This window comes from Mesoplodon densirostris, chromosome X (assembly GCF_025265405.1).
Source record: "Mesoplodon densirostris isolate mMesDen1 chromosome X, mMesDen1 primary haplotype, whole genome shotgun sequence".
Classification (NCBI taxonomy): Eukaryota; Metazoa; Chordata; class Mammalia; order Artiodactyla; family Ziphiidae; genus Mesoplodon; species Mesoplodon densirostris.
This window is the reverse complement of record NC_082681.1, coordinates 6,166,469-6,421,739: the sequence shown is the minus strand read 5'-3', so window position 1 is coordinate 6,421,739 and position 255,271 is coordinate 6,166,469. Positions and strand designations below refer to the sequence as shown.

At 46.3% G+C, this 255,271-nt stretch overlaps 6 protein-coding genes, 1 long non-coding RNA gene and 1 pseudogene across 12 annotated transcripts; 6 read left to right on the top strand and 2 right to left on the bottom strand.

The window, feature by feature from the left end:
• Positions 1-2,470: 2,470 nt before the first annotated feature.
• LOC132481470 (melanoma-associated antigen 10-like) lies at positions 2,471-3,418 on the top strand. Its single transcript, XM_060086377.1, is given in 3 exon segments — positions 2,471-2,690; positions 2,740-3,198; positions 3,201-3,418. Coding segments are annotated over 3 exon segments (897 nt in total).
• A 3,840-nt stretch (positions 3,419-7,258) lies between these two features.
• LOC132481469 (melanoma-associated antigen 8-like) lies at positions 7,259-9,412 on the top strand. The gene is made up of 4 exons (XM_060086376.1): positions 7,259-7,267; positions 8,005-8,102; positions 8,252-8,322; positions 8,397-9,412. The coding sequence occupies exons 1-4, from the start codon at positions 7,259-7,261 to the stop codon at positions 9,410-9,412; spliced, it is 1,194 nt and encodes a 397-aa protein (XP_059942359.1).
• Positions 9,413-18,961: 9,549 nt separating this feature from the next.
• Positions 18,962-53,881, top strand: TMEM185A (transmembrane protein 185A). 2 transcript variants are annotated; one of them, XM_060086976.1, is made up of 8 exons: positions 18,962-19,141; positions 21,873-22,636; positions 39,435-39,611; positions 41,777-41,984; positions 47,038-47,121; positions 50,254-50,430; positions 50,960-51,083; positions 52,275-53,881. In XM_060086976.1, the coding sequence occupies exons 2-8, from the start codon at positions 22,542-22,544 to the stop codon at positions 52,517-52,519; spliced, it is 1,110 nt and encodes a 369-aa protein (XP_059942959.1). In that variant the 5' UTR covers positions 18,962-19,141; positions 21,873-22,541; the 3' UTR covers positions 52,520-53,881. The 2 variants fall into 2 exon arrangements, with proteins under 2 accessions (XP_059942959.1, XP_059942960.1); XM_060086977.1 differs by lacking the exon at positions 21,873-22,636.
• Positions 53,882-54,531: 650 nt separating this feature from the next.
• Positions 54,532-57,086, top strand: LOC132481468 (heat shock transcription factor, X-linked-like). The gene is made up of 3 exons (XM_060086375.1): positions 54,532-54,691; positions 54,902-55,467; positions 56,406-57,086. The coding sequence occupies exons 1-3, from the start codon at positions 54,532-54,534 to the stop codon at positions 57,084-57,086; spliced, it is 1,407 nt and encodes a 468-aa protein (XP_059942358.1).
• A 7,694-nt stretch (positions 57,087-64,780) lies between these two features.
• LOC132481440 (melanoma-associated antigen 10-like) lies at positions 64,781-65,742 on the bottom strand (annotated as a pseudogene).
• A 7,572-nt stretch (positions 65,743-73,314) lies between these two features.
• Positions 73,315-74,789, top strand: HSFX4 (heat shock transcription factor family, X-linked member 4). The gene is given in 3 exon segments (XM_060086374.1): positions 73,315-73,783; positions 74,174-74,469; positions 74,472-74,789. Coding segments are annotated over 3 exon segments (1,083 nt in total).
• Positions 74,790-74,869: 80 nt separating this feature from the next.
• On the bottom strand, positions 74,870-80,134 carry EOLA2 (endothelium and lymphocyte associated ASCH domain 2). The gene is made up of 4 exons (XM_060087318.1): positions 79,999-80,134; positions 79,038-79,109; positions 76,497-76,777; positions 74,870-75,686 (listed from the first exon to the last, which is right to left on the bottom strand). Exons 3-4 carry the CDS (start codon positions 76,747-76,749, stop codon positions 75,463-75,465), a joined length of 477 nt encoding a protein of 158 aa, XP_059943301.1. The 5' UTR covers positions 76,750-76,777; positions 79,038-79,109; positions 79,999-80,134; the 3' UTR covers positions 74,870-75,462.
• An 887-nt stretch (positions 80,135-81,021) lies between these two features.
• LOC132482197 (uncharacterized) lies at positions 81,022-190,378 on the top strand. 5 transcript variants are annotated; one of them, XR_009530880.1, is made up of 6 exons: positions 81,022-81,738; positions 149,778-149,825; positions 175,784-175,910; positions 178,781-178,950; positions 187,750-187,946; positions 189,560-190,378. It is a non-coding gene; the product is annotated as an uncharacterized LOC132482197 (long non-coding RNA). The 5 variants fall into 5 exon arrangements; XR_009530881.1 differs by lacking the exon at positions 81,022-81,738 and adding an exon at positions 90,380-90,725; XR_009530882.1 differs by lacking the exon at positions 81,022-81,738 and adding an exon at positions 93,369-93,421.
• Positions 190,379-255,271: the final 64,893 nt, after the last annotated feature.

Here is a 255,271-nt window from a genome sequence, read left to right as displayed (position 1 = left end):
GGCTGGCCCCCGCCCCAGGGGCCTACAAGGGAGGGGAGGGCTAAAGGCTGCTGCGTGTGGCGGGAGGAAGGGGGAGGTACCCCTGGCTGAGGCGGGGGTCGATGGGGAGGACTCCCTGGCGCAGGTGCGTTAGGTAGGCGTTAGGGGAGCTCCCGCCGGGGCAGGGCGTGGGTTGGGGGGCGACGACGCTCGTGACAGGAAGGGGGCTCAGGCTCCCGGGTGGGCGGGGCCACGAGGGGTGGGCTCTGCGTCTCGGGTGCGAGAACCGAGAGCCCCTGGCGCTGAGGGTGCTCGTGGGAGGACTCTCCCGTGTGGGGAGGTGAGAGAGGCACTCAGATGTCTGTGCATGAGGGGGCGCCAGCGGAGAGTCAAGGTGAGGAGCCGAGGGAGCACTGAGGGACCCCCGCGGGATCATCTCAGCCCTGAGAAGCCCTGGGCTTGGTGGCCTGATGTTTTGTCCATAGATTCCCCCTGGGAGTCTCAGGACAGTGTGAGGGTCCGGCCTCGGGTGAACACAGGGGGCGTCCCCGGACCTGCCAGGGCTCGAGCTGAGGACTCTGAAGGAGGACAGAGGGGACCCCCTCTGATCCCCGCCCCTGCCATCAGCCCTGGGCAGTCCCGGGCCGGAATGATCACTTGGCAAGGAGATTTGACTTCCGCCTCCAGGTCTCAGAGACACTGGGGACCTGGTGTAAGGGACGGGGCCTAAAGAGGGCGGAGGGAAGAAACCCAGGAACTGCCGGGAGTCGAGGTGAGAAACCTGAGGGAGGAATGAGCGGACCCTGGACCCCAGAAGAGAGGGGGCCCTGGGGAGGCGATAGGGTGGGATGACCCCATGCAGCACTTCCTGACATCCGGGTCTCAGAGACCCTGGTGAGGGGTTAAAAGGGGCGGGGTCTCAGAGAGGCTGGGGAGGGGGTATAAGGGGCGGGGTCTCAGGCGGGCACAGGAGAGAATCCCAGGTCCTGCGTGGAGTCAAGGTGACGGCCCTGAGGGAGGACTGAGGTTAGCCTGGACCCCAGAACAGAGCTGGCCCTGGGAGGCCATAGGGTGGGATGAGCACAGCAGCACATCCTGACATCCGGGCCTCAGAGAAGCTGGGGACCTGGGATAAGGGGCGGGGTCTCATGAGGGCAGAGGGTAAAATGTCAGGTCCCTGGTGGACTAAGGTTAGAGCCCTTAGGCAGGACTGAGGGGACCCTGGGAGAGGACAAAAAGGACCCACCAGATCCCCGCCCTGGCAGGTGGCCGTGGGAGGCCCCGGGGCGAGATGAGCACAGTAGGCCTGTCCTGACGTCCTGACGTCCGGGTCTCTGAGAGACTGGAGCCCTGGTAGAAGGAGCAGGGACTCACACTGGCAGACGGGACAATCCCAGGTCCTGCCCAGAGTCCAGCCTGCACGCGAGGAAGCAAGGATTGAGGACGTTAGACCCCAACACAGGGAGGGATGCTTTGCCCTTCCACGGGGGCCTTGGAGGCGCCAGAGCACGGTCAGCAGATGAGATGTTTCCTGACTTCTGGCTCAGGGTCCTCGGGAGGTCAGGTGTTTGGTGTGAGGGGTGAGGCTTCAGGTCCGCAGAGGGTGGACTCCCAGGACCCCGAGGGCGGACTGAGCAGGCCCCCAGCCCTGGTACAGGGGCCTCCACAGAAACCTGCCCCTGTGGTCAGTGCTGGGAGCCTAGACAGGACGTAACGAGGGGGTGAGGACCCAGGATGTCCCCATCCTAGGACCCTCGGGAGGCCCTGGACAGGTGCGGCCACATGTGGGTCCCCCTCACTGCTTTCTGTTCAGACTCGGGGTCTTGTTCTGAGTTTCCCCTCAGGCCCGCGCAGGGGAGAGTCCAGGCCCTTAAGGGGAACGGTGAGCACTACGAGCCAGCCCCGAGGAGACCACCCACCCCAGAACTCAGAACTGGGGGGATCTCACAGAGTCCGGCCCATCCCTCCTACCAGCACCGAGGGGCCCAGGGCTGTGCCACAGTCTACACAAGAGGTGCGCCCTCCATTCCTCTTACAGGGGCTCCAGGAACCGGGAGGTGAAGGCCCAGGTCTGAGGACCGTGTCTTCAGGCCACAGAGCAGAGGAGGCGCAGGCAGTGCCAGGAGTCAAGGGGAGGTGCGTGCCCTGAGTGTGTACCCAGGGGCTCCCCCTCCCAGAACAGAGGGGACCCCACAACCCCCGAGTCACCCCACCGTCCTGTTCAGCCCCAGAACCTGGGGCCGTGCTGGCTGCACCCTGAGGAGCCCCTCACTTCCTACTTCAGGTTGGCAGGGGACAGGCCGCCCAGGAGGAGCGCCCCTGTGAGGCCCGAGGGCACCCCTGAAGACGAGACCTGTAAGTGACTCTTGTCAGAGCTGCCCAGGGTGCCTTTCTCCGCCGAGGCCGCTCACACGCCCTCTCTCCCCCAGGTCCGTGGTCCCTACCTGTCACCCCTGCCCACACTCCCGTCGGCGGCCTGACCCCAGTCATCATGCCCCTGGTCGAGATGAGTGAGCTCCGCCAGCCAGAGGCAGACTTTCAGGCCGCAGTCCCGGCCCTGGGCCCAGTGGAGGCACAGCTGTTGGGGGCTGAGGGCAAGGAGGCTGCATCCCCCTCGTCCTCCTCCTCCTCTTCTTACTCTGTCCTGTTCCTGGACACCTTGGAGAGGGGGCTGATGCTGGAGAACCCAGAGCCCCTCCCCCACTGCCATGGCAACCCCTCCATGGAGCCAATCTCAAGACGATGCCCTCAGCCCCCAAGATGAGGAAGGGCCGAGCACCTGGCATGACCAGGAAGATGTGCTCCAACATGCTCTATGTCAGAAGGTGGATGAACTGGTGGCGTTCCTGCTGTTCAAGCATCAGACCAAGGAGTCGACCACAAAGGCAGAAATGCTGACCATCCTCAAAGATTACCAGGACCACTTCCCCGTGGTCTTCAGGCGAGCCTCCGAGGACATGCGGCTGGTCCTTGGCCTCGACGTGAAGGAAGTGGACCCCAGCAATCACTCCTATGTCCTCGTCCCCACCCTGGGCCTCACCTACGATGGGATGCTGAGTGACGGGCCGAGCATGCCCAAGACCGGCCTCCTGGTGCTGCTCCTGGGCCTGATCCTCCTGGAGGCTGACTTTGTTGCCCCTGAGGAGAAGGTCTGGGAAGTGCTGAGCATCATGGGGGTATATGCAGGGAAGCAGCACTGCATCTATGGGGAGCCCAGGGAGCTCTCACCAAAGTGTGGGTGCAGGAGGGCTACGAGGAGTACCGGCAGGTGCCCCACAGCGACCCCGCCCGCTACGAGTTCCTCTGGGGTTCCCGGGCCCACACGGAGACCAGCAAGTGTCCGGCCCTGGGGCATCTGCTCTGGGTCAATGGATGGGATTCCAGGTCCTTCCCATCCCTGTGTGCAGAGGGTGTGAGCGATGAGGAACAGGGACCCTGAGCCAGAGCAGCAGCCAGGCTCCTTCCAGGCCCACGTCCAGCAGTTTCTCAAGTGGGGCAGGAAGGGAGGCTGATCCTTCACTCTGAGTTTGAAGGGGGAGCGGTCAGCCTTCTAAGCAGTGAGGGCCCGGGCCAGACGGGGGAACCCGGTGTGCAGCATCTTTGGGTTCCTGTTGTGTCTGATGACCTGGAATGTCATCTTTGTTTTCTTTAGGAATCTGTCAAATATTGTTCCACTTGAAAGAAGGCTTAATGAGCTTCAGTATCTAAGTTTGTGAATGACATTAACCACACATGTATTTGCTCTAATTCGGTTCAACGACAAGAGTTTTGCAATTGTGTAAAACAAATTGTAAGATTCCCATATTATTTTGTGATCCTGAACAAGATAACATGGCATTGGAACAGGAATTTACTTGGAAATGTGAAAGTAATTAGCAGTACAACTGAAGGCCACCCCGTTGTTCCTCGGGACACACCATCATCGGCTCAGCGGTGTGTGCCCTGAGGTGGGGCTGTGCTGTGCCCACCATAGGGCAGGGCCAGGCCCCAGGCATGTGGGCCAGAGGGTGAGCGGCGGCCCTGGGGGCGCGGGCATTGCCGGCGCCCATCTTCCTGGCGAGAGGCCACCTGCAGGGCCCTGAGGAAGGGAGACTGTGGGGGGATAGAGGGCCGCCGGGTGGGGTGTAGCGGAGGCACCTTGCTGGGGACCCTGGGGTGGGGGGGTCGGGACCCGTGGGCTCTGGTGGCCGTTAGAAGTTCCTCTCTGTCTTATCATGCCCTCTGTTCAATGGTTTCAGTCAATGTTCCTCTTAATAAATTTCCCTGAAAGTTTCAGCTGAGTGTGGCCTCTGCTGTGGGCAATGGAGGGAAAGGGCTGCTGTGGGTGAGGGCGGGGGTCCACAGTAGGATTCCTGCTTAGCACCCATGGGACACCTCTCCAGTGAGAGGGTAGGGTAGGCACTTTGCAGACCCAGACACGGTGAGGGTTTTTCTTCCATTTCATAGATCAATTGTACAGTTTTAGCGAAAACTGATAATTGCCTGAAAAGGCAGTAGAGAAGTGAAAATGTAAATGAAAAACTTGATTATCTCACCAGGAAAAAGGGAACATCGGAGCAAAAATAGTTGGACAGACAGTGTTATGGACTGAATATTTGTAATCCTCTCCCCCTCATTCACCTGTTAAATTCTAACCCCCAAAGGGATGGGATTTGGAGGAGGGGCCCTGGGAAGTGATTAGCCCATGAGGGTGTAGCCCTCATGAATGAGATTAGCTCCCTTATAACAGAGACCCCAGATAGCTGCCTCATCCTCTTCTGCCATGTGAGAAGGTGGCTAGTTGATACAACTAGACAAGAAATCAGTCCATATAAAGAAGAGCTTTATTACTATTGCTTTATTACTCAGCTGTACAAAGGAACGAAATTAGGTCATCTGTAGAGACGTGGATGGATCTAGAGACTGTCATACAGAGTGAAGGAAGTCAGAGAGAGAAAAACAAATATCGTATATTAATGCATATGTGTGGAACCTAGAAAAATGGTACAGATGAACCGGTTTGCAGGGCAGAAACAGAGACACAGATGTAGAGCACAGACATGTGGACACCAAGGTGGGAAAATGGTGGGGGCGGGGGTGGTGGTGTGATGAATTGGGAGATTGGGATTGACAAATGTACACTAATATGTACAAAATGGGTAACTAATAAGAACCTGCTGTATAAAAGAATACATAAAATAAAATTAAAAAATTAAAAAAAACAAAAGAAATCAGAATAGGTTTATGACATTATCAATCACAGTAGAAAACCACCTGTAAAGACAAATTGAGTTATTTGCCACAATGGGCTCTGCATCGCCAAGTTTGCTCCCCCAACTCCACAGCCTTGCAGGGAGGCCTTCCTATTGGTGGAAGGCCAATGGGCGTGTCTTTTGCCTCCAGAGGCGCCAAACCTTGGGACCTCAGACCCTCAGTGCGCAAGGCTTCTGCTGCTTCCATAGCAAAGCGCCTCCTCACGTGCTCTTGTCATCCAACCACTTTCTCTGTAAAGAGACGTCTAGAATTTTCTCCCTAATCTTCCTGGAGCTTCCGGGAGCACCCTGAAACCCGCGTGGCGTTCACACGGAGTGCCTGGGACCGTCGGCTGCTGAGACGAGCTCTTCAGCCCCTTCTGAGCGGGACTCCGGAGTCATCTACAGAGTCAGAGCAAGTCAGGAGACAGGCGGGGGCTTTGCTGGGGGCTGGACTCCACAGGTACCGGGGGCCCTGGGAAGGAGTGGAGGTGGGGGGAGGGCTACGGTCTGCTCGGTTGGGAGTGGGGGAGCGGTTGTGGAGGGCAGTGGGCTGAAGCGAGGCTGAGGGAAGGGTCCCCATGTGTTTGGGTCCGAGGGGAGGACCGCTGGCTGGTGGGGTGGCTGGTGGGGGGCGTTCTCGAGTCGGTGTGCAGAGGGTGGGGCTAATGGCTAAGCGTGGGGTGCCCGGAGTGGAGGGCTTCCTGCTGGGCGTGTGGGGCCGGCCTTGGGGCCAGAGGAGAGGAGGACTGGCTGCTGGGGTGGGGAGGTCGGGATGGGCTGGCCCCCGCCCCAGGGGCCTACAAGGGAGGGGAGGGCTAAAGGCTGCTGCGTGTGGCGGGAGGAAGGGGGAGGTACTCCTGGCTGAGGCGGGGGTCGATGGGGAGGACTCCCGGGCGCAGGTGCGTTAGGTAGGCGTTAGGGGAGCTCCCGCCGGGGCGGGGCGTGGGTTGGGGGGCGACGACGCTCGTGACAGGAAGGGGGCTCAGGCTCCCGGGTGGGCGGGGGCACGAGGGGTGGGCTCTGCGTCTCGGGTGCGAGAACCGAGAGCCCCTGGCGCTGAGGGTGCTCGTGGGAGGACTCTCCCGTGTGGGGAGGTGAGAGAGGCACTCAGATGTCTGTGCATGAGGGGGCGCCAGCGGAGAGTCAAGGTGAGGAGCCGAGGGAGTGCTGAGGGACCCCCGCGGGATCATCTCAGCCCTGAGAAGCCCTGGGCTTGGTGGCCTGATGTTTTGTCCATAGATTCCCCCTGGGGGTCTCGGGACAGTGTAAGCCTTGGTGTGCGGGTCTGGCCTCGGGTGAACACAGGGGGTGTCCCCGGACCTGCCAGGGCTCAAGCTGAGGACTCTGAAGGAGGACAGAGAGGACCCCACTGATCGCCGCCCCTGCCATCAGCCCTGGGCAGTCCCGGGCCGGAAGGAGCACTTGGCAAGGAGATTTGACTTCCGCCTCCAGGTCTCAGAGACACTGGGGACCTGGTGTAAGGGACGGGGCCTAAAGAGGGCGGAGGGAAGAATCCCAGGACCTGCCGGGAGTCGAGGTGAGGAACCTGAGGGAGGAATAAGCGGACCCTGGACCCCTGAAGAGAGGAGGCCCTGGGGAGGCGATAGGGTGGGATGACCCCATGTAGCACTTCCTGACATCCGGGTCTCAGAGACCCTGGTGAGGGGTTAAAAGGGGCGGGGTCTCAGAGAGGCTGGGGAGGGGGTATAAGGGGCAGGGTCTCAGGCAGGCACAGGAGAGAATCCCAGGTCCTGCGTGGAGTCAAGGTGACGGCCCTGAGGGAGGACTGAGGGCAGCCTGGACCCCAGAACAGAGCTGGCCCTGGGAGGCCATAGGGTGGGATGAGCACAGCAGCACATCCTGACATCCGGGCCTCAGAGAAGCTGGGGACCTGGGATAAGGGGCGGGGTCTCATGAGGGCAGAGGGTAAAATGTCAGGTCCCTGGTGGACTAAAGTTAGAGCCCTTAGGGGACCCTGAGAGAGGACAAAAAGGACCCACCAGATCCCCGCCCTGGCAGGTGGCCGTGGGAGGCCCTGGGGCGGCATGAGCACAGTAGGCCTGTCCTGACGTCCTGACATCCGGGTCTCTGAGAGACTGGCGCCCTGGTAGAAGGAGCAGGGACTCACACTGGCAGACGGGACAATCCCAGGTCCTGCCCAGAGTCCAGCCTGCACGTGAGGAAGCAAGGATTGAGGACGTTAGACCCCAACACAGCGAGGGATCCTTTGCCCTTCCACGGGGGCCTTGGAGGCGCCAGAGCACGGTCAGCAGATGGGATGTTTCCTGACTTCTGGCTCAGGGTCCTCGGGAGGTCAGGTGTTTGGTGTGAGGGGTGAGGCTTCAGGTCCGCAGAGGGTGGACTCCCAGGACCCGAGGGCAGACTGAGCAGACCCCCAGCCCTGGTACAGGGGCCTCCACAGAAACCTGCCCCTGTGGTCAGTGCTGGGAGGCCAGGCAGGATGTGAGGAGGAGGTGAAGACCTAGAATGTCCCCATCCTAGGACCCTCGGGAGGCCCTGGACAGGTGCGGCCACATGTGGGGCCCCCTCACTGCTTTCTGTTCAGACTCGGGGTCTTGTTCTGAGTTTCCCCTCAGGCCCACAAAGGGGAGAGTCCAGGCCCTTAAGGGGAACGGTGAGCACTACGAGCCATCCCCGAGGAGACCACCCACCCCAGAACTCAGAACTGGGGGGATCTCACAGAGTCCGGCCCATCCCTCCTACCAGCACCGAGGGGCCCAGGGCTGTGCCACAGTCTACACAAGAGGTGCCCCCTCCATCCCTCTTACAGGGGCTCCAGGAACCGGGAGGCGAAGGCCCAAGTCTGAGGACCGTGTCCTCAGGCCACAGAGCAGAGGAGGCCCAGGCAGTGCCAGGAGTCAAGGGGAGGTGAGTGCCCTGAGTGTGTACCCAGGGGTTCCCCCTCCCAGAACAGAGGGGACCCCACAACACCCGAGTCACCCCACCGTCCTGTTCAGCCCCAGAACCTGGGGCCGTGCTGGCTGCACCCTGAGGAGCCCCCTCACTTCCTTCTTCAGTTTGGCAGGGGACAGGCCGCCCAGGAGGAGCGCCCCTGTGAGGCCCGAGGGCACCCCTGAAGACGAGACCTGTAAGTGACTCTTGTCAGAGCTGCCCAGGGTGCCTTTCTCCGCCGAGGCCGCTCACACGCCCTCTCTCCCCCAGGTCCGTGGTCCCTACCTGTCGCCCCTGCCCACACTCCCGTCGGCGGCGGCCCGACCCCAGTCATCATGTGCCTGGTCAGGATGTGTGAGCTCTGCCAACGTGAGATAGACCTTCATGCCCCAGTCCCGGCCCAGGGCCTGGTGGAGGCACAGCTGTTGGGGGCTGAGGAGGATGAGGCCGTATCCCTCTCGTCCTTCTCTTCTTACTCTGACCTGTTCCTGGGCAGCATGGAGGAGGTGGCTGATGCTGGAGAACCCAGTCCCCCCCTGAGCCCCTCCCACACTGCCATGGCCATGTCTCCATGGAGCCAATCTGAAGACGACGGCCTCAGCCCCCAAGATGAGGAAGGGCCGAGCACCTGGCATGACCAGGAAGATGTACTCCAACATGCACTACATCAGAAGGTGGATGAACTGGTGGGGTTACTGCTGTTAAAGTATCACACCAAGGAGCCAACCACAAAGGCAGAAATGCTGAGCATCCTCAACGATTACCAGGACCACTTCCCCGTGGTCTTCAGCCAAGCTTGCAAGTGCATGCAGCTGGTGTTTGGCGTGGAAGTGAAGGAGGTGGAGCTCTGCGAGCGCACCTACGTCCTGGGCCCCATCCTGGGCCTCACCTGTGATACAGTGCTGAGCAATGGGCCGAGCATGCCCAAGGCCGGCCTCCTAGTGCTGGTCCTGGGCCTGATCCTCCTAGAGGGCGACTGCGCCCCTGAGGAGGCTATCTGGGGAGTGCTTGCCAACAAGGATCTGAGTGCTGGCAGGCGGTACTATATCCATGGTGAGGTCAGGGAGCTCCTCACCAAAGTGTGGGTGCAGGAGGGCTACGTGGTGTACCGGCAGGTGCCCCACAGCGACCCTGCCCGCTACGAGTTCCTCTGGGGTCCCCGGGCCCACGCGGAAGCCAGCAAGTGTCAGGTCCTGGAGCATCTGCTCTGGGTCAATGCATGGGATCCCAGGTTCTTCCCATCCCTGTCTGCAGAGGGTGTGTGCGATGAGGAACAGGGAGCCTGAGCCAGAGCAGCAGCCAGGCTCCCTCCAGGCCCACGTCCAGCAGCTTCTCCCGTGGGGCAGGAAGGGAGGCTGATCCTTCACTCTGAGTTTGAAGAGGGAGCGGTCAGCCTTCTAAGCAGTGAGGGCCCGGGCCAGAGGGGGGATCCCGGTGTGCAGCATCTTTGGGTTCCTTTTGTGTCTGATGACATGGAATGTCATCTTTGTTTTCTTTAGGAATTTGTTAAATATTGGTTCTTTGAATAGAAGACTAAACAAGCTTCAATGTCTAACTTTGTGTATGACATTGATCCCATATGTGTTTGTACTAATCCAGTTTGAGAACAAGAGTTTTGCTGTTCTGTAAGAGAGGTTGGGACATATCACAGTACATTTTGTGACTGTGTACAAGATAACAGGGAATAGGAATTAGAACTATTTTGGAAATGTGGAAGTAGTTAGCAGTTATATAGATAGGGGTAGAATTAGAAAAATAAAAGTAATTGTAGTTCTGATTCTTACTTGTTCCCTGTCTTGTCTGTCATTCTATAAATAAAACTAACTATCTCTGTTTAGTTGGATTTGCCTGGGTATTTTAAGAAAGTAGGAGAAGATTAATCTGCGTAAATAAGCCCCCTGCTCACTGGGTTGTTTATTCCGCCGACCTCCACGGAGCCTCTGCTCTCTGGAAGGGCCTGTGTTAGTAGTGGGGCCACTAGGAAAAGCAGCACACAGCCGCACCTAGAGTGATGGTCTAGGAGCCGCAGTCACATGAGGAACGTGGTGAGACGTCCCCTAACTTCCACAGAACAAGTCAACACGGGACGAGGCGGTGGGGCTCCAGGAGCGGGCCCTGGAGGGTAAGTGCCCCGAGCCAGGGCAGTTTAGGCCTTTGGGAAGTGGGGATTCCTTCTGTGGGAAGTGAGGGTGATGAGGCTGGGTGGTGGCGGCAGCAGGCGTGTAGACAGAGTCTTAGGGGTGAGAAGCAAATCTGAAATGGGACGTGCAAATTAGAGGTTTCTCTTCCGTCGTGGATAGATCTTCTGGGGCAGGAAGAGAAGGTGCACTTTGGGCAGAGACCCTCAGAGTCCTGGTTATTCTGCCTGCGCCTAAATACACTCAACATCTTCCAAATGGGGAGGGGTGAGTGGACTTTGGTTTTGCTCACAATTTACTCAGCCCTGGGGCATACAGTTGAAGCAGCTTTGGTAACCACCCCCAGACTGTTGGCAGGATTTTAATGGGGCAACTTCTTTGAAAGTGGCTGCCGGACACTTAAACTGATGGATCAGCTTTCCTAGGTGGTCAGACCCCAAAGCCTTAGGTGAGGAATGGTCATAGAAACCATGGTGGCAAAAACACCGAGTGAAGCTGAATTCCACGCATCTCAGGAGCCTCCTTGGCGGTGAAGGACGGCTCCTTGTGCGTATCCTAGCGGAATGTTACCAAGAAAACTCACTAGCCCTCCTCCCACAGTCTGGTGTCTGGTCCTTGCCCCACAGGAAGGTCGTGGCTGTCAGGGTGCCCAAGGGCACTTGTGCAGGTGCTCAGGCACGTTCCATCGTGTGGCGGCAGCTGAGACTCCCAGGCTGAGTGAGGTGCGTCCTTGCGTGAGGAGGAAGGGGCACATCCTCAACCTGCTGCGACTACGGGCTTGATTGCAGAGGGAAGGGCAGGAGGTGCTCTGGAGGGAATAGGGGGAACCCTCCCTGTTGACGTTCACAAGAGCCTTGGAAAGTCAATGGGATCTTGTATTAGAAAGTACCCGTCACAGAGAAGTGACTAGAAGTAGTTGCAGATTCAAGGCCCATTTGGCTTTGTCGGAAGCTCCTCCACCTAATGAACGGAATTTTTTTCAACGCAAAGTTATAGCAGCTGCTTTTTGTTGAGCACCTAGTACACAGCGTTGCAGGGGAGAGACTCACTCCAAGTCCTGGCCCATATGTTGTCTTCCTCTGCTTCCTGGCAGCTGCCTGCAGGGAATCTGGGATCCTTTATGTAAACCCACAAATATTTAAAAATAAATGGTGTTTAAATCACTGTTTTAAATACAAAGACAGAAGAAACTTTCCACTTAAACAAAAATAATACATTGGTGCGGAAGCACTGTGGATTCTGGGCAGTGCAGAAGGTGTCCTAGGGGTGGGACATCCAGAGGGACCCAGGAGGGGCCGAGATCCCCGGGAGCAGGGGGCAGGGATGCAGCCTAGGAGCCTGGAGCTGAGCTGCAAGCAAGAACCCCATGAGGACCCTGCAGTCCTCTCACCACTAGCCTCATTCCGGGGACAAGCCTTCCGTCCCCTCCCCTTGCCCACGTGGTAGGGCCTGGCCGGGTGGAGAGCAGACTCGGGGATGGGGAACTGGCACCTGAGCCTCTAGGGGGAGGAGCCCACAGTGCCCAGGTGGGAACCGTGGCTTATAGGTCAGTAGGACCCTTATCGTGTCTCCTGGGGGAAGCAGTCTCGCTTTGGGAACCATAGGTCCTGCCAGCCCTGTCAATAGGGCACCAGTAGCCACATGAGGCTGCTATTGAGTACTGACATGTGATTAGTGTGTCCCAGGGCCTGGACTTCTACCTTAAGACACTTTAAAGTTAAATGTCAATAGCTAGATGTGCCTAATGGCTGGACAGCCCAGGTGTGGAACTACGGACCCTGAACTTGGGGGACAGGGGGAATCTATGGACAACACATCAGGCCCCCAAGCCCAGGGCTTCCCAGGGCTGAGATGGTCCCGCGGGGGTCCCTCAGCGCTCCCTCGGTCCTCACTTTCCCTCCCAGCTGGTCTGGGCCCCTCCCTCTGCCCAACTGCCTATGGTCCCCTGAGACCCAGGCCCTCCCCTGCCAGGACCCCTGAGAGGGAAGCGGGGGTCGCGGGTGGCGCTTATACCCACAGCCCTGCCGGGGGTCTCTCAGGGCTGACAGCACGGCTGACCTGGATGCCTTGCGGCCTCCGAGTCCCCCTCACGGTTGTAACTTGACTCCTGGTGGGGCTGGGCTCCTTCCCTCTGCCGACCTGGCCCCGGCCTCCCTGACCCAGGCCCTCGCCTCCCCCTCCCAGGGGGATCAGTGCGCGACCCACCTGGACAGCATGCCGGGGGGCTCCCAGGGCTGTCGGGAGGGCCTCAGATGCACCCCCTGGGGGCCCGCAGTCCTCCTCTGGTCCTCACTTCGACTCCAGGCAGCACCTGGGCCCCTCCCTCGGCCCACCTGAGACTGTGCCCCTCAGACCGAGCCTCTGACCCCCCGAGATCCCTGAGGACTTGGGGGCGGTGGGCGGGGATGGGCAGCCCGACAGCCCGGCCCGGTGTGCCCCAGGAGTCCCAGTACGGGTGGAGTTGCATGCTGGGGGACCCTTTGTTGCGGGCCTGCTGGACCCCTCCATCCTCACTCAGGAGGGTCCTCCTCAACCCCTCAGAGAAAGGCTGCAGTCCCAGCACAGATGCTGGATGCGGGGCTGCCGTGCCCATGACCGTGGGGGGAGCACAGAGAACCACACACCTTCCCCTCGGGGCTCCTCACCAGCCACCAGACTTTGGAAAGCTGTTTTAAGAAAGGTTTAGTTTTAGCTGAAGAGGCCTGAGCAGTGGCAGGTGATTTAGGGGAACGCTTGGTTTGATGATTAGATCATGTTACCTGTTGGAGTTACGTGATTGTCACTTTTTCATCGTGATTCATAGTGAGAAATACATTTTACATGTCTGTGTAGTGTAGTGTGTGTCCTATACATATACCTATATATCCATAACGTGTGTGTAGAATATATGTGTTTATAGACACATGCATCGACACACCACCACATGTATGTATAGGGAATGCGTCATGTATGTTCCAGTACCCACACTGAGGTCATCCACAGGGCCCTGAAGGGCACAGACACTCAGGCCCCGTGGGGATGCCGAGAGTCCTCCAGCCCGGCCGTCCCCGTGCTTTGAATGCAGGCTTGCCGCCTGCCTGACAGCCAGTGTGCCCGGGGAAGTGAGCCTGCAGGAGAACGTGGGGCCACCACGCCGCTGGGAGAGAAGGAAGCAGAGTGGGCAGTGGAAGGAGAGAGCAGGGCCCAAGCCTGAGCATAAGAGCCGCCTTCAGAGGGCCTTGCCTCGGACCCCCATGTCCAGATGGAAACCTTCTCCATCCTCATGCCCTCTGTGCTAGATCTTACCTCTCCTCCAGGGTCTCCTCTTCATTTCAGGGGAGATGGGGTCTTGACAGGGTTTAGGAGAGTCCCCGTGGGCAGGGTCCGGTGTCAGGCTCTCAGTGTCCTCATCTGTAGAATGGAGAGTGTAACAGTTCAACTTCTTGATATGAGATTGTGTTCAGTTCCTGGAGCCGCCCAACAAGGTACCACAAATTGAAGTTGCCAGTGGGGTTTCGACTTCTCTCCCTTTTCTGAAGGCTCAAGTGAAAAACATCACGGTGCTGGCAGGGCCATGCTTCCTCTGATGGCTCTGGAGGAGGGTTTTTCTTCTTTCTTCCATCTTGTGATGTCCCCAAGTGTTCCCTGGTTTATGGCTTGATTACTCCAGTCTCTGCCTCCATTTTCACATGGCTGTCTCCCCTCTGGTCATGCCTACGGCCAATTTGCCCTCTTCTTTTAAGGATACCGGCCATATGGGATTAGGCCCAGTCTAATGACCTCATTTTTTTGTTTTGTTTTGTTTTTAACATCTTTATTGGAGTATAATTGCTTTACAGTGGTGTGTTAGTTTCTGCTGGATGACAAAGTGAATCAGCTATATGTATACATATATCCCCATATCCCCTCCCTCTTGCTTCTCCCTCCCACCCTCCCCAGCCACCCCTCTAGGTGGTCACAAAGCACCGAGCTGATCTCCCTGTGCTATACAGCTGCTTTCCACTAGCTATCTATTTTACATTTGTAGTGTATATAGGTCACTGCTACTCTCTCACTTCGTCCCAGCTTACCCTTCCTTCTCCCTGTGTCCTCAAGTCCATTCTCTACATCTGCATCTTTATTCCTGTCCTGCCCGCTAGGTTCTTCAGAACCATTTTTTTTATTCCATATATATGTGTTAGCGTACAGTATTTGTTTTTCTCTTTCTGACTTACTTCACTCTGTTTGACAGTCTCTAGATCCATCCATGTCTCAACAAATGACTCAGTTTCGTTACTTTTTATGGCTGAGTACTATTCCATTGTATATATGTGCCACATCTTTATCCATTCATCCAATGATGGGCACTTAGGTTGTTTCCATCTCCGGGCTATTGTAAATACGGCTGCTATGAACATTTTGGTACATGACTCTTTTTGAATTATGGTTTTCTCAGGGTATATGCCCAGTAGTGGGATTGTTGTAATGACCTCATCTTAACTCGACTACATCTGCAAAGGCCCTATTTCCCAATAAGTTCCCCTCGCAGGTACTGGGGATGAGGGTTTCAGCATATGTTTTGGGGGGCATAATTTAACCCCTAACAAGTATGACACAAGGTGTCACCTGCATATGAAGTGCCTGACTCAATGTAGGTGTTCAATGCCAAGGGGCTATTATTACTGTGTATCCAAGATCTACCTTCCCCCACATTTTAATATTCCAGAATCTGTGTATGTCTTATTATCTACTTGTACATTGCTTGACAGATATTTTCTTTTTCTGTTTAAAATATGTTATGAAATGTATGATCTATCTCTCATCTGTGCAAACATAGTATAACTTGTTCAAGAAGCCTCAGCGTGTCCATGAGAATGTGGTGCGGCTGCCCACAGATCTTGCCTGCAGCTCCTGGAATCTTAGGAAGCAGAGATCATGATTCCAGCAGAGGTGGTGGACACAGAGTGAGGCTTGGGAGGAGGGGCAACTGCTTGGTAGCGGGGCTCTTGGGTGTGTCAGGCTCCAGAATTCATTTCCTGGGCACTTGCTAAGCACCTATGGCATACCGCACCGCAGGGGTGCAGGCGGTAGCAGGAAGTCCAAGGGCCTCCTGAGCTGAGCCCGCAGGACACAGAGGCCCGGGAAAGCCCCACTCCTGCTGACTGCAGGGAGGCCAGGGCAGGATGGGGTGCAGTCCATGGGGCTGGAGCAAACATTTTAGAAGGTGGAAGGATCCCAGTGTAGACCGGAGACTGTGACAAAGCAATCTAGCTGTCTGAGCAATGTATGGAGCTGCCTCATTGAGATGTCACTTCACAGAGGCCCAGAGTCTCCCTCTCCACCTGGGAAGCCTTCCTGGAGCCCCTGGTGGCAGGAGAGGTTCAGAGTGGAAGCACAGGGACATCCTGGTGGCTCTAGACTTCCAGACACCTCCTACCCATCGGCCTTCCAACAGGAAATGGCCCGTGTTCCCTTCCTCCTGGGAAGCTTGCTCCAGGAGAGGTACTTATCCACCTGCTCCCAGGTCCAAGTGACAAGATGGCCAGTGGGGCCTTGAGACGCCCCACTTGTCTCAGCAGCTGCAGTTTGCAAGTCCCGAGGGAAGCCTCCCCGGTGAGGGGTGGCCCCTTCTGGGCTCTGGAGGAAGACGGGGGCAGCTGCAATCCAAGCAGAACCAAAGATCCTACTGCCTCAGGCCCTTCTACTGCACCCCAGCCCCTCCCCCAGCTCCTTGAGCCCCCAGACACAGCCCCTGTGTTCTGCCACACCCCCTGCCAGGCTCCAACAACCTGCCAGGGAGCTTTCAGGACCACTTAGCAAGTGAAGCTAAAGTAGCCAGAAACAAGGGCCCTCTAAGGAAGCGCTGGGGGGAGGCACCTTGTAAGTGGAGTCTTGGGAACTCCAGGGACTCCAGGGATTTTCTCATTGGTGGCATTAAGGGTATTGCCTTTCAGGAGCTCAGAGTGGAGAATTTCAGGTCCAGAGAGGGTCAGCCTGTAGTCACAGGCTCCCGGCTGAAGAAGCTGTCAAGCTGGTCCCTCAGAACCCTGGGGTAGGTCCCCCGGCATGGCCAGGGATTGGCTCCCAGCTGTCCCTCCGTCCAGTGGAGCGGCGGTGAAGCTGGTCTAAGTCCTCTAATTCCATGCCCCCTCCACTCTGCTGCTGCAGTGGCCCAGGGGCAGAGCCCTGGCAGTGCGGAGACCTGGGCTCCAGCCACTTCCTTCCTTGACCCAGTTCCTCCATGACCAGACTGTCTGAAGGCACCAGAATTCTCTCCTTTCAGGGCCCTGCTCTTCAGAAGCCCGCCCTCCACCCCATCACATTGGAGTCAATATGAATGTTGAATTGGACAAGCCACCAACTGCTTTCTGGTTTATCTGGGGCTCGTGCCTTTTCAATCCAGAGCCATTTCATGCCTTTGTATGAAGATTGTTGGGAACCTCTAAGTAAGGTGGCCCTGAAATTTGGTGGCCAGTCCAGGTTAGCTAGAGATGATGATGTTGTCATCCTGTGCATGGCTCAGGGTTTTTCCTCAATGTTCAGGTCCCTCATGGGTCTGTCCACACAGGCCAAGGAAGCTTTGGGCCACTGCCCAGGGTGGTACATTGAGCAAGGGGTCTGAGGTGGGCAGCAGATGGGCAGCGGGGTCTTTTGTACTTGTTGGAGAGAGGACAAGAGGGACACCTGGATGTTCTGCTTCTTATTTCCATGGGAGCACCAGGAGAGGACATGGCTGGGCCACCAGTAAAGTTGAGGCAGTCTAGGTTCATCCACTTCTCGAAGGTTGAGGATGGGAAGCCTTGGGTAGTCCAATTCTTCCCATATGTCCTCGTGGACAGGCCTCTATGCTCCCTTGGCAATTTGGCTTGTCAGAGCAAAACGATACATTGACAGGTGGCCTGGTCATCACGGGCTGAGGAGTACTGCGGGCTTGCAGAGCAGTGGGTCAGCTCTGGGACCCCCTGGGACCTCACCAAAGTAATGCCTGCCCTTGAGGCTCTGGACCCTGAGCAGCCCGCCTGGTCTCTGTCTGTGAAGCTCTTGAAAGGGCAACAGTGCCTGTTATTCAAGTGTCTGAACTGACAAACAATCTCACTTTTAATGCCTATTTGGGGTGAGGCCACCAGTAATCAAGGTGGTGCTGGCCAATCTGGTCACTGGCACGTACCTCTTTTTTGCAGAGTATGGGCTGCAGGTTCGGCAGGACCCCAAGTCCTACATCCTTAGTAGCTGGGCAGCTCAGGGCACATTATACAAGCTTCTCTGTGCCTCAGCTTTCTCTTCTGTATTTGTATGTTCATTGGGAACCTCCTCAGGGGTACATACCAGACTCCACTTGGAGGATGGGCAGGGGAGCTAGACCAAAACTCTGGGACAGGGTTCTGGTGCTTCAGCAGCTAACAAACTTGATTCAGGTTACTCATCCTTAGAAACAGCTCATATTATAATACCCACTCCCCAGTGGGTTTGGGAAACCTAATTACTACTTGTGAAATGTTTGCAAGTTCACAGAAGAAAGGTGATACCATCATGGCAAAGTATGACTACCATAATTGTGATCTTCTCAAGCTGCCCCCAGGGCTAAGTCCTATAAAAGTGCCGTTTGTGAAATTCTGCTATTGTTACAAAGTGCAGCTATTATCCATAATGATACAGACTAATGTCTATGGTATTGCTGTGCTCATGGAAAACTCTTAAATCAGCCGAAGTGAAGAAGGTAGACCAGGCCACCTGCCGTGAGCTTGTCCTGCTCTCTAATTCCAAAAGTAAACAGAATCCTTGAGGAGGTAGGCCCCTGAAGAAGCGCCAGATAGCAATAGCGTTCTCTGAGCACCTAGCGTGCACGAGGCAGTGTGTTATGCACGCTAGCTCATTGAATCTTCCCAACAAGTTTAGAAAGTAGCTTTTATCATCTCCATTTTGCAGAGGAGAAGAAATGAGGCTCAAAGATGTTGACTTGCCCACAGAAAATGAACCTGGCAGTTATAAATAGCATGGCTTAGAGTGGAGAAAAAGCTGGGCCGGGTGGGAGGTGACCAGAGAGTCTGGGCAGGAGGCAAGGAGTCTCTGAACTAGGTTAGCAAAGCGAGGATGACTTCCACATTTCCAGTTTGCGCACCCCAACCCTCACCCCCGCCAACCCAGTGAACAGGTCCGCTGTCAACGGAGAGAGGCAACCGAGGAGGGGAAGGCGGTAGGGAGGGCAGATGACTGGTGCAGGGCAGCCTGAGCTTGGGACTGCCAGCATATCTCCACGCACTGGCCTGGGCCTTGGGAGGGAAGTTGAGACGCAGTCACTGACAGATTTGACAGGTGAAGGCCTGGGAGGAGATGGCCAAAATGCAACGTGTCACCCGGGGCCACTACCCCCAAGGCTCAGTTCTCGCTGGAGGAAACCTCCAGAAGGCAGCGCGGGCCAAGGTGATAGGTGTCCGCGAAGACCTCCCCGCGGGACTCGCCGGCGGCGCGCTCGCTCCCCGCAGGCCTGCGCCGAGTCAGCGATCCCGCTCGGCTCTCTGCGCCCTCCCCCGGGTTCCCGGTCCCTCCAGCCTCTGTCGTCCCCGCCACCTCCTCCGCTGGGCGCGGAGACGAAGGCCAGGGCCTCCGCGCACTGTGAGCCGGGAAAGCTACATCGCGCGCCGCTCGCGGCACTGCTCGGGCCCGTCGGGCGGGGCTCGGGGAGCATGCGCGGCGGCCTACGGAAGCCCGGAAGGAGGGGTGGGAGGTGCGGCTCAGGTTTCTCAGGGCGGCGGTGGCGACGACGACGACGACTGGGACGCGGCTCGCGCTGGCAACATGAACCCGCTGTAACGCGCAGGCTGCGCGGCGCGGGGGGCGGGGGGAGGAGGAGGAGGAGGACGGCGCGGTGAAGTTCTCCGCCATGAACCTGAGGGGCCTCTTCCAGGACTTCAACCCGAGGTGAGGCGCCGCCCGCACGGCTCGGGGAGGCACGGCGTCCATGATGCTGTGGCGGGCGGCGGGGCCTGCCCGAGCCTCCCTGGAAAACCGATCGGCCTCGGCGCCGGCCCTCTGCCTCCTCCCGCGCCCGCTGCCTTCAGCCCCCGGCCCGCTGTCCCATCTGGAACCTCCGGGCCGCGGTCCCCGCCCTGCGGGAACCCCGCGCCTCTCCGCTTGCCCTCCCTCCCTCGTCGCTGTCCCAACTTCCCTCTCTCCGCTCCATCTTCTGGCACCCGCTGCCTGCCATGCGTTCCCCGCGCCAGGGCCGGTTCACTTGACCCGACACCTCTACCCCCCACCCCAGCTTTTTCCTCCAGTTCCTCCCAGCCCTTGAGGTTTGCCTTGGACGTATGCCCATCCCTCGGTTATTTGCTTCTCTGTGGAACTGATGTCTGAAACACTGTTGAATCCTTGGAGTCCGTGTCAGGGCCTTACATAACGCTTTTTTGGGGTAAACCTGACAATTTTCTGTACACGTTTTCTAATCAGTCTTGACTATAAGTTTATTTGCAGGAAGCAGATATTGCTGTCCTATTTCCCAGATGGGGACTAGCCAGTGGACTGGAGGGAAGGAACACTGTTTAAGGAATTGAGCGTCTGTCCTTGGACTTGCTCAAGTGTTCTGTAACTCTCTTACCTCCCCAGGCTGTGAACTCCCTAAAGCAGAGACCGTCTCCTGCTCAAATCTCTATTCCCCGCAGCTCCCACTGTGTCTGACACATAGTAGGCACTTATCAAATGTTTGTGGAACTAAACTGAACCTAAAGACCTGGATTGGAGAGCAGGCCGTATGTAACTGGGGGATCCTCTGCTCATCTGAAAAATAAGGAGTTGGCCTAGCTGATCTCCAAAGTCCACTGCTCTGTGAAGGGAGTGCCTAGCTCCCTTATTTGGTGGTGGAAGGCATGCACTCAATAAACCTTTCCTATGCCAGGTCCCATGCCATCTGCTTCAGCTGCTGAGAGGGCCCAGCGTGAGGGTGGAGAAGGGCAGGCCAATAGACAATTGACAGCACAGTGCAGTGTTGTGCTGTGGGAGCCCAGTGGAGACCACCTTCCAGGCTGCTTGTGGGGGGTGTCTTGGGAGAGAGAGAGGATGCCTGTGTGTGTGTGTGTTGGGAGTGCAGCCTCCTTAGGGACACTGACATTTTAAGGTACGAGCCATTGTGACTTACTGGGTGCTCTTATTCCTCTTTGAGTGCTACTGAGTTCATGTTCTGTTTACTCTGGAGTGCCAGTGTCCCCATCACCGTGCAGTCATTATCACTGTTGGCCTTGAAGGCGCTCTGCATAGAGAAGCTTGTTGACAGCAGGTAACTGAGAACTGACTGCAGTGCCTTCCTCTGCTGCTCCTAGGTGTTGGGATTGGTCTCCAGGGTAGCACGGCTGGTGCTGGCGTTGGATGGGCCTTGTGTATCTACATTGTTTGGCGATGGTGATAAGAAAGATAAGTAAAAGCTGAACTGTTTTGTGTCCTTGGGCCACTCACTTATCTGTCTGTTTTATAGGCAGAATGAGTATAATCTCTCAGCAGGATAGAGAGGCCAAATTAATGATTGATTGCAAAGCGCTTTACAAATAGAAAGTTCCAGGACAACTTTGCAAGGTGACAGATCATTCCGAAGCCACAAAGAGCTGCCTGGAGTGATGGAACTGGCTAACACTTGCTGAAACAAAATAGTGCTGCCCAGATAACATCCTTAACCATTTTTTCCTGTAGTAGCTTCTTTCTGCCCCCACCCCCCACCGCCCCACCCCCGGAAATTGGCACAGGAAAATGACAGTTAAATACCAGGTATCCAAACAGGTTTATAGTCAACATCAGAGTACTTATCAACCCTTTAATTCCATTGGGATTGAGATGCACATCTCCCTGAAAAGTTCGAAGGTATTTTATAGGATGCCATTCTCGTTTTCATTTTCCTGATGCCATGCTGAGTCGCGGGGAGAGAGCCGTGTTTCCTCACAGTGGGGACTTCTAAGACGGTGGCCAGCTAATGTTGGCAGGTGCCAGTTCTCAGCTGGTGGTGTGTCATGTGTTGTGGGCACACCTCGTTTTTGACATTGTTCTTTATTTTTTTGTCTTGTTCCATGCTGAGGAGGACCTTCCAGACAGCTCGAACAGCAAACCGAGGGCTGTAGACAGGAGGGAACCTTGTGCCAGGGCCTCAAACCTTGGTGCTGCTGCCTCGCTCCCCTCCTGGAATTCAGAGCCAGTTCAACACCTCCCTCCTAGCCCAGCACCTTAGCACATACTGTTCTCTTTGCCGGGAGTGTTTCCCTCTTTCTCCTCCTCTCTTCCTTACCTTGTTAGCTTCTGTTTCTCCTTGAGATCTCAGCTCACTGGTTGCTTGCTGAGGGCAGCTTTTCTGACTTCCCCGCCCAGCACACTGAGCCCTGTTTGTACAGTCTGTGTAGTGTGCTGTGTTCCTCCATCATACACTCATCCGTACCCTTGTATTTGTCTGTGTGCTTGTTTGACTAATGCCTGTCTCCCCTATGGAACTCTAAGCTCCATGGGGGCAGGGCCCTGACTCTGCGTGTTATGGTATCCTGCATACCTGGAATAGTACCTGGCTCAAAAAGTATTTGTGGGATGGATGGATGAATGAATGAATGAACGAACGACTCACTCTCCAGAGTCATGGTCTGCGGCCTGGTTCTCTTTCCTCTCACCTTCTTCTCTCCTTCAGAATGCAGCCATTCCATTGGAGAGCTGGGAACACCATGAAACTAAGCAGACCATGGCTGCCTTGACGTTGTGGATTGTGTATGTCACAGGAATAGTCACTGTCATGGTTTGGTGGGCCCCAAGGCGTGGGCCATGGCTCCAGACCTCCTTTCCAACCTTTTGATCTTGGGAGTCTGAATCCGCTACTGTATTGCCAAGGCTCTGGAAAACTACACGGACAGAGAATGATTCACAACTGTCAACACTCAGATGCACAGGACTGCCAGCTGACCCTCTGCCTATTTCCATCTGGCTCAGAACTGGTTGATCATGAGCTTCTTTTTAGTTACATAGGTTAAGGCTTGCTGAAACAGACACCCCAGACCCACCAAGTCCTTCCCTGAATGCCCAAGGCTTCCTAACAGCTAGGGAGCCCTATTTATTGAATAGGCAAACTCTTAGAAGTATATGGAATTGACAAACTTGGATCGTGAGGTGTTCCTGGGAGGTAGAGATCTGGGAGTAGGTGGCATTAAGCCGGCACCCTGTCCCCACCATGGAGCCTTGGGGTTTTCTGCTGCCTTGTGCAGTTGCTGGCTCAGAGAAGGCCCTTCAGCCCTGGTAGCCAGGCAGTGCTCGAAGGCTGTGAGAACTGTGCTAGAACTTCTGAGTCAGTCGCAGTGAGCTCCAGATGGAGTGTGGTGCATCCCGCAGGTGTCCTGGACTGGGACAAAGGCTGAGGAACGCTGCTCTGAGCATTCCGTCGTGTGGGGATGAAGTCCTGAGGTCAGTAGCATTTCGAAGCTTCCATATGCTACAACATCTAAAGCCATTCTGGAGTCTGTGTGAGTGATCTTGTCTCTTATTCGAAGTCTGGAAAAATGAATGTGATTGTGGGTAATTAACAACATGCAGCTACCTGACCTTTAAGAGGCATTTGTAAAGTATATGTAAAGCATTACTTCATCACACATCTCCCTGGTTCCTACTGTGTGCCAGGGATGTGCCGGGCGCCCAAAGTACAAGAGTGAATGGGACGTGGTCCTTCCCCGCTCGAGCCCAGCAGAAGAAGCAGAAATGGAAACATTAAAATTCAACACGGGACAAGGCGTTCCAGACACAAGAACCAAAGAACCAAATGCTGTGGGAACACAAGGGGCAGAGCCACTAATTCTGTCTAGCGTGGACAGGGATGGTTCCACAGCTCGATTCTGAAGGATATAGTTATAGGCTTTTGTCAGACAAGAGGGCAGGAAAGGCATCTTAGAAGGGACAAAGTATGCAGAGGTGCGGGGTCATGGGAGGGCCTGGTGTGTTAAGACAGTGCTGAAAGGTCAGTGTGGTAGGGGTGTTGCGGGCAACGCTTGTCATGTGACTTAAAAATACTACATGTCATTTTAACAATTACTGTAAATGTTTTTGACACATTACTGTTTTTCTTTAAAGCAGGCTCCAGATCCATCAATAGTGGGTGTATGTTGGTTCTGTTAATGAACTCTTCACCACCCAAATGTCTGTTTATCTGTCATTCTGTCATCTCAAACTACCTATAGTAAGAAAAGCTTGTTGATTATACTGAGGTTATTAATAATAGCTATGACTTCTGGGACACCTACCATGTGCCAGGCACAGTATCAGTCTCTGCACCCATTATCTTGAACCTTTACAACAGCCCTCTGAGTTCGATATCAGCCTTGTTTTGCAGAGTCTTAGCTTGTGACTTCCCTGAAGTCACACAGGAGGTGAGGGGCCAAGTCAGGAGTCGAACAAGTTGGTTTCCTTCTGAAACCTGTGCTCTTTCCGGTATGCATGCCCCCCTTCTGATTTAGTGACATCCGCCTACCCCAGCCGTGGCACAGGAGGTCCAATATACTAAGGAGCCTTCTATTTATGAGTTGCGATTAAGCAAAGTAAACCTTATATTCGAGCTTATGCATCTACATGAGTATTATCTTTCAGAGAAGTTACTTAGGGAAAAGGTAAATATATACCTATTCCATTGCTCATACCCCTTGTTACTCATTTTAAATTTCCTTGGAAGCAAATCCTGTAAGAAAATCCATCTCATTGCTTTATAATCATATATCATTTTTTAACCAAAATAGTGCTGCCTAGTTTGATCACACATCCTATCCACTAAAGTTGGCTCTCACTGATTTTGGCCATTTCCAAAAATCCACTCTTAGTGAAGATTTGGCACCACTGGGGGTATTCAAAAGAACGGACTGCAGGCTCTCAAGGCGATTCCAGGAGGAAAGCTCCAAAGATGGTTTGAGCAAGGAAGTGGAATTAGTGCATTGCCTCCCAGGGGGACTGTTTAAAGGAGACACGTCTCATTTGAATGCAGAAATTCTGGTTTCAAAAATAGCATTCCCATTACTTGCTAATTACACACATATTTTTCTTGTCTGTGAGTTCTTTGAAGGCCAGGATGGTGAGGTGTTCGATAAATGTGCTGAGTGAGTGGATGTTGAGTACAGATAGACGTGAGCCATTGGGGAACTCTGTTGTAGGGGAGAGACAGTGGATTGGAGGCATTTTAGGTAGTTTCCTGGGTCTTTGGGAGTGAAGCTTCCCAGTATTGAGCTTGGGGTTTCTTTTTCTTTCTTTAAAAAAATTATTTATTTATTTTATTTTAGCTGTGTTGGGTTTTCGTTTCTGTGCGAGGGTTTTCTCTAGTTGTGGCAAGCGGGGCCACTCTTCATCGTGGTGCGCGGGCCTCTCACTATGGCGGTCTCTCTTGTTGTGGAGCACAGGCTCCAGACGCGCAGGCTCAGTCATTGTGGCACATGGGCCTAGTTGCTCCGTGGCATGTGGGATCCTCCCACACCAGGGCTCGAACCTGTGTCCCCTGCATTAGCAGGCAGATTCTCAACCACTGCACCACCAGGGAAGCCCCCGAGCTTGGGGTTTCTAATTGCCTTGCCTGATCATAGGCCATGCCTGTACGAGGAGACTAGAATTTAAGATGAAAGCCTTCAACTCTGGAGACAGGCTCTTTCTAACTGACGATTCGTAGTTTGTCACCTATGACCTAATAGTGAGAAAAATGATGGCTAAATGAGATTGTTATAACTTTTCTCTTTTGTAATACTAGTAGCAGCTAAAATGGGTAAAATCCATCATTTACACAGGGCTCTCATATCCCCTTATCTTCATGAGTGGATATAGGAGCAACCCAATGAGGAGAGAGTGACCCACGCACAACCACACAGCTGGGAAACAGTTCCCACAGGCCTGGGCTCTGTCTAGTCCTCCTCAAGAGTGATTTGTTTTTATTTGGCTTTTGTACTTTCTTGTCAGTAAATGACTTTAAATTTTGTTCGTAAGGTTCTGCTCAGTGTAAGAGGTGCAGTTCCTTTAAAACGTTGGGAGGGTGTCAATTAGCAGTTTGTCAGTTGGAGCTATTCTCTAAAGTTGTAGACAGAGAGGCGCTCACAGGGATGTATCACCCAGAGCATGTGTGTGTGCATGTGTGCCTGCTCCAGTTAAAGCCAGTGGCTTTCACTGGAGAAAACTGATGGGTCTAAAAAGAGTCCAGCTGCATTCTTTTGACTTGAAGAAAACAAGATAATAGAACGTTTATACACACAGTGTCATCTCTTTACTAGGTATATTCCCTCCCTCCCTAAATCCTTTTTCCCTTCCCCCCAAGGTGGAGAGAGGGAATTTGAGCCTCAAGCAGAAAGCTCTGTGTACATTTCAGAGAGGATACTAGCTTTGTAGTTTGACCCACGTGACACTACTTAGTGATCTTGTACTGGCATTACAGACTCAGATGAAAGTGGGGTAAATTCACTTTTAAGGTGTAATTGGAAAAGTGAAATTAAGGAAGTAGTGGTTTGATGCCAGAATGTCCATTGGAACCTCCATTTGCTGATTTGTGGAGAATTGAGCAGTCTGTTTTTATACTTGGACTCTGGTCTGAATGTTTCTTGAAAAGTAACTCATAGTAGTTTAGGCTTTTTTATTTTTATTTTTAGTTAATTTTTTTTTATATTTGGAGCTTTTTATCAGTCTTTTTTTTCCTACAGTTATCATGGTTTATTTTATTTTATTTATTTATTTGGGTTACACTGGGTCTTTATTGCTGTGTGCGGGCTTTCTCTAGTTGCGGCGAGCGGGGGCCACTCTTCTTTGTGGTGCGAGTGCTTCTCATTGCGGTGGCTTCTCTTGTTGTGGAGCATGGGCTCTAGGCGTGTGGGCTTCACTAGTTGCAGCATGCGGACTTCAGTACTTGTGGCTCACAGGCTCTAGAGTGCAGGCTCAGTAGTTGTGGCGCACAGGCTTAGTTGCTCCGCGGCATGTGGGATCTTCCCGTACCAGGGCTCGAACCCGTGTCCTCTGCATTGGCAGGCGGGTTCTTAACCACTGCGCCACCAGGCAAGTCCCAGGTTAGGCAATTTTCAGTCTATTTTGTCAGTTTATTATGACTTGTGTAGAATTTCTGCCTCCAGTCTCTACCAACTACAACCTACCTTACACACTCTTCTCTACCTTCTGTCACTCTTTTGCTCAGAAAGTCTTCAGTGGCCCCTTATTGCCTAGTAATAAATTCTAAGGACTTTACTTTGATATTCAAATCCCCCATTCTACCTTTCCCTTGTTTCCTCTGGTGCCTTTTCTCCTGTCTCCCCAGCACTCCACACCCCAAGATTTACAGAACGTACTCCACGTGTTCTAGTCTCCTGGGGTACAAAAGACTGTCTCATGCTTTAAAAAATCTTCTTCCCTTTTTCTGGAATTCCCTATCCCCAAACCCCACCTTCTTTCCCAGATCTCCCAGGGAAATGAACCTTCCATGTCCCAGTTTGCCATGGTATATAGTTGCTTGATCCCCCTCTGCTCCTGTTAGTCTTTGAGCATCTTCAGGGCAGAGACTGTTTCTTTCCCACACGCTCAAACAGTTTTTAAAGTTTTAAGATAGATTTGTGTGTATTTTGTATTGGTGCCCCATGATCCTTTTTTCCCCTCTGGAAAAAATCTGTATACATGTAAAGAAAGCATATTTTGTTTGCTTCCATAGAACCATGCTATTTTTATCTACTCTAGCGTTCATTTCCATAATTTCCTTAGGAACTTTGTCTGCTTTATCTGTCATGATTTAATAGTAGCATGTAGAAGCCCACAATGAAAATATCTCTGTATATTTGTACAAGAAATATTGTCAGATTATTTCCATATTCTATGGTCATGTTGTTAGATTTTCATTATTTAGATTTTCTTTATTAGTCATTTTAATGCTTTTTGTTTTGAAATCTAATTGATCAAATTACTGTCCTAGTAAACTGCTTCTCTTGTCCTTACTCAGTCACAATAAACCTGTGTCATCTCCTTTCTTGTAATTGGTTTGACTTTTTTTTTTTTTTTTTTTTTTGCGGTATGTGGGCCTCTCACTGTTGTGGCCTCTCCCATTGCAGAGCACAGGCTCCGGACGCGCAGGCCCAGCAGCCATGGCTCATGGGCCCAGCCGCTCCGCGGCATGTGGGATCTTCCCGAACCGGGGCATGAACCCGTGTCCCCTGCATCGGCAGGCAGACTCTCAACCACTGCGCCACCAGGGAAGCCCCTGGTTTGACTTTTGTCATTGGTTGCAACAGTGAGTCTTGACTGCAACAGATTTAGATTTTATTTTTTAATCCAGTAAGTGACCTTTCTTATTTTAGGCCTGTGATAGGCAGAATAATGACACCCGTCCCCCAAATATGCCCACATCCTAATCCTTCGAACCTGGGAATATGTTCCATTACACGGTAAAGGGAAATTAAGGTAGCAGCTGGAATTAAGGTTGTTAATCAGCTGCCCTGAAAACAGGGAGATTATTCTGGATTCTCCAGCTGGGTCCATAATCCCAGGTCTTAAATGTAGAAGAGGGAGGCGGAAGAGGAGGTCAGAGAGAGTCAATGTGGGGAGGAGTGCTGGAGCTTTGAAACTGGAGCAGGGGGTCATGAGGCAAGCTATGAGGCAGCCTCTAGAAGCTGCTGAGACAGGGAAACTTTCTCTCTTAGAACCTCCGGTAGGATCACAGCCCTGGTGACACCTTGATTTTCGCCCAGTGAGACCATTTCAGACTTTCAACATTCAGAACTGTAAAGATACTTTGTGCTTTTTAAGCCACTAAGTTGGTGCTAATTTTGTATGGCAGCAGTAGAAAACTAATACCAGGATACTTTATCCTCTTCATATTTTTCCAACACCAGTATTTGAAGGAGTTATATTTTGTACTGTTATTTTTCCTCTTGTAAGTTCATCTTGTTTCCTTTATATTTTTTATTTTTTTATGTAATAGACCCAGAGCTCTTAATTTCCCTTTAAATTATGTCAAAAATCATAAAATACTCACTTTTCCAACATTTAAATTTTTATTATTTCCACTACTCTTTTCTTCTATTAAATAAGAGAACTCTTTTAGGGAAGATAATGAATTTAGCTTACAGGGTTTACTCTCCCCCCACTTTTTTCTTTTAAAGGTCCTTTCTGTTTTCCAGTCCATTGTTTCTGGTAATGATGTGTGTAGCCGAGGGCTTTGGTTGACATATTGGTTCTGATTTTCTAGATTTTGTGATATCCCCTTTGCTATCAGAGAGAAAAAGTCCTCTCGGCTGGTAACTCTCTGTTTGTGGTGATCACTCCATTTCTATTAGCTCGTGAATCCCCCTCAAGCCCTTTTCTTCTTCGAAGTCTAGGAACGAAGTCATTCTTCTCTTGCCATCTTTCAGTGGTAGCTCTCTTTTTCTTTGTGGCAGCTTGTAAAAGCCTCCCCTTGTTTCTGAGCATGAGTAATCATAACTAACATGTATTTAGTGTAGCGGTTATCAGACTATTTTTCACAGACCCCCTTGGGGCCTTGAGAACTTTTCCAGGGGTCTGCGAGGTCAGAACTATTTTCATAATAATACTAAGATGTTCTCAGCCTTTTTCTCTGGGTTGACATTTGCACTGTGGCGGGTAAACTGAGCACAAATCAAGCTGGTGCCAGGAAATCGTATTCCGTACTCATTGTCATTGGATGCTTCATAGTGTGCTTGCAGGTTAAAGAAGTCTGCTTCACTTAAGAATCTCCTTAATAAAGCAGAAAAAATACCAGTCTCATTCAGTCTTGACTCTTGTGTACACAGCTATTTTAATATTCCAGGTGACGAAATAGGAAGGACGTCTAAAGGCCATCTGCTGTACACTGAAGTGTAGTCATTGAGTCAAGGGAAAGCACTCATGCACCCAGGTTGCAAGCTGCTTTTTTCACGGAATGCCATTTTTACCTGGAAGGACAGCTAACAGACAAGATTTTGGCTAAGTGTACTAGGGTATTTGACAGACGTTTGCTCAGAAATGCCAGTGAACCTGTTACTTCGAGGAAAACAACTGATGGTGTTTTCTGCTTTGCTTGGTAAAACTTGAGCTTTCAAGGGAAAACCCAAATTTCTGAAAAGTTGTATTCACCACCATGAGCTTGACAGCCTTCCAAAACTTAAAAGATTTCTGATGAAGTGGGTTGTGATATTAACTAATGTGATTTTTTGTTGCTATTGTATAGTGAAGTGTGTCAGCATTTAAAGATCTTCATTACTCAGTGAACCAATATTTTCTGGTAGACGTATTTGGCGTTATAATCATGCAGGGATAAAAGATTCATTCAAAGTGCAAGAGAGACCAGTGGATTTTAAGGTAGCAGACTACGAAAAGTTCATTGAAGGAATTCCCTGGTGGTCCAGTGGTTAGGACTCGGTGCTTTCACTGCCTAGGGTCTGGGTTCATTCCCTAGTCTGGGAACTAAAATCCCGTCAGCCTCAAGGTGTGGCCAAAAAAATAAAAAATAAAAAGGTCCTTGATAGCGTTTCAGATTCCACAGCAAGGAACTACCACTTGTTGACTTTTGGTGTCCTGTCGAAGAAAAATATCCAGTTATCTGAAAGAGCAATTAAAATACTCAGTTCTTTTCTGACGACCTACCTCTGTGATGTCAGTTTTTTTCTCCATATGCTTGAACCCAGACAACATACTTCAACAGAATGAATGCAGATATAGATATAATCTAGATGTCTGCTATGAAGCCAGACATTTTTTAAAAATTGCAAAACTCTAAAAACAATTTTGGAAAATAGTTTTTTTCCTTAAAATTATGTTGTTTATGTTAATATGTAATGTGTTTATTATTATTTTTAATGAACTAATAAATATTTTTTAAATAACAGTTTTAAAATCTGATACAGTAAATAGCAGTAGATATAACCCATATAAACAAAGCTCTTTAGAGTCCTCAGTCATTTTTAAGAATGTAAAGGAGTCCTGACACAAAAATTTTGAGAACCACCAATTTAATGCTTTGCCTAAAGCACCTTTCATATTCATCTTATATTCACGGCCACCTTATGGGGTACATATTACCCTGATTTTGTAGCAGAGAATACTGTGAAAGTATTAGTATGCTAATAAAAGGCTATATAGACACTCTAGTTAGCAATCTCTCCAAATCTGATGGTCCTCCCACCATTGTTTACACTCTTGGAGGTTTGCTTCTGAGTTGAATTTTGTGAGTCCCATCTCCTTAAAACCTCCCTCTTTTTTTCCAGTTGAAGTTTCTCACATTATTTCTCATAATACAAAAGTAGTATATGTACCTTGCAGAAAAATCAGCAATCATAAGCAAGAGTGTAAAGACTGTCCTTAATCCTCTCCACTGGAGAGCATGGTTAGACCTCAGTGTATATCTATCCAGATGCTTTTCCAGGAATGTTGAGTTATTAGTATAAAGTGAGTATCGTATAGTACTCAATTCAAAGGACTTTGGAGTCAAATAGATCTTAGTTTGAATCTCAGCTCTGTGAGCCTCTAGCTGCTTGGACAAGTTATTTAACTTCGAAGCCTTCATTTCATATCTGTAAAATGGGAATAGGGAAAGTGCCTCCTTCATAGGGTTGTTGTGAGGCTTAAGTGACATTACCTGACATTCCATAAATAGCCAGTAAATGTTAGCCATGGAAGTTGTATATGTGTAGGTAGATCAATAGATATGCCAGGTTTATTGAAGTATGTTTTACATGCAGTAAATTTTACCATTTTTTAGTGCACAGTCCTATGAGTTTTGATAAACCCATTCACTTGTGTAAGCACCACCCAAAGACAGAGATACAGAAAAGTTCTGTCACAGCAGAATCTTCCCTCGTGTCCTTTTTCCTTTCCCCCAACACAGCCACGGGTAATCACACTGATCTGTTTTCTGTATCTATACTTTTGCCTTTTCCACAATGTCAAATAAGTGGAGTCATACAGTGTGTTGTGTTTTCAGTCTGAGTTATTTTACTTAGCATAGTGCATTTGAGGTTATCCATGTTGTTGCATGCATCCCTAGTTTGTTCCTTTTACCTGCTGATTAGTATTCCATTTGAATAGACATACCTCAGTTGGTTTAACCATTCACCAGTTTTGGGACACTTGGGTTGTTTCCAGTGGCTATTATAAATAAAGCTGCTTTGAACATTTGAACACAAGTCTTTGTGTGGACATACGTTTTCCTTTTTCTTAAGTAAATACCTAGGTATGGGATTGCTGGGCTGTAGAGTAAGGGTATACTTAACTTTTGAGAAACTACCAAAGTGCTTTCTAAAGTGGCTACACTGCATTCCTATCAGCAATATATGAGGGTTCCATTTGCTCTACCTCCTTAGCAACGATTGTCATATGCTATGAGGTTAAGAGTCTAGGTTCATTTTTCCCATCTATCCAGTTGTTTCAGCACCATTTATAGAAGCCCAATTCTTTCTCTATTGAATTGCCTTGGCACCTTTTACCATGTATGTACAGGTATGTTTTTGGACTCTATTCTGTTCTGTGTCTCTCCTGATGCTAATCGTACATTGTCTTGATTATTGTAGCTCTATAGTAAGCCATGAAAACATGCAGTATAAGCATGTAGTATAGTTTCTCCAACTTTGTTCTTTCTCACAATTGTTCTGCCCCATTTGAGGTCTTTTACATTTTCATATAATTTTTAGAACGAGTATGTCCATTTCTGCAGAAGAGGCTGCTTGGATTTTCATTGGCATTGCACTGAATCTTTTTTTTCTATATATTTATAGCAGCTTTATTCATAGTTGCCAAAACTTGGAAGCAACCAAGATGTCCCTCAATGGGTGGATGGATAAATAAACTGTGGTTTATTATTTATTCCAGTGGAATCTTGTTTAACACTAAAAGGAAATGAGCTATCAAGCCATGAAAAGACATGGTGGAACCTTAAATGCATACAGGCACACCTCGTTTTATTGCGCTTTACTTTATTGCGCCTTGCTTTATTGTGTGTTTTTTTCTTCCAGTTTTATTGAAATATAGGTGACATACAGCACTGTGTAAGTTTAGATACAGCATAATGAGTTGACTTACATACATCATGAAATTATTATCACAGTAAGTTTAGTGAACATTAATCATCTCATATAGATACAAAATAAAAGAAAAAGAAAAAATATATTTTTCATTGCGGTGAGAACTCTTAGGATGTACTCTCTTAACAACTTTCATGTGTAACATACGGCAGTGTTAATTACATTTATCATGTTGTAAAATACTTGTCTAATACTTAATTATTTTATAACAGGAAGTTTCTACCTTTTGACTGCCTTCATCCAATTCCCCCTCCCTTAACCCCCACCTCCAGTAACCACAAATCTAATCTCTTTTTCTATTGGTCTGTTTGTTTTTGAGGTATAATTGACCTACAACATTATGTTAGTTCCTGGTGTACAACATAGTGATTCTATATTTCTATACATTCTTAAATGATCACCACAATAAGTCTAGTTACCATCTGTCACTATTCAAAGATATTATATTATTTTTGACTATATTCCCCACACTACATTTCATACCCATGACTCATTTATTTTGTAGCTGTAAGTTGTACTTCTTAATCTCCCTCACTTATTTCTCTCCTCCCTTCCTCTCCTCCCCTCTGGCAACCATCTGTTTATTCTCTGTATCTATGACTCTGTTTTGTTATGTTTGTTAATTTGCTTTTTTAGAGTCCACATATAAATGCAGTTATACAGTATTTGTCTTTCTCTGTCTGACTTATTTCACTTAGCATAATACCGTGTAGGTTCATCCATGTTGTCACAAATGACAAGATTTCATTCTTTTTTGTGGCTGAGTAATATTCCATTACACACACACACACACACACACACACACACACACACTCCACATCTTTTTTAAACATTCATCTATCAATGGGCACTTAGGGTGCCTCTATATCTTAGGTACTGTAAATAAGGCTGCAGTGAACATAGGGGTACATATATCTTTTTGATTTAGTGTTTTTGTTTTCTTCAGATAAGTCCCTAGGAGTGGAATTGCTGGATCACATGGTAGTTCTATTTTTCATTTTTTGAGGAACCTCTATACCATTTTCCATAGTGGTTGCACCAATTTATGTTCCTGCCAACAGTGCACAGGGATTCCCTTTTCTTCACATCCTCACCAACACTTGTTATCTGTTGTCTTTTTTTTTTATAATAGCCATTCTGACAGTGTAAGATGTTATCAAACTAGACTACTTTCTCATACCATATACAGAAATGATTAAAGACTTAAATGGATTAAAGACTTAAATGTAAGACCTAAAACCATAAAAATCCTAGAAGAAGACATAGGCAGCATGCTCTTTGACATCAGTCTTAGCAATATTGTTTTGGATATGTCTCCTCAGGCAGGAGAAACAAAAGCAAAAATGGGACTACATGCATTGAATCTTTTGAATAATCTGACGAGTATGGTAGGCTAAATAATGTCCCTCAAAGATGCCTACTTCCTAATCCATGGAACCTGTGTATATTACCTTCTGTGGCAAAAAGGTGAATATTATCTTATATGGCAAAAGATGTAATTAAGTTAAAGATCTTAAGATGGGGAGAGTATTCTGGATTATCCAGGCAGGCCCTAAATGCATTCAAGGGTTTCCATATAAGAGGGAGGCAGAAGGAGATACTATTAGGAGGAGAAGGCAATGCGATTGAGGCAGAGAAAGAGATTTGAAGATGCTGCCCTTCTGATTTTGATGATGGAGGAAGGGGCCCAAAGTAGTGCAAGGAATGCAGCTCTAGAAACTTGAAAAGGCAAGGAATGGATTCTCTCCTAGTCTCTGGAGACATGGCCCTGCTGACACCTTAGTTTTAATGTAGTGAACCCCATTGTGGACCTTTAGCCTGCAGAACTATAAGAGAATAAATGTGTATTGTTTTAAACCATCAAGTTCATGGTAATTTGTTATAGCAACCATAGGAAACTAATAGAGGATGTAAATTTTAACAATATTGAATTTTTTAATCTATAAAAATGGTGTATCTCTCCATTTATTTAGATCTTTAATTTTTTGGAGTATGAAGTATGAAGTATGTTTTACATGCAGTAAATTTTACCATTTTTTAGTGCACAGTCCTATGAGTTTTGATAAACCCATTCACTTGTGTAAGCACCACCCAAAGATAGAGATACAGAAAAGTTCTTTAATTAATTAAATTAATGTTCTTTAATTTAATAATCTTCTTTAATGTTAGGTTTCAGAGTATGTCTTGCACATATTTTGTTAAATTTATCTCTAAGTATTACATATTTTGATACTGTTGTCAATGGTAGTTTTTCATAAACTGTTAATTTTAAATTAAATCAAGAAATTTAATTTTAAATTAAATCAAGAAAGTTGCAGTAAATGATAGTTTTTTTTTTTAAAGTGTCCATTTTCTCATTGCTAGCATATAGAAATGCAGTACATTTTTTGGTATATTTACCTTGTATCCTGCAACTTTTGCTAAATTCACTTATTAGATTTAGTAGCATCTTTGGTAGAGTACTTAAGATTTTCTACATAGACATCATGTTGTCTGCAAATATCAGATTTACTCCTTCCTTTTGAATCTTTATCCCTTTCACTTCTTTTTCTTGTATTATATTTGTGGCTAGGACCTCCAGTACAATGTTGAATAGATGTATTGAAGTGGACATACTTGCCTGGTTTCCAGTCTTAGGGGGAAGGTATTTAGTCTTTAACCATTAAGCATTTTAACTAGGTTTTTTTCTAGATACTCTTCTAGCCCTAATTAGTTTAGAGCTTTTATCTTGAGTGAGTAGTGAATTATGTCAAATGTTTTTTCTGGAACTATTGAATAATCATATGGCTTCTCTTTTTCATTCTATTAATACAGTGAGTTACATTAATGGATTTCCAATGTTAAGTGAAACTTGCAATCCAGGCTAAACCACACTTAGTCATAATGTAATATCAAACCACACTTAATCATAATGTAATATCCTTTTTATATATTGCTGGATTCAATATCCTGTTTCTTAGGGGTTTTGCATCTGTCTTCGTGAAGGATACTGGTATGTAGTTTTCTTTCTTGGTCAGGTTTGGGTATCAGGGTAATGCTAGCTTCATAAAACACACTGGGAAATGTTCCCCTCTCATCTTTTTCTGCAAGAGTTTGTGAAAAATTGGTACTATTTCTTCCTTATGTGTTTGGTAGATTTTGTCTGGCCCTGACATTTTCTTTGTGAGAAGGAGCCCAACTGCAATTTCAGTTTTTAAAATAGATATAGGAATATGAATATTTCTTCTTGTGTGAACCTTAATAATGTCTTTATTTCATGAAATTTATGTGCATAAAGTTGTTCATAATATCCACTTCTAATCCCTGTAATGTTGGTAGGATTTGTAGTGATGTCCCTGCTTTCATTCTTTGTATTGTTAATTTGTGTCTACTGTTTTTTTTCTGATAACTCTAGGTATAGGTTTACCAATTTTCTTGAACTTTTCAGAAAACAGCTTTTAGTTTCATTGATTTCTTTTTTCTTATGTGGACCATTTTTACAGTCTTTACTGAATTTGTTACAATATTGTTTCTGTTTTATGTTTTGGCTTTCTGACCGCAATGCATATGGGATCTTAGCTCCCCGACCAGGGATCAAACCTGCACCCCCTGCACTGGAAGGCGACGTTTTAATCACTGGACTGCCAGGGAAGTCCCTAGTTTCATTGATTTTTCTCTAACATGTTTCTTACGTAGTTCATTGATATATGTGTGTATATTTATTATTTACTTCCATCCATTTAAAAAAAAATTCCTTCTCTTCCTAGTTTTTTAAGGTGAATCATAGATCATCGACTTGAGAACTTTTCTACTTAGCATTTGATGCTGTAAATTCCTCTTAAGTATTGCTTTAGCTATATCCCACATATTTTGGTATGTTGTGTTTTCACTTTCATTTAGTCCAGAATTTTAAAATTTTTCCTTGCGTTTTTTTTTCTTTTATCTATGGATTATTTAGAAGAGTATTGTTTAATTTGTAAGTATTTTGAGAATTTTTCAAATATCTTTATGTTATTGATTTTTAGTTTAATCTCATTGTGCTTAGAGATTTACTTTGTATGATTTCAGTCCTTTTACATTTGTTGAGGCTTGTTTTATGGCCCAGAATTCAGTCTGTCTTGGTGAATGTTCCATGTGCACCCGAATTTGCACTTGAATTTGTATTCTGCTGTTGTTGGGAGGAATGCTTTATCAATATCAATTAGGTCATGTTGGTTGATAGTGTTATTACAAATTTGTATATCCTTAGTAATTCTCTATGTGTTCTATCAGTTACTGAGAGAAAAGTGTTAATTTCCAGTAATAGTTGTGGATTTTTCTGTTTCTCCTTAATGTTTTAATTATTAATGTTTTCTACGTGTATTTTGAAGCTTTGCTATTAGGTACATAAATATTTATAGTTGCTAGATCCTCCTTCAACACAAATCACCTCTTTATCATTATGTATGCTCCTGTTTGTCCCTGGTAATATTCCTTGTTCAAAAATATATCTTAGGGCTTCCCTGGTGGCGCAGTGGTTGGGAGTCCACCTGCCGATGCAGGGGGCGTGGGTTCGTGCCCCGTTCCAGGAGGATCCCGCGTGTCATGGAGTGGCTGGGCCCGTGAGCCATGGCCGCTGGGCCTGCGCGTCCAGAGCCTGTGCTATGCAGTGGGAGAGGCCACAGCAGTGAGAGGCCCGTGTACCGCAAAAAAAATAAATAAATAAATAAAAATTAAAAAAAAAAAAAAAAAATATATATATATATATATATATATATATATATATATATATATATATATATATATATATACATCTTAACCTTATATTGTGGTGGGCAGAATGGTTCCCCCAGAGACATCCAGGCCATTAAGCCCTGGAACCTATGAATATGTTATGTTACACGGCAAAGGGGATTTTGCAGATGTCTTTAAGGTTACAGTATTAGTTTTTATTGCATCCGTGACAAATTACCACAGATTTAGTGTCTTAAAACTACACAAACTTATTATCTCATAGTTCTGTAGGTCAGAAGTACAGGTACAGCATGGCTCAGTTGGATCTTCTGTTTAGAGTCTCACAAGGCTGGAATCAAGGTGTCAGCAGGGCCCTGTTCCTTTCTTGAGGCTCTGGAGATTAATCTGCTTCCAAACTCATTTGGGTTGTTGTCAGAATTTAGTTCCTTGTGGTTGTAGGGCTAATGACCCCATTTCCTTGCTGGCTGTCAGCTAGGAGTTATTCTCAGCTTCTAGAGTTGGCTTGCATTCCTTGGCTCATGACTCCCTTCCTCCGTCTTCAAAGCCAGCAAAGGCAGGTGGAGTCCTTCTCACTTTTGGAATCTCACTGACTTCCGCTTCTGCCTTGTCTCTCCTCTTCTGCCACATCTCTGACTTACTTGTATGCCTTCCTCTTCTGCTTTTAAGGGCTCATATGATTACATTGGACACAACTGGATAATCTGGGATAATCTCCATATTTTAAAGTTGGCTGATTAGTACCCTTAATTCCATCTGCAAAGTCCTTTCGTGGTAGTATGTAGATTAGTGTTTGACTGAATAACTGAGGACAGGAATCTTGGGGAACATATTTAGAATTCTGCCGACCACAGTTGTGGACTTTAAGATAGGAAGAGTATCCTGGATTATCCAGGTGGACCCAATCTAATCAATGAGCTCTTAAAAGCATAGCACTTTCTCTGGAAGCAGGAGCCATATGGCAAAAGAAGTCAGAAGCATGAGAAAGATTCGATATGCTGCTGCTGGCTTTGAATGTAAAGGCCTATGTTCTTCTCAGAGAGAGAACTCTAGGACCTAAGGGCAGCCCCCAGCTGACAGCCAGCAAAGAAACTAAGATCTTAGCCCTACAACCACCAGAAACAGGATTGCCAACAACCTGAATGAACTTGGAAGCAGATTCATCCCAGAGTCACCTGAGAAGAGCCCACCCAACTGACATCTTGATTTCATTTATGAGACTCTGAGCAGAGAAACCAACTAAGCCTGTCTGGACTTCTGACACACACAACTGTGAGATAATAAATTTGCATTCTTTTAAGGTGCTAAGTTTGTGGTAATTTATTATAGCAGCAATAGAAGACTAAAACAGATATTAATAAAGTCACTCTGACTTTCTTCTGGTTGGTGTTTGCCTGGTATAACTTTTTCTGTCCTTATTATCTATCTGTCACTTTGTAGATAGATAAAGTAGGTTTCTTAGAGATAGCATATAGTTATCTTGCTGTTTTAAATCCAGCCTGACAATCTTTGTCTTTTAATTGGTATTTAGACCATTTATATTTCATGTAATTGTCAATAGGGTTGGGTTTTAACTGCCTTCTTACTGCAGTCTGGAAATTGCCTCCAGGCAGTAAGCTGGGGCATTGATAGAGTTTATCTCCTTTGTTTTCTTTCTTTCTGCCATCACAGTCCTTCACTGCCTGTTGTTCACTGTCTGAAAACATGTTGTTTCATATATTTTGTCCAGTTTCTTGTTTAAGGTGGGAAGGAAAACTCTATCCCTCTTACTGTATCAAAGCTGGAAGTAGAAGTCCTCAACAGTGTAATTTCTAATTAATATTTTGAAAACATCCTCTTCATGAAGTCCCTTTTATGTGAAATATGAGTGTATGTTTGTATGTATAATTCAGTCACAAAAAGGATAATACATATACTAAAATATTACTATATATAAATATGGCAGATGGCTACCTGTTTAAAAATAGAATCAAATAATTAGTCAGTGACAGAACTTGACCATATCCTGAACCTGTCAACTTTTTTCAGTCTCCATGTCTTGATGGCTAGTTCCTTCTGCTTGGAATGCTTCCTCAGCTCATATCCTTTCCTGCCTGGCAGCTTTCCATGTATCTTCCAGAACCAGCTCCAGGGTCATCACCTCTCTGCTTCCCAGTCCCCCCAGACAGAATCCATATTTCCTCTTCTGGGCTGCCATCACACTGTACCCATAGAACCATTATGGCACATGCCATGCTGTGTTGTAAGTATATGTTTCTGTGTGGACTCCCTCCTACCAGGAAGCCCTGGAAAGCAGGAAACTTATCTTACTCTTCTTTATATTTGTCTTATCCTCTAACAACAGTATGTCTTCTACATAGAATTTTTGATATATGATTACTGAATTAGTGACTCTTTTCATGTGCTAGAAAGCAATGCTGTTATTACTCCTCATTTTAATATCACATATTTGTAAATGTGAATCCTCTTTAATCATTTTGCTTTTCTCCTAGTAAATTCCTCATCTATGCCTGTCTGCTGCTGTTCTCTGTGTTGCTGGCCCTTCGTCTGGATGGCATCATTCAGTGGAGTTACTGGGCTGTCTTTGCTCCAATATGGCTGTGGAAGTTAATGGTCATTGTTGGAGCCTCGATTGGAACTGGAGTCTGGGCACGAAACCCCCAATATCGGTAATACTGCTTTATAAAACCTTTTGGTCTCTACTCTGAGCGAGGGGGGCAGTATCTTGTTTTTCACTTTATCAAAAGTCAGGACTATTTTCTTTTCTACCTCTCTGAGGTTTTATAAGAACTATAATATAGGCAAGCTGAGTTCTGTTCTAAGTTTTTAAAAATTAAGTGTTTGATATCCACTTTTTAACAAATGCACTGTTATTTTAGGTGCTTAAGTTCCTAGCCAGCCTACAAAAGCTTAAGTAATCTAACATGCATCCAAAATATAGAGCTGTTATACCATGCTAGACAAGGACGTATAAAACCATCATGTTTGTAGGAGCAGTTCTACAAACCACAGTTCTAGCTTTGGCCATCAGGGATATATCCTTCTCCACTCAGTCCTGGAACTGGGTCTCCCCTTGTCCCAATCTCCTAGTCCTGGGGTTTTAGGACTGTTAGTGTGGAGGAGTCAGCTTGGCCAGGAAGCAGTTAGGTCCTGAGACAGGAAAAGGTGAGACCCAGATGCCGTGAAGGAGAGCAGAGCCTTGGGGGCCGGGCAGAGGCGTACCCTTTACCTTCACCCCCCCTCCCCTCACACCTTTCTTCTTGGATGGTCTTCTTCTGGTCCAAGTTCCTGTCGTGAGCTCACTCCGGTGTGCAGCCTGGTGCTGCTGGGGCCCACAAGAGTCTCTCTGCTCTCCCTCACAAAGTTTGGAACTTTGGAAAGGAAAAGGGGGGACTTGAGAGTGAGGGACTGTTCTAAACCATCACCAGGAAGATGAGGAGTGAAGAAATGCCAGGTCGGCAGGTGGGGAGAGAAGAGGGGGACACGTGCAGCTGCTCGTGTGAGAAAAGTGTAGAGGTTGGGACCATCTCAACTTGTTTAAATCTTTGTCATGAACTTTAAAAATGAGATTTAGATCGAGTAAAATATGTTACCGCATACATATCTAAGAACTTGAAAATAGCTACACAAAGAGCCCTGGCAGATGGGGGACATTCATGTGTAGCTTAGATTTTTTAAGTTCTTAGATTTTTCTTTTTTAACATTACCTGTGTGGCCATAAATCTTTTATTTTTTATGAGGTATTTTCAGATATCTAATGTTTGCTACTCAAAGAATGAAAAGTTACATAGCTAAACATTTTAAGTTCCACTAGTTATTTAGAAGCTCTCTGAGCTTTTCTCTGTTGGTTAAATTTAAGATTCCTTTCAAGATTCCCTTAAGAAAAGGAATTGTATGTGCATAGTTGAATGTCCTGAATGTACAGACATGGTCATTCTAGTGGCAGTACTGTCCAGTGGAATTGTTGGATCCTATAGGAATAACCACTGACCTCATTTTCTCTGTGTCCTAAACTTACAAGTATTTATCACCAACATGACACATCACAAATGTTCATCTATATTTTGAGTGAAGCACTGTCAGCCTTGCAAATGCATTGTTAAGCATTTTCCTGATTAGTGGCCTTATTATTTTTTAATTGTTAACCTATTAAGTCCAAGCATGATCCTTAAGCAGCTTTAACTGATTTAAAGAACAGTTTTAATGGCTCTTCTTGTATCATCTGCAGGTGTCAATTCATCCTAATGGAATAGAAAGGAAAATAAAAAGGCATTCACAATTTTATTTGCATTTTAAAATAGCACCTAACAGCAGTTACTGTATTTTCTTGAAATATAACACACACTTATTCTTAAAACTAGAGCTATTTTGATAGTATTGCATGAAATGTGATTTACATGGTTTTTAATTCATTGAGAGACAGGGATCATGAGATTTAAGGGATATTTGTCAGTTTTTAGCAGTAGAAGCAATCAGCTTAAATAATCTTGGAAGTAGATGAATTTAAAGTTATGAACCAAAGTGTTTATGTGCACTGTCAGGAAATAATAACTGTGGCTGTTGCTTCTGAGAATATCTTTATTCAGTTCAAAGTCTAAGTCTGGTTTGGTTGTAAATGTTCATTTCTTGTCCTGTAGTAGTTCTTTGATGTTTGAAAGATTGCCTATTAAGGAGGAATGTTAATTTAGCTCCTACCTGACTTTCCTTTGCCTTTTGTCAAATTTACAAATACAGTCCTTAGTATCCACATAAGTTGGTATTTGCCCTGAGCTGCTTGCTTGTTATGGAGATTCCGAACTGAGGGTGTTTTTTTTCTCCTTCTGTCCTTTTCTAGAGCAGAAGGGGAAACGTGTGTGGAGTTCAAGGCAATGCTGATCGCGGTGGGCATCCACTTGCTCCTGCTGATGTTTGAAGTGCTGGTCTGTGACAGGATCGAGAGAGGCAGCCACTTCTGGCTCCTGGTCTTCATGCCGCTCTTCTTCGTTTCCCCAGTGTCTGTGGCAGCTTGTGTTTGGGGCTTTCGACATGACAGGTCACTGGAGGTGAGCTTTCGTATATTTAAGAAGGTTTTAAAAAGCAAAATCTTTTGGTCAGTTATTGTAATGGAGACTTCTTGTCCTTTGTTAGGAAGAGGTTGATCACTAATGCTAGATCATGGTGTATAAGGAAACGAAAGATGATGGAAATAATCACGTTTCTCTTTCTTGACTTAGAACGCAGGTTTTTCACCGAGGCCATCAGGCTTCTTCCAGCTTCACGTCTTTCCCTGCCCACCTGGATCAGCCAGCTTCTCCTGAGAAACAGAACCAGTAGGATAGATGTAGATGTAGATATAGATGTAGATGTGCAGATAGATATACACATGAGGAGGTTTATTTGAAGGAGCTGGCAAGTTTGAAATTGATGGCGCAGGCTGGCAGGCTGCAGACTCAGCAGGATTTCTCCCTCTCCAGGAAACCTCAGTTTTTGCTCTTCAGGCCTTTTAACTGATTGGATGAGACCTACCCACATCATGGAGGAAAATCTCCTTTTCTTAAAGTCAGTACCCTTACAGCAATACCTAGATTATTGTTTGGTTAAATGACCGGGTACTACAGCCCAGCCAAGTTGACGTGCAAAACTAACCTGCACAGCATCTCAGACCCCATGACCAGCACTTTGTCTCCTCCCTGGTTCGCTTATCCTGATGGGCCTATATGTTCATTTAGTGAGCATTTATCAAGTAGTTACTATGCGCCAAGCCCTCTTGGCCTAAACATAAGGGATACACACACGAATGAAAAAGCAATACTAGCAATGCTAATAATAGTAATGAAAATAATAGCAGATAATATTTATTGACCACTTGCTGTGTACCAGGCCTGGGGCTGGGTGCTTCCATGCAGTAGGATCTCATTGAAGATCTGCAACAACCCCGTGACGTGGCTGCACTTGCCACCCCTGGTTTCCAGAAAGGGTAGGGAATTTTTTCCTGGCCGCTTATCCAGGGGCAGGGCCAGGGTTCCATTGCAGGCAGCTCAACTCCAAAGCCCATGCGCCAAACTGCCCAGAAGCTGAGGGCCCACAGCCGGGTCCAGAATGGCTCAAGGGGGGAAACTGGACACTGTGGATGCCGTGTTGAGCTGCGTGGGTCGAGAGCAGAGGAAGAAGACCACAGTTGGTCCGAAGGGAGAGTGGGAGCCGGTGGGTGGCAGCTCAGGGTATGTGAACCTGGCGAGGGAGGTACCCACAGTGGGAGAGTGATGGAGCCAGGCCCCGGGGCACCAGTGGGAACAGGGCCCCGAGTGACAGGAGCAGCTGTTCCTGGCACGGGGAGAGGGACTCCTCAGCCCTGGTCCGGGCGGCCGTGGAGGGAGGGGAGCCCTGGGGGCCCGCTCTCAGCCTCCCTGCACTTGCCCTCCCGCTTCAGAACCTCTGCCCCGCCAGGTCCTCCAAGAATTTGCTCCTGAACTGGCCCACTCTGTCTGGCGACCTCGCTCTCTCATCTGAAAGGGAAGACAGAACAGCAGCAGCAATACCCCCTCAGGCCTCTGTTTGCCTCTCGTGCCTCTTCCTTCCTCACAGAAAGGCTCTGGGAAGCAGTGCGGCAGGGACCCCGCATTCCCTGCTCTGGCATGCACTCCCCGTGGCCTGTGGCCTCATCTGGGGGCCTCTTGAGCCCCCATCTTGTCTGGCCACTGGCCGCTCTGTAGCTCCTGACACCCCTGGTCACTCGACCAGTCTGGCCACCTCTGCCTGCGTTCAGCTCCTTCTCTGAAGCATTCTTCCTGCGTCCTTGCACGTTGCTGTTCCTTAGGGTTCTGGTCCTGGGCATTTTCTGTCCGCACTGTGCACATTTGCTCTGGATGATCTGGTTCATACTTGCTGCCTCCGCTGCCACGTACGTGCTCCCACTTCCTGAATTCACATTTGTAAACTCCGATTTCTACACGAGCTCCAGACTCCTTATCCAGCTTCCCCTGAATCTGCATTCCCTGTATTGGTCGGAGCCACCATTTCCACCCAGTCACACTTACCTGTCTACTTTGTGCCTCTGTTGCTTTGCGTTTTTCTCTATTATCTGAGCAAAATGAAGTGAAACCAAGCTTTAAAAATCATTTATAAAAGCTTACGTTAAACAAAATCACCGAGATCAAAGATTCTCGATTTTAGCTATTTGGGGCCGTGTTTCTCAGTGGGGGCTGGGTATGGTCTTCGCATTTTGGATAGGAAATGTTTTGCTGAACAGGACTGTGCCCTGCATTTCGGGACACTTACCCCTGACCTCTGCCCACTAAACACTAGCGGAGGTGCTCCCTCAAGTCGTTGTGACAGCCATTAGGGCCCTGCACATTTCCTAGCTCTTGTGCAGGTGAGCAACATTACCCAGGTTGAAAAGCACTGAGAAAGTTCTATAAGTACTGTCACATGAGGGCTGAGGAGGAGGTTTAAGAAAACTGAAAATTTGGAACGTTGTTTCTTAGAAAGTAAAAGCATATACAAGGGCTAGGACTATACTGGGCCTGAAACCATATTTTCCTAATGCAGTACGGTCACACTCTTGGCAATCTACCTACAAGAAGAAAGCACATGCCAAGAGTTGAGCTTCCTCTTGGTTCTTGTGTCCCAGGAGGAGTACCTACGTTGGCTAGGGGGTGACTGGGGCTAGGTTCCCCCAGAGCCCTGAAGGAGGAGTCCGGGTGAGCCAGGGTGCCCTGTGCAGGTAGGAAGGGGATGGTATTTTTCAGGCAGAGGAAATAACACATAAGAAGCCGTAGATGCAGAAGAAAGTCTGTCATGTTGAGTGGACCAGTGACTCAGATATGACTGGAGCACAGCTTTGCAAGATGCAGAGAGTCCTAGAGGTGGAACATGGTGATGGTGTCACAGCCACAGTCATATGGTGGTAATGTGAATGAAGGTACTCAATACCATTAAACTGTGGGTAAGTTTTACATTATGTGTATTTTTCCGCAGTAAAAAGAAAAAAAATGCCTGGAGCATGAAGTGTAAAGGAGGGAGCCGGGGAGGAGGGTGTCTGCAGAGAGGGATTAGGCTGAGTAAGGTCCAGTCCTCAGTCCTCAAGGTGTTGCTGAGCTTCCCAGGGCACCATAATGAGCTCACAGGGGCACCGTGGGATACCGGACATTTTTGAGGGAAAAGCAGTGAGCCCTGACATCTGCAGGGGCACCCTACGAACTACTAGCTCCATGTAGTTTACGGTTTTATTATTAGGTCGCACTACATTCATTTTGATGGTGTCATGGAAGACTCTAAGTTGTTGGCAGTCGCTGGGATGAGAAAGCAATACTGTGCAAAAATCCATACGGAGAGCAGGTGATGGGGATGGCGGTGTCTTGAGGAATGGTGCCTAGCCAAGAGGCACACACGTGCCACTAGGAATTACGTGTCATTAGGTAAGAATAGCACACACATCATATTTTTCTTTCAATTAACGTGAGGTATTTTTCTTAGATGGCTACTTAGGATAAGTACTCAGTTTAGATCTAATGACTTAAATCAGTGGAACCGTTAGGTGTTTCTTTTTGCCCAGAGGCCTCAGAAAGAATTGCTGAGTCGCTAAATGCCCTGCGAACTGGGAACTTTGGGGCAGCTCTGGGCCAGGTCACGTGGCGTCCTGTGACTTTCATCCTGTGGGCAGTGATGAGCCCTTGAAGAGCAGTGAGCCCTGGAGCCAGAAGGAGGGCCGCCTGTGGGGCATTCGGGAGCACGAGGGCCCGCGTAGGCAGGAGTAGTCGGGACGAGGGGCCGGGCTGGGGATGCTAGAGAAGTCTGCGAGGTGGAGGACAGGGCCAAGCGCCTGAGCCCGAGGGTGTGGGAAACAGAACGCGGGCTGCCCTCCTGTGTCCTGATTTGGGGAATCAGGCCGCGGCGGTAGCCCCCGGTGAGACAGGGTGAAGGCAGCAAGGTAGGGGGGGTGGGGTAATGAACTCCGTGGGGAGAAGGGCTTCCTCTGAAGTGCCTCAGGGAGAGTCGGCTCTGGGCCACAGCAGGAAGGCCAAGGTGGAGACAGGTTGGAGAAGCGAGCAGCAGGAGGTGGCGCAGGCCAGGGATGTGGAGGCTGGGTCTGCTCCCCACCCAGGGCGGGGTGAGGGAGCGAAAGCACGTGTGTTTGTGTCTGAGTCTCTACAGTGGGCAGAGAGGCTGAGTTTAAGGCTTTGGGGGGCATCACCATTTAAGGAGAGGAAAAGGCACATGAAAGGGAAGTGTCAGAGACCAGGAGGATGGCGGGGCTGCACGCTGGGATCCTGGGAGGAGGGAGCAGTGGAGGGCAATCTCCCACGCTGCAGAGACACCCTGTAGGATGCCGGCTGAAGTGGTCCGACGCCGCAGAGCTGATCAGGTGACCTTGATGAAAGCAGTTTCCGGGTGGTCCTGAGGGTGGAGGCTGGGCCACAGTGGGTGGAGCTTGGAGTGGCAGGGGTGGCCACAGGGACTCGAGTGTCCACGGTGTCTCACAAAGCTTGATGGTAACGGAAAGCGAGAGCTAGGGCCGGGAGGGGTACTGGATCAAGGGAAGGGTGGGTTCACTGGGTCTTGGGGTTATTTTGTGTTCAATGGGAATGAGTTGAACATGTTTCTGTGCTTCTGGGAAGGATCGTGGAGTGGCGGGGTTAAAGATGCGATAAAGAATCCATAATTGATGTCTTGATGTGACAGGGTCCTCGAGGAGCCAGAAAGGAAGGGGTGGGATGCAGGCTGAGTGCCAGGTACAAGAAGAAAGCAGTACAGGCATGATTAAGAAGAGAGAGAGAGATGTTTGTGGGTAGGCGCGGGACGGAAGCTGGGGGAGACCACCGGAGATTGCCTCTCTGCAGATCGCGAGCCTGGAAACAGGTCATTGCCTGGATGAGCATAAAGGGCCGAGCAGCCACTGAGCAGAGAGGACGAGGCACAAGGCCAGGGCCAGGTTTCTCCTTGACACAGCACTGCTTTGCTCCTCCTCCGGTGCTGCAAATCAGAAGGTTGCAACTGTGATATAATAAAACTTTTGCTGCATTCTAATTTGCATTGCCTTTTAGTGTGTTAACCAAACAGTTGTAGTACTGAATGCAACCGTTATTTTGTTTAACCGGTTCTTCTCTTCATTTTTAGTTAGAAATCCTGTGTTCTGTCAACATTCTCCAGTTCATATTCATTGCCTTAAGACTGGACAAGATCATCCACTGGCCGTGGCTTGTATGTAACTTTTTAAATCCTTAAATAAACTTTTCTTTTTATTATAAAAGTTATTCGTGTTTATTGTAGAAATGTCGGAAAAGACAGGCAAGCGTAGGTAATAAGATAATAATCACCCATAATCCACTGGGAGATAACATGGTTAGTGTTTGTTGTTTCCTTGTTTGGGGGTTTATTGTCTCATAAAGATAATTGAGATCATACTGCATGTATAATTTGGTATCCTGCTTTGTTGTTCTAGTGTTGTATTATAAGCATTTTTACGTGTCAATAAAAGGTTTTTATAAGCATAACTTTTCAAGTTTAATTGATGCAAAATATTCTTCAAATACATTGACGAGACTGTCCCCTCATTTCCGAATACTGAAGTTCTTACCGGTGTTTTGCAATTATAAATCATGCTGCAGCGTAGAATTTTGTGCATAAAAATCTTTGCCTGTTGTTTTTTTTTCATTGTTTTCCTAGGAAGGACTACAGAAACAGTATTACTTGGCCAGAGGGTGGGAACTTTTTGAGATTTTGAAATACAAACTGCACTGCCAACTCCCTTTTCAAAAAAGCTGAGCCAGTTTACACTCCTGCCAGGGGTGAAGTGTGAGACATGCTAGTGACCTCTTGCTTCCATTAATGGGTGTTCGGTTAAAACTGATTGTGCATAGATAGATAGAAGAATGGATGGAGAGAGATATATATATGGCAAGCTGCAAATTAGAGAAAACAGTACGGTTTCGACTAGTAACGCACAGAAAGAAGATGAGACAAAAGGTAGAAGAATTATCTTGCCTCTGGGAGGCGGGGTCTTGCCAGGGTTTGGGGTTTTCTCCCCGGCCCCACCCTGCTTGATGTGTACTTTTGTACATAAGACATTGTCTGTGATTAACATGGTTTACCTTTTTAAAAAAAAGGACAAATGTAAAAAAATATAGTAAAAAAAAGAGAAAATATTCATTTGGTGACAAGGAAGAAAATAAGGGAACATAAGTTACCTCTCTAGTGAATAAAGACAAGATCCATCCCTTCTGCCTAAAGTCTTTGATAAAACATTCATAATAAAAAATACTGTTCAGGCACCCATCTTACATCTTCAGGGTGCTGTGTCTAGACAACGATAATTGGGTTCAGAGCTTTCTGTTGTGCCATGGAGGAAACAAATCTGGGTAAGACCAAAATTTTAGTGTAAGGTGAAATCAGGAAAAAAAAAAAAAGATTAGGAATTGTGCATGTGTTTCTATAGATGAACAGAGGAATTTTTCCAGCCCCAATCCTGTGCAAGTCCCAACAGATGAGGCAGCCTGATTGCAGGTTTCCCACAGTGTTCAAGAGAAACCAGGTGAGGCTGGTCGCTAACATTCCACCCACGAGGACCAGGCCTCTAAGTGAGTCTGTTCCCAGACGTGCTTTAGGAGGAGGAACGTAAGGGGAAGCTGTGCACAGCAAACCTCCAGTCAGGAACTCCAAGTTCCTCAGGAGGATTAAAACTCATATACCAACTCAAGTCGTAGGTCTAAAAGGGAAAGGTAAAAACTAAAAAACTGTTAGAAGAAAACATAGGAGAAAAATCTTCGGGATCTGGAGTTAGGCGAAGAGTTCCCGGAAATGGCACCAACAACATGGTCTATAAAAGAAGCTCAAAATTAAAATGAAATTAATGAAAAGACAGGTCACAGGCCAGGAGAAAATATTTGCAAAGCAGATGTCTAACCAAGGACATGTATCCAAAGCATCTAAAGTACTCTCAAAACTCTAAAAGCTCAACAACCTAATTTTAAAATTGACAAAAGACTTGAACCGACTATTCACAAAGAAGATAGACATATGGCGAGTAAGCACATGACAAAGGACATCATTACCCATTAGGGAAAAGCAAATAAAACCCAGGATGAGGTACCACAACACACTCATCAAAATGGCAAAGATAAGAACCACAATACCAAGTGCTGGGGCGGACCCGAGGGACCCGGACCCTCGCCCGTCGCTGGTAAAAATGCCAAACTAGGTAGATCGTCTGGAAAACGGCTTGGCAGTTTCTTATAAATTAAACATGGAGTTACCATGTGACCTAGCAGTGCCGATCCTGGGTGTTTCCCCTGGAGAAATGTACAGCCACACAAAAACCTGGGCACAGATGTTTATAGCTACCTTATTTGCAATAGCCCAAAGCGGGAAAGCACCCACATCTCCTTCCCAGGGTGACTGGATAGCAGGCTGGGGTGCATCCATCCAGTGGAACAGCGCTCAGCCATGAGAAGGAGTGGCGTGTAGATACACGCAACAACCTGCAGGCATCTCAGAGATGTTCTGCTGATTGGGAGAAGGGAGTCCATCTCCATCACGTTCTTGCAGAGACAAAAGTGTCGTGACAGAGGACAGAGCGGTGGCTGTCGGGGGTTATGGGTGGGGCGAGGGGGTGACACAGTGATGGGAGAGCACGAGGGAGTCTGGCAGGGTGAAGGAGCTGTCCCATGTCCCGCCCGAGGCTCCACAGGTCTATACGTGTGTGCGAGAAAAGTCGTAGAACTGGACACCAAAGGATAACAGTCAATTTTACTGTTTTGTAAGAGAAGACAAAGGGACAACAGATGTACCCAAGGGGGCCATGCAGAAGGGAGGAAAGGTCACACGGGAGGAGCCTGCTGAGGCCCCCAGGACTCATCGTGTGGGCTTGTGTGTGAGGGTGAAACAAGCTCTTTTTGGTATGACAGCAACTGACACAGAACCCACCTGGGCGAGGCAGCGGAGACCGAGTGGCGGAAGCCTCCCGGCCTCGACTTGCAAGTTCACGGGGGGCCTGGGCCCCCTGCGCAGCCCGAGTTGCCAAGGAGCCTTTGGCCACAGTGCCTCTGGCAGGATGGGAAATGACTGGGAAGAGGGGATGTCCGGGTGAGCCGGGGCACGGGTGGAGGGGAGGCGGGCAGAGCCCGGGGCCCGCTGAGCGAGCTCACGCCTCAGGGCAGTGGCCGCGAGTCCCGTCACCCTGAGGGCTGCCGGGGCAACAGCAACCCCAACAGTGAGCAGCGGGTCCTCTTCCCACGCTGGCCCCATCCAGGCCTGGCACCGTCTTAAGCGCAGAGATCCAGGAAGGAGTTGGCTCTGCCTACCCTAAAGACCTTTCCTCTCTCCTCCTCCCCTTAGGTCGTGTGTGTCCCCCTGTGGATTCTCATGTCTTTTCTGTGCCTGGTGGTCCTCTACTACATCGTGTGGTCCGTCCTGTTCCTGCGCTCCATGGATGTGATCGCGGAGCAGCGGAGGACACACATCACCATGGCGCTGAGCTGGATGACCATCGTCGTGCCCCTCCTCACTTTTGAGGTAACCTTTCGGCAGAACTCTTGAGGCCCAGCAGCCTGCGCTTCCCCAGAACAGCAGCTCCCCGAGCGAGCCTGCCAACAGAGGACCACAGGACAGTCGGAGAGGCCTTTCTTTGGGGGCCTGGGGGCTGGCAGTGAGAAGTGTACCTTTCTAGCCACCCCGCATCTGAATGTATTGATTTGTCGTCTTCTAGAAGGAGAAAGTTGGATGTGGTATTTTTGTATTGGAGCCCTGTGGAGAATTGTAGAGTGGGCACTGTTGACTCCTCCAAGAAAACAGCAGCAAGAGTTTCCCAGAACAATCCTGATGTTGGAAACGTTGTAGGTGGATGGATTTTGCGTAGTCCTGAAGAGCCATATGCAAGCTCATCTTGTCCTTTCCCCCAGAATGGAGGGTTACTGTTGCCTCCTGTGGAGTGAACTTCCCCCTTATGAGACCTGACGAGGGAGGGGCAGTGCAGTCTGGCTTCAGAGAGGGTCTGTTTTCAGATGCTCCATCGGCGGAACCTCAACTGTTTCTCTTTCTTTAGATCCTGCTGGTTCACAAGCTAGACGGCCACAACGCGTTCTCTTGTATCCCGATCTTTGTCCCCCTGTGGCTTTCCTTGATCACTCTGATGGCAACCACTTTCGGACAGAAAGGCGGAAACCACTGTATGTACTCAGGCTTTCCGAAGTGCTTCAACTGTGTGTGTGTGCGTGTGTGTCCGTGTGCCTGTTGCGTGGCTGTGTGTGTGTGTGTGTGTGTGTGTATGTGGCCCCGCTTTATGAAAAGACGAGCCTAAGGACCCCAATCAGGGAGTTTCCCTGGGAGAGGTAGGACTGAAGAAGGCCTGGAATCTTCCAGGGGAACGGCGTGCTGTCAGCCTTGCTTTCGTGGCCCTATGACCAGAGGGAGGCCTGAGCGCGGCAGGCAGCCTCTCTGAGCCCACCCCCTCCGCTGCAACACGGGGACCAAGATTCCTTTTTCCCAGGGGCTCCTGAGGATGAGAGGAAAATCCACATCATCGACCGAACCCTGGGCGTCCTCCCGGTGTCTGTTTTGTCCTCGCTCTCGCCAGCGTCATTCCTGAGGTCTCCAAGTCTTGTCAGTGGTGCCCGGCTTCTCTCTCTCCCTCTCCACCTGTGTGCTGTGGTAGCCCGTTCTGCAGTGCCCTTTGACGAGGGCCCCCTCCTCACTAGACTTTGAGCTCCTTTGCATGCAGCCCCAGAGCACGCCCTTCTGGAAACTAATGCCACAGGGGGTTTTGCCCCAGGAGAGCCAGCCCTAAGCTGACGGTTTAGTGGTGTACCCAGACCGGGAGAGCAGGCCTTGGAGAAGGAGCTTTGAGGCCTGGACCAACACACGCCTGCCATCTTCCCGGACTCCTGAGGGTGATGCAGATCCTTTTCTTGGGTGACATTCTTTGTGGCACGTGTGTTTCTCATGGGCCGGGAAGACTGGAGGATGTTGACATAGTCCAGACACCGCAGATATCTGAGAGTCGTGAGAACAGTAGGTTCGCATACCAGAGGGCCCATCAGAATCCCAGGACCGCCCCCCGCCACCCCGCCACAGTTTCTGGTTCAGGAGGTGTGGGCCGGGGCCCGAGATCACATCCCTGACAGGCCCCCGGGAGACACCTGGTAGCTGCCAGTCCACGACTGCCACCTGCAGAGCCGCAGAGCTGCAGGGCTTCCTTCTTACCCTTAGTTGGTATTGAGGCCTTGCTCAGGCTTCATTATTCCCAAGACATCAGGATAAAGCACTACAGTGTACAAGGAAAAGTTCTCATTCATGAAAGAAAAGTAACCTGAAATTCAATGGAGACTAGTGTTTGAGAAAGTACATTTCTTCCTTTTCAGGGTGGTTTGGGATTCGCAAGGATTTCTGTCAGTTTCTGCTTGAAATCTGCCCGTTTTTGAGAGAATATGGAAACATTTCCTACGACCTCCACCATGAAGGTAATGAGGAAACTGAAGAAACGCCAGTTCCAGAACCTCCTAAGATCGCTCCTATGTTTCGAAAGAAGACCAGGGTGGTTATCACCCAGAGCCCTGGAAAGTATGTCCTCCCACCTCCCAAATTAAATATCGAAATGCCAGATTAGACAGCCCCTCCCAGGGCAGATCGTGAGTGGACCTGGCCCGCACTCTCTTCCGCCTTCCTCTGCCTCTCCGTTCGCCTCCCCCCACCCCCAGAACTGGAGCTGGAGCTGGAGCTGGGTCTCCGGGGACTTCCATCTCATGCCTTGTTTGCACTCAATGCCTACCAATGACTCACCGCGACAGGACACGCAGGTGACAGGTGCCTGGTTCACGCAGCATGGTGTGGGGTGCGTGTCAGTGGCTGTGGATCTGATGGAGGGAGCCTGTGGAGAGGGAAACAGTGATTTCCCCCGGGCAGGTGCCTGCGGAGCTGGCTTGGAGCCAGCCTGGATGGCTGATTAGGCCTAAGCAGGAATGGCTACACAGCTGGTTTTCAAAGTGTGAAAATTCCCATCAAAAGTGTTATTGAAAAATGTATTTTTGAACCAGGCCGGCCTGGCCGCGTAGCTCAGATGCCCCTGTTGTGGCATAGTTAGGGGACTGTGAATAGGCCTCGGGCCCCGTGTGCACCCATGCCGCCTCAGCTGGCCATGCTCCTGCCGTGGACGTCGTTTCTCTCTGGGTTTTTACTGGCCCCATTGGTGAGCCCTTTCTAATGGAGTGACTCCGTGCCTGTATAGTATTTATACAAATATTTTAGCGTTGTAATATACCGTGTGAAATCCTAGTTCTGTACAGTATATTCTGTTAAAGTATTTTTTTACAAGCTTGTACTGAAGACATACGTGCTCTGCTGCAGAAGTAGAGGCCCACTGGGGTGCCACCCCTTCATGGGACATTGCCGTTTCCCCTTCAGTTTCTCCACATGCATAGTAGCTGCTACTGCCAGAATGGCCACAATAAGCAAGAAGCTGTTTGTGCTTTTTTCTAACATGCTGGGAGTACTGACTTGCAGAAAGCCATAAAGCACGACTGGAAACGGGAACACTGGAGAAGGGTGCCGAGACTAGAAATGGCCATCAGAGTGTGCGCGTTGAGGTCTGGGGGTTTGTGTCTGCCCCCAAGCTGGGCCCATGCTTTTAGCTAGGAGGACCACGGCTCCAGGAGCTGGGGGTACAGCCACAAGTCAGAGGGAAGAAAGCAGATGCGATGGGAACAAGCAGGCCGTGAGTAAAAGAAGGTAAAAGGAGCCCTGGCATTGTCACCTGGGAGCAGGGGAGAGGGGGAGAGGGGGCAGCTGCTACTCTGTCTAAACCGGGCTCCGCTGACATCCACCGCGCCCACCGCTCCGCCCTGGCGCCAGCCTGTAGGAAGCCTGTGCTGTCTGAAGGGGGACACTTGGAATGGTGCCACCTTTCCTGCTTGGTGTATAGCAAATGTAGCCCAACCCGCTCTCTTTTCCCCCTTTAGCTGTTCAATAAACCGGTTCATCATTTTCCATGTGCACTGTGCGGGTCTTAATTTGGATATGGTCCAGGATGCTGGAAGTCCTGTCAGCGAGCACAAAAGGGAACCTCGAGCTGCCACCAGCAGCCGAGGGGAGCAGGGGTGGGTGAGCATCTCTCAGGAGTCTCCAGGGGCAGCCGGGATATGCGGTACAGAGAGGAAAGCGGGAGGCCCAGGGATTCGGCTGTTGGCGGGGGAGCACACGGCCACAATGCTGACAGCTGAGGAGGTGCCCGAGAGTGTTTGCGAGTTCCCAGACACTCTGAAGTGGAACTCGGCTTTTCAGTGGTCGTGAGGCATTGCCCAGTCACGTGGGCACTGAGTACCACTTACATCTATGCAAAATGCACTGTGATTTCTGTGTAGCTCCCCCTAGCCGTCTCTAGAGGCAGTTAACTCAGGAGGCGTTTCAGCCCACGGTTTGCAAGAATCGACAAGGAAGGCCACCTTTTGCTGGTGATGGAAGGCTTCCTGCAGGTAGCCAAGGGCCACCGATGGACCATTGCTTAAGCTCCTTAGATTCAAACTTGCTGTGAGACAGCACGCTTCTCCGTAACCACGGTAGCTGTGAGTTAAGTGGCAGGTACCTTGCCTCCTGCCGTACGTCCCCCTGAGTCCTCAGGACCCCATGAAGCATGTGCTCCTACGAGTAGCCTCGTGGGGAAGCAGAGGCTCCGAGGGTGTGAGCCAGGCAGCTGGGCACCAGCAGGTCTGTGGTGCCGGCCTTGGCATCTTCTGGCCGAGCCGTCGCTCTCACCCACTGGGCCGGGCGCCTGGGCCGTGGGCAGGTGACGTATTGGGTTTGGAGGCGTTTCTGGTTCGTGGAAATCTCAGGAAGATCCTCCAGAGTAGGGTGGGGGCCTGCCGTTTATGATGTCACGTCCTGGCTGGGCTGTGATGTCACCCCCGAGCAACCGGAGCACTTCTGTGAGGGGCTGAGCAGGAGTGTGAACCCAGGGTGCTGCCGGCCACGCTGCACTGTCCCGTTCACGTGACAGAGGCACGCGCCGCCCTCCGCATGGCTGCGGACGAGAAGGGCCCCGCCGCAGGCAGGGCACCCGGCTTCGGTGAGGCGCCTCTTCCTCCCGACGCAGCGGCTCCGGCCCTCGGCTCAGGGAGCTGCGCCCCGCAGTCCCTCGCCCTGGCCCAGCCCATGCCCGTGGGGCACCCCGACCTCAGGCTGCTGCCTGGAGAAGCCGCTTTCCAGGATTTGACCGAAGAGCCTGTGTTGGAAAGGCCTCGTTCCACCTGCGAGGCCATGTGGGAAAGCAGCCTCCTCTCCCTCCCCTTTCCCAGGAAGCTGTGGATACTTGTCAATAGCAGTCGCTTTACAGCTATTTCGTGGAATGAAGACGGGACTTGCATAGGCTTCAACACGCAGCTGTTTCAAAAGGAGGTTTTGGACAGGGACGGCCTGGACAAGGTGTTCAAGAGAGACTGTATGGAGAGCTTCGTCCACCAGCTCAATATCTATGGATTTAGGAAAGTGCGCCAGGACAAGCACATGTCCCTCCGCCTGAACGACCTCTCCACGAATGAGCGGCCTGCCGACGTCCTGAGCAAGGTAAGGAGGGCGGGGGACAGCGGGGAAGGAGCCCTCTCCAGGGGCTGAGCCGCTGGGCCCGGGGGTGGGGGTGGGGTGGGGGGCGGGTGCCAACCCCGGGGCCACCTGGGACGGCGGCAGGCGTGTCGGGAGAGCTTCCTTTAAAGGTGGTACTTGGGGACCGGCGTGATGGCCGGAGCTGGCAGTGCCGTGCGCTGTGTTGGGACGTTGTTACGGGGGGACCCGAAGCGTCTCAGCACAAGGACGTCATTTCTCTTCCTCCTCTTTTTCCCTTTGGTGTGTCTGTGTGAGATGATGCGTGTGAACTGACCCCCCTGTGGTGATCATTTCACAGTACACGGGGGCAAGGCGTCATCCTGTCCTCCTGACACGTGGGCAGTGCTGCTCGTCCCTGACATCGCAGTCACACCGGGGGACAAGGGGACACTGCTGAAATGCTGGCCCTTCCCGTCCTCCTGCTCGGGGACAAGTGGCCCGGCGGGGGGAGGGGGGAGGTTTCTGTGCCCCCTTGACTCCCATAGCTCCAGAGCATCACTTAAGTGAGGGCTCAGGTCCTTTCCTGGGAAGCAGTCAGTGTCCCCGGTCTCGCCCCAGGCGATGCTGGCCGGTGGGGGGGGGATTCTGACACTTCCTTAGAAAGCTACCGAACCTTCTTGCAGTCTCGTATCTGCAAACACCAAGTCCCCTTTCGTGGGCCTTGTACTCATACTAAGGGGCCATTTTCAGTCATTTTCCAAGGGCGAAAGGATGGTGAGTGAGCGAGTCTCGGGGATGTAAAAGCTGGGGCACAGCGTCCTGCTGGGACCGGGTCCCCTTTCTCCAAAGAGGCCTTGGGTCGGCTGCGGGAGGGCGGCCAGGGGCCCAGCCAGGCGGCTGCTGCTTGCAAGCAACTCTTTTGTGACTCGGGGTTTCCTTTTCTCTCTCAACTGCGACCTCAGTTACACTTCTACCGCAGTCCCCTGTTTAAGAGAGACTGCCCGCACCTCCTCGTGAGGATGAAGAGGAGGGAGCACACTAAACCAGCATCCGGGCAGGTGGGCGGCAAGCCGGCAGCCCTGGGGTACCTCCCGCCGCCCAGCACCTCGGAGCCGCAGGACGGCCTCCCACCCTATGCTGAGGACATCCAGGGGACCCCGAGCGACCCGGAACTCGACCATGCCTCCGCCCTGGCCAGGACTGACTCTGTCCCTCCGGCCCCTCCTCGGACAGCAGCCGAGCCCCCCGCGCCGGATCACAATGCGCCGGCTCTGGCCCCTCTAGTCCTTCTAGTTCCTGTCCCGGCAGAGGTGGCCCAGCCCGCCGAGGTCCCCAGGCTCTGCTGCGCCTGGCGTCCCACCCACATGCGTCCTCCCTGGCCTGTGCTGGGCCTGGCCGCCGCGCCCCCCCAGCTCCACAGCCAGCCCCCCCGCGCGGCTTCCGGTGGCCGCGCCACTGCCTCTCGCCCACGCTTGATGACCGTGGTGGCCGCCAGGCCTGCCGCCTCCCCTGACCTTGATCCCTCGGCCCCTGAGGGATCCCTCAGGCCGAGGGATCCCTCGGCCCCTGTGCTGCTACTACGTGGGCTCCTGCTGTTTTCCCGGAATACCTGGCCCCTCCGGGCGGCCCACAGAAGACCCTGACCAAGCAGACCCTGCAGACACATGGAGGTGGTAACGCGGCCAGAACCTTGCAGGGCAATAAAGAGCGTGGGGACATGAGAGCAATGTTTCGCCCAACCCGTGTTTGGCGCCTCCGTCCTGGGCCTGGCTGAGCAGTTGAGTCCCCTCAGCAGGAAACGATGACAGGTGACAGCCCACCCCCGGCACAGTGCGGGCACCTAGCAGACACCCGGTGAAGCCCCGCAGACGCCCTGCGTCCACTCACTAGAGAGACCCTTCAAGGGCTTGAGAAGCACAAGGAAGGGCCTGGCATCTGCGGCTTCACAGTCGCGGGGACACCGTGTCCAGCAGGGTCTTGCTTTGACAGATGACAAGAGCTCAGGCCTCCCCTGGTCAGAGGCCTGAAAAGAGCCCTTACTGTCCTGAGACGCACAGGTGTGGAGGGGACGGTCCCTGCCAGGGGCCTGCGGGTGTTCAGTTTGGGGGTGCTCTCTGGTGTCTGGACAGCAGGATTGAGGTGTGCTTTTCTCTGCGGGTCCGGCGTCTGGTGACATCTTCCTGGTTCTCTTCTCCGTGCCTTTTCGAGCTAAACATTTCCAGGGCTCCATGCTCCACCACCCTCTGGGCGCTGGGGTGTCGAGCTTATAGCGCGAGTCCTTGTGGACGAGCCCCTCTAAAGAGTGTTTGCCTAAAGGAGCAAAGGAAGTAAAGCTCTAGGGTCATACTGTCGATATGAGAGCCCCCGAGCTCAGCGGGAGGAGAGAGCGCACACAGCAGTCCACCAGCACCAAAAGACTGGCGGCTCCCTTGTTTGCACTGTGGCTGCAGGTAGAGCAGGCCCCGTGCGAAGGGCGCACTGGGCGGTGCGGGACAGGAGCGCCGTCACCCCGGGCGCTGACCTGCAGGTGCCACCCGGCCCGGGCTGCTCACGCTTACAGCCCGAGTCCCGCCGATGCGCGTTCAGCCCCTCTGTAGGGTTCCTTGACTGAGGCAGGCCTAAACTTTTAAGGAGCAGGTTGCTTTCCTCTTGGTCCTGGACTTCCGTAGGCCTCCTGACCTGGGACCACAGGGAGATGCTCCTATTTACAAACCACTTTGCCGTTCACCTCAGCCCGTGGGGGGGAACTTGCTTCCGTGTAACTCTACAGAGAAAGGGGAGATTGTGCGGACTGTAATATCAAGCTCTCTGCTTTTCACCAAAGGCGCCTTTTGATTTACGAAGTCTAGGCTGCCTGGCGTCAGTAAGAGACCAGCGGCGTACCTCTCGCCAGCGCTGAGTCCCTCTAGACTTTGCACCGCATGTCTGCGCGCTGAGCTCCCGCCCTTCTGGGCTGGGTAGAGGCGGCGGCCCAAGCTGCCGCGGGAGTAAAGGGGGCACGAGAAGGGGCTTCTCAGGCTGACCTGTGACAGCCACAGAGAGTCGCCGAACCACTCGTGCCCTGGCCACCAGAGGAGAGTCCAGGCTGGTTCCGAGCCCTGGGCTTGACTTCTGTTCCCAGGGCGTCCTAGGCGACAGTGTCTAGGACAGTGGAAAGGCTTCTCAACCAGAAAGGGTGGCTCAGAGAGAGAGAGGGCTGCGTCACAAGTGCTCCAGACTCTGCAAGGGTGACCCTGGCGGCCAAAACGGGCAGAGCCAGGTGAGGCTGGCGATCGATGGCGGACTCACTTGCTACCAGCTCTGCCGGAGCCTCCTACAGCCCAGTGGGCAGCCCGGGGCTGCCTGTCCACCCGCCGCGGCCTCGTCGCCCTCGCTGCCGCCTGTGCCAATACCAGCCGCGGCAGGGCCCCGAGGACTCAGCACCATGCGGGCACACACGTGACTGATCCGGCTCGCACTGGTCAACGATGTAAATTCTGGAAATGTGCTGGGTCCCAGCTTCGGGGGTGGGGGTGGGGGCATCCTGAGCCTGCGTCCCCACGAAGACAGTGAGAAGGGTCAGTGCCCAGTGATGTGTACAGAGCACTGAAGGCCACGGCGCACCCCCAGCTCACAGCTGCTGCCTCCACGCGTGGGGGATGGGCCGGGGGACCCGGCCAGGACTCTGCAGCTGGCTATCACAGCGATAGGGCGACATCCCCTCCCAAACACTGCTCGGTGGGGTGGGGGGTGGAGTGGGAATTGCCTGGAGTTCCAGGGGTTAGGACTCGACGCTTTCGCTGTGGTGGCCCGGGTTCAATCCCTGGTCGGGGAACTAAGATCCCCCAAGCCTTGTGGCGTGGCCAAAAAAACAAAAACGAAAAAAATGGAGGGTTGGGGGAGGAGGGGAAGTAGACCCAAGGTACCAAGCATGTTCTCTGTCCAAATAGAGTGAAATTCGATATCAATAACAGAAGGAAACGTGAGAAATCTGCAAATAGAGGGAAATTGAGCCGTGCGTCCCCAGATAACCGCATTAGTTTGGGGCGATACCTAATCCAACAGCACAGGATGAGGGGCTGAAACAGCAGACACAGGTTCTCACGGTGGTGGGGACTGGGAGGCCGAGAGGGAGGGTCCAGCAGGGGTGGCTTGTACTGCGGCCGGTATCCTTGGTTGCAGGTGGCCGTGCTCTTACCGCCCCTCACATGGTCACCCTCTGGGCACACACCCCCAGCCCCTGCCTTCTCTCCTTGCATGGGCTGATCTGCTCTTCCCTCAAGGGCACCAGCCATCTTGCTTTAGACGTCATCCCAATGGCCTCATTTCAACCTAAGAACCACTAACTCCCGTCACAGTGACATTCTGAGGTTCTAGGGGTTAGGGCTTCAACATGCAAAATTTGGGGGGACGCAGTTCAGTCCATAACAATAGCCCAGGGATCATACAAGACATCCCAAGGGAAATCTGGAAATACTTTGAAATGAAGAAAACACATACCAAACCCCCCAGGACTTGTGGCACGCGGACAAAGAGGCACTTGGGAGTTAAAGCTGCAAACACCTGTGTTCAAATGGAAGCAACACCTCAAATCAATAGCCTCATCTTGCACAGGGGCAAGCGAGAAAAAGAGTAAGACGAATCCAAGCATTCTGATGACAAATTTTCAGCGAGAAAAGAAAAACTGCACTAATCGACGTATGCAGGGATCACAAGACATGGACTGCTTGGGAATCGTCACAGCATGGGGGAGGGCGCATCTTTCTTACACACTCAGTAACAAGAGCTACATCCACCGACCACTTCATTTGGCCCAGGCTTTTTACAAACAGGTCACATCGTGGGGAAACCCACACCAATGCTTTTGCCTTGTACTATTACGAGGCCCATTTTACAGATGGAGAAATCGAGGCATAGGGAGTCTCCATGATTTGATCAGCTTATCACTAGAAGGACTCTTATTGAAGCTGAGCTTTGTGTATGTGCAAAGCCCCGTCCCCGCGCTGGCCTGACCTGTCTCCCCAACAGTCAAGGGGGATTCAGCTGTCCTCAATGGGGTCCTACTACCTGATGCCTCAGGCCACATAATGGAGAAAACACGGGGAAGCCAGGCATTAGTGCCCATGAGCGCCTGACACTGGATTCTGCCCACGTGGCCTCCCAGCCCCATCAGCTCACCATCTCTCGTGAAATGGACACGAGGGCCAGGGAAGAGGGTGAGGGTCTGGGACTGAGGGCGTGAGGATGGAGAAGGGTCCTGGATGTGGGGGTCCGAGGCAAGGCCCTCTGAAGGCGGCCCTTATGCTCAGGCTTGGGCCCTGCTCTCTCCTTCCACTGCCCACTCTGCTTCCTTCTCTCCCAGCGGCGTGGTGGCCCCACGTTCTCCTGCAGGCTCACTTCCCCGGGCACACTGGCTGTCAGGCAGGCGGCAAGCCTGCATTCAAAGCACGGGGACGGCCGGGCTGGAGGACTCTCGGCATCCCCAGGGGGCCTGAGTGTCTGTGCCCTTCAGGGCCCTGTGGATGACCTCAGTGTGGGTACTGGAACATACATGACACGTTCCCTATACATACATGTGGTGTGTCGATGCATGGGTCTATAAACACATATATTCTACACACACGTTATAGATATATAGGTATATGTATAGGACACACACTACACTACACAGACATGTAAAATGTATTTCTCACTATGAATCAGGATGAAAAAGTGACAATCACGTAACTCCAACAGGTAACATGATCTAATCATCAAACCAAGCGTTCCCCTAAATCACCTGCCACTGCTCAGGCCTCTTCAGCTAAAACTAAACCTTTCTTAAGAAAACAGGTTTCCAAAGTCTGGTGGCTGGTGAGGAGCCCCGAGGGGAAGGTGTGCGGTTCTCTGTGCTCCCCCCACGGTCATGGGCACGGCAGCCCCCTATCCAGCATCTGTGCTGGGACTGCAGCCTTTCTCTGAGGGGTTGAGGAGGACCCTCCTGAGTGAGGATGGAGGGGTCCAGCAGGCCCGCAACAAAGGGTCCCCCAGCATGCAACTCCACCCGTACTGGGACTCCTGGGGCACACCGGGCCGGGCTGTCGGGCTGCCCATCCCCGCCCACCGCCCCCAAGTCCTCAGGGATCTCGGGGGGTCAGAAGCTCCGTCTGAGGGGCACAGTCTCAGGTGGGTAGAGGGAGGGGCCCAGGTGCTGCCTGGAGTCGAGGTGAGGACCAGAGGAGGACTGCGGGCCCCCAGGGGGTGCATCTGAGGACCTCCCGACAGCCCTGGGAGCCCTCCGGCATGCTGTCCAGATGGGACGCGCACTGATCCCCCTGGGAGGGGGAGGCGAGGGCCTGGGTCAGGGAGGCCGGGGCCAGGTCGGCAGAGGGAAGGAGCCCAGCCCCACCAGGAGTCAAGGTACAACCGTGAGGGGGACTCGGAGGCTGCAAGGCATCCAGGTCAGCCGTGCTGTCAGCCCTGAGAGACCCCCGGCAGGGCTGTGGGTATAAGCGCCACCCGCGACCCCCGCTTCCCTCTCAGGGGTCCTGGCAGGGGAGGGCCTGGGTCTCCGGGGACCAAAGGCAGTTGGGCAGAGGGAGGGGCCCAGACCAGCTGGGAGGGAAAGTGAGGACCGAGGGAGCGCTGAGGGACCCCCGCGGGACCATCTCAGCCCTGGGAAGCCCTGGGCTTGGGGGCCTGATGTGTTGTCCATAGATTCCCCCTGTCCCCCAAGTTCAGGGTCCGTAGTTCCACACCTGGGCTGTCCAGCCATTAGGCACATCTAGCTATTGACATTTAACTTTAAAGTGTCTTAAGGTAGAAGTCCAGGCCCTGGGACACACTAATCACATGTCAGTACTCAATAGCAGCCTCATGTGGCTACTGGTGCCCTATTGACAGGGCTGGCAGGACCTATGGTTCCCAAAGCGAGACTGCTTCCCCCAGGAGACACGATAAGGGTCCTACTGACCTATAAGCCACGGTTCCCACCTGGGCACTGTGGGCTCCTCCCCCTAGAGGCTCAGGTGCCAGTTCCCCATCCCCGAGTCTGCTCTCCACCCGGCCAGGCCCTACCACGTGGGCAAGGGGAGGGGACGGAAGGCTTGTCCCCGGAATGAGGCTAGTGGTGAGAGGACTGCAGGGTCCTCATGGGGTTCTTGCTTGCAGCTCAGCTCCAGGCTCCTAGGCTGCATCCCTGCCCCCTGCTCCCGGGGATCTCGGCCCCTCCTGGGTCCCTCTGGATGTCCCACCCCTAGGACACCTTCTGCACTGCCCAGAATCCACAGTGCTTCCGCACCAATGTATTATTTTTGTTTAAGTGGAAAGTTTCTTCTGTCTTTGTATTTAAAACAGTGATTTAAACACCATTTATTTTTAAATATTTGTGGGTTTACATAAAGGATCCCAGATTCCCTGCAGGCAGCTGCCAGGAAGCAGAGGAAGACAACATATGGGCCAGGACTTGGAGTGAGTCTCTCCCCTGCAACGCTGTGTACTAGGTGCTCAACAAAAAGCAGCTGCTATAACTTTGCGTTGAAAAAAATTCCGTTCATTAGGTGGAGGAGCTTCCGACAAAGCCAAATGGGCCTTGAATCTGCAACTACTTCTAGTCACTTCTCTGTGACGGGTACTTTCTAATACAAGATCCCATTGACTTTCCAAGGCTCTTGTGAACGTCAACAGGGAGGGTTCCCCCTATTCCCTCCAGAGCACCTCCTGCCCTTCCCTCTGCAATCAAGCCCGTAGTCGCAGCAGGTTGAGGATGTGCCCCTTCCTCCTCACGCAAGGACGCACCTCACTCAGCCTGGGAGTCTCAGCTGCCGCCACACGATGGAACGTGCCTGAGCACCTGCACAGGTGCCCTTGGGCACCCTGACAGCCACGACCTTCCTGTGGGGCAAGGACCAGACACCAGACTGTGGGAGGAGGGCTAGTGAGTTTTCTTGGTAACATTCCGCTAGGATACGCACAAGGAGCCGTCCTTCACCGCCAAGGAGGCTCCTGAGATGCGTGGAATTCAGCTTCACTCGGTGTTTTTGCCACCATGGTTTCTATGACCATTCCTCACCTAAGGCTTTGGGGTCTGACCACCTAGGAAAGCTGATCCATCAGTTTAAGTGTCCGGCAGCCACTTTCAAAGAAGTTGCCCCATTAAAATCCTGCCAACAGTCTGGGGGTGGTTACCAAAGCTGCTTCAACTGGATGCCTCAGGGCTGAGTAAATTGTGAGCGAAACCAAAGTCCACTCACCCCTCCCCATTTGGAAGATGTTGAGTGTATTTAGGCGCAGGCAGAATAACCAGGACTCTGAGGGTCTCTGCCCAAAGTGCACCTTCTCTTCCTGCCCCAGAAGATCTATCCACGACGGAAGAGAAACCTCTAATTTGCACGTCCCATTTCAGATTTGCTTCTCACCCCTAAGACTCTGTCTACACGCCTGCTGCCGCCACCACCCAGCCTCATCACCCTCACTTCCCACAGAAGGAACCCCCACTTCCCAAAGGCCTAAACTGCCCTGGCTCGGGGCACTTACCCTCCAGGGCCCACTCCTGGAGCCCCACCGCCTCGTCCCGTGTTGACTTGTTCTGTGGAAGTTAGGGGACGTCTCACCACGTTCCTCATGTGACTGCGGCTCCTAGACCATCACTCTAGGTGCGGCTGTGTGCTGCTTTTCCTAGTGGCCCCACTACTAACACAGGCCCTTCCAGAGAGCAGAGGCTCCGTGGAGGTCGGCGGAATAAACAAGCCAGTGAGCAGGGGGCTTATTGACTCAGATTAATTTTCAGCTATTTCTTAAGTGAACGATGTTAATCTGATATTTACACATACATATATGTATGCATATTACTTTTGGAAAATGACAGATGAGAAGGCACAAGAAGTAAGAATTAACTAACTTGTACTTTTATTCCTCTTTTTCTTGACCTCATCCATTGCATTCTAAAGTTCTTTCTTATTTCCAAGAGATTCATATTCCAATGCCATGTTATCTTGTTCAGGGTCACAAAATAACATGGGAATCTTACAGTTTCCTTTACACAATAGCAAAACTCTTGTCGTTGAACCGAATTAGTGCAAATACATGTGTGGTTAAAGTCATTCACAAACTTAGATACTGAAGCTCATTAAGCCTTCTTTCAAGTGGAACAATATTTGACAAATTCCTAAAGAAAACAAAGATGACATTCCATGTCATCAGACACAACAGGAACCCAAAGATGCTGCACACCGGGTTCCCCCCTCTGGCCCGGGCCCTCACTGCTTAGAAGGCTGACCGCTCCCCCTTCAAACTCAGAGTGAAGGATCAGCCTCCCTTCCTGCCCCACGGGAGAAGCTGCTGGACGTGGGCCTGGAAGGAGCCTGGCTGCTGCTCTGGCTCAGGCTCCCTGTTCCTCATCGCTCACACCCTCTGCACACAGGGATGGGAAGGACCTGGAATCCCATCCATTGACCCAGAGCAGATGCTACAGGACCGGACACTTGCTGGTCTCCACATGGGCCCGGGGACCCCAGAGGTACTCGTAGCAGGCGGGGTCACTGTGGGGCACCTGCCGGTACTCCTCGTATCCCTCCTGCACCCACACTTTGGTGAGAGCTCCCTGGGCTCCCCATAGATGCAGTGCTGCTTCCCTGCATACACCCCCATGATGCTCAGCACTTCCCAGACCTTCTCCTCAGGGGCGTGGTTGCCCTCTAGGAGCATCAGGCCCAGGAGCAGCACCAGGAAGCCGGCCTTGGGCATGCTCGGCCCATCGCCCAGCACTGCATCACAGGTGAGGCCCAGGGTGGGGACCAGTTCGTACGTGCACTCGCGGGGGTCCACCCTCTTCACGTCCACGCCAAACACCAGCTGCATGCACTCGCAAGTTTCTCTGAAGACCACAGGGAAGTGGTCCCGATGGTCACAGAGGATGATATCCAGCATCTCCGCCTTGGAGGTTGGCTCCCTGGTGCGATACTTGAGGAGCAGGAACACCACCAGGTCAGCCACCTTCAGTGGTAGTGGGTCTAGGTGCAAGGGATTAGCATCTTCCTGGTCATGCCAGGTGCTCGGCCCTTCCTCATCTTGGGGGCTGAGGCCGTCGTCTTCAGATTGGCTCCAAGGAGGGGTGGCCCTGGCAGTGGGGGAGGGGCTCTGGGGGGGACTGGGTTCTCCAGCATCAGCCACCTCCTCCAGGGTGTCCAGGAACAGGACAGAGTAAGAAGAGGAGGACGAGGAGGAGGAGGACGAGGGGGATGCGGCCTCCTCCCCGTCAGCCCCCAACAGCTGCGCCTCCACCGGGCCCATGGCCGGGACTGGGGTCTGAAGGTCTGCCTCCGGCTGGCGGAGCTCACTCATCTCGACCAGGGGCATGATGACTGGGGTCGGGCCGCCGACGGGAGTGTGGGCAGGGGTGACAGGTAGGGACCACGGACCTGGGGGAGAGAGGGCGTGTGAGCGGCCTCGGCGGAGAAAGGCACCCTGGGCAGCTCTGACAAGAGTCACTTACAGGTCTCGTCTTCAGGGGTGCCCTCGGGCCTCACAGGGGCGCTCCTCCTGGGCGGCCTGTCCCCTGCCAACCTGAAGAAGGAAGTGAGGGGGCTCCTCAGGGTGCAGCCAGCACGGCCCCAGGTTCTGGGGCTGAACAGGACGGTGGGGTGACTCGGGTGTTGTGGGGTCCCCTCTGTTCTGGGAGGGGGAGCCCCTGGGTACACACTCAGGGCACGCACCTCCCTTTGACTTCTGGCACTGCCTGGACCTCCTCTGCTCTGTGGCCTGAGGACACGGTCCTCAGACCTGGGCCTTCACCTCCCGGTTCTTGGAGCCCCTGTAAGAGGGATGGAGGGGGCACCTCTTGTGTAGACTGTGGCACAGCCCTGGGCCCCTCGGTGCTGGCAGGAGGACTGGGCTGGACTCTGTGAGGTTCCCACTGTCCTGGCGTGGGTGGCCCCCTCTGTGCTCACTCAGGGCAGGGCCTCCCCTTCCCCCTGGCAGGGCCTGGGCCCTGCTGTCTGCTGTCCTGAGTCAAAATTCTCAAGACAAATTCCCTGCACTGAAAAGAAGTGTGGGGCCCCGAATACTGGCCACACCTGCGCAGGGGCTAACAGGGGTCACAGGGGACAACCAAAGTCCGTGGGGTCCATCTGTGCTGGGACGATGGCGGTCGGCTCAGTCTGCACCTTGACACCCTGCAGGGCCTGGGACAGCCCCCTCTGCTGACTGTGACCAACCTCCTTCAGCCAAGGCCTCACCTCCAGAAGACACCAGGAGAGGACGTGAGGGCCGTCAATGCTCTCACCTATTCTGGGACACCCACGGGTGACAAAAGAGGCAGGGCCGGCTGGGCTCCAAGTCCTCTGTGTGAGGAGGGGTCTCCCCAGTGCTCACCGCGCCCCCTGCCGGAGCCTGAGGCCAGACCCACGGAGCAAGGCCCCCTGGCCGAGACCAGCCGTCTGGATGAGGAGGCTGGCGTACGGGCCCTGCGGGGGTTTCCAGGGCTGGCTGGAGGGATTCCTGTGGGCTCCCTCTTTGTGGTGAGGGTGGGGTCCCCTCACCCCTCCCTCAGGGTCTTCACCTTGACTCCTGGCGGCTCTGGGGCTCCTCCCGCTGCTGAGCAGATGTGCTCCCTAGATGCCCCGACGCCATCCTCCCACGCCGGGTCCCCCCTCCCCAGCAGGCTGCCCTGACCCCACGCAGGGTGCCCTCTGTTCTGGAAGGCTGCGTCCTCAGTCCGGCCCCAGGATCCTCGCCCCTATTCCCGTGGAGCCTGACCTGACCCCTGCTGACCGATTCCCCCTGAAGCCTGAGCCGCTCAGCACCCCCAAGCACGGCGCAGCAGGAAGGCACGTCATCCCAGCCTCCCTGCCTGCGCTCCCGTGGGGGACAGGGGACAGCCGGGCCCCTGGGGTCACTGCTCTCAGGGAGCTGGGGACCTACAGCTCTCCACGAGGGTGGATCAGGCCTTTCCCGCCCTGGCTCATCCTGGGGCGCCTCACACACAGGCCTTCTCCACCCCCCCGGGCCTGAGCCTCCTGACCCCTCAACCCAGACCCTCACCGGGTCCAACCTGCGAGGCTGCCCTTCGGGGGTGGCACCTGGAGCCAAAAGCCCAGGCCCCAGGGGCACAGCAGGGGTGGAGAGAGTCCCCGGGGTTCTGGAGTCCAAGTGCCGACCCTCCCTCAGGGTCTCCAACTAACGTCCCTGCAGGTCCAGGACTGGACCGTCTTCATCCAGACGCCGCTGCTCACACCAGCTCCCCATTCTCTCTAGGTCCCGGATGCAGAAGTTGGGACACACCTCGTGTGCTCATGCCACCCAGGGCCTCCCTGGCCTGGCAGCAGGGGCGGGTTTCAGTGGGGTCCCCTAAGTGCTCCCTCAGGGTGCTCACTCTCACTGTGGGCTCACGTGACTCTCCCCCTCCCACCCTGAGACCCCGCCCCTCATACCAGGTGCCCAGTCTCTGTGGGACCCAGATGAGGAAGTCAGGACAGGCTGCCACCTGTTCATCACACCATGGGGCTTCCACAAGCTGAGGCCAGGGACAGATTTCTCCAGGACACACCACATTCCACCCACGTTCTCGGGTCCAGGATCCCCTCAGTCCTCCCTCAGGGTCCTCACCTTGACTCATGGTAGGACCCGGGATTCTCCACTCTCCCCAGTGGAGGCCCCGCCCCTTATCCCAGGTCCCCAGCTTCTCTGAGGCCCGGATGTCAGGAAGTGCTGCACGTGCTCATCCCCCCCTATGGCCTCCCAGGGCCAACTCTGTTCTGGTGTCCAGGTTTCCTGCAGTCCTCCCTCAGTGCTCTCAACTTGACTCCACGCAGGACCTGGGATTCTCTCCTGTGCCCGCCTGAGACCCCGCCCCTTATACCCTTCCCTAGCCTCTTTGAGACCCCGCCCCTCACACCTGCTCCGCAGTCTCTGTGAGACCCTGACCCTTATACCCTTCCCCGCCTTCAGCCCTGGGAGGCCCTGAGGCGGGCTGAGCACTTGGCAGCGAGTGCTGACTTACGTATCCGGGTCTCAGAGAGGCTTAGGAACAGGTATAAGGGGCCGGTCTCAGGTGTGCTATGGCCAGAGTCCCAGCTCCTGGGCCTCACCTACCATGGGATGCTGAGTGACAGGCCGAGCGTGCACAAGACCAGCCTCCTGGTGCTGCTCCTGGGCCTGATCCTCCTGGAGGACGACTTTGTTGCCCCTGGGGAGGAGGTCTGGGGAGCACTTAGCAAGATTGGGGTGTGTGCTGGGAGGGAGCACTACATCTATGGGGAGCCCAGGGAGCTCCTCACCAAAGTGTGGGTGCAGGAGGGCTCCGTGGAGTACCGGCAGGTGCCCCACAGCGACCCCGCCCGCTACGAGTTCCTCTGGGGTCCCCGGGCCCACGCGGAGACCAGCAAGTGGCAGGTCCTGGAGTATCTGCTCTGGGTCAGTAGCTTGGATCCGATCCCAGGTCCTTCCCATCCCTGTGTGCAGAGGGTGTGAGCGATGAGGAACAGGGACCCTGAGCCAGAGCAGCAGCCAGGCTCCTTCCAGGCCCAAGTTCACTGGTAGGAAGTGAGGTTGGTCCTTCACTCTGAGTTTGAAGAGGGAGCGGTCGAGTTTCCAAGTAGTGAGGGCCCCTGCGAGTGGGGGGAACCCGGTGTGCAGCATCTTTGGGTTCCTGTTGTGTCTGATGACATGGAATATCACCCGTGTTTTCTTTAGGAGTTTTTCAAACGTTATTCCTTTTAATGGAAGACTAAACAAGCTTCAGTGTCTAACTTTCTGAATGACATTGATTAGAATGTGTTTATAATTACCCAGTTTAAGAACAAGAGTTTTGCTGTTTTGTAAAAGAGACTGGGAAATCTCCCATTTTGTTTTGTGACCCTGAAGCAGATAACATAGAATTGGAATCAGAACTGCTCTGGAAATGTGAAAGTACTTAGCAGTAATATAGATGGGGGAAGAATTAGAAAAATAAAAGTAATCGTACTGAGTTTTTGCTTCTTATCCTTCTTGTCTGTCATTCTGTAAAACTAAGCTATCTCTGTTTAGTTGGATTTGCACGGTGATTTACGAAAAGTATGAAAAAATTGATTTGAGTAAGTAAGCCCCCTGTTTTCCGGCTTATTTATTCGGCAGACCTCGACGGAGCCTCTGCTCTCCGGAAGGCCCTGTGTTAGTAGCGGGAACGCTAGGAAAAGCAGGACACACCACACGAAGAGTGATGGCCTGGGAGCTGCAGTCACATGAGGAACGTGGTGAGACATCCCCTAAGTCCCACAGAACAAGTCAACACGGGACGAGGCGGTGAGGCTCCAGGAGCGGGTCCTGGAGGGTAAGTGCCCCAAGCCAGGGCAGTTTGGGGCTTTGGGAAGTGGGGCTTCCTTCTGTGGGAGGTGATGGTGATGAAGCTGGGTGGTGGCAGCAGCCAGACCTGCAGGCGGTGTGACTTGGGTATGGGGGGAAAGTCTGAAATGCGACATTGCTGTGAGGTGTTCTTCTGGATCACGGATAAACCCGAGAGAAATCTCATACTCGGGCAGGAAGGAAGGGTTCCTGGCTCTTGTCACATTGCTGTTGACCATAGTGAAGAAGTAGGTGTTATATATGCAACATCTGGAGAAATGCGGTCACACTCCCTTGACGTGATGCCCAGAAGTCCGTGGACAGGCCCTCTTTTCCCTGTTCTGGGGGGGACCAGAACCCAAGGTGTTAATTAGCTTTAATCATTATGGTGACTGTAATTTGGCAATTGTAATCAAGGACTCGATGTCTGGTGGGGCTGAAATGAAGCAAAGGAACGGTTTGGATGGAAGAGCATCTGGGAGGGATGCAAAGCCTTGTTCCTTGATTCTACTTCCTGGAGCTTCGTGTTGTATCCCACTGGGAACACTCCTCCCCACCCAAATTTAACACATCCTCTAACTGGGAAAATTTACTTAGTTTTATTCATGAAACATCTTGTTTGGCTAATTAGCTTTTCCACATCCTATTGAGCTGCATATTCTCTGACATGACCGGGACAAGAAACCTCCCAACCAAATGCCAGAGGAGAGAGGGGAAGGGTCTGAGGCCAAACAACACGAGAAATAACTGCCCATCATCAAAGTTCCAACAGACGCCAGGCCCTGTGAGCTGCTTTACGTAGCTCACACACATCCCTGCAGCCCAAGACAGGGCTCATCACACCCATTCGCTTCACAGGTGAAGAACCCGAGGCCACGGGGCTTGAGAATCTTCCCAGGATCACGTGCTGGTAAGTGACGGGGTGGGGACCAGAGCCCTGGTCTGAATTCCTCTCGAGCCCAAGCTGTTCCCACCCACCCCAGCCCGTGGCTGACCTTCTGACTGGCGATTCATTGCTCTTCTCAGTGTTACACGGTGTCTTTCAGTTGACAAAAAGCAGGCCCAAGAAAGGAAGGTGCCAAGGAGAAGCAGAGACAGTGCGGGGCTTGTCTGTGGTTTGTTGAGATCTGACACTGCCAGGTGCCGGCATTTCTGTCCAGTCCCGGCACCTTCCCGTGTGACGGCGCCCTGTCCCTGCTCCTGCCCTGGGGCCCTCCTGTCCAACGGGAACCCGGCCTGCTGAGCTGCTCATGGCTGAGCCACAGGGAGGGAGGGAATGAGACTGCCTGGGACTGACTGTAAGGCCCCAGTGCCTACTGGGATAAGGCCCCTCCAGGAGCCTCCGCAGATACTGGAGGGAAGTTAATGCTGGCAGACACCCCGAGACCCTGGCGGCAGCGAGGGAGGGGAGCGGCTGGAGGGCCTCTGGGCTGGGGGCATCAGGGTGCAGAAGCCAAGGGCAGGGGCTGGAGGGCGAGGCTGGGAAAGGCAGGCCTTGGACGTCACCAGGGCTTGTGCCTGCCCAAGTGAAAGGTCCCGAGACCCGGCTGAGAAAGACCCCACGGTGCCACACAAACCCACTGCCGGGGCCTGGCTGGCACCTGGGAGGGAGGGGGACCAGGAAGGAGGCAGCTCCTACGGGACGCAGGGGGCGAGGGAGGGCCCGAGGAGGGGGGCAGCAGGCAAGGCCACGCAGGCAGGCTCGCCCAAGGAGGCCCCAGCCTTCGGGCCCCTTCTGAGGAGCCACCGGCGGCCTCCACCAAAATTCGCAGCCTCCGAGGTCATGTCCCTACAGGAGGACATGACCTGAAGAATGCTTTGTAAACCAGTTTAGAAGCATAAAGACCAGGGAGCAGGCCCGAATCTAGGCCTGGGAGCTCCATCCAGGATGCCAGTCCTTAGGCTGAAAGGCACCTCGGGAGATCCTCTTCCACACCCTCTTAGCTCTCCCCTTTCAGAAATAGGGCAGTGGCGCCCACAGAGGACAGATGACCCTGCTTAGTGGCAGAGCTGGGACAGGGACCTAGGATCCTCGCAGACGGGCCTTTCCAAGGTGCCACTCTGTCCCCTACACAGTGACTATGAAGGACAAAGTCGCCCACAACGGCCAGAGAACGCGCATCACCAAACCCACCAACCTATCCTCCCACCTACGGTGAAGACGGACGACTCTCACTCGGGTTTCAGCACGTCCGACACCCAGACCCTCATCTATTTCCAAATGCACGTGGACGGGGGCTTCCTCCGGTCACGTCTAGGTTGGCAAGTAGGAAATTTCCTTGGGACTGAGTCCGTGTCATGTAGGCCCATTCAAAAGTGTCTAAGCTGAAAGCAAACAGAATCATTCTATGTATCCTCAAGGTAACAGTGGGACAGGGCCCCGGGGGTGGAGGTGGAGGGGGGGCAGGTGCGGGCGTGGGGAAGGAGAGCAGGCCTGGCCTGGGAGCGCACCAGTGAAATGCTTGCTTTCAATGGGACAGGCTACACGCTGAAGCCCCAAATCAAGTCCTTCAAAGGGCAAGTACCCACGGAGACCCAAGGTGGACGTGGGAGGCCAGGATCGGGGGGGAGCAGAAGCCAAACCACCCCACTGCGGAAAGGAAACAGGGCTTTCGAGGCAGCCTCCAGGGAGGCTGAATCCGACGGTCTGGGAAGGCGATGGGAAAAGGACACACGCAGGTGTTCCAAAAGTGAGCGCTCTTGGGCCATGAGAAGGGCTTCTACGGGAAGAAATGGACGCTGAAGACAAAGCCTCTGTGATCCGCACAGGGATGAGGTCTGGGGGCAGGCAGAGCTCAAAAGGAGGCTCGATGCCCAGCGGAGGGCACGTGGCTATGCCCTCCCACGTGGCATCGTGGGCAGGGCTGTGTCTGAGGTGCTTGGGGAACATCCGAGTTGAATGTGAGGTCACGCACAGCCCTAGTCGGGGACAGCTTGACCTGGGAGGCAGGAAATCGGGACTCTTTGTTTGGGCCCATCTAAGCGGGACCGACCAGCTGGCAGGAACAGCTGCAAGCGACCAGAGCTGGAAGGGGGATGGGGGGGTGGGCACCGACTCAGGCTAGGCCAACCAGCCCGCTAGGGAGCCCTCCCATCTTCTGGGAGGGACAGTCGCCAGTGGCCCACGTGATCCCTGTGGTCTCAGTGGCAACCAAGCTACGCCTCGCCAGGGCCTGGCCCTTGAGCAAATCAGAAGCCAGCATCAAGGGATGGCAGTGGAGACAGGATCACGTTTCTCAACCCATCCGGGGCCTAGCCCCTTGAAACAAGGTGCCTGGCGGCAGACGGGAGTCTTTCCCGGGAACTTGAACCACGCTTTTTGAGACTTTTAGAAAAAAAGACAGACGCCGGGGACCCCGTTCCCATCCCCTCCCACACACTTGGCCAAGGCTCCCTCTCCAGACCGCCTCTGTGACATCACGTGACCAATAAAGAAGACTGCGACCTAAGTGGCTGGTTGCCCCACTACCGAGATTCTAGAAGCTTGCAGACAGTATTTATTTACTGGGCATCCCTGCTCTGGTAAAAGGCATTTCTGCCCTGAGAATTCAGTGATACGGTCTCGGGTGGAGAATGCTCCCAATCTAGACTGGCTCCATGGCTAGTCAGAGTAGCGATGAGCTGTGTACAGCCACGCTGGGCCCATCGGCTGACGCAGAGCCAGCAACGTGGGTCCCCTCTCGTGCGTCCCCGGATCCAAATGTGGATTCAAGGGAGAGTTCGGAGAAGCAGGGTGACCAAGCCGAGAGCCCAGATCCTGGCTCCCAAGACAACCCGCCACCACAGGGCCCAAACAACGGTGTGGCCAACGAGAGTATCCTTGAGCTCTCCTTCCCAAGAAAGCTCTGGAGGATGGTGGAGGATTCCACCTTCACCTCTGAGCGCTGGAATGACGAGGGAGACATGGTGATCATCGAGGAAGACCTCTTCCAGAGGGAGGCTCTTCACCGCAGAGGCGCAGACAGGATTTTCAACACAGACAGCTTGAAGACTTTCATCCGCCAACTGAACCTGTACGGATTCAGCAAAATACGCCTGACCGGCCGCTCTCCAGGGAAGAAGAGGCTGACGGGAAAGTAGAAAGCCCTTCCGTTGCCCATGTTCTCTTGTTATTCGAGCCCCTTCCAGGGAGGCCAGATGGGCCACGTGCTGAACGGGTTTCATTTCTGAGAATAACTTTCTTCAGCCACAGCCCCTGCGAGAGGACCTGCAGGTGTGCCCACAGACCCTCTCGAGAGGCCACGAGATGTCAGGTAGTGACAGTAGCACCTCGACCGAGGCTCACCTCGGGGAGCTCTAGGGAGCGCACACTCCAAGGCGGGATAACCTGCCAGGAACTTAAAGAGACCTTTCCTCCATAGTCAGATAAGACCATTATGATGGACGGGGGCGGGGGGGGGGTGGGCGGGGAGGAATGGGTATTTTCTCCCAGAATGGCTCAAGTGATTCGTTTCATTTCAGATCTACCGCAGCTCCAACTTTCAGAGAGACAAGCCTCTGCTCATTGAGAACATTCAGAGAAAAGGCAACCCGGGAGCAACCGCTCAGCCCGGGATCAGCGCAACAGCCCCAAAGAGAAAGAAGCCAGTGGCTGCTACCAGACGCTCCCCACAAATCCATTACAACAATTCCACCACCCAGAAGAAAGCCCCAAGTGCTCAGAGGCCCAGCGGTACCCAGTCTTTCCTGTTCTCTAGCATGTGCTCTATGAGCGGTGGAGCGGGATGAGCCAGGGAAAACCATCGCCCCAGTGGGCGCGGGGCAGTCCGAGTGGGGAGGTCACTCCCTGGAATGTCACTTCTGTGCCCCCAGCTACCGCCGGAAGGGACGGCGCCAGGGAACTGCCCGCCAGCTCCACGGTTTACCCGGCTTATGGCTTGGAGATGTCTCTGTACAGCTGTTTCTCCCTCCTGCTGGCGGCCCTTTTAGCCACGTCCACAAACAAGGTCCCTGAGGTGGATGAGGAGCAGGAGGGCTCCGCAGATTGCAGGCGTGCACACTGCCATCTGCCGCAGAAGAGACGCGCCCTTCCAGCCGACACCTGGGGGAAAGCCCAGCACCTTCAGAGGTAACAACCCCTAGAAAGCTTGCTGACAAATGACCCCAAACCCCACAGAGAAGTAAGAGATTTCCACAAAGTGAGCGACAGCCCTTCTCACTTTGCTGTCAGAGCTGTATTTAGGAGCCTCTCTTCGGACGTGAAGTGGCCGGGCAGCACGTCTAACACACACGCTTCGCGAGCCAAGGGACACTTTACAACAGGGCCAGAGTCACCTGCAAGGACAGACCGCGCCCTGTTTCTGGGCCCGCGGTCCTCTCCCGCGTGCACGAGGCCCGCCACCAGCCTTCCCCCATCGTTCGTTCCCCAGACGCACTCCAAACATCTGGGAGTTCTGACCAGGACAAAGAGGGGAAAACGCTAACCGGTACCCTCAAAACACATTTCTCTCAACCACCCAGAATCCGTAGGGCCAAAACGAGTGGCACTGCCATCTTTGCCTAAAGGTCAAAGTCCTCGAGACTCTATCGCTGAGCCCAGAGTGGCATCGCAGGAGGAGAGTCCCAACCCGTCCCCGCACCAGGTGGGCACGTCTGCTTCCGTGAACAGCACGGAGCGGGCAGCGCTCCCCAGGGGAGGGCCTATTCAGACCGAACCAGACGTGCACGTCCAGGGCGTGAAGGTGAGCGGACGGTGGCACGATGAGCTGGTCTCTCCATCACCTTCCTCTCGAGAGCCCATTCTGGTCAGGCCTCCTGCCCAAAGGGGATCAGGTGCTCGGGGATGTCCACCTGGAAGACGTCCTTCCCGCCTCTCCCGGGGACAGGCTGCAGCAGCCAGCGGGGGTTGGCAAGCGCAGTCAGGTACTTCTGCCGCAGGTTGGGCAGCAGGGCTTGATTCTCCAGCTCCGCAACCTCGTTGGGACCTAAGTTTTCTGGGCACAGCAAAGTGTCCCCAATGTCAACCAGCCCTGTGCACAAAGACAGAAACACACAGATGGAGAACAAGGTGATTCAAAGTCACGACCGCTAGAGACTAAGACCACGTCATCGAGGGGACCCGGCGAGAACTGGGTCCCTCTGGCTGAGCATTTCCCACCTGCCAACCTCGGTTCAGGGAATTCAGGGCGAGGCCGAGGGAGGGAGGGAGAGCAATGAAAAGGAGAGGTCTGGTCCTCCATGACCCCACCAAGGCCCGGGCAGCCCCCAGCCCGACCGCTGCAGGCAGCAGGTACAGTTCAGGAGGGCCCCCGGCCGCCGCTGCGGGGAGCCTATGGGCAATCAGGTCCCTGAGCGATTCACTGGGGGCCAGCAGTTGATGCGGGACCTCCCCCCCGCCGGGGGGCTTAGGGGACTTCCTCAGGACGCCGCGGGCAGCGGGGGTGAGGCAGGCACGTGAAGCCGGGCGGGCAGCCTGAGTTCCCAGGTCCCCTCACACGCAGCTCTGGCTGCCATGCTGCCTCCCGCGGGCTCTGCCACGGCACACAGACACACGCGTGTACACGTGCGCGTGCACACCTACACACACGGAGACGAGCGCCACGGGCAGAGCCGGAGCCACCTCTGCCTCTCAGAGCACAAAGGGGGACTGAGGCCCAGAGGGGCGGGAGGGGACCTGGGCCCGCCGACCCCCAGCCCAGGGATCTTCCCGGCCCCTCCGAAGGTGAGGTGCCTCAGGAAAACTAACCCTAACCCCACACCGACCGGTTCAAAAGAGAACGAGGCGCCGAAGCCCCGGGTGAGACCCTGGGGGGCAGCCCCGGGGCGCGGTCGCCACTTGCCGGCTATCACTCCACGGCCGAACTTCTCCCCGTCCTGCAGCAAGGCCTGGATCTGCGCGGGGCTCATCCCCAGCCTCTCGGCCAGCAGCTCCCTCCAGGCCGCGTCCTCCCAGTCCCTGTGCGCGATGTGGATGGCCAGGGTGCGGTGCCGCTGGCCGCTCAGCACGGGCCGCCACCGCGTCTCCAGGGTCTTCACCCCATTTAAGATGAAACCCGCATAAGGCTGCCGGAAGGACAGGCAGCCGAACTTCATCTCCCAGAGCTCCCAGGGCCTCACGCAGCTGCGGAAACACAGAACCGTAATGGTCAAGGAGCCTGACGTGCCGGCCTCCGAGCTCGTGACCCGTGGGCCTGGCCTCAGCCCCGTGGGCCCCCCGGGCGCCAGCCCCTTCCATATCCGTCTCCGCGCCGTCAGCTGACACGGGGTGCCGACCGGGGGGATCCGTCCATCAGATGGAGTCCGCGGGGAGCTCACAAGGGAGGCCGGGACAGCGAGAGACAGGCGTGTGGGCAATTCCACGACAGAGGGCACTGGGCCCCGGGCAGCAGAGAGGACGGAGGGAGGGCCCCTTGGCTTCACAGCCCAGTGGCCGGGCTCTGGCCCTCTCCTGGCACAGACAGGGACAGTCCTGGGCCTGGCTTCTCCCCTGTCCCCGGCCCCGCAGCTCCCTGGCCCTGCCGCTGCCCATGATCTGCGGATCCCCCACCTTACCCCAGGGCTGCTGAGTGCAAATCCTTGGCAACCAACCTTGGCTCGGCCCTGGGGACGCCCTGGCTCTCACATGGCCCTGCCAGGTGTCTCTTCCCCGTGCCTTGGGAGCCACCCTCCTCCCACCCCTTCCTGCACCACCGCTTCCACCCCGGCCCGGAGCCCGAGAAAGGATACGTGATGGCAGGAACTATTGGCACTGGTGCGCGCTCCGTCTCCACGCCAGGACCTGGGACGGGCACCATCCAGGGATCATAGATTTCAATCCTCAAATAACCTGGGAGGTTACTGTCACCCCGCTCTGCAGCTGAGGAGGCGCCGAAGGATAGAGAGACAGCGCATGGTTCCAGGGGACCTGACTCCACGCACCCCCGTCCTCGCCTGCTTTCCTTGTACCTGGGGTGGCGGGGGAGGGTCCCCGCTCGCTGAGGACAGAGGAGCAGGGGAGCCGCGGGCCTGAATGTCAGCCGGGTCACGGCACCGCATGGAGCCTCCACTTCCACGTGGCTGTGAGGACGGGTGACAAGGCCGCAAAGGCAGCCAGCTCAGGACCTTCCAGGGCTTTCCTGCCCCGAGCAGGGCGGAGCCACATTTCTCTCCAGGGCCCATGAGGCCCCACATGATCTGGCTCCTCCCCCTGGCTGCCTGCTCTCCTCGCCCCTGGATTCATCCCCTGCAGCCATGAAGGCCTTCCTTCCATCCCTGGAACGTTCCACGTGTGCTCCTACCTCAGAGCCTTTGGAGGGTGTTAGGGGTCACACCGTGCCCCTGAAATTCACGTGCTGGAATCTCAACCCCAAGTACCTCAGGGCGTGACCCTACCTACAAAGCAAAGGTCTTCACAGGGGTGATCAAGGTCAGATGAGCTCATTAGGGTCGACCCTCCTCTAACAGGACTGATGTCCCCATAAAACGGGGCCAGTTAGAGACAGACCGGCACACAGGACAGCCAGCAAAGCCCCGGGAGTGAGGGGGGTGGGACGGGACAGATTCCCTCCGCAGCCCTCACAAGAGCCACCATCAGCGGCACCTAGATCTCGGGCTTCTGGCCTCCAGAACCGCAAGGCAATACATTCTGTAGTTCAAGCCACCCAGACTGTGGGACTCTGACACGACTGCCCGGGCAAGCGATCACAGAGGGTCAGCCCTGTCCTGGATGCCACTCCACGCGGGGGTGGGGGATGACTTCTCCCCTCACAGCACCTCGGGAACACTGCTTCACGTCTGTACGTCTCCATCTGTCCTATTTTCACCGCCCACACTGTACTGCGTCGTCGGCTGTCCCACAGGTTGCTGACTCTTCCCCCTGCCGATGGGGACTCACAGACTGCTTGGCACATTCTGCCCCTCTAGACACTCAACATGACCACACGCTCGCTAACTGAAGCCCCGGGTCGGAGGAGGCCCACGTCACACGGCACACATCCCGAGATGCTGACACACGCCAGCAAACGGCCTTCTGCAAAGGCTCCCCCATGTACACTCTGCCAGCCACGGGCGAGGCTGCCGTGCCCTCACGCACTGGCGGGCCCCCGAGCATCATCATCCCGCTTAACCTCTGCCAACCTGATGGGTGACAAAGGGTCGCCCTCCTCACTGCGTTTGGGTTAGTTACGAGGGAGGCTGGCCAGTCCCTGGGGCCTGGCCGTTTCTCTGGCTCCTACTGGGGTGTGTGACTGGATCCCAGGCTTGCCCGCGGTTTCCGCCACTCAGCTTCTCAGCCAGCCCCTTCCTCACGGGCGCCACCAGATCACAACCATGGGACCCGAACCGTGTGGGCGGAATCCCTGGGGAGAATCCCTCGGGAAGAAGGGGGCTGAGTGCCCTCCTACCTCTCGACGCAGAGGGTGCCTGCTTGGCGGCCAGAGGAGAAAACACTCTTCCACTTGTCTGGGTGTATTCACCTGCACGAGGACCAGAGGGACAAGGAGAAAAGTCATCAGCCACAAGACAGCAATGCTGGCCAAGGAACCACAACGGTCTTCTCCTCGGCAGGGACCGGAGACCACCAGGACCCAGGAGGGCCCAACCGATGAGAAACACACGTGCCGGCTCCCTCAGGGTCGGTTCTGCTCATCAAGGCAACGGCCCCGTGTCCGCCCGGCTGGGTCGGGAACCCCACGATGCCTCAGCCCGCAGCACAGAAGCCCATCCCACAGGACTGACGGTGATCCTACAGCCCAGCAGCTCCCGCATCCAACAGGAGAAAACGACACTTCTCCTCACAGTGCCACGCGGGAAGGATCTGGAGAGCCCCACAGTCCGTGACCCTCAATGGACTCCTGGGTGGGCCCCACCGGGAGGGGAGCCACGGACAAGCAGCTGAGCCCCGCAGGGCAGGGAGGTGGGCTGGGCGGGGTGGGGGTGGGGGTGGGGCAGGACTGCGGGCGGCAGGTGCGTGTGGACCAGCGCATCGCGGGACACACACGTGGAAGGATGGCGGGCGGGGACGGTGGCGTTGGAGGGGACAGGAAGGTGCGGCCTCGGCCGCCCCGCGCGCGCTCCCCGACGCAGAGCCCGGGAAGCTCCCGCCCGGAGGTACCGTCCGCGGGCGCGGCGGGTCCTGGCTCCTTGCGGGCGGGGCGAGTCGCGGGCACGCTGGGACAGCCCGGCTGCGGCCACCGGGCAGGACGGTCGTCCGCCTCGGGGAACCGGGACCGGTGACAGGTGCTCGCGCCCGCAAGCGCTGACGCCCCTTATTTCCGGGGTGAACGCATGCACGTACACACGTACGCACGCACGTACGCAGGCACGCAGGCACGCAGGCACGCAGGTACATAGGCACGAACTTACGAACAATCGCGCATTCGCCGCAGGCTCCGGCCGCTAGGAGACAGAGTAGGAGCCGCCAGGCCGTGCGGCGCACAGAAGGCCAGGCCGCTCGGAGGCTCGAGACCGGCGGCGGGGAGCGGCACCCGGAGGAGGACCAGGAAGTGGGCGGGGGCGCGGGTCGGAAGGGAAGGGGCGGGGCTGTGGCGAATAGCTGGGGAGGAGCTGGGGGAGGGGCAGGGCGGGGGTGGGAGGAACGGGGGGAGGAGTATTTGGGGCTGAAGTGTGGGAAAGAGCTGGGTGAGGAGGAGCTTCTGGAGGAGGAGGCAGAGCTGAGGAGGAGTGGGGCGGAGCTGGGGAAAAGCCGGGCACGTGCGGGGCGGGGGCGGAGCTGACAGGGATGGAGCTTGGACCCCTGGGAACCCATGGAGGGTGGGCGAGGCCAGCCCAGCTGCGGAGGCCGGGCGGTGCCCTTTTGAGTCCCTTGCCTTAGGCGTCCAGTCCGCGCCGCAACAGTCGGCAAGGGTCAAAGTGGCAGCGACCCAGGGTCCTTAGCGACCGAATCCGAGCCTCAGAATGGACCCCAGGGGACAGGGAGGCGGGGTGGGGGGGAAGATGGGGGATGGGGAGGGCCAGCGGGAGGGCGGGGAAGGGAGCGGGAGGGGGACAGGGCGGGGCCTCTGGGCTGAGGCTAGCACCTCTGGGCTGAATGCCCAGGCCACCTCCTGTCCAAGCCACCCTGGGACTGCTGGCCGTGTCCTGAGGGACAGCCTTTATCTGGCCTTTTCTGAGGTGAGAAGGAAATTTCTCACTCGGCTTCCTGTTGCCCCTGGGACCTGGCATGTCCCAAACAAAGCCAACTTCCCCTTCAGAGCAGTTTCCTGTCCTCTTCCTCCCAGTGGGGGGGCGGGGGCGGGGCCTCAGCCCACTCAGTGCCGCCCACCTGGCTCTGCTCCTCCTGGCTTTGCTTACCCGAAGCCCGCTCTCCCTCCCATTTCCTTGGTGACCCAGTCCTGTGTCCCTGCCTCCCAAGTGCCTGATGAGAATAAATGCTCCTCTTTCTGTCCCCACTGCTACTGGCTGACTTCAGGCCTCATGACCTAGGCCCGGTGCTGTCACCTGAGTCTCCCCACCGGCCGGGACGCCTCCTGTCTCTCCTCCCCCAGTGGGTGCCCCACAGGCCATCGGTTCCGTGTCACACCGCACATCTGTCCTCGTCAACCCCGGACTGAAAACCCTGCCAAGCACTCTCCTGGTTAAGCCCCAACACCTCCTTGGTGCCCTGGGAGGGCCTTCGAGTGGCCCCAGCTCTCCGTCCTTGTCGCCCAACATCCTGGGTGCCTGTGCTGTCCCTGCACGCTGCGCGCACGCGCTCTGCGGGTCTCTACCCTTCGGCACGCGCGGTTCCCGCTCCTGGACCCCTGGTTCCTCTTGTCCTGGCAAGCTCCTGTCCTCCTCCCAGGCACAAGTGTAACGTCCCCTTCTCCACCTGCCGCGAGCGTCAGGAGCTCCCGTCCGGGGTTCTGGCAGCGCCCTGTGCCTTCCTGCTGCCTTCCTTCGCTGGGCTCTTCTTCCTGCGCTGGAGCTGCTCTCCAGGAGTCCTGGGAAGACAAGGACAGGCTCTTACTCGTTCCTGGAAGCCCGGCGCCTGACACAGCTGCTGCTGAGGGGACGTTGGCTCGACAGCGCACTGCTTTCTCTTGCAGCGAGCTGGCCTCCTGTCTCCTTGCAGAAGCCCGAGGAAACAGGACTGCCGGCCCCGAGGTGAGGAGCGGAGGGTGCCTTCGTGGATTTGAGGCCTCGGGCCTGCGGGGGACCTGAGCGATCAGCAGATCCAGCTTCCTCCATGCCCCTCCTCCCCTCCTCGGCTCCTCGCCCTAAGAGTGGTTACCAGCTGCGTCCAGACACCCCAGAACCTCGTCGGAGTGGTTTCAAATCATGAGGGAGGGTCCCGTGAATGGTGGGTGGGCTGCTGGTGTTCCAGAACTAGAAGAACTAGAACTTGCCCGGTGAGCTAGAGGCACGTGATAGGTGGCTGCTGGTTGGGGGACAGCTGTGATGGCCCTCCCTAAGGACTCCCTTCTCTGACCCTCCCCTGAGTGCTGAGAGGCGGGGAGCCCCAGGGCCCCCGGGGCGGGGGAGGTCTGGGGTAGTGGCTGCCAGGCCAGTTTGCTGCCGGATGGGCGGGCCCAGGAGGAATGGCCTGGCCGTGTTGCAGGTGGGCGTGGGACGGTGTTTGGCTGCCCCTGTGAGACGGACCCCTTTGCAACTCAGCCTTGATCTTCAGTACAGGTAAGTCAGCGCCGAGCCTTAAAACCATCTGATTTCTGACTTCCCGGTGACGGTTTCTCCACCTGCTGCTTCCCACACCCTCCAGGAGCAAGGTCCCGGCAGGAACAGGCCTTCTCTCCCTTCTGTCTGCTCATCAGGGTGTCAGCCGTGGCCTCCAGCCTGGCTGCTCCTGCCTTCCGCTGCTCGGGCTCCTGCTTCCTCCCAGCCCCTGTGACTGGGCCGCAGCCCACATCCCAGAAGGGAGTCTCCTCTTCAAGCTCCGCTTCTTCCCCAGACACGCTTCTGTCCCCGTGAGGCACCCCGTCTTCCTTCTAGGAAGTCCTCGTCGTTTGCGCCACTGCTCTTTGGGGGACGGTGCCCCGAGGACATCGCCTCCTCTCGGAGCCCAGGGCACCTGCTCTGAGTCCACTTCCCTTTCTGACCCCCTGCCCGTGGCACCAGCAGACCTCACTGTCCCTGCGACCCATCTGGGCACTTGCCTTTGCGGCTGCATCCCCTTCTGGTCCCCGGTGGCCTGGGTCCCTCCAGCCCCGCACCCCAACTGTGTCTTTGAGGCCCGGAGAGGGTTCCAGTTTGCTCCTGCTGCTCGTTTGGGGGGCACCACCGGTGTGGGACGGGCTCGACCCAGAGTCTCGGTTTCACTAGTGTCCTCCTTGGTAGGGCTGGTTTCCTCTCTGAAACGCCTTTGGCCCATCTTTCCACCGAGCTGCGTGTCTGTCCTTTTTGTGCCGAGTCGTGGGAGCTCCTTTCGGGGTCCGGGTACTAATCCCGCCCTGGTTGTTGGTGTTGCAGATGCCTCCTCTTGCCCCGTGGGGGCTGGTTTCCTCCTCTCTTTGAAGGCCAGCTTTGGACTCCGCATGCACCTACACCTTCTCCGACTTGTAAGTGCCCCACACGTCAGAGCGTGTCCCGCCGGCCCTCCAGCTGGAGGCTGCCGTCCACTCCCAGGCCCGCCCCCTGGGGCTAGTGGTCCCCGCGGAGACGGTGCCCTGGCGTCCAGCGCTCTGCCCGTGAGAAGGGGCTCCTTCTTTTTTTTTTTTTTTTTTTTAATTAGTTTCTGCTTTATAACAAAGTGAATCAGTCATACATATACATCTGTTCCCACATCCCCTCCATCATGCATCTCCCTCCCTCCCACTCTCCCCATCCCTCCCCTCCAGGCAGTCACAAAGCACCGAGCTGATCTCCCTGTGCTCTGCGGCTGCTTCCCACTATCTATCTACCCTACGTTTGGTAGTGTATATATGTCCATGCCTCTCTTTCGCTTTGTCACAGCTTACCCTTCCCCCTCCCCATATCCTCAAGTCCATTCTCAAGTAGGTCTGTGTCTTTATTCCCGTTTTACCCGTAGGTTCTTCATGACATTTTTTTTCTTATATTCCATATATATGGGTTAGCATACGGTATTTGTCTTTCTCTTTCTGACTTACTTCACTCTGTATGACAGACTCTAGGTCTATCCACCTCATTACAAATAGCTCAGTTTCGTTTCTTTTTATGGCTGAGTAATATTCCATTGTATATATGTGCCACATCTTCTTTATCCATTCATCCGATGATGGACACTTAGGTTGTTTCCAGCTCCGGGCTATTGTGAATAGAGCTGCAATGAACATTTTGGTACATGTCTCTTTTTGAATTATGGTTTTCTCAGGGTATATGCCTAGTAGTGGGATTGCTGGATCATATGGTAGTTCTATTTGTAGTTTTTTAAGGAACCTCCATACTGTTCTCCATAGTGGCTGTACCAATTCACATTCCCACCAGCAGTGCAAGAGTGTTCCCTTTTCTCCACACCCTCTCCAGCATTTATTGTTTGTAGATTTTTTGATGATGGCCATTCTGACTGGTGTGAGATGATATCTCATTGTAGTTTTGATTTGCATTTCTCTAATGATTAATGATGTTGAGCATTCTTTCATGTGTTTCTTGGCAGTCTGTATATCTTCTTTGGAGAAATGCCTATTTAAGTCTTCTGCCCATTTTTGGATTGGGTTGTTTGTTTTTTTGCTATTGAGCTGCATGAGCTGTTTATAAATTTTGGAGATTAATCCTTTGTCAGTTGCTTCATTTGCAAATATTTTCTCCCATTCTGAGGGTTGTCTTTTGGTCTTGTTTATGGTTTCCTTTGCTGTGCAAAAGCTTTGAAGTTTCATTAGGTCCCATGTGTTTATCTTTGTTTTTATTTCCCTTTCTCTAGGAGGTGGGTCCAAAAGGATCTTGCTGTGATTTATGTCATAGAGTGTTCTACCTATGTTTTCCTCTAAGAGTTTGATAGTGTCTGGCCTTACATTTAAGTCTTTAATCCATTTTGAGCTTATTTTTGTGTATGGTGTTAGGGAATGATCTAATCTCATACTTTTACATGTCCCTGTCCAGTTTTCCCAGCACCACTTATTGAAGAGGCTGTCCTTTCTCCACTGTACATTCCTGCCTCCTTTATCAAAGATAAGTTGGCCATATGTGCGTGGGTTTATCTCTGGGCTTTCTATCCTGATCCACTGATCTATCTTTCTGTTTTTATGCCAGTACCACACTGTCTTAATTACTGTAGCTTTGTAGTATAGTCTGAAGTCAGGGAGCCTGATTCCTCCAGCTCCTTTTTTCGTTCTCAAGATTGCTTTGGCTATTCGGGGTCTTTTGTTTTTCCAAACAAATTTTGAAATTTTTTGTTCTAGTTCTGTGAAAAATGCCAGTGGTAGTTTGATAGGGATTGCATTGAATCTGTAGATTGCTTTGGGTAGTAGAGTCATTTTCACAATATTGATTCTTCCAATCCAGGAGCATGGTATATCTCTCCATCTGTTTGTATCATCTTTAATTTCTTTCATCAGTGTCTTATAATTTTCTGCATACAGGTCTTTTGTCTCCTTAGGTAGGTTTATTCCTAGATATTTTATTCTTTTTGTTGCAATGGTAAATGGGAGTGTTTTCTTGATTTCATTTTCAGATTTTTCATCATTAGTGTACAGGAATGCCAGAGATTTCTGTACATTAATTTTGTAACCTGCTACTTTACCAAATTCATTGATTAGCTCTAGTAGGTTTTCGGTAGCATCTTTAGGATTCTCTATGTATAGTATCATGTCATCTGCAAACAATGACAGCTTTACTTCTTCTTTTCCGATTTGGATTCCTTTTATTTCCTTTTCTTCTCTGATTGCTGTGGCTAAAACTTCCAAAACTAGGTTGAATAAGAGTGGTGAGAGTGGGCAGCCTTGTCTTGTTCCTGATCTTAGTGGAAATGGTTTCAGTTTCTCACCATTGAGGACAATGTTGGCTGTGGGTTTGTCATATATGGCCTTTATTATGTTGAGGAAAGATCCCTCTATGCCTACTTTCTGCAGGGTTTTTATCATAAATGGGTGTTGAATTTTGTCGAAAGCTTTCTCTGCATCTATTGAGATGATCATATGGTTTTTCTCCTTCAACTTGTTAATATGGTGTATCACATTGATTGATTTGCATATATTGAAGAATCCTTGCATTCCTGGAATAAACCCCACTTGATCATGGTGTATGATCCTTTTAATGTGCTGTTGGATTCTGTTTGCTAGTATTTTGTTGAGGATTTTTGCATCTATGTTCATCAGTGATATTGGCCTGTAGTTTTCTTTCTTTGTGACATCCTTGCCTGGTTTTGGTATCAAGGTGATGGTGGCCTCGTAGAATGAATTTGGGGGTGTTCCTTCCTCTGAAATTGTTTGGAAGAGTTTGAGCAGGATGGGTGTTAGCTCTTCTCTAAATGTTTGATAGAATTCGCCTGTGAAGCCATCTGGTCCTGGGCTTTTGTTTGATGGAAGATTTTTAATCACAATTTCAATTTCAGTGCTTGTGATTGGTCTATTCATATTTTCTATTTCTTCCTGAGTCAGTCTTGGCAGGTTGTGCATTTCTAAGAATTTGTCCATTTCTTCCAGGTTGTCCATTTTATTGGCATAGAGTTGCTTGTAGTAATCTCTCATGATCTTTTGTATTTCTGCAGTGTCAGTTGTTACTTCTCCTTTTTCATTTCTAATTCTATTGATTTGAGTCTTCTCCCTTCTTTTCTTGATGAGTCTGGCTAATGGTTTGTCAATTTTGTTTATCTTCTCAAAGAACCAGCTTTTAGTTTGGTTGATCTTTGCTATCGTTTCCTTCATTTCTTTTTCATTTATTTCTGATCTGATCTTTATGATTTCTTTCCTTCTGCTAGCTTTGGGGTTTTTTTGTTCTTCTTTCTCTAATTGCTTTAGGTGCAGGGTCAGGTTGTTTACTCGAAATGTTTCCTGTTTCTTAAGGTGGGATTGTATTGCTATAAACTTCCCCCTTAGAACTGCTTTTGCTGCATCCCATAGGTTTTGGGTTGTCGTGTCTCCATTGTCATTTGTTTCTAGGTATTTTTTTAATTTCCTCTCTGATTTCTTCAGTGATCACTTCGTTATTGAATAGTGTATTGTTTAGCTTCCATATGTTTGTATTTTTTACAGATCTTTTCCTGTAATTGATGTCTAGTCTCATAGCATTGTGGTCGGAAAAGATACTTGATACAATTTCAATTTTCTTAAATTTACCAAGGCTTGATTTGTGACCCAAGATATGATCTATCCTGGAGAATGTTCCATGAGCACTTGAGAAAAATGTGTATTCTGTTGTTTTTGGATGAAATGTCCTATAAATATCAACTAAGTCCATCTTGTTTAATGTATCATTTAAAGCTTGTGTTTCCTTATTTATTTTCATTTTGGACGATCTGTCCATTGGTGAAAGTGGGGTGTTAAAGTCCCCTACTATGATTGTGTTACTGTCGATTTCCCCTTTTATGGCTGTTAGTATTTGCCTTATGTATTGAGGTGCTCCTATGTTGGGTGCATAAATATTTACAATTGTTATATCTTCTTCTTGGATCGATCCCTTGATCATTATGTAGTGTCCTTCTTTGTCTCTTCTAATAGTCTTTATTTTAAGGTCTATTTTGTCTGATATAAGAATTGCTACTCCAGCTTTCTTTTGATTTCCATTTGCATGGAATATCTTTTTCCATCCCCTTACTTTCAATCTGTATGTGTCTTTAGGTCTGAAGTGGGTCTCTTGTAGACAGCATATATATGGGTCTTGTTTTTGTATCCATTCAGCCACTCTGTGTCTTTTGGTGGGAGCATTTAGTCCATTTACATTTAAGGTAATTATTGATATGTATGTTCCTATTCCCATTTCCTTAATTGCTTTGGGTTCGTTATTGTAGGTATATTCCTTCTGTTGTGTTTCTTGCCTAGAGAAGTTCCTTTAGCATTTGTTGTAAAGCTGGTTTGGTGGTGCTGAACTCTCTCAGCTTTTGCTTGTCTGTAAAGGTTTTAATTTCTCCATCAAATCTGAATGAGATCCTTGCTGGGTAGAGTAATCTTGTTTGCAGGTTTCTCTCCTTCATCACTTTAATTATGTCCTGCCACTCCCTTCTGGCTTGTAGAGTTTCTGCTGAGAGATCAGCTGTTAACCTGATGGGGATTCCCTTGTGTGTTATTTGTTGTTTTTCCCTTGCTGCTTTTAATATGATTTCTTTGTGCTTAATTTTTGACAGTTTGATTAATATGTGTCTTGGTGTATTTCTCCTTGGATTTATTCTGTATGGGACTCTCTGTGCCTCCTGGACTTGATTAACTATTTCCTTTCCCATATTGGGGAAGTTTTCAACTATAATCTCTTCAAATATTTTCTCAGTCCCTTTCTTTTTCTCTTCTTCTTCTGGAACCCCTATAATTCGAATGTTGGTGCGTTTAATGTTGTCCCAGAGGTCTCTGAGACTGTCCTGTGTTCTTTTCATTCTTTTTTCTTTATTTTGCTCTGCATCAGTTATTTCCACTATTTTATCTTCCACCTCACTTATCCATTCTTCTGCCTCAGTTATTCTGCTATTGATCCCATCTAGAGTATTTTTTATTTCATGTATTGTGTTTTTAATCGATGCTTGATTCATCTTTAGTTCTTCTAGGTCCTTGTTAACTGTTTCTTGCATTTTTTCTATTCTATTTCCAAGATTTTGGATCTGGGAAATAGAATCTTGGATCATCTTTACCATCATTATTCTGAATTCTTTTTCAGGTAGACTGCCTATTACCTCTTCATTTGTTAGATCTGGTGGGTTTTTATCTTGCTCCTTCTCCTGCTGTGTGTGTTCCTGTCTTCTCATTTTGCTTATGTTACTGTGTTTGGGGTCTCCTTTTTGCAGGCTGCAGGTTCGTAGTTCCTGTTGTTTTTGGTGTCTGTCCCCAGTGGCTAAGGTTGGTTTAGTGGGTTGTGTAGGCTTCCTGTTGGAGGGGACTAGTGCCTGTGTTCTGGTGGATGAGGCTGGATCTTGTCTTTCTGATGGGCAGGTCCACGTCTGGTGGTGTGTTTTGGGGTGCCTATGGCCTTATTATGTTTTTAGGTAGCTTCTCTTCTAATGGGTGCGGTTGTGTTCCTGCCTTGCTAGTTGCTTGGCATAGGGTGACCAGCACTGTAGCTTGCTGGTCGTTGACTGAAGCTGGGTGCTGGTGTTGGGATGGAGATCTCTGGGAGATTTTCGCTGCTTGATATTATGTGGAGCTGGGAGGTCTCTTGTGGACCCGTGTCCTGAAGTTGGCTCTCCCACTTCAGAGGCACAGCACTGGCTCCTGGCTGCAGCACCAAGAGCCTTTCATCCACCCAGCTCAGAATAACAGGGAGAAAAAGCAGAAAGAAAGAATTAGTAGAAGAAAGAAAGAGAGAGGGAAAGAAAGGAAGAAGGGAAGGAAGGAAGGAAGAAAGAAAGAAAGGAGGGAGGGAGTGAGGAAGGATGGATAGAAAGAAGGAAAGAAAGGAGGGAGGGAGGGAGCAATGAAAGCAAAAGGAAGAGTGAATGGAAGAAGGGAGGGAGGGAGGGAGGAAGGAAAGAAAGAAAGAAAGACAGGAGGGAGGGAGGGAGGAAGGAAAGAAAAAGAAAGTGGAAAGAAGAAGGGTGGGAGGGAGGGAGGAAAGAAAAAGAAGGAAAGGAAGAGCGGAGGGAGGGAGGGAGGGAAGGTAGGAAAAAAAGAAAGAGCAGGTAAAGTAAAATAGAATAAAGTATGAAATATAGTAGCGTTATTAAAATTAGAAAGTAATTATTGAAAAAAAAAAAAACCGGACCGATAGAACCCTGGGACATATGGTGGAAGCAAAGCTATACAGAGAGAATCTTACACAGAAGATTACACATACACATTCACAAAAAGAGAGCAGGGGGAAAAATCAAAAATCTTGCTCTCCAAGCCCACCTCCTCAATTTGGGATAATTCGTTGTAAAAAGAGGAAAAGGGCAAGAAGTCTGAAATCTTGCTCTCTAAGTCCACCTCCTTACTTTGGAATAATTCGTTGTAAAAAGAGGAAAAGGGGGGAAAGTCTTAAATCTTGTCCTCAAAGTCCACTTCCTCAATTTGGGATGATTCGCTGTCCATTCATGCACTCCACAGACGCAGGGCACATCAAATGGACCGTGGAGCTTTAATCCGCTGCCTCCGAGGCTGCACAGAGAGATTTCCCTGACTCTGCTCTCACAGCTCCTGGGTCTCAGCCTTGGACCTGGCCCCGCCTCTGTGCGTAGGTCGCCGGAGGGCGTCCGTTCTTCGCTCAGACAGGACGGGTTTAAAGGAGCCGCTGATTCGGGGGCTCTGGCTCACTCATGCAGAGGGGAGGGAGGGGCGCGCAGTGTGGGGCGGGCTTGCGGCGGCAGAGGCCGGCGTGACATTGCAGCAGCCCGTGGCGCTCCGTGCGCTTTCCCGGGAAAGCCGTCCCCGGGTCTCGGGACCCCGGCAGTGGCGGGGTGCACAGGTCCCCCGGAAGGCGGGGCGGACAGTGACCCGCGCTCGCACACAGGCCCCGCGGCTGCGGCGGCGGCGGCGGGCGGCGGCAGGCGGCGGCGGCGGCGGGCCGCGGCGGCGTCGGGCGGCGTCGGGCGGTGGGCAGCGTCGGGCCGCGGCGGCGGTGGGCGGCGGTGGGCGGTGGGCGGTGGCGGCGGCGGCCCACGCCCGTCTCCGAGGTCTGCGCCTTACCCGCGGCTCGCGCCTGTCTCCGGCGCTTCCCTAAGCAGCCCTTTTAATGCCCTCTCCTCGCACACCAGGAAACGAAAGTGAAAGTGAAAAAAGACTCTTGCCTCTTCAGCAACTCCAGACCCTTTCCCCGGACTCCCTCCGGGCTAGCCGCGGCGTACTAACCCCTTCAGGCTCTCTTCCTGCCGCCAGCCCCAGTCCTCTCCCTGCGCTCCGACTGAAAGCCGATACCCAAGCCTCAGCTCCCAGCCCCGCCCGCCACGGCGGCCGAGCAGACAAGCCTCTCGGGCTGATGTGTGCCTGAGGGCACCGATCCTCTGTGCCGGAATCTCTCCGCTTTGCCCTCCACACCCCTGTTGCTGTGCTCTCCTCCGCTACTCCGAAGCTTTCCCCCTCCGCCACCTGCAGTCTCCGCCCGCCAAGGGGCTCCTTCTTGACTGGGTAAGTCACTCGGTCCCCGCCTGGCTTTAGTTCCGTGCCCTGGACTCACGCAGGCAGCCGTGCGGCTGCAGGAAGACGGCCGGCCTTGTTTTCTCTGCCCCAGCTCCCGGTTTACCTCCTGCCGCCTCACATCTGGCCTGTTTCTAAGACGTGCTCCCCTGCCCCCACCTTCCCCTCTGTCCCCTGGGCAGCTCCTGTTGGCCATGTCCCTCTCCACACGGCCCAGATCGAGGGGTCCAGCCTGAGAACCGCAGGTGTTTCTGATTCTGTCTTAGTGACTGGCGCTGCAGGACCTCGGGAAGAAGTTGCACACAGGGGACCCGCAGACGTGAGGAGCCACTTTGCCACCACTGCTCTGGGTGGTACCTGCGTAGGGAACGTGGCACAGCACAGGGGGACTCCTGTGCACTTCTGGCGATGCCCCCACGTGCATTCACGTTACAGACCGTTACATCACCTTTGGCTGGGGGCAGGAGACGCTCGTCTCCACGTCTGCGGCTCCTGAGCTCTTGGGGCTACGTGCTCTTGAGCGTCCTCAGTCTCTGGGCCGATCAGCAACGACCCGAGCCCCTGGCCCTCTGCAGCTGGAGGGGGCCTTCCCGACATCAGGCCGTGGCCCAGTGAATGGGTCCAGCTTACTTGTTTGAGAGATTCAGGAGTGGGGCCGGGGTGCGGGGGTGGGGGTCTGGAGCGAGTGTTGCCATCCCGTAACCGTGGTTACAGCGCTTGGATGGCAGGACTGATGTGCTCTGCATGTGGGGCCCGTTCAGCCGCCTCTTGAGTATCTGTGTGCTCTCGGTGGCGACTTTACAAAGTATGGAGAGGATGTGAAGAGGCAGGAGCGAGGGACGCCCATGAGGCGTCACCTGGAGGCAAGACGGTTCGTGGGTTCACGCCTGGGGCGTGTTTCCCCTGCTCCTTTTCTACACGTTTCTCCTTCACTCACTGCAGTGCGTGCAGGGTTACCATGGGGCCTTAACATCTTCTCACTCCCGTTAAGTGTTACCTGGGTTCTGAAGGATTCCTCGGCAGACAGCTCACTAAGCCCTGCACCTGGTTCTGGAGGATATTGGATTGCAGCCTCTCCCTGCTCAAGACCAACTGACAAATCCTCGGGAACGGCCCAGTGACAGCCTCTGCTCAGAAACCCCAGCCCAGGGGTCCTCCTGAAGCGGCTGCAGAGACAGAGTTTATTGCGTCTCCCACATCAGGGTCAAGCTGGGCCCAGTGTCCAATAGCCTCCAACTGTCTGGTTGTCCCGCTTCCCGTTGTTGGGTCACCCAGCACGGAGCCCGAGGTCCCTTTGGGAGGGGCTGGGGGGTCATTCCAGTGCCTGCTTGCCTTGGTGCTGCAGCGTCCTTCCCCCTGGGGACCCGCCAAGTCCCTGGTCTGCGGTTCCACGTCTGAGAACTGGCTCAGGGGCAGAACCTGGGCGAGGGATCATGACCTGTTCACTGGGGCGGCTGCCCTCGGCCTCCTGCCGTCTGTCCTTGCTCTTTTGAGTGTCCGTTTTAGACTGTATTTGGTTGGTTGCCCATCCATCGAGCCCCCGGGAAGCCATGTTGTACTGATCACCTGCCCCCCTCGGTGGGTCAGGCCTCCTGGTCAGTGGCGGTCATCGTCATAGCCCCTGGTTTCTGGCTGCTCAGTGGCGCCCCACGACCTCTGCTGCAGTCCCTGGGCGGCGGGGGAGGGCAGGGGCTCGTCTGTTTCCTCCCTCACCAGGCCTGGTGCGCCTGGCCTGTGTTGTGAGGTGGCTTCGCTCTGTTTGGGGGCCTGGCAGTGGGCTGCCCACCTCTCCCCATTTTTCCTGCTCTCTCCTGCTTGTAGCGCTTCAGGTCCCACAGCAAATCGTGTTGGGCAGGGGACGTGCTTCCAGGGCGCTGGCTAACTGGCCATCTGTTAGCATCGTCGGTGTCAGCGCAGCTTGATGGGAGAGGGCAGATCTGGATACCAGACATCATAAGGCAAAGCCCATTTAAGTCCGCAGACGTCCGTCCTGTGAGAGGGTCCTGGCCTGTGCAGGGACACAGGTGTCCACTCACCCTTGGGTTCCTCAGGGCTGGTGGGGGTGGGGCATCTTCCAGGCAGACATGTAAGGCACAGAGTCTGAAGCGAGGCGGAAGGAGGGGAACGTGAGGAGCGGGGAACCCCTGACTCAGAGCAAGGGCTGCGGAGGGCTTCAGAGAGGAGCGCCGTCTGGGCTGGGTCTTGAAGTGAGAAGGGTCTCCTTAGCTAGGAGATGGGGGACAGGCCCCCTGGAAGGGCCAGGCACATTCAGGGGACTGAGACCAGGTGCTTAGGGAGCCGGTTCATGGGAGAGGAGGCTGGGAAACTAGACTGGGTTCAACTCAGAGGCCACCCTAAAGAGTCAGGCCTGTGCCCTGCGTACAGTCAATCAATGCCCTCACTTGCAGTTTTAAAGGCAAACCACTGTTTCTCTCCCTGAGAAGAATTCATCGATGCACTCATTTGCTTAGTCAGTGATCTGACAAACTTGTGTGTGCCTCCCAGGCCAGGCAGCAGTTAGAGAAGAGGGGCACACGGGTGAGTAAGGTGTCGCTCCGTGTGCGGGTGCCTGTCCTTGCGGATCTATACACGTGCGCCTTTCTCTGCAGGCCGCCTCCTTCTCCTGGCTTGTGATGAGGTTTCCAATTCTTGGTTCTGACTTCAGAAAGAAGATTAGAGAGATGACGGTAGGTCTTTATGTTCTGAGGGTTGTTGCTTGGGTGGGGGTGCAGGCGTTGGGGCCAGATTCTCCTGGTCCGCACCAGAATGTTGATTTGCCCCGTGTGGCACCCAGAGTTGCCAAGGCTGAGCGGAGTGGCTGCTGCTGCTGACCCAGAGAAAGAAGGTGTGGTGCGGGTTTGCCCAGAGCAGCTCACCAATGGCCTGAGCTGTGGCAGCCTCCAGTGCCAGGAGGAAGTAGCCATGTGGGCCCCTCACTGCCTCTGGACCTACTGCATTTGAAGGAGGAGGGCAGGCGTTGAAGACAAGACGATGTGGGAGGGTGGCCTTGGTGTGTTGCATCACCCAAGTAGAATGTTCCCAGATGATACTCTGAGGAGGCTTTGTGAAAGGGGCCAGCTTTCTGGCTGAAATGACACTAGGGTTTGACGCTAGTAATGTGCTGCTTGCTCATTGTGCCATCTGCTGGCCAGCTCTTCCAACTTCACCTTTTTTTTTGAAGTATAGTTGATTTACAATGTGTTGGTTTCTGGTGTACAGCAACTATTCTTTTTCAGAGTCTTTTCCATTGTAGTTTATTACAAGATAATGAACATAGTTCCCTGTGCTATACAGTAGGACTTTGTCTAAATATTTTATATTTAGTAGTGTGTATCTGTTAATCCCAAGCTCCAATTTATCCCTCCCCTCTCTTTTCCCTTTTGGTAACTTTAAGTTTGTTCTCTATGTCTGTGAGTCTGTTTCTGTTTTGTAAATAATTTCATTTGTATCATCTCTTAAGTGATATCTTAGAATATTTGTCTTTCTCTTTCTGACTTACTTCACTTAGTATGATAATCTCTAGGTCCATCCATGTTGCTGCAAATGGTATTATTTCATTATTTTCTCATGGCTGAGTAGTAGTGCATTGTGTATATATACCACATCTTCTTTATTCATTCATCTGTTGATGGACATTTAGGTTGCTTCCATATCTTCGCTATTGTAAATAGTGCTGCAATGAACGTTGGGGTGCATGTATCTTTTCAAAATAGTTTTTGTCTTTTCCAGATATATGATCAGGAGTGGGATTGCTGGATCATATGGTAGCTCTATTTTTAGTTTTTTTAGAAACCTCCATACTGTTCCTGTTCTCCATAGTGGCTGCAGCAATTTACATTCCCACTAACAGTGTAGGAGGGTTCCCTTTTCTCCACAGCCTCTCCAGCGTTTATTGTTTGTAGATTTTTTCATGATGGCCGTTCTGACCTTTTTAAGGTGATACCTCATTGTAGTTTTGATTTGCATTTCTCTAATAATTAGCGACATTGAATATCTTTTCATGTGCCCGTTGGCCATCTGTATGTCTTCTTTGGAGAAATGTCTATTCAGGTCTTCTGCCCATTTTTTGATTGGGTTGTTTGGTTTTTTTGCAACTTCAGTTTTAATTTAAGATGGTCGGTAATACGAGCTTCCATGGCAGAAAGCTCTATGCAGTGCTTGGGCGGATGAATGTAAAAACAAGACGAGGTGCTGAAACTAATATGTCAGTACGTTGTAAAGTGTTTCTTCTTCTTTTCCTCCTCTGACCATTTCTACCTTCTTGATCTTTCTACCTTTCCCAAGGCATAGAGATGTTAGATACATAACAATGTATATTAAAACAGATTCTTAATGCTTGTTACCATGAAGATAGAGCAACTGAGTTTGCATTTTCCGTGGGTAGGGCTTATGCCGGGAGCACAGGCATTGGCAAGGGAGCCCATCGTTTGTATGCCATGGGTCCGTGAGGATGGATTACCCCCTTTTTTGAGTGGATGTGTGTCCATGTAGCTCATAGGCTGGGCCAGTGCATGGGGCACACAGAGGGGCTGCCAGTGTGCGCTCACAATGTGAATGACGTGATCCAGAGCCTGGGCTTTGGGGCCCGGGGATCTGGGTTTGGATGTCAGCTCTTCTTTTCCTGTGTAGCCTTGGCACTTAATATCTCTGTGTGTCTCTCTCCTCTCCTGAAAACCAGGTGGCACAAAATGCCACTAATGTCACAGGGCTTTTCCAGGGCACAGCCTTGGACGTCACGTCCTCTTCCACCGGGGCTCGGGGTCTGTCTTCGCTTCTACTTTTGCAGATTAGACGTTATTCCGGCAACAATGACTATGAAGATTTTCCTTGATTCCCAGGCTTGGTAAATTTCAGAGTTCTCTAACAGTGTTCAAGGGACTATGATGTGTCTTGGTAAAATTCCCTTATGCTCTTTGGAAGATCTCAGTTGTGCCATGTAGAAAATGAGATGATTGGTCTAGAATAGTGATTCTCCAACCTTTGTGCCCATGGGATATCTTAGTCTGGCTGGGGGTTCAACCTCCCAGAGAGATCAGAGGCAGGCTGCTCAGCTGAAGTACGGCCTGCTCCCCACACCCCTTCTTCTTCCCAGTCTCTTCCTGGCCCGCTCCTCTTAGAGGCCCGTGAAGCATTCCACAGAACCGAGTTTGAAACCCAGTGACCTAGATCTCAAACTCCAGTGTGCTTTCAAATCCCTCAGTGATCTTGTCAAATGTGGCTTCTGATTCAGAAGTTCTAGCGTGGACCTGAGATTCTGCACTTCTCAGCAGATCCCAGTTGATGCCTAAGTGGTTGGTCCATGGATAGCATTTTGAAAAGCAAGGCTCTGATCACAGAATGCCTTTGATCTTTCACATCCTTTGATTCTGGGTTCTTTACTTACTGATACTCTGATTATATTACAGATTGAAAATTTGTGTAGAATGAGTGGTTTCTGTTGAGGGCAAAATTCTCAATTATACAGATGTGGAAACTGACCTGGGATGGAGGAGGAGGACAAAGGAGACAGAATGTATTTGTTTCCCAACTTTGAGTGCCGGAAGCCTCTGTAAAATATTTTGTAAAGAGCACAATTTGGGTTAAGAAGCTGTTGCACTTTGTTAAGAAGAGTTGCACTTTGGTTTGGATGCAGTCTGGATCATAAGGAAGTCTCATTTTGAGAGTTAATGGACACTTGTCTAAGGGAACTTCTGGCAGAAACAAATGACCTGCTTTCAGACCCTGGCTGAGGCCCGTCTCCACGCTCTAGGTCTAAGTGAAGGTTTAGAATTGTGGACAGCTGTCGGTGTGTCTGGCATCCATGTGCTTTCTTGATAATCTTAATGACGTGGCACCTAGAAAGAATCCTTCATGTAAATGGCCTCCATCCTTTCTATCCAGTGCTGTGTCGAGTGCCCCAGGTTCAGTGTTGGTAGAGTGCTCTGTCTTCTGCACTCCTTGCTGGGGCTCCTCCTGTGTGTGTCCAGTAGACCAGCTGCTTTACCAGACTATAGAGCTTTGCTTGTCAGTCTTTGTTTCGATTCAGTAATGTCATGGCTAAGGTGGGGAACCCACTTTAGCAAGGAGACAAAAGCTCAACTGCTAGAGTAGCCAGTGTGTTTAAATGTCACACGTCCTATGTGGAATATGGCAGAAGACCAGAATGTTCTTTGTGGCTTTGCCCGAGCCCTGCATTAAGAAGGATGAAAGCTTTCCCGTGGGGGCAGAGGTGGCACGTGCACCATCTGAGGAAGCGAGGGGAGACTGAATGCCAGGGAGGCTGGATCCGAACACAGTTGGTGAGGTGAACAGTCTAGTAGATGTGTGTTCCAAGGGCTTGTCAATGAGCTCCTTTAGCATCAGGCGGGTGGGAAACAAAGAGGGAGTGTGCCCAACTTCCCCTCATCCAAAAGCTGACCGTCTGGTGACTGGTCCATCAATAGCTCTGTCAGTGGCCATCAGTCACCCTCATTCCTTCCTTCCTTCCTTCCTTCCTTGATCCCCTCACTCTCTGGTGTGTGAGCACCTCCTTGGTGCCAGGCATTGGGTCTACAAAGATGGAGAAGATAGGGAACTTGCTGACAAGCCACAGACGGGTGGAAAGCACAAGAGGCCTTAAGAAAGGTGCATCTCATAGGTTCTGGAATCTCCGAGGAGGGAGGCATAACTTGTGGCCGGGCGTGGTGAGGCTGGGGCTGTGGACTCTTCCCCAGAATATTCAGTTCACCACAGTTACCTCTGGACGGTCTGTGCCTGAGCCTTCCTCGGACACCTTTTACAAAGCACAAGAATCTCTTTTCCCCGTCACCCCTCTCCCACTCAGTTTCCCACCCCTACCCCCGTTACAGAAGTAGCAGTGAGGAGTAGAGGAGCCGCAGATAGAATCCTTAAGGAGAAGAAGGTTCTGGAAGAGCATCCTGTTCTTCTGCTGTTTCCTGAGCTCTCTTAAAGCTGGGGCCTTTGCTCACATGACACAAGCAGATTTCTAATCCCTCTCCAGCCCCCTGTCACCCCAGCCTCCCCTGTAGCATAACCAGGCTTCCTAAAACACAGCTTTGCCCGGGGCAACCCCTGGCTCCCAAAGCTTGGCTTTCAAGTGCCTGCACCTATCTGGCCTCATCTTGCCCATCTGTCAAATGAGGACAATAAAAATAGTCCTCAACTCGTGGGGTGACGATGAGCCCTCAGTGGGCCCGGGCTCAGCCTTTGTTCTGTACACTTCACACTTCACGAGGCTGTGACCCTAACGTGGCCTTCCTCACGGCGGCCCTCTCCTGCATCCTTGGTAGTGGCCGTACTGTCCACTCCCGCAGCCTGACTCTCCCGGTCCCCAGCCCTCCACGCTGCTCACTCACGGCAGATGCCCTCCCTCCTCACTTTCTGTGTCCTCCTGAAGCCTCTTAGGCTGGCTTCAGGACCGTTCCTTCTCTACAACCTTCCAGAACCCTGTCTATTGTACTCTTTTTTTTTTTTTTGCGGTACGCGGGCCTCTCACTGTTGTGGCCCCTCCCGTTGTGGAGCACAGGCTCCGGACGCGCAGGCTCCGTGGCCATGGCTCACGGGCCCAGCCGCTCCACGGCATGTGGGATCTTCCTGGACCGGGGCACAAACCCATGTCCCCTGCATCGGCAGGCGGACTCTCAACCACTGCGCCACCAGGGAAGCCCTACTGTACTCTTTTTGTGCGAGGTCACCTTGGGTGGTTTCTGTTTTATGTGTGTGTGTGTGCCCTGTTACCCCAGCTAGACTGCAATCCCTTTGAGGATAAGGATCCCACCCAGGTCACCTTGGTACTGTCCCCAGAGCCTGCCTCTGCCCGAGGAGACACTGACTAGATGCTGACAGATGGTGGCAATGAACAGTTCTGTTTATCGCCATGTGGCGCTCATAGGCTAGCTACCATGACACGCTGTTGTGCTGCTCTGGACTCAGCAGGTGATGAGATCGGCCCTGCCCCGGGGGTCAACATGTGCGAGGTGGGTCAGCAAGGCGGGTGTGTCAGTAATCTCATTGCAGGCAGGACCAGACCCTCTCCACAGAACCATCTGAAGTGCTGTGAGGCCTCAGGAGAGTCCTGGATGAATCTCCCTGGCAGATGAGGAAGACTCCAGAGGGAAGCGGGCTCTGAGCTGTGCACCGAGGAGTGGGCAGGGTTTGGAAGATGGTGATATAGGAGTCCACTCCCGAGAGGCGAGCTTTCGGTTGGGAGGACAGGAGATCAGAGGCGGTGAGGAAGAAGAGCCCAGGCAGAGGAGTTGGGGTCAAGGTGCCCCCCACATCTCCTCTCCTTCAGTCCTGGAATCAGCCTGGCAAGACCAGTACTGTTAGACCCACCGGGCAGATGAGGAAACCGAGAGCGCAGACGCTGAGGGACTCGGCTGAGCTCTCCCAGTTGGCCCAGGGAGAGTTGGGATTCAAACACAGGTTCAGCCAACCCAGGGTCTGTGTGGCCACCAAGCAGGGTGGGGACACAGGATAGACACTCCGAGCCTGGTGCCCAGGCTATTGGCTGCTGCCCTGAGTTATGCTTCTGAAGTTCAGGGCCGTCCCTGGGCCCTGCATGTATTCTTGGCCAAGTCCCTTTGCTACACATCTCCAAGGCAAGGGGCTCAGCCTCACTGCTTTGACCACTTCACCACCTCCCAGCTCCCATGCAGTGTGGCTTAGGAACTTGGAATCGTGTTGTTCGTGAGCAGGTCCACAGCTTCCTTCAGGTTGTGGGGCGGGGAGATGTAGCACGTTAATCAGGAGTATGAATTTCACAGGGTATACTTCCTGATGGCACCCAAAGGGTCAGCTCCGCTCACTCACCTGTGGCTGGTGCTCTCTTGAATGTAAGGGGAGGCCGAATCAGAAGGGAGGTTAAGGGCCTGCTGTGTGCCACAGCTGTCCAAAAGCACCATCCTTAGATTTTAATCCCTGGTACTGCAGTTGAATACTGCAAAATCCAGCGGCTATATTTGTCCTCACACTTGAGAGTCCCACTGATGGATTCTCCAGAATAACCAGGGTACCAGAGTTTTCATCAAGTCTGTCACTTGTTCCTGTGTGTAGTCCAAAGCCATGTGACTTTGAAAAAGGCATACTTTACTTTGCTGCCAATCCCTTCCATATATGTCTTCCTGCCAGGATAGAGTAGGGCTTGGACCAAGGTTGGTGGGGACATAAGGGAGTGAAAGTGTCATCTGCCATCACAGCAAATCTGCCCTTGCTTTCCTCCCTCTCTTTCAGACATTTCGATGTTTCTCCCTCCTTCCTTCTCCCTTCTTAGCAAAACTACTTCTCAGAATACATCCTATTTGGAAGATGACTGTTACTCATATCAAATTAATCCCAAAGAAGTACTGTCAATTTCCCACTAAATAGCACCAAGATCGCAGTTTTAAATTGCTTATCCATTCAGGAGAGGGAAGGGTCAGCGAGAGTTGGCGTGTTCTGAGCCACCCAACTGTCTGCAGAGAGGTGGGCAGGCACAGCTCCTGTGCTGCTGTCTGCACTGGGGTAATGGCGAAGCTAACAGTCCTGCAAAGCTCTGCACTTCACAGCAGGCTTGCCTGCCAGTCCTTGTGTTCCAGTTCAGGAAAATGCCTCTCCGAATCCTTTTCCTCATCCTAGTATCACACTGGGTTCTCCCTGGGCTCCTGGGAAGGCGTTATCATTCTCTTCGTTTTAGAGATGAGGCAGCTGAAAATCAGAGGGGAAGAGACTTACCTCAGCTGGCACAGTAAGCGACCGAGGCAGGACTCAACCAGTCCTTCTGACTCCCACACCGCTGACCTGCTCCCTGTCCCCACAGAGGGCGGGGGGTGGAACATGGGACCTAGAAGGCCCTTTCAAGCTCGGCAAACATTAGATGCTGTGACTGTTCCATCTGGGAATTCAGTCTTGACCTATTCACAAGGTTGTCTTTCTCAGCCGTCTTGTTGGTTTCCGTGTTGCTCAATTCAATTGTGTGCTGGCCCAGCACAGTTCTTCTCTGATGGTGGTTCAAGAAGCCTGCCTCCCCTGAACTGCTTCCTCGTCCTGCCCACTCAGTGTCTACCAAACCTCATGCTAGATTTCTTGCCTCAGCCGTGGAGGAAAGACAGCTCTGTAGTTTGGGTCCTTGTGTTGTGTCCCAGTTCAGGCTGTCTTTCCATCCCTTAGGTCACATGCTAATCACTCATTCCCAGGTGCTTTTGCACTCTGGTTATCTGGAATTCTTCCTGATTGCCTTATCTTTGCTTCTGGTTAGGTACCCTCCTCCCTTCTGCCTTGTTATCTGGGTCCCAAGCCTTTTCTCAGTGTTGGTTCCCCTTCTGTAACTCTCGGGACCAGAGATGCACACCGAAGCTAATGAAGTTCAAGGTCAAGCTTCAGAGTCACTGGCATTGACAGACCTGGAAGGGGCCTTAGCATGGTGGTATATGCGCTAGTCGTATGGTTTGTAAAATCTACAAAAGGTATTTTGGCCACAGTTGGTTCAGAGCATCTCTGTTTCCATTCTGCTGTCTCCATCACTCCTGCTCTTATGTTGGGTGACAATACAGTGGCCATGGGCATATTGGGAATCTGGCTAAGGGGACATTAAATTGGGCTACACTTAGTTTGGATTTGGAGAGACATATTTAAGGGGCTCCCAACCAATTCTGTACATGTTCCACGTTATTGCTAGCCATCTTGTATTGAAATTGCTTCCAGGAATACTCCTGGTTACCGTGTCAATGCGCACGGTACCAGGACAAGAGGTGTGAGGCTGGAGGGAACGTTGTGATGTCACTGTGCTTTACAGTACTAGGTACCAGAAGTATGTTGACAGTGGAGGAGCATCAAGGTTCACAATATATGGAGCTAGAAGCTAGTCTGTGGGAAAGTCTTCCAGTCATGAATCAGATACGTAAACTCAACGAACACAAGTTCTGTCCTGTCAGGAGTATACTTAGTGTGCAGTGTATGCAATTATAAACACAAGATATGTTTATATTCCTGTTTGGATGGGGGTTGTGTGAAATGGCATCCTTCAGAATTCCTGAGATTGTGAGCACCGACACGAAACAAGACTCCAAACATTGAGTGGTGTGCAGAAGTTAATGTAGCAGGCCTGAGACTGCTGTCCTTAGAAAGACCTGCTTGTAAGGGTGGCCTTCTGCTGGCATCTGGCATCATGGCTCTCAGAGTGTCCCCAGTTAATAGAAAACTGATGAGAATGGCTCACTGTGCTTAGACTGTTTATACATACAGTGTGCTTTAGGCTGGACCCCTGCTTTCCTTCCGGCAGTCTGGAATTCTCCCAGAAGGGGCACGCTAGGCAGACGCTGCCTATGTGAACAGCTGTGAAGAAAAGCTGTGGGCACTGAATCTGGGCTGCCCTGGGCAGCAACATCACACACATGTCGCTGCATTTTCTCTGCTGAGGGAAGAGTGTCCTCTGTGTGGGTCCACGTGGGAAGGAGAGAGCATAAGGAAGTCTGCACGTGGATTCTTCCAGGCTCTGCCTGTGTCTTTCCCCCTTGTGATCCACCTTTGTGTCCTTGCTACATTGCTGTACTAAATCTTAGCTGTGAGGACAACTATATGCTGAGTCCTGCGAGTCTCCGACTATAACAGAAAAGTGGGAATAATATATTACAGAGGTTTATCAGGCAACTAATAAAAATATGCTTTAGTTTATTGTCATTTTTCCTGAATTTTGTGATATGTCTAGCATTCGTCGACTTTTTCAAATGTGTACTCTATTGTATTTATTTTCTCATTTTAAATTTTTACTTTTGTTCCTGATTTTGTATTGGTAATTTTGTATTCTTATCCTTAACGAGGGCCTCAAGTGTTATGAAGCTTCAGGTCCCATAAAACCTGGATCTACCTCTGTCATGGATCCAAGACTTGCTATCTCTTGTTGATTTTGTATTGTCACCTCATATTTCACGGGTGGGGAAATTAAAACCCAAAGGGGGAAGTCAAGCTTACTTGGCAAAACTGGGATAGGATCCAGACCTTTCAACTCCCAATTTAATGCTTTTTTCCCTCCATTCCTTAAAGGGTTTTGATGATTTGTCTGTAAACGATGGCCATGATGCATTGGACATACACTGGATGGCACTTAGGAGACTGAAGCTCTAGTCCCTTCTCTTTCAGTAGATGGATAATCTTGAATGACCCCTTTCTCTTCTGGAGCACATTTTCTCCTTTTGTAAAATAAAGAGGCTGGGCTAGATGCTCTTTAGAGGCCTTTCTCTCTCTGATGTTCCCAAAGGTCATCTTTCTAGAAATGCTGAATCACAAATCATAGTTGAAACCACTCATCTTCTTGCCCTTGGGTCTTCTCCATCTCTAAAAATGGAAATAAAATTCCCACCTCTACTGGTTGTCGTGAAGCCCCTGGCACCATTCATGATAGAGCAAGTAATCAAAAGTTGCTTCCATCCTTCTATCCAACCAGGAACAAAGGTTTTCTTGTTTGATTCTTGGTCCTTGCCTTTGGAATCAAAGAATCTTTTTTTTTTTTGCGGTACACGGGCCTCTCACTGCTGTGGCCTCGCCCGTTGCGGAGCACAGGCTCCAGACGCGCAGGCTCAGCGGCCATGGCTCACGGGCCCAGCCGCTCCACGGCATGTGGGATCTTCCTGGACCGGGGCACGAACCCGCGTCCCCTGCATCGGCAGGCAGACTCTCAAACACTGCGCCACCAGGAAAGCACATGGAATCAAAGAATCTTTGATCAGCAAACCTAAATTTTAAAAAGGAAAGAAAATGAAATATACATACTCTGCTTTTAAAACTTTTAAAATGGAAGTATAGTATACTTTGAAAACAGGGAAAATGCACAAATATTAAGTGAACAGATTAATGAATATTCACAAAGTTAACACACCAATAAGCAGCATTTATATTAAGTAATAGAACATTGCTAGAACTCCCTTGTGATCCCATCCAAGTCACTACTTCTGCCCAAGGGTAACCACTATTCTGACTTGTAACATCTTTGATTACATAAATGGAATCCTACATTATGTACTCTTACTATTGTCTGGATTCTCATACTTAATATTGTTTGAGATTCATTCAGGTTGTCATGTGAGCAGCATTTCCTTTATTCTCATTGCCATACAGTATTCCGTTTTATGACTGTACTATGATTGATTTATCTATTCCACTGTTTGCGGATATTGGCGTAGTGTCCAGGTTTTTGCTAATACAGATAAAGCTGCTATGAATAGCCTGGTATTTAATTTCTTTGGTAAATACATGCTTCTGTTGCATATATGTCTAGAGGTGGAATTGATTTGTAGGATGTACATGTTTAATTTTAGCAGATGGTGCCAAGTAGCTTTCCATAGTGGCTGTAACAATTTACACTACCACCAGCAGTGTGTGAGTTCTAGTTACTGTCCATCGTTGGTAGCACATGCTCTCACTTAGGTGCGTGTGCAGGGGGATCTTATTTTGGTTTATTTAGTTACATAGAGCAAACTTCTATGGTATGCTTTTTCATGACTTCAGACTGAAGCACAGAGCTGTGTATCCATCACCACAATCAAGGTACAGAAAGTTCCATCACCCCCCCCCAAATTGCCTGGTGCTGCCTCTTTGTATTCCACCCCTCCCTCATTCCTAAACCCTGGCAGCCACTGGTCTGATATCTATCTCTATAGTTTTACCTTTTCCAGATTGTCAAGTAAATGGAATCATATGGTACGTAGTCCTTTGGGTCTGGCTTCTGTCACTTAGCAAAATGCCTTTGAGATTCATCCATGTGGTTGTGCGTATCAGCAGGTCACTCCTTTTTATTGTTGGATAGTAGTCCACTGTATAGATGTACCACATTTTGTTTATCCATTCACCAGTTGAGGGGCATTTGGTTTGTTTCCAGTTTTTGTCTCTTATGAATTAAGTTGTTATACATATTTGTATACAGGTTTTTTTGTTTTCATTTCTCTTGAGTAACTATCCAGGAGCAGGATTGCTGGGTTACATGGTAAGTGAATGTTTACCTTTATAAGAACCTGCCAAACTCTTGCAGAGTGGCTGTACCATTTTGCATTCCCACTAGCAGGGTGTGAGAGTGCCAGTTGTTCCACATCCTGCTGATGCCAGTTGCTCCAGCAGTTGGTATTGCTAATTTTTTTTCTTAGCCATTGAGGTGTGTAGTGGTATCATTGTGTTTTTTTGTTTGTTTGTTTGTTTTTTTGCGGTACGCGGGCCTCTCACTGTCGTGGCCTCTCCCGTTGTGGAGCACAGGCTCCGGACGCGCAGGCTCAGCGGCCATGGCTCACGGGCCCAGCCGCTCCACGGCATGTGGGATCTTCCCAGACCGGGGCACGAACCCGTGTCCCCTGCATCGGCAGGTGGACTCTCAACCACTGCACCACCAGGGAAGCCCTCATTGTGGTTTTTAATTTACATTTATCTGATGATTACTTATGTTGGACATCTTTCCATGTGCTTATTTGCCATCCATGTAACTTCTTTGGTGAATTTTCTGTTCAGATCTTTTGCCCATTTACAAAATAGTGGTCCTTTCCTTTCCTTTTTTCTTTTCAGCAGCCATGAATGGGCATGGTTGTGTTCCAATAATACTTTGCTTCAAAAGCAAGCAGTGGGTCATATTTGGTCTGCAGAAGAACATAGTTTCCTGTTTGCTGTGCTGGACCCAGTACTTCTCACACTTCAGTCTAAAGGTGCTTATTTTCTTATTGTTAAATTTATAAACTTTATTGCGAAATAATTATAGATTTAGTGGAAGTTGCAAAGAAATCTACAGGGACGTTCCTTCACTCAGCCTCCCCCAGTGTGAACATCTTGCATAACTAGAATATAATGTTAGACCAGGAAATTGACATTGGTGTAGTTCACAGAGCTTATTCAGATTTTATGAGTTACACATGCAGGTGTGTGTTTCTATACAACTGTATCACACATATGACTTTGTGTAACTTCCACCACAATCAAGGTACAAAACTGAGACATCATTACCATCACTATATGATCATCACACCTCATATGCACCCCTTTATAGCCTCCAGCACTTCCTACCTCACATCCCTTACCTTTGGAATCCACTGTTTTGTTCTCTATCTGTATAATTCTATTTTTCCAAGAATGTTGTATACATGGAATCATGCTATAGTGTGCAACTTTTTGATGTTGGATTTCTTTTTTACTCAGCATAATTCCCTGGAAGTTCATTCAAGTTGTTGCCTGTATCAATAGTTCGTTCCTTTTTATTGCTAGATAGTATTTCATAGTACGGATGTACCACAATTTAACCATTCACACATTTTAATAGTTTCTAGTTTTTGGCTATTATGAATAAAGTGGCTATGAACATTCATGTACAGGTTTCTGCACTAACATAAGTTTTGATTTCTCTGTGATAAATGCCCCAAAGTGCAATTGCTGGGACATCTAGTAAGTCCATTTTTAGTTTTTAAAGAAACTGCCAAACTATTTTCCAGAGTGGCCGTACCATTTTGTATTTCAACCATCAGTGTATGTAAGTGATCCATTTTCTCAGCATCCTCACTGGCATTTGGTGCTGCCACAATTCTTTATTTTAGCCACTTTGAGACTTGTAGTAATATCTCATTGTGGTTTTCATTTGCATTTCCTGGATGGCTAACAATGTTGAATATCTTTTCATGTGCTTATTTGTCCTTTGTATATCCTCTTTGGTTAAATGTCTCTTCATGTCTTTTGCCCATGTTCTAATGGGATTGTTTTTTTGATGTTGAGTTTTGAGAGTTCTTTATATAATCTGGATACAGATCTTTTGTGGGATATATAATATGCAGAATTTTCTCCCAGTCTATAATTTGTCCTTACGTCTCCTCTACAGGGTTTACAGAGCAAAATTTTCTAGATTTGATGAGGTACAATTTATTAATTTTTACTTTTTTGGGGTAAAAAATCAATTGAGCATCTTTGTGTGGATCTGTTTCTATGTTCTCTATTCTGTTTTACTGATCTGTGTGTCTACACCTCCTCTACTGCCACACTGTCTTGATTATTGTATGGTTGATTTTTGAGAGTTCTTTATCTATTTTGGATACAAGTCCTTCTTCAGGTATGTGATTTGCAGAGATTTTTACACCCCCCCCAGTCTGTGATTAATCTTTTCATTCTCTTAACAGTGACTTTTATTTTGTTTAATATCTTTATTGGAGTATAATTGCTTCACAATGCTGTGTTAGTTTCTGCTGTACAGCAAAGTGAATCAGCTATATGTATACATATACCTCATATCCCCTCCCTCTTGAGCCTCCCTCCCACCCTCCCTATCCCACACCTCTAGGTGGTCACAAAGCACTGAGCTGATCTCCCTGTGCTATGCAGCAGCTTCCCACTAGCCATCCATTTTACATTTGGTAGTGTACATATGTCAATGATACTCTTTCACTTCATCCCAGCTTCCCCTTACCCCGCTGTGTCCTCAAGTCTGTTCTCTACATCTGCGTCTTTATTCCTGCCCTGCCACTAGGTTCATCAGTACCGTTTTCTTAGATTCCATATATATGTGTTAGCATACGGTATTTGTTTTTCTCTTTCTGACTTACTGCACCCTGTGTGACACACTTTAGGTCCATCCACCTCACTACAAATAACTCAGTTTCGTTCCTTTTTATGGCTGAGTAATATTCCATTGTATATATGTGCCACATCTTCTTTATCCATTCATCTGTTGATAGACACTTAGGTTGCTTCCATGTCCTGGCTATTGTAAATAGTGCTGCAATGAACATTGTGGTGCATGTATCTTTCTTTTGAATTTTATTTACTTTTTCTTTTTTTTTTTTTGCAGTACACGGGCCTCTCACCGCTGTGGCCTCTCCCACTGCGGAGCACAGGCTCTGGACGCGCAGGCCCAGCGGCCATGGCTCACGGGCCCAGCCGCTCCACGGCATGTGGGATCCCCCCAGACCAGGGCACGAACCCGCGTCCCCTGCATCGGCAGGCGGACTCCCAACCACTGCGCCACCAGGGAAGCCCTGAATTTTATTTACTTTTTATACATCAGGTTCTTATTAGTTATCTACTTTATACATATTAGTGTATATATGTCAATCCCAATCTCCCAATTCATTCCACCACCACCACCCACACCCCTGCTTTCCCTCCTTTGGTGTCCATACATTTGTTCTCTACATCTGTGTCTCTATTTCTGCCTTGCAAACCTGTTCATCTGTACCATTTTTCTAGGTTCCACATATGTGCATTAATATACGATATTTGTTTCTCTCTTTCTGACTTACTTCACTCTGTATGACATTCTCTAGATCCACCCACGTCTCTACAAATGACCCAATTTTGTTCCTTTCTATGGCTGAGTAATATTCCATTGTATATATGTGCCACATCTTCTTTACCCATTCATCTGTCGATGGACATTTAGGTTGCTTCCATGTCCTGGCTATTGTAAATAGTGCTGCAGTGAACATTGTGGTGCATTTATCTTTTTTTAAAAAATTAATTAATTTATTTATTTTTGGCTGCGTTGGGTCTTCGTTGCTGTGCGCAGGCTTTCTCTAGTTGCGGCGAGCGGGGACTACTCTTCGTTGCCGTTCATGGGCTTCTTATTGTGGTGGCTTCTCTTGTTGCGGAGCACAAGCTCTAGGCATGTGGATTTCAGTAGTTGTGGCACACAGGCTCAGTAGTTGTGGCTCACGGGCTCTAGGGCGCAGGCCCAGTAGTTGTGGCACATGGGCTTAGTTGCTCCGCGGCATGTGGGATCTTCCCAGACCGGGGCTCAAACCCATGTCCCCTGCATTGGCAGGCGGATTCTTAACCACTGTGCCACCAGGGAAGCCCACATGTATCTTTTTGAATTATGGTTTTCTCAGGGTATATGCCCAGTAGTGGGATTGCTGGGTCATATGGTAGTTCTATTTTTAGCAGTATCCTTTATAGATATCTTTCTTTTATTGATTTCCAGTATGTTCTGAAAACATACTTTTAATGATCACTATTCTTTAAAATTCATTGAGGTTTTTTTCTTTTAGTGGCCCATAATATGACTGATCTTTATGAATGTTCCATGTGCAATTGAGAATAATGTGTTGAGTGGTGTTTATACACACACACACACACACACACATATACACATATCAATTAAGTCAGATTGGTTGATAGTGCTGTTCAGGTAACCTATAGCTTTACTAATCTTCTGCCTACATGTTCTGTCAGTTGCCGAGAGAGGAGTGTTAAAGTCTCTGATTGTAATTGTGTATTTGTCCTTTTCTCCTTTCAGTAGTATCAGTTTTTGTCCATTTTTTTTTTTTTTGGCTGCGCTAGGTCTTCATTGCTGCACACAGGCTTCCTGTAGTTGCAGTGAGCGGGGGCTGCTCTTTGCTGAGGTGTGCAGGCTTCTCATTGTGGTGGGTTCTCTTGTTGCAGAGCACAGACTCTAGGCACATGGGCTTCAGTAGTTGCAGCATGCGGGCTTCAGTAGTTGTGGTGTGCAGGCTCAGTAGTTGTGGCGCATGGGCTTAGTTGCTCCACAGTATGTGGGATCTTCCCGGACCAGGGATCGAATCCATGTCCCCTGCATTGGCAGGCGCGCCACCAGGGAAGTACCTGTCCAATGTATTTTTAAGCTCTGTTATATATCTTATTTGAGAATTGACCTCTTTATTATGTAATGATCCTCTTTATTTCTAAGTGTTCTTTGTCCTGAAGTTTTTGCTGGTGTTATTATAGCTACTCTGGCACAATATTTTACTACTATTTTTTCTTTAAACACCCAGTTATCGTTATTTATTTATTTATTTATTTATTTAATTTATTTATTTTTCGCTGCATTTGGTCTTCATTGCTGTGCATGGGCTTTCTCCATTTGCGGTGAGCGGGGGCTACTCTTTGTTGTGGTGCACGGGCTTCTCATTGCGGTGACTTCTCTTTTTGTGGAGCACACGCTCTAGGCGTGCGAGCTTCAGTGGTTGTGGCACACAGGCTCTAGAGCGCAGGCTCAGTAGTTGTGATGCACGGGCTTAGTTGCTCCGTGGCATGTGGGATCTTCCTGGACCAGGGCTCGAACCCATGTCCCCTGCATTGGCAGGCTCATTCTTAACCACTGTGCTGCCAGGGAAGCCCCCCAGTTATCTTTTAGGTCAATTAAATATAGGAAAAATCAATGTATTTTACCTTCATTTATTTCTTTTTAGCATTCTTGATTTATTTGTGGAGATCCATGTTTCAGCCTAATATATTTCTTCAGCCTGAAGAACTTCTTTAAGATTTCTTGTAGAGTAAGACTTCTGGCTATGATTTCCATCATTATTTTTGTTTTTCTGAGAAAGTCTTTATTTCTTTTTCATTTTAAAAGTTAGCCTTTTGGAGATAAAATTTACATACTGTAAAATTAACCTTTTTTAAGTGTACACTTCAGTGATTTTTAGTGAATTTACAGAATCATATGACCATCACCCAAATCCACTTTTAGAATTCTGTCATCACCCCCAAAGATCCCCATACCGTAAGTCAATCACCTTTCCACCCCCAACCCCAGGCAACCAGTAATCTTCTTTCTATACCAGTAGATTTGCCGTCTTTGGAATTTCATATAAATTGAATTATACAATATTGAGTGTTTTGCATCTGGCTTCTTTCACTTAGAATAATGTTTTTGAGGTTCATCCATTTTGTAGCATGTATCGGTATTTTGTTCCAGTATTCCACTGCATGGATATAGCATATTTTATTTATCTGTTTACTAGTTGATGAACACTTGAATTGTTTTCACTTTTTGGCTTTTATGAGTAATGCTTTTATGAACATTTGCTTACAAGTCTTTGTGTGGACGTATGTTTTCATTTTACTTCATAACTAGGAGTAAAATTTCTGGTTTGCATGGTAAACTTATATTTAACATTTAAAAATGTTTCTTTCAGTAAATTAAACTATTTTTTGAAGAGACTGAATAAACTATTTAAGATACAATATTTATATAATACTATTCATTCTCTATTTTGTTCAAGGTGATGATTTTTTAAAATGTGAAACTATTCCTGTGTCATCAGACTATTATACCTTTTACAGCAGAAGTAGAGTGCACTATGCTTTACATTTTAAGGAACTAACTGCCAAGCTGTCTTCCAAAGTGGCTGTACCAGTTTACATTGGCACCAGCAATGGCACCTTACATTTTTTTAAAGATATTTTCTGGGTATAGACTTCTGAGTTGCATGGTTTCTGATGAGAAATTTGATGTAATTCTTATTTTTTTCTCTCTATGTAAAGTTTCTTTTTTCTCTGGCTGCTTTCAAGATTTTCTCTTTTGTTTTCAGTAGTTTGAATATATGCCAAGAGGTGGTTTACTGGGGGCTCTGAACCTCTTGCATTTGTGGTTTGGTGTGTGTCATTTAATTTTGGGAAATTCTCAGCCATTATGTTGTAATAAAATAAAAAATAAAAATAAAATAATCTCTCATCCCTCTGGCTTCTGGGATTCCAATTAGACTCATACTAGACTGTTTTATATTATCTTGGATATTCTTCTAAATTTTCTTTGTGTTTCAATTTGGGTAATTTTTGTTGACTGATCTTCAAGTTCACTGATTCTTTCTTTGGCTGTGTTGAGATTACTGGTGAGCCCACTGAAGGTATTCTTTATCTCTGCTACTGTGCTTTTCATTTCTAGCATTTCTATTTTGTTCTTTCTTAGTGTGTGTTTTTCTACTGCAATTACCTGCTTATCTTGCATAATGTCCACCATTTCCATTTGAGCCTTTAACATGTTAATGATAATTATTTAAAATTCCTTGTCTGATAGTTCCAGTGGCTGTGTCATATCAGATTCTGGTTCTGATAATCACTTTGTTTCTTGGGAATGTGATTTTTCTTACCTTTTTGTGTGTTTTTATTTGTTTGTTTGAAGCCAAACATATTGTGTAGGCCAGTAGAGAATGAGGTATGAAATTTTTATGCCTGGAAATGGGCACATGTTTCCTTCTGCTGTGTCTTTAGAACAGAGTTTTGAGTTAACCTGGTTAGGAGTTGGATTGGGTTTGAGGTTGTTGCTGCTATGTTCACCCTCAGTGTATGACAGACTTCAAATTCCTATAGTGATTCCTTGTGCTTAACATGAAAGTTGGTTTTCCAGAGCAATGTCTTTTCGACACTGAACTTTAGGTCTTCCCTTTACACTGTGCCTCAGATGGCATCTTTGCATACTGTTTCCGCTTCTGTCCCTTTCCCAGTACTATTATGCTGTTACTAGTTACTTGAATTTATTTAGTTAGTGATGTGGGGAACTGGGAGGTGGGCATTTTCTGTTGTTCTGCCCAAGTCTCAGTCTTAGGTGCTAAGTCCACGGTATGGCCTCAGGAGTATGTGGTTCTGTGCCCAGTGTATATTTCTGCCCTTCCCCCAGGAGTAGTTCTTTTTCCCCATTTCCTTCTCCCAGCTGCAATGAATTTCCACCATTGCCCTAGAGTGTGTTGTCCTTTCCCCACAGAGAAAGGCACTGTTTTCCCTGGGGGAGATAGGGGAAATGCATGGGGTTGAGATTCGTATTCCTCCTGCATGGCTAATGCTCCTCTCTTCAAGGACTGCATCGCAATGGTCCGTTCTTAGGGCTCTTTCTGAGCCTTTCTGAAAGCCCCCAGCAGGATTCGAGGAGAAAGCGCTTGCAACAGAGTGCAGACCCCCAAGTCTCTGAGGCCCTCAGAGCCTTCCTACTATCCTGCCAGTCCATAATCTGCCTTCACCAGTTCATTAGTGTTTGTTTCTAGTGGAACTCTTCTTACTGGTTTTTGGTAAGCTTACCCCAGGTAAGTGAGTACTCATGTCTCCTCTCCTCCGGTAGGGACTGTATCTCCTCAGACTTTGGGCAAGTGTGCTGCTCTGCAAACTCAGCTCTCCAATGCAATAGAAAAATTCATGAATTTGAAGTTAATCTGGCTTATTTTTTGTCTTAACTATGGGAGTGATGTTTCTTCCACCTTACTTCATCCCAGAGTAGAAGATGAAGTTTTAGATTTTCTCAAGCCCACATTGCTCAGCCTCTCAAATGCCTTGTAGTTACTCATCCATTGGCGTGTACAGAACTCTTCTTTCCTGTGACTTTTGTTCCTAAAATGTTCTGCTGTGCTTTGCAGTAAGTACATGTTGACTATTTTGGGGTATTCCTATTTTCAGGTATTTCAGATGCCATTTTTATCCCTTCCTCCTCTCAGCAGATGCTGATACTTTACTGTTTCATGGCTATTAGTGGATTATCTCTACCTGGTCATATTTTGGGTTTCATTGGGGTATGTTTTTACCTAGCTTTGTTGTAGATGTTGTTTATGGGCTTTTGTTCTATTATTCTAGCACTTTATCTGTTTTATGTGAGAGATTCAAATTTAGGGAGATTCAAAACTATGATGCCACGCTGCTTAAAATCTTGCCTTCCTTTTTGGAAAGACACTTTTCCTGGGTTTAAAATTCTAGTTTGACAGTCTCTTTTTTTTCTTTAGGTTTTCAGTTAATGCAGTTTCAGAGTTTGGTAAATATCTTGAGGGGAAAACTGGCAGAATATTGGGCTCAGTTTCCCCTCTTTCTTTCTACCCAGTGCTCTGCTGGTTTCTCTCCTCTTAGTAGAGGTCCTCAGTTCATGTTCTTACTCATATCCCCACCCATTTACCTCATGCCCAGAATCAGCAAACATTCTGAGGAAAAAAATGGCTGCAGAGTGTCATTGCCTCTCTTTTCCAAAGTCCTGGCTGCCTCGTCATGCTCTAGTTCCTTCAAACAGACATTTAAAAATTTTATCTGGATTTCTTAGCTATTCTCGGTGGAAGTATTAGTCTACTACAAGTTACTCCATCACATTCATAATCAGAAGTCCACCTGTTCCCTAAGTATTTGCAAACTAAATTTCTTCATGAACTGCAGTAATTGCTGAAGGAAGACATTTTAGGAGATTCCTTTTCAGATAGATTCATCACTGCTTTTCAAGAAGAAAGACTCTTAAAGATGAACAAATATGACTGAGACTGAGGGAGACTGTTACATTAGTACATCATTTCCCTGACCTCTGTTTTAGCATGAAAAAGGTAAGGAGTTATTTAAGTTAGTGCCAGATTAATTAGGTTAGAAACTAGTTTTTCATAGATACTGCAAAGACAGAAATCAATCCTAACTTCTGTACTTTTGAGGTCTGAATGAATGAGGCAGTGCTACTTTCTGGTCATTAGAAGCCCACAGTAGTGCTGCTACTCAAAATTCTTTCCCCTTGGTGTATTAATTCTTCTAGTAAAACACAAATAATACTCGGTTTTCTTCTCAAGGACTCAGACATAGGCACTCGCAATAAATCACAGGGGCCATGTCCTTCTTTGGAGATGGAGGGCTTCATGCTGAGGAATCTACCAGGGAAGAGGAGCTCCCTCAAGAATAGAATTTACTCTGCTGATTATTATGCTTTCTGCCACAGTGCCACAGATACCCTTGACTGTATGTTCCACAGCTGTGAAGAATGTTTCAAGAGAAAATTAGATTGTGTCTTCTGCAAGGTCTTCATCCTGGAGGCTCTCCAGAAAGGGCGATAGGGCTTCAGAAAAACAGAAAAATATCTTCTGTTCACAGGTGTTGTATTTCCATAAAAGGACTGTTTGGATCTTAGCTCTACTATTCACCAGCTGCGTGACCTTGGGCCACTGACTCACCTCTGCATAAATCTCCTCATCTCTAAAGTCATTCTAACTACATTGGCTTCATAAAGCTGTTGTGAAGATCAACTGTAATAGTGGGAGGGAAAGTCATCTGTAAATTTCAAAGTGCAGCATACCAGAGATTGGAGTAAGCCCTATTGTTTCACCCCCCCTTTAGTATTCCTCAAGTCCTGGGGCTGGAGGAGATCAATCCCACATTTCATCTTAATACGGTGATCTTCTTTGCAATGTCCCAGACAGATAGCCTTTTAGCTTCTGCATTCAGAGCTCTTTCAGAGGTGGGATAGCTTTCCCTTATGCTTGTGTGCTAGCCCATACACTGAGTCCCGGGATACCTGGAACTTCTGATCTCCTGTGACTGAGGAGGGAAGAGCAATGAAGACTTCAGAAGTCCAGAGCTATGCTGTGTGTTTAGTTTTGCCCTGCTTCTGATCTGGGAAACTTGAAGCTTCCTGTTGGGATGTCTAGTCAGCTCTGAAAATGGGTTTGGTTTAATCTAGACTCCCTTCTCTAAACACATGGAAATTCCTAAGAGGAGGCAAGTGCTTGTCCACCCCTCCACGGCTTCTGTGGGTCTTTGGGATGGTTCTTCCCCTGAAAGGTTAAAATCACTTGTGTTTCTGGTAAGAACTGGAAGCATCTATTGACCTAAGCAGTCACTCTACAGGATAGGGAAGAAGAACTACTTAAGAAGCAGGAGGAACTGTTTAGCACCTATCAGATGAGCTAACCGACTAATTTATGTTGGCCTTTTTTTTTAATGAAAAAAATTGTCATAGAACCTTAAAAAGTTATTTAATCTTATTGAGAGTGTACACGTGTATTATTTCACATTAGTTATTTTCATCTGAGGCTAAGTGATTTCTTCTTAACATTTGGCCTACATAAAAGTAGCATAAACTTCTGCTCTCTGCAAAAAGCCTACAGCAGATGATATCTAAAGGTCTTTTCTGGCTCTAAGATAGGTCTACAATTCTTGGATTCCTTCCTGTAACCCTTTTAGAATGACTTGGACTCTTCCAGTATACTTGGGATGGGCTTCTTGTACAGCCTGGAGGCAGGGCAGTAGCCTGCATGGTCTGTCACCTTCCTTTTGGTCTGAGACTCTCTGGTGACTTGTAGGGCTCTTATTTATAGTCACAGTATTAAGTCTACTATTGGAATTCTCCACAGACTGCTACTTGCAGAAGTTCAACTTCTTCGAGGCAGTTGCAATAAAAGAATTCTATCAAAAAGAATTTACTGAATTGTGACTTCAAACAAAACTAGCTTTGTGGGGACAAAATGTACTCCTGACAAGGGAGCCTTAAGTTTGCTTTCCGGCCTCTTCTCCCAGCACTTCACTTCTAATCTCTCTGCAGAAAGAAACATTTCAACAGGGAACCTAGTTGAAATTGAGACATCTTCTCAGAGTCCTGAAACTCCCACCCTTACCTCAGAAGGAACTCCTCTGTTCACAAGCTAAAGCCAGCCTTAAGTCTGCTTCCTTCCCCGGGCAGTTCTTTTTGGATGTTAGATGTACCACCTTCCCAAGCATTGTGGTCTCTTAATTAAGTTCAATAACATAAATGTCTTTCTGCAGCCTGAAAGAATTTTATATTTTTGTGTTATCAAATAATGTGATAGTGTCTCATATTTTATTGGTAACATTTAGAATGTTTACTATCATAAGGGGATTTTGGGGTTATGGTCAAATTGTTTTATTTGGGTTATATATGACTCCTTCATTCCGGGAAAACAAAGTTCTTTATATACAGCATGTGTTCTCATAATATACAGGCTGAGGGACTTGGGAGAGGGTAGGAGCATCATTACTTCTCATTCTGTAGGTGGAAATAATAAAGCATGGAGAGGCAAACATATTTGCTGAGACAGTGATTCTAAACTCCATTGTGGGGGCATTCCAGGGTCTCATAGGATCTCACAAAATTGCTCTAAAATTCTCAAAACCAAATTCATCTTAATTGGCTTTAAAATTTTAGAAAAAAAAATCCAGCATTAGGGTAGGGTCAGTGAGTTTTACAAAAAAAATTTTTTTAAGTAGGACCAATGAAACGTCAAAATTACAAAAACGTTTGGAAAGCAGTGGACTAGTGAGTACCAGAAGAAGCATTAAAATAATCCAGGTCAGGTACTGAGATGTATAAACTCTTGATTCATTCTCCATGGATCTGTATTTCCAAAGGCAATGCGTTATGTGATGGCGCATCTAAAGACGCTTCTCTTCTGGGCAAGCTTTGCACAGCACTTGGGAAGGATCCTAATGGCCTTTTGTGGTGACCTGAATTTTTTCACTGCTAGAGAGGTGAGAAAATATATGTACACTTGAACAGTGAGAATTTTAATCTGGCTGGACCACGGGCTCATTATGGGGGAATTATGTCAAATATGCTTGGAAAGGTAGGTTGGGGCCACATTTTGAGGGACATTGAATACTAAACTGAGGTGTTTCAACATTTTTGATAGGCACTTTGGAAGCAGTGAAGATTTTTAAGCACGGGTTGGAGGAGAAAAGGCCGTATGAAGTGGCCAGAGTTAGACTCCAAGACTATTAATATGGCTAGAATGTGTAGGTTTCGCCAAATTGGGACAGTGAACATGGAGAGATCCATCAGAAACTGCAGTGATCTGGATGAAAGGTGTTATGGAGGTTGTCCACCTTTATTATGAGCTTTGTCACTGTGCTGGTGTTTAAAAGCACGTGATGGGAATTCCATGGCGGTCCAGTGGTTAGGACTCCGCACTTTCACTGCTGGGCCCAGGTTCAATCCCTGGTCAGGGAACTAAGATCCTGCAAGCCGTGTGGCACGGCCTAAATAAATAAATAAATAAATAAAAACGGGTGAGGTGTCACCTCTTGAATTCCACAGACTTTCTTGTTATGCTGGCTAAGATTTTGCCTAAAATCTTAAAAAAAAAAAAAAAAAGCTTTGCCTTGCCTTTCAGAGGTTCAAAGGCACTTACTTGTTCAGAATGTGCTTCTCAAGCTGTGTATAGTACTCTTGGCATCATGAAGTGTATGTAGTTCCGTGGAGCTCCACATCCAGTTTGACCATCTCCAGTTTACTGCATTGGAAGAGAGGGCATCACTTCACACAGACCAACTCTGATCAGTTTCACCCATGCATGCTCTCACATGTGCTGTGTGTGAGCTTGAACAGCGGGGCCTCAGTCCATTCTGATGCTGAGGGAAATGGAGCATTTCCCTGTGATGTTTGACAGCCACTATTTGGCTTATATTTGAAGAGGAAAATATAATAATTTTTTTGGGAAAATATAATAATTTAGACCTCAGTTTTTCTACCCCTGAAAGCTTTTTTCTAGGAACACTAGTCAGTGGCTTGGTATACCCAGCAAATATTTACAGGATTAATTTGTTTCAATGAAAAAAAGTTATTTTTCCATACCTTTCATTATATGAACTTTTGGCAAAGGAAATTTCTCACTTTACATACTTCTTATAATAGACAAATTCCATTATCTCTCCACTAAGAGAAACAATGCTGAAAATGGTAGAATAATTCTAAAGTTATGGGAGTAACATAGTATCCACAGAAACCTTGAGTAAGTACCATGAACCTTGACCCTTATGATTAATTTGTAAGCCCTTGGCAGTAAGATGAGATGTGTTTTTTCACTGTGAAGCAAAGCAAACCTATCATGTAACAGGTAAGTTTGTATATTGATGCTATATTGACTTTGTTGCTACCATGTCCTTACACAGACAGTTCATCTGGTCCCCACTGCTCCAGTTATTGTGATGAGTTGTGTATTTTTATTTCAAAGAAGATCTGTTTGAATTATTTTATTTCTATTTTGACCTACTTTAATCACTGCCCACGTCTGCCCCATTCCACTAGGTGGCACTCTTACCCATGAAACTATTTTAGTCATATCATCACCAGTAGTGGGCTGGGTTGTGCTTTTCTGTGAGGATGAAACACTTCTGGGTTGCTGGTATCCTTGCTCTCTACTCCCAAACTAGGCATCAAGATTCTGTTTCATACCTGCCTGCAAAGTCTCATAAATGTTAATTGGTGCTGTGGTAGGCACAGGGGCAAGATTTGAGCTAAACCACGGTCCCAGCCCTCCAGAAGCTCGCAGTGTAGTGGCAGGGGGCAGATTGCAGAAGAGCTAGAGAAGGGGGCCATGGCAGGAAAGGAAATGCTTCTGACTGGAAGCTCTGCATGACTAGAGGTTGTGAAGGCCTGGAGGTCCGAGACTCTGAATTGGGCGGCTGTTGGCATAGGGTGAGGGGCTCCCTGGCATGCAATGGAAGGGAGAGACTAGCATCATTGCATTATTTCACTGGTAGTGCCCCTGGGTTCAACCCTGGAGGCCATAGAGGAAAGCAATGGCTGGGGATGCTTCCTCCCATCCCAGAACTAACTAGGCTCTCCCACAGTCTCAGAGACAGAAGATCAGAGGTTTCCCCACTGTTGCTGAACCAATGACTGGAAATATCTATAGCTCTCTCACTTGGTTTTATTTATCTTATTTTTTATTTTTGGAAAATTTTTTAAAAATATAGAAAATCACACCCATGAAAGTAACCACCACCTATGTTCCTACCAAGAAGAATTAATCATTCTTATCATCTTGATATATTGGTTTCTGAAGTTTTCTGTGTTTATACGTGATATTAATATATTGCCCCTATTCTCACTTATTTTAATCTATATTCTTCCCATTCATAACAGGACCAGTTCTTTGATTCAGTTATGGAATGCCAACATGCTTAGATATAAATGCCTCACAGCATGATGGCAGCAGAGAGTTGTTATGTTGTTCTACATTTTCTTTCCTTGCTCCTCAAATGCAAACTTAAATTTTTTCTGGAGTTTAAAATTACATTGTAGAAAAAGTGCAAAATGCAGAAAGATGAAAATAAATTACCTGTAGTCCTACTACTTGGAGAGAACCAGAGTTGATGTTCATTTTGGTATATTTCCTTCCATTCTTTTTTCTATTTATACATAGTTTTTTAAAAATTAGCTTTGCATTGTATTTAATGTTTTATAATCTGCCTTTTCACTGAATGTTTTATGATTTAAATGTTCTTCTACCTCATGATTTTTAATAGTTGCCCAGTATTCCATCCTATAGCTATAGCTAGAGTTATGTCATACTTTATAATTACTATTGCTAGACATTAAATCAGTCTCCCTTTTTGGTTATTATAGTAATGTATGTTCTTGTGTGAATGTATGACTATCAGAATAAATTTCTAGAGGTAGAACTTCTCAAAGAGGATGAACATTAAAAGGCACTCTTTTATTGAATTTTTCTTTATCAAAGTAATACATGTTTATTATAGACCATGTAGAAATCACAGATATACAAAAAAGAATGAAAAAGGATGTAAACATCACCCATATTTTTACCACTCAGAGGTAATCACTATTAACATTTTATTTTAATCCTTCAGTCTTCTTTTCTCTATATTCTACGTCCTCTTTCATGAGCTTTTTACTTAATATATTCTGAACATTCTTTCAAGTTCATTATTCTACACTTTCAGTGGTTAACTAGCATTTCATTGTATGAAAGTACAATTTATTTGACCAACTCGCTACTGTTAGACTTTTAGGTTATATTTTTTCCCTACTGTAAACAATGCAGAGATGAGTGTTCTGTGGCTAAGTCTTTGCAAAAACCCCGATTGCTTCTTTTAAATAAATTCTTAGATGTGCAATTATTGGTTCCACATGTAGGCACATTTTTCAGGCTTTCGATGAGTATTGCTAAACTACCCTATAATAATTGTCATGTTAGAGGTAGAGTACGGGCATGCCCTTTTTGTCTGAATTCTTGAAATCACTGAATTTTTTGCCTATTTGTGAAGAATTAATATACTATTTTTTTACTTTATTTTATTTTTTTAACATCTTCATTGGAGTATAATTGCTTTACCATGGTGTGTTAGTTTCTGCTATATAACAAAGTGAATCAGCTATATGTATACATATATCCCCATATCCCCTCCCTCTTGAGCCTCCCTCCCACCCTCCCTATCCCACCCCTCTAGGTGGTCACAAAGCACCGAGCTGATCTCCCTGTGCTATGCGGCTGCTTCCTACTAGCTAGCTATTTTATATTTGGTAGTGTATATATGTCCATGCCACTCTCTCACTTTGTCACAGCTTACCCTTCCCCCTCCGCATATCCTCAAGTCCATTCTGTACGTCTGCCTCTGTATTCCTGTCCTGCTCCCTAGGTTCTTCAGAACCTTTTTTTTTTTTTACATCCCAGATATATGTGTTAGCGTACAGTATTTGTTTTTCTCTTTCTGACTTACTTCACTCTGTATGGCAAACTCTAGTTCCATCCACCTCACTACAAATAACTCAATTTCGTTTCTTTTTATGGCTGAGTAATATTCCATTGTATATATGTGCCACATCTTCTTTATCCATTCATCTGTTGATGGACACTTAGGTTGCTTCTATGTCCTGACTCTTGTAAATACAGCTGCAGTGAACATTGTGGTACATGACTCTTTTTGAATTATGGTTTTCTCAGTGTATATGCCCAGTAGTGGGATTGCTAGGTCATAGGGTAGTTCTATTTTTAGTTTTTTAAGGAACCTCCATACTGTTCTCCATAGTGGCTGTACCAATTCACATGCCCACCAACAGTGCAAGAGGCTTCCCTTTTCTCCACACCCTCTCCAGCATTTATTGTTTGTAGATTTTTTGATGATGGCCATGCTGACGGTGTGAGGTGATAGCTCATTGTAGTTTTGATTTGCATTTTTCTAATTGTTAGCGATGTTGAGCATCCTTTCATGTGTTTGTTGAAAATCTGTATATTTTCATTCGAGAAATGTCTATTTAGGGCTTCTGCCCATTTTTTGATTGGGTTGTTTGTTATTTTGATATTGAGCTGCATGAGCTGCTTGTATATTTTGGAGATCAGTCCTTTGTTGCTTCATTTGCAAATATTTTCTCCCATTCTGAGGGTTGTCTTTTCAGCTTCTTTATGGTTTCCATTGCTGTGCAAAAGCTTTTAAGTTTCATTAGGTCCCATTTGTTTATTTTTGTTTTTATTTCTATTTCTCTAGGAGGTGGGTCAAAAAGGATCTTGCTGTGATTTACGTCATAGAGTGTTCTGCGTATGTTTTCCTCTGAGAGTTTGATAGTGTTTGGCCTTACATTTAGGTGTCTAATCCATTTTGAGTTTATTTTTGTATATGGTGTTAGGGAGTGTTCTAATTTCATTCTTTTACATGTAGCTGTCCAGTTTTCCCAGCATCACTTATGGAAGAGGCTGTCTTTTCTCCATTGTATATTCTTGCCTCCTTTATCAAGGATAAGGTGACCATATGTGCGTGGGTTTATCTCTGGGCTTTCTATCCTGTTCCATTGATCTATATTTCTGTTTTTATGCCAGGACCATACTGTCTTGATTACTGTAGCTTTATAGTATAGTCTGAAGTCAGGGAGCCTGATTCCTCCAACTCCTCTTTTTCTTTCTCAAGACTGCTTTGGCTATTCGTGGTCTTTTGTGTTTCCATACAAATTGTGAAATATTTTGTTCTAGTTCTGTGAAAAATTCCATTGGTAGTCTGACAGGGATTGCGTTGAATCTATAGATTGTTTGGGGTAGTGTAGTCATTTTCACAATGTTGATTCTTCCAATCCAAGAACATGGTATATCTCTCCATCTGTTTGTATCAACTTTAATTTCTTTCATCAGTGTCTTACAGTTTTCTGCATACAGATCTTTTGTCTCCTTGGGTAGGTTTATTCCTAGGTATTTTATTCTTTTTGTTGCAGTGGTTAATGTGAGTGTTTTCTTAATTTCTCTTTGAGATTTTTCATCATTAGCGTATAGGAATGCGAGAGATATCTGTGCATTAATTTTGTATCCTGCTACTTTACCAAGTTCATGGATTAGCTCTAGTAGTTTTCTGGTGGCATCTTTAGGATTCTCTGTGTATCGTATCATGTCATCTGCAAACAGTGACAGCTTTACTTCTTCTTTTCCAATTTGGATTCCTTTTATTATTTTTTCTTCTCTGATTGCTGTGGCTAAAACTTCCGAAAGTATGTTGAATAATAGTGGTGAGAGTGGGCAACCTTGTCTTGTTCCTGATCTTAGTGGAAATGGTTTCAGTTTTTCACCATTGAGAATGATGTTGGCTGTGGGTTTGTCATATATGGCCTTTATTTATTTATTATTATTTTTTTAACTTTTTATTTTATTTTATTTTTTGCTTTAGAACAAATTTAATCAGTTATACATATACATATGTTTCCCATATCCCCTCCCTTTTGCGTCTCCCTCCCACCCTCCCTATCCCACCCCTCCAGGCGGTCACAAAGCACCGAGCTGATCTCCCTGTGCTATGCGGCTGCTTCCCACTAGCTATCTACCTTACGTTTGGTAGTGTATATATGTCGATGCCGCTCTTTCACTTTGTCACAGCTTACCCTTCTCCCTCCCCATATCCTCAAGTCCATTCTCTAGTAGGTCTGTGTCTTTATTCCTGTCTTACCCCTATGTTCTTCATGACATTTTTTTTCTTAAATTGCATATATATGTGTCAGCATACAGTATTTGTTTTTCTCTTTCTGACTTACTTCACTCTGTATGACAGATTCTAGGTCCATCCACCTCATTACAAATAGCTCAATTTCATTTCTTTTTATGGCTGAGTAATATTCCATTGTATATATGTGCCACATCTTCTTTACCAATTCATCCGATGATGGACACCTAGGTTGTTTCCATCTCCGGGCTATTGTAAATAGGGCTGCTATGAACATTTTGGTACATGTCTCTTTTTGAATTATGGTTTTCTCAGGGTATATGCCCAGTAGTGGGATTGCTGGGTCATATGGTAGTTCTATTTGTAGTTTTTTAAGGAACCTCCATACCGTTCTCCATAGTGGCTGTACCAATTCACATTCCCACCAGCAGTGCAAGAGTGTTCCCTTTTTTCCACACCCTCTCCAGCATTTATTGTTTGTAGATTTTTTGATGATGGCCATTCTGACTGGTGTGAGATGATATCTCATTGTAGTTTTGATTTGCATTTCTCTAATGAGTAAAGATGTTGAGCATCCTTTCATGTGTTTGTTGGCAGTCTGTATATCTTCTGTGGAGAAATGTCTATTTAGGTCTTCTGCCCATTTTTGGATTGGGTTGTTTGTTTTTTGTTATTGAGCTGCATGAGCTGCTTGTGAATTTTGGAGATTAATCCTTTGTCAGTTGCTTCATTTGCAAATATTTTCTCCCATTCTGAGGGTTGTCTTTTCAGCTTGTTTATGGTTTCCTTTGCTGTGCAAAAGATTTTAAGTTTCACTAGGTCCCATGTGTTTATTTTTGTCTTTATTTCCATTTCTCTAGGAGGTGGGTCCAAAAGGATCTTGCTGTGATTTATGTCATAGAGTGTTCTGCCTATGTTTTCCTCTAAGAGTTTGATAGTGTCTGGCCTTACATTTAGGTCTTTAATCCATTTTGAGCTTATTTTTGTGTATGGTGTTAGGGAGTGATCTAATCTCATACTTTTACATGTCCCTATCCAGTTTTCCCAGCACCACTTATTGAAGAGGCTGTCCTTTCTCCACTGTACATTCCTGCCTCCTTTATCAAAGATAAGGTGACCATATTTCGGTGGGTTTATCTCTGGGCTTTCTATCCTGTTCCATTGATCTATCTTTCTGTTTTTGTGCCAGTACCATACTGTCTTGATTACTGTAGCTTTGTAGTATAGTCTGAAGTCAGGGAGCCTGATTCCTCCAGCTCCATTTTTCGTTCTCAAGATTGCTTTGGCTATTCGTGGTCTTTTGTGTTTCCATACAAATTGTGAAATTTTTTGTTCTAGTTCTGTGAAAAATGCCAGTGGTAGTTTGATAGGGATTGCATTGAATCTGTAGATTGCTTTGGGTAGTAGAGTCATTTTCACAATGTTGATTCTTCCAATCCAAGAACATGGTACATCTCTCCATCTATTTGTATCATCTTTAATTTCTTTCATCAGTGTCTTATAATTTTCTGCATACAGGTCTTTTGTCTCCTTAGGTAGGTTTATTCCTAGATATTTTATTCTTTTTGTTGCAATGGTAAATGGGAGTGTTTCCTTGATTTCACTTTCAGATTTTTCATCATTAGTATATAGGAATGCCAGAGATTTCTGTGCATTAATTTTGTATCCTGCAACTTTACCAAATTCATTGATTAGCTCTAGTAGTTTTCTGGTGGCATCTTTAGGATTCTCTGTGTATCGTATCATGTCATCTGCAAACAGTGACAGCTTTACTTCTTCTTTTCTGATTTGGATTCCTTTTATTTCCTTTTCTTCTCTGATTGCTGTGGCTAAAACTTCCAAAACTATGTTGAATAAGAGTGGTGAGAGTGGGCAACCTTGTCTTGTTCCTGATCTTAGTGGAAATGGTTTCAGTTTTTCACCATTGAGGACGATGCTGGCTGTGGGTTTGTCATATACAGCCTTTATTATGTTGAGGAAAGTTCCCTCTATGCCTACTTTCTGCAGGGTTTTTATCATAAATGGGTGTTGAATTTTGTCGAAAGCTTTCTCTGCATCTATTGAGATGATCATATGGTTTTTCTCCTTCAATTTGTTAATATGGTGTATCACGTTGATTGATTTGCGTATATTGAAGAATCTTTGCATTCCTGGAATAAACCCCACTTGATCATGGTGTATGATCCTTTTAATGTGCTGTTGGATTCTGTTTGCTAGTATTTTGTTGAGGATTTTTGCATCTATGTTCATCAGTGATATTGGCCTGTAGTTTTCTTTCTTTGTGACATCCTTGTCTGGTTTTGGTATCAAGGTGATGGTGGCCTCGTAGAATGAGTTTGGGAGTGTTCCTCCCTCTGCTATATTTTGGAAGAGTTTCAGAAGGATAGGTGTTAGCTCTTCTCTAAATGCTTGATAGAATTCGCCTGCGAAGCCATCTGGTCCTGGGCTTTTGTTTGTTGGAAGATTTTTTATCACAGTTTCCATTTCAGTGCTTGTGATTGGTCTGTTCATATTTTCTATTTCTTCCTGATTCAGTCTTGGCAGGTTGTGCATTTCTAAGAATTTGTCCATTTCTTCCAGGTTGTCCATTTTATTGGCATAGTGTTGCTTATAGTAATCTCTCATGATCTTTTGTATTTCTGCAGTGTCAGTTGTTACTTCTCCTTTTTCATTTCTAATTCTATTGATTTGAGTCTTCTCCCTTTTTTTCTTGATGAGTCTGGCTAATGGTTTATCAATTTTGTTTATCTTCTCAAAGAACCAGCTTTTAGTTTTATTGATCTTTCGTATCATTTCCTTCATTTCTTTTTCATTTATTTCTGATCTGATTTTTATGATTTCTTTCCTTGTGCTAACTTTGGGATGTTTTTGTTCTTCTTTCTCTAATTGCTTTAGGTGCAAGATTAGGTTGTTTATTCGAGATGTTTCCTGTTTCTTAAGGTGGGATTGTATTGCTATAAACTTCTCTCTTAGAACTGCTTTTGCTGCATCCCATAGGTTTTGGGTCATCGTGTCTCCATTGTCATTTGTTTCTAGGTATTTTTTAATTTCCTCTTTGATTTCTTCAGTGATCACTTTGTTATTAAGTAGTGTACTGTTTAGCCTCCATGTGTTTGTATTTTTTTACCGCTCTTTTCCTGTAATTGATATCTAGTCTCATAGCATTGTGGTCGGAAAAGATACTTGATACAATTTCAATTTTCTTAAATTTACCAAGGCTTGATTTGTGACCCAAGATATGATCTATCCTGGAGAATGTTCCATGAGCACTTGAGAAAAATGTGTATTCTGTTGTTTTTGGATGGAATGTCCTATAAATATCAATTAAGTCCATCTTGTTTAATGTATCATTTAAAGCTTGTGTTTCCTTATTTATTTTCATTTTGGATGATCTGTCCATTGGTGAAAGTGGGGTGTTAAAGTCCCCTACTATGATTGTGTTACTGTCGATTTCTCCTTTTATGGCTATTAGTATTTGCCTTATGTATTGAGGTGCTCCTATGTTTGGTGCATAAATATTTACAATTGTTATATCTTCTTCTTGGATCGATCCCTTGATCATTATGTAGTGTCCTTCTTTGTCTCTTCTAGTAGTCTTTATTTTAAAGTCTATTTTGTCTGATATGAGAATTCCTACTCCAGCTTTCTTTTGGTTTCCATTTGCATGGAATATCTTTTTCCATCCCCTTACTATCAGTCTGTATGTGTCTCTAGGTCTGAAGTGGGTCTCTTGTAGACAGCATATATATGGGTCTTGTTTTTGTATCCATTCAGCCACTCTGTGTCTTTTGGTGGGAGCATTTAGTCCATTTACATTTAAGGTAATTATCGATATGTATGTTCCTATTCCCATTTTCTTAATTGTTTTGGGTTCGTTATTGTAGGTCTTTTCCTTCTGTTGTGTTTCTTGCCTAGAGAAGTTCCTTTAGCATTTGTTGTAAAGCTGGTTTGGTGGTGCTGAACTCTCTCAGCTTTTGCTTGTCTGTAAAGGTTTTAATTTCTCCATCAAATCTGAATGAGATCCTTGCTGGGTAGAGTAATCTTGTTTGCAGGTTTTTCTCCTTCATCACTTTAATTATGTCCTGCCACTCCCTTCTGGCTTGTAGAGTTTCTGCTGAGAGATCAGCTGTTAACCTGATGGGGATTCCCTTGTGTGTTATTTGTTGTTTTTGCCTTGCTGCTTTTAATATGATTTCTTTGTGCTTAATTTTTGACAGTTTGATTAATATGTGTCTTGGCATATTTCTCCTTGGATTTGTTCTGTATGGGACTCTCTGTGCCTCCTGGACTTGATTAACTATTTCCTTTCCCATATTAGGGAAGTTTTCAACTATAATCTCTTCAAATATTTTCTCAGTCCCTTTCTTTTTCTCTTCTTCTTCTGGAACCCCTATAATTCGAATGTTGGTGCGTTTAATGTTGTCCCAGAGGTCTCTGAGACTGTCCTCTGTTCTTTTCATTCTTTTTTCTTTATTTTGCTCTGCATCAGTTATTTCCACTATTTTATCTTCCACCTCACTTATCCGTTCTTCTGCCTCAATTATTCTGCTATTGATCCCATCTAGAGTATTTTTTATTTCATTTATTGTGTTTTTAATTGATGCTTGATTCATCTTTAGTTCTTCTAGGTCCTTGTTAACTGTTTCTTGCATTTTGTCTATTCTATTTCCAAAATTTTGGATCTTGGAAATAGAATCTTGGATCATCTTTATCATCATTATTCTGAATTCTTTTTCAGGTAGACTGCCTATTACCTCTTCATTTGTTAGGTCTGGTGGGTTTTTATCTTGCTCCTTCTCCTGCTGTGTGTTTTTCTGTCTTCTCATTTTGCTTATGTTACTGTGTTTGGGGTCTCCTTTTTGCAGGCTGCAGGTTCGTAGTTCGCGTTGTTTTTGGTGTCTGTCCCCAGTGGCTAAGGTTTGTTTAATGGGTTGTGTAGGCTTCCTGGTGGAGGGGACTAGTGCCTCTGTTCTGGTGGATGAGGCTGGATCTTGTCTTTCTGGTGGGCAGGTCCACGTCTGGTGGTGTGTTTTGGGGTGTCTGCAGACTTTTTATGATTTTAGGCCACCTCTCTGCTAATGGGTGGCATTGTGTTCCTGTCTTGCTAGTTGTTTGGCATAGGGTGTTCAGCACTGTAGCTTGCTGGTCGTTGAGTGAAGCTGGGTGCTGGTGTTGAGATGGAGATCTCTGGGAGATTTTCGCCGTTTGATATTATGTGGAGCTGGGAGGTCTCTTGTGTACCAGTGTCCTGAAGTTGGCTCTCCCACCTCAGAGGCACAGCACTGACTCCTGGCTCCTCAATTTGGGATGATTTGTTGTCTATTCATGTATTCCACAGATGCAGGGTACATCAAGTTGATTGTGGAGCTTTAATCCGCTGCTTCTGAGGCTGCTGGGAGAGGTTTCCCTTTCTCTTCTTTGTTCTCACAGCTCCCGGGTCTCAGCTTTGGATTGGGCCCCGCCTCTGCATGTAGGTCACCGGAGGGCATCTGTTCTTCGCTCAGACAGGACAGGGTTAAAGGAGCAGCCTCTTCGGGGACTCTGGCTCACTCAGGCCGGGTGGGAGGGAGGGGCACGGAGTGCAGGGCGAGCCTGCAGTGGCAGAGGTCGGCGTGCCGTTGCACCAGCCCGAGGCGCACCGTGCGTTCTCCCAGGGAAGCCACCCCTCGATCCCGGGACCCCGGCAGTGGCGGGCTGCACAGGCTCCCGGAAGGGCGGTGTGGACAGTGACCTGTGCTCGCACACAGGCTTCTTGGCGGTGGCAGCAGCAGCCCCAGCGTCCCACGCCCGTCACTGGGCTCCGCGCTTTCAGCCGCGACTCGCGCCCGTCTGTGGAGCCCCTTTAAGCAGCGCTCTTAATCCCCTCTCCTCGTGCACCAGGAAACCAAGAGGGAAGAAAAAGTCTCTTGCCTCTTCGGCAGCTCCAGTGTTTTCCCGGACTCCCTCCCGGCTAGCTGTGGCACATTAGCCCCCTTCAGGCTGAGTTCTCGCCGCCAGCCCCAGTCCTTTCCCTGCGCTCTGACCGAAGCCCGAGCCTCAGCTTCCAGTGCCGCCCGCCCTGGCGGGCGAGCAGACAAGTCTCTCGGGCTAGTGAGTACCGCTCGGCACCGATCCTCTGTGCAGGAATCTCTCCGCTTTGCCCTACCCAGGTATGTGGGGAGTTTCTTGCCTTTTGGGAGGTCTGGGGTCTTCTGCCAGCATTCAGTAGGTGTTCTGTAGGAGTTGTTCCACGTGTAGCTGTATTTCTGGTGTATCCGTGGGGAGGAAGGTGATCTCCACGTCTTACTCTTCCGCCATCTTCTATATGGCCTTTATTATGTTGAGGTAAGTTCCCTCTGTGCCTACTTTCTGTAGGGTTTTTATCATAAGTGGGTGTTGAATTTTGTGAAAACTTTTTCTGCATCCATTAAGATGATCATATGGTTTTTATCCTTCAATTTGTTAATGTGGTGTGTCACATTGATTGATTTGCATATAGAAGAATCCTTGCATTTCTGGGATGAAACCCACTTGATCATGGTGTATGATCCTTTTAATGTGCTGTTGGATTCTGTTTACTAGTATTTTGTAGAGGATTTTTGCATGTATTTCATCAGTGATATTGGCCTGTAGTTTTCTTTCTTTGTGACATCTTTGTCTGGTTTTGGTATCAAGGTGATGGTGGCCTCGTAGAATGAGTTTGGGAGTGTTCCTCCCTGTGCTATATTTTGGAAGAGTTTGAGAAGGATAGGTGTTAGCTCTTCTCTAAATATTTGATAGAATTCGCCTGTGAAGCCATCTGGTCCTGGGCTTTTGTTTGTTGGAAGATTTTTAATCACAGTTTCAATTTCAGTGCTTGTGATTGTTCTGTTTATATTTTCTATTTCTTCCTGGTTCAGTCTCGGAAGGTTGTGCTTTTCTAAGAATTTGTCCACTTCTTCCAGGTTGTCAATTTTATTGGCATAGAGTTGCTTGTAGTAATCTCTCATGATCTTTTGTATACCTGCAGTGTCAGTTGTTAATGTCTCCTTTTTCATTTCTAATTCTATTGATTTGAGTCTTCTCCCTTTTTTTCTTGATGAGTCTGGCTAATGGTTTATCAATTTTGTTTATCTTCTCAAAGAACCAGTTTCTAGTTTTATTGATCTTTGCTATTGTTTCCTTCATTTCCTTTTCATTCATTTCTGCTCTGATCTTTATGATTTCTCTCCTGCTAACTTTGGGGTATTTTTGTTTTGTTTTGTTCTTCTTTTTCTAATTGCTTTAGGTGTAAAGTTAGGTTGTTTATTTGAGATTTTTTTTATTTCTTGAGGTAGGATTGTATTGCTATAACCTTCCCTCTTAGAACTGCTTTTGCTGCATCCCATAGGTTTTGGGTCATTGTGTTTTCATTGTCATTTTTTTCTAGGTATTTTTTGATTTCCACTTTGATTTCTTCAGTGATCTCTTTGTTATTTAGTAGTGTATTGTTTAGCCTCCATGTGTTTGTATTTTTTACAGATTTTTTCTTGTAATTGATATCTAGTCTCATAGGGTTGTGATTGGAAAAGATACATGATATGATTTCAGTTTTCTTAAATTTACTAAGGCTTGATTTGTGACCCAAGATATGATCTATCCTGGAGAATGTTTCATGAGCACCTGAGAAGAAAGTGTATTCTGTAGATTTTGTCCTTTCTTCTGCCTCAGTTATTCTGCTATTGATTCCTTCTAGAGAATTTTTAATTTCATTTATTGTGTTGTTCATCATTGTTTGTTTGCTCTTTAGCTCTTCTAGGTCCTTGTTAAACCTTTCTTGTGTTTTCTCCATTGTATTTCCAAGATTTTGGATCATCTTTACTATCATTACTCTGAATTCTTTTTCAGATAGACTGCCTGTTTCTTCCTCATTTGTTTGGTCTGGTGGGTTTTTACCTTGCTCCTTTATCTGCTGTGTCTTTCTCTGCCTTCTCATTTTGCTTAACTTATTGTGTTTGGTGTCTCCTTTTCACAGACTGCAGGTTCGTCATTCCTGTTGTTATTGGCATCTGCCCCCCGTGGGTAAGCTTGTTTCAGTGGGTTGTGTCGGCTTCCTGGTGGAGGGGACTGGTACCTGTGTTCTGGTAGATGAGGCTGGATCTTGTCTTTCTGGTGAGTAGGACCATGTCTGGTGGTGTGTTTTGGGGTGTCTGTGAACTTATTAGGATTGTATGCAGCCTCTCTGCAAATGAGTGGGGTTGTGTTCCTGTCTTGATAGTTGTTTGGCATGGAGTGTCCAGCACTGTAGCTTGCTGGTCATTGTGTGGAGCTGGGTCTTTGCGTTGAGATGGAGATCTCTGGAAGAGCTTTTGCTGATTGATATTACATGGTGCCGGGAGGTCTCTGGTGGACCAGTGTCCTGAACTCGGCTCTCCCACCTCATAAGTTCAGGCCTGACACCCGGCCGGAGCTCCAAGACCCTGTAAGCCACACTGCTCAGAAGAAAAGGGAGAAAAAGAAGAAATGAAATAAAGTAAAATAGAAGTTATTAAAATAAAAAATTTAAACAATTATTAAAATAAAAAATAATTTAAAAAAGAAGACAGCAGCCAAACCAATAAACAAATCCACCAATGATAACATGTGCTAAAAAGTATACTAAAAAAAAACAAAAAAACGAACAGACAGAACCCTAGGACAAATGGTAAAAGCAAACCTATACAGACAAAATCACACAAAGAAGCATATACATACACACTCACAAAAAGAGAAAAAGGAAAAAAATATATATATATAAAGGAAGAGCAACCAAATCAATAAACAAATCTACCAATGATAATAAGCTCTAAATACTAAACTAAGCTAAACATAAAACCAGAAACAAATTTGATCCAGAAAGTAAACCCCAAGTCTACAGTTGCTCCCAAAGTCCACCGCCTCAAGTTTGGGATGATTTATTGTCTATTCAGGTATTCCACAGATGCAGGGTACATCAAGTTGATTGTGGAGATTTAATCTGCTGCTCCTGAGGCCGCACGGAGGAATTTCCCTTTCTCTTCTTTATTCGCACAGCTCCTGGGGTTCAGCTTTGGATTTGGCCTGGCCTCTGCTTGTAGGTCGCCCTCTGGTGTCTGTTCTTCGCCCAGACAGGAGGGGGTTAATGGAGCAGCTGATTAGGGGGCTCTGGCTCACTCAGGCCGGGGGGAGGGAGGGAGGGGTGCGGAAAGTGGAGAGAACCTGTGGTGGCAGACACTGGCATGACGTTGCACTAGCCTGAGGGGCGCCATGTGTTCTCCTGGGGAAGTTGTCCCTGGATCATGGGACCCTGGCAGTGGCGGGCTGCACAGGCTCCCTGGAGGGGAGGTGTAGATAGTGACCTATGCTTGCACACAGGCTTCTTGGTGGCTACAGAAGCATTTCATGCCCGTCTCTGGTGTATGCACTGATAGCTGTGGCTTGTGCCCATCTCTGGAGCTTGTTTAGGCAGCGCTCTTAATCCCCTCTCCTCGCGCACCCCGAAACAATGGTCTCTTGCCTCTTAGGCAGGTCCAGACTTTTTCCCGGACTCCTTCCCGGCTAGCCGTGGTGCACTAGCCCCCTTCAGGCTGTGTTCACGCTGCCAGCCCCAGTCCTCTCCCTGGGATCTCACCTCGGAAGCCCGAGTCTCAGCTCCCAGCCCCGCCCACCCTGGCGGGTGAGCAGACAAGCCTCTGGGGCTGGTGAGTGCCGGTCGGCACCGATCCTCTGTGCAGGAATCTCTCCGCATTGCCCTCCGCACCTCTGTGGCTGTGCTCTCCTCCGCGGCTCCAAAGCTGCCCCCCTCCGCCACCTGCAGCCTCCGCCAGTGAAGGGCCTTCCTAGTGTGTGGAAACCTTTCCTCCTTTACGGCTCCCTCCCACTGGCGCAGGTCCCGTTCCTATTCTTTTGTCTCTGTTTATTCTGTTTTCTTTTGCCCTACCCAGCTACATGGGGAGTTTCTTGCCTTTTGGGAGGTCTGAGATCTTCTGCCAGCGTTCAGTAGATGTTCTGTAAGAGTTGTTCCACATGTAGATGTATTTTTGAGTATCTGTGGGGTGAAGGTGATCTCCGTGTCTTACTCCTCCGCCATCTTGAAGGTCCCCTAATATCCTATTTTAAAATTTACATTTATTTGGTTACCAGTGAAGCTGCTTTTTTAATTTTTTCTATTCTTTACTCTTTTGTCCAATTTTCTGTTCTGCTGTAGATATTTTTTCTTGTTTTCTTAAGAAATTTAAAAAGTAAATTTAAGAACTTCTTTGTCATTCATGCAGGTTTTCTCCTTTGGCTAGTTATTGTGATATACTGTGTGTCTAGATTTACTGATATTAAATTGTACTCCTGAAATAATTCCTCTTTCCTTATGGTGTAGTATTCCTTTTTTTAAAATTAATTAATTAATTAATTTTATTTATTTATTTTTGGCTGCATTGGGTCTTCATTGCTGCACGCAGGCTTTCTCTAGCTGTGGCGAGCAGGGGCTGCTCTTCGTTGTGGTGCGCGGGCTTCTCATTATGGTGGCTTCTCTTGTTGCAGAGCACAGGCTCTAGGCACGCAGGCTTCAGTAGTTGTGGCACAGGGACTCAGTAGTTGTGGCTTGCTGGCTCTAGAGTGCAGGCTCAGTAGTTGTGGTGAACGGGCTCAGTTGCTCCACGGCATGTGGGATCTTCCCAGACCAGGGTTCGAACCTGTGTCTCCTTCATTTGCAGGCAGACTCCTAACCACTGTGCCACCAGGGAAGTCCTGGTGTAGTATTCTTTTTGTCTTGCTGAGTTTGGTTTGCTGGTATTTTATTTAGGATTTTTACATCTATGTTCGTAAGTGACATTAATCTTCAGTATTCTTTCTCTCTGTGTTTTGCACATGTGTTCACTAGGTTTTGTGGGTAGGATAACTTCAGTTTTATAAAATAATGGGGCTTAGTTCCTTCTTTTCCTCTATACTGGAAGCTATATTTAGAGGATGGAAATTATCTGTTCCTTGTAAATTATAAAGAACTTACTCATAGAATGATCTGGACACTATTATATTCATTGGAGGAAATGTTTTTAAACAGCATAGGTTTTTTCCCCCATATTTTGTACATCTTTGTGATTCTAATTGGATAAGTTTCCTAGAAAATCATCCATTTTTGAGATTTTCAAATTCATTAGCAATATCAAGATTTATTGAGATATAATACACATACCATACAATTCATCCATTTAAAGTGGTTTTTAGGGGCTTCCCTGGTGGCGCAGTGGTTGAGAATCTGCCTGCTAATGCAGGGGACACCGGTTCGAGCCCTGGTCTGGGAAGATCCCACATGCCACGGAGCAACTGGGCCCGTGAGCCACAACTACTGAGCCTGCGCGTCTGGAGCCTGTGCTCCGCAACAAGAGAGGCCGCGATGGTGAGAGGCCCACGCACTGCGATGAAGAGTGGCCCCCACTTGCCACAACTGGAGAAAGCCCTTTGCACAGAGGCGAAGACCCAATACAGCAAAAATAAATTAATTAATAAAGTGGTTTTTAGTATATTCACAGAGCTGTATATTCACAACCATCACCACGATCATCACAAGAAATTTTACAACAGTTTCAAAACCCCCGAAAGAAACCGTATAGCCATTAGCAAACACTCTCTGTTTCCCCTTAATTCTCCCCAGCCCTAGGCAACTACTAATCTGCTTTCTGTCTCCATAGATTTGCCTCCTCTAGACCTTTCATATAAATGGAATCATATATTATAATATGTAGTCTTTTGTGTGACTGGATTCTCTCATTTAAGGTAATGTTTCCAAGGCTCACCCATGTATTAACATGGACTAGTACTTCGTTCTTTCTTTAATTTTTTTAAAGTAATAGACTTTTATTTTTAGAAGTTTTAGTTTTACAGACAGTGAGCAGATATTACAGAGTTCCCACATACTCCCCTCTTCCCACTCCTCTGACCATAGTTTTTCCCACCAACATCTTGCATTGGTGTGGTTCATTTGTTACAAGTGATGAACCAATATTGAAACATTATTATTAACTAAAGTTCATAATTTACATTACAGTTCGCTCTTTGTGTTGTACAGTTCTGTGGGTTTTGACAAGTGTGTAATGTCATGTATCCACCATTGCAGTATCATATAGAATAGTTTTGATGAATAGTTGGAGCACAGGGGATTTTTGGTGCAGTGCAGTCCTTCCCTACCCCAGAACCTCTAGCAAACCACTGCTTCCATGGCTTTATCTTTTCCAGAATGTCATGTAGTTGGAATCATAGAGTATGTAGCCTTTTCAGATTGTCTTCTCTTAGTAATATGCATTTGAGGTTCCTCCATGTCTTTTCAAGGTTTGATAGTTCATTTCTTTTTAGTACTGAATAATATTCCTTTGTCTGGATGGACAACAGTTTATTTATCCATACACTAACCAACGGACATTTTGCTTGCTTCCAAGTGTTGGCAATTATGAATAAAGCTGCTATACATGTCTGTATAGAGGTTTTTGTGTGGACATAAGTTTTCAACATGTTTGGGTAAATACCAAGGAGCATGATTGCTGGATCATATAGTAAGAGTATGATTGGTTTTGTAAGAAAGTGCCAAACTGTCCTCCAAATTGGCTGTACCATTTTGTATTCCCATCAGTGATGAACAAGAGCTCTAGTTGCTCTCCAGCCTTCCTAACATTTGGTGTTGTCAGTTGTTTAGATTTTAGCCATCCTAGTAGTACATGGTAATATTTCATTATTGTTTTAATTTGTAATTCCTTAATTATATTTGATGTGGAGCATCTTTTCATATGCTTATTTGCCATCCATATGTCTTTTTTTGTGAAGTGTCCAGATCCTTTGCCCATTTTTAAATTGGATTGTTTGTTTTCTTACTGTTGAGTTTTAAGGATTCTTTGTATATTTTAGGTACAAGTCTTTTATCCTACATATTTTGCAAATATTTCCCCCAATCTGTGATTTCTCTTTTCATTCTTTTAACAATGTCCTTCACAAAGCTTTGTGTGTGTGTGTGTGTGGTACACGGGCCTCTCACCATTGTGGCCTCTCCCGTTGTGGAGCACAGGCTCCGGACGCGCAGGCTCAGCGGCCATGGCTCATGGGCCCAGCCGTTCCACGGCACGTGGGATCTTCCTGGACCAGGGCACGAACCCGTGTCCCCTGCATCGGCAGGCAGACTCTCAACCACTGCGCCACCAGGGAAGCTCCCAAAGCATAATTTTTTTAAAATAAAGTATAATTCTTTTTTTACAGCTAAATAATATTCCATTGTATGGATATACTAGATTTTCTTTATGCATTTACTAGTTGAAGGACACTTCGGTTGTTCCCTTTTGGCTATTATAAATAGTGCTACTATGAATATTTGTGTACAAAATTTTGTTTGGACATAACATTTTTCATTTCTCTTGGATAGATATCTAGGAGTGGAATTGCTGGATCATATGGCTACTCTATGTTTAGCTTTTTGAGGAACTGCCAAACTGTTTTCCATAGAAACTGCCTGACTTCTCCAAAGCAACTGCACCACTTTACATTCCCACTAGCAATGTAGGAGGGGTTCCATTTTCTCCATATCCTCGCCAACACTTGTTATTGTCAGTCTTTTTGATTACAGCCATAGTAGTGGGTATGAAGTAGTATCTCTTTGTGTTTTGATTTGCATTTCCCTAATGACTCGATGCTGAGCATATTTTCATGTACTTCTTGGCCATTTGCATACCTTCTTTTCCTCTTCACTTTGATATTCTCTTCCATGAGAATTTCACTGATTCCACTGATACCTTCATACAGGTGATTTTCAAATATTAACTTTCACATCTGAGCTTTCTCCTGAGATTGTCTCGGATTCCCATCTGCTTACTAGAGATTAATGTCCTGATTGAATCTCAGAATTAGTATATCCCAACTGAAACTCATCAGCTTTCCTCCCAAGCTATTTATTCTTTCTGTGTTTCTAATTCTGTTATTTATACCATTATTCTTCTAATCACCTGAACTTGAAACTTGTCATCATATCTGGATGTAAGAGAAATGGGGTAGGGAAGAGTCAATTCATTACCAAGTTCTATGTTACTTTCATAATGTTTTGCATCTGTTTTCTCTTTATTCTCTCCTTCTTGATCTCTAACCTCTTTTGACTTTCTCAGTCTCTTATTCTCCTGGTTCTCTTACGTCTGATTATTTTATCTCAGGTTATTTTTACCTTAAATGACCTTAATTTTTACCTTAAATGTTATTTTTACCTTAAATGATCTGCCCGTTTCTTGACCATCTTCTGTGATCATTATAAATCTTCTGCCTTGTTTATTTTTATGTAATCCCAAGATGTGAACTATCATTTACACACTTATAACTAACTCCCAAATATATATTTCTAGCTCTGAAATATCTTGAGAACTTCAGACACATGTATCCAACCATCTGCAGGACATCTCTATTTCACGGACTTCTCAAACTCCGAATAGTAATCCTTTGGTATCCACGGGGGATTGGTTCCTGCACTCCCGTGGATACCAAAATCTGAGGATGCTGAAGTACCTTATATAAAATGACACAGTATTTGCGTATAACCTACGCACATCCTCCTGTGTACTTTAAGTAATCTCTAGATTACTTATAATACCTAATACATTGTAAACGCTATGTAAATACTTGTAAATACCATGTAAATGCTATGTAAATGTTTACCGAAGCATGGAAAATTCAAGTTTTGCTTTGGGGAACTTTCTGAAATTTATTTTTCAAATATTGTTGACACGTACTTTGTTGAATCCATGGATGTGGAACCTGTGGCTCTGCCAGCTGTCTGGTTAAACTGAACTAGTCCCATCCCAGCTGCCCCCAAACTTGCTCTGCCTCTCAGTCGATGGCAATGCCATTGATCTGGGTTCCTTAGGATAGAAATCTGGCCATCATTCCTTTTCTCCCCCTCTCCCCAAAAGCCACACATTTACCAAATCTATTCTATTGGAAAATTTCCCTGAATCCGCTGTTTGTACCCCAATGCTGCTTCTTCGTTCTAGCTTTTATCGGCTCTCATGTAGACGGTTTCAGTGACCTGTAATCTGATCTCTCACCGTGCTCCACAACTCCTTCCACCAACTCGAAGTTATTTTCCAAACTGAAAATTTAGTCATGGCCATTTCACTGCAAAGAACAAACAGAAACAAGAACACCAATAGTAACAACAAAATAAAAACATGAAAATATTTAGAGTCGCCCTGGTGGCTCCTCACTCTCCTAAAGCAGATAGTTCAAGCTCCTCAGCCTGGCATATTGATGTGCTTCCTGCCTACTTCTTTAGCTTCATTTCTCATGATGCCCCACCCCCATCTTATCTCAGGCTGCAGCAATATTCTTCTGGGATGTTTAACAAGTTCCCTCTGCTCAGACTCTTCTTCCTGCCTTGTCTGCCTTCTTCATCCTTCAAAAGCCCTGTCTGGGTGTTCCCTCTTCTGGAGAGCCTTTTCTGAGGCTTCCAGGTCTGGGATTCTTCTGGATTTCATACAATGTCATATTGCAACTCTTTTGTTTATATGTCTGTCTTCCCTACTAGGCTGTGAGCTCTGCAGGGACAGATTTTGGCTGATTTTCCAGCTATGGAGTAGGTGCTCAGTAAATATTTATTGAATGAGTGATTGAGAAGGTCCATGGGCCGAATGTGATCCTGGAAGTCTAACTCCATATGTCGAGTGTGCAATAACATGATAGCACAGGTCTCATCTTTTATTTTCTCTTAGTCAAAGAGCTCAAACCTTGCAATTTCTTGGAGGTAGGCATGATCACCTGGCTGGTATCCAGAGGGAATGCTTGATAAGAACCTGCTTCAGTGAAAGTGGACTTATGCTTTCCGGGGGTGTGTACGTAAAGGAAATGCTTCTGTCTCCTCTTTGCCTGGCTCTTGGCATAACTTCTGATAGCTCCCCCATGCTAGGAGTTACTTCTGAGCCAATGAGAGATCAGATTGCATTAAGGGATTGGGCATTATATCACATGCTGTCATTGCTAGATGCCTGCAGAGTTTTGGGTTCTAAGAAGCAATTGTTGACTAGAATTTCCCCATAGAGGATGAACAACTATATGGGAGAGAGTGGGAGATTAGAACAGGTCCAAGAATCTTTAGTCCAAGGATTTTAGTGAGTTTGTAATCCCCTCTGTGCCTGCAGGATACAAGCCCTCAAGAACAGCAGTGTAATTTGCTAGAGAATAGCCCAGAGCTGCTCTAGGATCAAATTCTTCAGGTCCAGCAAATCAATTTGGTTTCCCTGGGCTTTGTGGGACTGAACTTTAAGACTGTTGCCTCTGGCAGTGACATCGCCAGAAATATCTCAGGGGACCCAGTACTCATCTGAGTAGACAAGCTTCAGGAAGTCCTGGATAAGCCTCAGGAAGTCAGGTTGTTGAGCTCAGTGTAAACTGCTGCATCAGGCTCCACACCCTTTCCCATGGAAACCTGTTCACAGGTCAGGCAGAGGTCAGTAGGGAGAAGGATTGGGGCTCAGTGACCTTTCTTCAGTGGTGCTCAGCTGTGACTCCTGTGTCCCTGGAGGATTAGCACTGCCCCTGCCAGAGCAGGTTCTCTGTATGTTATGCTTTCCCGGGCTGCACCTTCAATCCCAGTTAGGCCAGTGCCCTTCCCTCTGGGCTGAGTGACTTTACCCTGACACCTTGGTGAGCCTAATGGAAACTACAGCTTAGTAGACTTTGGTTTTATGGAATGAAATTGTTATTTCTGGTCCAGAGAGACTAAGCAAAAGCTAGAATTGCAGAAATATTTTTGCAATATTGTGTAACAGTTTACAAAAATCTAACTGATTGGTTCAACCTTCACATAACCCAGTACCTGGCACTTAGTGGACATTCACATGTTTGGCGTATGAATGAAACTGGGGGTTTATTATCCTATTTTATGGATGTGGGAACTGAGGCCCAAGCAGGTGAACTGAGTTTCCTAAAATCCAAATCTCCAGTTAGTCAGTGTAGAGCCTCGCTTGAAATCAAGTTCATTTCAGGTTGACATTTACTGAGCACGTGTCACATTACAGGCATTTGCCAGTGATGGATAAACATGGTCCTTGGTTTTGAGGAGCTTTTAGGCTTGCCAGAGAGTCAGACACATAGGAAATAATTTCAACACAATGTGCTAAGTGCTATGATAGAGAACTCTGTGCAGTGTGATGGGGGTTACAGAGGAGGCACGGCTAATCCACTCTGATGAGGTCACGAAAGACTTCTTGAAGAGTTGACACCTCAGTTCAGTTTTGAAAGTTCAGTAGAGGTTGGCCAAAGGTAGAAAGAACATTGTAGGCTGAGAGATCAGTTTAATGGGGGACAGAGGTGTGAGCCAGCATGGTATGTTTCTGAGATCACTGGAATGTCCATTGCTGAGGGTAAAGTGGTAGGAATGTTGGCTAGAGAGGTAGGCAGGAATCAGATCATTGAGGGTGTCAACTTTGCCTCTCACGCCATTACTTCCCAACTTTGCTGACTCATTCAAATCACCTGGGGAATTTAAAAAATATAAAGATGTCCCATCTACATTCCCAGTGATCTTCTTGATAAGCTGGGTTTGACAGTCCCTTCTGGAGGCAACAGGAAGCCATTGGCAGGTTGGTAGCAGGGGAGGGACATAGATTGTCATATTGGATCCCTCTGGTGGTGATCTACCTGGAGGCGGGAGGATTTGAGAGGGCTGCTACTGGAAGCACAGAGACCATTAGGAGTCTGTTGAATTTGTCGAAGTGAAATTTCATGGTGAATGGAATAGGGCAGTAGCAGTGGGGATAGAGAGGAAGAGGCAGATCAAATGAGATTACAAAGTTTTGGAATCCTTATGATGTTGGGGCAAGGGTGCTGGCGAGGGAGAAAGAAGTGTCTAGTATAATTCTCCAGGTTTCTGGCATGGCTGCCTGGGTAGAGTGTGCTATTTCTGACCAAGATCAGGAGTAGAGGGTGGAGAGACAATAAGAAGCAATTGATCAGTTCAGCCTGGAACCTACTGAATTTGAGGTACTGTGAGATATCCAGATGGGAGGGCCGCTACTGTGTCCTGGAACTCAGGGCTAGAAACAAATCCGGGCCCCTCTGTATGGGGGATTTAAAACCACGTGAGTAGCAGAGATCTCTCAGGGAGACTACATGGAGAGCGCACCTTCAATTATTCTACCCCTTTCTGCCTTCAACGGTTGTTCTCATGGGAAAGCAGAAGCTTTTTTTTTTTTAACTGTTTCAGCAAGACAAGGCAGAGTAATGAAAATGGCATAAAAGGTAGATTTAGGGAAGCTGAGTTGAAGCCCTGCCCCTGCCACTTCACCACTCTGCAGAATTGAGTCTCTCTCAGCCTCTAAGTCTTCACCTATAAGACGAGTTGTAGGGACTTCCCTGATGGTCCAGTGGTTAAGACTCCATGCTCCCAACGCAGGGGGCCCAGGTTCGATCCCTGGTTGGGGAACTAGATCCCGCATGCCACAATGAAGACCCAGCGCAGCCAAAAAAATAAATGAATAAATATTTTTTTTAAAAAAACACAAAAACCAAACAAAAAACCCCAAAACACTGCTATGCATCACATAGTTTAAAAAAAAGATAAAAGTCATAGGAATGTCTGCCTTACAGGATTATTGAGAAGGTCAACTGAGAACATGTATGTGAAAAATGCCATGTAAAGAACCGTAGAGAACATTAGTCGTCCCCCCCCCCAAGATATTTGGACCAATGTGTAGGAATTACAGGGAGGCAGGTTTTGGCCCAATGTAAAGAAAGGAGGTCTAATGCCTTGAGCCTTTGGATGATGGGAAGAGCTTTGGGAGGTGGGAAGCTCTGAGGCTCTGGAGGTCGTTAAAGAGAAGCTGGGTTCCTAGGGCTTCCACTGAGAGTTTTGTCGCCAGGGGTGCTGTTGCTCAGATAATGTTTGAGTTATGAATATACTTCTTTACCCTTCCTCTGAAAACTTTTACACGACTTAGATTGTTTTCTAATTGTAGGAGTAACACAGGTACATGGTTGTTTATATATTTTTTTAAATCTCTTAAAGCCCTGGGTGTTTTGGCTCCTAAGTGGAGTCTTGGTTTATATACCCCTAATAACCAGGTAAACTGCTTTAGGTCTTATCGCATGGGGGCGTTTATAGGCATTTTTATTCTAATGCTCTTTAATGAGGGTTTGGTGGACGCGGAAGTGTGTCTGTGTAGTGTAGTTGGGCCTCCCTAACATAGACAGGGCGGGGCGCAGGGCGGAGGGAGGAGGGGGGAGGGGTGGGCATTCTGATGTCGAGACAATTCTGAATTAAATGATTGATCTTTATTACTTGCAAGCAGAAATGATATTATAAGCAGCAAGCAAAATATTGCCAAGTAGAGGTCTTGATGGAGTATGCTCCAATGAATAGGTAAAGATCATTTGAAATCAGCACACTAATTATTTATATGCAAATGAATGTTGTCAGAGAGCTTGGAAACAAGTTGTTCTCTGAACTGGGTTAAACATCCCCTAAGAGCTCATGTTTATACTCTTAATTTACTCAGAAACCCATTGTTGCTGTTTTTTTTAATAGATAGAGGAAAGGTAAAATATGCCAACCCATGATTAAATTATCACAAATTTAGCAGTAGTTTGACTTGAATTATAGTTTTATGTATTTTTTTTTTTTTTTTTTTTTTTTTTGCTGTACGCGGGCCTCTCACTGCTGTGGCCTCTCCCGTTGCGGAGCACAGGCTCCGGACACACAGGCTCCGCGGCCATGGCTCGCGGGCCCAGCCGCTCCACGGCATGTGGGATCCTCCGGGATCGGGGCACGAACCCGTGTCCCCTGCATCGGCAGGCGGACTCTCAACCACTGCGCCACCAGGGAGGCCCTATGTATTTATTTTATTGCCAGTCACTAGTGTAACACACATTTGCTAATGAGGCCGAATTTTCTTGCTAACTTTCTCTACACAGAGATTATTTCTCTAAATGAAAGGTCTCCACCCAAGCTGTTTGATGAGAAGTTATCTTTCTGATAGTTTAGGTGACTTCCTGGCTCTTTTAAAAACATCACCAAAACAATTGTCCCAAATAATAGTAATTTCATACCTAGCAAATATTCTAGTTAGGAAAGTGCTACTATAAATCATATAGAGGTGAACAATTTTAAAAAGCCAAGAATGTAAGAAAATGCATTCAGTCCTAATTGTGGGTGGATCCTAATTTCATCTTTTCATTCGGCGGGGCCTTTATGATCTTTGCAAGGCCCTGGGTCAGCTTTCGATTATCCTTTTTCGTTGCACTGTAGCTATGCCAAGGGGTGGTGGAGAGAAGCTTCTAGTTGATCTTTTGAAAAAGCAAGTGTTCAAATAACCCTTGCCTCCGCCACCTCACTCCCTGCCCCCAGTGCTCATCCATGGGGACTGGTGGGCCAAGAGAGAGGGAGGAATCTGTCTATGATGGCCTGGACTTCAAATCCTGAGATGACAGGGCCAGGTGGGGCAGCAGTAGGGGTGGAAGATTGAAGAACGGAATATGGTGGGATGGAAGCTGGGAGGAAGGGAGAAAGAGAGAAAATCTATGAACAAGCCAAAGTGGGGAGCCAAGGAGTATTAGGTCACAAGCCAAACCACAAGAAGATGGGTCAGAGTTAGGGGTAACAGATACGAGGAACAGTGGAGCATAGTTCAAGTCTAAGCCAGTCAAACCCTGCTTTGGCCATGGTGACCCAGCAAGGTGTTAAGCTTTGGTCGGACCACAGATGGAAGCTGAGCAGCTCAATAACCAGGCTGTTCTGTAGGAGCCTTAGAGTTTACGTTCACTTACCCCTCATAGATACCCCTCTATACCAGTAAATTACTCCACATGACACACTGCCTGGACATTTTCTAGCAGGCTGGCTTTAGGGGGTGATGAAGTGTGTTGGAAAGAGGCCTGTGGGGAGAGGACAAAACTCAGGTTTTAGCCAGTCCTCTGCCACTAATTGGCCAGGAGACCTTAGGCGAGTCATCTAAACTTTCAGAGCCTCAGTTTCCCTGTATATAAAGTGAGGCGCAAGGAGGTAGAGATGTACAGTTCATCCATCACTTGTGAGTTCTAAAGCACGGAAAACAACTCTGTGGCCTTTGGCATTCAGCTTGTTTGACTTGAGGGAAAGAAACACACCCTCAGCACTACATTTGAGCTGAACCTCTGGAAACCCCAAGAGTCAAAATTGAACTCTATATAGTCAAATCCTTTCCCCAGCTTGTTTGCCAGAGCCAGGAGTGTTGAAGAAAGTCTGTGTTCTGTTGGGCTATTTAGCATTTGTGGAAATAGCACAAAGCAAGCTACACAGAGTTCTGCAGATGCAATAGCTTATGTACTGTGTTACAGCAGAGGGCCGCTGTTTTCCAGGGGCTCCGATGGGGCTGATAGCCCCCTAGTGATGCAAACACCACCAGCAAGCTGGAGCCCTTTAGTCCTTTGCCAGAATCACACATGGCTCCTTTGCTGAGGGCTGGGGTTAGATTGAGAGCCCTTTCTGAATGGCCCACCCTGTCGGTTCCACCCTCGTGAGACAAAAGACATAAGGGCTGCCAGTGGACTTTAAAATGTAAATTTAAAAATAGCCCTTAATTACAAAGAATAGCTTTAGTTATAGCTTACTGCAGGCAGACCACACATTTCTGAATGGTTTTACAAACGAGGGAATGGTGAGTAGTTGATAAGCACCTGTGAGTTCTTCACTGGCATGCTGTCCCGCACCTAAATTGTAATACTGAAGCACCACAGTTTTCAGCCAAATCATAAGCAAAACACATTAACACAATTTGTTTCCCTTTTAATTGCACTACAAAGAGGAGTCTGTCTTTTGCCTTTTTTGACATCTCATCTTAAAAGCAAAAAGACTTGAGCTAAATCTATGTCTATACCCAATAAAGCTTGTTTTCATTTTGTTACCCAGCCAGCTAAGATTTATACATTAATTATTCAACTGATGCATCTTAAACATCCTAGTTAAAACACACACTGCTGGCCAGGCACTGTTCACCCCCCAGCACACTTTTGCTTGCCTGCAAGGAATGAATACTTGAACTGTAAATGGGTAAACTCAGACTTTCCATATGGCGAGGTCAACAGAACTCATGGTGAACATACAAAGGATAGAAAACTAATTATTACTGAGGTTCAGGTAAGCGATTTCTTAGGCATTTTAGCTGTCATGCTGTGGAATAATTGTAAACCCACCAGGAAGGAATTGCAAACACAACCTACTTATCCCTTCCCCAGTGGCTATATCAAATCTTTTTTTTTTCTGTTCTGTAGTTTATGCCAACCCTCTATTTAATCATTAAAAGGAACGTTATTTTAAGTATTGCTTCCTCAATAACAGTGTTTGACTGAAATCGTACAGAATGGTGACTTTGCCCAGAGTGCGACTTCCACATTCTGGCATGATTTGAGGCAATCAGAGCTATTAGTAATGGAATACAGAGTTCCGTGGCAATTTTATTTAAAGTTTTGTTTAAGTTAATATTACATCTGACTAATGTAACCATCTGTATCCAGCCAATCCCATCAGTGACAACATAAAATCGTTAAACACCATGTCACAGGCATCAAGTGCTTTGGCTTTGGTATAATTTTATGAGCATCCCTTCTTGTACTACTTTATTACTATCACTGAGACATCAGTAACAGCAGCAAATTTTCCAGGCATACCACAGAACCCACGCTAGGTGGGTGTCCTAGCTTTGCAACTAAATTCTTGCTACTTCTAGGTCTTGGCATGTGCTATTACCTTGTCTAGGAATGTCCTTCAAGTGTTGGTTTAAAGGCCTTCTCGAGAGGTCCCCCCTCTTCCCTCTGGTATTCTTGATCACTGTACCCATTTGTTTCCTTCATAATATTTATCACAACTTAAAATGATAACTATATATTTTTTCTTGTTAATTGTCTCTACTGCGAGACTACAAGCTAGATGAGAGCAGAGACCATGTCTATTTTTATTCACCCATATATCCCCTTGCATAACAAAGTAAGTAGGGACTGGATATTTGGGGGAGTGGACTCAACATTTTAATGAATAAACGAGACAATGTGGCAAAATTACAAGGAGGCAGGGACCCCGTACACTGAGGACTTCCAGAACAATCTCGTGGTTGCATTCGATCCTGCGGAGACCTGTAGGACTTTACAACAGTATACTCACGGGCATACTGGACATTTCCACCTGATGATCCACAGTCATTTCACAGTCAACGTTCCAACCTTTAACTCATCAGCTTGCGTCTCAAATCTCTTTTTCCTTCTCAGCGTCATAGCTTGGATAATGGCACTGTCATGCATGTCATCACCCAAGTAAAATGCTTGGCATTCATTCTCCCTCTCTCCCCTCAACCCCAGCATCCAGTCCTGTGAGTGTATCCTCCTGAATGCCACTTGGACCTGTCCTGTCCTTTCCACCTCCACTGACATGACTTTGGTTCAGGTCCTCTCTATCACTAATTTAGATGACTGCAAATGCTTCCTGGTGGGCTCGCTGCCTCCCTGGTCTTATACCCTAAAGACCACCTCCCTCCCTGCAAAGACTCAAACACTATCTTCTGTCCCTCTTTCCAGAATTCAGTAAGGACTGGCAATGTGCAGAAGTAGCTGGAGGCTTACTAAGAGATAGTAAAAGATTGCAGATATATGATTTCTTCAAGATTAATTTCCTTTTTGTTTTTCTGCTATGGTTCCAACAGAATAAGCTATTAAAATGCTTTGAGCTTCTGAACGAAAGCACAGAACTGTGCCAGCAGAACACCATAAAGGTTTCCTTTATTTTCTGCTAGCATCTATCTGTGATGGATGATATGACCGTGAATCTTCACTTAAATGTGGAATGCTGAAATAATCATAAAATCCCAGAGTGTCAGAGCTGGACAAAGGCCATCTGGGTCCTATGTCTTGAGGCTCAGAGAAGGGAAGGGCCTTATTTAAGGTCACAAAGTGAGTTAACTGCAGAATTAGGACTCAAACCCAGCTCTCTGATTTCCTCAAGTGAGCATGAGGCTTCATTTGGATGTATTATCAAAACATTTCTCAGCTCTGTGATCCACTCTCCAGACCACTGTACTGTGCTGTAACTTCTTTCATCTGAACTTTTTTTTTTTGCTTCTCTTGTGCCTGAGTGCTAATTGGTGAGATTAGAAAGTCTGATCTGATCTTAATAAAGTGACTTATGCTTCAGTGATCATTTCCAAAGGGAATACTTGGGAGCACTAGAGGATTCTAGGAGCTTCCCTGGGTGCCTCCATGTGTATCAGTCAATGGGTCCCAAGTAAACAGGGCTCTGGGCTGCCCATCCCCATTTCATACTCCATATGAAGTTTTGTTTTCATCTGTTTTATATGGGCTGCCACTACCATTGGATTGAAGTGAGTTCGCGTTGAAAAAGTTTCGAAAACTGTGCCTCAGGAATGCATTGGTGGTTTGCTCCCCCATTTGAATATTCCAATTAAGCAATATTTCTGTGGTTTTGTGTTTATTTTTGTTTTTACCTATCTCTTTACAATGATAAAGGACAGGAAAAACTCGAGGCTTGCTCATGTGGGTGTGGTAATGTGAGTATAGATTGTCTGTAACTTGTTGGTGGACCAGTGCCTGAGGCTGGGGTTTTATGATTTCTTGGCTATGTGTTAGTGTGGATGGGTCAGGTCTACCTAAAGGGTCCTGCCCTCCCTCTCAGGCCAGGGAGTATGTGGGACTCCTTGGTAGAAGATGTGTTGTCTTTAAGAATCTAGTATTTTTTTTCCAGCTTACTTGAATTCCACATCTTCAGTCTTTGTCACTGACCACTGGTAAGGCAAAGTGGAAGGTCTGACTTCTGAGAGCCAGACATTATGGTGGCATAGTAAAACACTACGTGACCATCCATGGAAGGGGGCGGTTGGTATTGAAAATTGATGACATATATCACTGTGACAGGTCCCAGGAGATGGCCTCCCAGTTTCTGGCATGAGAGGGGATGGTGGGAAGGATGTAGGGGCTTTGGAGGAGGGACAAATGGTATGTCTCCCTTAACTGCTTTCCTTTGGTGCTCAGAGATGTTGACATACTCTTGATACTTCTTGACATGATGAAAGGCAAGGCCACCCCTAACTTTGGTGGGCCTGGGGCAAGGGTGCAAAATACAGGCTCACTGCAAACTCCCCTTACTCTCCAACCTCTTGGCTCTGTCTCTTACCCTGAGGGGCCCTCCACACAGGCCTATAAACACCAACCTTGCTCCTCAAAGTGTGGACCCCAGCCCAGAGCATTAGCATTACCCAAGCACTCATTGGAACTGTCAACTCTCAGGGCCTACTCTAGGCCTACTGAACCAAGGTGTGGACTTTAATAAGATCCCAGATGATTCACAAGCACATTAAAGTTTGAGAAGTACTGAGTACTGTTGTAGCCCACACGGTCAAGCTTCATCATCACCGGGTAGAAGAGTAACAGCTGCTCAGTGGACACCCGTCGTTCACCACTCAGGCCTAGGGTTGTGTCCATCTGTGGTTTGGTCCATCCTCAGGAAAGCAAAACTAGGGCAGAGGATTGCCAGGCCATGAACACAGGCTTGGGGCACATGGGCAGGGAATTTCAAGGTCTTGGGTAGTTTGAGAGTGGCATAGAAGAGGAAAGCATAGACGTTGGGTGGGCAAGTCCCCTTGGCCCCATAGATTCCTTGCTCTATGGGCAGTGGTGAGGCTGGAGTGGGGCCAGAGCAAGGCCCTGTAAAGTGTGAGGCCTCTGGCAGGGCCCTTGTTGCCCCAGTGTAAGAGCGATGCTGTTGAAGGTTTTCCTAAATGTCCATGTGGATGGGGGTAGGGTGGGAGTGGTTCATGAGTCCTCAGGGTACTAAGCCGCTGCCGTGCATTGCTGGCTCTTTGTGGTGTGGGGGAGTAGTAGTGTTGGGGCCATTATTGCTTTAAAAGGGAATCAAAGCGAACTGTTCCAAGCACACTCTTGAGTAGCTAGGGAGACACATCTGTTGACTTCTCTGTCGAAGGTGTACGGTGGAGGTGCTGCCTCTAGTGCCTAATGACAATTCAATTAGACCAGCTGTCGGCCTCCAGTGGGAGCCAGTTGGATGTGGGTGTAAAGGGCTTTGAACAGCTGCCTCCACACCTAGGATACAAGCAGTTTCCTCAGTGAATAAAGAGCAGTAGCTGGTGTGGTTGGGGTGAGGTGGCCAGTGGAGGGATGAGGATGCCATTTTGTATCCACTGCCACCTAGGTGATGCCACAGTTGTGGGACAGAAGCAGGTCTGAAGTGAAGTCCATTAAATTGCTATCACACCTCAGCTTCTTCATCTGTAAAATGGGTCTAACAGTCCTTTCCCTGCCTGCCTTGCAGAGATGTTGGGTGCCTCTAGTGAGATAATGAACGCGAAAGTGATCTGTTGTCTGTCAAGTGGAGTCCACATGAAAAAATGATGGTCATCCTGGGGGCTTCCCTGGTGGCGCAGTGGTTGAGAGTCCGCCTGCCGATGCAGGGGACACGGGTTCGTGCCCCGGTTTGGGAGGGTCCCACATGCCGCGGAGTGGCTGGGCCCGTGAGCCATGGCCACTGAGCCTGCGCATCCGGAGCCTGTGCTCCGCAATGAGAGAGGCCACAACAGTGAGAGGCCCGCGTACTGCAAAGAAAAAAAAAAAGAATGATGGTTATCCTACCATTTGCTATCTTTCCTTTGTGAGTGTGCTCTCCATTGCATATGAGTTTTAGATTTAAGTTGTGTTCCCCTTAGCAATGCACAAGGCCATCTCTGCCCCTCTGCCCAATGCCTTCCAGCCCCTTCCAGTGGTGAAGATGCCCTGCTGTGGTTCTTGTCTTTGGAGTTCCACAGGCGGGGGAGGAGGGTTTTGTATTGGCAAACATTTCTGAAAAGACAAATAATTGCCTCTGGAAAGAGAATTCTTTTCCCTTCCAAAAATTCATATTTACTGGTTTAAATTGATGTGACTTTATTTTTTGGCTAGCGCTGTACAGTATTCCACTGAGCAGTAATTATTCCTTTGCTGTTGCAGGAGTTTGCCGAGAGAAGGGAACTAAATCTAAAAGAGTGAGTCCATCTGGTACGTATGTTTAAGCTCTCTCTGAGGCCACTGACACTGAAATGTTAATGCTAGATTTTTATCTACTGGTATCACTTAGACATTGATATAATGGGAGCTAGTGCCCTGGATTGCTGAATCAAAGGCTGAATTCCATTCCCTTACATGGCACTGGATGCCCTGTACAGTGGATTGATGACCTTGGCAGAGCACAGTGGTGAAATAGACCTTGCATTCCAGACCTGCCATCTGATTGTCAGACTCTAGTTGCCCCGGCCCCAATGGGTAGGTGCTAAAGGTCTCAGCCAGAAGACTCAGTGACGTTCAGTGCCTGAAGCATTAAGGACTGACCTTGGCAGGTGAGTAGTAATCCACCACCACTGCTGCCCAATAGATAACATCTGGACGTAGTCTGATGACTCAGTACTAAGTGTCCCTGGGAAGAGCCCCTGAGGCCCGTGGGCACTAATTAGTCTGCAGTCACCCTTTTTACAGTAGGGTGTGGGTGAAGTGGGGACAAGCTCCAGGAACCCACTGAAGGCTGTCCTGCTTCGCTGGGGCTCTGACATCCAGCCTAGGCTTTGCTAGGCCTTTTTCTGGGGTGCTGGGCTCTGTCTCGCTACCTGGCTGCCAGCTAGGATCCAGTTCAAGTAAACTCTTGTGGGAACACAGTGCTTCTACCTGCCTGATGACTAGTACTGCCACTGCTGCCCAGTCTTTCCTAACCAGATTGCCATCTGGAATAGCCAGCTTGCATTTGTCGTAGTTTTTTGATCTTTGTAAGTTGGAGCGCCAGTCAGCCCCCTTGGGGACAACTCTGTGGCTCTCCCAAGTTCTGCCTCCATTTGAACTGTGCTCATTCTCCTTTTCCTGCTCTCCTGGCATTGAAATCTTTGGAGTCCCCACTATTGCTATAAAAGTTTTGCTGCAAAATATGGGCAATAGTCTATCTTATCCCATAGTCCGGTTATACATCCATGGGACACTCTGGGCATCTCACAGTTCACTTGGGGTGAACCCACTCACAGTTCTTGCCTCTTCTCTCCAGGAAGCATTAACCAAAGAAGCCACAAGGGGATCTGCCAGCCTCCTATGAAATAAAACGCTATGCGATACCAAACAGCTAACTGTCCAGATTTATTAGCAAAATCTGGCTGCCCTAGCTTTTTGACAATTTTCTCTTTCCTCTGTGCTCCAGCGTGAAATAGACTCTCCAGGGTGAATTGTCATTGGGAGGAATTTGAAACTGCCGTATGTCACCGGTGCATGGCTGAAGAGAAGGCAACAAAAGGTTTACCACCATTTCCCCCCGAAAAAACTATTAGGGAAGGTTACTGATTATTTTCCAAATACCTTCCACCTTCATCAGAGGACATTATGATCATTAAAGGGGTACTGTCATGTATCTTTTTAAAAATCGTTTTCTCTTTTTTGTTTTCTTAATAGTGACTGTGCCCGAGTCCCTCTTTACAGCCCAAAGGTGATGTTTTCTCTTTGCCCATAGAATTTCTGGCAAATGGACTCGAATTGCTATTGCTTCTGTCAGCTGGTGCCTGGGTTTATGTCAAGGTCTTTAGGAAGGCCAGACAAGTTCAGTTACACAAATCGTTGTTGACTGCTACCAACACGCTGCCCCTCTCTCCTGTACTTCTTTTTCTACCCCTGCCTCCCGCCGCTTTCCATATAGGCTTGGAGGTGTCATTTTTCTTTCACAACTCCAGGTTTTTGGTTCAAAATTATGCTACATGTACATGTTAGCAAACTTTTTGGTGACATCTGAAATCGAGTGGCATTTGATCTATACAGTAACCAGATCTCCATCATATGTAGATTATCCACAGCATACCTACTTTAAAAGTCCTTAATGACATGTATTGTGCTTAAGCCCTCAAACCAATTCATGGGGTTAAGACGGAACCGTTGTAGCATTTCTGCCTTGTGCATGTAGTGAATGTTGGTGTTTGGTCGTTTAGTTGACTCCTGGACTATCCTTTGCTGTTGTCATGGACCACCTGGACTTCTGGGCCACTATTTTGTATTGAAGGGAGAGGGGATGTTTTGTTTCCTCTTGTTCTGCATTTGTTTCAACACCATGAGCATCAGAGATCTATTAATTAAGAAAACTATGGCTCTGTTCTCCTGCCAGACTTCTGATTTCTCAGTGCCCAGGTGAGAAACAGAATCCTATCTGGAGTAGTCATTTGCTGCAAGCTCAGAACACATTGAGGGCCCAGGAACATACACTGCACCTTTTTTTTTTTTTTTTTTTTGGAGTTGTTAGGCTTCCGTGAGGCTCCTCCTGCCTTCTGGCCACACTGAAGTAGTATTTTGAGAAGTGAGGTTTTCCTTTTTTTTTTCTCTCCTCTGGAGATCTGAGATCACTGTTTGTTTGTTAGTTTGTTTAGGCTCTTTAGCTCATATATGGGGTACGTAAGCCTTGATATCGGCTGTTCTGAATAATCATGTGGAGTAGTATGCTTCAGTTGGTACATTTGTTATTTTAAGAAATCAGCGAATGGTTTGTGGTGCCTTTTAAGATTTGTTTAGCACATATTTATTGAGTACCTCTTATGGGCTATGTGCTATGCTGGGTGCCAGGAATGCACAGATGAGAAGGGCGCAGTCCCTACTCTCAGGTTGTCTCATAGTCTAGTGGGAGAGAAAGACATACATCAACAAATGGCTGTAGCACCCTGAGTGGGGTAGAAAATTCCTGGTCAAGGCACTGGCACGAGCAGAGGTCGACAGCAGGGAAATACATGGGTTGTTCGCCGAGCCACAAGTAATCTAGCGTAGTGGAATGAGGTGTGGATGTTGGCAGGAAGCTACTGGAGAAAAGACTGGAAGGTAAGGTAGATTTGGGTCAGATTTTGAACAGTTGAGATTTTTAGCGTTCAGAACATGTTAGAATCCCTTGAACTCAAGATGTTGGATCAAAGTGACAATTTGGTCGACATTCTTAGAACTTTTGTTTAGTTTAGCAGGAGGTGGAAGAGAAAGCTATTAATGCTGAAAAACTGGTCCTAGGCCCTAGGGACCATGTGAGTCAGAGGTTAGAGCATCCAGTATGGCTTAGAGCTACAGCTCTGCATCAGTCAGAGATGTATGTGATGTATCTTTAGTTTAGGGAGGGGAGAGAAGATTTGGTCTTGGAAGAAGGATTGGGAAGGAAGGATAGTAGAGCTGGATACTTTTGCACCTACTCCCTAGTCAGAAATTTATAGTTTGATTTCATTATCATCTTGAAATATTGTAATGTCCCAGAACATATGGAAGTCCCTACTTAAAAGTCAGTGTGAACACCTCACATCCAATTCAGATATAAAGGACCAATTTGGTTGATTTATGTGATTCCAGTTCACAAGCAGCCATGACATGATCAAATGACTAGGCTTGCAAGAGCAGCCAAAGATGGAGCCATTTAGGAATGCATTGGGCATGATAGGAGCTGTTGTTGACAGTACACCCTGATCCAGGCATATATAACTTACTCTCTGGTCCAAAGCTACAAGTACTATCCCTGTTCCCAACACACCATCTTCCAAATGGGTGCCATGTTATAACAGGCAGTATGGTTGGATTGCTGTGACAGTACACATAGAAACACAGTTTTCACTAGAGTTTTCTCTCTCCTGATGTTTTGGATGAGTTGGATATTTTGGGTGAGTCTCCTGACTCTTCTGGATGATGAAATGGGCTTCACCATGAGCCATCATTCATCTTGCTTCATCTCTGTGTTACTTTGCTGTGAGATGCACAGGTCTTTCCTAGGCTGCTCTGCCTTATTCGCTATTGGAGTGTAAGAGGTATTGCTCCTTTACAGAAGCACAGTACAAATTCCTCTAAACATGAGCAGAGAAACTCTCTGAGGAAGAAATATCTCTAGAACGAGGTATCAGGGTCCACTTGGGCAGGTATCCTATTGTGACAGAGATGCTCCTAGGGAGCCCTTTTCTCCTCAGCCCTTGGAGAAACATGTACTTTCATGATGATTTTATAATACAATCTCCAAGTCCTTCTGACGACTTATTCTAAGTATCCCTGATTACTTAGAATCAAAACTCTTCATTCATCCATATCTACTGTTTTTATCATTGCTTCTTTTGGAATTATGATCCTGGAGATAAAAGTCCTACAAAATATCTGGAGTCAGTGTTCAATCTAGAGGGACCTGTCTTAAGGGTCTCATGGTAATTGAGTTGCTCTATTAAAAACAATGTAGGCTAGACTCTCTTTTCTTCGTTAGGAATTCTAAGCACTGGAGAGGAAATTCACATACAACCCTGCTGCTACCAGTATCTTGTTCCTTATACTGGATCCCCACTAGAATATGCATATATAGAATGGTTTTAAATTATTTTTATCAAGGTAATAGTACAGATGTTTTTTTCAAACATCAGGCTTGTAACAACACAGACAACAAAAACAATCAGGCCAGCACTGCTCCCTCTTAAGCCTGCTCCTTTGGAGCAACCACCTTTTAACCGTTTTAATTATTGCCTGTGGTATTTACCTTCATATTTTATATGTTTTTACTGTGGTTCCTTGATTCATTATTTTAGATGTTGTTTGTTGACTTCCTGTAATGGTAGATGAGAATCTAGCTGTCTCGTAGTCATGCTTGGCTAGTTTATGCTGCAGACAAACCACTCCTAATTACTGGTGGCTTTATACAACAAAAGTTTATTTCTTGCTCCTGCTACATGTTCACCCTAGGTGATTAGGGAACCTCTGGCTTACGCTGGTCCTCTAGGCTGATGGAGTCTCCATCACAACACCTGATTCCATGATCTCTGCAAATAACAGAGTGACTACATACCGGCTCTCAAAGCTTCTGCCCAGTTATGTCACAAGTCAGTTTCCCTCATGTTTTATTGATTGAAGGAAACCATAGGGCCACAGTTAATTTTAAAGAAGGCCAGAAAGGACTGTCCTACCACATGCCTGGAAGGAGATGCCCTGGAATATTTGTGAACAGCCCTAATGACTGCTCCAGAATCCCTCCATCTTCCCTCCCCTATTGCCCTAATATAAGTAAATTGCATATTTCTTCAAAATCAGTATTCAATGTTTATATTATTATAGCTTTGTAAATATTGGCCACTGGTAAGCCAATGCATTAAGCTTACATGTCCTTTTTTAAATAATATTTTATTTTCCCTAGGGTCAATAATTGCTTAATTTTTATTTGCCTAGTTTTCTTTGTATTTATTTATTCCTTAGTTTCTCTACAACATCCATCAGATTTGTCAAATAGCTCTCAGTATTATTTTCTAAATACTAAAAACTATCAGATAATATATCAATTTTATTTTTTCCTGGAGTGTTCCAGCCTCCTGCTTCAGTCTGGGCTAGTTGCTCTCTAGGCTTGCTGCACAGGTATCATCCTAGGACTTTCTGTCACCAGTTTCATGTGTTAGAGTCCTAGTTTTCTGGGTCCAAAGTCTCCCTCTGTTTTGGTTTACTCACTTGCTTTGTTGAGGCACATGCTCTAGTAGATTCCTAAGTAAAGGCGTATGGGAAGTGTATTAGTCAGCTTTTTACTGACTAATGGTTATGCTGTGGTGGTAAATTATTCTAAAACCTCAATGGTTTACACAACAAGTTCTTTCTTACTCATGTCTTCTGTTCTTCATGGGTCAGCCACAGCTCTCTCTTGGTATTTTTCATTCTTGGACCCAGGCTGAGGAAGAAGCCCCTTTCTGGGAAAAGCAGTTCTCACAGCAGAAGAAAAAGAGCACTGACAAAACCAGTGATGACTCTCAGTGCTGCTGCTCAGAATTGGCACATGTCACTTCTGTTCACATTTCATTGGCCAAAGCAAATCTTATGGCCAAGCCAGGTGTCAATGAGCATGGAAATATAGTTCTCCTAAAGGCAAAATTATATAATTCATCATATGAAGTAGATAGTTTAGCTACATATAAAATTATAGGTTGATTTTTTTCCCCAGAATTTTAAAGACATTGTCTCCTAGTTTTCAATGTTGCTATTTAAAAGTCTGCTGCCAGTCTGTCTCCTAATCTTCTGTATAGGATTTTTTTTTCTTATACAGCTCTAGAAGCTTTTAGGATTTTCTTTTAACCCATATTATTCAGAAATTTTATGATGATGTGAGTTGGTATAGATCTTTATGCATTCATCTTTTCTGGCCCTTTCTTTTGCCCTTTCAATGTGGAAATTCATGTCCTTAGTATCTGAGAAATTTTCCTGTATTATTACTTTAATAATTTTCTCCCCTCTTTCTTCTTTCTGAAATTTCAATTATTTGGATGTTAGACCTCCGTGATTATTCCTCTACTTTCCTTATCTTTTTCTCTCTTGGTCTTTATTATGTTCTACTTTTGGAGAGATTTCCCTATTTTAATCTTCCTACTCTTTTTTTCATTTTGATTATCATATTTTCAATATCCATCAATGCCTTGTTTTCTATCTCTTTCTCATAACATCCTTTCATGCTTTATATATATATATATATGAAATACATAAAAACACACATTTATATATATAAATATATATATAAATACACATAAACTTTTCTTCTATTCTCTCATTTTAGAGGCTCTCCTCAAATGTCTTGTGATCCTTGGCTGTCAATTCGTATTTAAGAGTTGAGCCCTCAAAAGCTGAGTGGAAGTGTTGGATGGAAAGGCAGAGCTTGCCAGCTAGTGGCTTCACTGTAGAGTGATTGGGCAGTGACTGCCTTTTTGTGGGAGGACATCCAAATGTCAGTATACAGGGGAATTTCCTCTAGTGACCTTTACTTATTCAAGGATAGAATCCTTTAGCCTGCCTGCACATATTTTGGGATTGGGGGTAGGCTGGCTGGGTTCCTGCCATTCCATATATATACTTTCACTTAATCCCTCCATTTTCTGTCATGTGCCTCATCCCACCCTCTACTATACCCAGTGTTCCAATGCCCCGAGTGTGTCTGATCCAGTGTCTTCAGAGACTACAGCTTTTGTTTCCCAGGCACAAAAAGGGTGGATGGAACAGTTGCCTGGCTAGCTGCATGGGATGAAGGAAATGTGGGAACCTACTCCTCCACGTACATACTTTCAATTCCTGTTTTCCTGTATTTTACCCCTAATGTCTGTGGTACCTGGTATTTTTAAGTCCTAAGCCTTCCCAGAATTCTCTTGGGGCTAACTGGCTCACTTTTCTTTGGCATTTCCTTCACTCTTCTAAATTGATACACACTCCTCCACTGACTTTCCATCTTCAAAAAATGTGCTGACAGGGCTTCCCTGGTGGCGCAGTGGTTGAGAGTCTGCCTGCCGATGCAGGAGACGCGGGTTCGTGCCCTGGTCTGGGAGGATCCCACATGCCGCGGAGTGGCTGGGCCGGTGGGCCATGGCCGCTGAGCCTGCGCGTCTGGAGCCTGTGCTCCGCAATGGGAGGGGCCACAGCAGTGGGAGGCCCACTTACCGCAAAAAAAAAAAAATGTGTTGACAGTTCTCATCCACTAAGGTCTCCTTTCCTATTTTCTTAGTTTGTGTGGACTTGTACACCTCTCTCTCTTCTCTTTTCTCTCTCTCTCATTGTTTTGTTTTAATTTCTTTACTGTTGTTTTTATGGGATTTAGAGAGAGAGAGAATCACATGTGGTCAATCTGCCATGTTTAACGAGAAGTCAAGTTGTGGTTAAAATGTAGTTTTCTTTACCTCATGCTGAGCTAAACATGGCCTTAAAATATACCCTTGATCTTCTAAATAAAAATAGCATCATACTTGGATAGGTGACATGCTTTCACTACCAGATTTCAAAGACAAACTTGAATTTTGATGGGAATTAAAATGTATTTAGCACTTTCTGACACTGAACATGGTAAATAAGTAAACAAATGAATCGATAAATAACAAGAAAAGTTGCTATAATGTATAGTCTCAGTTTAACACTTCAGATCCCCCTTTTACCCTTATCTCCCCTGCTCTGGGCCCCTGGAAATGAACTTCTATGGACTGTATCACCCAGGCTTCCTTGACCCTTGGCTTCCAGTGGATTTGGCCAATGGGAGGTATCAGTTGGGGAGGGAGGAGGATTAGAGAGTTGGGAGGAAAGGGAGGTCTGGATATTTATTTCTCCAGCTCCCTCTCTGCTAGGTCACATTTGGCAATGATGGTGTTCCTCTGTTTTGTGCCACACCTTCTGTTGGGTTGTCCCTTTCCAACAGCCTCAGTTTTTACCAGATTCTGTTCTCCTTCCCACTTCAGGACTAGGATGGTAACAGCTTTTCCTTGCTGCTGGTTCGGGCCTGCTGCACAATCCCCTGGTCCCCTTTATCCTGCCCACACCTTCAGTTATACTTTTGGAATGTATCCTCTGATTGCTGCCAGGACCCTGGCTGACACAAATGCTATAGTAGAGCTATCTCATCATAGTCCAGGTACTTTTGGACAAAGTACTTCACTTGATGGGTCACAGTTTCTGTATCTGAAAAGGTGCTGACGTGGCGAAAGGTGGTCTGGTCTCTTGCCTGAGAGCCCCTTCCAGTGCTGACATCTGCACTTGTGTATGATGCAGTGGTGGTCCACAGCCAGCTTGAGCTCCAGTTCTCTCTTCTGACTTTGTGGACCACTGTGGATAACCCTGAGTGGTAGATGATCACGAAACATTTTCTTTTTCCTTTGTGAGGCAGTTTGCTGGAGTAAAAACAATACAGACGTTTGGAGTCAAACCAGGGTTCAAATTCAGGCTGTTACTTTCTTGTTGAATGACTTTGAATACATTACTAAACGTCTCTAAGTCTCGGGTTCTTCATCTTAAGATGAGGGTGTATGATGAACGCTGTTGGTTACCTGTCCAATAGCCATTTTCTTCTCTGTTATAAGAATGCTGGTTTCGGGCCTCCCTGGTGGCGCAGTGGTTAAGAGTCCGCCTGCCGATGCAGGGGATACGGGTTCGTGCCCCGGTCTGGGAGGATCCCATATGCCACGGAGCGGCTGGGCCCGTGAGCCATGGCCGCTGGGCCTGCGCATCCGGAGCCTGTGCTCCGCAACGGGAGAGGCCACAACAGTGAGAGGCCCGCATACCACAAAAAGAAAAAAAAAAAAAAAAAAGAATGCTAGTTTCCATAAGGTATGGAGTGGAACTTTTAGTCGAGTGTTCTGATACTTGCAGCTTGTGGTAGACACTACTAGTGTTTACTAACATCTGTTTCTTCCCTTCTGGGAGTGTGAAAGACTAACTTCCAAGTCCTCTTGTAGTTAGGTGGGACTGTGTGAGTACCTTCCTGGCTTAATTAAGGCTTTGCTGCCATTTCAATATCTTCTTTACCTTGTATTCAGAAATGTCCTTTGAAATCCACGTACTTAATGACTATGAGGGAAAAAGACCTGTGTCGCTTCTCGGCTGAAGCAGAGAAGAGCACGTGTGCCATCTCTGTGTGCTCTCTTCTCCCTGCTGTGGCAGCTGGCGGCACTACTAGTGGTAGAGCCTTCATCTGTCAGAGTCCCTAAGTGACCATGAAGAGCATAGAGCCTCGTCAACTTGCAATGAACATGTAGCATTAGTGAGAACGAACTGTTGTAATGTTAAGCCAGTGGAGTTTTGAGGTTAATTTGTCAGTTAATGGACAGCTGAAAGACTCCCTATGGGCATAGGACATTATCTTCCTTGAAGGGTTGTATGAATTAGACTTTCTGGATTTGGTTCCTAGCTCTGTTATTTATTAACTCCTGTGACCTTGGTCAAGTTACTTAAACTTTCTGTGCCTTGGTTTCCTCATCTGTAGCACAAGGTTAAGAATACCTCCTCCCATGTGGAGTTGGTGTGAGTACTGAAGAAATTAATATACATGGAGCACTTAGAACAGAGCCTGGCAGGCACTACGTGCTATGTAGTGTTTGCTGTCAGAAAGTATATATTTCACAGTGTCCAGCACAGCATGTGGTCCTCATCAACAACTGTCGCTGGTACATTTATTGCTGTTGTGAGCATTAGAAGGATCCATGTAAAGTCTTGGCACATAGTGGCCATTTTAATATGCAGTCCCTATTATTTGGTGATTGTGCTTTTGTGCTTACATTTGAATATATGCTCCTCACCTGTTAGTTCTCTTAGAATGAGATAAGCATTGCTCTCTAAGACTTCCTTTACAACATAGGAGTCATTAAGTGTATGGATTTCAAAGGACATTTCCAAATACAAAGTAAAGAAGATATTGAAATGGCAGCAGAGCCTTAATTATGCGGGGAAGGTACTCATCAGAAGTGGCGCTATCCATAAGGTTGAAGGCAAAGCGACCCACAGAGAATCTACACTCATGAGAATCTGCTCTTGGATAATGAACATTTGACTGCATTTGTCACTTCCAGTCCTTAAACACTGTCTGTCCATGCTCTTTGTTTTGCAGACGAGGGAACTTACGCCCTGGAGAGGGGAAGGGGCTGGTCTGGAAAAACAGAGTCTGTCAATAGCATAAGCAGGACTGTAGCCCAGGTTTCTTAACTCCCAGTTCACTGGTAGGTAGGAAACGCCAGGTTTGATCTTTTTTTTTTTTTTTTTTTTGTGGTACGCGGGCCTCTCACTGTTGTGGCCTCTCCCGTTGCGGAGCACAGGCTTTGGACGCGCAGGCTCAGTGGCCATGGCTCATGGGCCCAGCCGCTCCGCGGCATGTGGGATCTTCCTGGGCCGGGGCACGAACCCGCGTCCCCTGCATCGGCAGGCAGACTCTCAACCACTGCGCCACCAGGGAAGCCCCCAGGTTTGATCTTTTAACATGTGTGCCATTTGGAAACTAACGCTGAGCAGGCAAAGCTCTGGACTTGATGAGGCTGCTTTCTAGTCTGCCCTTTGCACAGCTCCTCATCTGTTTTGTTGGTGCTGGATAGCTCATGCCTTTGACTACATCAGAAGAAGCTTAATATTCTCTCTTAATGTGTCGTCATTGGCTGTAAGAGTGTCCTGTCCATTCTGGCTTTTGGGGGGCCTGCCCAGAATCACCACAGGCTTTGCTTCTTAGCCAACTAGAGGAAGGCAGAAATGAAAGTGGCCTGCCAGTGTGTTTTCTTTGTGAGCCTCTCCTTGGACACAAACACAGGAGGGGGATTTCTGTGGAGCAGCTAGTCTCCCCCCCATTTCGGATTTTGCTGAAGCAGGTAGTTGAACTCTTTGAGGAAGTCTGGGTTTTCTCTGTCTCGGGAAATTACTGATAACATCAGAGCCAGAAAGAGGTGAGTAAAATGGGCAAGAAAATTCATAAAAGTCACGCCAAGATTCAGATTTATAACCCCACCCAGTTCTCCCCCAGCAGTCCTTTCAGCTGTGACTTGCTTCCCAGGAAGCAGAAAACAATAGTCTACTGATTGAATTTCAGGCTAAACTTCGGGCAATTAAAAGTAAGGGAAGTAAAACCTAGTTACATTTAGAATCAAAGTCCAGATATCTCCATTGGGAGGCATAGTCTGTGTGTATGCTTTTCAAGGTGGGCCTAGTTCTGAAGCCAAACTTGGAAATGCATTCGTTTTGGTAATTAATCTCTTGCTCCAAGTTTCTAGCTTGTCTTTTTGGAGTTAATCACTTCCAGGAAAGTGCAAAGGTCTTATAAGTGAAGAGAAGGAAAAGCATATTAATTGTAACTGGACTAGGTCCATATCATGAGAAATGGAAAAACCTGAGATCTTGGGATAAAGGGAAAGCCACTGGACAGCTGGATTTTAAGGTAGGGAACATGGGGTAAAGACTCCGTTGTTACTTCCTGATCCCCCCTGCCACCCCAGGAGAATTTACTGTCTATTTTGCTTAGCTTCCCAGAGTAGGTGCCATATTATTTAGAAAAGTATACTCATTTATCTGAAGTTCTCTAAACGCATAACAACTGCCACTTGTAAGTCATTTTTATCTTTCTCTGGTAGCCGTTTCTCTTATTCTTCTCTCTAGCACTCATTCCTTTGGTCAGCGAATATGTACCAGAGGGCTAGAGGTCGACTATGTGCCAGACACAGTGCCAGCACCATGGATATCATGGTGACTGAGACAGTGTCCCTCTTGCTATGCAATGAACCAACCTCAGAACTTAGTGGCTCGATGCATATTGTAAAACAGCCACTTTACAATATTCCATAATTCAGGAATTCATTCAGGGCTCAGCTGGGTGATTCTTGTCATTGACAGAGATCACTCAACGGTATTTAGCTGGAAGGTGGGCTGGTCTTGTGAGCCCATCACCATAGCTTTACTCATGTCTGGTGCCTTGGTGGATGGCTGGAAGGCTAGGCTCAGCTGGCCCTGTCAGCCAGAGCATCTACACCCAGCATGGTGTGTCAGTGTGATTGGTGTTCTTTTTTTTTTTTTAAGTACTAAATTCATTAACTTGAGATGTCTGGCTTTCTTTAATTAATAGTAATCTTTTATTCATTTATTTATTTTTATATTTATTTTTGGCCGTGTTGGGTCTTCGTTTCTGTGCGAGGGCTTTCTCTAGTTGCGGCAATCGGGGGCCACTCTTCATCACGGTGCACGGGCCTCTGCAGTATCGCGGCCTCTCTTGTTGCGGAGCACAGGCTCCAGACGCGCAGGCTCAGTAGTTGTAGCGCACGGGCCTAGTTGCTCTGCAGCATGTGGGATGTTCCCAGACCAGGGCTCAAACCCGTGTCCCCTGCATTAGCAGGCAGATTCTCAACCACTGTGCCACCAGGGAAACCCAACGATTGGTGTTCTTATGTGGAAGCTCTGGGCTCTAAGAGCTAGTGTTCTAGTGATCCAGGTGGAAGATTCATGGTTTTTTATTACCCAGCCTCTGATGTCCAAGAAAGTCATTTCCACTGCATTCTCTTGGTGAAGTAAGACACTAAGGGCCAACCCAGATTCAAAGGGAGGTGCTTACATTCCACTTCTCAATGAAAGAAATAGCAATGACTTGGCAGATATCTTTAACACCACAGACAGAGCTGCTCTCCTTGAGAAGATTATATGCCATTGGAGCAGGAAGCAAACTGGTCAACAAACAATCCAGGCCACCTTGAAGAAATGACTAGAAGGCCTGTTGAGTTGTATAGGACTGCCGTTTCATGACTAAGCAGCAGAGAGCCTAGGGTTGTTCCCCTGTGTTCTCCTGGAGAGTTCCTGTGATGCCCCCTACCCCTTGCTCAGTGTTCCATATTGCACCAGAAAAACCAGCCAACTCTGCTGGCTAGCACATGCTCACAGGGCATGGTGCACAGCCTCGTGTCCACCACAGTGGCCTCCATCATTCTGATTGGCTAAAATCCAATTGTTTGACTGAGATGAGGGTTTGCTAAGTGATTACTAATTATTAGGCTTGTTCAGTCAGAATACTGGCATTGCTGTTCCATCCACTGGGACAGTTCCCCCTCTTCTTTATTTTGCTAACTTCTACTTATTCTTCAGAATTCAGTGTGAGGAGCCCCTCCTTCCTGGAAAACTTTTCTTGACCGTCCTTATCCCAGTTGGATTTAGATGTCTTCCTCTGAACTCCCTTAGCCACCCCTACCCCTGGCTTATCTCCATCATTATTATACTTATCATATTTTACTGTAATCTTTGATTTTCCAACTGCCTTCCCGCTCCCAGATACATGTCTCTCCCAACATACATGGCTCTCCCAGGTGAAGGCAGATATTGGAAGAATCATTCCAAATGCACTGAGTGTTCCAAAAATGCCCAACCCTGAGCCACACAGGTGGTGATAGGGACTGTGCCATTGTCCCTGTTGTTGCCATGGTGCCTAGTATATAATAGCACCTCCATAAATGTTTATTAAGTACATGAATGAATGGTGGTGGTGTATTAGTTGAACATGTGGGTAAACTTATGTCACCAGAATGTCATTTTTTAATTGTTAGAGCCCTCCCTAAGACTTTACCAAGCCAGGCCATGATTCTGTTCCATAAGGAACAGTGGGGGCAGAGCCAACATCTGGGCCCAGTCCACCCCCTTTCTTGCCAGCCAGATTCTGCTTGCCTCTGTTTATCCATGGGTCATTCTGATGTCTGGAGCTGCAAGGTGGTACCTCTCACATCAAGGTTTGGTCTTCTCCCTTGTTAACCTTTGACTTCAGCTATCATGACCCTGTTGATGGATGAAATTCAGTATCCTGCTGCCCACGTCCTGTCCTTCGGAATAATTTTTGGCAGCCCTTGACTGGGGACCATGTCCTAGACCTGTGCTGAGCAGACACACCTTGCCCTCTACCACCTTCTGGTGGACCTAGCTGACAGCTCTATTGATCGGTTCTGGTAGATTCTCCTTCCAGTATTGGCTTTTCCTGCACAGAATGTGATTTCTAGATCCTAGTTTCTTAGAACAAAAAAGGCACAGTCTTTGGAATCAGACATAATTGGCTTTGAAGGGACTCTTCTACTTGCTAGTTTTATCTCTCTGAGCCTAATTTTCTCAGCTGTAAAAATGGGGGTAATAATCACAACTTGGTAGAGTGTTTTAACTGTTGTGCCTGCCATGTAATTGCTAAGAAAAAGGCAGTTCCCTCACATGTTCCATAATGGTGTATTGACTTTTGTATTCAAAGCAGACATTGATGCCTTTCCCTTCAGCACGTCATTTTCTTTCAGGGTGTTTTCGTAGATGGTGATGGTGATTTCCTTCTAGGGCTGGCCTTGACCACACCATTACCAGAGCTCTGGACTCTGGTCACAAGGCCTGCCTTGTTTGCTTAGGTAGGACAGCCTTGCTGGTTTATCTGGCCTGTGAGTATCTTGTGCTGTTCCTTCAACATTTTCACTATTCACAGTCGCTGACGTCTATCCTTATTATATGCTTTTTTGTTGTAAAAGAAAACACGTGATAACAATGCAAATAAAATAAGCATATTAAGTGAAATGTAAGTCCCCTTCTCCTAGTGATCCTATGTCCCCTAGTTCCCTCCTCCAGAGGCAACTGGTACAGCCACCTTCTTGGGGTTCCCTCCAGAATGAGTCTTACACACATAAGCATAAATGTAGATATTTGCAAGGTCTTGGGGCTTATCATCTGACTCTGCTCACCAGTTTGCATCCTTTTCCTTTCTGTTCATTTCTCTGGAATCATCTCTCTCTGCTACCCTGGTGTGGCTTCATCATTCTCTACTTCTCACCTGCTCTCAACCTGCTGCCCTGACCTAGTAAGACCCTTATCTGGAACAGGAAGAAGTAGAATTCATCGTTTAGAAAGAAAAAAGCATTTCTAGTTTCTATTTCCATTCTGTGTTGTCTAACCCTGCAAAATTAAATTACGCCTGTTCATCTGCCACTGACTCACTGCATTCCATGAGCAAGCCATTTGCATTTTTCTTCACAACAACATCTTTCTCCTCAGGATGCTCTGGCAACTAATGTTTTAAAATTCTCAGAAAAAGTCATAATAATAAAGCCTTTCCATCCTCAGCGTCTAGAAATTGAATTGAAACCAAAGCATAAAGAAGTATTATTGAAGAAGCTAAATAGTTTACAAACTCAGCAATGCCACATAGAAGATTAAATCCAGTCGATTGGGAATTCATTTAGGGCACATCTGCATTCTTTGTTTCTAGACGTGGCCACATACACAGTTCACTAAATGCATCTTCAGAGAATAAGATGTGTTGAGGTATTTAGAAAATGGTAGCATCATACCAATAAAGGAGCAATTAGTTCTATCTGGGGAGGTGATAAATCCCTACAGAACACTGGGCTAGACTTTGAAGGTTGTATGGGAGTTTCTCAGATAGGCAAGAGAGGGAAGGGCATTCAAAGCAGAGGGAAAAATTATCGGAAGAGTGCAGAATTGCAAAAGTGCCCTGGCATATTCTGACAAAGGTGAAGAGTCCATTTTGACTAAGGCATGAAGTGTGTGGCTGGAAAAGTAGGCGAAAGACAGGCTTTGAAAGACACATTCTGTGCTAAGAAATTTGGATTTTTTTTCCTGTAAGATAACAGGAGGGCCCTGGTGAGCTTTAAGTATGGAAGTGATGTTGCCAATTTAAAAAATTTTAGATTATCATGGCAGCAGTGTGGAAATCCGATGGAGGGAGAGGGACTGCAAGCTGGGGTACCAGTTACCAGCTGTTTCTTTTGTTAGTCCCAAGTGAGAAAGGATGGAGGCTTGAGCCTGGGCAGGGACAGTGGGGATAGAGAGGAGGAGTGCATTTAATGACCTGATAGACTACTTGTGGTGGCTGGGGAGGGAAGTGGAGGAAATGAGAGGATGGAAGATGGAGGAGGGGAGTGAGGGTGGAAATGAGCCCACAGAATTTCAGAGTTGGAAGGGGCTGCAAAGATCAGCTATCCTAGGCTAACTAAGTACTTTCGGTTTCATCCCTACATGTGATGGTCTGGCTCTTCTTTGAATATGTCCAGTGACAGGGTGCCCATTATTTCTCATGGCAGCTTACTTCATCTACAGGTTGTTCTATTAAAAGTTCTTCTTTAGGCTGCACCAAAATGCATCAACTAGTATCTTCTACTACTTGGTCCTAGATTAAATTCCTTGGGGCCACACGGGCCAAGGCTAATCCTTTGCCAATGTGAAAGCTCTTCACGTACTTAAAAACAGCTTTCATATACTTCTATGTCTTCTCTTGTCTAGAGTAAACATTTAAAGTTCCTTCAGCTGGTCATCAAATGACATTGTTTTCTACCCATCTATCATCCGAGAGGGCACAAAAGGCTTCCTGTGGAGTAAAGTGTGTCAGTTTCTTCCCTTGTGATTTTTTTATTGGTCCAGATAAGCTCAATGAAAGGAACCTCATATTAAAGTCAACTTGGAAAGGAATAATATGGAAGTATTTGTGAAAGAGGTAATAAAGGCCAGTCTGATAACACGATTTCAGAAGCTTAAGCCTTGAATTGGTTAGGGTTGGTAGTGATACCATTAACATGGATATCAGAAAACAGGAGATGACTCTCACTATGACTTGCAGAATGAAAATGTTAGGAAACCACAGACTCTGGAGTAGGAAAGGCCTTTAGAGATGAGCCGTTCCAAGTCCATCATTTTACAGATGGGAATGGTGGGGTTTGAAGGGGCAAGAGACATGCCCAATGTCCCACAGCTGGTCATTGGCAGAGCAAAGACTAACCTAGGACTTATGATTTCTAATTCAGTGCTTTTCTCCTATACCATGTGTTCCCTTAATTTGGAAGGCAAGCAAGGGCCAGCTAATAAAGGATACTTTTTTACTATCTTCTCTCTAATCACTGTCAACAAATTATATTTCACTCTGAAATATATTTCAAAGGGTATGTAATTATATGAGAAAGTTTTTGAGATTCTTGTATTGCTCTCCAGAGCAGCCCTGCCACATTCACCAAAGACTTAGCAGTTCATGTCACTTTGAGTTTTGAATTGATGTGAACATCAGTGAGGATAAGTCCCCATTAGGGCAAGAATTTGTACACTGAATGTTTTAATAACATGGGAATGTTGGTAAGTCATTTAGAAATAGGAATGGAAAAATTGGCCAATAATGCATATTATTGTGCGATGAAACTACTGATGCCCTGTAATCATACTGCTGCAATATCAGTATAAATAGGAATTCAAAATGATAGAATGCCTCCTGACATGTGAGCAGTGTACATGAATTTTCAAGTGTTGAAAATTGGGAGCTATTGCTAAGATTCTGGGGTATCAGAGACATGGCACACACTCTGAAGGCATTCTGTGGATATTTTTTATTTGAAAAAAATGGGTGCCAATCTCCAGATTTCATATTTATGTAGACCCCCAAAAGTTCACAGTAGCAGACCTCCCATGAATCTAGGTCCCTCTCAAGCTGAGGGCTTCCAGGTGGAAACTACAGTAACTGAGACGAGCCACTGGCCTTGTGTGAAGATGTCCTGCCCCTGGTTCTGTCTCTGTGATGGACTTTCAGAGCCAAGTGAGGACTTAGCAGCATGACCAGATGATAATCTTCAATCTCAAAGGCAGAGTCATTTATCATAGTTGTGTCTGCAAGCCCAGACGAAGTGAATGTAGCACAGTACATAAGCTCTATAGGCATTTTACCAGAAACCAGTGCATGTTGGTCCATCAAGAGGGCATCCCACTCCAAGATAGTCAGAGAAAGGAGGGACCATTTTGAAAACATGCTTCTGTAGGGTTATTCAAGAGTCTGCTATCAGAACTTCTTCACAAGTATCCATCACCAATATGTTTAGACATGCGCAGAATAATCTCAGTGTCTGTGTATGAGTGATTTTTTGAAAAGTCCATTTAAACTCAGATATGGATTATAGTTTCCAGAAAATGTGTACCTATGTAACATTTGTGGGAAAATTAACATCTGATAGAAAGGATTATAAAAAACCTGCTAAATGCCCTTTTAAAAAATGGGCCTAACTCTGTTTCAATCCTAAAGGATGGCCTGCCATTTCAAATCCATGCCATAATTTATATGATATTGATTTTATTGTCACACTTTGAAAATACTCTGTCATGTGTGTTTGTGATGGCCGTAAATGTTCAGAATAACATTTGGAGACCAAGTCACTATTCAGAGTAAGGGAAATTGAGGCCTATGTAGAGAGGTTAGAGCCCATTAATGGGCCCAGTGTTTAGAACTAAGAAACCTACATAAGACAACTTGTCTTGAAAAGCAAGCAAAAGAAGCTCTCAAATAATAGGACTTCAAAATGAAAATTCAAAAATGGAAGGCTGTGTAGCTCAAAGTGATGACTCTATTTAAAAGCCCGCATTTTGTCCTGTCCAGGAATCCTTAAATGATATATGTTTGTAAAAGGAATTGACACTCCAACATCCAGCCACAGTCAGCCCTCCGTGTATGCTGAGGATATGGAACCCATGGATACAAGTGGCAGACTGTACTTTGCCATTTTATATAAGGGACTTGAGCATCCACGGATTTGGGTATCTGTGGGTGGGGGTGGATACCGGGGGACAACTGTATACTAGGCATCAAAATTCTCTGGGTGAGCAGATTATAGCTTTGGCATATTAGCACATCCAGAGCACAGTAACTCCCCACTATAGACCTGGAGCTGCTTGCATCATCAAATCAGTGCCTGGGGACTCACTGCTTCCAGTTGTATTGGTGCTAGCTGGGGAGTCAATATGTTGCTTAACCCAGACTAGCTAAGGGGCTTTGCTCCTGGGAAGGGGTAGGAGAGAAAGTGAGTGTTTTGCTCCCATTTTCCTCGTAGTACATTAGAAACAAAGCACAAAGTTGGCTGGAATCAGTGTTAGCATTGCCCAAAGCAGCTGAACTCTGATTTAACCAGATGCCATAACTATAGCAACAGGGAAATACTGGAATTTTGAGATTAACATGCTACTGAAATTTACTAAATATAGTGCACTTTGTGGTGAGGTGCATATTATAGGTATTTCCTTTATTTTTCAAATGACAGTGTAAGTCAGGCTATGGAAAGAAAGTTAATTTATTATATATAATGGCTGCTGAAGTCTCCCTACTCCCTATTGATCTACATCTATAAATGTGTGTTTTGAAACCAAATGAGATAAATCAGCTTGATTGTCCAAAGCATGGATGGAAATTGGGCTACCATAAAGCTATCTTCAGATTTGTACCGGTGTTGGAATATTCATCTTTGGGATTTAATGGAAATAACTTCGGGCCGAGTTAGGAGACCTGAGTCCCAGCCTCTGTTATATAATCACTATGCGATCTGGGCAGGTCTCTAAAGGGATTCTGGGTCTCAGGTTCCGCATATTTTTAGTGCTGGAGGCTGAACTGTTCCAGCTCTCCCATTCTAGGCTTCTGGAATATTTAGGGTTAAGTTTCTCCCTGCTTTGGCTCTGGAGGGTACTTACTGGAATGAGAAAGAGAGATTCACATCATGAGATCCGTGGATCAGGGAGGTGGTGACATGTATGACTGGGGGTTTTCTTACAGGTTTTCCTCTGGTCAGGGAAGTGCTGTCTCCACTCCACAAGCCCTATAAGGAGATTGGTTATTGGCTTCATACTCCTTCAGTTCTCCTTTACCTCCTTTACCCACAGCTGGGCCTATGTGGCCTCCAGAGGTAGGCCATCGCCGCACTCAGCAAGGCTCTGAGCCCCATCCTGTCTGTATTCAAGGGATACGTAAAGGGTCTAGGGTCATTGAGGCAGCGTAGCTGTAAGTTCCTCTCAGACTCTGTGCCTCAGTCCTAATAAATCGATTCTTGATATCTCTCCGTGACCAACCCCTTGCCTTCTCCTCCACGCCAGGAGCTCATTGCTTGTCTGTTACCCACTCTTCTTTTACCAGAGAGCCTAGGTCCCTGCCTTAGCTTCATACTAGGTGTCCTTGTCCTTTGAAAACTGGAATTCTGCTGCTCTTATCAGTCTTCAGGTCTGAGCCTGGCCACTGCCAGACCTCTCTGGATTTACCCATCAGCCTGCAGAGATCTTTGTCTATAGCTTGTGTCTGAGACTCCACAATGCCTCTTCCTTACTGTCCAGCACAGCCCCTTGTTGCTTGATACTGGCTCTCACTGAAGCTGCTGCCTGCCTTGCCTGGACCTCTGTCTACTGCTTATTACAAGACCCTCTTAAGGTGTCTCCATCTGCTCTGTGGGGACATTGCCCTGTTACTCCCAGGCCTTCCTGATGCTGCCTATTAGCCTCTACTTCTTGTATGTCATTGGAGATCCTACCCTTAGAGCCTTCCTGGGCCTATCTGGTCTCTGGGTCCTGGATCTCCCCAGCTTGGTCTATCCCAACCCCAGCCAATTTCCAGTTAGAGCCTACAAAGTCTTTGTGGACATTTTTTGGGCCAGGTTTTCCTACCTGGGCCCATCCCTCAGGATGGAAACTACTGTGTCCAGACTCACCCACTGTGTGCCAGTTAACAAACAGCCTTATAAAACTTTGCAGTCAATGACTTTGTAGGATAAATTCAAGTTAAAATTATGAGATGGACAGTGAGGGAGAATTTCTGTATCTCTGTAGCCTATGGTAGGGAGAAGAGGTGCTGTTGCGAATTTTTGAGCCAGAAAGAGATAATTAGGTGAAAGGTGAAAAATGTCCTTGAGATCTTTTGAGAAGCAAAGTTGCATGTGAATCTAAGGTGAGATTGTTACTGTTATTAGTAGTCTGCCTAGTAGTATTCAGTTCCTTGCAAAGGTGCATCTGGCTTAATGAAATAACCCAGGATCCCAGCCCCCATAGCAGGGGCATGCGTAGCGGCTAGCTATATGCCGTTGTGCTGAGGACTTATTCTTTCTGAACCTCAGTTTCCTCATCTGCCAAATGAGGCTTTGTGGAGATAATATCTTTGCTCATTTATAAGCTCTCAGGGTGGTGTCAAGAATGCCAGTTAGTGGACAGTGGACATGAAAGTGTTTTAAGAACTGTAATGCATCATACAGATAATTCGGTCTTCTTTGCCAGTTGGGTGGGAGCCATGGACATGGAACCTCTTGCCCAGTGTTGGTGGACAGCAAAGATTGGGATCAGTGAGGGAATAGCAGGTCAGAAATAAGGCAAGTGGCGTGACACGGAGCCAGAGAAGACTGGAGAGATAGAATACAAAGCCAAGTGCTTTAGGGAGCCAGCAGAGCCGACGCACAGGGAAGTTTGAAGGAGAGGAATTTCCTGAGTGGAGAGGAATTTCCTGAGCTAGAGTACAGGGGCTACTGCCTTCTTTTTGTTTGGCACTTGCTGTTGCTGCTCTAGCAGCTCAGACTGAAGCTATTTGGAAGCAGTTAATAGCAGTTAAAAGAAGAGTGGAATGAATGTGAGGGATTATTCTTATAAGGTCTGGCAGGATTTAGGGACCAGGGAAAGGGTACAAGGCCAGTATCAGCTAGCCCAAGGTAAACCCAATTCAAAGGAGAGTGGTAAGTGGCCTAGGTAAGCAGCAAAGGCAGGCTGCATTTGGACACTGTGATGATTAACTTTATGTGTCAACTTGGCTAGGCTATGGTGCCCAGTTGTTTGGTCAAACACTAGTCTGGATGTTGCTGTGAAAATATTTTTTTATATGTGATTAACATTTAAATCAGTTGACTTTGAGTAAAGCAAATTGCCCTCCATGATGTGGGTGGGCCTCATCCAATCAGTTGAAGGCCTTAGGATGAAAGACCGAGGTTTCCCAAAGAAGGAGGAATTTGGCTTCAAGATTGTACCATAGACACCCTTCCTGAGTTTCCAACCTGCCCCTGCAGATTTTGAACTCAAGACTGCGGCATGAATTCTTACCTGAATTTCTTACCTGTCAGCCTGTACTACGAACTTCAGGCTTGTTAGCCCCTACAGCTATGTGAAACAAGTCCTTCAAATACTGCCCTGCTCTCCCTCTCTCCATATATATATGTGTGTGTATGTGTATTTATATATACACGTATATGTGTATATATGTATTTATATGTGTATATTTATATATTATCGGTATGTGTATATACACATCTGTATCTATCTATCCTATTGGTCTGTTTCTCTGAAGAACCCTGACTGAGACAGACACATAAAGATGGCAGTGTAGCTTAGGGCAGAGACAGTTGCAGGATCACTGAGAGCCTTAAGTGTGTGGTCATTGTGAGTTCTTTTACTGACGTTGTCGGTCAGTCACAAATTATTAATTGAGTTTCTGCTCTGTCTACCAAGTGAGTGTCTATTGTGCCACAGAAGCTGGTTGGTACAACCTCTATCGACGCAGATCCCTGAGAGGTCAACCCAGAGCCTCAGTGGAAGGCTCTCACTTTTACACCAGAGAAGTTTTACTCCCCTGGGAGAACATTGAAGGCTGGATGTCCTCCACCATGGGTTGGGGATCTGACTAGAGAGGGCTTCCAGCTCTTTCCGGCTGATAATGGGGTCAAGAAGGACTTCTGAGAGTCTTCTCACTCAGACTTAACAGAGTCAACGCCATGGAAAGTGACTGCTCGTTTGGTCTAGCTCTTCGTTGTACAGATAAGCCCTAAAGAGGAGAAGCCGCTTCTCCAGGCCACACAGCAAGTTGGTGGTGCAGCCAGGCTGATCATTCAGATGGCCAGACAATAAGTAAGGAAGAAAAGAAAGGAGAAGGAAATAGAAGTCTGAATTCCTCTTGTGGTTTTACTATAGGTCATTTGTTGAGTAATTGTCCTAAAGTTAGGAAATGTTCCTATTTTTCCCAGCTGGATCACAAGGAAGGAAAAGAGAAGAGTCTGAAAAGTAAAGTAAAAGAAAATTTAAAAACATTTATAAGGGCCCTCACTGCTAAATCACAGAGTTGAAGATGATCAGTGTAAGTGAGTTTCATTGGAGAGCTAATTAGCTTTCCTAGGGAATTCTCTAATGGCAAGAAAGCCACAGCACTGTCCAGCCACCTTACCACCTTGACCAAAGAGTATTTGCCCTTGTTAAAATAAAGGCACACTTGGATTGCTGTTCACCAGATCTCCCTATTTCTCCCTATATTTGCTGAGGAATTTAGTTGTCTCCCACGAGCATACTAAATTGAATTGATCAATGAAATTGCCATATGTGTTCATTTGTTTTAACTTGACTGATAGCTCCATCCATTAAACCTACAATGAAGTTGTAATTCTTTGAAAAAATATAAATTAAAAAACATCCTGGCAGTTCAGAGTTCAGGATGAATCAGTAAAGGTAACTCTCTTTCCTTTGCAGTCAGTATTGCCACTTTGTGCCTGTGTTTTCCATTTTGGATTTGTTAGTGTAAATCCTCCTCATACATCATTGAAAGTGTTAAGATTTATATGGCAGAATATAGTCTGCATTAGGCCTTTAGGAGAAAGTGGATGACCTAATAGGGTTTTCTACCTTTAATTTGTACTGTTCTTTGTGGGAGGACATTTTAAAATAAACTCTCATATTTGGGAACGTAGTGTTCTGCAAATGGCATATATCATTACCAATATGGGATGTTTTACTGCACTTTCCATGGAGTCCCTGGGCTCCTTACTGAGATGCATCCTCATGGCAAAGCATCTTTTGTGGCCAGGAGGAGGACATTAACTTCTGATCCGCTCCTTCCCTGTTTGGAGCACAGCCCAGCTTTGATCAGCTCCTTAAAGGGCCTTCTGTTTACACCCTCTCATAGGTCTGAGGACAGTATTTGCCAAGTACATTGGAATCTTGGCCAACAGGTGCCACTGGGGCAGGGAAGGTATTCATCAGCTCCTTCCTTTGGTAGCTTTCCTTCTAGTTTTCCTCTTTTGAGGTAGTGAAAACTGCTTCAGGCTGCTTCTGTGATCTCTATATTCTCCCCCTTTTATTTCTTTTCTTTTTATATCCTTTTCTCCCTTCTCATATACCAACTGATGGGACAATTGAGTGACTTTCATCCATTCATTCAAGCATTTACTGGGTTCTACTTCATGCAAAGCACCGTACAATAGTCTGAGGTTTTAGTTATTCTCTTCTGTCTTTTTCCTTCTTAAATTATAAATGTAATACATATTCATAGTAAAAATGCAAACAGTACAAAAGGATATGAAATGAAGAGCCCCTTCACGCCCCTAGTCTCACTCCTTAGGCATAATCATCAGTAACAATTTCTTGTGTATCCCTCCAGAACTTTTCTATGCATACAAAAGTGTATGTATGTTTACATTTATGCAACTATATACATACAGGTTCATACATACACATATATGCTTTTTCAGGAAACACTGGCTAGAGCTAGAAACAGTTTTGTAAATTCACTTCTACGTATATATATCTTGGCACGCTTTCCACGTCAGTACATGCAGTCCTGCTGATTCCCTTTGAGGCTGCATGGTTAAACGTGACTTTAGGAAAGCGCTGAGGTTTTGATGAGTTTTCTATAGAGGGCACTAAAGATGGCCAATTTTTTGAATGTATAAACTCAATTTTCATTCACTGTCCTCAGGTTTCTTTTACTTTTTCTATATATTGAGGGTGTTACACAGTTATGCATTCCAACACTTGAAGGATTCCAGTGGCTTGCGGATGCTTCAGGGAAATCAAAATTAGCTTGATCGGTTTCCCTGCCTGCACACCATTTATCCACTCTGGCCTTGGACCACTCTCAAGGGAGCTGCCAATCCAGCCTCCAGGGCTTGTCTCAACCTTTGATGACAGTTTTTTTCCTCCTTTTCATAGGAGTTTCTCCTTCAGCTTCAGCCTATATTTTCTGGTCTAGCCTCATTGACTATAAAGTTCTTGCTTATTTGGACATGTTCTGTCCTTACTAGTTTTCATTTGGCCATGTACAATTTGAGTCCTCCCTCAAAGAACTGCTAATTCTAGCACACCCTTATTTGAACACTTATTGTACATCAGACTTGTATGTGTCATTTCCTTTAATCCTCACAACAAACTCATGAGGGATGTGCAATAATTATTCCCAAATGATAGATGAGGCACAGAAAAGTTAAGGACATTGTCCAAGGTCACACAGCTAGTAGGTGTAAGAGCTGGTATTTGAACCCAGGTTCATCTGACCCTAGAAGGTGTGCTTTTAACCAGCACATGTACTGTCTCCCTAAGTCAGCAAGTACTTCTTGGCTAGCCAGTCATTACAGAGCAACCCTAGTTTATCTGTGAGCCTGTGCTTCACTAAGGACAGGCCACAACATCCACTTCCTGAGTATGTGCTGCATGCCAGGCTCTGTGCAATAGGGTGGCACTGAATTCTCGCATGCTGGAATAGCATATTCTTAGGAGCTAAACCATGGAGGGGATCTTGGGTGGGAGGAAGCACTTCCTGCTTACAATTCAAGCTGAAAAGGGATTCCCGCATTATGAAGCCCCACAGTCCTTCCTGTGTAATACTGTTAGAAGACCTCAGGCAGAATCAGCAGCTATTGGGCATTTTTGTTTAATCTCTTCATGCTCCACCTCAGTTAAAGACACAGGCTTACAACGCCTACTTTGACCAAAAACACCAATTTACAAGAGGGAAGTGGTCTTTAATTTTATTTTCCAGATCAGAGTTCTCCACTTTCCCTACCAATGCTGCCTTCCCTGGGTGTTGCCTCTTGGAATTCAGATTGATCTGAATGAGGTGTCCAAGATAAAGTACATGGTAACTAGGAGATGATGATTTCTATTCTGGTCTCTCTCTCTCTCTCTCTCTTTTTTTTTTTTTTTTTGTTGATCTCCAGTCCTGATTCTCCAACTGCCTTGCCTTCTTGTTTTGGGGATTCAGAATCTGGACGTCATGGCCCAGTCACTGAATCGGGAATTTCTAAGTCCCTTGGAGTCCAAAAGAAAGACCATTCCAGATGTCAGGTAAATACCTTTCATTTCTTAACTGTCTGATAGAAATTGAATAGTTGGAAGAGTATTTATTTATTTACTTACTTATTTTCAGGTTTTCAGTTTTATTTTATTCCAAGCATGGGAAAATAAACCTGAAAATCTAGAAAGGGAAAGGTCAAACCAATAGCAGTTGTCCTGGAATTATGGGACTTTCTCAATAATAAATGTCTAGATGATGTGCTTATTCCAGTCCCAATCCAATTCAATTCAACAAATACTTGTTGAATACCTGCTGTGAAAAAGATAACGAATGACTAAGATATGGCTCTCACCCTCCAGGAGTTCACAGTCTAACGGGGAAGTCAACATGTACACTGTTCATTCTCATACAAGGAAGATAATAATAAAGGTATATACAGAAATTTAAACAAGGTGCTGTGGGAGTATTGGAGGAGTGAAAAATTAAATTTAATTAGGGAATCTGGAAATATTATGTTTGAAAGAAGATTTTGAGCTTGGTTTTAAAGGGTTGATGAGACTATTACAGGAAGACATTTTAATGGCACTTTAAAAAAGATAGTTTAGGCTGAGGAACCACGCAGCCTTCAGGTGTGAAAACCTAGGGGAATGGCGATTGGTCCAGAAATACAACTGGAGAGGTAAGTCTGACCATTTATGGACTTGCTCTGCAGACAAAAGAAGTGTTGGATTACTACCCTCCCCTAAACAAAGAGGAATCTCTTCCGTATCATCACAGTCTCTGTGTGCTTCTCAGTGGCCTCTTTGTACAGACAGATACCTTCCAGTTACATTCGTATTCATTTGATGAAGATTCTCTATATGGGAAATACTTGACTTTATAATACAGAACACATGCAATTGATTTAAACAGCTCCAATGTATCAATAATGCATTTAATTTATTTCTCTCCCCGACAGTGTATGTAGCTATATATACTTTGATTATATTGACTAAGATTACAATCCATGTTGATATAACCCGAGAGTAGTTATTCATGATCTGGGTGGTATTGCGTTTGAAATTTATCCTACCCTGTCATTGGTTCCACTCACTTTGAGTTTATACTAAACCAGTTCTAGCTGTTACATCAGGTTTCTCTTTTACTAGCTCTATTTATTGTCTTTCTCTGGCATTCCTATAAGAATGTCAGATGAAATTACATCAGATGCTTCTCTCTCTAAGATATGTTAACTTTGTTCCATCCTCTTTCACCATTCAGCTTGTCATCCTATCATGAACAGGAATTAGCTTTGTTTGGTATGATTTGTGTTTGAAGAATCCATATTGACTACTGTTTATCACTTGGGTTTCCCCTAGGTACTCATAAATGACTGCCTTAATAATTGTCCCCACAGCTTACCAGATATTGAAATTAAATTTATGAGTTTAATTCCCTGAGTTCCCTTGGGATTTTTTTTAAAGAAAAATGGAACAAGGCAGTTTCATGACTCACAGCAACTCTTCCATAATAAACCGGTGTGATAAAGAAAAACATTTTGCAGGAAAACAAATTTTAGTTTTAGCCTTCCAAATGATTATTATAAAAACTAACGAATATGATTTTTTGGAAATACTAAAAGACATTCTGTATCCTTTAAAACTATTTATTTATTGTGCTCACACATATTTTTAAGGGCCATAACAGATGCCTAGAAAATGTTAATCCACTAGTTTATAGACTTTACTTTGTGCTGGCAATTGGAAATTTGGTCTTTTTATATTCAAATTGTTGTATGCTTGAAAAATAGCCCAATAATGGCACTTTTTAAAAGGTTATTTTGCAAGTACTGTCGGTCAGACATATGCTAAAGTACTGTTTCAGGTTGCTGAGGCAACCTGCCTGCCACAATTGTGGTTACTATTTATGATTTAATGATAATGCATTGACCTGAAACCCTGAGTCTTACCTTCACTGAATGCAGTGCAGGCACACTGTAGGTAGGCTGTAGGTAGACCATAGCTACCTCTAAATCTCAGTGAATGACTAGCAAGGGATTGATGCACATGTGTTAGCAAACAGTAGGATCCCTTGAAAGGGATGGATGTGTAGAACATTGAACAACACCAAGAGCTCTGGTAGAGTTTAGATTTCTATACTTCCCCAGCGAAGACTCTGTTAACTGAAGCTAGGATTATGTGGAATGACTAGTTTACATGAGTCTTGTTAGAGAAGTAATCAATTTTCCCGACGAAAGCAGTTTGGACCCAGTAAATGAACAACATGCTGATGCTATAGTCCCTTTCCTTAATGTTCCATTGAAAAGTGGTAAGGCACATTTCTTTTCTGAGCCAGTACCAGCCCCTTTCCAATGGCTTGGTCTAGAGGCAAATGATGTTCAAGAGCACTTTTTTGTATAATCTTTTTCAATAGGTATGACAGGTATTCCGAAATTTGTATCATAGTGCCTTATGCTTTGGTGCCTGTCAAAACTATAATGCATAGGTTTTTGTTCTTGTTGTTGTTTTTTACTTGTTTGTGTGAATGTTTTTATTTCAAAGACTGCCATCCAGGGCTGTGCAGCAACTGAGCAATGAGAAAATACCCCACTATGCGATCCTGGTGTGGGATAATATTTAGGGTGAGAGAACATGCATAAATCATCTTACCAATTTGACAGGAATGGTTTCAAATCTAGCACACTGTGGCCTCACTCCTCACCAGTGTGCCCCTGGAAGAGCAAGCCCATGGTGAGCTCCTCAGAGTTTGTTAATGGGAGGAAAGCCTTGGGTTTAGGGAGAAAGTATTTGGATAGCATTTTAAGAAGCCCTTCCATTTTTAGTAGAGTAGAAAAATCTGCCTCTGAGTCTGCACTACGGTCTTTTCTCTGGATGAGTAAAATGACTGTCTCTCTCACATTTTTCTGATATTTATTCTGCAGATCAGCTGCATGAGTCCCTGTCACTCTCCTGAATAAGCTTCCAGGCATTACCTACATGTTGTGTTCCTGTGGAGGGATGGCAGTAATCTCTGCTAAGATAAACCGGAGCTTCTGTGGATAAAGCGTAAATGCAGTGAAGTGTGTGGCCGTAAGATTTAATGCCTCTACAGGTAATTTTTTTTGGAGGGGGGGATCTGGCATTTAATCAAATCCAAAGTCATTATGTAAATTTAATCACCTTGTAACACACTAGTAATTTTATTATCTCCTTTTCATTTGACAGTGGTTAGATGCAATTTGAGCTTGGAATTCCAGAGGTAGAGCATTGCTGATTGGAGGCATATTAAGAAAAAAGTACTGTGGAAATGAGATAAAACCTTTATTCTTGCTATTGACTGTTGTCTTTGTATGTGTACAGGTATCCGACAAAGGGTTTTTAGAATAAAGTGTGCCTGTTTAAAGTTTTCCACCTTTCTTAAAGCCCCCAATGAATTGCAATGAGACTGTTTTGAATGGACTGTGTTAAATCTATTTCTGTCAAATGGAAAACCTTCACGCAAATGTGATGTGATTCAAACTCTCCCTAATACAGGGGCCGCCTTTATACTTGTGTAGCCCATTTGGCTTGGCCTCTGCTTACTAGAATCATGTCTAGTGTTAGATTATTTATGCCATAAGGTCTATTTAAAATTGAAGACAGTATTTGCATTCGTCAACACCAGTTTTGATAGGTGTTTAAAAGGTGCAATGGGGTCGATGATCTTGGATAGACAAATTATCCATCACCACATCACTGTTCATATTATGAGACTGAGGAAGAAAAAATCTGGTTAAGTTGAATTTCCCAAAAGGCACTTGGGCTTTTTGATCCTGTGATTCACACTAATGGTTGTGTCTAATGAAAGTAATGAAGCTAAATACTTTATCTGTGATTTAAAGAATGAAATTAGAAAGGAGGCAAGAGGGAAGGCATGATAACCTGTTGAACTGACCTTGCTAAGGCAGAAGAATTGGATACATTTTCTTTCTTTGACTTCTCTGTTTTACTTTCCCCATTCTCCTTCATCTCTTAATCTGAAAGAAACTCTTGAGAACATCTCTTCTCCTGAAGACAAAGATTCTATGAGCTCACCCATCCATATATTGGAACATGGAAGCCCCTGGTCAGCCAGGAAGTCTTTCCTTTAATCACCTGATGTCTCTCCTGCTGTATCTTGCAGGCATGAAAGCCAACAACTTGGGCAAATGCCCCTAATTTGGGCTCAGTTTAGATGACCGGGTTTCTCCTACCTAGAGTGCTACTTATTTCAGTGAAAACTCTTCTTCTTTCTAAAAACCCTTACTAACTCTATGAATCATAACATGGCCTCAGTATGGGAAATCAAAGTGGTATAATCTGGGATTAAGATTGAAGTGCCTTACTATCCAGTTTCCCATCAATCTTATTATTTTTTCTCTGTTTATCACTGATGCCTCAGTTTTCTCATCCTAAAATGGCGATAATAATCACTACCTAAATTGTGGTTGGCATAAGGAATCATTGAGACACTGGATGTGAAAGTATCCAGCACTAAGTCTGGCCTAGAGCACATGCTCAGTGAGGGCAGGTTGAATTAGAATGATCTTATGGTTACGAGGATAAAGAGTTGACTTTTGAAAGATCTTTATATATTAAATACAAGTCCTTTGTCAGATATGTGGTTGGAAAATATTTCCTCCCAGCCTGTGGCTTGTCTTTTCATTCTCTTAACAGTGTCTTTCACACAGAGCAAAACTTTAAAATTTTGAAGTCCAGTTTATCATGTTTTTGGTATCATATCTAAGAATTCTTTACCTAACCCAAGGTCATGAAGAGTTTCTTCTATGTTCTTTTTTTCTAAAAGTTTTATAGCTTTATGTTTTACATTTGGATCAATTATCCACCTTGAGTTAATTTTTGTGTAAAGTGTGAGGTTTAGGTCAAGGTTATATTTTTGCATATGGGTGTAAAATTGTTTCAGCACCATTTGTTGAAAATACTTTTTTCCCATTGAATTGCTTTTGCAACTTTGTCAAAAATCAATTGGCCATATTCATGTGGGTCTATTTCTGGACTCTGTCTGTTCCATTGATCTATGGCTCCTTCCCTTTGCCAGTACCACACTGTCTTGATCAGTGTGGATTTACAGTAAGTCTTGAAGTCAGATAGTGTTATTTTTTAAATTTATTCTTCTTTTTCAAAATTATTTTAGCTCTTTTAGTTCCTTTGCCTTTCAAATAAATTCTACTTATCTAAAAAAAAGTTATGTTGGAATATTGACTGGAATTGCATTAAATTTATAGATCAGTTTGGCATGAATTAACATTTTTACTATGTTGTTTCTTTAAATCCATTAACACAGTATATCTATCTGTATATCTAGATCTTTTAAAAATTTATTCTATCTGTGTTTTATGGTTTTTAGCATACAGAGTCTGTGCATATTCTGTTAGATTTACACATAAGTATATTTCATTTTGTTTGAGCTACCATAAATGGTGTGTGTGTGTATGTATATAATTTTAAATTTTAGTTTCCAGTGGTAACATTGGGAGTATATAGAAATATGATTGATTTTTGTATGTTGACCTTGTATCCTACCACCTTAGTAAACTCACTTATTATTTCTAGAAAATTTTTTGGTCAATTCCTTGGGATTTTCTGTCTGGACAGTTATGTTGCCTGCAAATAGAATTTTATTTATTTCCAATATTTATGCTTCTTGTTTATTTTTCTTGCTTTGTTGCATTGGCTAAGACTTCCAGTGTGATGTTGAATTGGTGGCAAGAGGCAATGTTTTGCATTGTTCCCGATCATAAGGAGAAAACATTCAGTCTTTTTACCATGAAGTATGATGTTATCGGTAGATTTTTTGGAGACACTTTATTAGGTTGAGGAAGTTTTCTTCTATTCCTATTTGCTGAGAATTTATATTACTAATATATATTGACTTTTTTCCAAATGCTTTTGCTGCATTGATCGATATACAGGCATATCTCATTTTATTGCTCTTTGCTTTACTGTGCTTTGCAGATATTGCATTTTTTTACAAATTGAAGATTTGTGGCAATCCTGCATTGAGCATGTCTATCAGTGCCATTTTTCCAACAGCATTTGGGACGCTTGTGTCTCTGTGTCACATTTTGGCAATTTTTGCAATATTTCAATCTTTTTCTTTATTATTATATTTGTCATGATGATCTGTGATCAGTGATTGATGTTATTATTACAAAAAGATTACAACTCGCTGAAGGTTCAGATGATGGTTAGTATTTTTTAGCAATAAAGTATTTTTAAATTAAAGTATATACATTTTTTTAAACATAATGCTATTGCACACTTAATAGACTACAGTATAGTATAAATACAACTTTTATATGCACTGGGAAACCAAACAAATCATGTGACTTGCTTTATTGTGATATTTGCTTTATTGTAGTGGTCTGGAACCAAACCCACAATATCTCCAAGGTGTGCCTCTAATCATGTAGTTTTTCTTCTTTAGACTGCTAATATGGTGGATTACATTGACTGATTTTTCTGTTATTGAACCAACCTTGTAATTTTGTGATAAACCCCACTTGATTGTGGTGTATTATTTCTTTATATATTGCTAGGTTTGATATGATAATATTTGTTGAGGATGTCTATGTCTATATTCATGAGGGATACTGGTCTGTAGCTTTCTTTTTTGGAACTGTTTTTGTCTGATTTTGGTATCAGTATTAGGCTTGCTTCATTAAATCAGTTGGGAAACATTTCCTCCTTTTCTATTTTTTGGAATATTGTATAGAACTGGTGTTATTTCTGCTTTAAATTTTGTATAGAATTTGCTAGTGAAATCATCTGAGCCTGAAGATTTCTTTTTCAGAAGGTTTCAACTACAGATTCAATTTCTTTAATGATAATAGGACTGTTTATCTATTTCATCTTGGGTGAGTTTTGGAAGTTTGTGGTATTTAAGGACTCATTGCTCTTTTGATCTTTACAATAATTCTGTGACATAGGCAAGACGGATAGTCTTAAATCACTGCTCAGAACAGTTCCTGGTACATAGTAGAAGCTTTGTTAATTTTGGTAGGATGAATTTGTTAAATGAACTCCATTTTACAAATGTGGAAACTAAGGTTCAGATTGGTGAAAGCACTTGTTGAAAATTATTTAGCTCATAAGTCACAATGTTAGGACTCAAAGCCAAAAATAAAAAATATCTTTTGAAGAAGAAAGAAAAAATGAGGAGGGAGCTAATTCAGCATCTGTTTTGTGCCAGACATTGCTGGATACTTTTATTTGACTTGTCTCATTTAAATTCTGACAGCAATCCTGTGATATAGTTGTTGCTATCTCCATTTTAAAGGCAATGGAAATAAGGCTCTGCATTAGTCAGGGTCCTAACAGGAAATATGGCACACTTCAGTCAGGAGAGTTTGAGAAGGGTTTACTAAAGCGACTATTTACAAGACATAGGCAGGGTGTAGGGAAGCCATAAGGGCTAGCGAAATACCCTATGGCTAGTATAGTGGGGCTGTTACTCCACCACTATCACCCAGGCCCAAAGGAATGAAGGAAAAGAGAGTCTAGAAAGAGTGTCTGGAAGGAGAGACCTCTAGAGCAGGTAGCCTTCAGATGAGCAGTGGTATTTGGTCAAGGGACATAGCTAACTCCCCACAGGGTGACTTCAGAGGCAGGAAGTTAGGAGGAAACTGCACTCTTCTCCCAATCTTTGATCAATGGCCAGAGTTCCTTTCTGACCAAATCCAACCAGAAGCCAGGGACCAGTCAAGCCTGTTGATATAACCCATACCAGTTTCCTGGGGAGGAAAGCAGGACAGAGAGTGAATCCAGAGGACAAAGATGTTAAGTAACTTGTCCAGGGTCACACGGCAACCTGGTAAGAGGCAGATTTAGGATTCAAATTCCAGAGCTCTGGTTCTTGACATTGCGCTTGTCCATCTTCCCCAGGGGACTGACTTTCAGGACCAAAGTGGCAGAAAGGGCCTGTGATTAGTCCCCCAGTATGTATATTTTCTCATTTTGTTTCTCTTTGCCCTGTAATGTAAATACAGATACTTTGGTATTATAAAGCACCATTAGGGTACCAGAGAGAGGTTAGAAAGAGAACGCTAGGCGGTGGAAGGAGTTTTGCCTGAGTGAGGAACCAAGAAAGGCGATGGAAGTTAAGGAAAAGACTCTAAGAACTGGACTATGAGCAGGCCAGAAGCAAGCAAATTAGGCTACAAATATTAAGTGAGTGCTTGCTATGCGAACTACGGAAGGTGACAGAGGCTAAAATGTTCTAAAAAGAATCAAGGTTGAGCAGACTTCCCTGTGCTCTACAGTAGGTCCTTGTTGGTTATCTATTTTAAATATAGCAATAGATACATGTATACGTATAACTGAATCACTTTGCTGTACACCTGAAACTAACACAATGTTGTTCATCAACTATACTCCAATATAAATAAAAATTAAAAACTAATATTTTTAATTTAAAAAAAAGGATCAAGGTTGAATAAAAAGGAAAGAAACTCCTTGAGGAGCTTATGTCATGCTAGGGGCTAGAGGTGAGAGGATTTGTATATTCTGACTCTGGAATTCAGCTGATAAGCTGTGGACCCAGGCTAAGATGGCTGCCTGGAGCAGCCTCAGGGTTCCTTGCTAAGAGCCTAACCTGCTGGTGGGTAAAATAGGTAAGAAAATAAGTTGCTGAGAAAGGTGGCCTCCATGACTTAGCTGGCACCTGCACTTTGCTTAGATGTATATAACCTGTACCTTAAAACCCCTCACATTGGGCAAGGCAGGCCAACATGCAACCAGCAGGTACTGAGGTAAGGCTGTGGGCTCTGAGAGAGAGAGAGGAATGAGAGCCTCTCTTTAAAACTGAGTGTTTGATCTCCCTGCTTCCTTACTGTGATCTCTGTAATGACAGCCTCAGGCAGTGATACACAGTCTGGTCTCCGCCTCTCAGCTACTGTTGGGTCAGTCTCTCCATCCATGGTTTTCTGAGGGGCTCTGGTAGCCTGGGAACTGGTTTGAGCAAGACCATTTTGACCACCAACCCTTGCAGTATCTGGCTCAGTAGTTCTCAACCTTGACTGAACATTAGAATCACAGCAGGTGGAGGGGGAGAGGGGACATGGACATCTTCAGAGTCATATGACCAGCACAGTTATACAGGGCCCCATGCTCAGAAGGGGGCTCCATGCTGTGGGTTTAATGCCTTGCGGTTGCCATTTGAAATTCTTAATAATTTTATTTTTGAACCTGTGTTTTGTAAGTAAAGTCCAGTGGGACAGTAGAGAATGGGCCTAGAAGCTCAATTCACATATGGTTCCACCCCCCATTACCTCCCCATATCTTCAAGATAGGTTCTTGACTGCCACTCCCCACGTTCCAGGTGCCTGAGTCTCCCTTACCCTCCCCCACCCGCATCCATGTCCATCCATCTCCAGCGGAAGCCTTGATGTGGGGAGGGTCAAGTCAGGTGCATGCACCCTGCAGCCCCTCAAGGTGGGGCATGGCAGTGGCCATCCTTGCACTTGGTTCACAGCACCACACACATTCAGTGGGGGTGAATCTCTTGCCCATCCCTGATCCAGGTACCTAGTACATCCTTGTGAGGAGGTGGTAATACCCTTGAGAGGTGCCTATATGCTGTTGGATGGGGTGGCAGGCATCTGCCTCGGGAAGGAAGATGCCTGGGTCAACTTCCCTGCTCTCTGATAAGGCACATCATGTCAGGCCAGCAGCTAGAAGAAGGATGAAACCAAACAGTTGTCAGGCCTGAGCACACACACGTGACACAAGTCATGGGGTAGGGTTCCCAGGTGCCTGTAAGGGCCTACACTTGCCTCATGAGTGCCTTCCCATGCCCTAGAGAGTGTCCTTTGGGCCTACTCCACATCTAGGTGACCCTCTCTTCCTCCTTATAACTAACTTTCTTGAGTCTGACTTTGTGTTCATCTCTTCTGGCCAGCTCAAGGCACCTTCCAGGGCTGGGGCATGCAATACAAATTGTGCAATTTTGGTGATTCTGCATATGAATTAAATGCTCTGGTATTTTTATTTAAAACTGCTATTGTCCAATGTAAAGATGAACGGTAAGATACATGTTAATAATTGAAATTTTTACTTTTTCTTGAATAATATTGAGTAGCAAATAGAAAATACCATGACAAGGTGAATGAAAAGCTTCAGAAGAAAGGAAAAATCTGTACATTGTAGTACCTTAGTGACACTTTTACCCCGCTTTTTGAACAAGGAGCCCCACGTTTGCATTTTTCACTGGGCTTCACAAATGACGTATTTGGTCTTGCCTGGGTGTATATTTAAAACATACAGATGCATCCAACTTAATTGATACTGGATGGGGCTCCAGGCATCAATTTTTTTTCAGGCATCTGTATTTTTAAAGGTACCTCAGAGAGTCTGTCATAGAAAGAAATTACAAATAAGCAAGGAGGGAAAGCTAGAATAAACTCTGTGGTACTGGATTAGAATCAGAGATATCCATATAAAAATGTAAGCTTATCTATATCCATATATAAATATATACATGTAAAGGTAAGTAGATACAGGCATTAATATTTATGTGTGTGTATACATGGATTATTTTACATGCCTGTGTTCCCTCGCTCTCTCTACTGGCAGGGCCTAAAAGCAGCAACATTCAAATAGAATTGAGCTTACCTAGAACCACATCTTGTTTTCTAAATACCATTCTCAAAAAAAAGAACTAGGCCTAGTAATAATTTTGGAGGGCAAGATATTTGCATAGCTTCAAATTGTCACCCCCAAAATATTTATTAATTGCTCTGGTGGTTTCAACATGTGTCCACAAACTCTTTGATACTCCTCCCTACAGGTGGTGGAGATTAGTTCCCTTCCATTGAGTGTGGGCTGGACTTGGTAATTCAGTTCTAATAAAGTATGGAAAGGGACTGATAGTAGTTTTACTATTTACTATTTATATTTTCTCGTTAATATATAAGTAAGTTGAAAGTGAAAGCAGAAAAAGATATGCTATGCAAATCTTATTCAAAGGAAAGTGGGAATGGCTATATTACTATCAGATAAAGTAGACTTCAGAGCAAAGAAAATTACTCCCTTGCTCTTTTTCCCACCTTCTCTGGTTTTAACTGAGATTTTCTGTGATTCCATTTCATCTCTTCTCTTAGAATATCAATTATACTTCTTTAAAACTTTTTAGTGGTTGCCCTAGAGTTTGCAATATACATTTTTAACTGAGTTCATCTTCAAATAACACTTTAAATGTAGTTCAGGTACCTTATAACAGAGTATTATTAAATCTTCCTTTCCATCTCTTGTGACATTGTTGTAATTTACTTCACTTATTCATATGCTATAATCAATCAGTATATTGTTACTATTTTTACTTTAAAGAGTTATCTTTAAACCAATTAAGAATCAGAAAAATAAAAGATTTTACCGTACCTTTATTTATTCCTTCTCTGACACTCTTCCTTTCTTTATGAAGGTCCAAGTTTCTGACCACTATCATCATTTTCCTTCCCCCTGAAGAACTTCTTTTAACATTTTGTGCAGGACAAGTCTTCTTTTATTTCCCTCCATTTTTGTTTTTTCTGAGAAAGACTTCGTTTCATTTCTATAGGTTAATTTTGCCAGATATAGAATCTGGATTGGTGTTTTTATTCTTTCAACACTTTAAATATTTCATTCCACTCTCTTCTTGTTTGCATGGTTTCTGACAAGAAATGTGATATAATTCTTATGCTTGTTCCCTTGTAAAGTCTTCCTTAAAGATGTTGTCTTTGTATGTGGTTTTCTAAAGATGGCTAGAGGGAGGCTGGAGCGGGAGGAATGCCGTTCCCCAGTTAGAATAAGGTGTGGCAAAGTCTTTTTCCTTGTAGAGTTATGGAGAAGGCTCTAGGCATATTTCACAATGATTCTTCTTTCCCTCCCCTGCCAGATTCACAAGAGGATCTTATTCACATCTTTATTGTGAGAATTTGGTGGATTTCCTGAAATTTGGGGGGTGCCCCTGTGCCTTCAGTCCTCAGAAGTTTCTCACTCTTACAGTAGTCCACATTCTTCCTCCAGCAATTTGTCAAAATAACCAGTTTTGGTGTTCCTACCAGTTTATGATTCCAGAGCCTTCTTTTCCAGGTAAGTAAATTACAGCTGTATCTCTCTGGATGTTCCTAAATCTTTAGATTTTGGGGTGGTGGTTTGCCCTGCAACCTCAGTTCTCTGATGGGTCCAAGAAAAGTCATTGATTTTTTTGGTTTGCCCAGTTTTCTTGAAAGGATGGGAGTGATCACTCCCAAGTTCTTATCAGAAGACTATTTCAAAATGTATATGAAAAGGCACAGGTCCTAGAATAGCTAAACAATTTTGAGAAAGAAAAAGGAAGTGGAAGGAATCAGTCTACCTGGTTTCAAGACATTATATGGTTACATTAATCAAGACAGTGGGGTTTTGCAGAGGGATAAACACACACATCAGCGGAACAGAATAGAGAACCCAGAAATAAACCCACACAAATATGTTCAACTGATTTTTGACAACGTTGCAAAAACAAGTCAATAGAGGAAGGATAGCCTTTTTAATAAATGGTATGGGAGCAACTGAATATCCATAGGCAAAAAAAAAAAAGAACCTTAACCTAAACTTCACACCTTATGCAGACACTATCCAAAAATGGATCCTGTAAGTTTGCAAAATGTAAACTATAAATCTTTCAGAAAACAGACATAGGAGAAAATCTTTTGGATCTAGGGCCAGGCAAAGGGTTCTTAGACTTGACACCAAAAGCATGATCCATATAAAGAAAAAAAAAAGGTAAATTGGAACTCACCAAAGTTAAACACTTTTGCTCTGTGAAAGACCCTCTTAAAGAGGAAGAAAATACAAGCTATAGACTGGGACAGAATATCAGTAATCCACATATTCAACAAAGAATAAAGAACTCTCAAAACTAAACAGAATAAAGAACAATCCAATTAGAAAATAAGCAAAAAATGGCAATGGGCATTTTACTGAAGAAGATATGTAGATGACAGACACTTGAAAAGATGTTTAAAACATCACTAGCCATTACAGAAATGCAAATTAATACCATTATTTGATATCACTATATGTCTATTCAAACAGCTAAAATTAAAATAGCAATAATACCAAATGCTGGTGAGGATATGAAGAAACTAGATCTCTTATACATTGCTGGTGGGAAAGTAAAAATAATACAGCCACTCTGGAAAATAGTTTAGTGGTTTCTTACAAGACTAAGCATAAACTTACCATACAATTCAGCAGTCGCACTCCTGGGCAGGTATCCCAGAGAAATGAAAACTTCCATTCATACAAAAACCTGTACATGAATGTTCATAGCAGAGATATTTGCAATAATGACAAGGTGAAAATAACCCAAATGTCCCTCAATATGTGAGTGGTTAAACAAACTATGGTACATCCATTCCATGGAATACTACTCAGCAATAAAAAGAGTAAACTTCAGATACACACAACAACTTGGATGGATATCATAGGCATTATGCTGAGTAGGAAAATGTCAGTCTCGAAAGGTCACATACTGATTGATTACATTTATATAATATTCTCTAAAATGATAAAATTTAAAAACTGGAGAACAGATCGCTGGTGTCCAGGAGTTAGGTATGTTGGGAGGAGGGTTGTGACTATAAAGAGGTAGCATGAGGAAGATCTTTGTGGTAATAGAATTGTTCTGTTTCTGACTGTAGAAATTGTTCTGATTGTAGTGGTATTTACAAGAATATACACATGTACCATTGAAGGAAACTGGGTAAAGGGTACACAGAACTTCTCTGTATCACCTTTTCAACTTCATGTGAATCTACAACTATATCAACATAATAGTTTTTTAAAATAGTAGCTTTACAGTGGAGAAAACTGGAAGAAATCTCCTTAACCAAGTCATCAAGGCTGACATCACCAGTATGTCATATTGATACCATGTACTTCCTGATACTATGTGATGAGAAAGGCACTTCACTTCTGTGCTATCCTTTCCCAAGATACATAATCCCAATTTAATCATGAGAAAACATCAGACAAACCTGAACTGGGGGACATTCTACAAAGTACGTGACAATCTTTAAAATTGTCAAGGTTGTGAAACACAAGAAAACATTGAGAAATTGCCATAAATTGGAGACAACTAGGAAGTTAGGATGACTAAATGCAGCATAATATTCTGGATTCAATCCTGGAACAGAAAAAGGACATTAGTGGAAAGATTTGTGAGGCACATCATACAAAATAACTGCTCAGTGCTCTTCAAGATCATGAAAGATGTGGAAGGACTGATAAACTGTCATACATTGGAGGAAACTAGAGATATGACAAGTAAATGCAACATGGTATCCTGAATTTGATCCTGGAACAGAAAGTGGACATTACTGGAGAAACTAGTGAAATCCAAATAAAATCTATAGTTTAGTTAATAGTATTGTACGTAGGTTAATTTCTTAGTTTTGATAACTGCACTATGGTTATGTAAAATTTTGACCTGAGAAATGCTAAATGAAATGTGTGTGGCAGCTGTCTGTGCTGTTTTTACAACTTGTCTGTAATTTTAAAATTATTTCAAGATAAACTTAAAAACTAACACCTCCCCCCACCAGAGATTCTAATGTGTAGTCAGGGCTGAGAACTGCTGCTATCTCATCCATTAGGTCCTGCCTCATGGGTTTCCACTGTGTTCTCCTACTCTCCTCCATCAAAATTGCCCTGCTGTGGAGGGATTTGTTCTCAACTGGCTGCTGGTCTAAATAGAATGAGGGAAAAATATTTCTACCACTATCCCAGTGGGAAACTCATTTCAAAGTTACTAGTACGGGTACTATCCTATCTGCTCTAGCCAGGTGCCATTGTATAGTAAGAATTTCCACCTCAGAGATTCATTCCTTTGTGTAAAGCATCATTACATCATTTTTCATGCAGCACTTATGGATACTGGAATATAAATTCAATAAGAATTACAAGTCATGTGAATTGGTATATCAGGGCATTTTCTACAACGCCACAAAACACTGGGCATCTGTGGGGGAGAGAGCTAAATTTGCCTAGAGTTCCCCACAATCCATTTTAACTCTCTAAACAGAGAAGGCCAGTCCTTGGTGGGAGGCAGGAGGCTGGCACTGTGGGTAGTTAGAGCCAGGTTATTCAAGACAGCGCTCAGAGCATGATTCTCAGGTCTTAGAGAACTGCCTAAGGTAGAGAGATGGTAGACATCTTGGATAGCGAACTCCTGTTGCTATGACAGCTTCCAGGAGCACACTTGTCTCATCGGAGTCTGGGGCTTATTCAGTTGGCTCCGCCTTCTCCTGGAGTGCTCTGTTTCTTAAAAGGGCCCTGCCCTTTATTTTGCTAGGATTAGTCATTATGGGTTGGTGAATTGCCCTTTCCCCGCCTCCACCCCAGCTTTTCATCTGCACCCTAGAAGGGAGGGCTTGTGTCTTTGGGCCTGCTGAGAGTCCTCCAAGAGAGCTGAGCTGAGAGAAAATTAAGAACAGCTGGGGGTAGACACAATGACATCATGTGCCTCTAGCATAAAAAGCAGCTCACAAACTCTGATTCAAGGAGAGAAAAATAATGGGAACTGGAGGAAGGGGCTGAGACTTGGGAACTATGCAAAGGCTGATTACTGGGGAAGACAAGAGAGATTAAGCTGGGAGCACAAGAGCTAGCTGAGCTATTGGAACTCTTAGTAAGGACCTATTAATCTAGTATTTAGCACTTGGAGTCTATAGATTTAGCAGCTAAAACTAAATGGGAACAGATTGGTGAAAGCTGTGAAAATGCCCTGAGGTAGTCTATAGCTAGGAGTAAGATTAATAAAGGAAATAGTTAGAAACTGAGCTTTATTGCAGAGTAAGTTGCAAATTGGACTCTCTGCATATAGACTTTCCTCTTTTCTCAATTATTCTATAGGAGGCTGCATGGTTTACACATAAAAGTAAATTTATTGGTGTGCATGTATCTTTTCAAATTAGTGTTTTTGTTTTGTTTGAATAAATACCCAGGAGTGGAATTGCTGAGTCATATGGTAACTCTATTTTTAGTTTTTTTGAGAAACTTCCATACTGTTTTCCACAGTGGCTGCACCAATTTACAGTCCCACCAACAGCATACAAGGGATCCGTTTTCTCCATATCCTCGCCAACATTTGTTATTTGTGTTCATTTTGATAATAGCCATTCTGACAGGTGTGAGGTGATATCTCGTCATGGTTTTGATTTGCATTTCCCTGATGATTAACGATGTTGAGCATCTTTTTATGTGACTGTTGGCCATCTGCATATAGCAGTATTATTTACAATAGCCAGGACATGGAAGCAACCTAAGTGTCCGTCAACAGATGAATGGATAAAGAGGATGTGGCACATATATACAATGGAATATTACTCAGCCGTAAAAAGAGTGGAATTTTGCCATTTGCAACAACATGGATGGACTTGGAGGGTATTATGGTGAGTGAAATAAGTTAGAGAAAGACAAATACTGTATGGTATCTTTTATATGTGGAATCTAAAAAATACAACAAACTAGTGAATATAACAAAAATGAAGCAGAGTCACAGATATAGAGAGCAAACTACTAGTTACCAGTGGGGAGGGGAGACAGGCAATGGATGGGGGAGTGAGAGGTACAAACTATTAGGTGTAAGATGGGCTCAAGGATGTACACCACGGGGAATATAGCCAATATTTTGTAATAACTGTAAATGGAAAGTAACCTGTAAAATTGTATAAAAAGTAAAAAAAATTCTTTTAAATAGCTTCACAACTGATTATTATAGTGTTTCTAATTCTCATATTTACATGATTCAGACATTTCCAAACACAGATTTAAGGGCACAAGGTAGGTGTGGAGTGTTGGATCAATAGTTTGGAATAAAAAGAACTGTTGTTTGGTTGTCTTTTTACAAAAGTAAATTTATGTACTTTTTTTTTCTAAAGCAGTAGATTCCTCTACATAAAATACTGATGTTTCTTTGGAATGGTATAACCGTATGAAACTGAATGATAGACTTGTACAGCTTGAAGGGACCTTAGAGATGATGTAGTTCAACCCTAATTTTACAAATGAAGAAATTGAAGCCTAGAGAGTTAGGTGATGTGTCCAAGATCACACAGCTATTATGTGACAGAATTGTGGTTGGAGCTTAGGTCTACTAATTCCCAGGAAAGTGCTATTTTCACCCCACTTTTTTTACTTAGTGTAGCCATGCCCAAAGAGAGTCCAAACTTCTGTCAGTGGTTATCATAGGTGAAAAGCGGAGCCCCTCAGATGAATTCTGCCTCTACTGAATTTTCTCAGAAACCTTAATGTATTAAGCATGATGTGGAAAAGTTTGTTTCTTTGGAAGGGTGAATAAATCCCTGGAAGGATGAATGTATAACCTAAACCTAACAGAATGAGAGTGGAGTCACAACATTAATCTGAGAAATCTGACTGAAACTTATAACAAAGGTGGTCTGCCCAATCAAAAAAAAAAAACTGCTGTGGTAACCTTAGGAGTTACTGAGCATTGATCCTCTTAAGTAACATAACCTATGAGTGCAACTATTCCAAAAGAAATACAACAAACTTAACAGACCTTACCAGACAAAGCAAACTTAATAAACTAGTCAAAACAATAATTGAAAACAAACTAGTATATCATTGAAGAGCTAAGGGAGCATATTGGTAACATGAAGCAAAAATAAACAGTTACAAAGAAGAATCATCTAGAAATATCAGATATGAAAAATATGAGTTGAAATAAAGAACTTGATGGCGGGGGGGAGGTTAATAACAAGATGAGTACAAATGAAGAATACATTAATGAGCTAAAATAATAATTGAAAAATACGAAAAAAAATCCTTCAGAAACACGGAAGATGTAGAAGATGGAAAGAGAAGTGTCACGTCAGTTTAATAATAACCAAGAATGAGAGAAAAAAGAACTGGAGAGGAGTTAAGCATTTGAAGAAATAAAGACCAAGAATGCCCCAGTCTTAGTGGAATATGGATGACTTCAGTTTGAAAAGATTCAGAGTTTGCTAAACAGGATATATAAGGTAAACCTAGATCTAGATACCTACTAGTAAATTTTTTTAAATATCAAAGACAGAGAGAAGGGACTTCCCTGGTGGTTCAGTGGTTGAGAATCCACCTGCCAGTGCAGGGGACATGGGTTCAATCCCTGGTCTAGGAAGATCCCACATGCTGCAGAGCAACTAAGCCTGAGCACCACAACTACTGAGCCTGCACTCTAGAGCCCATGGGCCACAACTGCTGAGCCCACGTACCACAACTACTGAAGCCTGTGTGCCTAGAGTCCATGCTCCACAACAAGAGAAGCCACTGCAATAAGCCTGTACACCGCAACTAGAGAAAGCCCGCACACAGCAACAAAGACCCAACACAGCCAAAAATAAATAAATAAGTAAATTTATTTTAAAAAAAAGACAAAGAGAAGACTTCCTAGCAAGAAAAAGCAGATCATCTACAAAGGAACAAAATCATACTGATGTCTCAGTACTCAAAATACAAGAAGACAGGGGAATGTTAATTTTCAAAGTATCGAGGGGAAAGAACTTGGAACCTAGAATTTTATACCCAACTAAATATTATTTAAATGTAAGAATGAAATATTGTCAGGCATTCAGGGCCTCAGAAAGTTTACCCCACAAAGACTCTCTTTGAAATAAATCCAATAAGACAGTACCTATAATAAATATAAATGGGCAGACTTCCCCAGAACCCTCTCACAAACTTCCCTTTAATTTCTCAGATCCATCAACACTCCTCTTACTTTGGTCACATCTCCAGGATTGAGTTTATTTGGAGGGAGCCAGTGTCTGAGGTTTCCGGGCTATTTTGTAGGATCCTCAAGTGGCTCATTTCTGCTTTTGTTACAGTCTTTTCTTCCCTGTTAAACTTGCAAATTACCGAGGACACAACATTATTCATTTCTGTATTTCCAGTAGTACTTGTCACAGGGCTCTGTATATGGTAGGTATTCATTAAATGTCTATGCCAGGAAGGAAGGGAGAAGAGAGGGAGGGAGAGAATTTTGAGGCTGGAACATGAAGCTAGGGTTGTTTCTCTTCAAGAGAATAGCTGTTCTGTCCCATTTTTGTGACATCCTAATGTGTGTCAATATATTGCACTGCTGTGGACCATGTTTCCCGTGTTAAGTCTGACTGTGAAAGACTCAAAGATAATTGAGCATTATTCATTTCACTAACATAATATTAAAGGCAACCTGCTTACTTTGACTCCACTTGAATTGACCATTTACCTGGTTTTCCATGGCCATCAAACTCCCTCTGAGTCATTAACGATGGAGAGTGATATACTCGCACACCAGTAAACATTCCCAAGTCAGGAATAAGAAGGGAAAATAACCCACAAAGCTTTGTTTGGTCTGGAATCTGTCAGTGCATCTCCAAAGAGCTGGTGGAGATCTCTCTTCCTCCCTCTTCAGGGAGGCAGTTCTTTTTGCTCATCTGTGACTGTATGACGAGTGCCCACTGAGGCCATATGGGTAATGCACACCTGTCGGCATCCAAACCCTAAGAAATCAGCATTGACTCAGATACCTTTAGCTTTCAGGGAAGAGTTGGGTGAGTGTCTTTTACACTTTTCTTTCCCTTGGCATTACTTGCTGGTGTTTCGAGGCAGGCAGAGCAAGAGATACCAGGGCTGAGAGGGGCATCAGAGTTATTCCTTTATTCCTTCCAATAGGCAAATGTCATCTTTCCCACCTACCTAAAAAGCATTTGCATGTGTTTGCTTGTGAACTGTTTTTCAAGCTCTCTGTAGTTAACAAACCCCAAAGAAAGTGATCTGGACAAACAGAAAATGACAGTAGCAGGCCCCCAAAACACATATATGACACATGCACATCTTGGAGGCCAACACTGTCATTGGCAGCAAATGTCAGCAGAGTTCCTCCCCACAATCCTCTGCTCTGTGCTTTCTTACCCCTGATTCAGTTCTTGGTCATGTTGAGTTGAGGTTGTTAGCAGAAACTTGGCACCTGGAATTAATCGAGTTGTTGCTCAGATACTTGGAATTCTTACTAAAAATTCTAGAGAATCATGTAACATTTGGGCATTACGTGGATTTATTTCAGTAAATAGTCATGGAGCACCTGCTCAGTTCAGGCTCAGGCTTGAGCAGTGCCCAGGTACACTTACCAGTGTGAAGGAGGTGCCAGGGGAGGAGTGCAAATGAACTGGACATTCAAAGCAGGGATAGAATATGTCCTGGTGGAACAGAAGGAAAGAGTTCCTGAGAAGGTGGCTTTGGGGACTGGCCTTAAAGAACAGATAGAATTTCTACAGGTGGAGGCATTCCAGGAGGCAAGAACAGCTTGAGTAAAAGGAACAAGGTGAGAATCATAGGATCCATTTAGGACTTGTAGTAGTCTCCATGTATTGAGTCATTACTTTTGTGCCATGCGTAACGTTAAGTGCTTTGTATGCATTCTCTTATTTAATTGCCACTCACGGCAATCACATTAGTTACAGACAGTATCATCCCTACTGTACAAATCAGGAGACTTAGGCTCACAGCAATTAAGTAACTTGGTCACCAGCTAAGAGATGGCAGAACAGGAATTCAGACCAGGTCTGTTGGGCTCCAAAGCCTAAGTTCTTTTTTCCTTTCCTCCCTCCCTCCCTCCTGTCCTTCCTTCCTTCCTTTTTCAAGTTTTATTTAGATATAATTGGTATATAACATTGTATTGATTTAAGGTGTACAACATGGTGATTCAATATATGTATATACTGCAAAATGATTACCAGAATAAGTTTAGTTGACATCCATCACTTCACCACTAAGCTCTATGCCTCAGAAATAAACACGTGACTGGAGAGAAAGGTTAGGGCCATGCTGTGGAGAGCTTTAGATGTTAAGTGAAGGATCCTGAACTTAAGATGGCAGATAGTAAAGTTAAAGGGAAAGGGATTTTTCGGTGACAAGAAATGAATGGTCAGTAAGGGGTCAACAGATAAGAGACCAATGAACAGCTTCACAACCTCACTTCTTTCCTCATTTGCTCCTTCCCTTCCTGGGAGGGGAATGGGCTAAGTAGGAAAGGAACCTCTCTGTTCCTCTTAGGGCTCTTGTGTAGAATTTCCTTTTTTTAAAACTTTTTATTTTTGGTCCTTTTCGTTCTGCCCAAATTTTTGCCACTGTATATAGTCTTACCGCTGAGAAAGGAGGGTCAGAATTTGAACTTCTTTGTCTAACTGGAAAATTGGACTGCTTAAATTTCATTTCTTTTTTGTTTTTCTGGCTGCACCACGTGGCTTGTGGGATCTTAGTTCCCCGACCAGGGATCAAACCTGGGCCCTTGGCAGTGAAAACGTGGAGTCCTAACCACTGGACCACCAAGGAATTCCTTGGAGTGCTTAAATTTCAGTTCCAATTGTGTTACATTGGATAACTGAAGCCCCTCTTATCTTTTTTAAATTAATTCTTAAGATTAGTTTGGGTGTTTTATGTAATTTATCCTCAGTCATAAAAAGAGGATTCATTAATTGCCCATGGATATAATCTTCCTTTTCACTCTCATCCAGAAACTAGAAGGGCCTCCTGCCCTCACTTGGTTATTAGTTACCTCTTTTACCCACCTTGCTTTGGGATCCTAAAGGAGCAAGGTCTTGAGGTCTTTAGACCTTCCAAGCTGCAGTCCAATTATTGACCTTCCACATGAAAGATAACCTGAGGAACCCTGAATGAATTTGGTGCTGGTTCAGGCAGAAACTTAAAGATTTTATTTTGAAATAATTTTAGACTTCCAAAAACTTCCAAAAATAGTACATAGAGTTCACTTCATCCAGCTTCACCAAATGTTAACACCTTATATAATCATAGTAAAACTTCAAAACCAGGAAATTAACATTAATAAAATATTATTAACTAATTTACAGACCTTATTCAAATTTCACCAGTCCCTTTTCTGTTTGGGGATCTAATCCATGATCCCACTCTAATCTGGGAAGAGTTCCTCAGTCTTTCTTTGTCTTTCATGCCCTTGACACTTTTGAAAAGTACTCATCAGTTATTTCATAGATTGCTCTTCAATTTGGGTTTGTCTTATGTTATGTTATGATTACATTGAGTTTATTCTTTTCTGGCCAGAATACCACAGAAGTATGTGTGCCCTTCTCAGTGCATCGTATCTGGAGGTTCATGATATCTATGGTATTGGTGATATTAACTTTGATCATTTGGTTAAGGGAGTGTCTGCCTGGTTTCTCCACGCTAAAGTTACTGTTTTTCCCTTTGTAACTAATAAGAATCTTGTGGAGAGATACTTTGAGACTATGAAGATATCCTATTTATCATTATGCTTTTGCCCACTAATTTTTGCATCTCTCCTCTTTCTTAAACACCATGAGTTCACACTGATATCTCTAATTCCAACCTAACAGCACAGGGCTCATCCTAACCTCCCTCCTTCCCTTATTTTTAAAAAAAATTTTATTGGAGTATAATTGCTTTACAATGTTGTGTTAGTTTCTGCTGTACAGCAAAGTGAATCAGTTATACGTATACATATATCCCCTCTTTTTTAGATTCTTTTCCCATATAGGTCACCACAGAGTACTGAGTAGAGTTCCCTGTGCTATACAGTAGGTTCTCATTAGTTATCTATTTTATACATAGTAGTGTATATATATCAATCCCAATCTCCCAATTCATCCCACCCCACCCTTCCCCCTTGGTATCCATACGTTTGTTCTCTAGATCTGTGTCTCTATTTCTACTTTGCAAATAAGTTCATCTGTACCATTTTTCTAGATTCCACATATAAGCCATATTATACAATATTTATTTTTCTCTTTCTGAGTTACTTCACTCTGTATGACAGTCTCTAGGTCCATCCAGGTCTCTGCAAATGGCACTATTTCGTTCCTTTTTATGGCTGAGCAGTATTCCATTGTATATATGTACCACATCTTCTTTATGCATTCCTCTGTCAATGGACATTTAGGTTGCTTCCATGACCTGGCTATTGTAAATAGTGCTGCAATCAACACTGGGGTGCATGTATCTTTGTGAATTATGGTTTTCTCCGGGTATGTGCCCAGGAGTGGGATTGCTGGGTCATATGGTAGTTCTATTTTTAGTTTTTTGAGGAACCTCCATACTGTTCTCCATAGTGACTGCACCAATTTACATTCCCACCGACAGTGTAGGAGGGTTCTCTTTTCTCCACATCCTCTCGAGCATTTATTGTTTGTAGATTTTTTGATGATAGCCATTCTGACCGGTGTGAGGTGATACCTCACTGTAGTTTTGATTTGCATTTCTCTAATAATTAGCGGTGTTGAACATCTTTTCATGTGTTTGTTGGTCATCTGTATGTCTTCTTTGGAGAAATGTCTATTTAGGTCATCCACCCATTTTTTCATTGGGTTATTTATAATACAAAGCTACAGTAATCAAGACAGTATGGTACTGGCACAAAAACAGAAATACAGATCAGTGGAACAGGATAGAAAGCCCAGAGATAAACTGACACACCTATGGTCACCTAATCTATGACAGAGGAGGCAAGAATATACAGTGGAGAAAAGACAGCCTCTTCAGTAAGTGGTGCTGGGAAAACTGGACAGCTACATGTAAAAGAATGAAATTAGAACACTCCCTAATACCATGCACAGAGATAAACTCAAAATGGATTAAAGACCTAAATGTAAGGCCAGACACTATAAAACTCTTAGAGGAAAACATAGGCAGAACACTCTATGACATAAATCACAGCAAGATCCTTTTTGACCCATCTCCTAGAGTAATGAAAATAAAAATAAAAATAAACGGGACCTAATTAAACCTAAAAGCTTTTGCACAGCAAAGGAAACCATAAACAAAATGAAAAGACAACCCTCAGAATGGGAGAAAATATTTGCAAACGAAGCAACCGACAAGGGATTAATCTCCAAAATATACAAACAGCTCATGCAGCTCAATATCCTTCCCTTATTTTTTAACTCCTCTCTCCAACAGTGAGAAAGCTGACACTCATTATCTAAAATACATTCACACATTTGATCAACCCTAATATATAGTGTTCTCACCTCCCTTCTTTTCACCCTGTTCCTGCCTACCCCCCATAGGTAAGCAAGCTCATTCACTTCTGGTTTACCATTTCTGTATTTTTTTGTGCAAATGAGCAGATACCTGTAAATTTTCTTATATCCCATACTTTCCTACATGAAAGATAACATACTATAGAAACTCTTTTACAATTTGCTTTTTCTCACTTATCCTGGATATTACTCCATTTCAGTTCATAGAAATCCTTCTTATTCTTTTATTACAGCTGCATTGGAACTCCATTGTGTGTATATAGCATAGCTTTTTCAAACATTCTTCTATGTATGGGCATTAGGGTTTTTTCAACATTTTGAAATAACAAACAATGCTGCAATAAAATACCTGGTATGTATGTACTTTTGTATTGTCAGAGGTGTAGCTTCATGGATAATTCTTAGAAGTAGGATTGCTGGGTCAAAAGGTAGATGCATGTTAGTTTTGTTTGTTAGCTATTGGCAAATTCTTCTCCATAAGAATTGTACCAATGCGCATTCCCATCAGCAATGGTTGAAAGTGCCTGTTTCTCTGCAGTCTCACAAATAAAATTGTTCTCATACTTTTAAATTTTCATCAATCTGATAGGTGAGAAATGGTACCTTGGTGTTGTTTTAATTTGCATTTCTCTAATTTTGAGTGAGTTGAAACATCTTTTCATATGTTAAGGGATATATATTTGTGAATTATCTGTTCATGCCACACCCCATTTTACTGCCAGGTTTTTGGTCCTTTGTCCCTCAATTGTTGAATACTTCTCATATTTTAGGAAACTAGCCTTTTGTGATATATGCTACAAATATTTTCTCCCAGTTTATCAATTTTCCTTTTACTTCATTTTTAGTGCTTTCTGTTGTGCAAAGATTATTTGCTTTTATGCAGTCCAATTTGTCAGTCTTTTGTTTTCACTGGATTTTTAGTCATAGTTATAAAGCCTTTCCCTGCATCATAGATAAAGAGGAATTTACACATGTTTTCTTCTAGTACTTGTATGATTTCATTTTTTACATTTAGATCCCCCCCTTTTTTTTAGTTTATTCTCATGTATGGATTTTATTTTATCGTTTTCCAATTGTCCCTGCACCGTTTATTTAAAAAGTGACTTGAAATGCCATCTTCATCACTGAGATTGATGATTTGAGATGCCAGTTTCATACTAAATTTCCATATATGCTTGAGTCTATTTCTCAATATCTCTTAAATAAGGTGATGTTTATACCCGGCCTCTCTCATTGCCTGGCATGTAGCAAGTGTCCTGCAACTAGGAATTTCCATAAGAAGCAGAATATGTAAGAACTGGAAAGCCAGAATATGGTGAAGTGACAGTCATTGTTAAGTCTGGTAGTCTGATGGTGGGAGCTTCAATACCATGCAGTTCAGTGCTTAATCCAGAATCTCTCTAGTCAGGAGACTGGGCCAGAAGCAGATGGTACTTTGGAGACTTTTGGGAAATTGAGGAAAGCTCACTTTTGGTATGCTTAGCCTGAGATTCCTGTAGTCTGCCCAACTACTGTTGTTGGTTGGCTTTCTTTTCCTTTAAAAACACTGTCTTTTGTGCAAGAGGGAGGAGATATGGGAACATATGTATATGTATAACTGATTCACTTTGTTATAAACAGAAACTAACACACCATTATAAAGCAATTATACTCCAATAAAGATGTAAAAACAAACAAACAAACAAAAAAACCCACTGTCTTTTAGTACATTGGGATCAGTAAATCCTACAAATGGACCACTATGGGAGGATATTCAGTTCTGTATTTATTGTCTTTGGGAAAACTCATGATGCAGTAACTGCAAAGACATATACTAGTCACTCCATTACCAAAACTCCCACCTCCACAACACCATGTGTATCTCATGTTTTTTTATTTTCTATATTTATGATGCTTTGATATTGTGGACCCTTGTGGACCCAGGGCAGGACTGACCCTACCAGATTTAGCTAATCTGGGATAAACAACTTACCTACAGCACATCTTTGATATGCAAACCAACTAATCTTGAGTCCATACCCCATCCTCCTCCTTTTATCAGGCTTCCACAGACCAGGACATTAATTATCTCTCTGCCCTAAATCATCCCAGAGCCAGGCGCTAGACAACTAAGGACCACCCCTATAGCCCAGAGCCTGCCAAAATTACTCAAACTATCCAATCCTAAAGCTGCCCTTCTTGCTTGACCTGTTTCTCCCATCCATCTCTTGGAAAACCACAGTAAAGGCTTTTGCCCATACTTTCCCCTCACTTCTTTTGCCTGCTGGCTGACCTTGGTGGTTCCCTGTGTGGCCCTGTGTGGTGTGCCATGTCCCCTTCTTGTGAGTAACAAACTATCTTTTCAATGGCAGTTGTCTCCTGATCTGTTGGCCTAGCTATACCTGAATAATAATAAAACCTACATTTTAAAACACCATAACAATGTAATCAACCAAACCCAGAGTGTGGGGAATTCTACAGAACAAATTGCTTAAATTTTTACTTATTTAATTAGTTTAAAATATGGTTTGTTATTGTTGCAATTTTGCATTCTTTGGTTACTAGTGAGACTGAATTTCCCATACTTGTTTAGTAGTTCTAGTTCTTCCTGTGAAGAAGTAAATTGTCTCTTCTTGTCCTTTGACCATTTTATTCAGAATGTGTTTTAAAGCAAACTGGATCAAAAGGATTCATAGATTTAAATGTAAAATATTAAACTTTTAGAGGAAAAAAATGTACAGATCTGGGATTTGGTGAAAAATTCTGAGACTTGATACCAAAACCATGATCCATAAAATGAAATATTTATAAATTGTAACCCATCAAAATTAAACTTAAAAAATTAAAACAAAACATAATTTAAAACTTTTGCTCTGTGAAAAACAATGCTAAGAAAACAAAAGGCAAGCTACAGACTGGGAAAAAATATTTGCAAACTACATATCCAACAGAGGACTAGAATGTAGGATATATAAAGACCTCTCAGAACTCAACAGGAATAAAACAAATAATCCAATTAGAAAATGGGCAAAATATATGAAGAGACATTTCACTGAAGAGGATCCACAGATGGCAGATAAGCATCACATTAAACATCATTAGGTATCAGGGAATGCAAATTAAAACCATAATGAGATAACACACTCTTACCATTTGCTCATGCCAGGTTCCTATTATATTATATTATGTTATATTACATTATATTATATCATATCATATTATATATTCACTCATAGAAAAACATAATGAGATATCACAACCTACCTATTAGTATGGCTATAATAAAAAATAGTGATAACACCAAATGCTGATGAGGATATAGAGAAACTAGAATTCTCATACATTGCTTGTGGGAATGTAAAATGATAGTCACTCTAGAAAAAATGTATGACAATTTCTTATAAAACTAAATATGTAAGTACTATATAACCTGGCAATTGTACTTGAGTATTTACCTCAGATAAATGAAAACTCATGCTCATGTAAAAATGTGTACACAAATATTCATAGTAGCTTTATTCGTAATAACCCCAAACTGGAAACAACCCAAATGTCCTTCAGTGGGTGATAAATAAACAAACCATGGTACATCCATACCATGGGATACTACTCAGCAATAAAAAAAAATGATTTACTGATATACACAAAATCCTTGATTGATACTGAGGACTTGATGGTTAGTGAAGAAACCCAAGCTCAGAAGGTCAATACTGTATGATTCCAATTATGCAAGCTTCTTGAAATGACAGAATATACAGATGGAGGATAGATTAGTGGTTGCCAAGGGACAGGGTCAGGGATGAGGGGTATAAAGGAGTAGCATCAATGAGTACCTCTGTGGTGATGCAACAATCTTTTATCTTAATTATGATTATGATTGCATGAGTCTGCACATGTGATTATATTACATAGAACCTCTCACACATGTGAGCACATATGAAAACTGGTAACAACTGAATAGCTCTGTGGTCTAGTTAACTGTATTTTACTACAATCATACAAGGTGTCACTACTGAGGAAAACTGGGGGAAGCAGTCAGTGGACTCTATGAACTATATTGCAGCCTCCTGCAAGTCTATAATTATTTCAAAAAAAATTAAAAAGCCACGCTAGGTTTTTAATTGGAATAACATTGAATTACACATTAATCTGGGGGTCACTGACACCTTTACAATATTAAGTATTCCCATGTTCACTTATTCATTGCCTTTAAAAGCTGTTTAAGTCATTTATCACTTTTATCAACCAAAATAGGACAAGGGAGTTTAATGTTAGCTTATTTCAAGTTTAGGGCAAACAAACTTACTTTATTTTTAAGCATTTTACTCCAAATATTCTGCATGACATAAGAGTTTCTGGCTTTTTACAATCTTGAGAAAGAAAAATGGAGCTGGAGGAATCAGGCTTCCTGACTTCAGACTATACTACAAAGCTACAGTCATCAAAACTGTGTGGTACTGGCACAAAAACAGAAATATAGATCAATGGAACAGCATAGAAAGCCCAGAAATAAACTCACACACCTATGGTCAATTAATCTATGACAAAAGAGGCAAGAATATACAGTGGAGAAAAGACGGTCTCTTCAGTAAGTGGTGCTGGGAAAACTGAACAGCTACATGTAAAAAAATGAAATTAGAACAGTCTTAAACATCATGCACAAAAGTAAACTCAAAATGGATTAAAGACCTAAATGTAAGACTGGATACTGTACAACTCTTAGAGGAAAACATAGGCAGGACACTTTTTGACATAAGTTGCAGCAAAATCTTTTTTGATCTGTCCCCTAGAGTATTGGAAATAAAACAAAAATAAACAAATGGGACCTAATTAAGCTCAAAAGCTTTTGCACAGCAAAGTAAACCATAACCAAAATGAAAAGACAACCCATAGAATTATTTACAAATGATGTGACCAACAAGGGATTAATCTCTGAAATTTACAAACAGCTCATGCAGCTCAATATCAGAAGAACAAACAACCCAATCAAAAAAATGGGCAGAAGACCTAAATAGACATTTCTCCAAAAAAGACATACAGATGACCAACAGGTGCATGGAAAAATGCTCAACATCTCTAATTATTAGAGAAATGCAAATCTAAACTACAATGAGGTATCACCTCACACTGGTCAGAATGGCCATCATTAAAAAGTCTACAAGTAACAAATGCTGGCGAGGGTGTGGAAAAAAGGGAACCCTCCTGCACTGTTGGTGGGAATGTAAATTGGTGCAGCCACTATGGAGAACAGTGTGTGGAGGTTCCTTAAAAAACTAAAGATAGAGCTACCATATGATCCTGCAATCCCACTCCTGGGTATATATCTGGAGAAAAGCGTAATTTGAAAAGATACATGTACCCCTATGTTCATTGCAACACTATTTACAATAGACAAGACATGGAAGCAACCTAAATGTCCATGGACAGATGAATTGATAAAGAAGATGTGGTACATGTATACAATGGACTATTACTCAGCCATTAAGAAGAATGAAATAATGCCATTTGCAGCAACATGGATGTACCTGGAGATTATCATACTAAGTGAAGTAAGTCAGACAGAGAAAGGCAAATATCATATGATATCACTTATATGTGGAATCTTTAAAAAAATGATACAAATGAACTTAGTTACAAAACGGAAACAGACTCACTGACTTAGAGAATGAACTTATGGTTACCAGGCAGGGAGGGGTTTGGGGGAAGGATAGATTGGGAGTTTGGAATTAACATGTACACACTGCTATATTTAAAATAGATAACCAACAAGGACCTACTGTATAGCACAGGGAACTCTGCTCAATATTCTGTAATAACCTAAATGGTAAAATAACTTGAAAAAGAATAGATACATGTATATGTATAACTGAATCACTTTGCAGTACACCTGAAACTAACACAGCATTGTAAATCAACTATACTCCAATATAAAATAAAAATAAATAAATAAATAGAAGGAAAAACTTACTGGCTTTTTAGATATTCCTCTTTACAGTAATTTTTAGAGTGTGCACTCCAGATTACTACATATATCTCTAACTTTACACAGTCTAAGCAAAGATAATATTATAATACTTTATATAAAACATAGAAACCTTCCAACATTAGAGGTCAATTTAGCCCTTCTCTGTCCTTTATTCTGTAGTTGTCATATGTATTACATCTGCATATAGAGCCTACAAGACAACATCATCATTTTTGCTTTAAATAGTCATATGTATTTTAAGAAATTAAGAGGAACACAAATAGCTTTCAGTATTTAGCAAGATATTTGTCACTTCCATTTTTTAAAGGAGTAACTCATTTCCATCTGGTTAATTTCCCTTCAGTCTGATAAAGAACTTCCTCTTGTCAAGAGGTCAAGTAGTATCTAGGCAGCTGCTCAGTTGGCTTGTCACACTTACATAGATTCAGCTGGTAAAGAGACAACAAGTCCAAATGGATTCAGTTTATTACTTAGGCAACAAGAGCAAGATCAGTATGGCACTAGTACCCCATATCTCTAGTCCCACAGGATGATACTGAGCTAGAGGGGCCAGGTGACAGGTGGCATGAACAATGGATTGCTCTGCCATTGAGGAGTCAACTTTAAACAACAGCAGATATTTTTATAGCATGCAGCTAGCTGTACCCTGAGGAGGGGGTGGGGCATGGTGGAAAGTCCTGTGGTCAACTGACATTAGGGAGATGGATGAGAACAGCCCTGTGATAGACCCTCACCAGGCTGCTTATTTCCTTTGCTCCAGGAGGAATTGCAGAGTGTTCTTCCAAGACCCAGGTTAGACTGTGGTCATGCCTTGACTAAGTGGTCCATATAGAGCCAAAAATGTCATTGGGGCACTGTATTGTGGAGCTGTTCTCCTACACCTTTAGTGCTTCTTGTAGTTCAGGTCTGCTGGCAAAGATTTTTTTTTTTTTTACTTTTGTTTTATCTGAAAATGTCTTTGTCTTGCCTTTATTCTTGAAGAATATATTTGTTGAGTATAGAATTCTGAATTGGCTTTTTTTCCATTGCTTTAAAGATGTTGCTCTTTTCTGGCCTCCATTGTTTCGGATGTCATCCATATTTGAAACTTTTCCCCCTCTGTATATAAAGCATTGTTTTTCTCTGGCTGCTTTTATGATTTTCTAATTATGTTTGGTTTTCAGTGGTTTGACTGTGATATTCCCAGAGTTTCTTTTCTACCTTCTTGGGGTTTGCTGAGCTTCTTGAATCTTTAAAGTTATGTCTTTCTCTAAATTGGGGGAAACAAGCCATTACACATTCATTATTTTTTTCTACCTCATTCTCCCCCACCTCTCCCTCTAGAACTGTAATTTCATGTATGTTAGACCTTTGGATATTGTTCCATATGTACTAGAGGCTCTGTTTGTGTTTTTGTTGCCTAAAATATTTTTCTCTCTGTTCTTAAAATTGGATATTTCTATTGTTCTATCTTAAGATTACTGAAACTTTACCTCTTCCATTTCCATTCTGTTGTTAAGCCCATCCTGTGATGTTTTAAAATTTTTTTTCAGGTATTATATTTTTCCAATTTTGGAACTTTTATTTGGTTCTTTTTTTTTTAATGGTTCCTATTTCTCTGATGTGATTTTCTATCTTTTCATTCATTGTGAGCGTATTTTCTCTTACTCCCTTGAGCATAGTCATAATAATCACTTTAAAATTCTTTTTTGCTAATTCCAGCATCTGGGTCATTTCAGGTTTGTTTTCTGTTGATTGTTTTAGCACCTGCAAATGGATCACAATTTCCTGGTTCTTTATATGTTGAATAACTTTGGATTGTAGCCTGGATATTTTCAGTGTTATCTTATGGGTACTCTGGATTCTGATTTATTCCTTCAAAAAATATTGATTTTATTGTTTTGGTGGACAGTTGATGTGGTTAGATTTTAAACTCTAAACTTTGCTTCTTGGTGGTAGTTGAAATCTTAGTTCAGGGCTTTGATCTTTAGCTAAATCCTTTCCCACTTATGTGTGGTTCAGGAGTCAGCTGCGTTTGGGAGGGTCTATAGACAGAAATTGGAGCTCCCTCTGTCTCTGGCTCTCTTCTTTCCAGGATTCGCCCCTTACTTTCCAATGGTTGTGGTCCTGAACTATGTCCTATAGTTCTTCATACCAGCAAGATTGTTAATTTACTGTTGGCGTCTTATTCTTGGTGTCCTAGCCACTTAGCAGTTTTAGTTTGCCCTCAGTCTAAAAGCTGTAAAAATGGGTAACTCACCTTGTGTCAACTCCCCTTCAGAATACACCTGCTTCTGTTCATCCTCCAGTCTCTTCATATTGTGGTTTCTTTATATTTTTCCCAGAGTATATAGTTGCTCTCTACAGGAGGATCAGGATCAAGAGGAGTTTACTCAGCCATATCAGGAGAAGAAACTATGCTGCTCCATTTTGATTTCACTCTCGCCAATTTGTCCTTAATGTGGGATTCTGTCACAGAACGGAGTCTTGGCAGGTCAGCTTTGAGAATGCATAGGGGCTAGATTCCTTCAGCTGCTTCAGTCCTTTTTGCCACAGGCCCCTTGCACTCACTTGGTATTAGAGAATGTACAACCCATCCCAGTTTCACCTGCTAGTCTCAATTGTCCCACCATACTTTCCAGGGAATACCCATTGGCTATTTTTCCTAGTGAGATTCTATTCCACTAGAGTTGTTGGCTATCTTGGGTTGTAATATGTAACTCTGAGGAGAAACTAAACCTTAAGCCTTGGCTGGTGCCCCTCAGTGAGTTTGATAGGGAAGATATGCCTCCGGGGAGAAAACCTCTAGTGTTACAAATGGTGACTGGGCCTCGGGCATTCCTTTCTTTCAAGAGAAGCCTCTCCCAGTTGTAGTCCTGGAGCTTTCAGGGTTACTGTTGTGTGGATGCAGGTAGGGAAGAACTCTTAAGGGACAGCCAATCTGTATGCACATGTTACTTAGGACACATCATTCCAGCCAGCCCTGAATTCCACCCCGAAGTTACTCTGCCACCCCTGGTGGGTACAGGCCTATGGCTAACATGCCTTCCGGTGGCAAAGGGGCAGAAAATGGTCTTCTCAGGGCAAAGATAAGGAGAGAAAAAGGAGCACATTAAAAAAAAGTTTCCCACCTTAACCTCTGTCCATTGTTCCTGCCCTTCTTTTGTAGCCTGCCTTCCCACCCTCTACCCCCTGCCCCAAGTCCTACGCAACTCAGCTCCCTGACCCATCCACCCTTTGTTTTCCTAGAGGTTTCCTCCCTGCTTTTATGCTACTTTTATAGAACCATTCATCTCTGGATTCTGTGATGTGTCCTGGGTTGGGTTCTGGCCAGTTTGTAATTTTGCAAGTTTAATAAGAACTGGGATAAATACCTCTTTTTATTTAAAACAGTGAAAATATCTAGAATTCTTTAGGTATATATTTCAGGACATTGGAACTTAACAATGAGAGATTCCTTCTGAACCCTAGAAGACCTTTGAGAATTTCAAACAATGAAGAATAATTGATCCTCAGCTTTGGGTGCTTCCCCAGTTAATGACATAGACATAATATTACCATCCATGGTATACATGTTAAATGTACCTTTACAGATGTATGTTCTAACAGTATAGGAGACGATTTTTATTTTCATAAAATGTCTCAGCAATAGGCTAGAAAGTAATGAATGACTTTTCCTCTGGCATTATTGACCAGACATAGGACTGTGGTTGCAATATTTGTTATCTAGTCAAACTAACAATATCTGATTAATTTTTTTTCCTGTACTTATGGACTTTGTTTATAATCTTATGAGGGTAAGTTATAATTTATAGCTTCTAAAGAGATGAGGATTATAGAAAGTTTGAATGAAAAACAAGCCATATAAAATTCCTCTAGCTCTTAATTTTGTCTGAACTATTAAAACCCAATTAGACAAGACCAAATTCCTGTTTATTAGAAGCTTCAGAAATCTTATAAATGAATACTAACATAGTCATGGGAGTCCATTGCTTTCTACTCCATGTAGTCTTTTGCAAAAAGGCATTGTGTCCTATTAATAACAAGTGTGTGTTCCATGAATATACTCATTCACTTTGAGAAGACAGCCCCAACCATTTACAATCCAGTGATTCCAACTGTTTAAGCAAATGAGTGCATGAGCCATTAGCCAGCTTCTTTCCTTCTTACATCTTCTCTCATTAGTACTCCATCCCCATCCCCATGTCTGTCAAAGCTCTGTTCATGTCCTACATGACCAGCTCAAAAAATATCAAGCCCAATCCCTCCTCCATAAGACAGAATTGATTGCTTCCTCCTTTATTCTTCTCTTCTTCTCCAATACCTAGCCCAGAACCTGGCCTGCAGTAAGTGGTAGGTGAATGCAGTAAGAGTAAAACCAACTGCAAAATGTTATCATTTTTAGATTGTCCACAAAGGTGGTGCTTTCCAAAGGCCTTTCTCCTTTACTGCCAAGACCCAAGCAAGTGTGCTAACTAAGACAGACCACTTGTCTAAGATTTGCTATGGCTACTTATATCGGAAGCAGAGGGAACCAAGAAGCATGGTATTTACTGAGCCTCTGGATGCCTGCATTAGCTTGCCCGTGCTTGAGGATGTAGGGCAAGGTACTCCTGATTTGTGTGCTTGGCCGGGGCATGCCGTGAGCACGGAGACAGGCCTCTTCCATCAATCACAGGCTTCTGCACTCACCGTTGCCCAACTACAAGGAAGTGTGTAACAGATGTGTTTGGTGATATTTTCAAGGGGAAAAAAGTGCTATTAGAATACAAGGTGTTGACTTTCTTCTACAGAAAACACCCCCTCGTGTTTCAGCTGAAACCCTTCGAATTTTGAAACCTTTCAAAGAGTAGTGGATATCGCTTTTTTGTTACATTGATGAACGAGTTATTCACCTCTGCCCCCTCCTCATGTGTTCTTCATTTGAGGCAAACATGATGCTCGTTTGACTTTTGCATCCTCAGATTAATTCCAAGTGGAACAACCTAATACATCTCCCCAGGTTGGAGCTTAAATTCTCAGGACATCATTTTTTGTTTTCAAATGAAGCTGACTTCAAGAAAGAACAGCAGACCAAGAAGCATTGCTGGCCTTCTCTGTTTTGCCAAGCATCTCTCGCGAGAAAAGAGCTTGTGGAATTTGGCTCCATTTCCCACAGCCCTGGGATAAGGGTCGCATGTAAACAATAATATCCTGTGCTACTTGGGCCTCATTTAACTGTCTTTGTTGCTTTAGAGGACCTGCCAAGTAGGGTGTTTCTCAGAGCTCATGCTTGACATTCCAGAAATGCTGTAGGGTCCACTTCAAACATAGTACTCCATACCACCGAGCTTGTGACTGTTGGTGCACTCTTGATTGCCACTGAGCTTCGCATTGACACGTTTTTTCAAATCACATGGGAAGTGTACCCTCTGTGAAGAATGAATCTGGTCCTCTGAGGGCGGACCTGTCATTGCAGGAGGCCTCTGCACTTACCACTTGGGTGTTTCCTTAGAAAGCTGCGGTAGCCTGGAGCCTAGGATGACCATGTTTGCTGAACTAGGAACAGTGAGGTGATTTTTGCAAGGTAAGCTGTTGTGTTGGTAGATCAGTAAGCTGGCAGTCAGGAGACCTGGGCTCTACTCCCCGGCTGACTAGCTCTTTGGTCTTGTGAAACGTCCTTGGTCTCTCTGGCCTCAATTTTCACATTCTCAGATGATAGGATATGCTATGTAATCTCTACATTCCTTTCTGGCCCTAAATTTGATCAGGTGACATAAAATAGTAAACACCGAGTTGGGAGTCAGGAAACAGAAGCTCCCCGTCCAGGCTCTCCTGCTTACTAACTCTGACTTGGGACAAGTCACTTAGCCGCCCAGCCTCAGCTCTCCATCCCTGGAGAGGCCAGGGTCTCCTCTACCTGCCTCACCTGGTGGTTGGGCTGATCACGTCAGGAAACATCTTTCACTCAGCACTTACTGAGCAACTGCCCTGGGGCACCAGCTTGATGGATGGCGAAGATGTAAAGGTTGTTACATCATCTGTTACTACTCCTAATGTTAGTTAGAATTTAGTGAGCTCTTCCTACTGCCAGGCACTTAGGTACGATATCCCATTTAGTTTCCATTTTATGGATAAAGGAACTGATGTTCGAAGAGGTTGAATAACTTGCTCAGGATCGTGTAGCTAGGCAGAGCTGAAACTGAGATTTGTACTAGTATTCTGTTCTTTATTTTAAAAGTTAAAAACATCTCACCTGCTGCCAAGGAGCTTGTGTTGCTATTATTATTGCTTTTCTGGGCCACAGTGCCCGAATCCCATGACCTGGAAGCTGCATGCATGTGAGGAGAGGCAAAGGAAGGGACCAGTCTGCCTGGGGCTGAAGGAGAGGTTCTCTGTGCAGACACTGCCTGGAGCAGCACAGTCAGTGAAAAGCCCTGAGGTGCAGCCCAAGTCCATAAAGTGGATTGCTCAGGCTGAGGGACCAAATGGACCAGGCATTAAGGTGGTAGATGGGGAAGATGTGGAACACAGCAGTGAGGATAAGAGCGACGCTGTGGGTCATAGGCTAGCAAGAAGTGCTTGGGTCCAGTTGCCAAGACAAGCCATTCTTTGAGGCTAGTTTTGAAGCTGCTCATGGGATGGCATGTGAATAGGCCAACTGCATCTAAAGAGCCAGGCAGAGGGCGAAACAAGCCCTCAGTGTCCTTACCTGTAGGAGAAAGGCAAGGGGCTAAACGAGTTCTAAGGGTACCCCCGTGTCAGACGTTCCCCACATCAGCAGGTCTGTAGAGCCTCCAGGGCTCTGAGCAGCAAAGAAGTGATCTTGCTGGGCCACTGTCCTCTCTCAGAGTGTGACCCTGAGTCCCTGAGATGCTAGGATTCTCTTTTGATTATGTCAGGAGCTGCACTGGCCGGACCCCTACCCCCCATGAAGCAAATAGCCCAGCTGCCTTCCTGCTTTTTGACAAACTCTTCCCAGGGTGGCTCTACCATCAGGGGAAGTGGTCTTTCTGGCTTGCAGAGGGTTGTCCAGCCACACCTAATTCCCAGGGACGTGGCCCAGCTTTTTGTGCTGCTGCTTTACCCCTCTAACGCCACTGCTTCTCCAGACCACGCTGGTGCTTTCTCCCACCTCTGCTCACCCTAGGGATGGCCCGGTCACGAGAGAACAGTCTGCTTACCCAAACTTCGGTTGTTAGAAGGATGGTGTTCATCCTGCTAAGGCTTGTGCGTCTGGAATGATGGGCTTAATGGCAGAAACAGGCCAGGCAGTGGGGGAGAGGTAATCGAGCCCTGGTGCTGGATACAGACACTGGGCCAGAATACATGCTTGGGGAAGTGGCCTTGGTACAGACAGAGGCAGGCAAGTGGGTGCGGAGCAAGGTAGCAGGCCCAGGGGCCACAGTGACATTCTGGGAAATGGTCAACATTGAAGGGTCCACAGTAACTAACTCAACAGTAATAGCAATGGCAGGAGCTGATACTTATATGGATGGACGCTGTACCAAGCACTTAACATAGCTTTACTCTTCTGATCTTCACACCAATCCCATTAGGTAGCAATGCTCTCTCCCCACTTTACGAATGAGGAAACCGAGACACCAAGAGGTTCAGTAACCTGCTCAAAATCACACAGCTAAAGAGTGGGTATGTGAGTATTGCTTGGATCTTCAGCCAATTGGGGAATCATCATCTAGAAGGCCCCTCCTTAGTGGCCAGACCCATCAGTGGGCCAAAGTGCCAGCTCCAGAGAAAAGGGTGGGCAAGACCAAGGCAGGGCGGAAGGGCTCATCCACCCAGCAGGTATGCATTGAGGACCATCCTCTGTGCCACGTGTTGGGGGAAGAGACAAGTAAGATATTCTCATCTGCCAGGGTGCTAGTTCTAAAGGGGGCTGAGATAGTTGGTAGGACAACACGTAGGACTTAGGGATAGGAATCGAGGCAAGAGGCTAGTTGTTAAGACTGTGTCAGTGTAAGAGGCGGGCTTGGGGAGAGTTCTGGTCTGGGAGCATCATGGCCTCTCAGGCAGCTGTTCTGGGGGTACCAGATCCAGGAAAGCATCCTATTCCTAATCCCCCAGCCTCAGGGCTAAGGCCAGGCATTGGCTCCTATGCCTGTGAATCGGTTGGTCTGGGAACTGGGTTGGGCTTGAGCCTCTAGGTGTAAGGATAAGTGGGTCTAGCTGTGGGGATCTGAGTAGAGTGGGGGAATTGAACTGGGGGCTAATGGAACAGAAACCAGGAATGACACCTCAGCTCCTGTGGAGCCTGTTTCCCCTCTACTATTCCTGTGGAGGCATTGGCTCCAGCTGGGGTAGAAAGTGAAATTAATTTGACACCAGGAGATCTGGGCTCCATATGTTAGTAGAAACTGTGATGTCTGAACATTCTTGTTGGGATTGCTGAAATTCTTAATAGAAATTCCAGGAAGACCAGAGACATCTGGGAAATATATGTGGATTGAAATGGAGAGGAATACACAATCTTTTGGGGAAAGTTTCCAGGATCAAGAACCAGCTTTTTTTTTTTTTCCAATTGTTTTCTCCAAAGTGACACGTTAAGTAACGTATGTGAAAGGCTTTGTAAACTACAGGGCAGGACCCCGGCGCAAGGCCTTGTTAACATCTTCATTGTTACAGGTCAAGGGATTAGCAGCCTCAGGAGTTCACAGGAGGAGATGGAAGCATTTCCGCTCCCTGCCTGCCCCAGCACCTTCTCTCTGCAATTCAAAAGAAATATTTGGAGCAGATTCTTAATTCTCTGCTGTGCTGACTAGTCACATGTACATCATCAGCCAGGGCCACTGCTACCTGCCCGCAGGGCTCGGATAGGTGCAGGAAGAGGCGGGCAGAGCCCCTGGCCTCTAGCAAGCTTAGCCCATCTCAGTAAGACCGTGAGATCCAGGAAAGTTCAGTGGATTAGAACCCTGCCTGGGTGTCAGGCTGCCGGAGTTCAAATCCTGGCTTTGTAACGTCAAGTAGGTTACTTAATGCCTCGTCTGTAAAATGGAGAGTTAAATGTTAGTTTCTGCCTCACGGAATGGTTGGGTTACCTGACTGCCTGTAAAGCACTCAGCCCAGCACCTGGCCCACCCTCAGCATTGGGTAAACGTCAGCTGCCATTATTCTCCTTTCCCTCTCCTCCACCCTCCTCTTCTTCGTCTTTCTCTGCCTCCTCCCCGTTCTATTTCCCCTCTTTTTCCTCCTCCTTCACCATCAGAGGGCTTTCTAGTGGCTTGGTGGACTAGGGACCAGGTCAGCCGGGCAGGCTGTCGCCTCTCTGTGCTGCTGGCCTAGTTTGGGTAACTAGATCTGGGTCCCTGAGCCCCTGCATTCAGAGCATGAGCCCTCCAGGGCTGTGACTGTGCCTAGCCCTTGCCCCTTCCCATCCCAGTCCCTGTGACTGAGGTCCTGCCCCCCAGTCTCAAAGCTCCCCGATGCCTATCACTAGCTGTCCAGACACACTGGTTACCTGGCTGCTCTTTTCGGTAATAGTGGCCCACCCAGCAGAGATCCTCTGGGTGTGGGGTCTTTATATTCTCACCTGCCACCCTACACTGTGACCTCAGATGACCTAGTACTTATCTCAGTGAACCTTTCCAACAGCCCTGTGAGGTTGCACAGTTCACTTATTCATTCAGCAGACCCTCATTGATCACCTGCTCTGTGCCCTTGGAGGTGTGACCAGCGTGGCACAGTGGAAAGGGAATGGGAGTATTGGAAGAGGCCCTCAGGCAGGATGACAGAGTGGGTAACCTGAACTCCTGAGTCTCACAGACCCACACTTGAACCCTGGCTCTGCCACTTACAGCTGTAACCCCACTTCCCTGTACCTCAGTTTCCTTGTGTGTGAAATGGACATATGAATAGTCCCTATTTCACAGACTTCCTCACAAGCTTCATCTTCTGCTCTGCGTTCTCACATAATTTGTACATTCCTCATATTTCTAGTCTGTATTGCAGCATATTCTAATTCCATCTGCCTTCCCAGCTGCTTTTCTGAGCCCCGGAGGCAGGAACCTCTTGTTTGTGTTTGTATATCTAGTGCCTCCCTGGCCCAGAATATACATTCAATAAGTCGATGCTGAAATGTTAGCACTATGTGGTCATTATTTTTCCAGGTCTGTCTTCCTCGTTAAGCTGGAGGGCAGATACTGTATTTGTTTCAGTATCTGCAGAACACGGCAGGGGTTTGGCTTGGAGCAGGAACTCAGTAATGCTGATTAAATGAGTGGCTGGACGAGTGGGTGCATGAGGGAAGGAATGAATGAAGGAACAGATGGAGGCTGATGATTAAGAAGGTTTCTTAGAGGCTCACTGTTACTAGCGAGGTCACTGTCAGCTTGAAATTAATTTGGATGGATAGTAGGCATGTAAGGTAAGGGATACTCTACTTTCTGAGGCCTGATCCTCCTCAGTCTTGTTCGAGGATTCAACACTGTTGACCACCATTTTCTTGAAATCCTTTCCTTGTTTAGTCCATGAGATTGAACTATTTGGGGTTTTCTCCCGCTTTTCTGACCCCTTCCTCATTCCTCGTTTCGTTTTGTTGGTGTTGAGTCTTCCATTTGCTCTTCCACCTCCACTACCCACCTCACTGTGATCTAAGTATTCTCTAGGGTTTCAATTGGGCCCTTTCTTCTTTCCCAGTGAAATTAACCGAATCCCAAGGTTTCATTCCTTAGAGGCATCTATATGAATGACTCCCAAATCTCTCTCCAGCTCTGACATTTCTTCTGAGCTTCAAGTGTGCATTTTTAAGCTCCTGCTGCACATCTATACCTGGTTCTTTGGCTGTCTTCCTGAACTTCATGTTTAAAATTCTCATCCCGGGACTTCCCTGGTGGCGCAGTGGTTAAGAATCCACCTGCCAATGCAGGGGACACAGGTTCGAGCCCTGGTCTGGGAAGATCCCACATGCCGCAGAGCAACTAAGCCCGTGTGCCACAACTACTGAGCCCACATGCTGCAACTACTGAAGCCCGTGCGCCTAGAGCCCATGCTCCATGGCACTGCAATGAGAAGCCCGCGCACCACAACAAAGAGCAGCCCCGCTCACTGCAACTAGAGAAAACCCGCGCGCTGCAACGAAGACCCAACACAGCCAAAAATAAATAAAATTTTTAAAAAAGCATCAAAAAAAGTGTTATTTAAAAAGTGAAGCACAGAGAGGTTAAGTAACTTGCCCAGAGTCACACAGCTAGCAACTGGCAGAGAAAGGACTTAAAAAACATAAATAAATAAAAATAAAAATAAAATTCTCATCCCTTTTTCCCTAAACTAACCTCTTTCCCCATCTTCTCTTTTCTCATTTCCTCCATCTTCTCTTTTCTCATTAGCAGTAGTGCCTTTCAATTTTTTTAGCTCATATATATAATATATATATACATATATATGGCATAGTCGTTATAATACACTGTCATATATATTATATGTAGTTATAATACATTACATATGTTATATGTAATGTAATAACTACTATGCTATTATTACATCTAACAAAATTAGCAATAATTCATTAATATCATTTAATTCCCAATCCATATTCAAATTTCCCTGATTTTCCCAAGGATATCATTTTATAGTTAATTTGTTGGAGTTAGCATCCAAACAAAGCCCACGCATTGCACTTGGTTATGTCTTGTTAAGTCTTATATTGCTTTTGAGTTGTTGGAGAAACCAGGTCATTTGCCCTGAAGAATGTCTCACATTCTCAATTTGCTTGATTGTTTCCTCATATTGTCCCTTGAACTTGTTTCTCTATCCCCTGTAAACTGGTAGTTATGTCTAGAGGCTTTGATTAGATCCAGGTTGAAATTCTGGGGAAAGAATACTTCACAGTCAGGACTGTGTACCTTCTATCCCGTTACTTCATGAGGCAAATAATGTCTGATTGCCCCCACTTTTTAGCTATACTAACATTGATCAGTGGGCTCAGATAGTATCACCTGGAGTCCTCCATTATAAAGATCCCATCACCCCTTCCCCTAATGGCTTTAACAACCAGTGATGATTACTGCTTAGGTCCATTATTTCATTAAGAGTTGCAAAATGGCATTTTTCTAATTGTTATTCCTTCTTCATTTATTAGTTGGGGCTTTTCTATAAAGAAGAATTTTACTTATCAGCCATTTAGTTACCTCGAATTACAGTGTAAACAAAAAAAGAAAGGCAGGATAAATGTTTGATACCTTCCTTTTAAAAACATCAATTTTCAGAATGAGTTGGTATCCTAGCAACCTCCAATGGTGACCAACCAAGTCTTTTAAGTATTGCTATGAACCAATGGATTTTTAATGTGTTTTGATCCCATTTAGTCATTCATTTGGTTGCTAAAGTTGTCTCATCTTAGGTCAGTGAGGGTCCTTTCAAGTTGGCTTCTGTTTCCTTTTGTCATGATAGATTTCTTGATTTTTGGTTTGATGAGATGTTTCAGGCTCATCTTGTACAATCCCAAACCCAGTCCTGGAGTCAGCCATTTCTCCAAGGACCTGTAGTTCCTCTTGATGTAAAATGGTATTAAGAAAGCACAGCCTGGGAATTCCCTGGTGGTCCAGTGGTTAAGACTTGGAAGTTTCACTGTGGTGTGCAGGTTAAATCCCTTCTGAGGGCTGGGTTTCCTCACCACTGCTAGGTTGTCAGGTCTTTTCTTTTTAGTTAAAAGAGTTTAGAAAATGCGTATTTTTTAGAAGGGGGAAGTGATGAGTTCCTACTGATAGTTCAAAGTTGAATTTAAGAGTATAGGCTTTTACTTAACATCTTTGATTTTGTAACTGTCTCTTCTCTCCCACTCTGAAAGTCTTGGTTCCTAATGATATTAATATAATTACTTGCATTCCACTATATTATATCTGTAACAGTTTCAAAGGAACAATTCCAGTGTTACTACCAAGACTACCGAATGCAATTTAAGATGTCTTTGCTCTTCCTTTTGCCTTTAGAATAAATCCTGCTAGGAAGGTAGTCAAAGTACTGTGTTTTAAAGTCACTTGAAGTAATTTTTCTCTGTGTGGTTATGTTACCAAGTTGATCCACAGTTTGATTCATATGCTTCATTTTTTTCTGGGTTTTGGGGATTGTTTTTCCTTCCCCTGTTAAATTTAATTTGTATAAAACATTTACATAGTTCCAAAGTCAAAACCATATAACAGGAGATATTCTAAAAGTCCTGCTTCCATCCTGCCTCCATTCTTTATCCTCCCTCCCTCTACAGCAATCATGTTTATTAGGTTTTGGTTTATGCATCCGTTGTATGTTTGAATATTAAACAAGTGAGAATAAGTAGTTTTCCACCCCCTATTTCTTACACAAATGTAGCATGTACTACAAACATTGCTCTGCTCCCCCTTTTCCACTTAACATGTCCTAGAGATTGTTCCATGTCACTGTATGGGGATCTTCCTTGCTCCTATTTTTTTTTAAACTGTATAGCATGCCATCCCAAAGAGGAACCATAGTTTGTTCAACCAATCAGTCCATATTGACAGATATTTGGGTTGGTTCTAGTCTTTTGTTATTACAAAGGATGCCACCACATGTGGTAGAGGTGTCTGTCCCATGGTTCTCCTGGCTTCAAGCCTCAGTGGCATTCTCAACTCTCCCTTCTGTCTCCTTCTGTACATGTAATCACTTCTGAACCCTGGTGATTATTCCTTTGTACTCTTCTTGTTTCTGCCTTTCTGCCTCTGTTGGTCTCTCCCAACTTCAGGCACTAGTTGTCTTTGCCTGGATAATAGCAATAGCAGTAGAATCTCTACTTATTTTCTTCCCCAAGCCAGTCTATGCTGCACACCACAGCCAGATTCATCTCCTGAAATAGTTCTTTTCTTGTGATCTCTTCTCAGCCTACTCAAAAATCTTCAATAATCACATAAAATCTAAATTCCTTTGTTTGGCATTCAAGGCCTTGTGAGCTGATCCAAATTTCCTTTCCTGATATTCATTCCCTCTACTTTGGTCTGTAGGCATATTGCTCTGCATATGTGATTTACCAAATATCAGGTTTATTATTACCTTTATACCTTATCTATTTTTCAAAATTCCATTCAAATTCCAGATCTTTGGAAACCCTACTGGAACCTCAGCCCAGGCTCTCTTTCTCCCTTGAGCTGCTATTCTTTGTGATATCCATTTGAAACTGAGCATAGACTTAGCCCCAAGCCAAATGGAAAGCTCTTATTAGGACCATCTGGTCACTAATGTGAGATCTAAGAAATTCATCCATACATTCATGAAGCATTAACTGAATATCAGAGCAGCATCCAAAGGTGACGAAAGTGGACCTCTGGATTGGCTAGGGTTCATTCTAGCCATTCACAGTGACCAAGAAGGATGTGGGATTCTATCTGCCTGGAAGCACAGCTAGGAAGATGTTCCAAGGGGGCAATACTTGACTGAGAAATGTGGTAGTAGATTGTGTGTCCCTTCCAAATGTGGATTTAATTCCAGTTCAAGGAGAAGAAATTGGACTTTTGTCTGGGGAGAGGGTCTTGTCCAAAGGCTATTGAGTCAAAAATTCCCAAATCCTGGGAGAGCACTGCTTTTGCCACCTTTCTCCCATCAAGATAAAACACGGCATTTTGTTTGGTGAGAACCTAGGACTCATACAAGCCTGACATTGCCTAGGCCGCCAGCCATGTGACAGGGTGATTGGCCAATCACAAATTACAGAACACTGCATTCTATACTGCTTCTTTTCTGTACTTTTCTTGTTGGGGTTGCATTAGCCTTAGTTTCCTAAATTTTGTTTTAAAACTTCACCATCTGGGACTAGAACTATTTTTGCTTTATTTATTTACAAGTTAGCCTTTCCCCTTTATTTCCAAAAGGATTTGCAGAAGCTTACCAGTTTAAGCATAATGCAAAGTAAGACATAGAACAGAATTGTCTATTTGAAAAAGAAAGAGTCGATATCACCAGATACTTTGGATGAGTGGAATGCTATAGCTGTTGAACACTGACATTAACTCCGGATTTCTTGGCAGTCAGGGTTAAGGGTTACAGTGGTATGTATTATCTGAGAACCAGAAAGCAGCTATATTCCTCTTTTACGATCATCTTCTCCCTGACATGAAACTCAAATGAGGATTTGTCACAAGAACGTTGCATAAGCACATGTGGTAACATAGTGACCCATGTCTTTAACTTTTACAAGTGAAACGCAGAATATAACACAGAAATACCAATCAAATCAACAATGCTTATATGAATTGAATTAGGGTTTTGTTTTTTTTCTTGTTCTTATTTGTTTGAAAAGTTAATTCAACTTGCATACACTGCTAGCTGAAGGCTGAACTGATACAACCACTTTGGAAAGCTGTTTGGCAGTATCTACTAAAGTTAAACAAACATCGACCCTATGACCCAGCAATCTACCCCATAATTCCACTGCATGTATTCACCAAAAGACATATACGAGGATGTCCATTAGAGCATTATTTAGTACCAGCCAAATAACAGAAACATCCTAAATGTCCATCAGCAGTGAATATATAAATAAATTATGGTGCATGTATACAATGGAATACTGTACAAATTAACAAGAACATGGAGAACTCTTACAAACATCATGTTGGTCAAAATAAGTCAGACCCTAAAGAATGCATGCACTGTGTGACTCAATTTCTATAAAATTCAGAAAGAGACAAAATTAAACAATTGTATTAGAAATCAGGAATAGTGCTAACTTTCAGGAGGAAGGGGAGGAAGATGATGGGCCTGAATGGGCTTCTGGAGACTGGTAACGTTCTGTCTGGGGGCCCGGGTAGTGGTTACTTGGGTGTGTTCACTTTATGCTCATTCATTGAGCTGTACAGGTATGAACTATGCACTTTTCTATACGTGTGTTATACTTCAGCAAAAGTTTCAGTATTGATACATGAACATGATAAGATTTCAAACTATATAGAAGAGTGTACAGTGCAAGGGAAGTAACTCTCCCACTCTAAATTCCCATCCCCTCTCATCAGAGTCTATTACTATTGCCAGCTTCCTGTGTATTCTTGAAATGTCCTGTAATAAACAATGGTGTGTACGTATCCATAGGTATATCTTTATTCCTTTTGTTATTTACAAAAATGGAAGCACACCATATGCATTGTCCTGCCACATGCTTTTTCCATGTAACACTATGTCTTGGACATCTTTTCCTATCAGTGGTTGGGAAATATCTACCTTCTTCTCTGTAAAGACTCCATAAAGTATTCCATTGTGGGGATGCACTGTGTTTAACCAATCCTCTATTAGTGAACATTTGGGATTTCTCCAGTTTTTAAAATATGACAATGATATATTAAATATTAAAAATATTTTACACATATCCTTGCACACTCGTATGGGGTACAGTGGACTTCGGCATCTTTTGTTAGATTATTGAACTACCACATACAGTGAAAATCCCATATAGTCAAAAACACCCTTAAAATTCCCTTAGGAAGGCTAACATACCATATCTTTATCATTCCAGCAGAGTCTGTTTTCCTGTTTGTCCTCCAGTATTGAAGTAGATCTCTGAGTCTTTGGCTCAGCACCTGATGAGGAGATGAGCTTGTAGTTATGAGCCATGTTGAATGATGTGTATGCATCTTTAAATACCAGCATCACAATGAGATGCTCACTCTGTGAGAGGCACATGGGGATTGAGACTTACTGAGGGATTAACAGAATCACAGCATCTACTTTACGTTCTCTCTAGGGCAGAGCAGGGTCATTGAGAAGAATGGTAGGCACAACTTGCTACACCATTTCAATTGTTGTCTTCTGTCTCTCTCAACTCTCCTCTATCTTTCTGTCTCTGTCTCTTTCTGTCTCTCTCACACCTTTCTCCCCTCTCCCTCTCTGTATGCTGAGTGCCTACTTTTGAATCTGTATGACTCGCATATGCATATGGTGTGATTCCACTGTATATCTGTAGGATCAATTCCAAGATGTGGGATTTTGTATGTATGTCTCTTCAAATCTTATGTATGTTTTATATCATTTCATTATGAAAAAGACATACAAAAGCAGATAGAATTATATAAGGACACCCTTAATCCCATCACCAAACCTCAAAAATGATCAACCCACGGCCACTCTTTCATCTATACCACATTCACTTTCCGTCTTTCTGTAATATCTTGAAGCAAATTGCAGACCTCAGCTGTAAATAGTTCAGTATGTATTTCTAGTGTTAGGACTCTTAAAAAAATATTCACTATGCAATTATCACAGCTCAAAATGAACAAAACTTCATTAAAATCAACAAATATCCAGCCAGTGTTCCAATTTCCAATTATCTTACAATTGGGGTAAAAGGATTCTTGTTTGTTTGAATAAAGCTCTAAATAAGAATAGATACTGTAATTGATTGATATAGCCTTTTAGTCTCTTTTAACCTACAGGTTCCCCCTTGATCTTTCTTCATCTTGCAATTTATTTTTTGAAGAAAATGTATTTTCCCTGTAGCATTTCCCACACTCTGAATTTTGCTGATTGCATCCCCATCGTTACATTGAATAGGTATGCTAAGTATCCTCAGACTACGTGTTTTCTCTAAATTAGTAGTTGATTTTAGAGGCTTAATCAGATTCATGTTTAAGCTTTTTGCTTTTTGGTTTGTTTTTGGTGAGACTATGTCAGACATGGTTTTGTGCTCTCCATTAAGAGACACATATTATCTGGTTGTCTCTTTTTATGTCAGCCACTGATGATCAAGTCTAGATTCATTCATTCATGAAAGATTGCAAAATTGTTATATTCTTATTGTATATTTCCTTCTTTATTTGTTAGCTGGAATATGTCTGTTTATCTACTACTTGGTTATCTGAAGGCACAGCTTATATAAGAAGGTAAGATAAATGCCTGATTCAAAATACTGAGCTAGTTCGCCAGCATCTGCAAGTAAAGTCAGTGAGTGATTTTTTTAAAAGTATAATGATGAATTTATGGATTTAAACATATTTGATGTGTTTTAATCCATTGTTCTTATGCATATTGAGGCTTGCATTGGCCATTGGGAGCCTCTTTAAACTGGCTCCTTAAGTCCTTTTTACATGACTTTAGTAGTCTTTGCTTCCTTGCTAGGTATGGTAAGATAATCCAGGATCATCATGGACATTTCCTGCCCCAGATCTGAAGAACCATATTTTTAGATATCAACGCAGTATAGTAAAAAGAACACAGTCATTGGAGTCAGATAGACTGGGATGGAATTCTACCTGTATCTCATACTGCTTGTATGGCCATGTATAACCTGCTTAATATCTACCCACTTCAACTTTCTTCATTATTAAAAGGAGCTAATAACACCTATTTTCTATGGTTCTTAAGAAAATTAAAATTATAGACATGTAACTATAAATATATGTGTGTGTGTGTGTATATATATATATATATATATATATATATAGAGAGAGAGAGAGAGAGAGAGAGAGAGAGAGAGAGAGAGAGAACCTAGCATAGAGCTTGGCACATAGTAGGTACACAGAAATTCAAGTTCCTTCTCCATTTCTTGTACTCTTCTTACTCAAGTGACAGCATCACGTCTTCTATGATTACTTAAACTTCTGTGTTTAAAGTATGGAATGTTCTCTTTCACATATGGCAGATACTCAATACATACTTACAAATTGATTTTAAGGATAGATGCCATCAAATAGATGATGGCAACATGTGTTAAGCTCTGTGAAAGTAGGCATTGTGTCAATGCAGTTGTTTTTTAAAAAAGCATTTCCTTTATTTTTAGAGTACCCATTCACAGATATTAATAAAAATTCCTTCTAACTATCTCTGCCCAACTCCCCAGAATGAGGTGTGATGGTGATGCCAGCCTTCCATTGTGTTAAAGGAAGGAGCATGGATAATTCAAAAGGGTAATCCAAGACAGTGTCACTCCAAAGACACACTCATTTCAGTTTGAAAGACATCATTTAATATATGTATAGCAGATCCCCCTTCTTAAGTGAGCTATACTTACACTACAATTCAGATGGCTTTTCCTCAAGGTCACAGCAGCTAAAGAGGTTAATAAATCCAGAATGTACTGAACAAGCCACAGAAGTTAACGTGGAATGACACTATTACCCTAGATATTCTGCCACTCATGTGTTGCTCTGGCAGTGTCCTCAACTTAGGATCAGAATTAGGAAATTGTCAGGCAGCCTCAACGTCCCAGCTGTAGCAGCCACAGGAACAGCAGGTGCTGCAAAGAGCACAACCTTTTGACAATTAACTAAAAGATACCGGATGAAGGTGGAAAGAGTGGTGAGGAAAAGAGTCCCCTCAGTTAAGCAGTATCCTGCAGTGGCCTTGCATAGCATCTATTCTAGGTTGAATTGGGATTTTGAGAGGACTTGCTGGACGATTCTTTTGCCCGGTGGCTGCTTCCCCCAAAGTACCCAGTGAACATGTTGTCATATGGTCCTGTGCACTGAGAAGATGCTGACTTTCAACTAGGGCAAGCTGTGTGACCACCCGCCCATGAGGCCCGTTCTCCAAGCTGTCGTCCTGTGTGGGGTGGAGGAAGCTGTGCTGACTGAGGACTCAGCTCTGGAGCTATTTCCCATCTTGGGCTGGCTACCCAGGATCCCCTTCCCATAAGCCCCAAGGGTCGACTCTTAATCAACATAAGGGCTGCCTCTGTGCCAGAGCTTTTTTTTTTTTTTTTTTTTTTTTTTTTTTTTTTTTTTTTTGCGGTATGCGGGCCTCTCACTGTTGTGGCCTCTCCCATTGCGGAGCACAGGCTCCGGATGCGCAGGCCCAGCGGCCATGGCTCACGGGCCCAGCCGCTCCGCGGCATATGGGATCCTCCCAGACCGGGGCACGAACCCGTATCCCCTGCATCGGCAGGCGGACTCTTAACCACTGCGCCACCAGGGAGGCCCTGTGCCAGAGCTTTTAGGGGCTCTTTCTATGCATTCTGACACTGAATCCTCATATCCGGTGTGGCAGGGTGGGTATGAGATGCTCATTTGATAGACGAGGAATTGAAGGTCCAGAGAGACTCAGTGCCATGTCACAGATGCTTGTCCTCCCCGGCTTTGTCCTGGCTACTCTTACCCCAGACTCCATTTCCTACCTGACTTTTCTTTCATCTTAGGGACTTCACTGCCAATCAGCCCCTAATGGGAAATAGGCAGGGGAGGGCAAGTATACCAAATAAGGAAAGGTGATTCTGGCTGGATCTGAGATCTCCTAGCCCTGAAGTTAAAATTCTAGACCATAGTCTGATAAGAACAAATGTATTTAGAGCCGGGTCAATGAAGCCAACTATTGGAAGTGCTCCTGTCCTGGGAAATCTGGTGTTCTTGGTTAACATAGCTTTGAGTCCTCACTGACTCCTTTCCTGCCATCTTGTCATTTACTCCAGTGGCCTTCCAGGAATGGTGCGGTGACCCCTGGGACTGACAGGTACAGTGTGGTTGGTCTGCTAGCTGAGCCCTGGACAGACTGCATCTGCAGTCCACATTGCTCTAACCAAATGGGCCACCGTATTTTTCAGGATTGATGCTGGAACAAAAAGCTGTGTCACCATGTAAGGCTGTGATCAAATAGAGAAGGAAGCCAAATTGGGGTATGAAATATTTAATCTGAGCCAATCAGACCCATGGAAGCATCATGTCAATGCCAAGTAACTGTCAGGGGTAGAAATTATTTGAACACGTGCTCAGTATATTTAGTATTTTTCTTGTTTGTTTTACTTTGTGATTAAGGATTGCAGATAAATGAGGAAAAAAATGAGAAGGAGAGATACTATTGAGGTTTTTACCTCATCTCAAAAGATTATTTTTGTCACAGGGCATCTGTATAATAGGTGATAACCATTATTAAATAGAACACGTTTTTTTGATAGGAGAGTTCAGTTGGGAAACATTTTCTTTGGGAATAACATTAAACATTGTATTTTTTAAATTGTATAGTTAATTTACAATGTGTTAGTTTCAAGTGTACAGCAAAGTGATTCAGTTATATATATATATATATATATACACACATACATATATACACACACATATATATACATATATATATACGTATATATATGTATATATATATATATATATATATATATTCTTTTTCAGATTCTTTTCCATTATAGGTTATTACAGGATATTGAGTAGAGTTCCCTGTGCTACCTACCTAACAAGTAGGTCCTTGTTGGTTATCTATTTTATATATAGTAGTGTGTATCTGTTAATCCCAAGCTCCTAATTTATCTCTCCCCCACCCCCTGCTGTCCCCTTTGGTAACTGTAAGTTTGTTTTCTATGTCTGTGAGTCTATTTCTGTTTCGTAAATAAGTCCATTTGTGTCATATTTTAGATTCCACATATAAGTGATATCATATGATATTTGTCTTTCTCTGTCTGACTTCACTTAATATGGTAATCTCTAGGTCCATCCATGTTGCTGCAAATGGCATTATTTCATTCTTTTTTATGGCTGAGTAATATTCCATTGTATATATAGACCACATCTTCTTTATCTACTCATCTGTCAATGGACACTTAGGTTGCTTCCATGTCTTGGCTATTGTAAATAGTGCTGCTATGAACATTGGGGTGCATGTATCTTTTCGAATTAGAGTTTTCTCCTAAACATTGTATTTTTTAAAATACTCTTTCTCTTGCTTTCAGGCTGCTCCTGCATGCCTGCTTTCTGTCAATACTAAACAGATTTATAATAAATCATGCTCTCTTAATGTAATTATTCTTTTTATTCTGTCATTTTTTCTAACCATTTTAGATTACAACACTTTGTTCCTCTACGTGTGTGTGTATGTTTTAGCATAAAGACCAACTATTTTGAAATTACATTTAATTCATTGTCTTTGAAAGCTCCACAGCTCTAGGTGGTTCTATAGCAACCCACCCCCCCGACTTTGCCAGAAGGACATAATGAAATGTCAAAGGGATAACTGTTCATCTTTCCATTTATGGGTTATTGTCTTTGACATTCTTTTTTTTTTTTTTTGCCATACGCGGGCCTCTCACTGTTGTGGCCTCTCCCGTTGCAGAGCCCAGGCTCCGGACACGCAGGCTCAGCGGCCATAGCTCACGGGCCCAGCCACTCTGTGGCACGTGGGATCTTCCCGAACTGGGGTACGAACCCGTGTCCCCTGCACTGGCAGGTGGACTCTCAACCACTGTGCCACCAGGGAAGCCCTTTGACATTCTTTATACTACTTGATCATCCTCTGCTTGGGCCAATGTAACACAAAGAGACAAAGAGACCTTATCACTATTGTGATTCTTTCTTCATTTTAGGAGATCTCACCATCACGACCTCCACTCCAATACTGTTGCCCAGGTGAGAATACGAACATATCTCCTATTCACTGTACTACACAAGATGCATCTTGGGTGCATGTCCCTAAGCTAACAAAGATCATCTTTCTTAGCAAAGATCCAGTGCAGAGGTTGGCAAACAATGGCCCCCAGGTCAAATGTGGCCCACTGCCTGCTTTTGTAAAGTTTTGTTAGCACATGTCCACACCCATTTGTTTCCATACTGCCTGTGACTGCTTTTGTGCTACAACAACAGAGTTGAGTAGTTGTCACAGAAACCAAATGTCTTGCAAAAACTAAAATATTTACTATGTGGCTCTTTACAGAAAATGTTTACTGACCCCTGCTCTAGAGAACAGATGTCCAGCATAAGCATCACACAATTATAGAACATTTTTATCACCTCAAGAAAAAACTTTGTATCCTTTAGCTATCACCCCTCTCTCTCCCCACCCCACCCAGGCCTAAGCAAGAACTAATCTAATTTCTGTCTCTATAGATTTCTCTATTCTGGACTTTCATATAAATAAAATTATATAGTATGTAGTTTTTCGTGACTGGTTTCTTTCACTTAGCATAATGTTTTCAGGGTTCATCTGTATTGTAGGATGTATCAGTGCTTTATTCCTTTTTTATGGCCAAATAATATTTGTTATATAGATATACTATGTTTTGTTTATCCATTCATCCATTGATGGTCATTTGAATTGTTTTTACCTTTTGGCTAATGAATAATGCTGCTATGATCATTCATGTACAAATCTCTGTGTGGACATATATTCTAATTTTTCTTGAGTATATACATAAGAGTGGAATTAACTGGGTCTTATTGTAACTCTTTGTTTAGTTGTTTTTCCAAAGCAGCTGCACCATTTCACATTCACACCAACAGTGTATGAGGGTTCTGATTTGTCTACATCCTCTCTAACACATGTTGTTGCCTGACTTTTTGATTCTAGCCATCCTTGTGGGTATGAAGTGATATCTTGTTATGGTTTTGATTTACATTTTCCTGATAACTAATGATATTGAACATCATTTCATGTGCTCTTGGCCATTTGCATATCTTCATTGGAGCAATGTCTGTTCAGATCCTTTGTCCATTTTTAATATGGTTGTTTGTCTTTTTATTGTTGAGTTGTAAGAGTTCTTTATGAGAAGATGTGGTATATGTGTACAATGGAATATTACTCAGCCATTAGAAGAAGGAAATAATGCCTTTTGCAGCAACATGGATGGACCTAGAGATTATCATACTAAGTAAAGTAAGTCAGACAGAGAAAGACAAATACCATATGATATCACTTAAATGTGGAATCTAAAATACAACACAAGTGAACCTATCTACGAAACAAAAACAGACTCACAGATATAGAGAGCAGACTTGTGGTTGCCAAGAGGGAGGGAGGGTGGGGGAGGGACGTAGTGGGAGTTTGGGATTAGCAGATGCAAACTATTATATATAGAAGGGATAACCAACAAGATCCTACTGTATAGCACAGGAAACTCTATTCAATATCCTGTGATAAACCATAATGGAAAAGAATATGAATAGAATATATATATATATATATATATATATATATGTATGTATGTATGTATGTATGTATGTATGTATGTATAACTGAGTCACTTTGCTGTACAGCAGAAATTAGATACAACATTGTAAATCGACTATAATTCGATAACATTTTTTTAAAAAGAGTTCTTTATATATATCTAGATACAAGTCCCTTATCAGGTGTATGGTTTGCAAATATTTTCTCCCATTCTGTGGGTCATCTTCTCACTTTCTTGATTATTTCAATATATGGTTATTAAATGACACATTTCTAAATAACCCATTTCAAGATAAATTAGAAAATATTTTGAACTAAATGGGAATGAAGACACAACATTACAAAATTTGTGGGGTGCAGCTAAAACAGTGCTTATAGAGAAATGTTTAGTGTTCAGTACTTAATTTAGAAAAGAGCAAAGGTCTAAAGTGAGCTATCTGAGCTCCACTGTAAGTAGTCGTTTAAGCAACTGCCTACGAAGCATCATCAGAGTGGTCTCCAAAGCAGTCAGGCCAAGCTTGTGCTTGCAGCAACAGTGTATGTCCACATCGTCAACAACATTCCTGATACTGTTAGACTTTACTATTTTGCCAAATAGATGGGCATGAAAGGTATCTTCTTGCTTTAGTTTGTATTTCCCTGATAGGTAGGGAGTTGACTAGCTTTTCATATCTTGAATGGTCTTTCAGGTCTTATCCTCTATGCAGTGCCTGTTCATGGTTTTTTTGTTTGTTTGTTTTGTTTTTCTCCATTTTAGTTGGGTTGTTTGTCTTTTACTTTTTGACCTGAGAATGTTTTATGATGTTATAAATGCGAATATTTGCCACTTATATCTGTTGAAAATATCTTCTCGCAGTCTGTAGGTATCTTTGAACTTCATGTTGTCTTTGTTCTATAAATGTTTTAATTAAAAGAAGTCAAATTTGTTATTATTTTATGGTATGGCTTGTGTTTTTCTCTTAAGGAGTCCTACCTTATCATAAATATAGTCTTCTTTATTTTCTTTTAGTGTTTTAATGTTTTATTTTTACATATTGCTTTATAATTCACCTGGAACTTATTTTTGTATAGGGATTTCCTTTTTTTTTCACATGGCTATCCAATCATCTAAGCACTATTTATTAAATAGTCTATCCATTCCCTGCCTCTCTGCTGTTCTATCATTGTCGTATTCGAAGGTTCCCTACATCTGAGCTTTCTGTTCTGTTTCAATGGTCTGACTTACTTTGCCCCTATGCTCATACCACATAGTTTTATTACTGTAGGCTCATAAGAAATGTTGCTCTCTGATAGCAGAATCCCCTGCTCATTCTTTTCTTCTTCTTCGTGAGTGTTTTTTTTTCATATCCTTGCCCCTTTGCTCTTCCATGTAAATTTTATTGTCAGCTTGTCAAGTTTGATGAAAAAATCTATTTGAATTTTTATTGAAATTGAAATGAATTTATGGATCAATTTTGGAAGAATTGCCGTCTCTGTAATACCAAGTCTTCTCTCTTGTGAAAAGAATGTGTTTTAGAGGGATCTCTTGAACTATCTGAAAGTGGTCCCACCTCCAGGGATCTCACTCAACAAAAGCCAGAGCTAATGATACTTACGCTGAAGTACCTTGAACTGTGTGTAGAATTTAGTCTAAGTGCTATGTTCCATAATTGTCAATTGTACATATAAGGTCAACCCAGTAGTGTTTGTCTCCTGTGTTCTTTTATGTTTTTATTGCCATATCTGTTTATTTGCTCCAGGTCTTAGGCACTCAAGGACTTAGCACAAAAACCAAGGCTGGAGAAGAACAATGAGAGGCTAAAGAGTTCCACTTCTTGGTATATACCCACATTCTCTGCCTTCAGTGAGAAAATCATAGGGTGTAATGCAGTTGGTCTAGACTGAAAGGGAAAATTTTGAAGTCTTTTGATATAAAAGCTGACAACTCTCCTCTAAGTTCCTAGCTTGTTTTGCTTTTTCCATTTTCATATGCTCTGGGGCTGTTGTTCAGCTACATACAGCGTATCACCAAAGACCATGACTACATAATGCCTATATAAAGTTATTCCTAAGTACTTAGATACAGGACCAAATTGTCCAGTGTTTACCCTCATGTGTTGGTGAAGACTTTTAGCCACGGTTTCAGAGTCTACCAGGCATTTGCCTATTGGTCTGCTATGGAACAGAAGCTTTCCAGCCCTGCACTGCTTCCTCCCATATCTGGACACTTAGGCCTATTCTATCAATGTTTATTTTTTTAATTAATAGACTTTTTGGGGAGTTTTAGGTTTACAGAGAAATGGAGCAGAAAATACAGAGAGTTCCCATATACTCCCTCAGTTTCCCCTATTATTAACATCTTGCATCGGTGTGGTGCATTTGTTACAATTGATGAACCAATATTGATATGGTATCATTAACTCAAATCCATAGTTTACATTTGGGTCACCGTTTGTGTTGTACAATTTTATGGTTTTCAGTAAATGCATAATGTCATGCATCCACCATGACAGTACCACATGGAGTAGTTTCTCTGCCCTAAATATCCCCTGTGTTCCACCCCCATCACTCCCCATTTACCCTCAAATTCCTGGCAACCGTGGACGTTTCTTTTTTTTTTTTTTTTGTCTTCATAGTTTTACCTTTTCCAGGATGTCATATATATTGAACCATACAACATGTAGCCTTTTCAGACTGGCTTCTTTCACTTAGCAATATGCATTTAAGGTTCCTCCATGTCTTTCCATGGCTTGATAGCTCATTTCTTTTTATTCCTGAATAGTATTCCGTTGTCTGGATGGACCAGTTAGGCCTATTCTTAATCTGTTGCTCTTTGATGTACCGTTAACTGTGACAGACAACCCTGGATTCTGAATTACAAAGCCCTCTATGCCCAACCGTAGTCAAGGACCTATTTGGACAACCAGTCCATTTAAACTCATTTCCTGGCCAATGCAAACAACTGATCATTGGGATCAGAAAAGAAATTAGCCAAATTAATTGTCATTGACTTGACCAGACAGTTCTATCAAGATGGTCAGATTGATGGGACTTGTGGGTCTAGCCTGAGAAGTAGGCCGGATGGTCCAGTGCGAGGAGCCTGGGCCCAGGAGTCAAGCTCTCTGCATTGTACTCGCAGCCCTACCACCAACCTGTGCTAACCACTCCCCCTGTGGACCCCAGTCTTTGAAGGTCTTGCCAGCTTTACTGAGGACAAATTCCAGAAGAGCTGCAAGTCCTCTCTTACTGATCAGCCATCTCACCTGTGGCATGGGATGTCATTTGTGTGTCAGAGTATATATACCCAGGCAGCAGGACCAAGGACTCACAGACAAGCCCTTTGTTCTTCCCAGGGGATGGGGCTCGTCCTGCATGCCCCTGAGGGCTTTGCAGAACTTTCACAGAAAGGAGCTCGGAGATAAACAAAGGGTGACACTGAACACAGCATTTTCTTTGACCCCGGAAAGGCCTTTTCTTCCTGTATTGCTAGACCCAAACAGATGCAAAGGCATCATCGATGATTAATGCTGCTGGCTGGAGCTTGTTCACTGTAGATCTGGACTCTCCTCTTCTGCATGTCTGTAGAAATCACAGAGGGCTACTGCCCTTTGGAAGTTGCAGCTCCTCTTTGCTCTCAGGAACTGACTTCCATGAGTGCCTCTGAAGTTTTGAGTTTAAATATTAGCTGGTTTTCACAATGAAGTCTCCCCACTTTTCATTCCCTGCATCTTTTGGGGGGCAGAAGGTCATTCTACAGGGTTAAAACAGAAACTTAGCATTCGTTCCTTCTTCTGCAAATTAATTTGGTCCACAAACCTCTCCTGAGAGACTCTTGATTCTATGCTGGGCCCTTGGATTGAGCTTGGCAGTGGACTCTGTGGAGATAATGGAAGTTCCTCTGACCTTGGGGAGCACACAGGACTGGACGGTTTCAGTTCATGGCCAGGAAGCCTACCATAGCCCCAGCTGCCCAGTTAGAAACGCCTCACTCCCTCAGCCATCACTCACCATTTGGCTTCTGGGGTTCAGACTAGTTACATCGCACATGGGTGCTGGCAAAGGCCACTCTCTTGTCTCCCTTGCTCCAGGCTGTCCCCATTGTGAAGGACATTCTTCGCACTGTGAAGTCATGCCTCCCACTCCGAAGGCCTGGCTCTCCCCTGGCTTCAGAACGAAGTCCCAGCCAAGGCCTGGTGTTCAGCGACCTCCTCACCCCAACATTCTACTTCGTACTTAACTTCCAAGATCTCGACCACCCCTTTCCCCAAATCGTCATGCTTCAGACATCCCAGACTTACGGGTACACGGGATGCTCAGGTACCAGAGCCTGATTGTCAAGGCCCTTGCCCCACACTGTATGGAGAAGCGAACCGGCACAGAGTATTTCCCGGAGCAACCTGGAGTCTCCAGGGACACGGGCTACCAGGCTTCTTGCTGCAGCTGCTCACACCCTCTTCCATGAAGGAGAACCCCTCTGACTGCAAAAGATCAAGGGAGGGAGGGGCCAGCAGGCAGGCACCCCCAGACCTGTCCTGAGAGGAATGGGGAGGCTGCCTCCCAGTCTGATATCCTCCCGCCCACCCCAGGCAAGGTTGCCTTCAGCGACTCTTTTCTTTTTAAATTATTTATTTATTTATTTATTTATTTTTGGCTGTGTGGGTCATTGTTGCTGTGCGTGGGCTTCCTTTAGCTGCGGTGAGCAGGGGCCACTCTTCGTTGCAGTGCGCGGGCTTCTCATTATGGTGGCTTCTCTTGCTGTGGAGCATGAGCTCTAGGTGCACGGGCTCAGTAGTTGTGGCTCGCGGGTTCTAGAGTGCAGGCTCAGTAGTTGTGGCGCACGGGCTTAGTTGCTCCGTGGCATGTGGGATCCTCCCAGACCAGGGCTCGAACCCGTGTCCCCTGCATTGGCAGGCGGGTTCTTAAGCACTGCGCCACCAGGGAAGCCTCTTCAGTGACTCTTAACTGACCATCCACTGGGCACCAGGCACTGGGCTGGTGCTGGGCTGCTGCCTTCAAGGAGCTCATGATCCAGCAGGGAGGATAGATCTGTATAAGTGGGTACATTCATTTGGTAGGATTGCCGTAATAAGGTACCACAGACCGGCTGGCTTGAACAACAGAAATTTATTGTCTCCTACTTCTGGAGGCTGGAAGTCCAAAATCAAGGTGCTTGCAGAGTTGGTTCCTTCTGAGGTCTGTCAGGAAAAGATTTGTTCCAGCCCTCTCTCCTTGGCTGATAGATGGCCTTCTCCCCATGTCTTCACATGATCTTTCCTCTACACGTCTGTGTCTTAATATCTTCTTTTTATAAGGACACCAGTCATATTGGATTAGGGCTCCCCCTAATGACTTCATTTTGACCTAATTGCCCTTTTCAACACCCTATCTCCAAATCCAGTCACATTCTGAGGTATTGGACTTCAACGTAGGAAAAGTGGGGGACACAGTTCAGCCCATAACAGTGGGTAATGGGAGTTTAGGATAGTAAGGGCCATAAGGGGATGGAGGTTCTGGGGCATGCTCTCTTGACCACACTGCACACTGCCAGCCAGGACTACCACTGCCAAGGCCTACCTTGAATTGAGCAGACTGCTAGTAAGAGGCAGTCATGGATTGAACCTCACAGCCATGTGGTTGCATGTAGCTCTTTTGTCAGCTCAGCCACAGAGGCTTCCAGTTGAGAAGCGCAGGCCCCTTGCTTCCTCTGGTCTGGCCCAGAACCCCTTTGGGAGAAAAAGAGTTCATTATAAACCTCTTCTTCTGTCTCTCTGTCTCTCTCTCTGTCTCCCTCTGTCTCTCTCTGTCTCTCTGTCTCTCTCTCTCTGTCTCTGTCTCTGTCTCTCTCTCTCCCTCTGTCTCTCTCTCTCTCTCTCTCACACACACACACACACACCCCGGGATGATAGGCCCAGTTTGTCAGTCACTCACTCAAAAACCACGTTCTAAGTGCAACTCGTCTGCCCCATCCTCTAGAAGGTTGCTGCCTTCTATGTCCATCAGACCCAAAGGAAACCCTGGCTGAGCTGGGCCCCAGGAGTCATGTGCAGATTTGGTGAACTTTGAACGGAGCATATCTGAGAAGGAAGGTCCAGTCCAGTGGGAAAGGGCTTGTCGGGAGGTGGCGCTTCTCCTGTTTCTATTGCAAACAGGTCCTAGATCTACTCAGAGCTCCTCTTTGCTGGGGACATTGTCATCCGTGCCATCACTTTCTTCCTCCTAAGCCCTGGGAGGGGGCTCCCCTCGGGACAAGCGGCAAGAGAGAAAGAAGGTAGCTTGTCCACCCCTGAGCTCTGTGGCCCACGTGGTGGGAGGTGGCCTGGAGCATGAGAAGCACCGTGGCCCCAGGTCTGGAAGCCTGAGCGCTGGCCCCAGCTTTGCTCTTGGTTTTGCACAAGTCCCCTCCCCTCTCTGGCCTCAGATTGAGGGCGTTGACTCATCCCATCCCTGAGCTCCCTTCTCACGCAAAACCTCCCTGCCTCCAGGCCTGTGATCCAGCTCTGTGATCAGGGAGCTGACAGGCCTTCTGGTCAGGGTACGAAGTGGCCTCCTGCCAGCCCAGTTGAGGGTTTCATGCGGGTCCTGCCCGCGCCTGCCTCACGCATACTGTTGGTCAGCCTTTTCACAAGTCCTAAGCGGACACCCGTTCACCGTCCTTTGAGACAAATTCCACGTAGGAAAAGTAACACGCTTTTAAGCAGCCAAGCAGCAACTAGGCACAAACCTATTTCTTCATAAAGCGTGTCCACCTCTTGGCCCATCTGCCTCTGAGTAGCCTGAAGCACAACAAAGATGGTATGTGTCCCAGCCGTGGATTTGGGACTAAGCCTGCCTTAAAAATCGCGCCTACATTTCCCCTCCAGTGATACCTCGATCCTGAACGACCCCAACTCCTTCCCACAGATACTTGGCCCAATGAAAGCAAATATTTCAACAGTTAACTCTCTGACTCCAGTCCTTCTCTCTTCATGCTAAATGCCAGTTTAGGAAGGAAAAAATATTTATCACATTCTTGCATGGCCGTTTTACACCAGATTGAATGGGTGACAGGCAGGAAAACTGGAAAGGAAATGCCTGGAATATTTAGTGGATGTGGTCATCATGTTTGATTTGGCTGCATCTCCCCCAATGCAAATACGAATGTCCCACTTCATTTGCATGTGAGTCTTTTCTGCCACAGAGGGAGGGGTGGAAGAGCCAGCTCAAGTCCCCAGGTGATCTTGGATCAGGGTAAGGCCTTAGCTGGGACTTAGAGCGGTTGTGCTGGGCCCCAGGTGGCTGGGGGTGTGATCTCTAGGGGCTGCTGAGGGGACAAGGTCACATGCAAATACTTTATCTCAACTGAGCGCAGCTTGGGAAAGACCATGATTTGCTTTTGCAGAAAACCGCTTCACTGGTACCGCTCCCGGAGAAGGCCATGGGAGGGGAAAGAGTACTGGGCTTGGGATAGAATTACTCGATTCAAGTTTCAGCTCTACCACTTGACTTGGATGAGTTTCTTAACTCCTTGGAACCTCAGTTTTCTCCTTGGTATAAACGGGCTTAAAAATCTCCGCTCTATCAACCTCATAGGGCTGTTGTGAAGAGTCCAGGGGAAAATGCATATGCAAGTTGCTGTCAACTGTCTTACTGTTATTGTTTATGTTATTAGGTGAGGAAGCCAAAGAAAGTCAAAAGAGCAAATAGGCAGCAGTTCTGTTTTGAGGTGATTTGAACTCAAAACAACTCATCCGAAAGAAGTCTTTTGGAACTTGTCAAATTGTTCTTAAGAACTTCTGAGCCCGGGGCTTTAGGCCAGAGAGCAGCTTGAACACACTCTGTGGCCTGTGGGAGCCTGCTGCCCTGCCCAGATGCTCTCACTTTCCGCATCTGTACCATGTGGCCTAGACACCCTCTGCAGCCCCTTCTAGTGTGAGGCAGCCTGCTGTCTGGTGCACATTGATCACGCTTTCCAGAGGTTTCTCACACGGCACTGGGCCTTTGCCAGTAGGAACTTCCACGTTGCTGTAGGCCCAGCCTTTTGAACAGCAGGCCCGTCTGCACCTCAGGTCTACTCTAGCCTAACCTTTGCTAGAGAAAAGGCCAGTGTTGTGGTCAAATAGCATGAGTTCTGGAGGGAGAGCCAGGGGCTCCTATGCAACAGTCGTCTAGGCCTCGATGGAGACAATTCTAGGGGCAGCCTCCCCAGCCCAGCCAGCCCAGAGATCAAATAAACAGAAGGCCACAGACTCAGGACAGTTTCTCAAAGAACCTCCCAATCGGAAGGATCAAAGTATTTAGATGAAAATTTACATACTTCCAATGGGCCTGATTTAAATACACAGGAAACTCATTGTTGACCATTGCAAACCATTTATGAAGGGCTTATGTTTTTTCCTCCATTTGGCTGCTACCAGACCATGAAAGAAACAGGTCTACAGAAACTTCACCTTGACTCCTGTTAGCCTTGCTGTGGGGTTTGACTTCCTAGAAGGCTTCCTCACATCCTCTTCATCCTCATGAAACCCAGGATCCAAGATGCTGCCCCAGTGGAAGCCATTTTGATAGAGCAGTTAGAATAGTTGCTACCACGAAAAGCCGAGAGTCTTCCCCTTCTCAGATTCCACTCTTTCAACCTACTGTCCTGCCTTCCATCACCTCCCAGGAGCAGGCCCTCCTCCACCTGACATTCAAAGCCCTCCCTAGTTCATCTGTTCAGTGGAGAACAGGGGAGAAGATGCTGGGCTTTAGATCTAAGCAGATCTGACTTCAAATGCCAGCTCTATCTTATACGTGACCTTACTATACTTTTCCTTCTGAGCCTCTGTTTTTTCATATGTCAAAGGGAGATAATAATGCATCATGGAGCTGTTGTAAGGATCGAAGAGAATCTAAAACAGAGTGGATATATGTGCACATATAACTGATACACTTTGCTGTACAGCAGAAAGTAACTCAACATTGTAGATCAACTGTTCTCTAATTAAAATATAAATAATAATAATAATAAATGTAGAGCATCTGGCCCAGCACTTGACCCATCACAGCCGCTCTGTCACCAGTGGCTGTGAACAACACTGTGACTCTCTCGTGCACAGTTTGGCCCCAACCCGCCCGCCAGCTTTTCATCTCACCCCTTCCACACTCCCTGTGCTCCAGCCAGATTTAGTCTCTGGTGTTACCCTAAGACTCTCTGAGCCTCTGCTTTGACTTCATGCCTTAGCTTATGCCCATCCCTTTACCTGGCACATCTTCCCCCTTAGATTCACCTGTCTAAAATCAAACATTTATTTCAATAGACTCACCGACCATAGAAAACAAACTTATGGTTACCAAAGGGGAAAGGGGGGAGGGATAAATTAGGAGTTAGGGATTAACAGATACACACTCCTATATATTAAATAGATAAATGACAAGGTCCTACTGTATAGCACAGGACTATATTCAGTATCTCGTAATAACCTATAAGGGAAAAGAATCTGGAAAAGAATCTGTATCTGTATCTATCAATATATCTGAATCTATCTATAGATAGATTACATAGATTCAGATACAGATATAGATACCTGAATCACTTTGCTCTACACCTGAAACTATCACAATATTGTAAATAAACTATACCTCAATTTAAAACCAACTAACCAACCAACCTATATTTCAAGTCCCAGGTCAGAGCAGATCGATCTGGACCCTCAGCTTGATATGATCATTTTACCTCTGTGTCCCTGTAGCCCTTCAGCCCTCTCGTGGTGCCGATCATGCATCCTGCCCAAAACACCACTCTATCTCAAGCCTCGTACTCAGTGCTACAGTGTATCGCAGCTCAGACTCTCTAGCTACCTTCAAGGAGCTCAGTCTGTTGAGGAAGCAGAGAAACGGGGCCCCTGCTAGCAGCGTATCTAGGTTTGGATCCTAAGTAGCTGCCTCATGCTCACCTACCTACAGAGAGACCCACAGGTTGCTCATCAAGGACCCCACCTTCCCGTGTTGCTTTGAAGCTTCTGATTCAGACAGGTCGAGCCGGGCCAAGGACAGGGAGATAATCGAGGTGGCAATGAGAGCTAAGACTTCCGAGTGAGAGAGACCTGGGTCATAACCCTGATTCTTTCCCCCTTACTAGTGACTTGTGGCCCTGGGCCAATCACTTCACCCCTCCGTGGAGTGTTTCCGGGGAGTGAGTGGGAAGGGCCAGGCCCAGGGTGGTACACATGGTGGGTACTCCATAAAGGCTCATTAGTGGGCTAGTGGTATTTGTCCTACCACCATAGAAAGTACTGTGGCACAGGTGGGCTTTTCTTGGGTCCCATTCAAGGGAACTTGTATCTAGAAGTGTCAGAGTACACTTTTGCAGTGAGGCCTTGCCCACGAGGCTACCCTGAGACATGGGCCCTGAGGAAAGCAGTTCAGAGAGGCCCCAGTGGCTAGACGTAGAGGCTGTTTCTAAGGATGTGTTGACATGAGGTCAGTTTGTGATGATCTCACTTAGTGCTGTGGTGAAAGCTGGCCACTGGGATGTCATTGGTGTGTAAGGAAAACTGTGTCTCTTCCAGAAAGAGCTGCCTGTGACCGATGTGATTGGGTGGTGATGGGGACCAGTGAGGAAGGTTTGGTGACAGGTGCCCCGTTGCATCTGACACAAGGATGAAATCGGCACAGCTCCCACTTAACACCTAGTGCTTTGTCCTCTGTGGGTCTGGGGGACCAGTTTCCAGTCCCTGGGAAGAATCCTGGGTGGGGCTCAGTGGTGGGCTAGGCCGTGTCCTTAGCAGGGTAGCCTGCTGGAGACAAGGAGACAGCTGGGACTGAGAAGGCCCGGTAGTCAGAGTGGTGAGGCAATGTGGGTATGGCTTCCGCAGGTACTGGCCTCTGAGGCAGGGCTCATCTTGCGGGTCAGCATGGCAGTGGGAGCCTGGTGACCCTCAAAGTCTGGGCTTGGAGGTATATTGCCAGACGTGGAAACTTTTGCAGCAAAAGTCGGCCGGCAGCTGGTGGGGAGAGGGGCTCTCTGTCACCTCTGTGGAGGGACCAGACAGAAGCCAGGCAGGGAGACAGGACCCGATCCCAGCACACTGGGGCTCAGTGCAGGGCTCCAGGTCCAGCGAGGGCTGATGTACTTAGCAGGGAACCTGAGGCAGAAGCTCATCTGTGTGGACTGGGCCAGTGTGGTTGGGATGGGGACAGGCTGGGGTTGTGCGGAGAGGCCCAGAGCCTGGCTGTGAGGGCCACGTGCTGGCAGAGACTGATAGATCAGCTGACCCAATTCCCTCTTAGCTCTTTGTTTATTTTCACTTGGACACCCTTTTAAATGTTACTTGGCTACATTTTTCCTCATTCGTTCAACCAATATTTACTTACTGGGCAGCCGCTCCCATGAGGCCCTCTCCTGTATTCTGAGCCGACTAGTGACACTGAGACCGTGGCTCTCTCCTCAGAGGCCTCCCTGTGTCCACCGGGGTTGGCAAGGATGATGAGAGTCTGCACAGGGCAACACGGGAGTCCAGCAGTCTTCTCAAATACAAAGTGTAGGAAATTCTAGACTCCTCACAAGGACTGGTTTCATTTGATTCTCACAGCTGAGACCAGAGCCTCGGGGGAAAAAGAGCAGAAATGGCCAAGTTAGCAGCAAAGTGTCATGGGAAAATGAAGCTCCCAGGGAGGCTTAGGCACCTTCTCCCTCTGGGATGAGTTGGAGTTTTCCTGCAGAGAAGGATATGCGAAGGCCCTAGATCCTCCTGGGACCAAAGATTTCCCTTCTGATGATCCAGGGACTTGGATTTTATTTTGAAATGGGATGAAGAATGGCAAGCATGGCTTGCCGGGGAGTGAGAACTTCAGCCCCTGGAAATGCAGGAGAGGACAGTAATGCCCTGCAGCTGGGGCCCCGTGGAGGAACAGCATCCAGGGAAAGGCACCACCATCCCCTCCCAGAGAGGATGGTTCCAGCGCAGGAAATTCACCAAAGGCAATAATAGGAGTCACTAGTGGGAACGGCTGTTTTGCTTTTAAAAATGTTTCGACAGGTGTCGGGAGGAAAATTACACTGTGCCAGAACTCAGGGCTCAGAAAAGAGGAGGCAGCTCTCAGTGCACTTTCTGGCCTCCTTCCATCCTAAAATGTCCTATTTTTCTACATAGAATAAGAAAATGCCCTTGTCCCCCACTTGCCTCCCTCCCTCTCTCATTTTGTTCCAGTTTCATACAGCCATTGTGACAAGCAACCTTGGTGCAGCCTCAGGAATCACATGTCCACCTCTACAGCCACCTGCTCTTAGCACCTTCTGCTAGTGACCCATCCAGGCCCATTTACTTGGCTGGAAGGACTCTGAGTGCCACCTCACTCCTGGGCCAGTGCTGTTATTTGTAGGACAGCTCAAAGGTACCCCTGCATACCCCCAGTGGAGAACACTTCCAATCACTAATTCTAAGAAAGACTGGGATTCACAAAATCCCTCTGAGGCCAACGTTCTCTCATCTGTTATCACTATGGGGATTTTTTGGTTTTTTTTTTTTTTTTGGCAAAACGTATTTTTTTTTCAAAATGTAACAGTAATTCGTTAATACTAAGTTTTTTTGTTTGGTTTCTTTTTTTTTATTTACACATGAACACAGGGGCACCTGGGACTGCAAAGACTAGGACGTCTTAAAGGCCAGTGGCACCAGACTGCACCAGCATCTCGATATGTGCACACTCGGTTGTTGATTGCAAAGCAAAGTGCCAGGCTCAGCCCGCAGCACAGAGCAGACCGATCCCCGTTTTCCCCAAATTCAGACTGGAAATAAGGACAAAGTAGACAATCAGAAAATTATTTTAAACATGTAAGAAATGCCTCTAAAGTAATGTGACTCATTTGTGTTCATCCTGGGGTGATGGAAACATGGATAAGTTTGGAGGCAGAAAGTCTATGTTCAAGTCTCCCCTTTGCCATGGACTAGCTGTGTGACCTTGGGAAAGCTGGTCACCCTCTCCAGTCCTCCATTACGTCATTAGTAAAGGGATGGTAAAGCATCTAGCCACAGGCTTGTTCAGGATAAAATGAGGTAAGGGATGTGGCAGTACTAGAAAGTGGCCACAGGCTCACCATCATCAAAACCCCCATGAGGAGCTGTAAGTAGGTACTCCGTGCTCATAGCATCTGTGGGACTTGCCTTGAGAGTCTGCCTTTAGAGCTGACCAGCCAGTCCTAGAACACCTCTGTATCACTGGAGGGTAGGTTCAATTATCAGTAACCCAAAAGGCTTTCTGAGAGAATATGGAGAAAGGTGGATGGTTAAACCAGGAAAGGCTGGATTGGGCTACAAAGGGTGGTATAATTCACAGTCTCCAAGGGCCACCTCTACTCTCCAAGGGCCACCTCTACAGCCCCACAGGGTTTGAACAACAGCAGCTGTGAGAAAACGTGTAGAGCCTCTCAAGGGACAACTTTGAAGGGAGACATTTCCTTGATGGCATAAATTCTGGCTCCTTTGCTTTAAAAAAAAGTATCATTATCATGATTTCCAGTATAAAAGAGCATCCATGTAAATGTCTAGTCAGTTGCATCCTGTGAGCCTCCATTTTTCAATTGACTGAGGCTACTGGAGAATCGATAGTCTGTAGGTCTGTAGGACTGCTTCCGGTTCTATGTTCCAGTTATGATTCTGCTTCTGGGAACATGGGTGTGATGATAGGAGCTTGCCTCGGTAGTGCTCACAGCAGGATAGTGGGAATAAGAGCAAACACTTATAGAGCCTTACTCTTCCCACGAGGTAGGCACTGTCAATCATCCTTATTTTACAGATGAGGAAACTAAGGAACAGAGAGGTAAAGTGATTTGCCTAGGGTCACACAGCAGCTAGGAAGTGGTAGAGCCAGGATGCAAACTCAGGGAGACTGACGCTAGAGTCCATGCTTTACTCTATTGGAAGGGGTCTTGTGAGCTGAGTCTTCCAGAATGTTCTTATCCAACAGAACTGATGAGAGCACCAGTTGCCCAGGGCAGAATCTCTCTTTGTCTCAGTGCTGCCATTTGGCTCTCAAAAACACAAGAGCTCTGGAGGGGGATATAGTGCATTGAGTGCTGTCCCCCGACAAAAAGATATGTCTGCCCAGAACCTGTGGCTGTGATCTCATTTGCAAAAAGTGTCTTTGCAGATGTAATTAGTTTAAGGATCTCAACATGAGACCATCCTGGATTCAGGATGGGGCCTATGTCCAATGACAAGGGTCTTTATGAGACAGCACAGGAGAGACACACGGAGAAGAAGGCAATGTGAAAACGGAGGCAGAAATTGGAGCAATGCGACTGCAGCCAAGGAAAGCCAAGGACTGCTGACAGCTGCCCAAAGCTAGGAGAGTGCCATGGGGCAGATTCTATCCCAGAGCCTTTGGAAGGAGTGTGGTCCCTCTGACACCTCGATTTGGGACTTTTGCCTCCAAAACATGAGAGAATACATTTCTGTCACTTTAAGGCACCTAGTTTGCAGCAATTTGTATGGCAGCCCTAGGAAATGAATACAGGGAGTGAGCCCCCAGGAGGAGTCTCGATGCACCATTGCTCCTCAAATTGATTTGAGGGTCAAGGTCAGTATGGGGGCGGGTAGCAATACTGCCGACCATTTGGAAGTGTCCACAAGAGTGGTAGAAGGTGAAATCGGCTCCTTCCGGGTCCACAGCCCTCTCCATTCAGAGGCTTCCAGCCCAGTGCTCAGAGCTGCTCAAGAGGGGCCTTGGTTCCCAGTGGTATCCAAGAAACCCCAAGAGTGGCCAGTCATAATGGCCCTCAAGAGGGCTCCTGCATTCTGCTTAATTTACCTTTCTGCTCGCTTGAGCCGTATTTCATCCCTTCTGGCGTATTTTGTTTTGTACCTTGTAAAGGGGATGGGAAGGGAGAGAGGACAGAAGAGAAGTGTATTTGTTTGTTTGCTGGACATTTTGACATTATTGGCATTGGTATCGCTCTTGCCTGGAGACATTTTGGGAACACGGGTCTTCTATTAATATTCTCAGGATCTGAGGGCCACAGAAAGTAGAATGGTCATCTACTAAGTTCAGCCATCCTTCCCAGGCTCCATGGTTCCCACTCAAAGACTGAGCAGATGGGAGCTGCTGGGTGGTTGGAAATAACAAAAAGATGGCGGAAGGGCCAGGGATTGAATCCCAGACGTCTGGGACTCAGCTCGGGCTCCTCAGCCTTGACGCGCGTATAGGTTCTTTCGAGGTCCAAAGCTCTTAGGTCACACTTGAGAAAACCGGCCCAGAGGGAAGCAGGGACTCGCCCCAGGCTGTACACCCTGCTGTCTGCCAAGCTGAGACTGAGAAGCAGGCTCTTTCCGGCCTGTGTTGCCAGGCAGGCTTAGATCCACTTCCTGGTCATCCTAGAATCCAAGAGTGCAGCAAACCTCCTAAGTTATTTTTCTAGCTGTAAGTTCTCTGCCCCTCTCCAGATCCTCCGGCCTAGTGCCCTGCTGTTCCCGGGGCACTGTGACCACATTCCACTTAATTGTTTAGGTCCCTGCCTTGTCTCCTCTGCTAGACCACAAGGCTCAAGGTCAAGTCCTGAGCCTGATGTGTGTCTGTTTTCTTCCTGCTCCTTTGGGGGCCCAGCCAGGGCCTGGCATAGAATAGGAGTTCAGTGCATGTTTATTGAATGAATGAAAGAATGAATGAATGAATGAAAATGGATATGGTAACAGTAAAAAGTCTTCTGCGCTAAACTACATACTAAGAGTGAATTAGAATGGATTCATTTTTATATTAAATTACATTAGCATTTCAGATTTTAGCAGAGAAGAAATTGTAGACAAATTCATGCATTCTCATTCCTCAGTGATGGCTAACCCCCGAAGATTTAAAGGAGAAACAGTAACCTAATGTCATTCTCTTTTTCTCTCCTTCTCCTTCGCTGCTTAACGGAGCTGTGATACTACACATGCTATGAAATGCATTTTCTATCATTTCAAACCTCATACACGAATCCATAAAATTAACTGCTAACCTTCTCCCCTTCTTTTTTCCTTGCTCTGGCATCGTGTGGTTAGCACCCTTTACCATATTTGAAAAGCAAAGTGCACTCAGTGGCATGAACCCACCTGGGGCTACCTAGCTGGCTTCATGGATGTGTGTGCTTAGGCAGCTCTACTGCAGGCAGGGTGCACAGGGCCCGGGGCAGACCTGGGCTCCAGGCCTGGCAGCTGTGGGTGTGGCAGGCTGGACATGGAAGGCCCTCAGTGAGGCCTCAGAGCAGGAAGAGGTGGTGACCGTGGGGGAGTGGCTTGCCTCATGAAAAGGCCTCTCTCAGGGAGGCCAGGCAGGAGAGAGGCCCCCGTCCCGGAATCTCCACTGGGGCCGGGCCAGTGGGGGCCACGTACGGGGACTCATCCCTGGGTTTCTGCGTGACCGTGGTCTTTGGTAAAGCAGGTTCAAGGCAAGCCTGCCATTCGAGAGGCGGTAGTGGGGAGCCCTGGGCTCCCCCACTGCGTAGCTCTGAGATCTTGGGCAGGTTACTCCATGTCTCTGAGCTCAGTTGCCTCTTCTGTAAATGCGGGCAGTAGCATCCCGTCCCACAGGAGGCTGATCTCTGTGTACTTGCCACAGGCCGTGGCCCATGCGAGGCACCCTACATGTGAGTCCTGGGGTGCGGACAGTGGAAGACGGTGGAGGTGTCGTCGTAGTGTGTTGACCACAGCTTCGTGTGGATGACTGCCCTTCTCTCAGCCTGGAAACGGGCTCTGAGACGTGAGGGGCCTTGCTCAGGGTCCAGTGAAGTGACAGAGGCCGTGGAAGCCAGGTCCCCAACGCTTCCTCACTTGTCCCTGCCTCGTCCAGGCCATTGAGAAGAGCAGAACTGAAGTCAAGCCAGGGCTCCAGCCCGCTGTGGAGGGCAGGTTTTCCTCAGAAGGGGCTCTCTGCAGGCTGTCAGTGAACTACGTGCACCGTCAGCCAGCAAGATGTCATGGCTGGGACTGTAAATCGTGTTTGCTCGAAGAAGGGGATAAAAGAAAGGGAAAATTATACCTCGCAGACCTTCGATGTCAGATTGACTTAAACCAGCCAAGCAGCTGGCTTATCACGTTTTATGGCCATGCTGGCCTTCCTAGGGAAGGGGGTTTGGAAGCATTTTCTAGGTGAGAAGAAATCAGGAGGGGGGTCTAGAGAGGGGAGGGAGGCATGCAGCCCTGGGGCGAGGAGACACGGGGTTTTGTGACTTCCAAATCTCCAGAAGCATCTTCCAGAAGCACGCCAGGCTTTGTCTGGTATTTAAGGTGGGGTTCTTTTAAGGAGATCAGTCAGGGCAGGTTGAAAGTGGGGGAGGTAAAGGCCAAGCAGGAGGGAGGCCATGCTGTCAGCCTGGTGAGAGAGATTTAGCCTGTGCACCCAGAGGGCAAGGGCTGGCCCCTCCCAGGCCCCTCCTCTCTCAGGAGGCGTGATTTAGTGGGCTGTTCAAGGAACCAAGGCAAGTCATGGTCTGAGCAGCCTAGTCGCCTCCTCTTGAGTCTGGTATGTTCTCCAGCCTCCCTGCCTCAGTTTCCTCATCTGCACAGGCGTCTAAATCAAGTGCCTGTGGTTCTCAGTAAGGCAACTAGACAGAGGTGTGGGAACACAAGGAAGGCCCTGGCCTCAGGCTGACCCTCTCGGCTGTGAACTTAACTTGGGGAAAAGGAGGTAACCCTGGCTGGTGACCCAAATATGTTGGAATGAGGGGGAAGCCGGCCCAGGGCTGGCATCTGGCTCGTCCCACTGGCACAGCAGCCTTGAAGTTCCCTGGTCCTCCATCCTCACCACAGGGAAGCTCCTCTGGCCTTAGCGTTCACCTGCCCTCCCAGAATGCGGTGGCCAACCCATTTGTCATGGTGCCACAGCCTGTAAGGCACATGGTTAACTTTTGCTTTTTTTTTTTTTTTTTTTTGCGGTATGCGGGCCTCTCACTGTTGTGGCCTCTCCCATTGCGGAGCACAGGCTCCGGATGCGCAGGCCCAGCGGCCATGGCTCACGGGCCCAGCCGCTCCGCGGCATATGGGATCCTCCCAGACCGGGGCACGAACCCGTATCCCCTGCATCGGCAGGCGGACTCTTAACCACTGCGCCACCAGGGAGGCCCTAACTTTTGCTTTTAATTCCCCTGAGCGCCGAGGAATGGGTTGGGAATGAGACCCATGGACACATTTCAGGCTTTGTGTGCTCTGTTTGTCCTCTCTGATACTGCAGGTGTCAGGGAGCTGAGAGGAATTGGTCCCTGGACGGACGCTACTTTCTGTCTTTCTGTCAAATCCAGACAGAAGAGCACTGATTGCCCTGATCTTCACCAAGCTGCAGAAGGCAGCTGACACCGCCAGGATCACGGAGGGGCCCATCAGTTCCCAAGTCCTCTGCCCGGCGCAGTGCAGGACTCCCCTCTCCAGGTTGGGTTTCTATCGGAATACCTCTAAGGACATGCTCCCCCGGCTTCCAGCGGCAGCCTGCTCCAGGCTCAGGCAGTGCCAGTTGTGTGGAAGTTTCCCTTTGAGCTGAACTTCTCTCTGAAACATCTATCCACCAGCCCCGGTCCTATCCTCTGCGTGCACTTGCCCATGACAGCTCTGGCCTAAGCTGGAGATGGCAGCTGTGGACTCTCATCTTCTTTTCTCCAGGTTGATCGATCGTTCGTTCCTCTTCCGTCATGATTCCAGGACCCTTCACCAGCCTGTTCTCCCTTCTGTTCACTTCTAGTTTCTCTCCACACAGCTAATTCTGTAACTTGTTTGGAATAAATTGGATTGTTCAAGGAGAGGTAAAGATCTAAGTGGATTTCCCCTTGTATTCACATCCGGGTTCCCCTGGAGCACTTGCTAAATAAACTTTCATTTCCCCGAGGTTCTCTTTCACCTGGTTTGGTGCTCTTTCTAAAATAGGTTTCATCCATGGCTTTACTTTCCCTTTTTTCCTTCAGACTCTGTATCACTTTCCTATTGCTACTGTAGCTAAGTACCACACACTTTGTGGCTTAAAACAATACACGTTTATTATCTAACCGTTTCCGAGGCCAGAAGTCCAAAATGGGTCTCACTTGGTTAAAATCATGGTGTGGGCAGGGCTGCTTTCCTCCAGAAGGTTCTAGGGAACAGTTGGTCTCCTGGCCTTTTCCAGTTTCTAGAAGCCTCTCCCATCCCTTGGATCATGGCCCCTTCCTTTGTCTTCAAGGCCTCTCTCCCTGACTCTGCTTCCATTATGACATCTTACTCTGACCCATTTTTCTGACTCCCTCTTTCACTTACTAGGAACCTTGTGATTCCATTGAACAGACCCAGATGATCCAGAAACATCTCCCCATCCAAAGATCTTTTTTTTTTTTTTGGCTGCATTGGGTCTTCGTTGCTGTGCGTGGGCTTTCTCTAGTTGCGGCGAGCGGGGGCTACTCTTCATTGCGGTGCGTGACCTTCTCATTGCAGTGGCTTCTCTTGTTGCAGAGCATGGGCTCTAGGCGCGCGGGCTTCAGTAGTTGTGGCACGTGGGCTCAGTAGTTGTGGCACACAGGTTTAGTTGCTCCGCGGCATGTGGGATCTTCCCAGACCAGGGCTCGAACCCGTGTCCCCTGCATTGGCAGGCAGACTCCCAACCACTGCGCCACCAGGGAAGCCCCAAAGATCTTTAATTTAATCACATCTTCAAAGTACATTTTTCCATTTAATGTAACATATTTGCAGGTTCCAGGGATTGGGGCATGGACAACTTTGGGGGGCAGTCATCATTCTGCTACCACAGACTCCTGCTGCAAAGCCATGGCGTCATCAGTTAGCAGGATGAGCTTCGTTGAGTGTGGATAGAGTCATGTGGGGCTCCCATCCCTTTGTGCCCACCCGGGGCCCCGGCCTCCGCTCACAGAGGGGCGCTGCTCTACCGGGGGGAGGGGCGGAGTGCACGCAGCTCCACCACGCAGAACAGCCCCACATGTGGTATTCGAAGCATCTAGTTCCCAGAAACTCTTCTTTTAGGTCCCTTATGGGCCTGGCATGAATAAGAATTTAGTGAATGAATGACTGGCTGAAGAATGACCTGCTGCCCCACCCACCGTGTTCACAGGAGCTTCACACGGCATCCGTCAGCACATGGCCGTGGTGTGTTCAGAAACAGCCAGTGGCGCCCCTGAGTGCACGTATTCAAGCCCAGGCTCCTCAGGCCAGCCTGTGTGAGCCCGGCTTACAGGAGTCTCACGGGACTTATCCACAAGCCCTGCCCGCTGGCCCCACTAGGCTGACAGGAATGAAGGCAGTCGCGGGCCCAGTTCTGAGGGCTTTCCCTGTCTGAGCTCACTCCGCACAACAGCCCTGCACGCAGCTACTCTGACTGTCTCCATTTTATGAGGAAGGAAACAGGCGTGGAGCAGGGTGGTAATTTACCAGGTCCACGGTGAGTCAGCAGCGAGCAGGGCCCACGGTTTGCACCACTGTGTTACACCACCTCTCAGAATACCCTGTGCTGCTGTCCTGTGTCCTCTGGGCCTTTGTCCCTGCTGCTCTGACCCGAGCCGGCTTCTCGTTCAAGCCTGGCTCCTGCCCTCACCACCCCTCCTCCACCCCCACTCTTCTCATGTCTTATCTCCGCAGTCAGTGCACCTTGCGGGGTTCTGGACGGCAGTGTGGGCTGCTCCCGTGTCGGGATGTCTGGGCTCAGCTCAGGGGCCCCATGGCTGCTGCGGTTCTTACATCTCAGAGCCCCATGACCTGCTGGGCTGACTCAGTGCAGGCCCCACATGACAGGGGGTAGGGGATTCTCGACTAAGCTCCACGCACTCCGCACCCAAGAGGGGACACTCTAGATTAGAGGTTTTTAACCTTTGGTGTGTCACGGAACCGCTTTGAGGCTCCGATCAAAGCCATGGGAGCTTCTCCTCAGAAAAAGACTCATGCACACACATGTGGGTCATCTATGGGGGTTCCTGGCACTCCTGGAAATCCATCTGGGGCCCCTGGTTAAGAAGCCCTCCCCATGGAAGGAAAGCCGGCCTCACAGAGCCACTCGTGGGTACCAGTTGTATTGCCAGGGCCTTGCAAACCCATTGTCTCATTGAACCCTCCCAGCTGCCTGGGAAGCAGGCCTTCCACCACCTACCCTAAGCCACACAGTTGGGAAGGGGGTGAGGGCACGGTCAGCCTGGCCCCAAGTCTCTAGAACCCTTGGTTCCCCCAGGCTTTGCATCAGAAGCTGACAGGCCATAGGCACGGGCCCTTCAGGTGAGGAATTGGCTACAACAAGCTGGTAGTGACCCCCGGCTGTCTCGTCAGAACTCTGGGAAGGAATCGGGGAAGCAACTCTGGTTGCTGACCAGGATCCTGGGGATCCTGAACCTGAGCTTTGGCCTGAGGGTAGAGCGGCTGGGGGATGGGCTGGCATCAAGCCTGTCAGAGCAGAGGGGCCCGGATGCTGGGAGGAAGCAGATAGTGGCCAGAATGGGATTTCCTGAGGTGCCTGCAAGGTCAGGGGGAGGGCTTGAAGCCAGGGCGGAACCTGGGGCCTCACTGGGAAGCAGCTCTGCTGCTCTTCCAGCCCCACGCCCAGCACACGACTGCCAGAGGGATGCTGCAGTACGGTCCGCCAGGGCCCTTGTGGAATCTGGAGGTACTGGAGCCAGCTTGGCTGCATCGGAGGAGGTCAGAGGACTGGACGGGCTGCAGGGTCCCCCAGGCTCAAGAGCTGTGAGGTCTGGGTCAGGCTCTGTCGACAGCTTGTTGCTGACTTGGGCACTGGCTGCGGACCTCTATCTGTCTAGTAACTAGGCCATCTCCTGCGGCGCCTCCCTAGTTGTGACGTCTGAAATTCTAGCATCTCTGTCCTGGCTTCTGCCAGGGACCTGGGACCATCCTAACTTTCCTGAGCCACCAAGGAAGTTATCTGTGACAGAGCAAGAGTACATCATTGTCCATTCGGCCTACATCTACTGAGGCGGTCCGTGTGCTGGCCCTGGGCTAGGTGCTGAGGCTCCAGTGGGGAGGCCCACCCTGCCCCTATCCTGGGGGCTCCCAGTTGGGCTGGGACAACTGGCCTGTGAAACAAGCATTGAGCAGTTGCCTGTGCACCTTGATCACCTCGGTAACGCACCCAGGAGCTGGCCGTTCCTGATCTGAGTGAGGAGACAGCCTGTTCCTCCATCGGGAGTGGCTCGGACAAGCTGCGTGAACAGACAGGGCGAGGAGGTGCCGCGTGACGGTCATCCCTGCCAGGGGCTCTCGGGCCATGAAGCTGGCGTGAGAAGCAGCATTAAAACAGTGTAACTTGCAAAGCTCTTGTGGGGCTGGAATGAGAATTTCTTCACATGCCCAGAGCCTGGCCAAAGCAGACGCTCCACAAATGGTAGCTCTTACAGCTCCATTTTACAGACAAGACAACAGAGGCCCAATGAGGTTTACAATTACTTGTCTAAGATCGCAAAGGCACTTACCGGCAGAACTTGGATTCTCACCCAGGGTGGACCGGCTGCCAACCCACACACTTTTCCTCATGCCACTTGACTCTGCATTAGTTTTGGCTGGTTCTGAAATCAAAAGTCTCTCATCTGAATAAAAAATTTGCCAGAACCATTAATTGTCACAAATATATGTGGGTCGTGAGCAGTTCCCCAAGAGACACTTGTCTTTGCCAGCCCTTGCCTCTGAAAGCCCTTGTCTATGCCCAGCTTGAAGCTGGTGCCAGACGTCTGGGTAGGATGGACTTCCACTGCATGCGTACGTGTGCTCACGCACACACACACACACACGTCACCCTGCTCCCTACCTTCTCTCCTTGGCAGAGTGAGATGCTTGTTAGCTGCAGTGCTGTGCCCACAGCCAAGGTGGCTGGCTTGGGATGGGGGCACCAATTCCCATCTGGCTCCTTCCTTTCTGTCCTCCATGGTACCCGAGGCCCATGGGCTCCCTCATTCCTTAGGGACATCACTGATGGCCCTAACCCCAGCCACAGCGCTTGTCAGGCAGCCACAGCGCTTGTCAGGCAGCCACAGCTGAGGGTTGGGAGAAGCCTCTGCGGAGCATGGAGGGGAGGAGTAAAGGCCCAGCCCTCAGCCCCCGCTCTGTTCCCAACTCATGGCCTGAGCTTGGGCAAGGCCTTTCCCTATCCTGGGCCTTGGAATGTGCCTGTGTAAGCCCAGGGGCTTGGATGGGAGCAGTGGCATCCAAACCGTGTTCTCTGGCATTCCCAGGGTGGTACCTTGGGGGAACAAGGATGAGGCCAAGAATGTGGCTTCTCCAAAGAAGACTCTTCTTTAGAAGATTGGAAGCCACTGGACTGTATGACCTCCAAGGGCCTTTCCATCCCTGACATCCCATGATCGTGTGTGTGTGTATGTGTGTGTGTGTGTGTGTGTGTGTGTGTGTGTGTAAGAGGGAGAGGGCGTGACTTGTTCTGGCATGTTTGTAGATTACCCGTGTGCTGGGGATGTGCCAGTGTGTCTTCTCCCCTGAACCTCCTGACTAGGATTGCCAGTCCGCAAACCCCCCACGGGCACCAGCACATTACCGTGCATCTTATCTTCATAACACTTAGTATGAAACTATCGTTCATAACATTTATTACGAAATCGTTATGTATTCATGGACTTTCTTTTCTCTTCCCCACCTAGAATGTCTGTTCTCAGAGCACAGGGCCTGTGGCTGCCTTGCCCGCCAATTTGTCCCTAGTGCCCTGCAGGCTGGCTACTCCATAGTTGCTGTTGATTCAATGACTGTATGAGTCAGGTGTGCCTCTCTGAGTTTGGGAGTGATGGAGGGATCCTGGGTAAAACGGTAAAATCAGGGGACTGCTGTCAACCTAGTAAACTTGAACTTGGCCTCAATCTGAATCCTGAGCCAATCCCTAGTCCTTTTGCTGCCTGCTCCCTCAGGGGAAGTTTCCATTGGCTGAGAGAGCAACAGGCAGAGGTAGCAAGCAGGAAGGCAGAAGAGGGAGGTAAAGGGGAGAAACTTTGCCCACTCACCCCCCTGCCATTACTTAGCTAGGAGTCCGCCATTGGACTTTCTTCTGTGCTCTACTTTAGCCACTCTCAAAAGCTGTGATGAGTCTGGGGGTCCTGTGGCTTCAGCTTGTGGGGACTGGGAATGGGGTTTGTAATAAAGAAAAAAGTCCTCCGACGTGCTGCTACGTTGGTTCCTCCACCTCACACCCAGCATGTCTGGGCACCAGCTCCCAGGCCATTGTCCCAAGAGGTGGCCTTCCTGCTTTAGAAGATCCTTCATCGTGCTGCTTGGGTGGGCACTGCGAGGCCAGCACTGCCGAGTTGAGATCCCGTTAACGAATGCAACGTGGGCTTCTGACTTGCCGCTGTTTCCGTTCAGACTAACACGGCCTCCACAAATAACTGATCAGACTGCTAGACATGTGCAGGGCCTAGGGAAGGTTCCAGACAAGCATCCTTTCCAAGCTTCCTGCTGGCAGCCCTGGAAAGGGCAGGAGAACACTGTGCTTCCAGTGCTTTCTCTAAAGATGGTATCAATGAGTGAGTGGGTAGAATTTGGGCCCTTTCGGTCACAAGCTGGGAGGCCAACCAAGCTCATCCTATTTGCCTTCCCCAGAGCATATTCATGTAGGCTGCCTTGTGTAGAAGAAGGTGCGCTGGCTCTACATGCCAGAGAGAGACCAGGATGGGCATGCGAGTTCAAGTCCTGGCCCCGACATTGGCCAGCTCTGTGAACTTGGGCCACTCCCTTCACCTCCGCAAGCCTCCATTTCCTCATTTTATGAGTGAGAATAATGAGGCCTGCCTCTTGGGGCTGTGTTTGAGGAGTGACTCATACATATGAGATGTACGTGACCCAGTGTAGTCCTGGACTAAGCCGGAGTTGATATGTTGGGCCAGTCTGATTACAGCAACAGGTCCCAAACTCAGAGATGGCACTAGTGCAGCTGTGCCAGCTGCTGTTACAGTCAGGTGTTAATCAGTGTCACAAGCACAAGGAAGTGTCTTCGAGGAAGATGCTCCCAGCCCTGGTCAGAGAACAGAATTCGACAATTTGGGGAGCTCACCTGCCACCTGGTGGGGTGATAGAGGCTCCTTCGTAATATGGCCATGAACTTTGTGTATATCAAGTCACTTGTATATGTGTCTATCAAGCCCTTCTAGAGTCACCCATCAATAAAGCCATCTGAGGACTTCTAGCTTACCAATCTCTCATTGCCTACAATTTTCACTCTGTGGACATGACAGTGCATCATTACCTGGGGGTGGGAGGAGCTGGTAACAGTTTTTTGTTGATGATATAATTTTCATTGTTAAGAAAGCAGAGGGAGTGACTTTAGGTTTGATCATCACAATGTCTTCTCTAAGTAGATGGCATTCCATTTTAGCAGCCACTGGGAGCTAAATCAGAGGATCTCCTCCGAGGGCAGTGGTGCTACAGAGGGTGTTAGAATCTTGGGCTTGAGTCCCAGTTCTGTCATTTGCTGCTTTTTTTTTTCTTCATTGCATTTCACTGTTGCCTGGCCATAACCCGAGCATCAATTACAGCAGAAGAATGAGGGTCACATCTTCCAGTGCCAGTGCTGAAATGTGGCCACTTCCTGTGCACCAACCTAGGAGAGCAGTTGGGAAAAAATTATTTTGATTGAGATATAGTTGATGTACAATGATATTGACCATATTCCCTGTTCTGTACATTACATCCCTGTGATTCACTTATTTTGTAACTGGTGGTTTGTATCTCATAATC

Excerpts from the sequence above, each read along its gene's own strand:
- LOC132481468 (XM_060086375.1), top strand. The coding sequence starts at position 54,532 with ATGAAGCATGTGCTCCTACGAGTAGCCTCGTGGGGAAGCAGAGGCTCC. Across the intron at positions 54,692-54,901 it reads GGCGCCTGGGCCGTGGGCAG|AGGCACGCGCCGCCCTCCGC; the intron begins GTGACGTATTGG and ends TTCACGTGACAG. Across the intron at positions 55,468-56,405 it reads CTGCCGACGTCCTGAGCAAG|TTACACTTCTACCGCAGTCC; the intron begins GTAAGGAGGGCG and ends CTGCGACCTCAG.
- TMEM185A (XM_060086976.1), top strand. The coding sequence starts at position 22,542 with ATGGAGTGTGGTGCATCCCGCAGGTGTCCTGGACTGGGACAAAGGCTG. Across the intron at positions 39,612-41,776 it reads GCACGAAACCCCCAATATCG|AGCAGAAGGGGAAACGTGTG; the intron begins GTAATACTGCTT and ends GTCCTTTTCTAG. Across the intron at positions 51,084-52,274 it reads ACAGAAAGGCGGAAACCACT|GGTGGTTTGGGATTCGCAAG; the intron begins GTATGTACTCAG and ends CTTCCTTTTCAG.
- LOC132481469 (XM_060086376.1), top strand. Across the intron at positions 8,103-8,251 it reads GTGCCAGGAGTCAAGGGGAG|TTTGGCAGGGGACAGGCCGC; the intron begins GTGAGTGCCCTG and ends TTCCTTCTTCAG. Across the intron at positions 8,323-8,396 it reads CACCCCTGAAGACGAGACCT|GTCCGTGGTCCCTACCTGTC; the intron begins GTAAGTGACTCT and ends TCTCTCCCCCAG.
- EOLA2 (XM_060087318.1), bottom strand. The coding sequence starts at position 76,749 with ATGAAGTTCGGCTGCCTGTCCTTCCGGCAGCCTTATGCGGGTTTCATC. Across the intron at positions 75,687-76,496 it reads CGGCCGTGGAGTGATAGCCG|GGCTGGTTGACATTGGGGAC; the intron begins GCAAGTGGCGAC and ends CTTTGTGCACAG.